The sequence below is a fragment of the Python bivittatus genome, unplaced genomic scaffold (genome assembly GCF_059951505.1).
Source record: "Python bivittatus isolate LINGU-HERP-01145 unplaced genomic scaffold, Pbiv_v1 ctg000080_np1212, whole genome shotgun sequence".
NCBI lineage: Eukaryota > Metazoa > Chordata > Lepidosauria > Squamata > Pythonidae > Python > Python bivittatus.
Genome location: NW_028277035.1, coordinates 22,863,058 through 23,110,033, shown reverse-complemented (window position 1 = coordinate 23,110,033; position 246,976 = coordinate 22,863,058). Strand labels below are relative to the sequence as shown.

The 246,976-nt window shown below is 39.3% G+C and overlaps 3 protein-coding genes across 8 annotated transcripts; 1 reads left to right on the top strand and 2 right to left on the bottom strand.

Annotated features, from left to right (window-relative positions):
- Positions 1 to 4,484: 4,484 nt before the first annotated feature.
- SH3PXD2B (SH3 and PX domains 2B) lies at positions 4,485 to 134,980 on the bottom strand. 4 transcript variants are annotated; one of them, XM_088133677.1, is made up of 15 exons: positions 134,564 to 134,980; positions 103,366 to 103,446; positions 70,276 to 70,351; positions 54,263 to 54,339; positions 44,352 to 44,443; positions 31,767 to 31,792; positions 29,348 to 29,383; positions 21,558 to 21,692; positions 19,932 to 20,036; positions 18,662 to 18,745; positions 16,115 to 16,232; positions 13,867 to 14,093; positions 10,979 to 11,028; positions 10,454 to 10,579; positions 4,485 to 9,094 (listed from the first exon to the last, which is right to left on the bottom strand). In XM_088133677.1, the coding sequence occupies exons 1-15, from the start codon at positions 134,633 to 134,635 to the stop codon at positions 7,556 to 7,558; spliced, it is 2,844 nt and encodes a 947-aa protein (XP_087989803.1). In that variant the 5' UTR covers positions 134,636 to 134,980; the 3' UTR covers positions 4,485 to 7,555. The 4 variants fall into 4 exon arrangements, with proteins under 4 accessions (XP_087989803.1, XP_087989804.1, XP_087989801.1 ...); XM_088133678.1 differs by lacking the exon at positions 29,348 to 29,383 and having other exon boundaries at positions 134,564 to 134,979; XM_088133675.1 differs by lacking the exon at positions 18,662 to 18,745 and having other exon boundaries at positions 134,564 to 134,978.
- Positions 134,981 to 144,146: 9,166 nt separating this feature from the next.
- Positions 144,147 to 232,537, bottom strand: STK10 (serine/threonine kinase 10). 3 transcript variants are annotated; one of them, XM_088133672.1, is made up of 21 exons: positions 231,857 to 232,537; positions 230,833 to 230,885; positions 227,997 to 228,121; positions 200,185 to 200,349; positions 183,155 to 183,203; positions 180,143 to 180,292; positions 177,477 to 177,549; positions 176,240 to 176,434; positions 173,091 to 173,172; positions 171,229 to 171,363; positions 165,137 to 165,718; positions 164,049 to 164,179; positions 162,591 to 162,714; positions 156,563 to 156,742; positions 155,864 to 155,956; positions 155,490 to 155,619; positions 154,190 to 154,314; positions 152,964 to 153,152; positions 151,865 to 151,990; positions 151,147 to 151,260; positions 144,147 to 150,822 (listed from the first exon to the last, which is right to left on the bottom strand). In XM_088133672.1, exons 1-21 carry the CDS (start codon positions 231,913 to 231,915, stop codon positions 150,682 to 150,684), a joined length of 3,021 nt encoding a protein of 1,006 aa, XP_087989798.1. In that variant the 5' UTR covers positions 231,916 to 232,537; the 3' UTR covers positions 144,147 to 150,681. The 3 variants fall into 3 exon arrangements, with proteins under 3 accessions (XP_087989798.1, XP_087989800.1, XP_087989799.1); XM_088133674.1 differs by lacking the exon at positions 230,833 to 230,885 and having other exon boundaries at positions 231,857 to 231,984; XM_088133673.1 differs by lacking the exons at positions 227,997 to 228,121; positions 230,833 to 230,885 and having other exon boundaries at positions 231,857 to 232,523.
- A 4,223-nt stretch (positions 232,538 to 236,760) lies between these two features.
- Positions 236,761 to 242,222, top strand: EFCAB9 (EF-hand calcium binding domain 9). Its single transcript, XM_025176548.2, has 4 exons — positions 236,761 to 236,896; positions 238,006 to 238,154; positions 240,699 to 240,875; positions 242,052 to 242,222. Exons 1-4 carry the CDS (start codon positions 236,761 to 236,763, stop codon positions 242,220 to 242,222), a joined length of 633 nt encoding a protein of 210 aa, XP_025032316.1.
- Positions 242,223 to 246,976: the final 4,754 nt, after the last annotated feature.

Below are 246,976 nucleotides of genomic sequence, written 5' to 3'. Positions count from 1 at the left end.
TACAAGGATGCTACACGAACCTTAGGCCCTCCAAAAGAATCCATCAGCATTCCCTTATTGAAATGGCCATCATATTAGAGTGAAGATAAACAGCAATAAAATTATGGTAACACACAGGCCATCAAGTTCAAGTCCCTGCTCAGTGCAGGAATCCAAATTAAAGCATATTGTACCATCTAGTGAAAGGGGGACTGATCACCTCTCTAGAGAATTAGTTCTACTATGAAAGTGCTTTTACTGTTAGCAAGCATTTTTTCTAACATTCAGCCAGAACCCCTCTTTTTCCCTCTCACATTAAATCTCAGTCCCTTTGTCCTAAATTACTCTGCTGCTGCTGCTGCTGGAAGTAAGCTGCTGTTTCACTTATCCTTGTCCAAATAGAGACAGGCACCTCATGAACAGAGGAACCATGCATAGTAATGTTGAGTGTTTGGATTCAAAGACAGATGTTTTGGAGAATGCAAATGTAGCTTTGTCTGCCACTCTTTAAAGCAGCTACTGCTTTTCCCAGAGAAAGAGATGAATGGAGTTGCAGACAGGTCCTATGCTTGGGTCCCTGCACACTCAAAAGGATCTTTGCTCCTCTGAATCTGAATTGCTGCACAGCCCTGCTATCCATATGGCATTTTGTGAAGGTTCTTTTAGGTGCACAATGGAGAGGGAACACTTCTCCATCTTACAAAAGTTGCAACCGTAAGTAGAATTTTAACATGAGGCTTACTGAATACGTAAACCAGTACTACATTCTACTATCTGCAATAGAAATGTGTTTCATAACTCCTTCTAAAGGAACTCCCACAATTATTTAAATTCTGATATGATCCCAGATGGATACTATCCTACAAAAGAGCTCTGCTATTTGGAAACAGAGAAAGTATTTGAATGTCAGTATAATTATTTTAAGAGTTCAAAGCTCAAGTTATTGCTAGCATCCTTTATCAGGCCAAGGAATGTGGGATGTGGTGCAATTGTCTCCATGTGTCTTTCCAGGAAACCAAAGGTGAGGATTGACCTTTATCAAGCCTTATGTCTGGGGTGTCATAATGGGGGATTTGCAGGACTTAGCTGACCCATCTAGTTCCTTGTCCATAACCTTACTTCCATCTCATACATTCTACCTAAATCATTACAATCTCAAGAGATATTGGGAAAGTGGCAAGTTGTACCTTACAATAGTTTCTGAAAAGTATTTCTGTATGGTGAGATGGAATCCATCTGTGGAATCAGTAGCAATAATCAACCTGGAAAGCCGCCTTTGCTATGTCGGGTTTTCCATTTCCTCTTTAATTTTTATTTGATTTCATTGTACAACACCTGGACATTTTGGGATAGAAAACTGCTTATTATTATCCTTGTCACAACAGCATGTCACCATTATCTTTCAATATAATTGAAAAAAGAAAAAGACAAGCAAGAGATATTAACATTTTGGCCAAGTCTCCTGTAATTTATGGAAAAAAAAATCCCTTAATGGTTAACTTCCTCTCTCGCTGTCTTGATACAAACAGCAGTCTCATGCCTTTGACCGCCTGACTGCAGAAGAACAGGGTTGTTTAAAGTCCGGCTTTCTAGATGTGGCCATAACAGGCACCCACACAGATATTTGCATTTCCATTTTTGCACCTAGCCAAGCAAGATCAGCGCACTGCTTATCTGGCATTTGCTCAGAGATGGAAGAATTAGCAAGAAAAAGAGTGCACAGCCTTGCAACAGCGCCACATAGTGGTCCATTGAAGCAGGACTACTCAAGTAAAGTCCAAGTTGATAAAAGCAATGGAAATTCCTCTAATCCTGTGTTTCTCAACCTTGGCAACTTTAAGGCGTGTGGACTTCAACTCAGAATTCCCCAGCCAGCCATGGGGAATTCTGGGAGTTGAAGTCCACACGCCTTAAAGTTGCTAAGGTTGAGAAACACTGCTGTAATCTCTCTTGCCCACACATAGTAGTTCCTGTTCTCTTTCACTGTTGCATTATTCTCTAGTAGACTGGTCCTACACCGATAGGCAAATAAGCTTAGTGATCATTCTTTGGCTTTACCTCCAGGACAACTTCAAAACAGGAATGACAATACAGCACCACTTCTGGAAGGGCACTTAGAGGACTATTTCATTTAAATACTCTTTCCTACAGCTGTTTTCCTTGCTGTGGGAGCTGGTGGGACTGGCTGAGTTACCTTGCTCGCTGTACTTACAGAAACAAGAGCTAGAATGCCAGTAACACTGACCTGACCAATACATATACTCACACCCATAGAGAAAAACAGTGCAGCAACAAAGACAGCCTGCTTCTTTTCTGCTGCATCACACCAAGCAGCCGTGCAGAGTAGCTTCAGGATTCCAACAAGGGCTGGCGCTGTCCGCCATCTTTGGAATGCTCACAGTTGCACTAAGTCCAGGGTGAATTTAAGAAATAAATATTATGGTTCTGAGAAATCCATAGAAGTATATCATATGCCTCCTCTTGAACTCTTTTGCAATTACTGAAGATGTGAAATGGGATTTGCAACAAAAATATGGCTGTGTAGAATGTTCCCATTCCATTCCCCAGTCCATTAACTCTTTGCTTTCCTCTGCCAACAGTCTGTCATATTCAGGCCTCAGTGAGGGTCTAACCTGAAGCTTTTTTCCATAAAGACCTTCTTGCCAGTTTTAGGGTTCTCCTCAAACCTGCCAATATTGCCTTCAGTGTCAGAATAATGCCATTATATTATATAAGGGTTATACTCAGAGAGCTATGATCTGGGATTATGTAGGCATGGGGATTAATGACAAATCCATCCTCCTGGGTCAGATTCCACATATGAATAGGCTAATTCCCTCAGGCACCATTTAAGCTAGTAGCAAACATCTGCTTAACCTGAACCCTGTAACTTAAGCATGTATTGTGTGAAGAATGTATTTGGTTCTTTTGTTTACAGGGATTTGAAACCTACCTTTCCAGAAAATTTCCTAGGCTGGTAGCAATAAAAAACAGTGTGTAAACACAATAAAAAATAAAATTAACATAATTAAAGATAATTGTAGAGGAAAATTAAAGTCAACTTATCCCCTAGGCTTTGAATAGAAGATTCTTCACCTTAGCAGAAGAAAAAAGATAAGCATTACACAGGAACAAGTGAGGCGTGTGTAAAACTTTTAGGATCTCTATAGTATCAGCATCAATACAGATCCTTATGGGATCCCACTATTTAATACCTCCATCCACCTATTTTTTGAAGGAGTAACCTTTCATCCTCCTCTGGACTTCTTATACTTTAACCAATTAATAGTCTGTTAGATGACCAGTCCCTTGGCCCATGACTCATTAACATCTTTTTATTATTTAAAATGGGTATTTTCAAGGAACTTCAATAGACTAATGAGAAAGTATTAATCTCAGCATGAACAAGATTCAGCCTGTATAATTAATTCAGATTTTTATAATGTAGTTCATCAGTTTGTTCCAGCTGGTATGCTAGGAAAAGAAACAATGGGACTTTAACTAATACCTCTAGTTCTCCATTGTGCTCTCTGTGATTCACCTACATGGGTTAAATACTTGTTAGAACCCTGCTCAGAACTAACTTTCCAGGGTTTAAAGAATTGTTTGCCAAGGGCCCCCATCTCCCCTGAATCCTGAACGAGGCTTAGCTCCTGCCAAATCCCTTGAGTTTATTTTTGAATGCCACAGCCTTCATATGTGCACCCCGAAGCCAGTTGTCCTTCTGCTTTACCAGAATTACCTTGTTCTTTTTTAATCTCTCAGCGATTCTTCAAAATTTAGAAGTTGTCACTACAACTCTTTGGCCAAATGTAGGTAACAGGAGGAGATGTCAGCCTTATGACTCTAAGACCCCATTTTGCCTTGTGAGATTAATTTTCCCCACACCCCTACCCTTCCATGGGCATAAGCTGTGTATTTTTTGCCTTGGTAAAGGTTATACAATAGACATTTGTCAGGTTTGTCACAAACACTCTTCTCACTTGTAATCCATTCTGTAGGAGCAAGCTTTAAAGAATGACAGGCTCCAAAGATATTGGAGTTCCCTCATCTTTCTCCAAGCCACCTACTACTGTATATCTCCAAAATTGTTTGTCAGCTCCTCCTTAACTGAATTCACCATCACCTGTGGAATCACCTGCAAATTCATATAACCCACCCCACTTGATCTCAGGTGACCTTACTGTCCTTTTAGATCCCCTGTGTTGATTTTAAGAAGGGCCCAAGCGCAATTGTCTTGATAATGGCTTGCATGCTGTGGCTTCTTCCACAGCAACCATTTCAGATTTCATTTATTGAATAAAACACTTGAAGAGTACCACTTCATCCCTGAAAATCTAATCACAGACCCTCTGGAATCTGTGCAAATCATGTGCTTGAAACATAGCATCACATCCCAACCACCTAATTATGCCTTTGCTGCTGTAAAACACACATACACACACACAGGTACATCTGCCAAGAAATATACATGGAAGAATAATAAAAAAAAGGCATTGTGGCAATTCTGCTTGAAACCAGTCAAGCCTATTTTTTTATTTCTTTAGTTAAAAAAAACACACACACACAAACAATCACCTAGCCTTTAATGCTGGAAGTATACATGAATTTTACATAAGCTACATCTACCCTTGTCAAAAATCCCCTCCCCATAAATCCCACCCAATTAACGTACAGATTGATACAGATCGATACATAACATTAAACATTAAAACAGGCTTTTAAAGACAGTGGATGAGCCTAAGGCCATTGAAGAAAATCCCAGTTAGAAGGCTAGGAAACTGACATTGGAATACAAGAATATCCTTTAGTAGACCATAGTAGACCATAGACCAACAGATACGTGGTCAATGAACTTGGAAAGTAAGCAGGTAATGGGGCAAGTTTCACGTTATGGCATCAGGTTATCCTTTTCAGAATGATATACCTTTTGGCATAAGGCAACAAAGTGTTGAGGCAAATACATGTACTAGCTCAACAACTCTTCTCATATCCCAGCAAGGCAGGTCTTCATAATTGGTTCTATCCCATGTAATATAAAAAGTGAGGCACAGATGGGTACTGTAATGGCTTCCTTTCAATCAGAGTGCTTTATTAGCCCAGACCATCCTGATCCCTCAGTCTGTTTTCTGAGAAAAGTCTTTCAAGAAAGAAATATGAAAGCAACAAGAAATAGTAGAAAGAGTTTTTAGTCATTTCTACTCTAGGAATGTTTTCATTTTTAGGAATAGGGTTAGGATCAGATATGGGTAAGTAATACTGTACAAGGAACATTTCTTTTCTTAGAAGAAAAGAACAAGGAACTTAAACCAATTGTTTAAGTATAAAGGCATAGATTTTGAAATGAATATTGTAATGTTGCTAGATCACATACTGAATAGTGCCAAGAGGGGAAACTAAGGGATAGATATGTGTTGAACAAATGTTGCAGAAAAGCAAATGGTTCAATCACTGCTTAACAGTAGCAAGAGACTGATGGTAAAACTAGGGCAAGGTCAACCATGACAAATGAATAGTAAGATTTCTATTCTTATGTAGCAGGATGTCCCTCAGAATGACTTCTGTCAATCTCATATCTGGTGGACATATAAATCACATCCCTATCATTAGAGGTCCTGTATCTGTCTAAGCAATAGTCAGACCAACCTGCTTTTGAGAAAAATGCAGCCACTTAAACTCCAGGAACTGATTTTCACAGGCAAAATTTAGAGCTGGTCTTAAGCTGATTTAACTTCAGCAAATTAGTGAGATTCAGCTCATGGGAGCCCACTAGGCAAATTCCTGTAATACAAATGTCGTATCACCTTTTAGAAACGAGTCTTTTCTTTTTCTTTTCTGTTGAAATCTTTTCAATACAAATGGTATGGTTAATTTCTACATATCAGATTCTCACTTATACTCTAGAACCACACTTAATTAAACAGGTGAGAATTACTGAAAATTTTGTAATCCAAATCTCTGCATTATCAGTTGCTTTAAAACATGCCTGGCTATAGGCAAGAAGCCATAACTTTTTTGGCATGTTCACACCTCGGGCGTTTAGATGAAATGAAAAAAATTTAAAAAGTATGCACACATTTATTTTCATCACACTTGTCCATTTAAGTATATACAAGTAATGAGTAGGAAAGAAGCTGGTCCCTACATATTTTAGAAGAACAAGTTCCACACAGATATCTTCATATTTATGAATCTCTTGCCTCTTGGCTGGAGCTCCAAAATTGAAATACGTCCTATTAAATGGAGCATGACATGACACATTTCTAAATCCAGTTCATAGCACTGAAATTGCCACAACCTGTCACTAGGAGACCAGGATTTAAACAGGCCTCGCCTAAGATAATTCAAACAGTTCACACAGCTCTTAGGAGTGTGCTCTTCTTTTAGGCTGGCTGCATGTTCCAAAAGGCATTACCATTTTGGCTCACCTTCTAAAGAAACACAAAAGTAGGGAAACAGGCTTTTTGAAAACGTCTCACAGCAAACTGTATGAGGAAGAGATAATAGGGGTGAGGTAAATCCTTCGTAAATATCCTTCAGTCCAACTCTGTTAAGGACTAGAAAGGCTTGGTACACCCTGGAGGGCTCCCATTCTGTTACCTTCTAGATTTAGGAAATAAGGACCTAACTCTAGAAGGCTTAGAAGATGTATTTGCAGATGCAGGCAGAAGTTTGGCAGTGCAATTCTCAAAAGAGCAGCACCAATCCATTGACCGTGCTTATAACCAATAGTACGGACACAGGCGACCTGTATGCCATGCCCTCTCTGTGTCTACTGAAATGAGATTAGGATACTGAAAAATCCAAGGGATACAGAGATCTGCACTGCAGAGAGTGCAGAGAATTTCAAACATGGTGCTTACATAAGCACTGGCTGTCATATAAGAGGCAGCTATGGCAGAGGCATTGTTCATATCAGAGGAAAACACACAGACCGAAGACTAAAAAAACCAACAGCAGCAACTGGGATAGCTCTTTGCACCTAAGTACTTACTATGGAATCGTATTACTTATGTATTCTCCTTGCCATGAAGCTTCTTAGCCCATGATTATATTTAAATGGCATGTGACATTAAAAAAAAAACTCAGCCAGAAGAGTGGCTCTCTTATTCTCCCTTTCCTTCTTTGGCTAGTGGGACTGACTTTATTTTTTTTCCAAGCTACTAAATAACAGGTCCCCTCTCCATTTCCCTGGAGGGGGGCCTAATGGAGCCTAATATGTTGAGATGTTCATCAGCCTCTCCTTTCAGCCAGGCTGATCTATACCACAGAGAAACCAAGTAAGGTTTTAAGAGGCGGGGGTGGGCAGAAGGGGGAACATTCCTTTTAAAATGTTCAGGACATGAGTTACCTACAGAAGAAAGAGTAGCCTAGTTATAATACTACATAAAGGCATGTTTCCTCTTGCAATCCATTTTGGAGACATACCCAAATTGGAATGTTTGGTATCCCAGGTACTTTGCTTTTTGTTGTTTTGAATAGAGTTGGCCTTATGAAAACTATAAATAAGCTAATTAAATATTGCAGTACTAAATGGGGATTGTTGAGTTGCTGTAACACAAAGACCACAACAGGACTACGGCTTTTTTCGGAGATAATTGGAAGGAATCCAGCCTTCCCAACACGGCCCTGCTGTGAGGATTTTGCAAAACCACCAGCCGCTGCTGTTCTTCTCACGGACTTCAAATACAGTCCCTTCTTTAAAGCTGCTGGTTTCTTCATCTCCTTCAAAATCTGCCACAGCCACGTAGAGGGCTTCTTTGGAGATATCCTGGTTGGTAACTGGCACGGATGCTCTTTCCTTCTCCACAGGCTTGGGTAAGGGCCTTTGGCCTGAGCTGCCTTTTGTTTTGGCTTCATCTTGGCCGGGAGATGGCAAGAAAGCTTTGGCTTTTGGCGGAACCAACACTGGCCGGCTGGACACTGGGACAGCTCGGACTTCAGGCACTTCCTTCTGTGTGACTTTATGTTCTGCAGGGGGGGCAAGTGAAGCTGAGGGTGCTGGCACACTAGCTTTCTTAGGGGGGGGAGGCCTTCTGGGAGGTACTACCGGACGTTGAGGGGGTTCCCTAGGTACTGGAAAGCTGCTCTTGGGTTCATTCTCCCCCGGTTTTGAGGAACCCACAGGAACTTTGGGGAAAGGAGCTTCCTTAAAGATTTGGCTGTCAGGTCTAGAGGGAGGTCTAATCTCTACATTTGGCTTTTCCTGAGATTTGACAGAAGATTCTACTGGAAGTCCACTGTTACTGAAGGCACTCTCATTAATCACAGGGTCCTGTTCTGACAGCTTCTCTTGAGCCTTTGCAGGCTTGAGTTTGCTCCTCAGATTGCAAAGATCTAATTTATTCTCTGACTGAGGAGGATCTGTCCTAGAGGCAGGTGCTGGCTTCGGTCTGATCTGAGGTTTGGATTTCAGGAAAAGGTTTGGGGTAGCTGCCTCAGGCTTATCCTCTGGGGGCTCAATCTTTGGTTTCGTTGGCTTGACTATGGGCCGGAGGTTTGGCTTCTTTACTTCTTTTGGAGAAACCTTATGACCACACTCGAGACCCATTTCATTTTTCAACTGGAACAATTTGCCCTTCTCTGTTTTGAGCTCTGGCTTCTTGTTATCCCTTGGAGGGACTGTTTGCTTTGGGGGAATCCCAGGTAAAATCATGCCAGGAGGCTTTGGAGGTGGCCTCTGTTCCAACCTTTGCCTTTCCATTAACTCCTCTTCTGACTTAATTATGGATTCCTTCCTTGGAGGAAGACTCGGTTTCTCTTCCATATCCCGATCACCTATTTCCTCATACCCAACACACAAAGAAGCATCACTATTCTCAGGCAAAGCATCCTGGGAAGTCTCCTTTCCTTTCCATTTGATTCCATATTCAGTGCCATTAGGTGGCGCTTCAGGCAGAGGTCGAGATGGCCCAGCAGAGTCCCCATTAGAGCTGTTCTCTGCTGTGCTGTCACCAAGCCGTAGCTGTGCCATTTCATTCGGTAATGGTGCCAAGAAATTAGGTCTACATGCATTGCTGGTTTTCTTGTATTTGTCAATAAAAGTAGCTGGTGCCCAGCCTTCCTTCTCCTCAATTTGAATATACCACCAACCACTCAGGTTCTTCTCAATTACCTGGAGAAGGAAATAAAGCCACCATTGCTTAGAACTCTGTAACAGCTGCATTACCTAAAATGTGTGAGATTAAGTTTAGAATTAAGGTTTTAACTGGTCTCCCCCCCCCCCACAAAACATACAACTAGCCATCCATCTTCCGCCTTCAGATTCATCATCATAAACTAATACTAGGTTACTATTCATATGTAATATGATTAAGACAGCAGTAATGCAGGTCATAACATAGAGTGTTTCCCATTTAAAATGGCATTACTGATTCTAATTCTATAGCACTGACCTAATATAATAAAAGATTACATTCTCAGTTCCGTGTCATTATATTCTCTACAGCATGAATATTGTTTTTGGTTTAATTAACAAAGGTACAATTGTTAGCATTTATCATCATCTAGAATTAAAGTTAAGGAGCTGCTGAAATTTGCATCTTCCTTAAATTCTGCTTGATAGAATCTTTGCTACTGAATTCATCTGGACATCTGAAGGTTCAGAGAAGCACATCTAGCTTCTGTACGATATAGGGTATGGCCAAAGTACTAATGATGCAAGCCCAAGTGATAATCAAGCATTTCCAGATGATTTATGTTACTGATTGTGAAATGAGTTGTTCTCCTGAAAAATTTACATATCTAAGCATGTACAGGGCATCTAAAGAAGTGGTCCCAGCTGACTTCTGCATGTGGTACAAGAATCTCTGATATGACAAGAAAATAAGCAGTCGCTAGATGTCAGTATTGAGCCACCTGTAAACATGGACCACCAGGATACCACTCACAGAATCAGCAATACTCACACTTCTGAATTTAAACCCAGGAATATATCAAAAGGAGGAAATTCTCCTATAATTTAGGAGTGAATGGATGGCAGACAAAGATAAAGGCCTCCATTTCCTCAAGTTAATGGAAGCACAGAAAATTTGCCTCTCTTTTGATGCACCTTTCTCCAGAGCTAAAGGTTCGGGTCAGGGAGGACAGCCCTCTTGTGTTTATAAAGTCATATAAGGGCATGATTCAAACTCCAACACCAGAAGAGTCTTAGTACTGCATCCTGGAGGTGAACGTTTTCCAATCTGATTTGTTTGGACATCTTTTATTCTTGTCAAATTTAAATTGAGAGAAGCAGCATCTTGTTTCCTGGAACATACCTCTGACTCAAGTAATTGAGGGGGGAACAGTTGCAACAAAGAACAAATTTAATCAGAAAACGATGATTAAATACAAAACACACAGCCTATTAGAACTGGGTAAGTGGAAATACTATACCAATGTAAAAGGCTTTTCTTTCATAGTGTGTTTTATAGTAAGCTGTGTGGAAGAATCCAAATATTATGAAGATGGGCCTGACCAGACTTAGTCTCACCTCTACTTTCAGCCCTGCCTGGAAGCTGATGCCGTCAGGGATGGTGGTCTGGAAATCAGCAATGGTGTAATACTCTTCCTCCACCTGTGGGGGCACAGGAGGCTTTGGCAGATTGAGACAACGGGGCTATGGCAGGAACATAAAAAGCATGCATTAGTCATCTTCCATCCCCCAAAAGCAATTCTCCACACATTATGCGTTCCAGCCTCCATCTGCAGGGTCTACAGGGTCACTTAGCAAGTGATGAAAGGAGATGACAACCCCCCCCCCCCGCCCAATTAAATGCCTTGGGAACAAAACTCATACCATGCTGAACTTTATTTACTCCCTATATTTTTAAATGGAAAAGCAAATTACACATGCCAATTCCCTCCTTAACTGACATATGCTTTGGACATAGGGATTTATGCAAACATAAAAGATGTAGCAAGACCTGTGTCTCTTTTATCTTCCCACTTAGCTTCTTTTGTTCTATCTGACTAGTTGTTATCAGACTGCTTACATGCATCTGGAAGGAACACTTACTATTGTGAGATCTCGACGAGGAGGGGGTCTTTGCCTCATCTTTGGTGACTCTGTCAAAAAAGTATTTAAATGTGCTTCAAAGATCTCAAAATGTGCTTCAGGAAACATTTTGAACAAGACCCCATTACTTCAGCTTGAGAAATTATATCTATAGCATTTCTATCTGTTTTTGCCCATGTGCTGCAACCAGGCAGTCTCCTTGATTCATTTCATTCCCAACAGTAATTCATCTGACCAGGTTTTTTTTCTTTTAGTAAGTAGATCTTTGATCAGATGCCCTGAGCATTCCACTGAGTTCCACAGAGGCAGGGTGGGGAAGGCAGTGAGGAAGGGAGAGAGAAAGCAGATGAGGACTTTCTTCATATATAACCTAAGAACAGTGGAATGCTTGTGTCCCTTGATGAAAACATCTAATATCCAGACATCCATTACAAAGGTTCAAGGGAATGACCTTGAAGGACAGGAGGAAGAGAGCTACCAAGGCAACGGTCAGATAAGCAGAGCTTGAACCTGGGCCAAGAAAATAACTTGAGAAAAAAAAAACAAGCCCCTCCCTGGTTCACATGATGATAAAGGGAAGGAGGGGGAAAACACAGTCAGACTTGCAAGATATGTTACAATAAAAATAGTCCTGAGCTATATGGCATTGGTTTCTTGGTCTGGTCTACCTCGTAGGGCTGACTTGCAGCCATCCCAGTTAAAGAATAGAATTATTACCTACAGTATGTTCCAACCAGTCCTCCGTTATAGGAGCAAAAAAAGTTGGGAGGGGTGAAGGTTTCGCATGAAAGGAACACAAGTGGATTCCAGAACCATAAACTAAGAGGACTACTCTACAGGTAGTCCTCAGGTTATGACCATTCATTCAGCAACCATTCAAAGTTACAATAGCACTGAGCAAGGGAACAAATGACAGGTGCTCAGAGTTCTGGCCATCGCAGTGTCCCCATGGTCCTGTGATCATGATTTCCAATGTTTCCTGCCTGCTTCCCACAAGCAAAGTCAATGGGGAAGCTGGCAGGAGGTCAGAAGTCACAATCACATGAGGTCCTTGCTTAATGACCCACATGATCCTTGTCTAACAATGGCAACCAGGACTGCTGGAATTGCTGTTGCTAAGCAATGTGGTCACGTGACATTGTGCTTTATGACTGTGTCGCTTAGTGACGGAGTTCCTGGTCCTAACTGGCATCATAACCCAAGGACTACCTGTACAGCAGGACTGCATACAATTCAGAAAATGATCCCAAACAGTATTGCCAAAGTGGAATTTTTAATATGAGAGGATGAAAAATTTATTTATTTATTTGAATAATTTTTACTAAAGAAATTTTTAACAAAGTAAAAACCATAAGAGAAAATAAAGATGATAAAGAAGAATAGTGAAAAAAGAAAATAGAATTAGAAAAGGAAAAGATTACAGTAGTTATAGATACATTTTTACTTTGCCCCCTCTCTCCAATGTTACATCATAATTTCCTTCTTCCATAAGCTAGCCTTTCTAATCTTCAAACCCATAAATAACAAGTTCATATTTCTCTTTTTTCAGCAAAAAGTCCGTAAGGGGTTTCCAGTCACTAATAAATGTAGTTGTTGATCTTTCTCTAACCGAACAGGTTAATTGTGCCATCTGTGCTAGTTCTGTCATCTTTACCAACCTTTCCTCCATTGTGGGTATTTCAGAGTCTTTCCTTTTTTGTACATATAATAGTCTTGCAGCAGTTATCATATATAAAAATAATCTTCCACGGCTCTTTTCTAATTGACTGTCCATTAATCCCAGCAAGAAAAATTCTGGTTTCAGTTGAATGTTGATCTTTAAAATTCATGATATGTATTTGAACCCAGAAATTTCTGTCTTTTTTACAAGTCCTCTAGACATGATAAAATTACCTTTCATGTTGTCCACATTTCCAACATAAATTTGAAGTACACCTTTATACATTCTAGACAATTTTTCTGGAGTTGTGTACCAACAGTACATCATGTTATTAAAATTCTCTTTTAAGTGATAACAATGTACATTTCAATCCTTTTAACCACTTACTGTACTTTCCCACTGTTCCGTTGGTATGTTGTGTACAAAGTTCTTAGCCCATTTTATCATACACTCTTTTATTTGTTTTTCTTCCATTTCAAATTTCAATAAAATTTAATCCATTTTAGCAATTACATGTTCATCATTTGTACAAACCATTTTTCTTTACCTACTGTTTCTTGTAAAATGCTTCTTGTGCTGAGACCCATAAAAGCATTTTCAAGCACAGTCTGGGTTTATATCTGTTCCATATTCTCAATATGGCACTTCTAATATAATCGTTCTTAAAATTTACATTAACTTGATTGTACCACAGAAAACTATGCCAGCATGGAAAATTTACTAAATACTTTGGGTGTAATTAGATTAACTATTTTAAATTTAGGTTAATGTAAATTTAAAATTAGATCAAATCTACTATTTGTCCTGGCTTAGCCACCACTGGACTGCAGGAACCCCTGCATGCCAGTCAAAAGCAAACTGCAACACTCAGCTCAAAGAAGGATGGACAACCCAACTCTAGAGCCATGAAGATTTCTTGCTTTTACCTGACTGACCAGCTTTCTCCAAAAAGCATAAAACACGAAACACCTTGTTCATCGCTCCCAACTCCCCACCATGGGGCGTTAGGACTTCTAATCATCCCTGGGGGTGGTTAGCGCCCTGATGACATTCCCTGTGTTATTCACCAATTCACCATCATTCTTGGAATTTACTTATTATTAAGATGGTTTTTATATTGTATTTTAATTGATTTTATCTCTGCTGTAAACTGCCCAGAGTCATTTCAACGAGATGGATGGTCACAAATTTGATAGATAGATAGATAGATAAAGATAGACAAACTTACTTCGCTGAAGGTCCACATTGGGCAATGGGCGACCATCATATTTTCCATCCCTTTGGTTACTCGGCCCATCCTTGTCTCGACCTGTTGAGTTCTGCTGCCGAGAAAGTCCATCCATGTCCAATGCGTATGAATGGGCTGAAGCTGTGGATCCCAGTTTTGATGTAAGTATGTCTCCACTCCCTCTTTTCAGGTAAGATGCTGGGGCCCAGCCCTCCTGACCCTGATATCTAAAGAAATACAAATCATCTGATCTCTTGTCAAGTTTTTACCATGGTCAACAAATTCCCAAACACAGGCAATCACATCCACAGCAGTGCCTGAAAGCAAAACCAAATTCAGCTCTAAAATGATAATCTGAACTAAGATGTTACCTTTTTTATTTTGCTTGGAAGTATCTGGCATGTTTTCCCAAAATACTGGGTAGCTTGCAAGTTCTTAACAATAGATAAGCATCTCTATTTGTATAGAGATATACAAATATGTAGCTGCTTAATTATTACAAATGTATAGCTGCTTAATTATTATCCATTGTTTCACATAAAGATGCTCAAGATTGTTGTGAAGACAAAAGCACAAAAGAATTCATAATTGCAATATCCAATGTTGCAATAATCTTCAGAGGTGAAGAGGTAAACACAGCAAACTGTTCCAGCACATGGGAATCTGCCTCTCTTGCATCCCGTTGCAAGATGGCCCAACATCAAGTATTATAACTAACGTGGTTAGAACAGATATCAAACTGATTAATTGGTGCTAATTATCAGCTATCAAAGGAAGGCTTTTGTAGTAATAAGTCTTAGATGAAGGTCCATCCAGTAACCCATTCTGTAAGTCTAGGTTGAAGACTTCTATCCCAGGTAGAGTTTTGTTTTGTTCTTTTTAAATGAAAAGTAATAACAAAAATAAACCTTAACATGGGAAGTGTGAGAAAATTTTTCCTAGTGATTTTTCTTATTTTTTTTTAAAGAAAGTCTTCAAGATTCAGTCCTCCTGGGGCCAGGGGATATGGTTCTAGAATCTATATCAAGCTGAACAGTATAAACTTTGATGAATGTTATCTTACAGCAAACCCCCTAATCATTTTAAAATTTCATTCTAGCCTTGAATGTGGCACATAAAGGAGTTTAACACTATTAGATCTGAGACCAAAGGTAGGATTGTACAGAACCTTTCTCGCAGAGAGGTGCTCTTCTCTGTATTCCCCATTCAAACCATATTCCCTTCCAATTGTCCAGTCCATTTGCAGCTGAATAAGATCACATCCAGATTTTACATCCAGCTTCTGCTGTTTTAACTTTCACTTTTTTTTCCATTTAATGGAATCAAGTGTGCCACATTATTCCAATAAGACTGAACTAACAGATTTTGAGCTATTCTTTATGTCCATTCTAATTATTAATTTTATCACCTGGATTTTTAGAAGAAATATAATATCTGGCCAGAACAAGCAGAATCTAGTAGTAATGTGTTCTTCAAAATATTTCTGCCAAATTATTCCTTGTAATGTGCACATTGATTTAGATTGGTTTGAGCTTGACATTACATTTTAGAAAGGGATTGTAAAATTCCAGGATTTTGCTTTTCTTCTGAAATCTGAAATCCTATGCAATAAAATAAAATGTTAGCATCTATGTAATTATTGCTTCTCAGCATTTATTTGCTTTTTATGTAGGCATTTGAGGGTTTTTCTTCCCTCCAGGTCCCTGCTACTATATATTCTTTTCTGCCTACAATATAAGATGAAGAAATAAATCATTTTTAAAATGAATATAAATGCAATTTCAGTGAAAGGTAATTCTTAAATACTTTAGGAGTTATTTCCTTCACATCCGAAACCTCCTGAATGAAGAGTAACAGTGCATACACAAACATGTATCTGAACCCTCCAATTTTCTCAGCACAACCCATTGCCCCTTTTACAGATATAATGAATTTATACTGAGGTAGTAGACCATCTCTTCATAATTCTGTGAGGATTTGCCTTTATAAGATGCCAGGGAAACCTAAGACCAAAATGAAAAGGTTTTGTGTGCCTGACCCTCTTTTTCTAGACCAGAGTTATTTTTTATCTTCCTGAAGCAGAATGAAATGTTATGGGTTGCATATCTCTACACTTGAAGATTATTCTCCTATCCCTTCATTGATGAAAGCTACAAAACAATGGAACAACTTAAAGAGTAGCTTGGGTCTTATGATCTAAAGTGTCTACTTTCCATTAACCCTCTCGGAATCATGGCTGAAAACATACCTGATTTTCCACCATCCCTCCAGATTTTTCTGGATCACCTCCACTGTAGCACCTTTGTCCAAGTTTATTTCATCTTGATCCCGAGCAGTGTAAGGGTAGATCACCATATACTTCTCCTCTATTCAAAGAGAAATATAACAGTAAAAGAGAGAGAGAGAGAAAGAGAGAAGAGAAAAGGTAAGTGATAATTGGGAACAAATCAAAATTTGCTAGAAGTAATCTGAAAATCCACACACTTCAGATAATTTAACACAGTGAATTGGCCCTCACAATAAAGTGGAATCAACTGATTCAGGATTCTGTCCTTTTGACACGGGTCACCAAAACCCCAACACTGCCTTTTAAAGTCAGATTTTCATAATTTGTAATATTATTCCTCAGGCCTAATGTAGCCCCACAATGCCTTCCAGAGAACCTCTATGTCATTTTTCTAATTGAAGCAGGCACACAAAAATGGATATTTATGGGACCTGATAGTCCAGAAGACACAGCGATGATTTGTTTTTGGTTTGACAGATGAACAAATCAGTTCTACATGATCTATTTTTTCATTTATTCCAAGTGTCAGATAGAAAGTACCAGATGCTTCAATACAGATGTCATTTTAGCAATCTTATCAGGACCAATGACAGTTCACTCAAATGATCTACTTATGTGAACAATGGAATAAGAGACATAACTCTTGTAGGTAGAAATACTATGCAATTCTGTAGTTTCTTTCCTTAAGTTATCCTGGAAGTAGATTTGTCATAGCTGCAATAATTGCTGGGCCATGTTAAGATTGCTTTCCCAGTAAATTATTTCTTCTTCCAAAGTGGACACATCACAATTAACCTTACAAATAATGCAAACACTTTCTTTATCGCTATTAGCTACTAATGCCCATCTCTTAAATAGTGGGCTATTCTGTAGGAAACTGGCCCTTTATGCAAATACCAAGGATTGCTTTTCACAGAATTTCAGACACAGCACAGAGATTGTTTAGTATAAAACTCTCTCTAAAAGGGAAAATGAAGCGCCAGCTAAGCTAAGGTGCAAGAACATCATGTCAATGGAGTAGGGCCACTTTATTTTTACAAAATAGAGGAAAGATGATATTATAAATACTGAACATCAGCAGACCGGTATAAACCTTCAAACTGATGTCAGCTAACATCCTCCAAAACAGTCTACTATTAGCACTCCTCTACATCTCACACTGATTTCCCATTTCTAGACATGCCCAGTACATAGACTGGAATCAATTCCACTGAAATCAATTTAATACAGATAAACCATCTTACTGGCAGGAGACGCTGAAATTTTATCAAAACTTTTCCACTTGTAGTACTGTAAGCGATCAGAGTATTACAGGATAGAACCTTAACTGCATTTCAGAGGTAAGCATTTTGGATCTGCAGGATCTATATCTCCAGCAGAAATGCAGGATTATAAGCAAATTTCTCCCAGCCAGATGTTTTGGCTTCACTTCCCATCAGCCACAGTTAGCATGGCCAATGCCAATGGATTGTAAGAGAGGTGATTTAAAATGCCTGGATGACATGAGATTCCTTACCTCTTGCCTGCTGGATCACAGGATGGATATTCAGGAAGAAAATCAAAGAAGTTTTGCCCTAATGTACACAGGGATATATTGTTCTGAATGGGAAACTGTTCAGTTCCTGTAATTTTTATAACCCTGTTCTTTTCTTTTCAACAAATCTCAATAAAGAAAACTCTAGGAGAAACATGCTTGGAATCCTTTTTAATTTTAGGTAGTGGCCAAAGCGCCTGACAGGGAGGTATGGCAATTGTTTTAGCTACAGGCTGAAAAGAATTTAGAAGCTCTTCAGCAGAGTGTTAGCAAAAATGATCATTTGAAGGCAAGCAAATCTTACTGCAATGAAAATTATGTGATGCTTTGAAGTGCCTCATCACATCCAGTAGTTCTATACTGACCATTTTTCCCTTTCTAGATCTGTTGTGAACTATGTTCAATGGACTGTGGAAAAAAGCCAACTTAAGCTCAAAATAAATGTGACTTTAATGCACATTTACATTTATTTATTTTTTTAAACATTTCAAATTGTACCAGCTTTTTGGGGATGGGGTAGAGTGGGGTGAGGGAAATGATTCTGATAATGTTTAGGACTGCAGCAAGCATTGCAACGTGTGAGAATTTACCTTCTCCCATAGATCCCTACGATGTCTGTTGCAGTCCCAGTAATTATCACCAGTGACTGATGAAGTTTACATTTAACTTGCAGATTTTTTTTTTTTTAAAAAGTCAAAATGCATTTAACCCCAGTTAGGACCAAATAAGATTCTCATAATGAGGGACTCAAGAAGTTTCAAGGGAACGGAAAGGAGGACACACACACACAAGTGGAAGAGAATTTAACAGTTACAACAAGCAATGTATAAAGGAATTAGACACCCTGGATATCAATAAGAAATAAACTGCATGCAACAAAGCAGGCAATCACCACAGTGGACAGCACATGCAAACATAGAGAAGGATAGTCTAAAGCACAGAAGAAAGCACAAAGAGATCTCCACGGCATCCACCTTGACCCCATCCACTGGTGTACAAGTCCCCAAGAGTCCGACGGCGACCCACATGTCTGGGAAGAGACCAGTATCTCCATGGGACTGAGATGAGCATGTTGGGGAAGCAGGAAAGGCACAAAACAGGATATAAGGAGGGAAATGTTTACCTTTTTAAAAAGAATAGTTAATGCCACAATAAGGTTAACAAAGACATGATCCACATAACACACTAAAATATGATTTAACCATGGTTTACCTAAAAAAATCTCAATTATCTGGGATTGTTCAACACACAAAGCTATCTACTGTGGTTTACAGTATATAAATATGTCTTGCTTCCTCCCCAGTATATGGCAGAGACTTGAGCAGTTTGATTATTAAAATGGTACACTAAAATGCATCTCCTTTTTTTATTAAAAAAAAAATTACTATAGTAAAATTTTAGTTTTACCCACCTTAAATGCAACTGACATTATATTCAGCAAACCAAATTTCCACTGCAATTTACGACATTTGTATAATTATGTTATTACTTGGGTAATGGAAATCCTCAAAATGCCCTACTCATTGTGGACTTTCCTTAATAACAGACCCATGCCCTTCTCCATATCAGTCCATTAAAACAAGTTTTCACTCAATTCACACTGCATGTTGACATGCACAAGCACTCTGGAAGAGTTCCACATGAAAATATGGGTTACTTCAGAAATTGTCTTCAAAAGGACTTTTTAAAATCTTTCTATCCAAAGAACCATCTAAGCGGGTATACTGGAAAGTGCCTAGCAGCTGCACAAGGACTACCTAATGTAATATATTTTAAACTAAGCAGGCTATAAACCTGATCAGCTGTGGGACAGGAGATGCTTATATGGTTTTCCAGAGTTAACTAATACTCTAACTCCTGTTCAGATTCTATGTCCTGGGATAAGCATGAACTGTCCTGTTTTTCGTTATTTGTGAGCCTTAATTAGAGCTTGTTTTTTTTTTATGCCAAAGTCTGGTGTAATTTTTGAATGGAGTGCTAAACCTTATGAAGAATGAGCATTCCAATAAACCAGCCTCTTCAGCCAAAAATATTAAACTAAGTGACGTTTGTTCTTCATGAAAACTGGCTATGGGCAAGAGAACTATATAGGGACTCACTTGAAAGCACTCTCTTAGCACTCAAGTATTTGGTGTATTTCCTCTCTGAACATTACCCTGAACATTTTACGTGGGCTCAAATGCTTCAAAGAATAAAATAAGACATAATTTGGGTTATTCTGAAAGTGTCTTGATCTATTCCCACCTTCTTCCGTTTGCATTGAAAATTCATCCTGGGCTCCATCCTGGATTTCTAGGCAAGTTGCAGGGACCCATCCTTGTTCATCCAAGGTACTTACAAACCACCAGCCTAAAAATAAGGAAAAGGAGAGTTAACTGGAGAGTCACAATCCGTTCTAGCTAGGAGCATGCAACACGTTCCATCATGGAATGTTCCATCTCTGAAACAGGCTATACCAATCAAATAAGAAAAGAAGAAACATTCTGAGGTCCCCTGGGATTAGGAGTGATCAATACTATACCATCCTATAATGTCCTTCTGCATACTATTTTTCTCCTTACAAATAAAATCCTGTTAATGCAAATGAAAATAAAAGTATGTACTCAAAGGCATCCATGATGAGGAATGATGTGTTATATAATTCTTTTTAATTTCTCCCACCTTTACCTGCTGTCTGTTAGAAGTTAACTATTGTTCTATTGTTATGTGCTTGTATGATAGAAGATATCATTTTTTGTACTGTGTAATTTCAATCTACTAAAGAAGGTTTAAATTAAAACATCCAGTTTGTCTCTTCAGAATTCAAAGTGCAAGATTGCTGCCCCAGGAAATATTCCCGTATTTGATGCTGAAATAGTGAATAACTTCCACAGAATCATACAGAAGATGCAAAGAATCTGGTCAAATTCTATTTCCATAGCATTTCATTGAACTGATAAAGAATGCTGAGAAAGCATTATGAAATGTTGGAAATAGATCGTTTTATTTCTTTAGATTTTTCTTTATTTCTTCATGCTTGAACAATAACTCCAATTTAATTAATACTGCAATTCCATTTATTATGTACTTCCCATGTGAATTCATAATTCAAACACTATTCAGAGTGGAAATTTAAACTACTTAGTGAGCAGCTAGGAGGTCATTTGACTTCTGTATGGCATTAAAGCATTAGAAGACTAGTAATTTACATAAAAGCTATTCAGATAGAGAATAATATGTTTTACATTATCAATAAAAATAGAGCAAATCACATTTAAACAGCAACAGCATTTGCAGGGCTACTTTAGAATCTCTGCATATAAAATTTAGCAACATGCATTTATTTTTAAAATGCGTCAACAACAGCAACTAATTTGCTTCATGTTGCTTAAAAAAAGGATTTCCCCCCCAGCAAAATGATGTATTAAAAGTTTTCCCATTGTTGAAACACAAATCCAAAGTAACTTTCAGAGCTTATTCTTTATTTCACTTAAATAGGCATACAAGCGATACTATTTATTTTCTTTGAAAAACAAATACATCCAATTCCAGAAACAGATGGATGAAGTTATTGAATTAATTATGATAACTCTAGAGGAAGCATTTTACAAAAAAAGCTGGGGAGGTACTCTGTGAATGAAATCCTCTTTTTATTCAACTAATATGGAAATTCCAAAAGGGAAACCTTGGTTTTAGACAGCTTGTTCCCAAGGAAATTCAGAAACGGGATTTATGAAATGGAGCTGGGATAAAATCTTACCAAGTCGCTTTCAAACATGAACTCTGTTATGCAGGCCAGTCCTCATAAGAACACACTTAGACAAAACTTGTTAGGAAGTTATGAGAACCAGGAGATCCTTTTTACAAATTGTTTTATATATGAATCCTTACCAGATTCATTCTTCTCAATTATGTCTACAACTTGGCCCGCACACAAACTAATTTCAGAGCTCTCTTGCTTCTGGTAATCAGCCACCACCACATATTGTTCCAGGACCATAGGATCAGCAGATGATAAATCTCCACCTATATTGTAGGAAACAAGACAGCATACCTGATCACTGCATGTAATACACTGAAAAATTAGTTACTTTCCCTATATTTTTTTTTCAGGCCATTAAAGATACATCTTAAAATCCAGTATGGAGGAGAGACAACAACTGAAATTTGTGAGTAAATCTTTCTAACTTAATGCCCAGGTTTTCAGTTGCAGAATCAATTCCACTGTTGGGCAGGACAGGGAACTGTACAAAAGCAATGGCATTAACTTACATATTTCAGTTCAGTTGGGTTAAAGTAGACACCTCTTTTGGTGGAAGTCACAAAATTTCTGTATGCCACTTAGCTTCAGTTATAATTACGGAATGCAGAAATTGTGCGCTAAGGTTTGATGACACTTCTCGCTTATTGCGGGTATTTAGTCTGGCACAAATCTCTTTCTCCCTGACCTTCAGAAACATCTTCAGGTTTTAGTAATTTAATGGTCGGAAGTGTGTTCATCAGTCAGTTCATAATTATTCAACAAAGACAATGAATAAGACCAAAAAAAGAAAATCAGAGAACCAGACTGAGACCGTAACTCTGACTCACGTCATACTGTAAATGGATAGACCCAGGATAAGCAGGCAAAAAAAGGAAGATTTTTTTTACTTTAAAAGCAGAACTCTGATTTCTGAAAACCTTCCACTGACTCAAAGGTTTGCTGAATTAGGCTGGAATATAAATTAGGCTGGGAACAAATTAATTAAGCCTTCTGAATTGATTAGGTCCATTAGCTAAAATGAAGAATGAAAGTACTTATAAAGGCAAGTTTAGAAAAATAAAGGACTTTTCAAATGTATGTAATAACAGGATATTTCCAATTTAGTTATACTTATTTAAATAACTTACTTTCAATGGAAAATCTGTATTAATTGGAGGGGAGGGTAACTCTTGCCCTACATTAGGGACGTGTGTGCTAAATACAACTATTTGATTTCACTTCCTGTGGTCACTCCATCTGGCCCAACAAGAACAGCAGATCTGTACTTCCGGAGGATGTGGTTTAAAGCCACAAGTACCACAGCCCTTTAAAAACGTAACTAGTCTTTGCAATTAAACGCATGGCTCTTCCTTTGCATACCAAATTACCACCCTGACTGCTACTTGTGGGGAGATGCAGAAGGATAATGCAAAGAAAACCCCATAAGGCCTGGAAAACATTATTCAGCATATTCATGTAAAGGAGGAAATTTTCAATAGCACATACTCAAAAATCTGGGTTTTGGAAATAAATTCAGAACCACTAAGGGGCAGCAGAGTTCCCCAGAAAGAAGGTGTTCCTTTTTTAACATTAAATGAGAAAAGTGAGCTATAACATTAGTAAGAAAAGAGGATAATGTAAGATTTTTTAAAAAATTAAAATAGTAAAATATGGCTTTTATTCTCTGTTTTTTTCTTGAGCAACAAATTCACATGAAATAAAGCAGAAGTCTATGTGATCATGGATTCCTTGGCGGCCCATCCTATGCACAATATTAGGTCACATTTTCGGTTAGGATTTATTCCCGGATGAGTGTATGTGAGACAATCATTTTAAAGGTAATGCTTGTCATGACTACAAAGGCCTGAAGTAAATTCTGCTGTTAAAATGTTTCAGATCTAGAGCTACTTCTTTCATTTATACCATTCTCAACCTCAGCAACTTTAGGATGTGTAGACTTCATCTCCCAGAATTCCCCAGACAGCATGCTGAGAAACACTGATTTACACAAAAGTTCAATGTAAGCAACTCAGATAAAATTCTGGCAGACACTGAATGTTTACTACTTATTTAATCTTAAATATGCCTGATTTTAGCAGCAAGTAGCCCTTGTTTCAATAGCAAGGGGAAGGAAACGTCTTCAGCTAGAATATGCTTGAGGAATAGGTTAGTTAGAAATAATTTCTATACATGTCTCTCTTAAAATGTTGGCACTGTTTGCACATCCTGTTCTGCCACTCTAGCGATTACATCATCCACATCATTGCTGTACCAAAATAACAATGATGAGGACACGTTTTCTATTACTTCAGTGAAGTCCGTGTGAGGTTATGAAGGTGGTTCCACCAAGATGGAAACTGTGAGGTTATACCAAAACGGTTCCGTGACATTCCAGGTGAGCAGTGCAGAGGCACAGCTGCTGCTAATTATAGCCTCCTGCCTCTGAAAGACGAATGGAGGAAACGGGCACAAAGAGACAAATATAATGTTCAGAAAACAATGTCTGGAGGGCCCATCTCCTGCTCGATGTTAACTGCCACTCTGATTTGACCAAAGAATGAAGTCATCTAGTCAACAGAAGGCAAACGACTGCAGGAAAAGAGAAGAAATCCTTTTTCCTGTCCCCAACTCCCCATATAATTACTCAGAGTATCCTGGGGCTATTTGCAGCTTTAACATGCAGCTCTGGCACCTCCAAACTAACTATTACAGCCATCATCACAAAGCAGTAAACAGCACTGAGTGGAAAAGCTGGGGATTATTTTCAGCAGCTTCTTCTTCACAGGACAATCAATCCCAAGCACTAAACAGTAAGTACATTTGCAAGAAAAATAGCTTTTCTGGGGGGATAAATGTAAGATTCTTAAATTGACATACTGTTTTTAGCTCCCCAAAAGCAGCAACATGAGACCGGATTTATACAGAAGAGATACCTATAAGTTGCTTACATTTCTAATACTCTGTATGCTTGCGTGCGTGTATATATATAATTAGAATATATGTATGTATGTATGGTTTTTTTTTAATCCACACTCAATCGTGACCGATTCTGCGGCAACTGCCTGGACAAGTCCCTGCAGTTTTCAAGGCAAGGTGTTTCGGAAGTGGTTTGCCAGTGCCTCCTTCCTAGAGCAGAGCCCAGCTGGCGAGTGCAGGAGGCGGGGTTTCCGTTGCTTCACGCCTTTTTTGGGCGAGCACAGTTTCCGTGTTACTGGCAACTGGTCTTGTCTCCCGTGCAAGGCGCCGCCAGCGTTCTTCCTCCCACCGGGGTGAGAGTCCCCATTTATGTACTCACGGAAGTTTTCAAGCTGCTGGGTTGGCAGAAGCTGGGGAGGAGACAGGAGCTTACTCTGCCGCACGGAGCTGGGCTCGAACTGCTGAAGTGTCAACCATTTCTGGCCGGCAACTTTCAGTGTCATTAAGCCGCTGCACCACCCCGTTCCTGTATGTATGTATGTAGTGTATGTATGTATGTATGTATGTATGTATGTATGTATGTATGTATATATAAAAGATCTCCTCTCACCCCTATGGGTGGTAGGTGTCTTCCTTGGTCTCGGGTCCTCTACCAGAGCCCTGGGAGTTTGAGGGTTCTGCGCAGTATCTTAGCTGTTCCTAGCACTGCACTCTTCTGGACAGAGAGCTCTGAGGTTGTTCCTGGGATCTGCTGCAGCCACTCTCCCAGCTTAGGTGTCACAGCCCCAAGTGCTCCTACCACCACTGGGACCACTTTGGCCTTGACTTTCCACATCCTCTCTAGTTCCTCCTTCAGGCCCTGGTACTTCTCCAGCTTCTCAGACTCCTTCTTCCTGATGTTGCTGTCACTTGGCACCATTACATCTATCACCACCACTGTCTTCTGGTCCTTGTCTACTACTATGATGTCTGGTTGATTGGCCAGTACCTGCCTATCCGTCTGGATCTGGAAGTCCCACAGAATCTTAGCCCATGTTATTCTCCATGACTTCTGTGGAATCTCCCATCTGGACTTGGGAGGGTCTAGCCCATACACTGTGCAGATGTTCCTGTACACAAAGCCAACTGCTTGGTTGTGCCATTCAATGTGTGCTGTTCCTGCCTGCATCTTATACCCTGCAACTATGTGTTGGACTGTCTCTGAGGCCTCTCTGCACAATCTACACCCTGTGGATATAGGTCTGTCCATCCATAGTTCCCTCATATATTTCATATATCCCCTCTCATTAGGTCTATTGTTGTAGCAGCATTTCATCAATTCCAGGTTCTCTTGTCTCGTCCATGTACAGTTTGTTCCAGTAGCCCACTTATCGCCTGATTGTCCTGGTTCCCCAACATCTGGCATGGACCTTGTTAATCCAGGTGATATCCAAGCCAGCATGACTCTTTTAGTATTTGTCACTGTCATATTCAAGGTAGGCAGGTGAAGCATTAGGAGGTCTCTGCCCAAGGACCCGTCCTGGTAAGGTAGGTACCAGCCAGGATTCAAACCCATCTCCCGCATCAAAGGGCGGTGCTTAACCACTACACTATCTATATATATATCATCTCTAATATATGTGTTAGCGAAGATCAAGTTGCCATTTGCCTGTATGAACCAGCCATCACAAATTAATAACAGATTGGATTTTTATATTATTTAATAATGGCTTCCTATTTATTGGGGGCAATTTGCACTTATGGCTGGGGATCACTAAATAATTAGATATGAAACAACAATGTGGTATGTGTGGAATAGCCTTAAAGTGATCTAAAACATGTATGCACATATGTAGAAATGCAGCAACCCACTGAAAGCCATTAACTCACATGGAGCCACAAACAGTAAATATAACCAGAGCCATTTGGGTAGGACTGCAGTGGTTACTAAATTTAATCAAAGAGCTATATGGAAAACAGCATTACTCTACAAACATCTGGGTCAGATACAAGCTGTTTTGTGCAAAATACATTAAACTGAGCTCCAAAGCCCAGTACTAATGCAGAGGAATTAAGACTTGAAGAAACTATATAATCTGACATTTTTTTTAAAAAAAGCACTGGTTGCAAGAACAAAAGTTCAACATTGCATGACTCTGGACAAGTTAAAATAAAGCACCATGACATTTGCAAATGGCTCTGACATAGTAGTTGATAACTTATTTCAGGGAGTAATAAGCACACAGAAGAAAGGAAAGAAGAGAAAAAAAACTAATTTTCATTCTACATTCTTACATTCTTTAATTACATGCATGTAATTAAATTACATGCAAGATGGTCAAATTTAGTCTCAACACAAAGGCTGATGCCTTTTTGGGCTTCTGAGTCAAGGTGTGATTTCCCTAACATTTTCAAATAAAATATGCTTTGGAAACCAAATGAAGGTTTAGGAAAATTATCAATTGCCATAGAACATTTTGAAGAAATTCTCATTGACTTGACTGCATAGAGGCATGTTATTTTAACACACAGTCATTCCTCTACACACCAAAACATGAGGCCGCATTATTTGGTACAAGAGTTTCTGATGACACTTCTGTACAAAAATACATTAATTACTTCTTAATATGCTTATATATCTCTTATTTATGAACATTATCAGGAAAAAGAAGTCCCTTCTCTCAACTGACATCACCATTAAGTGCTGCAGAAGACTTCAATGACACATTTCTAAAGGCAAGATTTTAAATGACCTATTTCTACAGGTAAGATTCTAAATAGTTTTAAATTATTCATGAACAAATCTAAATCATTAACCAAATGGAAATTGACAGATAAAAGGCTCAGGAAACTGAGACCTAACTTTCTTTTCAAAGACAACATGGGGGTGATTTCCGATTCCATTAAACATATTTTGAAGAGGATTTTCACTCCATTAAGTATTTAGTGTTTGCAATAGCTATTTTATATAACAAATTAGTTATAACCTACTGGCCTATACATTTTTTAAAGTGTAGTAATAATCGTTTTAAATTATTTTTTTATGTCTCCTGAAAAGAGAGAATCCTTGTCCAACTTAATTTGCATTTTCTACCTAACAAGTTAATAGAGATGCTTTAGTTAAGATTATAAATCTTGCTCTGAGGGAAAGCAAAATGCCTTCTGTTTCAAAGAGGCAATTATTAAACAACTGATAAAAGAGCCTGCGTTTGATCCCCTCAAAGATGAGCAAATATTGTCCAGTCTTATAACCAACTGCATGGTTAGTTAAAAAACCATTAAAATAATTAAGAGAGTGCTGATTTCTCATCTACAGGCAATCCTGGAAGAATATTACTGTTATCTTGATCGATTTCAAATCAATTCAGAAGTGGTTGCAAGGTTGAGATGGACTGGTCAGCCCAATGGCCAATCTTTGTTTAGGGACAAGAGAGAGTATGACTCATTGATTATTCTTGACCTCTCAATATCTTTAATGTCACTGACCATCATAACCTAATCTTTTGGATCACCCAAGAGATCAAGAAATAAAAGGTGCTGTTTTGCTCTGTTTCTATCTCTCTCACAGGTTTCACATGGCATTCCCTGGAGACAGTCACTCCTTGAAACAGAAGCTATTATATATACCCCTCAATGGGTCTTGCTGTCGCCAATGTCCTTCATTCATGTACATGAATCCACTGGAAGATGACTGCTTTCAGTATGTTGATGACATCTAAATCTATTTCTCTGTAATAGCTTCAGCTAATGGTATAGCTCCCTTGAGTGCCTGTCTGCAGCTGATAATGGGTTGAAGAATAATAAAGTGAAGCTGAATCCAGATAATAAGGAGCTGTTCATTACGAGGTGTCACAATGCCAGGGAGATGCTAGATTTCCCTGTTCTGAACAGATCACACACACTTTGCCCGCCCCCATGAAGGACCAGGAATGCAGTTTAAGGGCACTTCCCATCCGGATTTTCCCTAGTTTTTCACTTAGCAGCAATGGACTTTTTTACTAGCTTCAGCTGTATGCCCCTTCCTGGACGACAGTGATCTTCGGCGTGACTATTGTAATGTAGCTTATGTGGATGGGACTGGCTTTGTTTCTACTCTGGAACCATCAGTGGGTGCAGAACTCCGCTGCCAGGCTGGTCCCTGGAAGAACTCAAAGAGAAGACCTCCACTTGTGCTAAAAGCCTTGCAATAGCCACCACTGCACTTCTGAGTAAAAGCCCAAGACAGTTTGGATCCACGTTGCTAGAGATCTCCTTTCACAGGATCCCCCGTTTACTGAGATGCTCTGAGCAGTTTTGCCTGCAGCTGCTGGGGCACGGCTCATGCTGAGTCAGAGTCAAGCCTTTTCTGTAGCCACAGCTTCTCGGAAGGCGCTTCCTACTGAGTCAAAGAGCATCACCTCTTCATTGGCTTTTTCAAGAGCCATAAGAACAGGCTTTTAAACACTGGTTTTTATTGTTTATAATAACTCAGGTTTAATTTTGACGTTAATTTGATTATTGTAAGCCACCAAGAGACTTCAAAAGACAGTGGCACATTTTAATAATAAAATAAAATAAAATTATGAATAATCAGTGGCAGGCTTATTCAGGTTAAATATATGTAATTCAGTCCTATGATTCGGCATTAGACATTTTCATCATCTATAGGCATTTAAATGAACATATAGAAACAAACAATGGTGATTTATCCAAGTCCAATTTAACCATACTACCCAGATATCCCAAGTTGCTTTCATTAAAAACCCACTATAGAATTTCTTCCCAGATCATCACCAGAGCACTGAGGCCACCACCAGCAAAGCAGAACAGTTGCTACCTAGTTAGCTGAAAACCAGCCAAGTGGGATTTGTTAACTCATCCACAATACCGGAGTGTGGATTTTTTAATTATTATTTTTTAGTCCCACTCTTTACCCAGAAGGAAGCAGTGATCCTATGAAGCCGTGATTGATCAGAATACCCCAGCTACCCAAGAGGAACAGCAAGTGTTGCCCAGCAGAAAGGAAACAAAGTAAGACTCAAGCAGTAAGTTTTGCTGTTACTACCTCTCAGAAGGAAAGAAGCCGTTCTCTGGATAAATCCTGATGAAAGAACAAAAATGATGGAGAATGGCCATGAGGAAGGTGTAAGAATATAAACTCAGAGAAGTGACAGTATTAGGGAGGTTAATCATGTGTCAATTTGGATTTTCAAGTTGAAGGAAGATAACATATCTACCAACAGTAAACTGATTATCAGAGTTATGAATCCTTATCTAGTCAAAAGAAACACCATCTGTATAAGAGCAAAAGGTATCAACTTGCAAAAATCTTGCAGAAGAAGAAAAGAACTGGGGGATAAAGAGAAAAAATATTATTAAATTAATTTTAGGTTTGGGGGTTCCTACAACAGATAGATTATTGATTCTATTTCTTCCCTTGTAATAGTTTGGTACATCAGCTTAAGGAAATGTGAAAGGTAAAGAATCCCTTCTGTTCAGCTCAATTCCTGGTGACTATGTGGACACGTCCAGGTGGTTTTTGTGGGAACAAGAGAAAAGCAGTTGGCCATTAGTTTTTTTTCAGGATTATTTTTTAAATTTCCCAATCTAGACAACAAGTCTGGAATGTCCAGGACATACTTACAGGTCCAATCCTGCTTATTAGGGATATGCAAAACTTAACATTCTCTTCCTCCTCTGAGCCTGCTGATCTGGCAGTTTTCTAGGACTTTATGATGGGCCTCTTTTCAAGTTCAGCCAAGGCCAACAAACTGCTACCACCTGCTGCTCAGGAAAATGAAGAGTGTGCTAGCTGGGGGAGCTGACTGATTTCTCATGGAGACCAGAAAGACATGTACATCTTCTCTAAATCCTGCCCCGTGGCAAAATTAGAATCGTAGGAGAAGATTCTGACAGACTCTACACATCAGAATCATAAATTCTACATGAACTACATGAATACCAGGATAGATATCTGCAAAATCATATGGCATAAGTGGTGTGTTCAGTTAAAACCCAACAACAAAGCACAAGGTGATCCCCTTATATAAATAATATCGTTTAGCACAAAACGCTGATGAAGATCACCGCTGCTTATTAGGAGGGAATCCAAAGCGTTGCTGCTTTCTGCTATGTACAACATAGTTCAACAGTTGAAAAGCAGCCCCTGGCATTGCTTGCAATGCATCTACCTAACATCTTCCTGTGTGATTGATGCATTTATATGGAATATATTTAAGGGGACAGGTCCACTCAGTCATACCACAAAGCTAAATGGTATGTCTGCAATCAGTCTCAATTAACCTATTCTGCCTTCTTCCTGCTGGCATTCTTGACTCAGACAATATCATTTGTTCCAGAAAGAGAATCTGAAGAAGGAGACAACTCTAAGGGAGTAATCGCCCATGTAATTCTCCAAGTATTTGCTGATGCACTGAGCATCACCAAGTTCCAAAATCAAAACAGAAAGGTTTGTGTGTTTGAAAAATGCAAGTGATTACTTGTTTATTGGAGGAAAACCTCAAGGTGAACTTGCTGTGGAAATATTGCTTTGGACTGTATTTATTTGCAGCGATTAACCCAAGCAAAAAAAAGCCCAGTGGGAAAAAAGACCTTGGTTTGTCTTTATCGTGAAACCAAAGAGGAAAAATTAATGCAGAATTAAAACGCTTGCTAAGGAAAGCCTTCTAGAACTACTTTTTAAAACTTCTTTCCTTGCCCACCTCAACTGTGACATCACAGAGAGGCCCAGTACAGTGTGATGCAAGCAAAGGTAGATTCCCCCCACACATATAGAATATATACTGCTCACTTGGCCCCCAGTGGTGTGCTAACAGAGCTGGATCCAATTCAGCAGTGCATTGGCAGCACCCTATATATGCCTCACCAAAGTATAGGGAAACTTCTGTCAGTAGGGCCTGGCATGCCCTTTACTACTGCCAGTAACTCTAGCATCTCCCATGTCCCAAAATCTTTGTTTTGTCAGGTATCACTGGATTATAAAAATTCTGATTCAGAGACAACTGTAGTCGCAAACACACTGAGATGATATTATTCCCATCTTCTCTAATACTATGCTATCTGGTAGGAGACAAAATTGCAGCTTTTCTCTGAACTTAAGACGCTTTTGGAAATCTAGAACAAAAGCCAACAATTTCAAACATCACTTATAAAAAAAAGACAAACAAATCATGAAACCCTCCTCCCCGCCCCCTTTATTTTTGGCACATGCATTTCTGTCTTGTGATAGCCCGCATTCTGAAAGTGCAACAAAACAGAGATAATAGAAAGGCAAAATGCAAAACCAAGTAGCAATTGGGAACAATTCCTTCAGTCTTTCTTAGAGATGGTCCAAGAAAGCACATAGATCAGTCAAACTTTGTAATGGCCAACAGGTGTGGGCAAATTCAAATAACTTTGTAACAGATCAAAAGAGTATGAAAAAAGATAAATATTAAGCAGAAAAGTGCAAGTAATGGCCTTACCAGATCTCTTCTTTCCAATTGGTTCACTGTGGAGAAAAAAATAAATAAATCAGTAAGTCAACGTAACAGCAATTGTCCATATGGCTGAAAGTGGGCCGATTCCAAGTGCTGGGAAATAGGAATTCAGGCTTACCCTGTAGTCCAGCCACTGATCTTTTTAATTACATTATGCAATCAGTTTGCCAACAGGAGATTTAAGGATCTTTCATTTTTTCAAAGAGACTCTTTTGATTTTCTTCTGAAACTGTATGACATAAGAATGCACACAAATCAGCTATCCCATTCCTTCTGCTGCTCCCTAATCATCTTCTATTGCTTGTCTACAAAAGTACAAACCAAATGATAGAGAAAAATAGGGGATGTGTATTTTTCTGGGAGCTGTAGAGTGATGTAGGGAGAATACTTTCCTGGCAACATGAGTTATATGAATTTTAGAGAAATGGCCAATATATGTGTTGACGACAGGCCAAAAAGGATTATGGAAGCAGCACAGAGAAAAAAGGGAGCCACAAGTCAAAACCCCATTCCTATATGGCCATGATATGCTTGGTCATTACTGATCCTCCCTTCCAGAAATATTTAGAACTTGAAGCCTCAAGGTTGACTTCTGGAAAATGTTATCTATCAAATCATTTTTCCATTTGAGGTCAGATAAGTCTATCAGAGATCATGCTAATTTACAGAATGTCTATCCATTGTTTGTGAAAACAAACATGGCCAAAATGAATATACCAGTCCAAATGTGCTTCTTATACACTCTTCTTCCCTGCTCTCCAAGTCACCAAACACAATGTTATTGGCTTTTGAGTTCCACAGCATTCTAATTACAGGATTTCTGTCTGCATTTGTCTCTGATTCACTTTACCTTTCAAAGGAATTAATGCTGTGACATATTGATCAGCTCCTTAGCAGATCAGCACTCAGTACACACATATACAAATATACAAAGGAACTAAAGAGAGAATGTTTTTCTTGGCTTGCTGTTCCCATATAAAAATTCTCTAAGAATCCTTTGGCACACCAGGATTAATTTCTTGAATAATGTTCTTCTCCTGTAACAGTTGACCAAATGGAATGTATAGAGGTCAGTATATATAGATGGACCAATAGAAATGAGTCTAATACAAGGCTTTGTTTTCTAACTTGAAAATTAAGTTTTTAAAACAAATGTTCTAAAATAACATCCAGCTCTATGGAATGCATTTATACCAATACTCCTCACATAGTGTATTTTACTTTATAGCTGCTAGGAATGTTTTTTTACTCCAGGAACCACTTCCTCCGGATGTTGAAAATGGTATCAATTGTATGCTGACTTTGCATAATTATATCTGCACACCTATGTTTAAAACTGCAGGAGATGAGACAGTTAAGATCTTAACAGCTGTCTGCCAACAAACAAGGAACAAGACTGTGTGGCCTGGAGACTGAGAAAAATTAATGCTTATATTGAATATAATGAAAGAGAGACAAGCAATAGAATGTGCAAATTACTGAGCCATTGCATAATTTCTCACACGAGCAAAATTCTGCTTAATATCTTACAAAGAAGAAGGTAGCCATCCCTATGCAGAAAATGGCCAAATGAACGCATGGGTTTTGGAAAAGGCCACAGGGCCCAAGCTAATGTAGGATGGATGGTGAGATTAAGAGAACTAAAAAAGGAGATTTACCTTTGCTTTATTGACTATGGTCAATATTCAGCCACTTGTGGGGAAAAAAAGAATACATGCTAGGGATGGTGGGCTGGGAAGGTAGGAATGTGTTTCTTTGAACATAACCAATTTGCTTTCAATAAAGTACATCATTTGTTGTGCTCTATGGGTGGAAATATGTAATTTGGCAGTTGGACCTTACAGCTCTTCTTTGCTTTGTATATTGGACCAAATACTTCATCTGAGAACTGTGACAGAGCCTAGAGGAGAAGAAATCACAACACACGAAACAAGTGGAGAAGGAGAGGGAGATACAGCAAGCAGGAAAGCTCAAGGGACTTGTACCTAAAAAAAAAAAAAAAAAGCCTAGGCCCAGTTTTGCATCATCCTAGGATGTGATGGACCACACTCCAAATATAGGGACAAGGAGGATTATAACAGCATTCTTTATTATTTCTGTACCTTCAAATCAGTTTTTGACTCCTGATGACTGCCTGGACAAGTCCCTGCAGTTTTCTTGGCAAGGTTTTGTGGAAGTGGCTTACCCTTGCCTCCTTCCTAGGGCTGAGAGAGTGTGTCTGGCCCAAGGTCACCCAGCTGGCTTCGTGCCTGAGGCGGGACTAGATCTCACGGTCTCTAACTGCTACACCAAACTGGCTCTCCATAAGAGCATTAGATTTTGGTTTAGCATACCACTAGCAGTCCATGAGGGCTGCTGCATTTTGACCTAGCTTATTAAAAGTATTAAACGTAATATATCTTTCTCCACTTTCCCTTTGGCTGAGGGGGGGAGGGGAAGGGAGGCAGTTTTTCTTATTTTGCTTCTGGGACTTTCAACAAGATCTCAGGCAAGAGAAGAAACAGCAGTAAGCTTCACACAGCCTGCAGCTTCCTCTCTCCATCTATTGCCCCTCAGCAACTGAAGAAAGCCATGTGTTATATGAGCCTATAAAGACATTGGAGAAAGGCTAAAAGCAGAAGAACACAAATGCACTGCAAGGATTTGGAAGTTTTAAGGCCTGCCTTTCTGTTGTTTCATTTTGTTTGAGGGGAGAAGTAATCATCAGTGAATACTCTCTTCTGTCTGGTTTTCATAAGAAAATAACAAAAGTAGAAAGGTTTTACCAAAATTGGGACAACCTTGAAACGAAACCAACATTTTTCTATCTCATTAGGTTACAAAAAATAGAATGAAAAAAATTTGGCCATAACAAAGCGAAGCTCAAAACAAAAACAGTTTCTCCCTTGCTTCATTATTCTGGCCAAGCTTGGCTAGTGTAACAGGGAACTATCAAGGCTCACACTGAAAATCCTGGTATCAGCTTTGGGCTTCTAGGAACTTCAGGGTGTTTAGAGAACATTTCTCAAAGGGGGAAAAAGTGATTCTTTGTGGCAAAGATGGGAGGAGCATCAGTCCTGAATATGAAACCGGCAACCTACAGAGCGACATCAGGCAAACTTCTCTTATTAAGCAATCTTTTTGTTTTTTGATATAGTCTTAAGAATTAGAAAAATAGAAAATGCAGGACTAGAACAGAAAACTACCTTAGCTATTCTCTTTTTGAGAATATTTCCTCATCATCCCCTGATTTTCTGGATGTGCTCTTGAGCCACCAAACAACTGCAGGAACCCATCTGTTGCTACAGTTATCACTCCAGCCTATATCTAAGCTTCTCTCTCCAAGTTATCACCACTGATAGGAAACACATTTGTCAAATCTGGATCCGTGTGTAGCCCTCATGCACAAGAGAGGTATATCCACAGATCTGGAGGTTCCTGAAGTTTTCAGAAGACAACTACAGATAAGCGAGGAGGGAGTATACTCAGCAGATCCAGGATGTTGCTGGGGGTAAGGAGATTGGATGAGAAGGAGGACTAGATCAGGATGGCTGGATATCTGCTCCCTTTTTCCTTTCAGCTTTGTAACCTGAGCACATGGTCTGCACTTAGAACCTGAGGAAACCTGCATTTGCCCACTTCTTCTTGCACAACACTTCTATTGTACATAGTGAGATATAGAGAATAAATCACTGGTATTCCAACAACTTGGTTTTCAAAGCCACAGAATGACTGCTGAAAAAATTAGTCAGACTGCCCTGTTCATTTGAGCAAATCATAAAGTCACAAGGTCTTCCTGGGGAGATTTCCCATTTATGGTATTTCCCAAGAAATAAGCAATACACGATTTACAAGAAGTCAAATGAGCAGGGCAAAGAAAATGAAGATAATGTGGATTGTTTCTTTTGTTCTTGAGATAAGACATTCAGCCTATGTATGAATCTAGGCTTGAGATGACTCATTCTTTGAAGGCTGCGCTCTTCATATGTAATCCCAATTTAAATAAATGAATGTTGTAATAACCCCCTTCTCTACAAGCACTCTTTGCACAGCTTCTGGATCAGTTCTTCACCTGGCCTCCTTCCCTTGCCCTGTATTGGCTTGTTTTGAGGACTAAGTCAAAGAGTTCTTCTGGCTCCACACCAGTTTATCTGATACAGAACAGAGTTGGATCTTGTCCTTCCTCCTTTTATTTTTTGGTGTTGGACCTCTGGCAGTTTTTCCACTGGCTTTGCTTTTCTTCATGAATCTCCCAGCTCTTACTGGTCAGCTGGAGAGAGCTAATTGGTTATTTTCAGCATGCTGAACCTGACAAAAGTGAAGATGACTGGCTGCAAATGGTGTGTTGAAGCCTAGTAAAAACTGCCTATTGCCTCTGATGAGGTGACATTCAAATATAGACAATAAGGAATAAATAAAATGGTGTCCTGGAGAACTAGACCTTAAATTCTTAGTGAACAGCAAAAGAGAAATTAATATAAAGGCACAGTTTACAAGATTTGAAATGCTTCCTCCTGAGTAGAAAATCCACTCGTGCATGGCTCAAAGATACAAGTGAAGAATTCTGAGAAGCAGGATGGCAGACAGAAGGATTTAAAAGATTTTATTGCTCCAGGACCTGCATCAGGCTTCACTAGGTCTTTGCAATGGGGGGAAGGTTGTCGACACAGTGATAGGTGCCCAACTTTGGAGGGTCCTGGATGAAGCGGATTATCCAATCCATGAAGACAATCTTACTTCTGATTTACAGGTTAAGTCCTCACATGTTGAAATTAAATAAAACTTCCCCTCTGAAGAACTGTGTCTTGAGCTCTCAACATATAACAAAATAGAAATTAATATAAATGCAGAGTTAACAAGTGTTTTAGGGTTAGATGGCACAGCTCTTCATTTCTGTCAAGATCCTCATTTAGAGGATGCCTATCTCCCCCTGACAGATGTGAATGAAATGATTCTGGGCCAGGCAAAGGCAGAATAGAACTGCACGTGAATTTTTAATCCCATTTAGAAAAGACTGAGTTAAGATGAGGAAGAAGCAACCCAATCCATGGCATATTAGATCTGCAACCCAAATATTGTTTTGTTTCTCATCTCTTCTCTATTTGACTTGTAAATTGTTTAGATAAAAATGATCTTTTTTATATAGTTTGCAAGTTTGTTGCTTTCTTTGTGGTTCTGTGAGTGACTTCCCAGGGGGAGGGAGGAAGCGCTCATACAGGTATCCGCTCACTTCATATCATTAAGAACTTCCAGGCAAGGCAGTTTAGTTGTGCACTTGCCCTGATTTATTCATGGAATTTCATGGGCAGTGGAAAAGATCCTCCATTTGAAACTTTCCTCTACTTTCTCATCACTTTTTCCTTGTAATTAAAGTATATTAAGGAAAAATGGTACAACGCAGAACGCCTTTTGATTAACAGAGCAGGACACGTTCCATTTGGAAACACCCGCTGACTCCATCTCACTGGCTTTTCAGAATAGTGTGAGGTTGATACAGACAAAATCATATTTGGCTTCTTTCCTCTGGAGCTAAGAAATTTTGAGATGCTCCACAGTTAATTTCCCACATCTTGGCTCCCAGTGAATGACAACCCCAACTTCTTTTCTATCCTTCCAACTAAACATCTGTCAGACAAAATTGCTTGATTTCACTTTTGAGTTGGATTCTGGCTGGGAAGGTCCTATGGAGTGTCCAAGGCACATCTTGGCTTGGTTATCTGGAAAGAGTTTGTACTGGTTGATCCTGAGGAAGTATACAAGGTTCTTGTTGCTGTTCACTCTGCCACCTGTATTCTGGACCCATGCTGCTTCTGGTTGGTTAAGGCCTCCCAGGAAGTGGCACATGGTTGGGTCCAAGCAGTGGTTAATGCCTCTTTGCAAGAAAGAGTAGCTTCACTTGCCTTGAAGGAGGTGGTGGTACACCCTTTCTCAAGAGGCCATCCATGGACCAAACAGTTGTGGACAATTTTAGTCCAATCTCCAACCTTTCCTTTTTAGGGAAGGTTGTAGAGAGAGTGGTAGGTGCCCAACTGGAGGGTCCTGGATGAAGTCGATTATTTTCAGTCAAGGTTCATGCTGGGTTATAGCACTGAGACTATCCTATCCAACCAGATGGGATAAGCAGAAACCCTCATGGCCACATACCCAGATACCTGCAATGGTCACAACTTATGGATGACCTTTGGAGGGCTTGGGATGGGGCTGGTGTGTCCATCCTGGCCCTCATGGATTCCTTGGTGGCTTTCAATATCATTGACTGTTTTGCAGTGGTTCTCTTCTTTCCTCCAAGGCCAGTTCCAGTCGGTGTTGGTTGGGGGTGGGGGAATGAAGTCTAGCCCTAGGCTTATCTTATGTGAGGTGCCTCAGGTTTTCTCACCTCTCCTATTTAATATCTAAATGAAGTTGCAGCATGGAATGTGGTATAATCAATATGCGGATAATACTCAGTAATACACCTCCACCTCAGGTCAGGCAGATGATACCATTCAGTCCAGCACTGCATGCTCTAAGGGCCTGGATGGGGAGGAACTGGCTGTGACCCAACCCTAGCAAGGCAGAAGGAATTTTTGCCTCCCCCCGAGGGTCCAGTGAGTTGTCACCTTTGACTCTTGATGGGGTAGCACTCCCCCAGACAGTTGATGTGTGATTTAGAGGTACTCCTGACTTGCAGATCCTGCTTGAGAAGCAGATGGCAGTCATGGCTAGCAGGGCCTTTGTATAAATTCACCTTATGAATCAATTGTGCCCATTTCTAGACTGAGAACCCTTGCTCACAGTCACTCATGCCTTAGTTACTTCCTGACTGGATTACTGCAATGTGCCTTACATGGGGCTGCCCTTCAAGACTATCTGGAAGCTACAACTGATCTAGAATGCAGTGCCACCTGTAGTTCTCGGTGCCCCACATTTTGCCCATGCTACCCAGCTATTGCACAAGCTGCACTGGCTTCCAGTCTCTTTCCAGGGACAATTCAAAGTGCTGGTTATCACTTTGAAAGCCTTGAATGATATGTGGCCAGGTTATTTGTGGAATGGCCCTGAGGGTATCTGTTCATCATATTCATAGGGTAGTCATCTGTTCATAGGGTAGTCATGCTTCAGGTCTCTTCCCTGAAATGCTGTCATCTAGTGGGAACTTTGAGACAAGTACAGCAAATTGTTGATTCTTAAGTAATTAATAGGAAGTAAAGCTTTTGGGTATTTTTATGAGTTTAAACACTGGGGTTACATTCTGAACTTCCATTCCAAAGAGCCCTTCTGCTGGGTAAACAAAGTGCAAGCATTATGTTCCATAGGCCTCCTACTCAGTGATCCTGAATATCTGTAGATAAGGCACCAAAAGACTATATAAGGAGCAAAAAATGTTTGTGAGGCATATACCATCACAGCTCTGTTTCCCACTCAAAAAGGATGCAGTTGCAGATAAAAATCCCCATCTTCCGCTCCCTGCTATACGGTACAAATCAAAGCACACTATATTTATAGCATTCCTTTTAAGAGGAATGGTTCTGCCCTTTCTAGTGTTGCTAGGCATAGATTATTATGATATATGGATGCCTGCAAGACATGTTCCTGGAATGAACAAGAAGCCAGCAAGGAGACTAATCTGTTCTGTCTGTTACTTCTCTCTGGCTGAGCAGAGCAGATTGTTTTAATCACCACTTAGCACTTGCGCAATGAAAGCTCCGGGCTGTCAGCTGAGGACTCTTAGCAACTGAATGAATCCTTTGACTCAGCAACCTCTTTGTGTCCTGGTGGGTGCAATCTCTGTTTTTTAATATGAGAGGAAAAGCCTCTTTTAAACAAAGGAAAGAGAAACTAAGTGCATAGAATCATAGAGCTGGGAGGGGCTATTAAGTCCATCTCCCTGTTCAGTGCAGGGATCCAAACTGAGGCATCACAGAAAGGTGTCTGTTTACCCTCTGCTTGAAGACATCAATGAAGGGGAGCCTACCATCTCTCAGAGCAATTGGTTCCACTGTCCAGCTGCTTTGTTAGGAAGTCCCCTCCCCCCCATAAGATTCAATTGACACCTACCTTCCTGTAATTTAAATGCATTATTCTATGCTTGGCACTCTGGGACAAGAAAGATCAGCTCTCTCTGCAGTGCCCTGATACTTTTACAAACACATCCAACAGTTCTACTGCTTTCTTAAAGAGTGAATGGTCACACTGGTGCCTAGGAAGCTAGAACATACAGATAGTCCTCAGGTTATGATGGCAATTGGGACTGGGATTGCCATTGCTAAGTGATGCGGTCATAAAGCATGACATCACGTGACCTCATTGCTTAGTGACAACGATCCTGGCAGTTTGCTGTTGTAACCCCAAGATGCACAGGAGTCCCAGGTACAAGCATGGGGGTACTGTGGGGGAGGAATGCTGTGGGGGAGGCCCTGGGAGGGCCAGCACTGGCCATGCGTAAGTTGGGGGAGGCTGGGATAGGGCTTGGGAGGCCTGGTACAGGCTGCATGCAAGTACAGGAAGGCCGAGGGATGGAGGGCATGGTTGGGCCAGGGGAACTTACCAGAGCAACTTGCGACCTTCTCTGACAGCTTCCCCATTGACTTTGTTCATGGGAAGCTGGCAGGGAAGGTCAAAAATGGTGATTACCGCAGGATACTGCAACTGTTGTAAATGTAAGCTGGTTGCCAAGCACTTGAATTGTGATCATGTGATCTCGGTGCAAAAGATTGGATTTGACTAATTATGTGCCATCAAGTTGTTGTCAACTCTTACTGATCATACAGATTTTCTCCATGATGATCTGTCCCCAAACTGGTCTTTCAGGTCTTCCAATGGTGCACTCAATGCCACTGTAATTGGATCTATCCACCTTGATGCTGGTCACCCTCTTCTTTCCTTCCAGCTTTCCCAGCATTAGAGCTTCTCCAGAGAGTTAAGTCTTCACATAAGGGATCTGAAGTAGGATAATTTGAGCCTGGTCATTTGTGCCTCAAGTGAGAACTCTAGGTTGATTTGTTCAATGATCCAGTCTTCTCCAACACCAAAGCTCAAAAGCATCAATACTCTTCCCATCCTGCTTCTTCAAAGTCCATCTTTCACTTCCATAAAGAGTCCCAGGGAATATCATGGCTTGCACGATTCTGATCTTTGTAGGTGTAGACATGGCATTTGGGTAACTTTTCCAAGGCCTTCATGGCTGTTCTAACAAGTGTTTGTCTGTGGTGTGTTTCTTGACTACTTGTTCCTTTATTGTTGATGGCTGATCCTGTTGATGGCAGAAGCTATCTACTACTTCAGTACCTTCACTGTCAGTTCTAAGGCTGATTGTTCTACCTATTGTCATTAGTTTGGTCTTTATATTTAATCATAGCCCCATTTTTTTCACTGTGCTCCTTGACTTTTATTACTACAGCTTGCAGATCCTTTGCATTTTTGGCTACCAGCGTAGTCTCATTAGCATGACACAGGTTATTGATGTTTCTAATAGCCCCCAAACCAACATTATAACACACATAGGCCAAATGGCATCAGAGAACAGAGTAGAAAATGAATTCAGCAAAGATCAAAGATTCAGTCTACAAAAGATGTGGATTCACAAATACTAGAAATCAAAAAATGAATGCCATGGGCTGAAGCAAACAGGCATTTACCTGCATAGAGAGTTCTATAATTCTACAGGTAGAAAAATGTGGCTCAGCCCAGTTCTATGGCAAGGAAGGGAGGAAGGGTCAGCCCACTCAAGGTCCTCTCTTACAGCAACAAAACTGATTCTCAGAGAACATAAAGACTGAGCAGCTATGAAACAATTCCTTTCCATTATCTCACTTCTCCTTTGGTGAGACAGAAAACTATGGATATAACCTAAAAGCACCCATACAGGTGCCTCTATACTATTCAAGAAGCCATGCACTCAAGTCTGTTTTTCTCTTTCTGTCACTAGCTGATGAACTGATGGAAGCAAAGCAAGCTAAAGGGAAAAAACAGTAGACAAAGGAAGGCAACATAGACAACATAGTTAATAGGCTCTGGGTTCTTGAACCAACTGAATCAAATGGCTGAGATAAGAAAGTTGGGCAAGCAAACAATATGAAAAAGTTCAAAGGAGGGAGAAATATAAAGCTTGCAGAGATAGATGCAGAAAGAAAATCTATCCAGTTGAAAACTATTCTTTGTAAACCACATGGGCATTGAAAGGCTCCATGCTCAGATACAGAGAATAAAATATCTTCTAATCTCTCCAATAAAGTATTTCTCAATGTCAATTTGCACAATATCTTTGCATAACTGCACATTCCACAGAGATGATGGCTAATGGGTTATATTTATGCTCAGAATGGTTAACAAAACGGCTTCTAGCCACAGGCAACTCATAGTCACAAGGCACATGTTGCATCAGGCAAGGACAGAGATGGATTGCAAATGTCCTTGTTTTGCACGGAAAACACAAGCATGTGTTTGCTGTTTGTCAATATAAGTTACTCAAGAAATTGGCAACAGGAAAATGGCTTTTGCTCTTGGGTCTTCTTGACATAAAACCATTGTATACAATCAGGCATTGTATTTTCCTATTGCAGAAGTTATATAACTCACTGATATGTACACATTTTCATTAAAAGAAAAGAGAAGGAAATTCCATGAAGACTCATTGTCATTGGTACAGTATGAAGCACCCATGAACGGCAGGTTTAAGTGAGATGCTAAAGTGACATAAAGAGTAAGTGAGGAAACAAGAAATTGGGGTTTTACTTCTAAGCGTGACATGGTTGAGACACAGGGCACAAGAACTGGCGGGATAAATAATGTACTATCCTTTCCTGTTGCGAAACTAAAGAAGAATGTCTCTGAGGTAGTGATTCAGATCCTGTTAGTGGCAGTGATAAACTCACAAAGAAATATAAATTAATTGTAGGACTGCTTTGTGAGAAAACAGACTTAATATAAGAATGCAAACTTACGATATGCTCCACAGCCACTCTACTGAATAAATTTTGACAGATGTGAAGTGACAGAGGAAGATACCAGCAAATGAAATTGACAGCTTCAAACACAATCTCTCCTTTCCATTGTCTGTTTACTACACCCTATTCTCCTTCATCACTGTGTATTATGGTTGGGAAAAGGTCAGATTAACATCTACAAAGGTTATCTATTAAGCTTAGTTGTGATGGGGTATTTACAGTTTTTGACAGATCAGACAAAATACAGCAACTCAGGTCTTAAAACCATTCCAATTTTCCCCCTTTGTTCTTAGCATTACGAGAATATAATGATATCAGACCTACAGTTCTCCCCTCCTTCCTGTGTTTGCCTTCAAAAGAGGATGGAATGTAGCAAATTACCTAATGGCTATACAATTCCAAGGTTAATTATCTCTCTGCTAGCAATAGTATTCCTTCTCCTAATATGTCAGTGTACATATTCTAAAATGCAGTTGCTACTAAATTCCCCAAAGAGTTAATCAAAGGTTTCAGTTAAGACTTAGCGAGCCCTTTCCCGCAGTAGCAAAACTTGGCTCTTCTTGCCTTTTCAGTTTCTCTTCTCCCTTGAGATAGCTGCATAGGAGAGATCCTATTCTGTCTCATCCTCCTTTCATAGTGATCCCTATACTAATTCCTCTTTGGGGATCTTAAATCCCCTTGGAACCTGCATTTCTTCATCAGCTACAGACTGTAAGAAAGAGTTGAGTGAAAGCTGGAGGAAGGGAGAGGATTAAAAAATGGCTGCCAAGCAAAGATTAATTCCATCTTTGCTTGGCAGCCATTTTTTAATCCTCTCCCTTCCTCCAACTTTCACTCAACTCTTTCTTGCCAGTGACAGGTATTTTCCCCACCTCCAAAATAAATTATAAGGACACTCATGGTTTGGGAGTGCTCCTTGATCCCAGCTGTTCCTGGATTTGCAAGTGACAGCTGTGGCACAATGACAGCTAGTGCACCAACTGTGATGCTTCCTGAACTGTTCAGAGTTAGAGATAGTTATTCACACCTTGAATACAACCCATTTTGATTACTGCAATGTGCTGTAATTGGGTCTGACCTTGAGAATGTCTGGAATTTGCAGTTGATATAAAATGTGGCATCCAGGTTCTTGAACAATGCAGGGCATATCATATGATTCCTTTATGAAAGATTTGTGTTGGCTACCAGTAGCCTACTAACTCAATTAAAAAATGGTGGTAACTGACTTTTAAAGCCCTAAATGGCCTAGTATCTGATTATCTCTGGGACCATCGATCCTCTAGTGAATCTACTCTCTTGAAGATACCTCTGCTACCAAAAATATCATATACAAGAAGTTCTCACACACTGTTATCTTTATGAAGCTGATATATAACTTTTTGTGTGCAATGAACAGATTTCAGAAATATAATTGTTTTGGTAAAAATTAGGCTTTGGGTTTACCTGAGCTAGTTATTGCTAATTTATCTTAAATTATTGTATTTATTATTTTTAATAAAATGTAGTTTATTTGAAGATGTCTATTTTCTATGTACAATGGATAGGTGTGACATTTATTTTAAAATTTGATTTTTCACTGATGTTTCTGTGCATGCTCTCACGCCTTCTCTCAATTCACACACACACACACCCATGAAACTATATAATGTATTTACAACCAACTTACTCTTTAGGAGGATTTAAGTCCTCTGGCCTTGTCTCAAAAAACTGAAGGACCTCATCACACTGAGAGATGTATGGTGGCAGCTGGATCAGAGCCTGAAAAACAAACATACCTGCAATTTATACAAACATTGTATTTAATCAAAATAGTGAGCAGCTGGAAATGCATCAAAGGCTGGCTGCTGTCTTTTTTAGACATGAATGTAGGGACACTTTAATGAAATAAAGATAGCAAGGACTGAATTTCCACTGCCTGGTAAGAGATGGAGGTTTAAAGACAGGGAAAGGCTTATTGGCTGAATAGAATAAATAAGACTAGAACAGAGCTGGGGAGAACTGAGGAGAAAGCCAAAAAGAAATGTCTGTTACATATAAAGCAGAAACAATGGTTTGAAAAAATGGTGATTGAGAATTATAGGTTCAAAGTTGAACTATGGGTTCAACTGTGGGTCTTGGGTCCTAAGATCTAGACAGCTCTGACATACATTTGAGTTGTTGGGCAAGTTATTTATCTTTTAGTTCACCAGTTTGCCCATCTGTTAAGACTGATCATTAACATTGCCTACCACGTTGTGAGTAAATGCCCATGACATTTTTACAAAATTACAGTTTTAAAGAGGTTAAAGATCTTGATCTACAGGTAATATTTAGCCTTTCCATGATGTTCAGGAATACATTTTGTACTGTTACAAAATACAGTAATGTTCCAAATACTTTTATATACATCATTATCCAGAGACCTCATTAACCTCTTTTACAGGTTGCTTTAATTGTCAACAGAATTCTGCAGATGAGTGATTAGGACAGAGGATGAGAGAAAGTGTTTTGTTTAAAGGCATATAGAGAAATAATGGCAAGATCAACCCACTTTGCCATCTGCAGTCGCAAAAAAAAAAAAAAAAAAAATCTGCCACTTTGTGTCTTGTTTACTTCAACATTCTTGGAAACATGCTATGTAAAGCATGGCTTATTGCTTAATATAATGTGTAAAGTCAGTTAAGTCAACAAACCACAGCTTAATATAAAGCCATCGTCTGCAGTGTGAATAACTATTTGCTGAAGGCATAGAGAGAGACTTACATCTTCTCAGGCTTTGAAAATGCCATAAACATTCACTGAGAATGTTACTGAAACAGAGAATCCAGTAAGTAAAATGAAGACCCAAAGTTTAATTTTAGTTTTAACTGACTGTGCTATCTTCATTTTCTCAAATATCAATATTTTCTTCAACTTTCATGGATCTACTTCAAATGACTGAAGTACTTCTAACTATAAAGTTGGAACTCTCCAGAACTCCGATGTAGAAAGTGAAAATTCTGCCAAATTCTGCCTCTTCATTTGTTTTCTTCCCTAAAAATTAAATCTAGCTTTTAAAATGTCACATTATGGTCATAGGTCTGAGTCAATAAGCTCATATCATCACTTTGAACATTAATTTTCCCACCAGCCAGTATTCTAAAAATTTACATAGAAGAAAAAGGGTAACAAAAGGGCACATATTCTATGTGAATCAAAGATGCTAGGATGAAAACAGAAGTAGCCCCTCTGGGAAGTTGGAAACATTTTTATTTGGCTACTGCTCAGGGAACTCCACTCCTCTCCACTGGAAGGAACCAGAATAAATTTTGCATAAATTATACAACTTTTATGTAGTGCTGGTATAAGAGGCAACCTGGAAAATAAGGGTTATCTAGATGCATTTCTTGTTTTCTGTTACTCATAAGGAAGGGTACATCATGACTGACTACAGAGGCAGGTTTTCTCAGTATCAACTTAACCAGCCAGCAAGTAAGCAGTAACTAATACACTCTGGTTCCCCACCAAATTATTTTCTTTCAGCATTGACAGCATTCTCTATCAACACAGCAGACCTAGGAATGTAACAAAATCTGGAAATCCTTTGTTTTGTCAGCCTTTGGGGTAGACCAAATAAGGAAACAGACTCACAGGAAGACTAGAACTATAGTTAATTGAGATAGGCTATAGTAATAGAATCTTGCAAGCCTGATTGTGCTTTACCTCCCCTCCCTTTTATATCCCAGTGTTAATCTTAACAAATATTTGAGAAGTAGGGTCCTCAAATATTGAAAATATTTGAGATAGGCCCATATTATATTGAAAAATGAAGTCAAGACAGTATTTCATATGAAGCTTCCCTCTGCATAAATTATATACACTGAATAAAAGGGAAAGATAAGGTCTACATGGACATTTCTTGGCCTCAGTACAAGAATAGTATGTCATTGTGTTCTTCAGTGACTCCACCCCACCCCCAGTCTAGTCTACAGCCATGAGATTTGCCAGTGGCCTTCTACCCAAGTACTAACCACATCCAGATCTGCTTAGCTTTTTGGATCAGCCAATATCAACTTGGAGGTAAAACTGATTTTCATGTAGGTTCTCCCACCCAATGGTCAACAGTGCTTCATAAGCCTCTCAGTTCTGAGGATGCCTGACTTTTCTATTAATGGCCAAATCTCCTGTTCCCTGTGCAATGGTTATCTCCACTTGGGCTTTTGGACTATGATACTAACTTATTGGAAGAATCTATCATTTATTTTCATGAAAATATTCCAGGATTATCTTTGGAAATGATACTTCTTCCTTTTTTTCCCCAGGAAAGCATAAAAGAGAAGTGATAGTTGCTTATACAGCTTGTCAAAAGGACGTGGTTAGTCTTAATTCTTGCGATATTCAGCAACATTTGCTAAATATCCACAACCACAGCAATTTCCATGTTTTGTTTTGTTTTTGCTTATATGGAAAGATTTCCCCCCTGCCTCTCACGGGAAAACCACTGAACCAAGGCTGCTACTATTGCTGAAGTGGTACTCATACTGTGACAAACTGGGATTGCTTACATACAGGCTTCATAGCATTTCTACAACCCAATCTCCCTGGTTACCAAATACATAAATGCCAGTAGTGAGAAGGCAAGGCAAAGTTTATCCTTTATTGTGTGAGAATCACTAACTAAAAGAAGAATGCTAGAGTGGCTATATAACAATTATAACATCAATGATGCTAAATTGATTTGGTATATTTAACACTAAGAATTGGGATAGTTCTTTGGAGGCTGATTCAGTTTGGCCTACTATTGTCTCTTCTGTGCATTTTTCCCAAAGAAACAAATATTATAGTAACATATTAAATAAAATGCAATTTACTTCGGACTGCAAAAGCAAATTATGGAGTAAACCAAACATACAAAGGATGCAAATGATAAAAAAGACCAGAATGATTTCTTCCTGTGGTTTGTAAATGATACTTCTGTTGATGAAACCTGAAACCGAGTTGAATTTTCTGCAGTTATATCGCACTGTGGACTCATGTTCAGTTTGGAATCAACTATTACTTCAAGATCTTTTTCAAAAATACCATTACCAAATCAAGAATCTCCCATCCAATAGCTGTGTGTTTTATTTTTATTTTGCAAATCAAGAACTTTGCATTTGTCCTCATTAAATTTCTTTTTTTTTTTTTCCAGCCCATTTCTCTAACCCAGTGTTTCTCAACCTTGGCAACTTTTAAGATGTCTGGACTTCAACTCCCAGAATTCCCTAGCCAGCATGGGGGCTGGAGAATTCTGGGAGTTGAAGTCCAGACATCTTAAAGTTGCCAAGGTTGAGAAACACTGCCTAACCCATCAAGGTTTTTTAAAATTCTATTTCTGTTTCCTAAGGGATTAGCAAATCCATTTAATTTTGTGTCATCTGCAAAACTATAAGCATCCCTTCCACTTTCTCATCCAGATCATTAATAAAAAATATTAAATAGTTGAGAACTCAGGATTGCACCTTGAGGCACCACATTAGGTACATAATAAGGAGCAGTGAAGTATGATTTTCAAGCCAGCTATATATTCACTTAATAGTTATGCCAACCAGCCCATACAAAATCAGTTTGTGAATCAGTATCCCATAAGGTATTTCATCAAAGGCTTTGCTGAAGTCAACATACATTATGTGAATAGCATTAGCACAATCTATCAAAGATACCCAATCAATAAATGAGATAAGGCTAGTCTGGAAAGATTTGTTCTGACTGCAGGTAAATACTGCATTGTTTTGAGGACACTTACAATCTGATCTCTTTATGATCTGCTCTACAGTCCTTCCAGATATTGATGTCAGACTTGACAGATCTGTACTTTGCTGATTCTCCCTTTGTTCCCTTTTTGAAAAAAGGAATACCACTTGTCTTCCTCCAGTCATCTGGCACTTCATCAGCACGCCAGGATTTCTCAAAGCTAATACATAAGAGTTTAGCTAGACCACCAGCTAGTTTCTTCAGTATCTAAAGTTGCAATTCACCTGATCCTAAAGATTTGTTTTTTCAAAGTAAAGAAGTATTCCCTGAGCAGATTTCTATCACGCTCAAACTTCTATCTTGCCCCTTCATCCTGTTGTTCACAATTTCCTGGTAGAACAGTTTTTTGTGGAAAGAGAGATAAAGTTGTGTAGCTCTGCTTTTTCTTTGCTATACAGACCCTTTTCCATTAGTTTTGAAAACATGTGAAGCAGCCCTTTTAGTCTTAAATAGTTCATCTGACATCAACTCATCTTGATCTTTTATTTTCCCGACCTTCACTCTACAGTTCTAGCTTAGCACCCTGTACTCTTCTTTCCCCTTCATGGATCACTGCCTTGTCGTAGCGAAGGGGCTTGTGTAACTCAGTGAAGCCATGAGCTATACCATGCAGGGCCACCCAAGACGGACAGGTCATGACAGAGAGTTCTGACAAAATGTGGTCCACTGGAGAAGGAAATGGCAACCCACTCCAGTATCCTTGCCAAGAAAACCCCATGGACAATGTCAAAAAGCTAAAAGATATGACGCCAGAAGATGAGCCCCTCAGGTTGGAAGGTGTCCAATATGCTACTGGGGAAGAGCGGAGGGCAATTCCAAGTAGCTCCAGAAAGAGTGAAGCGGCTGGGCCAAAGCCGAAAGGACGTTCAGCTGTGGATGTATCTGGAAGCGAAAAGAAGGTCCGATGCTGTAAAGAACAATATTGTCTAGGTACCTGGAATATAAGATCTATGAACCAAGGCAAGCTGGATGTGGTCAAAGATGAGATGACAAGATTGAACATCGACATCTTGGGAATCAGCAAATTGAAATGGACGGGGATGGGTGAATTTAATTCAGGTGACCATTATATCTACTACTGTAGGCAAGAAACCCTTAGAAGAAATGGAGTAGCACTCATAGTCAATAAGAGAGTGGGAAAGGCAGTAATGGGGTACAACCTCCAAAACGACAGAATGATCTCAGTGAGAATCCAAGGCAAACCATTCAACATCACAGTAATCCAAGTCTATGCCCCAACCACTGATGCTGAAGAAGCTGAAGTTGACCAGTTCTGTGAAGACCTACAACATCTTCTAGAACTAGCACCAAAAAAAGATGTCCTTTTCATCATAGGGGATTGGAATGCTAAAGTAGGAAGTCAAGGAGTAATCGGAATAACAGGCAAGTTTGGCCTTGGAGTACAAAATGAAGCGGGGCAAAGGCTAATAGAGTTCTGTCGAGAGAACAAGCTAGTCATAGCAAACACTCTTTTCCAACAACACAAGAGACGACTCTACACATGGACATCACCAGATGGTCAATACCGAAACCAGATTGATTATATACTTTGCAGCCAAAGATGGAGAAGCTCTATACAGACAGCATGAACAAGACCAGGAGCTGACTGTGGCTCAGATCATGAGCTGCTTACTGCAAAATTTAGGCTTAAATTGAAGAACGTAGGGAAAACCACTAGACCTCTCAGGTATGATTTAGATCATATTTCTTGTGAGTACACAGTGAAGGTGATGAATAGATTTAGAGGATTAGATTTGGTGGACAGAGTGCCTGAAGAACTATGGACGGAGGTCCGTAACATTGTACAGGAGGCAGCAACTAAAACCATCCCAAAGAAAAAGAAATGCAAGAAAGCAAAATGGCTGTGTGATGAGGCTTTACAAATAGCTGTGGAAAGAAGGAATGCGAAAAGCAAGGGTGAAAGGGAAAGATATAAGCAACTGAATGCAGATTTCCAGAGAATAGCAAGGAGAGATAAGAAGGCCTTCTTAAATGAACAATGCAAAGAAATCGAGGAAGACAATAGAATGAGGAAGACTAGAGATCTCTTCAAGAAAATTGGAGATATGAAAGGAACGTTTAGTGCAAAGATGGGCATGATAAAGGACAAAAAAGGCAGGGACCTAACAGAAGCAGAAGAGATTAAGAAGAGGTGGCAAGAATACACAGAAGAACTATACAAGAAAGATCTTAATGTCCCTGATGTCCATGCTGGTGTGGTCACTGACCTTGAGCCAGACATCCTAGAGAGTGAAGTCAAGTGGGCCTTAGGAAGCATTACTAACAACAAAGCTAGCGGAGATGACAGTATTCCAGCTGAGTTATTTAAAATACTAAAAGATGATGCTGTTAAAGTGCTGCACTCAATATGCCAGCAGGTTTGGAAAATGCAACAGTGGCCACGGGATTGGAAAAGGTCAGCTTACTTTCCAATTCCAAAGAAGAGCAATGCCAAAGAATGCTCAAACTATCGCACAATTGCACTCATTTCACATGCTAGAAAGGTTATGCTCAAAATCCTACAAGCTAGGCTTCAGCAGTATGTGAACCGAGAACTACCGGATGTACAAGCTGGGTTTCGAAGAGGCAGAGGAACTAGAGATCAAATTGCCAACATTCGCTGGATCATGGAGAAAGCACAAGAGTTCCAGAAAAACATCTACTTCTGCTTCATTGACTATGCAAAAGCCTTCGATTGTATGGATCACAACAAATTGTGGCAAATTCTTAAAGAGATGGGGGTACCAGACCATCTTACCTGTCTCCTGAGAAATCTGTACGCAGGCCAAGAAGCAACAGTTAGAACCGTTCACGGAACAACCGATTGGTTCAAAATAGGGAAAGGAGTACGACAAGGCTGTATACTGTCACCCTGCTTATTTAACCTATATGCAGAGTACATCATGAGAAATGCCAGGCTGGAAGAATTACAAGCCGGAATTAAAATTGCAGGGAGAAACATCAACAACCTCAGATATGCAGATGATACCACCCTAATGGCAGAAAGCGAAGAAGAACTAAAGAGCCTCTTGATGAGGGTGAAAGAGGAGAGTGAGAAAGCTGGCTTGAAACTCAACATTAAAAAAACAAAGATCATGGCGTCTGGACCCATCAATTCCTGGCAAATAAAAGGGGTAGAAATGGAAGCAGTAACAGACTTCATTTATTTGGGCTCCAAGATCACCGCAGACGGAGACTGCAGCCATGAAATTCAAAGACGCTTGCTCCTTGGGAGGAAAGCTATGGCAAGCCTAGATAGCATATTAAAAAGCAGAGACGTCACCTTGCCGACAAAGATCCGCATAGTCAAAGCTATGGTTTTTCCAGTAGTAATGTATGCCTGTGAGAGCTGGACCATAAAGAAGGCTGAGCGCCGAAGAATTGATGCCTTTGAACTGTGGTGCTGGAGAAGACTCTTAAGAGTCCCCTGGACTGCTAGGAGGTCAAACCAGTCAATCTTAAAGGAAATCAACCCTGATTGCTCATTGGAAGGATTGATAATGAAGCTCAAGCTCAGATACTTTGGTCACCTAATGCGAAGAGAGAACTCCTTGGAAAAGACCCTGATGCTGGGAAAGATTGAAGGCAAAAGGAGAAGAGGATGGCAGAGAATGAGATGGTTAGATAGCATCACTGAAGCAATGAGCATGAAACTGAGCAAACTCAGGGAGGCAGTGAAGGACAGGAAGGGCTGGCACAATATGGTTCATGGGGTCAAGAAGAGTCGGACACGACTTAACGACTGAACAACAACAACAACTCTTCTTTTGGGATCCAGCCCTCTTTTCATGTCCTAAATGTGTCCTTTTTTGTTTCCAGATTTTTGCTAAGCCTTTGCATCGCCACAGTGGCTGCTTCTGCTGTTCTCCATTTTTTCCTCATTGGAATTGTTTGCAACTGTGCATTTTGTATCTCCTTCTTCAGGAAATCCCATCCATCTTGAGCTCCTTTGCTCATCAGTTTTCTTGCCATGCAATTGTAATGATCATTTCTCTGATTTTATTAAAATCTGCTTTTTTTTTTCCAAGTTCAAAATATATGCCAACTACACTCAGTTTTTTTTACCACTGGAAGACCTGAAAGATCAGGTTAGGGACAGATTGTTATGGAGAAAATCTATCTGTGTGGTCACTAAAAGCTGACACTGACTTGATGGCACATAATCAATCAACCCTTTTTTGCTTCATCCCACTTTGGAGTTGTATACAATGGAAGTTCACCACCTGAAGTGAGGACCAGATTTACTTTGCCGGATCTTTTTAAAGGACTGAACAGAAGAGAAATACATACAGCTGAAACTTTAAAGAAACTGGATTATATTTTGGAGCTCTTAGTACCTATGCCAGGCACTTATTCAAGATCTCAGACAAATGATGTACCTTTTTACCCCTATAACTTGTCTTTTTATGAAACAGATATTGTAATAAGCTAGATAGATACACACACACATCTGTGCACACCCCCAGCAATAATTTTAGAGTAGACTTAATCAAAATTCCAAATGTGTCCATGAGCCAAATAGATTTGGGACCCCTTTAACTGAGCAGTAAATATAATATAAAGGCTATTATTTGAAGGAGATAATTTGAATTACTTTTAGCTGTAGGAAAATAGGACAATCTAATAAAAGTACCTTCTCTCCAGATGAGAAGGAAAGTTGCTTTCATCTTTCAGCTAAGATATATGGAGGAATAAGTTTGATTATAACTGATCAAGTAATAAATGAAGCCAAATTAGAGCAATACATGGGATGCGGCAGCACAGGGGCTTAATGATGCTGGAGCTTGCCAGCCTGAAATGGTCGGCACTCTAGTGGTTCGAGCCTGCTCCGCGTGACTGGGTGAGCTCCCGTCGCTCGTCCCAGCTTCTGCCAACCTAGCAGTTCGAAAGCAATTCCATCTGCAAGTAGATAAATAGGTACTCCCATTTCGGTGGGAGGAACTGGTGGCGCCTGCACGGGGAAGCTGGAACCGGTGCTGGACCTGATCTGCGAAAAGAACAAATGCCAGACGCTGGACACGACTAATGCGATGGGTGAAAAGATCATCAGTGGAAGAAAGCCTGGATGAGCTGACTCCCTCGCGACCGATGCTGGCCACAATAGAATAGGGTTGCACTGTAGTTGTATTAGAATAGGTGTAGTTGTAATTGTAATGGTTAAGGTGTACTTCGTGAGCCGCCCAGAGTTCCCCACTGGGGGAGACGGGCGGAGATAAATCCGAAATGTAATGTAATGTAATATTAGCTTGGCGTGAAGAGGATCATTATGTCATCTATTTACCAACATGGATCTAATGACAATCTATTCACCATAATTCAGCATTTAATAGTGAATTTCAAGCACCCCCAGAGTCTAATGATAATATATTAATAATAAATCAGTATTTCCATAATGCATTACAAATGTCCAAAGGATCCAATGACAGTAAATACATAATTATTCAGCATTTACATAGAAATTCTATAAAACTTCAGTATTCCTGAAATAAACAAATATAACTGCTTGACTAATCTCTATAGTAACTGAAATTGCTGGCAATTTAGTTATCTAGATACTTTGGAGTTCTGGGAAATACAAGTAGCAGTTGGATTTTGGGGGTGAAAGCAGATTTCTTCCTCACCCCCTCCATTCCAAGTCTTTTTAAAATAACCTTCTAATACTTGGTACTACTTTCTGAATATACACAACAGCTGAATGAACAGCAGTGCAATTCCAGGTCACATGAAAATGCATTAATATGGACCACCAATGGTGATTATGTATAATAAGGAGCCATATGTTGAAAGTGGTGCCCTGGTCAAAACTAATAAGAAAATATCCATTACCTTACAGTACTCATCAATGGGTATAAGACGCTTAATAGCAACATCACGGATGTGGCTTCGGCGGAAGAGGATTTTGCCTATGATAAATAAGATAAAGAAAGAACAAAGTTATTAGTTGTTTTTATTAGAAACTCACTCTTCTGAATACTTTGAGGTGACAGTAATCCCTAGTCAAATGCGTATGTACAGGTAGTCCTTGCTTAACGACCACAATAGGGACTGGAAAATTGGTAGTTAAGCAGGGCAGTTGTTAAGCAAGTCACCATGTGTCTGGACCTGATTTTACGACCATTTTTACAACAGTCGTAAAGTGAATCACCATGGTTGTTAAGCTAATTGCGTGGTCGTTAAGCATATCCAGCTTCCCCAATGAATGTTTTTTGCTAGAAACTGGCAAAAAAGGTAACAAATCATGATCACATGACTGCAGGATGCTGCAACCAGTTGTAAATGCGAGCCGGTTGCTAAGTGCCCAAATTGTGATCATGTGACTGTGGCGGTGGTGTGATGGTTTGCGACAGTCATAAGTGCGAGTACAGGTTGTAAAGCACTTTTTCTGAGGCCATTGTAACTTCAAACCATTATTAAACGAACTGTTGTTAAGCGAGGCCTACCTATATATACTTTTCAGTGTAATCAAATAAAAGTGGCCATTTCCAATCTAGTGCCATTGGAATTGAAACTCAACACACTGGCAAGGCACCAGACTGGGAAAAGGCAGAAGGGCATTCGCATATAAATATTGAACTATACACTTGTTTTATTCATATCTATGATAACTGAAAGTTTTAGAGACTTGGGTGTTCTGAGAAAAATAAGCAGCCAGTTGGATTGCGGGGGGCGGGTGAAAACTGAAGATTTTTCCCTCCATTGCAAGTTCTTTCCAAAGTAGCCCTCTGGGAAAACTACTAGGCAATCCTTTCTGATGTACGCAATAGCAAAAGGACACAGAGGACAGTACACCAAATGCTCGACTGCATGCCCCCAAATAACATGGAACTAACCAGTGAAAAGCAAAATATTGTTTTCACCTATTTGTCAATATACTGAAATGGAAATAGAACCATCATAAGTGCATTGCAAATACACACAGGTATCTGAGAGAACTTTATGGTGCTCTTAAACTAGTCTTCCCCAATATGATGCTCTCTAGATGGATTAGACCTCCTAGCCAGTCATCAGTAATTCTAAGAACCAAAGGAGGGCATCAGAGCAGGAAAATATGATTTAAACCAAGCCAACAGATGCTAATAGAATAAAATTAGCAGACACATATGCCCATTAGGAAAAATGATACATAATTCATTTATTTATGTACAATATTTTTTATACTTCCCACTCCAAGGATTCCAGGGCTGTACAATAAAATGTTAACTTTAAAGTGTTATCCCATAAAATAGCAACGCTTCGTATATAAAAACAACATTAAACCATACCTAAAAGTAATTAAAATGCCAAATAGTCCTTTGCAAATTATAGCAGCTTCATGCCCAACTTGAAAACAAATCTCTTCCTCCCAACTTTTTTTTTTTTGCATGTTTCAAGTAGGATTGTTATTAAAAAGCTAATAATATTGGTATATATAATTGGTTTAAAAATCCAGGCTGATAGGAATGATTAAACCCAAGCATTTATGCAAGAGACATAACAGAAGGAAATAATATTTCCAGCTATTTTTTTTAAGGACACAATTATACAAGATGCATAATTTCATATCATTTCTCCCAGAGGCAAGAAGAAAACTCACAAAAACTGATTGCGAGGCTGCAAAAGGAATATGGATTTTTATTTTAGATTACTTCAACTGTATTCTACTAGAATTTTATTTGCAACAAATACAAAAACAGGAAACAGATTCATTCATTTATTGAAATATTTGATGCTACCAAATCCTTTTACTGGTTAATTCTATGTGGAGGTGAAACTTTGAAATACAAAAGAATGCACAGCAAAGGGAGCTGTTGTATTTGCATTGACAGCTGAAGGGCCTTGTTTTTTTTTAAAGCAAAGTTTTAAAATGTTTAAAATACTTCATATAAAATAATTTGAAGTGCTGTTTAGAACACGGAAAGATTTGGCTTTTGCTTATGGCTTTAATTCTTTAATTTGCTTTTGCTTTTTTGTTTTTGCCTTTCCCTTTTATTTGTCTATCAAAGTTATATGGTGGCCTGTCACTATGCAGAACCAAATCTTGATTTGATTTGACAGAGGAGTCTGTTTTCAAAGATATGACCTAGCAGAAGACACTCACATTTTTGGCAGCTGGCAATCCTTGTAGTCATCTTCAACCTGTTTGCTTACTTGTTTGCTTGTTTATCACATTTATATGGCTGCCCATGTCACAAATGTGAATCTAGGCAGCGTAAATTAAAACCAGCCAACTAAAACATTCTTTAAAAAATGTTAAAAACTATTTGACGGAAATAGAAACAAGAACATGGGAGAACATGTCAGAGTCTTATACATAATACAACCAACATGCAGGGTCCCTGTTACCAGGGGATCCCCAGGCCTGTTGCAAAAAACACATTTGAAGAGACTTCTGGGATCAGGGCCAATCTCACCCGGGGGGGGGGGCGATGTTCCAGACAGTGGGTGCCATGGGTGCCATGGCAAAAGAGGCTCATCTCCTAGGCCCCATCAGGTGGAATTCCTTAGCAGGCAGGACCCACAATATGCCTGTCCTGCTGGACTTGATGGGAGAGGTAGATGTAATGGGGAAAAGGCAGTCCTTCAGATAACCTGGCCCATGCCATGTAGGGTTTTAAAGGTCAAAAGCGGCACCGTGAAGTCCCAACATTATCTGTAAGGCACTAGATTTGTTCCCTGAGGAAACAAATGTGGGCATTTAGATCTAACTGCCATCATGTCAAAAATGATTTTAAAGGATTCCCCCCAGGAGAAACTTTAAGATGTTTCTCCTCTTCTCCTACATGGAACAAATTTAAATGTCATGGAAAGGTGGGAAGCTCTGCTTTATATAATTGACCAGAATTGAATTCAAACTCTTTAAAAATCACCTTTATAAATTTAAATGTTTCTGAATAGTTTGATGAGTAAATTGTTTAATAGCAACTTGGTTTTCCAATCAGTTGCTTTAGAACAGTTTAGCTTATATTTAGAAGTCCAAAAGCATCTAGGTTGGCTTATCAGAGATTCACAGCCAGCAGAATTAAATTAAAATTTATAACCCATATCTTCTTATTGATGTACCCATAAACCATTCAGGCAATCAAAGTAAATGGCCAGTTAATCTTGCTTGCCATTTGCACAAGCAATCACAGTAATGCACACTCATTTCTCCACTGTATTCATGAACGTTAGGGCTATTTCTTCTATTCCATAGGTGCTGCTTTCTTTCAAATTCATATTATTTTTAAGGCAGCAGGCAATAATATAAAAGCACAAGGGCTCTTTAAGAACTTACAGAAAGCAGAATACAGCTGTCATATTTTTAGCTGATGGCAGACATGCTGGTGCTGCTTCCTTTATCAATTTACCTGATTGTCTGCCAAACAACACAAGTACCAAATGTATCAGTGCTGTAGTCAAAAAAGTTTTATTTCCTTTAAAGGACAGTATGTTCAGGTGTTTCTAAGACTGCTCTAGAAATACAAACACTTTCAATTTCCAATAAACTTCAAAGATGCTGCAGTGTTAATCTCTGATGCACCTCTTGATCAGTTCATGCATATATAAAGCAGGGATAAAATATTTCATATTTTGACTTGACAAATGAAGGCACAGGGCAGAGTTGGTAGGAAGCCAAAAAGCCAGTCAACAATAGAAGATGTTTTCTTCTTGATTCTTGGAAAGAAGAACTATGTGATTATCATAAATGTAGACCTGCTTTCTTTGCAGTCTAGAGAAGAACCAACAAAATGTTTTTTAAAATATACAATGACAGCATACCTTACCCTTAAGGTTTAGGGAAATTTACTTTTTAAAAAAATTAGTGACTTATCCCCAAGGTTATTTTCCTCTTACTTGAACATGAACCAGTGATTTACTTTAATTATTTTATTGTGCATACTCAGAATAGCTTTCTGTAGATGGAAATAGTAAGAAGCGAATTTGAAAAAGACTAGAACCTTCCAGCTCTTTATGCACATTCTTAGAATTCTGAACAGACACTAGCTTTTAAAAAAAGCTAATGAGTATCTACACAACACCTTTTTACATTCAGTAGAACGTCCAAGAAGAAAGCAGCGCAGTGCCCAGATCAACATTTGGGGCAGCCTTCTGCAACCTGGTGGGACTATGATGACTTAACCACTTCAGTCTTGAGAGAAAGAAACAGGGATAAGGAAGGTATATAACATTAATTCTTCCACTCAACCATTTATATTATGTCTTCTCTTACCTATTTTATATAACAAACTGCTTAGGAAGCTACATTGGTTCAACAGGCTATTTCTAAATAGCTGAGGACAGGGATAGGCTAGAGGAGTGAATGGTGGAAGGCTTTTAAAGACCCAGAAAGATACTCATTCCAATTACAAAATGAAATAATATACAACCTTCTGAAGCATTCTTCACAGGCACAACTACTTACAAATTGCAATACAGGCCCTCCCCAACACACTAGCATCAAACTATCATTTTGAAAAGGCCCAAGTTTAGCTGACTGAATCAGAGAACTGAATTAATATGTCTTTCAGCTAGATAGTAGATATTCTAGGCTCTGAGAATAGAAAACTGTAATTAAAAAAAAATCTGCTAGCAACTCTTCAACATTTCTATACTAAAAGAATTTCCAAGTAAAAGCTGGTAAACCACTGATTATATGCAACCATTATATTTGGAGATACTTCACCAAACTTAATTATATCTAGAGGAACTGCAATAAGCTGAAAAACTGAACAATCAGTTTCTGGACATACATACATACATACATACATACATACATACATACATAGGTAAAAACATCACACAAAACTCTAACAGGACTGTATGCAGTTCTAAGGGCACATTCACACACCCTCCTAATGGCAGCTTGAAAATGCCTCACTGTTCCTTAAGGATATGTCCACATAATGCAGCACTTTTCTCCTCCCCAGCTCAGAGCTGAGTTCACCCAACTTTACATTTTTTTCTGATCTGATGTAGAAGCAGCGTTTCCTACCTTCTCCTGACTCAATGTATGTATTAATTTTTTAAAAATCACACAATAGCTGAAGCTGTCCGTGCGATTTACAATAGAGCCTGGCTTTATGCATGATTTGTGAAGCTTTGACAAGAACTCCAACAGGGGGTGGAATTTATCAGCTCCTGTTGGCATCCTGCCACCCCCCACCCCCCCCCCCCGGTCGACTGCTTCTACAGCCATTTTGGTTTATGCTGCTGGACTGATATGACGCCAGGAGAGGAGCAGATCCACCAAGGGGGCTAGAGAAAGCAGTAGACCCCCTGCCAGGCAATTTGCTTTAGAAAGATTCTGGTTTACCATGATAGCAGGCAGGCCAGGACCAGTCCATTTGCTAAAGCAGCATCAAGGCCACTAGACGCAACAGTAGGACAGGATCTCTCTAAAGTGACCTGCCTATCAGGCAGTGCACGTTTTTTCCACCTCATGGGTTTGACAGATCACATTAAGATCACTAGAGGGGTACTTATATGGAATAGTTCTGGCAAATGGCTAAATCCACCACTCTAGCCATCTGTCACAACTTGCCACCCCCTCCTCCAGCCCTAGATCTGTATCAGGGAGAACAATTAGTGGATTATCATTAAGAAAGGAGTCTTACTGCAACTCAGGAGGATATGTTTCTCTTTCGTTTTTATGATTTTAAATAAAAACGATGCTAACATACTCATTTTTAGCATCCCAGAAGAATTTTATGCAAACATATTTATGCTCCTGGGGAATAGCCATCTGAAAAAGGTTAATTGCCACACAGGTTCCAGATACTACTAGCACGGTAGTCACTTCAGTTGCCAGTTTGAGTTGTATTGTCTCCATTCATCCAGTTCCCTATATGAAGTAATGTGTTTCCAAAAATGGACGCACAGTTTACAACACACAACACTATGTTCTGAATGACAAGCCTTTGCTTTTGGAATCCTTGAGCACTATACATGCAGGCAGTGATTCAGCAAGAAAAGGTCCATCTATTTCTTAGTGGAAACCCGGTCTGCATTAAAGTAGTAGCTGTAACTTGAGTACACTGTATGGATATGTAATAATGGGTAACCTGCAGCCTATGGGCTAGAGGAAAGCACCCAGACTCACTTTGGTAGCCCCAAAGTTCCCAAGATCACAGAGCTGAAATTTGTGGCAAACTGCTGATTTTGGGCCCCACAACCTTTCTTGGTTTTTTTCTTTCTCCTTTTCAAATAAATGTTAAAATATGTGTTAAAAGCATGGTCTTTAAACCCATCCTCAAGCCTGGGGTTTGTTTATTCAGGTAAGATCACTGCATCACTGACACAATCCTTGCTCCTTTTTGGGAGTTGGGAGGGACATTGATTTTTCTCCTTCCCTTGTATAGAGAAGAAACTTTTTATCCCTCTGCCCATAGAGGGATTTTGTACCATTGTATTCTCCATCCTCCCCCCCCCCCCCGCTTTACTCCTTTTAAAGTAATTTGCTATTCATCGCTTCTCGAATTACACCTAGACACTCTTGGCCTGTGATTCACTTTTAAACATATGGCCACAATTCCTTTCCAGAAGGAACGGATGGTTGCCAGGAATTGGCAGATATGCCTGACGGCTACAGTTTCAAACAATGCTCAACACATCAGTGGTGGAGCGGCCTCCTGTTAGCATCAAACTAAATGTATAGACCAGGCTTTTTATTTACAATGGACAGAACATCAGACTAAATGCTGCCTAGGGAATCAAGCAGAATCTGCAATCTTTTTGTGGAAATTCAATAAGAATTTACATTTTTGCCACCATATGATGCCAGGACATATCATATGATGCCATTATTTGACAGATCATGTGATATGGTAAATAAATCAAAATGAAATTTGGAAAAACTGTAAAAGACAAAAGTGAAAAACAAAGATCATTCTTTCAGAATAATAAACTTGGCATTCTGCAGTAGACAAGAGACCAAACTACCAGCTTTGGTTAAAGCAAGAGAAAGAGAAATGGAAAAAGATCCATTAGTAAATGGAAAAAGATCCATTAGTAGCACTATTCAGCCACGGGTTGCACAAGATTTAGCAGAAGTCTCTACAACACAGACTTGGTACAACATGAACCATGAGAAGTTGCACAAGACTCTACAGAACTCCTCAAACAAAAACACATTAATGGGTTTTAATAATCTTTTCTCACACAGATATTGTACACTTAGCTAGGCAGATCCCCTCTGCTTATAGCCCGTCACTTATAGATCCAATGCATCAGGCTAAACTGAATATGATAAAGAATTGAGTGCCACATTCTGATTTAGTTTCAGGCATGATCAAATCAATGGTCAACCATGGCAGTTCCGGGCAGCTTTGAGGTTGCCCTGCTAAGGAGTTCACATTCTCCCAGCTTAATCTACTACACAGGACTGTTACTATTGTGAGGATAAAACTGGAGAAGATAGCACAATGTACAAAACCTTGGCTCCTGGGGGGAAAAAAGGAGAGGATAGCAGATAATTAAAAAAATGGATAAACTGTCTGAGCAAACTGGGAATGTAAAGACATGCAACCTGAGGTTTTATAGGAAAGATCATAAATTTCACTGAACTTACTCATGTATACCTTGCTAAACCATTGCTTCCCTGGGGTATTGTTTTTGTAGAAGTTTAACTAAGATCACTGTAATTTTCAAATTTGGGCAAAGCTTTTTTTCCATGCAGCTCTATCTAGCCCTTCCGGGGAAATACTAGTGAGAACATGCTCTAGATTACAATGAATACAAAAAAAATTGGAAGACTCAGCTCTGCTTATAAAAATTGTTTCCTGAGAAATTTGGCAAGACCTATGTACAGTTAATCTGGATTTTTTCCTCTTGTGCATTTCCTCTCCATGCCACCTTCACAGGATGTTGCATGTATATTTCCATATTTAGAAAATTGCACAGCCTTTTCTATACATCAATTTGTGCTGCACATATTGTGTTTTAATCACAGTCTTACCTCTTGCATATTCATCATATTCAATTATGTGCATTCTAGAAACAATAATAAGCTCATTGCTAAAGAAGCAATTTAGGGAAAGAATTACTCCCAGTTTACACTAGACCTATTTCCTAGAATTTAATAAACTCCCCAGAAATATCTAGTTTAGGTCATTATTCCCCAACCTGAGTGTCTTCCTGATGTGCTGAACTTCAACCATTTTAATCCCCTCAGCCATCACCATTTGGCTGATCTGCCAAACCATAATGGCTGGGGAAATTAAAATAATTGAAGTTTGTCTGGAGGACACTCAGGGTGGGGAACAATGATCATACTAAGAGTTTAAAATAGGTGGGGACATCTAGGATGGGGGACACATTAGATTACTGATTTTCCAGGGCTCTAAACCACATGGGAACTATGATGGACAGAAAAGCACCCCCACTTCATATGTTTGCCCTCATAGTTAGAGTTCAAAATTAGGGTGTTCATTCTTCAACTTCTTCCTCTATCTATTCATTAAACCTATAAATAGAATGGCTGAATAGACATACAATGTTGCTGTAAGAGCATATTATGTACTATAAAGTGATCCAGTCTTAACAAAACAATGATCTGTCCAGAAGAAAGAGGCCCAGTTCAATTGTTTAAGTCTCAGTTTTCTAATCTGTGGTTTAAAATTATAATCTTGGCATTACAATCTGGTTTAATGAAAATGCAGTCAGCTATTACAGGTCACTGATGTTTAATGCCTTCTTACTAATCAAAATACTGAACCATCATGGATTACTGTCTTATTCAACAGAAATTAAATCACAGGTTCCCACTTTGTATAGAACAGCTAACACCATTTAATGAATACAGGATCTAGGATGCAAGTACCAAGAACATAAACAGCATAGGGAGAAGCAAGGAGCAAGTCTGCAATCTTAGAAATAGTTTCTTGTAAGTAAACTATAGTTTGGCAATTAAATGACAGATTTTTTTAAAAAAATCTAAAGTTAAGCATGATTTTCTTCCCTGAAGTTAACTCTGCAAGCTTAACTATCTTGTGTATGTCACATAATGTTTACTCAGAGATTTTTTTATACCTAATTAATATCTAACTGTATAATAATAATTTCCTGGACTTTAAAATTTCTACATAGAATCATAAACAATGCGACTAGCAATGTATTGTGGACTTCTAGATCTGCTGATGGTGCCAACTGATGTGAAACATTTTACAGTCATTACAAGAATACTTGTGGATAGGTAGGTAGGTACATGTGTCAAATGTGTGCATGTGCATTTGCAAAAATAGAAAAGAATAGAGTAGTATATGAAATTCAAAGTAACCATAGCAAATATGTTACTGCTTTCTTTTAAAACATAATTTTAAATATTCATTGGACTAAAAATAATATATGCTAAGGCAATTACACATATGGGGGATGCGGTGGCGCAGCGGCTTAATGACGCTGAAAGTTGCCGGCCAGAAATGGTCGACACTTCAGCGGTTCGAGTCCAGCCTTCGCGTTAAACAGGGTGAGCTCCTGTTTCCTCCCCAGTTCCTGTCAACCCAACAGGTCGAAAACTCACGTGAGTAGATAAATGGGTACTCTCACTCTGGTGGGAGGAAAAATGCTGGTGGCGCCTTGCAAAAAGGAGTCAGAAGCAGTTGCTGGTAAGCGCGAAAAACCGCGCGCGCCCGAAAACGGCGCGAAGCAACGGAAACCCCGCCCCCTGCGCTCGCCAGCTGGGCTCTGCTCTAGGAAGGAGGCTCTGGCAAACCACTTCCGAAAAACAATTGCCTTGAAAACTGCAAGGACTCATCCAGTCAGTCACTGCAGGGTCAGCAATGACTGAGCGCAGACAAAAAAAAAATAAAAAATTACACATATAACATGTGTGATGCCTGTTTACTTTCAATTTTCATCCTCATGCTTATAATCTGTCCCAGAAAGGGCATTGTGTTTTTCAAACCTTAAGTACTATCCGTTGCATTTCCCTGAAAAAAAAAATTCTACTGAGTTTTATGAGAAACTCTGAGTTGCTGTAAACTTTTCTCAAATAGGCCATTAAATGGACATCGTTGGTTTAAGCTGTCCTCTCAACTTTGCAATCAGTTTTATACTTACTACTCATGAATCCAACATTCTGGTAATCCTAAAGCTCCCAATCTAGTCAGCTATGTAAGGTATTACCACACAAAGTTCTTCTGCTTCCAAAACTCGATCAGAGGATGCTAATCTGAGTCTAATGACCTGACTGCAACTAACCAGAGACTGGTTAATCAAACTTCCTCCACCTGAATACCCCAGATCTAAGGACTTCACCATTCAGAATTTTCAGCAATGGCTATGCTGTCAAGGCATTCTGGGAGGTGAACTCTATACATGTGAATGAAAGATTCTTTACGAGAAAAAGAAAGCTTTCAATATCAAGTTTAAACAGGCAGTATAGACTGATTCCACTTACACTTCCCTTGTAACAAAACATAGGAGACACTTGTTGAGGCAAACAGAAAAAGAGACAAATTGCATTAAGAATATGCCAACCTCCCCCTGGGCTAGTACGCTCCAAGTACTGTTGTAGTTTAGATTTTTTAAATTCACATTTGTAGATGAATGCAGAGGATATAGAGAAGAAAAGAATGAGGGAAGTTTGCAGATTGTTTTTCTATAGGATTTAGAATTTTAAGTCAGAAGACCAACATCTGTGTTAACAGTTTCAGGGATAATTCCAAGAGGAAACTAAAAAGTGAAGAGAAAAGTTTATGATTAAAAAAAATCTTAAAAATTCATAAGCAGGACTATCTTCTTCAGATAAGAAATATCCAGAACTGCTGATCGACTATTTTGTTTCCTATCAAAGGCCTCAAATCTAAATGTGTTAGAGGTTTGCAAAAAATGCTAGAGGCAGCTGGGTAGACAGAATAACTGGAAACATTTTTCCGACGTCAGGAACCGCAAACGTATAATATTACCAAGGAGGGCTTCCCAGAAAGCAGCATGTTTGAATTATAAAGCAAGAGCCAAATTCCCACACTGGTACTGAAATTCAAGGGTTAGTATGGTATTATTAAAAGAGAAGAGAAGAATAGGAAGGGTGATTTCTGGAAAAAGTTGGAATACAAACAGGCCTAGGTTCTCTATAATAAAACCTACACTTTATCTCCCCCAAAATACATATACAAACACACATATACGTCCAAACGCAAATGCTATTCCCTTTCCTAAACATTTTATTTAGAAAGAGTCATAAGTGACAGCTGATACAGAAAACTGTCCACAAGCTTCCTTTCCTGAATTTTCCAGCCATTTGGGGTTTGAAAGAAAATAGCTTGTTCCATGGATAAGCAAGGGAAGATTCAAGGGACTGCAGGCCCACATCATTCTGCCCCTGCAAAAGTGCCAAAGCACAGAATGTCTGATTATTTCCAACCATTTAAAAATCTCAGCTTGTAAAAGCTTTACTTGGCCAGGAAAGATCTCCCAGGGGTACAAAGGAAGTCTTAGCCAGCGAAGCTGGTAACGCTTCTTCAAGTCCAACATTTCAGCCAGAGGTTCTGATTGAACGTTAGGCAAAGTTTCCTAATAGTATAAGCAGTTTGATTGATTCCTGAGGGATGCGTTCAGGCAATTGCCAGACACCAGCTTTCAGGAATGCTTCAAACTGGATTTCTTAAATGAAGGAAGGGGCTGAATTGGCCCGTTGCACTGCTAGGATTCTATAAGGAATCAGGGACCTGTAAGGTGAATTCCTCATTTGTGATGGTTTTTATGAGACTTCCAAAACTCTGCCGTGAACCCAGGTTGGGAGAGCATCCACTTTACCTCTGCTTTCCATTGTAAAATAATTCCACAAAAAGAAAAACTTCCAGGGTTCCCAAAAGGAAAGAAGGCACTGAGCAAGCAAAATGTACTACTGCCATAACCTTTTTGGAAGCAAATTTTCCTCAGCTTCCCAAAAATAGGTTACAACGCTTCAGAAACAGAATATACTCAAACTGTCATTTCTATTTGTTCAAATTGGAGATGCTGGCAAGCTGGGCCTGATGTTATACCTCTCCCATTTCATTCTGCTGGCATAGAAAACTGCCCAGCAAACTCTTTTTCTCTGCACTTGTGCCAGACTGAGTCTTGCTTTGCTGATACCGCAGTCCAGGGAACAGCTGGAACCAGAACGCAACCCTTGGAAGTACAGTAACCCTGATGGTTGCTAAGTTGCAATTATGCCCATACCTGAGGAAAGGCCCAGTTGCAGAATGGAATATTTTAATGGGAACAATTAAACAGCCAAAAGAGAACCATATTCAAACAGCATAAGCATATTTGGAAGTCTGGGATACTTTACTGAGGCAATAGAGGGGGTTGGAGCAAAATATCCATTTGGAATTTGGGGTGCTCAGCTGCCTGACAAAATCCAAATTTTACAGCCACCCTTCCCAGGTTTGGTTCCTCCAAATATATAACTTCTTTCAGTCTCAATCAAAAGAGACAATGATTCAGAACAAGCATATTTGTAACTCTAATAGAGAAACATAGGATTAGAAGGTGACATATAGGCCATGGAGTCCATCCCCCTATTCAGTACAGAAATCCAAATTAAACTACCCTACAGAGCTGTCTACAGTTGACTTGTAAACATCCAGCAGATACAAGCCAAACACTGGTTTCACGGATGAATTATTCTTACTGTTAGAAGCTTTATCTAACAGCCAGTCAGAGTCTGCCATCTGGTATTTAAATCTATTATTCCATGTTGTATACTCTCAAATAAAAGAGAACAGGTCTCCGTTCTTTTCTGTGTGACGTTCGTTTAGATGTTTGGGAATCCCACCTACCCTCATTCTTTTATTCTCTTCTCAACGGTAAATGTCCCCATTTCCTTCAATCTCTCTACATAGGATTTAGCTTCCAGAATCCAAATTATCCTCATTGCCCTTCGCTGAACTTGCTTCAGTTCCTCTGAATCCTTCTTAATGTGTGGTGCCCAGCAATAGGCATAATATTTGAGAAAGGGTCTGACTGCCACAGTATAAAGCGAAAGCATTCTTTCTGATGATTTGGAAACTATTCCGCTGTTGCTGTTGCAGCCAAATGACACTGGTGACTCATATCAGTCTGCAGTCAACTACAGTTCCAAGATCTTTCACAAGTACCATTACCATCTTATTCCTGTGCATTTGATTTCGTTTCCTAAGTGAAGAATTTCATGTTTGTTTCTGTTAATTCTGTTATTTTCAGCCCACTCCTCTAACCTACCAAGATCATTTAAAAGTCTGTTTCTGCCTTCTACCTATTCCACTTAATTTTGTGTTATCTGCAAAACTTCCACTCCAGTTGCTCATTAAGGCCATTAATAAAAGAACCAGGGCTCCTAACTGACCTACCTCAAACGTACTGAGGAATAATCAATAGCCATATCCTGAATACAATTTTAGAACCAGCTATGTATCCATTTAATTGTCATGCCATCCAGCCCACACATTACTAGCTTGCTAATCAGCGTGTCATGGGGTACTTCATCAAAGGCTTTGCTGAACTCAACTTACATTATGTCTAGAGCATTAACACAATCTATTAACAGAATTACTTGATCAAGAAATGAGATATGGTAAGTTTGGAAAAAAATATTCTAGATAAATCCATGCTGATTTTTGGTAATTACAATACTGTTTTCAGGGTGCTTAAAGGATGACCTCTTTATCATTTAGTCTAGAATCTTCCCAAATATCAGACTGGGCAGACTGACTAATTTGCTGTTCAATGAATTGTCCTTTTTTCCCTTTTCAAAGATAAGGAGACCATCTCCAGGCATCGAGCACTTCCTCAGTTCTCCAGAATTTCTTGAAGATAATATGTAAGAGTTTGGCTGGACCATCATCTAGTTTCTTCAGTATCTAAAGTTGCAGTTCACCTGATCCTAAAGATTTATTCTTTAAAAGTAAAGAGGTATTCCCTGAGCAGGTTTCTAATGAACTTCAGTTCTGCCCCATTTATTCTCCTCTTCATAACTGCATAGTGAAATGCATTGTTTTTGTTGTTTTTGATGGAGAAAACTGTACCAAAATAGGCATTCAGTAGCTCTGCTTTTTCTTTAATAGTTGTTAGCATTTTGCCAATTCACCAAGCAGAACTATATTGATAATTTTCTTTTCTTTTTATTTTGAACATACCCCAAAGTCCAACTTTCACTTCCATAGTGTGTCACAGGGAATACCATGGCTTACACAATTTTGATCTTTGTCTGTACCTACAAAGATCAGAATTGTGCAAGCCATGATATTCCCTGTGACATTCTATGGAAGTGAAAGTTGGACTTTGAAGAAGCAAGATAGGAACAGTATTGACACCTTTGAACTTTGGTGTTGAAGAAGACTCCCAGGAATACTGTGAACAGCCAAGAAAATAAAATGATGGATCACCGAACAAATCAACCCAGAGGTCTCACTCAAGGCACAAATGACCAGGCTCAAATTATCTTACTTCAGACACATTATGCAAAGACCTAGCTCTCTGGAGAAGGCTCTAATGCTGGGAGAGGTGGAAGGAAAGAAGAGAAGAGGATTACCAGCAGCAAGGTGGATAGACTCAGTTACAGTGGCAATGAGTGCACCATTGGAAAACCAGGTTAGGGACAGATTGTCATGGAGAATATCTATCTATGTGGTCGCTAGGAGTCAAAAACAACTTGATGGCGCATAATCAATCAATCAATCAATCAATCAATCTTTTTGCTAATCCCAGCTGATTCTGAATGTTGTCTTGGCACTAGCTCTACAGTTCCAGACTACATGTCTAAACACTTTGTTTCCAATCCTCTTGATATTTCCTATGTGTGGGGTTTTTTTTCTTTTCTTTTTTTTTCAGATCTTCACTAAGCTTTCTGTACAATCACACATCTTCTCCTGCTGTCCTTCACCTTTTTTCTTTTGTTGAAACTGTTTATAATTGGGCTTTTAATACTACCTTTTTAAAGAACTCCCACCTATCTTGAGCTCCTTTTTCCATTAACACCTCCCATGAATCGTAATAGACCCAAGATGGTGTTCTGAAGATTATACAATGTAGAATCAAAAAGGCAACAAACACAAGCAGTGAAGTACTGAAGTGATCTGTTCTGAATATCTAGCTTCACAAGCATCTTAGGAGATACATTCTGTGCTAGCTGGAATTTCTAAGGTATCTTTAAAGGCAGCACCACATGCAATGCATTTTAGTAGTCCCATATCCAAAGCACATGGAATTGTGTTTGTCTAACTGATGCTGGTAATATACAGATTATGCTACTTGTTTTATACAGGAAATGTAAGAGAGTATTTGATCTTTCTAAAAGCATGCAGTCCCAATTAAAATCAGGTCTAAAACAAAAATCCAATAACATAGTTGTTTAATATTATCTGCATTTTTTTCAGTTCGTTTTACCTCATCCATTGCAAAACTGCCTGTTCAGATAGAGCAAGAAATAGAGCTATGTATCATCCATATACTGAAGTCACCTTAGGCCAAATATCTAAGTACCTTCTGATTATACTCTCCTATATATTCTCAGCATACATCATTTCCCAGGTTGTCTAATGTCATTTCTATCTGAAATTCAGGCCATAACCACATTGGAATGAACATAAATAATTAGGATCAAATAAGACCAAAGCACTGGGAAGCCCTGCAGTGGGCCACAGGAACACAACCCCCCATGCTGGAAATAGCCAGTCTAATCAGCAAATCTCCATTCAAGTGTCTAAATGTGCTGACATATAACTCCATCATTCTTAGTCAACGTGACTATTTGGCCAAGTCTACAGGAGAAGCTGGAAATTGTAGTCAGGTGGGGAAGTGGAAAGCTATATTAATCTAAGATTGATTCACTGACAGAGAGAATAAGAGAGAGGATGAATGAATGAACAGACATATATAAATTGATTTCATTTGAGAACTATATTGTTCACCTTACAAACCTGGCAAAAAGGGAATGATCCTTTGTTTAGGGTCCTTCTGTCCTCCTTCCATTGGAAATTTGTCCAACATTTGCATCTTAAAAAAAAAGAAGGGGGGGGAGACACAGTTAACACAGCCACAGAATAATAAAGGAATAATATTTACATTAAAAAGAAATGAGTATTGCAGACAAACACACGTAACCTTAGCCACCATAATTTCAAATGGGTATGCAACCTGCAGAGTCTGGTCTTTGGTAGAGCTCTTCAGAAATATTTACAAACTCCACCAGACAGACTTTCTAAGTTACTGATCCTGCATCTGCTGTTTTTAATTTCTTGAAAGATGTCATGTTTAGAGTCCTTGTAGAAACAATGCCTCCTCATGTAGAAACAGGAAAGGCCCAATTTCTCTAATGCCTTAGGCTATCTCTCTGATTTCTGTACTGTGCAAATCCCATGCTTACTGCACCTTGCAAGGAACAGACTTTTTCAGCCTTAGAAAGGGAAGGGATGGATAGCTTTAACTTTCCTCCCTTTCAGTATGAGCTGGGATGAGAAGAGATATGTGGAAATGCCCAAATGATTGTGCACAAATGGATGTCAAAATGTCTGTGCTGTTCTTGATCCACCAGCACAGGCAGTTCTTGGGACAAAAAGAAAAGTAACAAAGTGAAAAAGTCCAACAGAGACGCAACACAGTCCACAACAATCTTGATGTATTGCAATATCTTAGTTAATAGCTTTTTCTACCATATCAATATTGTGAGCCAATATACTTGAGATAAGTGGCTATATAAATTGAAATAATAAATAAATAAAAATATTCTTGCTACCTTTTAAAAATTTCACATTAAGCTTGATAAGTGTTAACTGAATTTAGAGACAAGGAGAGATCTTTGCCTGCATTCTGTTCAAGCTGGATGTGATATGGAACCAAACAGAGAGGTAAAACAATCTCTGGTGGAAACCTCTGAGGTAGAAACATTTAGAAGAAAGATAATGAATGCCCTTCAGATGTTTTAAACTTCAACACCTATAATTCTTGCCCAGTGGTCATACTGCTGGGGCTTAAAACACCCGGAGGACATTAGTTGCCTATCCTGCACTACAGAATCAGTCAGGACCCACCAGATGGATCAATGGCCTTATTCAATATAAAAAGGCAGATCCTTGTGTTCAAACTCACATCAACTGGACTCATGGTGATTAATTTGTTGTTTAGTCATTTAGTCGTGTCCGACTCTTCGTGACCCCATGAACCATATTGCGCCAGGCCTTCCTATCCTTCACTGCCTCCCTGAGTTTGCTCAGTTTCATGCTCATTGCTTCAGTGATGCTATCTAACCATCTCATCCTCTGCCGTCCCCTTCTCCTTTTGCCTTCAATCTTTCCCAGCATCAGGGTCTTTTCCAAACAGTCCTCTCTTCGCATTAGGTGACCAAAGTATCTGAGCCTGAGCTTCATTATCAATCCTTCCAATGAGCAATCAGGGTTGATTTCTTTTAAGATTGACTGGTTTGACCTCCTAGCAGTCCAGGGGACTCTCAAGAGTCTTCTCCAGCACCACAGTTCAAAGGCATCAATTCTTCGGCGCTCCGCCTTCTTTATGGTCCAGCTCTCGCAGCCATACATTACTACTGGAAAAACCATAGCTTTGACTATGCGGATCTTTGTCGGCAAGGTGACGTCTCTGCTTTTTAATATGCTATCTAGGCTTGCCATAGCTTTCCTCCCAAGGAGCAAGCGTCTTTTAATTTCATGGCTGCAGTCTCCGTCTGCGGTGATCTTGGAGCCCAAATAAATGAAGTCTGTTACTGCTTCCATTTCTACCCCTTCTATTTGCCAGGAATTGATGGGTCCAGATGCCATGATCTTAGTTTTTTTAATGTTGAGTTTCAAGCCAGCTTTTGCACTCTCCTCTTTCACCCTCATCAAGAGGCTCTTTAGTTCTTCTTCACTTTCTGCCATTAGGGTGGTATCGTCCGCATATCTGAGGTTGTTGATGATTCTCCCTGCAATCTTAATTCCGGCTTGTGATTCTTCCAGCCTGGCATTTCTCATGATGTACTCTGCATATAGGTTAAATAAGCAGGGTGACAGTATACAGCCTTGTCGTACACCATTCCCTATTTTGAACCAATCGGTTGTTCCATGACCGGTTCTAACTGTTGCTTCTTGGCCCGCATACAGATTTCTCAGGAGATAGGTAAGGTGGTCTGGTATTCCCATCTCTTTAAGAATTTGCCACAGTTTGTTGTGATCCACACAATCAAAGGCTTTTGCATAGTCAATGAAGCAGAAGTAGATATTTTTCTGGAACTCTCGTGCTTTCTCCATGATCCAGCGAATGTTGGCGATTTGATCTCTAGTTCCTCTGCCTCTTCGAAACCCAGCTTGTACATCCGGTAGTTCTCGGTTCATGTATTGCTGAAGCCTAGCTTGTAGGATTTTGAGCATAACCTTGCTAGCATGTGAAATGAGTGCAATTGTGCGATAGTTTGAGCATTCTTTGGCGTTGCCCTTCTTTGGAATTGGAACGTAAACTGACCTTTTCCAATCCCGTGGCCACTGTTGCGTTTTCCAAACTTGCTGGCATATTGAGTGCAGCACTTTAACACCATCATCTTTTAGTATTTTAAATAACTCAGCTGGAATACTGTCATCTCCACTAGCTTTGTTGTTAGCAATGCTTCCTAAGGCCCACTTGACTTCACTCTCTAGGATGTCTGGCTCAAGGTCAGTGATCACACCAGCGTGGACATCAGGGACATTAAGATCTTTCTTGTATAGTTCTTCTGTGTATTCTTGCCACCTCTTCTTAATCTCTTCTGCTTCTGTTAGGTCCCTGCCTTTTTTGTCCTTTATTATGCCCATCTTTGCACTAAACGTTCCCTTCATATCTCCAATTTTCTTGTAGAGATCTCTAGTCTTCCCCATTCTATTGTTTTCCTCAATTTCTTTGCATTGTTCATTTAAGAAGGCCTTCTTATCTCTCCTTGCTATTCTCTGGAAATCTGCATTCAGTTGCTTATATCTTTCCCTTTCACCCTTGCTTTTCGCATTCCTTCTTTCCACAGCTATTTGTAAAGCCTCATCAGACAGCCATTTTGCTTTCTTGCATTTCTTTTTCTTTGGGATGGTTTTAGTTGCTGCCTCCTGTACAATGTTACGGACCTCCGTCCATAGTTCTTCAGGCACTCTGTCTACCAAATCTAATCCTCTAAATCTATTCATCACCTTCACTGTGTACTCACAAGGAATATGATCTAAGTCATACCTGAGTGGTCTAGTGGTTTTCCCTACATTCTTCAATTTAAGCCTAAATTTTGCAGTAAGAAGCTCATGATCTGAGCCACAGTCAGCTCCTGGTCTTGTTTTTGCTGTCTGTATAGAGCTTCTCCATCTTTGGCTGCAAAGTATATAATCAATCTGGTTTCGGTATTGACCATCTGGTGATGTCCATGTGTAGAGTCGTCTCTTGTGTTGTTGGAAAAGAGTGTTTGCTATGACTAGCTTGTTCTCTTGACAGAACTCTATTAGCCTTTGCCCTGCTTCATTTTGTACTCCAAGGCCAAATTTGCCTGTTATTCCGATTACTCCTTGACTTCCTACTTTAGCATTCCAATCCCCTATGATGAAAAGGACATCTTTTTGGTGCTAGTTCTAGAAGGTGTTGTAGGTCTTCATAGAAGCGGTCAACTTCAGCTTCTTCAGCATCAGTGGTTGGGGCATAGACTTGGATGACTGTGATATTGAATGGTTTGCCTTGGATACGCACTGAGATCATTCTGTCGTTTTTGAGGTTGTACCCCATTACTGCCTTTCCCACTCTCTTATTCACTATGAGTGCAACTCCATTTCTTCTAAGGGTTTCTTGCCCACAGTAGTAGATATAATGGTCACCCGAATTAAATTCACCCATTCCCGTCCATTTCAGTTCGCTGATTCCCAAGATATCGACGTTCAATCTTGTCATCTCATGTTTGACCACATCCAGCTTGCCTTGGTTCATAGATCTTACATTCCAGGTACCTATACAATATTGTTCTTTACAGCATCGGACCTTCTTTTCGCTTCCAGATACATCCACAGCTGAACGTCCTTTCGGCTTTGGCCCAGCCGCTTCACTCTTTCTGGAGCTACTTGGAAATGCCCTCCGCTCTTCCCCAGTAGCATATTGGACATCTTCCGACCTGAGGGGCTCATCTTCCGGCGTCATATCTTTTAGCCTTTTGACATTGTCCATGGGGTTTTCTTGGCAAGGATCCTGGAGTGGGTTGCCATTTCCTTCTCCAGTGGACCACATTTTGTCAGAACTCTCTGTCATGACCTGTCCGTCTTGGGTGGCCCTGCACGGTATAGCTCATGGCTTCACTGAGTTACGCAAGCCCCTTCGCCACGACAAGGCAGTGATCCATGAAGGGGGGTGATTAATTAACCTGTGGCAAATGAATAATCTTTTGAAAAGATAAAACAGAGTACGTGAGAAGATAAAAACAGAATGGCTTTATCAAGACTCCAAGTCCTCACACATATTTTTTCTCTCAAATCCAAACTGTTACAATTTCATCTTGCTCTATTTCAGATATCCTAATGCAGTTCACAATAGAGAATTTTGTGATAACAACAAACATTCAAGACACATAATAAAAGGCAAGATTTATTTATTTGTCACATTTATATACCCACCCATCTCACACAAACCAACTCTGGGTGACGGATTTATACCAGAACACTCACATTTTAAAAATTCCCAGTTTCAACCAAACTACTGAAATTCAGTAGCAAAGATGCCAAGGCAGGAACTTCCTAGGACAGGATGTTTTATGAACAGGGCACAATATTACAATGAGAAATTATTTTAGAATGTTGTAGAGTCTACATCATACACACACAAATGTCTTAAATGGCTGTTAATGTATGTTAAATTAGAGCAGGCAAGAGCCGGTATTAGACAATCTACCTGAGGCCATGTTATAAAAATATCAGGTCACTTTCCCAAATGCTTGTTTGAAGGAAACAATTCTACAGGTATTTTCACTGGGAAAGCTAAATCCAAAAGGTTTAAACCAATGCCAAAGCTTTATTTTGGCCTCCAGGTGAGCAACCTGCGGCCTGGCCCTCGTCCTCCTTTTGAGACTCTCAGAGGCCCCTTCTGACCACGACTGATGAACAGTGATGACATATTTTCATGCCATTTTCCAGTAGGAAATGGATGAAAACTGTAGTGTAAACCCAGAAATAGGCATGGCACGGTTAAAATAAAGAAACAAAAATCCTCAAGGCCCTTGGAAAACCAAACCCTGATCATATCAGTGGTACCACTCCACCCATATTGTGGTTCTCAACCTCCTCAAACATGTTAAATGGTCCCAAAGAGGCTGCCCACTGTTTCAGTCCATAATATAGCCAAATGAACGCCACCACCCAGAAATCATCAGAGCAGTAACTTTCAAAGGCTTGGTTTTAACACAAATAAAGCATGCATCATTTTCTGTGAACGGAAAACAACTGGTGCCCAAACCTACCCTATTAAATCATAAAAAATCCATAGAAAATGTTTCTTCATCCAAGGAGCAACCTCAGTATTAAGCTGTAAATGCATTACAACACTATTTGGTTACATAAGTTCCCAGCATCTAAGCAATACCATCTATAGCCTCAAGCAGTGTTTCTCAGCCTTGGCAATTTGAAGATGTGTGGACTTTAATTCCCAGAATTCACAGAATGTGTGGAGTTCAATTCCCTAGCCAGCTCTGGGAATTCTGGGAGTTGAAGTCTACACATCTTCAAATTGCCAAGGTTGAGAAACACTGGCCTAGAGAGATCTACTCTTATCTTTGTGCCTTCAGTCTCATATCCAAATTAATATAGTTTTGGGGAGAATAGTAAGAGCAGAAGGAAATGGGCTCCTATCTGCCACCTTTTAAAATACCATGCAAATCAGAAACTGGCTACTCAACAGTAGATCAGATAAGTCAACTATCTCCATTCACCTCTCCTCCATGATCTTGTAAACACTGCTAAATATTGGTTATGCTTGTGGCATAATGGCTGGCCAAATTCTGCCAGAACTGACCAGTATTGTCTCCTTGTTGTTAACAGGAACGCCACATGTGACATAGATATTTATTTATTTATTTACATTTCAAATTTGTCACCGCCCATCTCACTGCAGGAAGCTGAGGAAGCTATTTTGCTCTTTCCTTATCTTACTAACAACCAAAGCACTACATTAGCTTCAATTCTGATTGCCAAAATCAAACACAAAGGAGTCTGTATTTTTACTATGTTTCCTCCCCCCACACCCCAAAGTGCGACTGCATCATGTTAGGTGAACTCAATGAAGGGCTGCATAGAACAGATGTAGAATTCATGTAATACAAGTTTCTCCATACCATCCAGAAATGCTTGACTGCAACTCTAATTATTAGCCATCTGGAAGACACTACAGTGGTACCTCTAGTTACGAACGCCCCTCCTTACGAATTTTTCAAGATACGGCCAGGTCCAGCCCCAAAAATTTACCTCGACATGCGAACTCCGCCTCGAGCTACGAACCGGATCTGAGGCCATTTGCCCTGCTGCCACGCGGTCGCGGCTTCCTGTGGGCGAGATCGCGGTAGCAAGGAGACGTTCGGTGAGGCTTGTGGTGTGTTTTGTGGCATTTGGAAGGTTTTTGGTGTGCTTGTCAGCATGGCTCCAAAGAAAATGCAGAGCAGGCTGGCAACTGACTTTAGACAGGTTTTTCCCAAGAACTGAGCCTGCAGCTAAGAGGCAAAGAAGAGAGGAAACCCCTGAAGGAGATCTCCCCGATGTCCCTTTGGAGGGGGACTCTCCCTCCAAACAATAACTGCCTCCCCACCCCATTCTCCCTCTTCATACTGTGCTGTACTGTACTTTTTTCATGTTTTTGAGGTTTAAAAATAAAATGCATATGTTTCAGAACTGTTTAGTCGTATTTACATTGAACCTTATGGGGGAAATTTACCTCGGGGTGTGACCAAATTCGGAGGGCGGAACGGATTAACTGTATTTACACTGAACCTTATGGGAAACTTTACCTCGACTTGCAACCAACTCAAGTTGCAACCGGAGTCACGGAACGGATTAAGTTCGTAACTAGAGGTACCATTGTACTTTGGAGAAGGCTCAGTAGGCATTTAGGGATGGCAACCTTATTTGTGGAAGCACTACAGAATATGTCATCGGATGAGACATTCAAGGTTAGGACAACCACTATCCCCATACAAAGACACTAATAGCAAAATTAAAATAAAAATGCACCCAAGTCTCTTATAGACCTCACACAGCAATATGTGAGATACCTTTTGCATTTGATTTTTTTCTCTAAGGAAAATACATCACCTAGATCTACTTAACAATGCTAAAATGCAATTTTCTCAGACAGTTTACTCCCTCTGCTAGGTCCAGCAGTAGGAAATTTATCATACACTCATATCTAAGTACAGAACAGACATGCCCCCTTCTCAAGAAATCATTCATAGAGAACAATTGGGTACTAAGATAACAAGAAGATGAATCTTGATCACGGCAGGCTGTATCAGAACATTTTTTCCTTTCTTGACCACACAGCTGTCAGAAATATAATTTATGAAGGCAATTAGGTTTGTAGGATACATACATTGTTCCATTTCCTTGTAAAATTAATGGATTATGTATCAATATTTTCATCTGCTAAAAATATTACCAATTAAAATCTTACCGGGAGACCATTTTATGTTGAGAAGACGTGAATGATTAGATGCATGCTTTTTTGTCTGGCAAGGCCACTAACATTTATAGCAGATAGTGGAGAATATGATGCCATGCTAGACATGGGAGAAATGAGGCTTTACCAAGAAATGAGAGATATTTGCATGTCTGCTGAACTGAAGGACTGATTTTCTCAGGAGAGGAAACTGAGCTGCAAACCCATTCAGTTCATGATTATATATCACGACTCTTTTTCCATAAGGAAAAAAAGGGACAATTTCCCTGTTCCCCCTGTAGGATGATTCCGCTTCTTTCCCAATTGTTTCTCTTGCAGCCGAATGCAGATAGCAACTATCTTCAACGGGAACTGAAGCACCAGCATCCCTGACAGCACAGGAGACACTTCTGATATTTTGAGCTGGTGCAGTTACAGCAGCATTTGGTTCTCACGAGCACAGAACATGTGGGGTGGATCTATGCTCTTCCCAATTAACAGCATAGCATGTAAGGATGTGAATGCAGGCGTAGCATTCTATTTGGCTTGGATTAAATTAGGTACTTTGCTTATGTGTTTCATACAGCTCAATTCAGCTGTTTGCGGTTGAACTGCAAAACAAACCTTTCCCCCAAACCCCTCTTTCCCCCCAAGAAACTAAAAAATAATTTTGACTTGCATTTGTCTCCTACTTCCAATAGTTCCAATTTTAGAACTAGCCGATTCCGTCATCAAGGATCAATTCAACCAGTTGGTGCCCAAAAGGCCAGAACTTTCAGACATTTTTATAACAAATATTTGCTGTAGATAAAGCCAGCTAAAAGATTGTTTTGCTTGGAATGGATTATCAGCTTTTCCTTAGCCACAAGCTTATGTCTGAAACTGCTGAATGGGGAGACCACTGTCCCTTCCAGGGCTGTGTGATATGGCTTGGTTCCATGTAGTCTTTCTTGCTAGTTCCAACTTTCTTGCTTATTCTTACATTCTTGAAACAAAGTGGTATCAGAATTCTTAAAAATGCAAATACCTTCTGATATCGATAGACGGGAGTCATTAAACCTCACCCTTTGGGGAAAGGTGAACGCTCTCAAAAGGAATATTATTCCCAGATTAATTTATATTCGGGGAGGAATTCCAGTTCATATGTCTGGAAAATATTTTCAGAAAATAAATGTTTTGTTTAGAAAAATGTTATGGGGTTCTTTGATTCCGAGAATATCTTTACAGAAAATGCAATTACTAATTAATGAGGGAGGATTTGGTTTTCCAGATCTGGAGCTCTGTCACCATGCTTACCTATTGTCAAGTATTAAATACTGGAAGTCAACATTTGGAGTTAATTTTCCGATTTGGGCAACTTTGGAATATACATAGATAGCACCTTTGGTGGGATGGACAGTATTAGGATCTAAATATATTAAAACTCTAGTATCTCTGGAAACAATTATGTCAGTTAGAAAGTTATGGAATGTAATCTCTAATAAAAAAAAGATTTGACCCTTTTTCCCATGCTAAATTGACTTTATGGGGAAGCCCAACTTTAAAAATTGGGAAAAAGATGGTGATATGTAAAAATTGGATGGAAGCGGGGATATTGACTTTGGACCAACGGAGAGATGATGAAGTTTTAACATATGTTGTGTTAAGAGATAAATATCATCTATTAGATATAACCCAATGTCATTATTTACAGCTACAACACTTGTTAACAACATTGTTTGGACCAGCAGCATTTTCAGCTTCTGAGACACCTGAGATAACAGAACAACTTGTTAAATCCTTTAACACTAAAAAACCTATTAGTTTTTATAGATATTTGTTATCAATAAACAATTTGATATGCAGACACTAAGAAATGAGTGGAATAAGGAATTAGAGATTCCTATATTGCCTAGACAATGGGAGAGTGTCTTAACTTCTATAGTAAGAGTGTCAGTGGACCTCAAATTAATGACTTATACAACAAAAAATAATATTTAGAATCTATTGGACTCCATTACATTTATATAGAAAAGGACTGTCAAAAACAGCATTTTTGCAAATAAAAAAATGCAAATACCTTTACATGTTATACTCTTAGATGACCCTACACAATCAAATTCATCCAACCGAATCTGCCAAGCTCATTATATAGACACAGTGAGGTGTAAAATTATATATGTTATAATGTATTAAATTATTCTACTTTATTTGTAGGTCACCCACTTTCTAAAACATGGGCAGCTCTAAACAGTAAAAGCTTAATCAAAACAACACAGCTGTAAAAAAAATAATAAAACATCATCCAAATAAAACCATAACAGCATCCAGTAATCATCTTGAAGCATAAAAACTGTAATCACCAGGCCCACTCCAGCAGCTGCATTCCTATTCCTTCTCTCTCCTCCAGAGCTTAAGGAAAAGAAGTCTTTGTTTCTAGAACACAAGTTAAGGAGGGAGCCATTCTAATTTAAGGGGAAGAAAATCCAAATTGCAACTTGTATATACTATAAGCAGATATATGCAAACATCATTCCAAGAATCTTCAATCAACTCCATCTAGCAATCACTTAATGGCAGAAATACAGATTCATGTGGCAAAATTTATACATATTTGAGCATACAGAAAATGTCTGGGACAGTTTTAATTATTCCTAAGATTTTAAAAATAAAAACGGCTACAGTTACAGGATCTGTGACTGTACTATCCACAGTGATCCAACTTCAATGTGAGATTAGCCTGTGTTTTTATAAAACCTAACTTACAAAATAGAAGAAAGAAGGTCCTACCATCCTGAAAATAATTTGTATAAGAACTCTTATGCCCAACCCAACAGCAATGCACCTTTTTAGAAACTGACATTAGTTTTCACAGACAAATGCAATCAAGGAACTAAATTTGAAGCAGAAAAAAAAAATACCATCCCAGGAAAAATTCCCCTGATATAATAATCAAAGGGATCCCCATTTGGAAGCCTGCATGGTCAGATTTAGGAAACAGCAGCAGAATGTCAAGAAATAGTTTGTACAATAGTCTAGTTCTCCTTCAAAGAATGTAAAGCAGTGCTGCAGCAAAGAACTGAAAATCTAGTTCAGATTCTCTTCACTCTTTTCTGAAATGAACAGTTAGGACCATTTCTAACAGGGCTCCTTTTAATAAACCTCTTTGTACCCTCTCTGACAAACATATACAGACTTAATTTATAATTTACAGAATGTTTGGTCCCCCAGTAAAACTCACTTCCAATAATGCTATTAAATACTCATCTTCTTTGACACCACTGATGTGTAATATATCCTATCCAATTGGAGAGGGCAATTGCTTTGACTCAAATGACAATCACAAGAATAAAAGCCTTTGAAATGTATATTTACAAAAATTACTTAAAATATCAAGGGATGAACATGTATAAAATGAGTCTTCAAAAAATGAGCAAAGATAGAGACACTGAATACCATCAAAAAAAGAAATCTGGATTATTTAGGATACATGATATGCTATGAAGAATATCGATTACTACCATACAAGGAAAGGCTCAAGAGAAGGATAGTGCTGGAAGAAGACACATAACCTGGCAGAAAAATCTATGTACATTGATGGCAAAAATACAACGCCTTTCTTTTGGACAGTAACATCAAAAGAATAAATAGCACTGACAGTTGCCAACCACCAGTAGCAGATGTCACTAAAAAACAGAAGAACCACTTTGTGAACTTTTGAATTGCAAATATCTATCTGGAGTTAAGTAGACTCACAAGAAGTCCAAATACTCTGTTACAAATAGTGTATATTTTAGCATAAACAGAGGCTGGTCATATTCCAAGAGTAGCCACTTAATGGCCTTTGTATCATATTTCTCTGCCTCTGCCTCTCCATCCCTCCAAGTTACTCTCAGATATAAGCAACTTTTCAGCAGATGTCAGTGCTGGCCAACCTTGTCTAGGCTTGGGGGACTGGACCTGGTTAGTACGTGAACAGGAGTCCCCAGGCAATACCAGGGCTAGACGCTAGACTGGAAAATTGGAAAAACGTCCCAGAAAAAGGCACTGGCAAATTGCTTCCATAACACTATCCAAAAATCTGCACACTTTTCTCCATGAAGTCACTAGGAGACAGTCTTGATTCAATGTCTATTAAATGGCAAACTGTGATGGAATGGAATTATGAAGGCCAGGCTCAGGGAGAAAAACATTTTCTTGGCTTGCTCGAGGAGCGTGGGAGATACAAGAGGATGAGACTGGCACCTCCCTGAGGAATTCACAATGTTGTGGCTGGCTGACTTGGGAACTGGGGTTTCAGTCTGGGAAGATTCTTGCTAGAGGTTGTAGCTAATAAACATAGCTGAACTGAATTTGCATTGTCTCTTGGAGTTCCTTGGGCTAGGCCTGACACAAACAAATTAAAAAGGACCATATTTTGATGTCCAATGCTTCTAAGACAGTCTTTGAAGTTCAGCTCTTCAACTGGGCAAAACGTGAACAAGATAGTAATAAATACTAGAAAATGATCTGGTGTTACACACAGGGATAAACATAGAATTGTTAAATGCCATGTTTAAATTATGACTTGATTTTTAAATGCTGAAGTAATTAAATAATGGAATCAAATTTGGCAAATTTCTGTCCAGCACACAAGTAAGAGTTCATTTAACACATTCCTGAAGAACTGCACCGTAATTCACTAATTCTAATAAAATGTTTTTTCTCTTTCTCCATAAGCTTTAATTCACTTTTTAAAGTACTATTAACATCATATGCAGATGCATTAATTACTTAGCAAGATCAGAGGGTATCTTAGATTGCAGTTCTATGTAGCTGAAAAAGGTAAAGACTCCCTTGAGTCAAGTTTGACTTCTGGTGACCACACTGGCACATTCATCCCCTTTTCTTGGCAACACCAAGGTGGTTCATCACTGTCTTTTTCTGGGATCTTGTTTCAACCTCCCGCTCAGGCTGCTAGCCCTGGGGTTCCCGGGTGGTCTCTCATCTAACTACTGACCACGCCCATTCTTTACTTTTTTTCAAAATCAACGAAAGTTAGCTAGATGCGGTCTCCTGCTCAGACTAGGTCCAGTAAGGTCCACTGAATAAAGTGTTGACTCATGCATTAATAGAAGCATATATAATAAATGACCATCATAAATGACCAGTGTATAGTACATAACAAACACAGAAATAAAGGTATAAAGGATAAGAACAGCATAAAGACAGAAAGGAATTTCCTATGAAATCACTGGAAACTCTCTCTCAATACTGTAACCATAAACTGTTCTAACTTACTTAATCATAAGAAAAATGTAAGAGGGCTGCAGCTGGAAACAGCAGAGAAATCAAACAATGTAAAAGCTGCCTCCAGAGGTGCAATGCCTGACATTAAAGCCACTACAACTGCTACACTGTACTTACTGCAACGCTTATTCCTGCCCAATTAAATTGAACAGAAGAGAAATAAATCAGTTTGAATACTGTTACAATCCCCAGCAGAGGTAGAGATCCAGCTGGGTTTTGAAATCACATCTTTTAAGTGCTGAGCCTTCTCTGCTGTTCTCATTTAGTTTTTTACCACAATAGGGTCAGGACATTTTTTTTTCAAACTCCAGGAGCCCTCAAAGGTCTCTTATTGTTGTTACCAGCAAAAATAAAAAAGAGAAAGGGCTGGTCAGTGATATCTGTGAAAGAGAATGAGGCCTACAAAATGCAGTCAGTGCTCTATTACCTGGAAAGGCTTTGCTGCATGACATGTTAAGGCTAAACCTGCCTTAACATGTCATTCAAGCATGTTCTTTGTTCCTAGTTTAGCATACTATGCTCACATGCTCCATTTCTATGGAGCCTCACATGTTTTACATATGTTATAAAGGCAAGATTCAGATAACTCTGATTAAAAAAGACAACAAAAGGAATCGGTTCAGAAAGAGATTCATGTTGTCCATCCAGCGGACAACAGCACAACTCCCCAAAACTAACTTTAAAGTTCTAACTACTTTTGGGGAGGCTATCCTTACAACTCAAGGTCATAGGAACTGATGTGTGCTTTGAACAGGCTGAGAAACCTTTTGCAGACTGTTGCTGACTTTGCTTTCCTTTTTGCCTGTCCTCAATTGGCCAGTATTTTCTTCACTGCTTTATTATTTCAAAAGAACATGTCACAATAGGAGCACTGCTCAGAGTAAGTCCTGCCCTTCAAAAGTGTGGCACTGTAACTCTCATAATCTCCAGCCATCACAGTCCATGTAGTCTGCTCCATCTAGAGAGCACCAAGCTGAAATGGCTATCCAGGAAATCTCAAATTACAGGCCAGGGAGCCTTTGTGATTAAAAGGGGGTGGAGGAAGATTCTTTTTCACATTACAGAAATGTTTTTAAAAATGTTAAGTTTGGAGGACAGAAGTCCCATTACCAGCACCATCAGGAGGATTCCTAATTAAATTGTAACTGTGCTATTTTGAATATTTCTATAGACGTTTTATCTATTTGTGGCATAAATTCAATGAGAAGATGAAAGATCTTCAATCATAGAATATATGAGTCAGAAAGTACCTTAGACATCATTCAGTCCAACCCATTCCTCAGTGCAGGAATCCACTATGTAATCCCCCAAAGCTAGCCATCAACCCCAACCACCCCACCTTTGAAAACCTCAAGCAAGAGCTCCACCACGCTTCTAGGCCAGCATTTTTCAATCTTAGCAACTTTAAGATATGTGGACTTCAACTCCCAGAATTCCCCACCCAGCTGGCTGGGGAATTCTGGGAGTTGAAGTCCACAAATCTTAAAGTTGCTAAGGTTGAGAAATACTGTTCTAGGCAGACTCTTCCCTGGCTTATCAGCTCTTGTCATCAGGAAATTCCTCCTAATATTCAGGTTGAATCTTCTTTTATTTTCAACTCACAGGTCCTTGTTCTGCCTTCAGTTTCAACAGAGGGTTGTGCCTGTGATTATAAACAAATCAAAATTACAACTTGGTTGTTGTGATTTGTTTATAAGCAATAAAAAGTATCTTTTCAAAGTAGCTTAATTTAAAAAAAAACTGAAATTTTAAAAGTAGGAATCATCTCATGCTATATCCATTACCTAATGAATGGGGGAAAATTAGATAAGGTCTACCTGTTATTCCATGGCAGCAAATGGAAACTCCCTTTTCCTTCCTTTTTTGTCCAACAGGAGACAGCAATGTTAACATTTTATTTCTGGCACTGGACACACACTTTTTTAAAGAGCCAATTTCTTAACTGCACCCCAGATGTCCTACTGTTTCAAATATATAGATATCAGCTCCTCCCCATTGATCTTCAAGCCACTGATAAGCTGTTGATCTCTAGTTTTTTTAAGCTAGGGGTTCCTTAATTTGACAGTTCTGCTGAGTTCCTCTACTTATTGTGAAATACTCTCAATTATAGGAATGTGTCTAAATGAAACGAAGAGATTTACTCTAGAAATATTGAAAGAGGCTGCCATATTTTTCTACCATTTGATACTTCTCTAATAATTTAAACAGACGGGGCAATGGAGTGGGCCAACAACTTTAAAAACATCTAGGATTAAAATAATCAGTGAATTTTTACAGCCTTCCCCATTAAAAATACAATGTAAAATTCTTCAATAAGATCTGCTATTTGTCTACCTTTAATAAAGGTAGCTTGATCAAACTAACAGAATTTGCAAGGAATTTTTTGGCCAAAGTATAGAAATCTTTCAATCAAGATTCAAGTGTGCATTTATGTTAAAACTGATGGATATGGCAGAAAATGACAAACTGACTTGCCTATTAAAAGACAACTCAAACAACTACTACCTCAAAGAATGGAAACCATTGATGGACTATTTGCAAAATGCAGGTGGGGTGAAGCTTACATGGGGATTTGAAGATTAGATTATAAATGTAATGGGATATATTTAGACAAAGAATGATTCCTATTTAATGTATTAAAAACTAGCACTTATGATAGCCTTATTAATTCTAAGACCAGAGATAGATTGGAAGTTATCTATTTTTCATCTCTTTTCTTTTTTTACTTTACCTCACTTTTTCTTTTCCTTTTCTTTATATTTTGTATTTCAAATTTTCCTTTTCATTTCTAACTTTTAAATATGTATCTTTAAAATCTCAATAAAATATTATTTTAAAAAAAGATTCAAGTGTGCATTTTGTGGCTAGATTCAACTAGCTGTCTTTGTTAGACTTTGGTATCATAACGAACCAGATGTGGTCTTATGAGTCAGAGGTAGAGTTACCCTGCAGTACCTAATTAAACAGAAAATGACAGGGGATGGCTCCTTCTCTCTCTCTCTCTTTCTCCTTCCTACAAAGCAAAAAGTTTTAGGCAGCTTTGAATCCTTGACAGAGTAAAGAGATTGCTTGTACTTTCCTGCCTTGTCCCAGTATCTCAAATCCATGTAACTTTCTCTCACTTCATACAAAAACAGAAAGACCGGATTAAAATGAACAAGACCCATGGTATGAAAGGAGGTGGACCAAACAAGAAAAGATAGAAGTAGTCTGAAGAGAGAAAGGTGCCGCTATAAAGACTTTAATTTTAGCCAAGTTTATTCCCTCTTTATAGGATATTTCCCCTACAGTGCTTGCGGACAATGAACGCTGATGAGTTTCAATCAACTCAGAAATCGTTCCTGACATACACACTGCTTTCTCTGAAAGCCACAAGGGCTTCTGCCTCGAAAAACAGATTTAATACTTGATCTCAAAAAATGAGCCTTAAGGACAGTGGTTCTCTTTTTCAGTAAGCTATTGATCCATGCTGCACTTAACCTGCATTTAATCCATGCTGCATTATACATTCCAAATGCAATTAAGCACAGCATACAAGGCAAAGGCAACAGGAACAAGAACCAAATGCAAAGCAGGCCCATACAGAGCATTAAAGACATTGTACATAGGATAAATAATCAATACACCATGAATAATTCATCAAAGCATCCCACCATGGGGAAATTATTCATGGTAGAGACATTTAGCAACAGAACTGCAATGAAATATGGACCAGAAGAAGGTTTCAGTCTCATCCACTTCCTTTCACAATCCTACTCTAATCAGTTATACTTTTTCTTGCAAATTTGCCTCAGCCTGAACTTCTTAAACAGTCTCAGTTTAGGCTGATCAAAATCCAAAGTTGTATGTTTTCCAAAACAGCTATTTGACTCAGAATTTCAAAATTATCAAGTTAATTAATTAGTGCATTTTTAAACCACTGTTCAGCAATAGCTCTCTGGCCACTTAGGTCTTCAAATACAATAATATATATATAAATACAGTACAGAATTTTAACAAACCTAAAATTACAGTATAGAACAGCTTAAACAAAAAATTGGCAGCATTATTCAAAGCAGTAAGAGCTACTGTAATTGCAATCCTGGTAGACCAGCAGGTCAGATGTCACTAAAACCAATTCCTAAAAGACCTGTAAAAATATAAAGGCCTTTACCTCTTGTCGAAAGGGCCATAATGTAGGAGCAAGGCAACCCTCTCTAGAGAGCATATTCCATAACCAGGGCTACACTACTTTAAAAAACCCTTCCATTCAATTGCCTGCTTACCTCTTTGTGCAGGATTATTGGATAAGGGCCTCAAAAGACGACCTTAGCATGTGGAGAAACATGTGAGTTAGGGTTTCAAGAGCACCTTGAACTGGACCCAGAAATATGCTGATAGTAGATGATAAAGCATTGACATAATGTGCCCAAATCAGCAGTCTAGCTGCTCTGTTTTGAGCTAACTGAAGTTTTCAAACCATTTTCAAAGACAGCTCCATCTATAATGCATTACAATAATCCAACCTGGACATTAATGGAGCATTCATTACAGTTGCATAGCTGTCTTTGCCCAAGACAGCCAGTTTGGTGTAGTGGTTAGAGGCATCAGGCTAGAAACCAGGAGACTGGAAGTTCTAGTCTTCCCTTAGACATGAAAGCCAATGGTCCTTTAGCACAACCCATCTCATAGAGTTGTGGTCGGGGAGAAAGAGGAGGGAGGAGCATTGTATGCTTCCTTGAGTTAACAAAAAATAAAGGTAGGATAAATAAAGTTGTGTTATATCTGGAATATCAGACAGAGCTGATAAAGGCACTCCAAACCACAGAGGCCACTAGGTCTCCAGTTTGCCCTGACTACAAACCTGATTCTCAGGGGAAGTATAACCCCCTCCAGGAAAGAATACAATTTACCTGAGCAGGTGAACTACCCATAGCCAGTATCTCTGCCTTGTCTAGCTTAAGTCTTAGCTTATCAGCCCTCATCCAGTCCATGACACTGCTCAACAGTAATTCATCAACTTCCGCATCTGTATTTACTGATGGGGGAGAGTTGAGTGATGTTCACATACTGGTGTTACTTCAGCCCATACACCCAGATGACTTCTCCCAGAGGTTTTACATAGGTGTTAAAAACAGATAAAACAGACCCCCAAAAGAACTTCATAGCATAACTGCCATGGCATAGAATAGTAGTCCCTAAGAACTTTGGGGTTTTTTTGGAGGGGGAATTTACTATCAGAACTACTGTTACATAACGTTTCCATATTCCAGCTCAGGCAGCTTTCCAGAAAGATACCAAAAAGCTGATGAAAAGCCCTAGAGAACCATGTGGATAAAACCCCGTCCATATCTCTCTCTCTCTCTCTCTCTCTCTCTCTCTCTCTCTCTCTCTCTCAATCTCTCTCTCTCTCTCACACACACACACACACAACAAAGGTCATCGCACAGAACAGTAAGATAGTTTTATTTCTAAAACCAGGCTTGAAATTGGCTTGAAATGAATTCAGAAAATCAGTTTCATCCAAGAGTGCCTGTAACTACTTGTCCTTGCCCAAACAGGGTGTAAGCTACTAGCCAATAATTTTTCTTATCTTCTAGAATCCTGGTTAGGTTTATTCAACAGTGCTCTGCTTTCAGTCTCTTTAAAAATGCTGGAACCACCCCCACTCTCAAGGAGAAAGTCAGAACCTCGAGGATCCAACCAAACCTTCCCTATTAGATGTAATGAAACAAGAAGGAGAAGGATCAAGCATAAAGGTGGTGGGCCACGCACATCCAAGCACCTTCTCTATATTCTCAGGGAAGTGAATGTTAGCAAGTGAAACTCATCCAATAAAACTGGGCCAGACAATGCTCTGGACACTTTCCCTGCTGGAGCTGCACTAACTGCGGTATCTCAGTTATGACTGGTCTGGGCATCTTTATCTTCAAAATACCTTACAAAGTAAAAAAGGAGGGTTTTTTTACTAAAGATACAACAATCTTTCTGGATTGCAATAGGCCCTCCTCACTGGATGACCCTGTGAAAATGCTGTGAAAGCAGAAAAGAATACCTTCCTCATCAACCTCATTGCTACAAGTTAGGCTTGGTAATGAGGTCCGATTCAATATGAGTTTTCTCCATCTGTATTCAACTTGCTTGGTTGCTCTCTGCTCTGGGGTATAGCAAATGTTGCAAAGAGGAAGAGGGTGCTCAGGTGCAATAGTGTCAACAGTTTGGGCCATCCCCACACTCCAAAAAGTGACCAGGGCATCAACTTAGCCCTTCCACCTGGGAAGACCCCAGAGCCCCCCAAAATACATTAGCAGGAATGGAGGCTGTTTTTATTCCGAAGTTTCCCTCCTAGAATTGAACCCAACACATTGCTCTGAGCAAGGAATTCTGGGCTGCTTCAGACAAGTATATACTAAATGGAGCTGAATCTGTGAAAAAAACTCCATTTAAAAGCAATACAACAGTGGCACAGGCTGTCCATGTGATACTACCCTCCCCAAATAAATACACTTATATAAACCAGCCTTTTTATTATTCTCCCTGAACATTCCTTATAAGTCAATAATCAGATCCATTTCGACAGGCTCTTCTCTCCCAACAATTTAACTTTGAATTGAGCTTGTGATAAACAACCTGTTTTGTTTAGTGGCACTTTGAGAATAGTTTTGAAAAACAAGCTGTGGGCACTCTCACAAAATGATTGCCACGGAAAGTTGCCCATTCGCAAAATGCTATGGTGATTGTGGCCAATCACAAAATACTTGCTTACTAGCAGATAGGCTGTTCTTTGTCATCTCCTCTCCCACATCCACACAAAATACTCTCTACTACTTTGCCTTACTTTTGACTGGGAAGATGAGACAAGCAGGACATTTGTTCGTCTGATCAACTGTTTTTCAAACATAATTTAGATTTGGGGGGGGGGTGCCTTCAAGTTGACTCCTGGTGATTGTCTGGACTAATCCGAGCAGTTTTCTTGGCAAGATTTCAGAAGAGGTTTGCCCTTGTCTGCTTCCTAGGGCTGAGAGAGAGTGACTGGTCCAAGGTCACACAGCTGGCTTTGTGCTCAAGACAGGACTAGAACCCATAGTCTCTCAGTTTCTAGCTTGGAGCTTTAAACCACTACACCAAACTGGCTCTCTAATTTAGCATTATCTAAGCTACATAAACTTATCAGAACATATTCATCAGAAACCAGAGTCCTAAGTTTAATTCACCAAGCAGTCAATGTGCAACCTGGATGGGACCTTTGAGACTTTATAGGATGAAAGAGTTTAATCTTGATAGTCTGCCAGTTGGTCAAACAAGTTATTTTCAGGGGGACTTGGAGATGACAGAAATCAAACCGACTAATCAATAGCTCAGGAGGTCCAATTACTATATATCATATACAAAGGAAAGAATGGGAACCATGAGACTCAGCAGCTTTAAGCAGCATGGGCCATCATGAGAAATAAATTACATATTAATATCATCCAGGCTAATCAAACATTGCCCATTCCTGAAGTAAAGGTACATCATTGGGGAGGGAGTGTGAAGGAAAAGATGAGGTACACAGAAGGGCTCACCTTGGATGTAGAGTAATGAGGAACTGCTACCTGCAGATTTTGGTTATGGTTGGATAAATCTGAGCATATATTATATACACGACAGAAAGACTGGACTACAGTAGTGTACAGAATTAGATTACCGGCATTTCACTAATGCTTGCCTGTAACCTTGCAACCTCAAAGAATATTCCTATACAACATAATGATGCCTTTTATTTTAGATTACAACTCTAGAGTCTTTATTTTTCTGGAAAGTCTCTCCTGCCTATTTTTTCCACACATAAAACAAACTCTACCACTTGTGTGATAAGCACAAGCAGACAATGTATGGCATGTGCAACAGCGTCTTTATTATAAAAGCCCCTGTCTTTGAAAGTGGACTTTGGTCAAAACTTAAATTTAATATCTAGCTCAAGACTGATTTGAGCTTGCCAATAAAATCTCACCATCACCGAGAGAGAAAAGAGAAAAATATCATTATGGAATATAATTGTAACTGACTATTCTCTCCCCCCTTTTTCCTCATTAGCAGCGAAGAGCCCTTTTTCAGAAGTATTGCTTTTTTTCCCATCGTCCTCATGCAGACCATGGTGGGTGGTCAGGACAGCCATAACCTAAACTTTGTTCAAGAAGGTGGACTAAAAATATTTCCTAGCTCAGCAAGCCAACCGTCCAGCCACTGAAATGTACGCCAACAATGAATAATACGAAACTGAACTTCAAAACCTAACACTGTCCTTTCAGTTTAAACCACAAAGCTGAACTGTATCTTTGTATTTAAAGAAGTAGCAGCAAATAGCAGTAATGCGTGGCTTCACATTTTTTTATCACTTTTCAAATGCTCTGTCAAAAGTGTTCAACTAGTCATGGATGCATGAAACCAAGTATTCAAAGGTCACAGGAATAAAATGTTTAACAACATTTTCCCCAACCTGGTGCTTTCTATCTATTTTAAATGACAATTTAACTCCCTTCACCCCAAACCAGCATGTAATCTGGAAGTTGGAGAAGCAGTTGGGATGAGGTGATTCCACTTTGATTAACTGCAACTTTGCATATTACACAAAATGAATACACTTTAATTAACCTCAACTTTAATTAGTATTAATTGTGGCTGTTCTAAAAAACCAAATTTAATAAAACAGACCATTTCTTCCTCTCAATCTCTCTCTTCAGACCTGTTTTAACTATTTATATTCTATAGTATAGGTAGTCTCCAGTTTAAGAACAAGTTCCATTCTCAAGGTCTGTCCTTAAGTAGAATTTGTACGTAACCCAGAACAGTATTATTGTATAATACTGTATAAGTAGTATTGTATAATGAACTTGAACCATTGTGTATTTAACTCAAATTTTGCTTCATTCTTAACTATGGGTCGTCCTTAAACTGAGCATTGTTAACCTGGGGACTACCTGTAGCTTAATCAAAATAGTAACTATGGGAAAACAGCTTATTCGAGAATTATCCAGACCAGATATTATAAACATTTATTCTAAAATCTGTAATAAATCACAGAAATTCCTAGTCAGCCTCAAGAGAGGAACAAAACAGTCTTCTACCTTTTTTTAAAAAAAGTATTTATTGTTAAGTTTTCTATGCTGCTCTATTCCAAACTGGCTCTGGGAGGCATAAAAGAAGAAACAATTAAGATGTATTAGAAACAATAGGAAAAACAGAGGGGCTCTGACAGGCCTTCAAGATTGATGCCAGCTCTTTGAGGTAGGAAAGGTCAGAAAAGAGGAGTTGCCAGGAGTCTTGGAATGTGCTTGAGTATGTTTAGGACATTGCAACACAATTGTGAAAGCTGTCAGAGCCCTCTCTACTTCAACGTATACCTAACCCAATCAAAGTGGAAGGGTTTTTTAATTACTTTCTCACACTTTCTAATTTCTCAGGACTCAAACATCTTTTCTGGGATGGCTTAGCATTCCCTACCCCCTTGTCTGAATAAAACCCATATTCCTTCACAAGGGAAGAAAGGGAATGACCAACATCCAGTCCTACACAGGTTCCCAGCATGGTATTTCGTGATAGCCAGTGTGATGCCTCCAAAAAATGCCCCAAATATATTTGCTACTTTTGCTCCTAAAATTTCCTCTAGGTCAGGGAAGCAGATACACAACACATGACGTCTTCTGAGCAGCAATTGGGGACAGCAATTTTTTAAAAAATGCAAAACATACTATACATTTATAAGCTCCCAAAATTATATAAAAAACAAAACAACATGAAAAGTTACATCTATCTCTCTCTCTGCTTTACCTTCCCCTTTTCTTTTCTACTGCTGCTCAACCCTTCCTTCAGCCTAGAGCTTGGCAGATACAGGTAGTACTCAACTTACAACCATTTGTTTAACATTCAAAGTTATAACGGCATTGAAAAAAGTGACTTACGACCGGTCTTCACACTTACAACTGTTGCAGCATCCCTGTGGTCACCTGATCAAAATTTGGGTGCTTGGCAACCCCCATGTATTTACGATGGTTGCAGCATCCTGGGGTCACATGATCACCATTTGTGACTTTCCCAGGGGGCTTCCAACAAGCAAAGTCAATGGGGGAAGCTGTATTCACTTAACGACTGTGTGATTCGCTTAACGACCATGGCAAAAAATGTTGTAAAATCAGGTGTGACTCACTTAACAACTGCACTGCTTAGCAATGGAAGGTCGGGTCCCAATTGGGGTCATAAGTCAAGGACTACCTGTAGTCCACAGCTTCAGCCTAGGTCTCACCAGAGAAGCCTCTCTTCTCTGCCTTTCTCTCTCTCTTCCCCCTTCTCTTTCTCTCTTTCCTCTGCTTACCTTTTTTGCAAAAACATACTTTGTTAATGTGTCTTTGACATTGAGCAGGAGATGGAGTCTCATGCCCAGGCTGGTGATGGCCATTATGTGCACACTTTAGCAGGAACATTGTTTGCTCCCATTTATTACCCCAAATGTGATTGTCTTTTATAAGCAATAGAATCAGCCATCAAAATAGCTACCCATGCCTACAGTGACCATATTTTCTTGGAAAAAAATAAAGGACAAACCTGAAAAAGGGGCAAGTCTGAAAGAGGTTCATAAGGATAAAAAAATCTTTAAGTTCATAACTTTGTTTTATAAAGGAAAATTCAAGAGCAAAACCAAATAATTAAAGTAAAGTAAAGTAAAGTAAAGTAAAGTAAAGTAAAAGACAGCTTTGTGAAATAAAGGACTATCCTTTATAATAAAGGACGTAAGGTCACTGTGCCCATATCCCATAGTAAATATAACCACTGCCATCAGCAACTAGTCATGAAAAGACTTCCATAAAAGTTTGCTGTAAGGGTTAAAGAAAGGTTGCATGTCTGTGATTCTTTTCTTTTCAGGTTAGCTATTGAGCTATAATTGACTCGCAGGTATTTAATGATCAGCAGCTTTCTCTAGCTTGGCTTTCTAATTCTGGTGAGTTCAGCTCCTCAGCTGAAACAGCACTGAGTTCAGCAAAAGAGTTAACATGGTCCAAGAGATGGGAAGGGCCGCTTGCTGGAACCAAACTGATGGAAAACTCATGATGTTTTCCTTAGTCTGATATGTTTATTTAGCTTACCCTCACTTGCCCCAAACTACCAGCTCAAAGAAATTCATGAATCAGACATAGCATGTATATCGGGTGTCCCTATACTTCTTAAAGATCCTCAGTTAACCCAAGATAGTCCCTTGGCACAGATCATTTTTTGCCAACACTAAAGCAAAACAACAACAAACTCAGACTAACCTAGATGTATACAGATTCTTCAGGCAAAACAGTATCCAAAGAATACAATAAACAACTGTGTTCGCTTAATCCTCCAAAACTGTGATCAATGATGAACCCTAAGAAAGTTGCAGAAGGAAAGCCAACACAAATATATGTAAGAGGTATCCCTACTCCTATGTACTCAGACAAAATTGGAACTTAGCTACACTTTCTAAAAATGAACCAGTGCCAGATTTCCTTTGATTCCACATAAAATATTAACACAATATTAGATTATTCATTTCTCTGTAGTTTTCTTATGTTCCATAGTAGATTTTCTAGTATTACTGTGCATTAGGAGGCCTCTCTTGGTTTCTCTAGGTTTTTTAGATATCTCCCATTTACTGGCAATTTGTCCAACAAGAAAAACTTGTACTGTCTCCAGTTGCCACCATCCCAGAATAGACAGGTTTTGCCATATGAACACAGGGCTAAAGTTTGCTTTTTTATGGCTGGTGTGGGTCTTCTGGGCTGTGTGGCCGTGTTCTGGAAGTTTTGTTTCCTAACGTTTCACCGGCATCTGTGATCGGCATCTTCAGAGAGCAGAAGCACAGACAGGAGCAGTTCTCTCTGTGCCCAGGATGATGTGACCCTTTTGTGGGTATTTATAGAGATCGGGGGGGGGGGATTGGGGGTGTATGGTGGTGGGGGTTGGGGGGGGTATGGGGTTTGGGTTAACGAGTGGCTGCTTGTTTTGGTGTCAGAATATGTGTGCATCTTCCTGGGGATTAGGCAGGGTTTTTTCTTCTGTTGAGTTGTTGACGAGTGGCTGCTGGGGGTGATTAGTATGTTCATTGTGTGAACTGCTCACACGTCCTGGTGGTTGAGCTGAGTTCGTTGACCTTTTGCAGGCTGTATTTTTCAGGATTGGTAGCCAGGTTTTGTTGATTTTTAGACTCTTCTCTTTTTTATTGAAGCTATGCTGGTGTTTGTGAATCTCAATGGCTTCCCAGTATAGCCTGGTATAGTGGCTGTTGGTGTTGTCCAGTATCTCTGTGTTTTCAAATAGGAGTTTGTGTCCAGTGTGCTTGAGAGCATGTTCAGCTACTGCAGATTTTTCTGGTTGCTGTAGTCTGCAGTGTCTTTCATGTTCTTTTATCCTGGTCTGGATGCTGTGTTTTGTGGTCCCAATGTATACTTGCCCGCAGCTGCATGGTATGCGGTATACTCCTGCGGCGGTGAGGGGCCCCCCCCCACACCCCCTAACCCCCCCACCACACACCCCCAATCCCCCCCCCTCAGATCTCTATAAATACCCACAAAAGGGTCACATCATCCTGGGCACAGAGAGAACTGCTCCTGTCTGTGCTCCTGCTCTCTGAAGATGCCGGTCACAGATGCTGGCGAAACGTTAGGAAACAAAACTTCAAGAACACGGCCACACAGCCCGGAAGACCCACACCAGCCATCGTATTCCGGCCGTGAAAGCCTTCGACAATACATTTGCTTTTTTACTTCATACATCAAATTATCCACATGTTAACCACATTTTTGCACTCCTAAGTAACCAGAAACAGAATCTCTCTGCCCAGTCCATTTTTATCAGTAAGATTTCTATTTCTTCAAATTTCCAATGGCCTTCTGGGTGAAGAGAAAAAATAGACATTACACGAGTGTAGTATAGAGAACAGTCTATCTACATATACAAATTTATGTAAACAGTGGTTTCTAAACTCAGTGTGGAACTCATGCCAAACAATGTTATGAGATGTACAGTGGCAAGGCAGGTTGGGTTTGAAAGAGTGATAACATGTGGGATCAAGCCTCTACCCTAAAATGCTTTGTCATTCTTTCACCTGTTTTTAATACAGAATTCATTTTTGTTTGGAATCAGTGTACAAAATTCAATTAGCTCTTAACAATACAGAAAAAGTGCTCTTTGAATTAATTCTAGAAATGTTCTCATGTTCTTTAATTTTATTAGCACATTTGTTAATCAGAAGAAAAGGCACTGCAAAGTTCCAGGGAATATACAGAAATCCATACAGAAAGGTCTGTGAAAGATAGCTCCTCTATCACTGCCAAGGTCTCGCTATTCAGACAGGAAAAGAGAAACTCATATTCAGACAGGTATATATTCTCTGTATCCTAAGCTGGTAACAATGGTTTATTCACAGCTTATTACTGTATCATTCAGATCAATTCTGGTCATACTTAAAAGCTTCTTAGCAGATCTTCACACACACAAAGGATAATTTCCCTTCATATGGAATAGTACCCACTCTTTTTCCCTTACTCAAAAAGCAAACCTCCTCTCTATTTATACCAAATAAACTCAGGGCACTCCTTCAAAGATAGTGTGATAGAAACTAAATCTCCCAATGACTCAAAGATTACTAAAAAACTATTACCCAACTTGGAAATTTCATTCCCATGACTGTTGTTTCCCACCACCCAAACACCTCCCCAAAAGGAAATCATTGGGTGAGATCATCCGGCACCATGGGATGAGGTATGATCAGTATGCTGATGACACTCAACTATATATCTCCATCCCAGGTGACCTAAGTGATGCTGTGGCTACCCTTTCGTGGTGCTTGGCAGCTGTAGGGGCCTGGATGGGGACAGCAGGCTTCAACTGAACCCTGGTAAGACGGAGTGGCTGTGGGTACAGGGAGCCTCAAGATTTAGGAGTTTATCATCTTTGCTTCTTGACAGGGTTGCACTACCCCAGACAGACCCGGTGCGTAATCTGGGGGTCCTTCTAGACTCATGACTCCTGTTCGAAGAGCTGGTGGCAGTCGTGGCTAGGAGGGCCATTGTGCAACTTTGTGTTGTGCGCCAGTTACGACCCGTCCTGGATCAGGAGGCTCTCTGCATGGCCACTCATGCCCTGGTCACCTCCCGGTTGGATTACTGCAATGTGCTCTACATGGGGGTACCCTTGAAGAGTACAGCTGGCACAAAATGTAGTGGTGCAGACAGTTTTGAATGCCCCCAGGGAGGCACATATAACACCTCTGTTTCATGAGCTGCATTGGGTGCCAGTTTGCTTCCAGGTCCAATTCAAGGTGTTGGTTATTACCTTTAAAGCCCTGCATGGCACAGGACCAGGTTATCTAAGGAGCTGTCTCGCCCCTGTTATATCAGCCCACCCCACTCAGTCTGGCAGAAATGGCATGTTGCAGACCCCACCAGTCAAGGAATTTTGAGTGGTGGGGTCTAGGAAGAGGGTCTTTTCTGCCATGACCCCCACTCTGTGGAACAACTTACCACCTGAGGTGTGGTGCGCCCCTCCCCCACTCTCATGGCTTTCAGGAAGAATGTGAAATCTTGGCTATGCCAGATGGCTTTGGGGCCTGATGGGGGCTCACATCGTTGGAACTGGCTCGTGGGGTAATTGATTCTGGCCCCCCGTCATCTTGAATTTTATAGTCTTCTTATATATATAGTCTTTTTATCTAGTATGATCCTTTTTAGCTAATTTAATGTGGATATTTATAATTTTTTTTTTACTGGTTTTGATGTTTGATTTTAAGTATGAGCTGCCCAGAGTCATCCTTTGGGGGAGATGGGCGGCATATAAATTTAATAATAAATAAACAAATAAATAAATAAATAAATAAGCAATTTAGTTTACTGATTGCTTAGAATCTGTAACCATGACCTATACTTAATTTGCAATTCAGGAAATCAGTAAATTAAATATTTTAGCATTACATACTTTTACAATATTTGTAACTATATGCTCATCTTTGTGCTTTATCTGTATGAGTAGTTGCCTAACAGTCACAAGTGCATTAAGTGACAAGTTTGCTACTGGTTTAATGCAATCCATGTGTGACAGCTGTAATTACTACTACCACTATTATTATGGTGTTTAATCAATTATTTCTTGAACATTCTATGCAGCATTCAAATCAGAATTCATATTTATTCAGCTAATGCATTTATATGGCTACTGATCAACACAAATTTTGGGGACAGTTTACAAACTGAGATTAAATGCAATATGAAGATACAATATAGTTTATGATGGGGGTTGGTCTAACACAGTCCTCCTCAATTTGGTCTTAATGTGCTGGGAGTAAGAGCCCCAAAGTATCCAAAGAACACTAGGTTATGGAAGAGTCATACTACTGTCATGCAATGCAATTGTACACATTTTATAAGAACACTTTCACAAACTTCTGCCATAATAGCATCACACTGTCTAAAAAGCCTGTTAGGAACAGGGGTGCTACATACCATTTTGTGTACTACATTTTTCTAAGCAATTAATAAAAAAATTGTCACCAACCCTGCCTTGTAACATTTAAACTGGTCATAAGTGAGTTTGTTGCTACCATCAGCCATGTCTGGAATTGTACTCTGTATAGATCGTTTGGCAAGAATGCTTCACTGCTGTATTAAAGATTATAATCTGTAAATGGCTAATGGTTTTCTCCAAGATGTCCTTGACTAACAAAAGACATACATCCTTTTCTTTATTTCTTTATTCCTTCAGGCTCTTGGGGTAGCAATATACCCAGAGCTTCTGTTCTATCATCAAAATGATTTACTTAGATCAGCAAAAGTGAACAGTGCTGAGTGTATCAAGTCATTAATAAATTCCTTGAAAGCCTTGCATTTTTCACTTAAAAGTCTTTTGACATCTCATAAGAGTTCTGCAGAATTTTTTCTTCTTTTACATGAAACTGCTGATTTGGCATCTCCAATTGAAATTATTTAATAGTTTTTCAATATACATTCCCTTGAAACAATGGAAAATGTAGTTCTATGCTATTTATTCAAAATGGGTCAGATAAAATTAAGATGTTGTGGCTATGCAAACTTCATTCTATCCATAAACCAGCAGAACACGCTACATAAATCAGCATTTTAGAGCTTTGCTAAAGCAAAATATTTGTACCTTGTCTTAACATGTCACCTGTGTGCTCATGCATGCACTCAAAAAGACACATATCCAAAAGGTTTGTATAAATAGAGTTCTTGTAAGCAGATACTGATACCTGCTTCTTCTAATAAAGGAATCTCAAAACCATCATTTCTTTTTGAATATGATTTCTGGTATATAGCCAGCTAACCAATCCCTGACTTACCAGTTGGTAAAAAAGCTTGTGTAACATAATAGCATTCACAGCAAGCTGCAGAGATGGCTGAAACCAGGTCATGGAAAACAAGATACAGACTTCTTGAAGATTAGTAACATAACTTAAACATTACCTTCTGTCAACCTATACCTACAATTAATGACTAAATCTTCAATAATATAAGACAATATGGTACTGGCTTAGTTTCTCCAAGTCTGAGAAGTTAAACAACAGGATCTTGCAACCTTGACCTGATTCTGCCAAAAATGGCTTGGCTCAGCTTTTCTGCCACAGCTTTTTGTTAAGTGATTGTATAGTGGTTGGAACATTAGCTCCCATGTGAACCTTTCCCTTTTCCTTGTAACCAAGGATGGACAAACATTGTTTATTGTAGATCTGTAATGCTTCAACATTTACTCTGAAGTATATTTTATATCACTTCTTGAGGGAATGAAGAAAGAGAGAAATTTCACTTGGGAATTTTGAAGGTATCCCATCTTCTAGTTTATAGCATGTTTGTTCCAACATTGTATTCTTTCTAGTATACACCCAATTAGTGATGCTGACCTTCCATCACATCATCTACAGGATTAGGAAGCAAACACCTTACTTGGGATGTATTGACCAAGGCAGAAAGACTTAAACTAGTTATACACAGAGAAAGTAACACAGAGAAGCATCTTTTTTCTTTTAAAGAACTAAAGTTTCCCTCAAACTGAGCTCAGCTCCCAACGAATGCTTGGACACAATAATATTATTTTTACTGCAAAAAAAAAAAAAAAAAAAAGGAAATGATTTAACACGGCCTTCCTCTGGATTGATATTGTTTGTTTCCCAGACTGCTCTATAGTCCTGTGATTGTCTGGTGGCCTCCCATCTATGCAGTAACAAGTCCAACTCAATTTTTCCATGCTCAGCTAAGGTTGGCTGGCATCAAAATTACATAATGACTCCCCTGCATTTGAGGACTGCAATAATTGATAACTGTTCCTTATTAGACAGCTATTTCAGATATCAATGACAAATGTATTCTTTTTGCTAACATGCTAAATATTACAGACACAGGGAGTTAAGGTACAGAATTTGGAATCACTAGCCTAGTTGTTGCAGCTAAGGGGTGCCCACATGTTTACTTAATGGCTACCTACTGATTCTCCCTTTATCAAAGCAGTTCTACTCCTGTGGCTATTTGTGTGTTTCTGATCATTTCATATTCAAATGACTCAGGTTTGGGAATCCAAGATTTCCTATGCCTAATAAATATAGACTCATACTTTAATCACTTTAATGTACAGTCAATGGCATTGCCAAGAAAAGGATAGCAGTGATATATAGATTTCAGTCTGCTTATCATACTCATCACACATATTCTACAAACCAGAGAATCCATGCCCAGAAGGTACTGAGAGCTGGCTCTTTTCTCCTCATAATGTTCAGGCATTTGAGTAGTGACATAACAAATCATTCATGATCTTGGATTTCAAATACTGCTCCAAAGTCGTGTATCTCTAATGGGTTTCCCTTATGTGCCACTTGTTCAACTCTATTTTGGGTATTTGGCACAATATGGAGGAATTTTTCAAATAATTCCAAAAAGTAAGACTCAATTGAGAAGTATATAAAAAGCAGCAGAGATTTAATATCAGGGCCAATTTCCAACCAGCCTAGCCTATTCTAGGGCCCGGTGGAATAAGTCTTCTGCTGGCTGCCAATGCAGGGAAGCTCTGAATGGACTAAGACCAAAGGACTGGTTTTTAACTAGACTTCATGTAATACTTTGGAGAAAAACACAAGGCGCCATGAAAATGATTTCAGACGTGTTTGCGCCAAAGTAAATGGAACAAGTAACTTGATTATTACTATATATATATATATATATATATATATATATATATACATACATACACACACACACACACACACACACACACATACATATATATACACACAGATTTTTAATTGAAAAGTGAGTGTAACAATATAATCCATACTTTTTAAGTCTGAATTAAGTAAGTAGCAAAGTAGCATTCATCAATGAGGCACAGCTTCTGCTAGATACACTACAGATTACAATTTGATGCTAGAAATGTTTTGGTTTGCAATGACTTCTGAAATAATAACAGTATTAAGTATTATCAAGCAAAACAAGACAGTGCTTGAACTATACAGAGTAAAATGTTTGGAATAATAAATATTTTTACAGTTTAAGCTACTCTCACTTACAAATCATGGCAGGACAAACACTACTCTTTTAATGCAGCTTGGCTAAAGATACTGGAGAATTACAATAATCAAGCTTAAAATCCTCGTGCACAGATCCATCATGTAATGTACTCACTCACTGCCCTGGGGCTGGAGCACGTGAACTCAGCATATCACACTTCTAATTTGAACAGAGACAGAGAGAAGAGGAAAACTGGGGTGTGGGCAGAAAACATCTAGGAAAATAGACGTAGGTTTCTAAGATAAATAGCTCTTTGTTCATCAAATTGTAGATTTGAAAAACTCTAGAAGGTAAGCTTTAGAAAATAGGTTAGAAGCAGCTCTTGGTTATGCTGCTTAAGGATTTCATGAGTTGCTGTCCAAATATTTCAAAGGCTTCCTTTAAAAAAAAGCATTGAAAATTTAAAGTGTAGGAATTCTGTGGTACAATTTGGTGTACAATTAATAGTTCTTATACCAAGCGAAGTTTCCATGATATTCGCCAAATAGATCAGTGTTCAAAATGCTAACAGCCTTTCATAAAGCCCTAAAGACCTGGGTCTGTGCTTGGGCCAGGGGCTTGGAGTGTGTCAAGGGACCCACCTCCTGGCTGTGTTAGCAACTGTCGATTTGATACTTTCCTCGGCTGCTGTGTATTTTAATTTCTGTATTTCTGGTTGGAATTGTTTTTAACTCATTTTGATACTATTCACCACCCAGAGTTGAAATGTGCTGCCTTACAAATTGATTAAATACATGCATGCATGCATGCATTCTATTCAGACAACTAAAGCATTTTCCTTCCAAAATAGTGGCATCTACAATCTCTTGCCTGGCACAAAACAATATGAGCTAATTAGAAAAAGTCCTGTTCCTATGAAAACCATTCCTTGTCTGAAATAACCTGAGAAGAGCAAGGTCTCAGCAAGTTATGATCACACATTAATCCAGTTTTCTTTTTATAGCAAGACAAAAGATACAGTGGAAGAAAATGAAACGTGCAGAATTGGAAGCCAAACAGCAAACAAGATGGAATAAACAAGATTAATAAAAGCTTCTAATATTATAACTAGCGAGGCATTTTAATTTCCATTATAGTTTGAACTGCAGTTGATAAAGCTCCTCCTATTTAGGCTACTAATATGAACACAGTTATTGACCTAGCTAGACCATTGCAAAAACACGGATAAATTGACCCTTGCAGCCCTCTCTTATCTCTGATCAGATGTAGACATGATCCACTGGATTGTGCAATAACCCTTATAAAGATGATTTGATTCTGATTAAAAGTTGGTATTTTAACATAGTTATTGCCTACTTCTTACTCTTACATATTTACAAGAAAGAAGTCTCCTGCTAGCTATTAGAAAGGAAAAGAAAATAGCTCAGCACAAGCCTGGAGACAAATAGGCTGAATTATTTTTGTATCAAAATCTAAAATAGAACCGCAAGGAATGGCAGTAAGATTATGCCTATTGTTACATGCATGTAAATATAAAGATGTTGCCTTAGAGAGGCATCAGTGTGAACACAAAATCAGATAAAATAATGTTACAGCTCCATAAAATGAAAATTCCAGACTGTAACAGAAATCTAGCAATCTTACCTGCAGATCAAAGAACTTGCTGTATCGTCGATAAATGGCCTCTGTCGAGCCATTGGACCAAGTGACCTTGATAATGTATACCTACAGGAAAGAAGACATACGTTTTAGAAAAATCAGATCCTATCGGGCACCTAATAATTGTGCTTCTAAGTGTTTGGTAAAAGAGGTATTACACAATAAATGTGCATTATAATAAAATAAACAATAAAGACCCAAGGTCCATAGAAGATACCATAAATTGGGCAGCAATTGGCATGGGTTATTTGTATAAAAGGCCTGGGCATCTACCATATGCAGAACCAACTCCAGCATCCACAGAGAAACTGAAAGACATCTTGAACACAGAGAACATAAAAGATTCAGAGCGTATTTCTTGGTCAAATAAATTACTCTATTTCGGTAGATACTTTCTCATGTACAGAATGCATGATGAGACCTCTTCAGACAGTCAGAATTTCAGGATGCACCCAAGGCACCTTTATGTCACTTCTAAACATCATGTAAGATTCACCCCCACAATCTCAGATCTAAGCCAGGACTTCAGTAGCAAGCATTCTTTGCTTTACAGAGAACATAAGGACATTGGGGAAGATCATTTGAAGGACTGAATTTGTCCTGTCTTTTTTCTTGTCTATTGCCATCTATTTCTATTAGTCCTCTCATAGGTCTCATAGTCAACAAACCAAAGATGTTTCTGAGAGGGTACAGCAGGTTTCTCTTCTGGCTGCATGATGATGCAACAGACCTAAAGAGAGCAACATGTGTTAATCACACAATGAATTACAGGGTTTCTAGCAGGTACCAGGTACATAGTTTATCACCGCTGTGGCAAGAGATGAATATTCTGTCACTGCTGAAACCCTCCTTTTACCTCAAAAGCATAAAGTTGGGGAGCATTTTGGCTGAAGCATGACTTTTTCATCCAGCTAAGTAAAGCCCCTGCAAGGAAAACACTCTGTTTGACAGAGTACTTTTTACTAAATTATTTAATATAAGATGAAGCATGGCTAGTGCTTTGCTATCCTTTATGGCACTTCAGTATTTGTATTCTTGAGTCATATCCAAGCCCTGAGGACAGACAGTTAACAGCAGCAGCTTTTGGCTTCCCATAATCCTAAGAGCGTGGGTACTATGGAGACTCTGAATGATTCAATTGTCCTTACAGCAGAGAAAAGGAAGAGAAGCAGTATCAGAAACACATTCCTTAGGGAAAAGTCGTCAGAATTAGCTAGTTCCCACCCACTTGCAGACTCTGCTAGTTGGGAAAACTAGGAAGTATTTAGAGATCACAGACTTTTAGACATGGCAATTGTCCGTGTCCGATAAAGCCAGCTGACAAACATTTGCCTGCTTTAGTTTCCCCACTATTTCTTCACCTCTTTGGAAAAGACCATGACATATCTGGGATCATGGCCTCTTAACCCCATTGCTCATTATTAGAAGCAGGCTGATTCGTGGCACAAAACTCTATTCCCAGAGAACCTTGCATTCACATTATTACTCAGGAGAGGTAAAAATGACCAGTGCCATCAAGCTTCATGCCTTCTGGAAGAAAGAACCCTAAGACCATAAGATATCAATTATTCAGTCACTGAAACTTCATAAGGCACCTGGTGAAGACTTCCTACTCCCAGAACTTTTCAGGACACACGTTGGCTGGTGGGCTCCACTGCTGGGAGGTCTGTTTACATATATAAACAACACTGGCCATATTCTAGCAGGTTGGTAACTCTCTATCATTGTTCTCATATACAAAAAAGGAGATAAGGAAGACCCAAAAAATTACAGACCAATAAGGTATCAATATAAAGATAGGATGTATCTTGCCCTAAATATATAAGCAGAAAAGCATCTTAGACAACCCACTCTTACAAGGTTATGTCCTTAGCCCAACTAATGCTCCCTAGAAAGTTTGTTCACTTCTTCAGACTCTTCCAAATGAGAACCTGACATTTCATTCCCCAAGGAGTTCTGCCTCTTACAATAGTGGTAGGCAACATGTGAGTTCCAGACATTGCAGACTACAACAGCAACAATGGCTTGCCATTACCTATGATGGTGGAGCTGATGAGGCACCCATTATCTTCTCCTACATTACACCCAGCTGAAAGGGAGCCACTTCTGCAAATCCTGAATAGATAGGTTCCTGGTTACCAAGAAACCATGTCCTAAGCCTGATGCCCCCAACTGTGATTTAAAATCAGATCAATTCTCATATTCTCCAACTAGTCTTTCAGGGCTGGGAATTTTTGATGGTATAGTCCCACTTCAGATGGATTGTACCAGATTGGGAAAAGCAGCCCTAGTGGACAGCATTTAGGAGATCCACATTAAATTAATCTCAGACACAGAATCTGACTGGATGACCGAATCAGTCATTATCTTTCAGCCAACCTTCCCATGAGGCTGTTGTTATGAAAAAATTGTATGCTGCCTTGCATTGCTGAAGGAAAGTTGAAATATAAATTTAACAAATTAAGTCTGAGAAACATGGAAATATGTCTGAGTTTGCTAGAAAGCAATTTGCCTGTAACAGGAATGGGCAACCTGCAGTCAATGGATCACACAGAACTTGTAACCCCCATTTTGTGACCCCTAGAGTGCCCACAGATTATGTTGCTGAAATTCAGCAACAAAACTATTGTTTTGAATTAGTACATTTTGAATGTAATGTTTGCCTTTCAGCAGCACAAATAAGCATGTTAAACATCCTCAAGATTTGCCACATATTTTTTACATTTAAAGTCCCCCCTAAACAAAACAAGGGAATATATTTTCCAGTGCTCCCCTTCCAGTGAACTCTTTGGTCTCCACTGTGTTCCCTGCAGCTTTCAGTGTTCCCCCAAAAACTAAAAACAAAAAAACAAGAAGTACAGATTCCCAGGAGTTTTTCTGTGGTTGAGGAGTGATAGATCCAGGGATCCAAACCAGAGCGACCTTTCCAAATTATAATAGAAAAGGTTTTGTCTCGCCTTGTGGGCCAGGAGAACCTAGTCATCTTCCCCTCATTGTGACTCCTGGTGCTGAGTTCTTAAAGGTAGGAATAGTTTTATTCAGAGCCTCTCTGAAAATATTGTATGTGGTGCATGTGAATTAACCTTACCTAACCAAGGAAATTTGATGTGGTCTTTAAGTGACGGATGAGCCCTAGGCACACCACTCCTAAACTATGCAAGGACATTGAAGGAGTTTGCTTCATTTGTTCTTTCATCTACTTTCTGTAGAAGTGTAGGAAGCATTTACAGAAGGACCAACATCTCTTTAAACCCTAGACCAGTTATCCTTGTTTGGCTACACAGAGGCATGGGCAAAATGTTTCTGAATTTGAATTGCTTTGAATTTGATCCCATACTTCTTCTGCAAAATGGTTCTTTTAATTGTTTCAGAAAGATCTTGAGCTCTCAATGCCCCCAAAGCAATTGGAACAGCCTGTTTTGCCCTTGAAACAGCCATTTCACAAAGTTGGACATTTGAATTCTGAAGTGTTTTGCCCACCCTTAATTATATGTCTTTTACAGCTGGAAAATCAGATGTTCACCCTTGACTCTTCCAATTGTATGGCAAGGACAGCACAATCTCTTTTGCATTCTCCATCCAGATTTTTAACTACACATTTTTGCTAGGATATGCACACATCACCTTGTGATTCCGTACCCTTGCAATGTTCTACTTTTTCCCACTCATCTTCCATTCCTGCTGTATGTCCACATTTGATCTCTGGGGTGCTGTGATCAAGTTTCTCCCTATAACTTTCTCTTCCCTTTAGCCCAGGGTTCCTCAACCTTGGTGACTTGAAGATGTGTGGACTTCAACTCCCAGAATTCCCCAGCCAGCCATGAATTCTGGGAGTTGAAGTCCACACATCTTCAAGTCACCAAGGTTGAGGAACCCTGCTTTAGCCTTTCCACTCACATGGTACAAGAACCCTTTTCACCCTTATGAGACAAAGTATCAGTCAATACTATATATATTCATTAGCTGTATGTTTGCTTTCCTTCTCTGTTCACCATGGTAGCAAGCCATGGTTTGTTTAAAGATGATTTAGCAAACAAAACACATGAGGTGGGTTTATGCAACATCAAAGAAACCACATGATGCCTAATATGGTGTGAATCCAACTTTTGTTCTTTAAAGGAGATGGGAAAAATTCCCTCATGAAAACATTTTAGGAAAAATGGTTGAGCTTTGTTTCTAGATCACTGCAATCCAGAAAGAATAATAGAGTAAATACGGAGTAAAGAAATACCATTTTTTCAAGGGTTAACATTTTTCTCCCTCCTTTCTTTTCCCATTTCCCTCCCTGTGCATGTCTGTATATTGCAAGTCTTTATTTTCCCAAGTTTCACTGTTTTCAGCTTTAAATAAAATCTGCCCCTAAAAGTGGTTTCCATAAATCTGATTAAAGACTCATGAGAAAGGAAAGGCAGCAACTGATAACTACAGGCTTTCCCAGACCAATGGAACATTCTCATTCCCCCCAGGGCAGTCTGCCAGAAACGATCCATTACTGAATGCTATTGAATGCTTAGCAAGCCAACCTCCATGGGCCAAAGGCCTGCATGATGTCATGCTGGCTCCTTTGCAGCAAACCTTTTTGTGAACCAAATGCATCTTGGGATTCCTTTGGAAGGAATGGAACCCTTTTTTTAGCTAGAGAGAGCCTCCGCGTTCTTCAGCATGTTACAGGAGTGGATTGTGTGTTCTTGGAAGGAAATTACAGGAAAAAAGGGAGGGGAGGGCTTTCTTGAAAGCTCTTCAATTACTGATTCAGTATAATTCATGCAGGCTGAAATTGTAGGCTGATTCACACAATCAGCATTTTGAGAATTCCATTTGAATAGTGGGGCGTTAGAAACCAATGAGACAATAAGCATCTATTCAAGGGCACCCTCCAAAGGGGCATATGCATGGAGAATACATATGATATATGTTACAAATTGAGCTTCTTATGTAGAAGATGGCACCGCTGTACAAAATACAATGCTCATTACATGTTGGATCATCAGCTTGGCCAATTGTGTGAACTGGTATTATGAAACCTATCTAGAATGGCAAACTGATTGGTGTCCATGCTAAAAAACAAGAGCGACACATGTATGCTATTTATATGTACATATTACTGTATAATATATGTACATATTTACTCTAAAGAAATATGATCAAATTATTTAAAAGAGGTGAATATTCTTAAGGCACACATTCTTTTCAGATCTGTACCACCTTATATAGATAAGATAGAATTAAAAATACAAAGCACACTAAACCCTCCTCGTGTAGTATTTTCCATCTGAATGATACAAACTGAAGTTTACCAGACACGTTTACAACCAGTTACAGTTACACCAGTCAAGTTCCCAAGATCCAAAGAACTATGTAGATAGATCTGTGTGTCTAAGATAGCTTTGAGGTTCCATTTTGATCACAGCAATTCCAACAGCATAGCAAAGGCCATTGAAAAAAAAGGGGGCAATTATTTACAAACAGTTTCACTGGGCCCATTTTAGCCTGTGGGTATGCCTAAAGTAGGTCTTTGGATTACAGCCATGATGTTCTTCTACAAATGGCTTAACTAGGTTTCTGGCTGGTATAATCATAATTATTCATTTTATAAATCATTTCAGGAAACAGAATAGGCTTTTAGCCTGCTACCCCCACCATTTTACTATACTCCTAGCAAGGAGACAGACCAATAAAAAGTGATGAATTACATTGCCATGGTTTCTTTACTAAAAGACTGAGGCCGACAGAAATAAATTACACCCTGACAAGTCACTGTTCAGCAGCATTTGATCCAGATTTTAATCCTGGAAGGACACAGCTATAGTAGGACTATACGGTAATAGCGTTATTCTTTCCTAAAAATATGCTTATTAAAAATGCTTTATTCAGCACCAGAGTTTCTTGGGCCACGTCCAACACAGGAAAGCTCCTCAGCCCATGTCAGTTGTGGAAAGGAAAACAATGGACACCACCAAGGGGATTACTCTGCTCCAGTGGAGATCATAAACCTTTGGAATGGGAGGGATTCTGATACTGAGTGATGCAATCCTTAGACACAAATAGCAGTTTTATAAAGGGCAATAGGTCACATTTCTAATTGCCTCACTAGTGTAAACACTGCAGATACCACACGTGGTCTTGAAAGATTTTCTAGTGCTGGGAGAGTCAGTAGTTGCGATACATTTAATACAAATCACATGAGTGCACATGGGTATAGCTGAAAGTACCTAGAAGCCAAAGTCCAATTGTTAGATTAGAGGCTGAACGTCACAACATACAAACTACAGTATTATTCTTTGAAAATATCAGCACCACGTGTGGCCAGAGTGGGCACAACTGCATGGATCTAGGAGATAGTAAATGTGCCATCCCTGGAACCAACTGTTCTAGATTAACTATTGGCCAATCTCCATCCTGCCATTTCTGGGTAAATTTGTTGAGAAGGTGGCTGGGTTCCAATTTCAGAGGATCTGGATGAGACAGATTATCTGGATACGCACCTGGGTATGAGACTGAGACTGCACTGGTCACTCTTGTGGAGGACCTGTGGTGGGACTTGGAAGGAGGCGGCACACTTCTCCTCATTCTGTAAGACTTCTCAATAGTGTTTAATGTCATCAACCATGGTAGCCTTTTTGACCAGCTGTGAGGACTGGGATTGGAGGCACTGATCTGCAGTGGTTTGCTTCCTTCCTGAGTGGGTAGTTGCATAGTGTCATTGGAGATAGAAAGTTCAAGCCCTTGGGCACTCCAATATGAGATGCCCAAGGGCTCATCCCACTCCCCCACTCTATTTAATATCTACATGAAACCACTAGGAGAGGTCACTGGCTGGTCTGGAATCTGGTATCATCAATATGCTGATAATACCCAGCTTTACAACTTGATCCCAGGCCAGAGAGGAGATGTGGTAGAAGCTGTGACCTAGGACTTGATGACCATGAGGTACTGGATGGGACATAACAGGCTGCAGTTGAATCCCAGCAAGACAGAGTAAAGAAACCCACTGGTTCCAAGGAATTTCCATCAATTGCTCCTGATGGGATCACACTATCCCAGAAAGAGCTGTGTGCAATTTGAGAGTTCTCCTGGACTCACAGTTCCTACTGGAACAGCAGTGAAAGTCACAGCTAGGAAAGCCTTTGGCTAGCTTCGACAGGTCCACCGGTACTGCCTGTTCCCAGCCAGGGGTTGTTGAAGAGAGCAATTCATGCTTTTGTCGTATCTTGGCTAGACTACTGCAATTCATGCTACGTGGGGCTACCCTAGAAGACAACCCAGAAGTCACAACTGGCGTAGAAGAGAGCTGCTCCCCTGCTGAACGGCATTAGCTGGCTCAGCAGAATAACACCCATTTAATGAGAGGTGCACTGGCTGAGCCTTTGCTACCTTTGGGACTCCATTCTCCAAGTAGAACCTGCCAGCCATACCTAATCTGGGTAAGAGAGGATACTATGAGCTCCCATCCCTAGAGCAATCAGACAGGTGGGAAACGAAAATGGTATTCACAGAGGCATTCCCCTCATGGTGGAACAGTTTATCCTCTACGATTAGCGTGGCCCCCATCCTTTTAAGGTTTAGGTTGCAGCTGAAGACCTTTCTCTTCTACAGAGCTTTGGGGGAATGAATTTGGAAGGCATCACCAGACTCTTAAAGTTTTTCCAAAAATTTTTAATAGGAGATGTACAACTGTTTGCGGACATCTGAACTCAGAATAAAGGGAATTTAGGAAGCTCATGATACTGGTGTATCAAATTATGTCTAATGTAGAAAAAAAACATGCACAGGACTAGATCCCATAATCATATGATGAAGGGGAACAGTTGGAGATCCAGGACATCCTACAGGAAACACTTCTTCATGTGATGCATTAAGAAATTATAGGCTTTGTTATCACGATATATGGTGATGCCCTTCAGTTTATGCATTTGTCGTTGGGGTTAGTCAAGAAGACAATCTGGGGCTATTAATTATATATATTATTTAAGATTTAAGGCAGTACCAGTTGCTGAGAATCATAAGCAGGAAATTGCTATTTAATTATTATGTATGTAATATAAATAATAATAGATTCTCTGGACAAATTAGGGGGAAAAAAACACAATAAGACCCAGAATTATGAATAAAATCCAAAGGGAGGAAAAGTAAAGGAAATAAAATATGAGAACATCATTCGACCAGGGGCTTGAAATTGAAATTCTGCTTTGAAGGTTTTTAGCAACGCCTGATCAGCTACTATGGAAGCAAAAGCTGAGGTAGATAGCTTCTGGTCTGATCTAGCAAGCTTCTGATGTGCTTATGAGCGCCAGAAAACTTATAGTAACCTATTGGTGGGAGTTTCAACTAGGAGTTGAATACACACCTTGAAGGGAAAAAAAATCCCTACATCCTTCTCTGTGCAGTGGAGAAAGAAAACTAAAGAAACCCTTTTCCATTTCTCCCCTCTATATTGGAGTAAGTCCTAAAAGGCTTACAGCTAGGTTGTTTCATAAACCCTAACCCTAACTCTAAATCCCCCTGATTTTTAAGATTTGGAGGACTTATTGTGATATTAATACCTCAGAATAAAATATGAAAATTTTAATTTAGTGAATTTCCATGTAATTATCTACACTTATGGACAAAAAGTTAATTGTAACAACAAATTATATTTATCTTTGTGCAATCATATGTATCTTCATCCATCAAGAATCTTCATGCATTTAGATGCAGAGAAATAAAAAAAAATAAAGAACAGCATGGACACTGAATCCAATTTGATTTAAAAATATGTCTTTGCTACGTTAAACAGTCCCTTGCTTCAGATACTGTCTGTAAAGGAAGAAGAAAAAGAGCCTTTTAGGCAACCAGCTGGCAAGCAGATTGTTCCACACAGAGATTTTCTTTGACATATTGAGGGAAATAAAACTGGAAAAAAAAAAAAGCTCAAAGAAAAAACTGTCCAAAGTGACAAGTTGAACTGCTGGAGAAATGCAAATGGAATTTGTCCAACTGTAACAGAGCTGTCAGGGAAAAAGGGCCACTCAAGCAACTTGGTACAAAGGAAAAAGAACTGACAAATAATATATCCGTTCTTCCTCCACTCTTGAAGGGGTAGGCTAATTCCAGTAACAATTTACTCTACAAGAAGAGAAATCTTCTTAAGGGAAATTAGGAAGCAGCTTCAACTAATAGTATGGCCATCAAAATAAGAATTAGCTTGCCTCAATCGTTTGGAGATGAACTGAAGGACTTTGATTCATTATGTGCCACCAAGTCAGTGCTCACTCTTAGTGACACATATACAGACCTTCTCCAGGATGATCTGTCCTCCACCTGGCCCTTCCAGTCTTCCAACAGTGCACTCATTGCTGTTGTAATTGAGTCCATCCACCCTGTTGCTGAACATTCTCTTCTTCTCTTTCCTTCCACCTTTCCCAGCATTAACAACTTCCCAAGAAAACTAGATATTTGCACAATGTGCCCAAAATATGACAGTTTGAGCTTCATAATTTGTGCCTTGAGTTAGAACTCTGGATTGAGTTGTGCTATTTGTTTCTTTTTCAATCCTAGAGTTCAAAAGCATCAATACTCTTTTTATTCTGCTTCTTCAAAGTCCATCTTTTGCTTCCATAAAGTGTTACAGGAACACCATTGCCTGCACAATTCTACTCTTTATAGATATAGACACATCACAGCATCTGAATATATTTTCCAAGCCCTTTATTGTTATTCTATTAAATGCTAGTCTGTAGCCTATTTCTTGGCTGTCAGTTCCTTTACTATTGATAGCTGATCCTAAAAGGCAGAAACTATTCACTATTACAAAATCATTACATACATTAAACAGTTGTCCTGATTGATATTATTTGCTCATTGACTACATTGTACCAAAATACTGCCTTTGCTATATTCTTCCTCATTAGGAAAGCAATGCCATTTCTTCTTTGTTTTTCATGTCCTGAGTAGTAAATAGTAGGATCTTCTGACTAAAAATGTCCAATTCTAGTCCATTTCAACTCGCTGATACCTAAAAAGTCAATTTGTAGTTAACTCATTTCATCTTTTACTGTGCTGAGCGTTGTCATGAATGCATTTTACATTCCATATTCCCACTATAATTTTGTCCTTGCAGCTTCAGATTTTCTTTTCCTGCATGGCAACATTGGCAATTAGACATTCAGAAGGCTTTAATCTAGCTGCATCATAAGCACCATCAGTGCCCCCAAAGATCTTCAGCTCTTCCTCAGTAGCCTGTTGAGTGCCATCTGAGCAGAAGGCTCCATCATCCAGTACTACATATCTCGTCAATCTATGTGGTTTTCTTGGCAAAATACAGGAGTGGTTTACTACTGCCTTCTCCTGCACAGTACAAAGCAACGTCTTTTCCATTGTCACTAAAGTGATCGCCTGCCTTCAGCATTTTCCTGTATCACTGTTGTCCAATATAGGTGCCTGCTTGCTTTAGCTGGGCAGCTGTGATGACTTCACACCTTGGTTGACCCTGCTGGGATTGTGTGCTCTTGGCAGATACTCCAGGCATTCTTTGCTCATCCCTCCCAGGAACACCCCCTGCCACAATGAGGCAGCACAGCAGGACTTGAAACGGGGACATGGAGTTTAAAAAGCTTCAAAGAGGAATACATTCAATCCTCAAGCCCTTGCCAAAAACTAGATAAACATTCAATTAAAATTCTTTCAGTTTATTTGCTGCAGTTAATTTTGTGTATGATTTATCTTTATAACCCAAAAAGTTTCAATACACAGCAGTAGGATGTAAAACTGTATTACTTCAACGAAGCAGGCTGACTTCAACAAGCCATGTGGGTCACAAAACAGAGATCCTATGCTTTGTTTAGAAGATGATGTCTCAATTTCCTGCATGGAGGCAACAATGGGAGACAAGAAGTGACCCAATCGTGCCATCATCTCAGAATTTTCATGGGAGCAGCTGCATGGCATGTATTCATTATCTGGTTACAAACACATTTGAAAGCATACACAATACAGCACAGCTAGAAGAAGCACTGGGCCAGTGCTAATATACTGCATCTGACTGGCAAATAATATTAACATACTTGGTACTAGACATCTCTGAACTGCCTAAATCACACAAGATCCACAATGACAAAACAGGGCAGCTTCTGTACTAGATATACCCAACTAGGCCCTGAAGCATTACCTCTACCTCATCCATCCAAGGGGAAAAAAAAAAAAGGAATACAAACCAACCTCTTCTCTAATTAGCCCCTTCATGGAGAATCACCTTGTAGTAGTAAAGGCATGTCAAGGATAAAATGAGCTATACAACTGGAAGTGTGCACCCCTGGAAGTATCACCCAGAATTGGCATGTCATAGACAAGGATTCAGACTAAAAAGAAATCACTGGAGAAAGAAGTGGCTACCTGCTCCAATAAACTGATAAGAAAACCAAATGGATATTCACAACCAGGAGAATGTTAACACAATCCAGTAGTAGAATGTGAGCCCCACATTCTCCAAATCTAAAGGTATTCAACAAGGTACTAGAAAAGAGCAGAAGCAAATGCATAGCTTTGGTGCTTATGATGTAGTTGAATTAAAGCTAAAAGAACTCTAGCTGCCCACAGCCCAGAGGCAGAAGAAAAGTTTAGCACTGCAAGCAAAGGACATGGAATGTCAGCCCTATGAACAAAGGCAAAGCTGATGTTGTCCAAGCAGAAAGGTCAAGATTTAACACTGATATCCTGGGAATCAGGAAACTGAAATGCTCTGGAATTGGCCACTTCACATTAGAGGAGCATCAGTTCTCCTACTATGGACAAGAAAATTGGAAGAAATAGGGTAGTCATTGTTATTAACAAAAGGAAGTTAGTTAAGAATGATAGTTGATCTCAATTTGAGTCCAAGGCAAGCCAATCAACACCAAACACTCCAACATAAACCACATATGCACAAGAAGTGAAAGCTGAACAGGTCTATGTGACATCTTATCAACATGGCACCAAAAAAAAGGTAATGCTAATTATAGGATACCAGAATGCTAAGATTAGAGTAAAATAGCATCTGGAATAATGGGAAAAGTTGGCCTTGGTGTATAAAATGAAGCAAGAGACAGACTAATAAAATTCTTGCCATTGTTATAGCAAATACCTTCTTCCAACAACCTAAAAGATGACTCTACATATGGAAATCAACTGATGGACAACAACAAATCAAATTGAACATATACTGTGAAAGCAAAGATGGAGAACATCTAGTCAGTCAGCAAAAACAAGACTGACTGTAGCTCAGATCTTCTTCTAAAATTACAACTTCAACTAGAGAAAGCAAATAAGAACATCAGCCCAATAAGATATGACCTCAGCAATATTCCATATGATTGCGTGAAGATAAAGAAGAGTTGGTGCAAATACATAGAAAAACTTTACAAAATAGATTGTAACGATGATGATATGGACAAAGGTTTGATCACTGAACTAGAGTCAGACATACTGGAAAGTGAAGTTAAATGGGGTCTAGAAAATATTGCTAACAACAAAATTGCAGGATTTGATGAAATATCAGCAGAACTATTTAAAATTGTACAAGATAGAAACCACAAGTAGCACTTTAACTGCACTCTATTTCTCGAAAACAGTAGTGGCCAAGAGACTGGAAAATTCAATTTATATTCCAACATACATAAAAAAGAACAGTGTTAAAGAAGGCTCATAGTACTGAACAATTGCATTGATCTCACACACTAAGAGAATGCTCAAAGCTTTCCTATCCTAATTTAAACAATACACAGAACAAGAACTACCAGGTGTTCAACACAGATTGAAAAGAGGCAGGGTAATGAAGATTATATTGTTAACATTCAGTGACAAGGAAAAGGCAAAAGAGTTAGAAAAAAGATTTCTACTTTTGTTTCATTAACTACATGAAGACCTTTGATCAAACAATTTGTGGATAATCTTTAAAAACATGGGAGTACCAGATATCCTTCCTACTGAAAAATGTGTATGACATCCAGGAAACAAAAGTTGAAAATGAGGCAATAAATCAAAATGAAGCAATCAAATGAAGCAACTAAATGGTTCAAAATTGGGAAACCCAAGGTTGCATACTGTCACTTTATTTACATATATACAAAATATATCATGAGAAATGCTGGAGTACAAAATCAGAAATTGTAACTATAATTAAACAGAAAGTGTAATTAAAATTGCTGGGAGAAACATTAACAACCTCAGATGCTGATCCAGCCACTTGGATGGCTGGAATCAAAGATTTAAGGAATCGCTTGTTAAAAGAAGAGAGTACAAAAGCCACTGTGTTACTCAGTAATTCTTAAAAAAACCAAACAAACCCAAATCTAAGATTATTTCAATAGGCAATGCCAACTGAATGTAAATAAATGAAAATATTGGGGGAGTAACAGATTCTACCTTCCTAGGCTCAAAAATTCACAGGGAAGGTGATTGTAGCCATGAAATAAACAGACATCTGCAATTTGGGGAAAAAACTATGACAGATCTAGAGAAAATACTGAAGCAGGCGGACATCACACTGACAGCAAAGGTATATATTTTCAAGGTCAGCAGTCTTCCCATAAAAACATATGAATGTGAACATTAGATCATCAGAAAGGCTGAATGAAAAAAAACAATGCCTTTGAATTGTTTTGCTGGAGAAAATTGTTTAGAAAATCTTGGATTTCAAGAACAAATCATTCCATATACAGTGGGGCAAAAAAGTATTTAGTCAGCCACCAATTGTGCAAGTTCTCCCACTTAAAAAGATGGGAGAGGTCTGTAATTTTCATCATAGGTATACCTCAACTATGAGAGACAAAATGGGGAAAAAAACCTAGAAAATCACATTGTCTGATTTTTAAAGAATTTATTTGCAAACCATGGTGGAAAATAAGTATTTGGTCAATATCAAAAGTTCATCTCAATACTTTGTTATATATCCTTTATTGGCAATGACAGATGTTTTCTGTAAGTCTTCACAAGGTTTTCACACACTGTTGCTAGTATTTTGGCCCATTCCTCCATGCAGATCTCCTCTAGAGCAGGGATGTTTTGGGGCTGTCGCTGGGCAACACGGACTTTCAACTCCCTCCAAAGGTTTTCCATGGGGTTGAGATCTGGAGACTAGCTAGGCCACTCCAGGACCTTGAAATGCTTCTTACCAAGCCACTCCGTTGCCCGGGCAGTGTGTTTGGGATCATTGTCATGCTGAAAGACCCAGCCACGTTCATCTTCAATGCCCTTGCTGATGGAAGGAGGTGCTCACTCAAAATCTCACGATACATGGCCCCATTCATTCTTTCCTTTACACGGATCAGTCGTCCTGGTCCCTTTGCAGAAAAACAGCCCCAAAGCATGATGTTTCCACCCCCATGCTTCACAGTAGGTATGGTGTTCTTTGGATGCAACTCAGCATTCTCTCTCCTCCAAACACGATGAGTTGAGTTTAGACCAAAACGTTCTACTTTGGTTTCATCTGACCATATGACGTTCTCCCAATCCTCTTCTGGATCATCCAAATGCTCTCTAGCAAACTTCAGATGGGCCCGGACATGTACTGGCTTAAGCAGGGGGACACGTCTGGCACTGCAGGATTTGAGTCCCTGGCAGCATAGTGTGTTACTGATGGTAGCCTTTGTTACTTTGGTCCCAGCTCTCTGCAGGTCATTCACTAGGTCCCCCCGTGTGGTTCTGGGATTTTTGCTCACCATTCTTGTGATCATTTTGACCCCACGGGGTAAGATCTTGCATGGAGCCCCAGATCAAGGGAGATTATCAGTGGTCTTGTATGTCTTCCATTTTCTAATTATTGCTCCCACAGTTGATTTCTTCACACCAAGCTGCTTGCCTATTGCAGATTCAGTCTTCCCAGCCTGGTGCAGGTCTACAATTTTGTTTCTGGTGTCCTTCAACAGCTCTTTGGTCTTGGCCATAGTGGAATTTGGAGTATGACTGTTTGAGGTTGTGGACAGGTGTCTTTTATACTGATAACAAGGTCAAACAGGTGCCATTACTACAGGTAACGAGTGGAGGACAGAAGAGCCTCTTAAAGAAGTAGTTACAGGTCTGTGAGAGCCAGACATCTTGCTTGTTTGTAGGTGACCAAATACTTATTTTCCACCATGATTTGCAAATAAATTCTTTAAAAATCAGACAATGTGATTTTCTGGATTTGTTCCCCCATTTTGTCTCTCATAGTTGAGGTATACCTATGATGAAAATTACAGGCCTCTCTCATCTTTTTAAGTGGGAGAACTTGCACAATTGGTGGCTGACTAAATACTTTTTTGCCCCACTGTAAATGAAGTAAAACCAGACCACTCACTGAAAGCGGAAATAATAAAACTAAAGCTTGGATATTTTGGACACATAATGCAAAGACAAAAGTTACCGAACAGTCCTCAATGCTCAGAAAAACCTAAGGCAATAAAAAAGAGCCAACAGAAGGCAAATTAGGTAGACACCATTGCTGGTGACACAAGCGTGAGCTTACAAGAACTCAAAGCAGCAGCTACTGACAGTCAGTCTTGGTGGAGTGTTGTACACTGGCTTATGAAGAACCAGGAGCAATCAAATGACTGAGAAACAACCCTGAGTTAGTCCTAGTGAATGCAGGAGTCAAGACTACATCATTGGAGGTAGATTTTAAAAGAGTCAATAAAAGGTTATAGAAAGTAGTCTGTGGAGGCTTGCTTATGCATAGAATTGAAAGATTTGGGCTGTTTGGAATGATGCCAATCCTGATTTGAAATATAAGCCAACATTTCCTCTTTCCTCAAACTTCCTCTGATTTAAAATACAAGCCAAATTGTTTTCTTCTAAGCTATTATCCTTCCCGAAGACTAGATGGGGCAGAATAGCTTCTTTACAACATAAAGCCTATTGCCCCTTTAAGTCTCTGACCCAACTTCATGTACAACATTTTAACCCCACTTCCCATTCAGGGAAACCCTAAAGCAGTTTACAGTTGAGAAACATGCTATGGTGAGCTTCCCCCAGTTACTCTGTCTCATTGGCCCACTCGCTGTTTAGAGTTCCTTCTTTGAGTTTCCACGGCTTCTCTTTTGAACCAGCTCTTCTGCCTTTGTGCTGCTTCTCCATTCTTGGAGATCCTGGTGATCTACCATCTTAACTGCTTTGGCTTCCTTTTATTATATTTTCCCTTCAAACCAGCTCTTAGCCAATCAAATTGCTTTCAATTGTTTATCTGCACTTTACACAGTAATTTCCCTGATCCTTTAAAAGACAAATGCCCCCTCAGTCTTTGTTTTAGGGAACATGTTCCCACTGGTGAAAATACATGAGGCTTTCCTGAAACTGCACAATATATCTTACTTGGTACTTTGTGTCATAGCATGTCCCTGCCTCTCCCAAACCAATCAAAATTAAGCTATGGTACTATTTTTAAAAACAGCCTTCCCCACCCTCCTGTTTCATATATATTAGTCATCAGCTTCCCTTGGGCTATACTGTCTGAGGATTATGGGAATTCCACAATCAGTTCCAGTTAAGGAAAGGATGGTTCCAAGAATGAATATCTCGGATTTCTGTTTCATACCCAAGATACAGAAGGTGCTAATGGATAAAAGATTAAACATGGAACAGAATAGGAACCAGCATTTTTTAACAAGGGAAGAGAACACTTACTACATGCTAATTGCTAGTGCCAGTGAAATCCCTAAATTAATTTTCACATTATTCTGCATTTAGCAAGACAGTTATATTAAAGTCGGAACCACTTATATCAACTAAGGAGATCCCCAGATTAATCAGATCAGTAATTTTCAACCACTTTGAATACAAGAAAGCTACACAGATGGGTAGCAATCTGAAAGTCTTTGCTTGCACCAGAAGAAAATGTTTATTCTGTAATGCTGCTTATTTTGATTTTTTTTTCTTAAAAAACAATAATTGGTGTACTTTGAAGTTTATGTGATTTAAGCACTCATTGAGCTGAGATTCTAAACTTGTTATTTGATTAAGTTCATTTCTGCTAACCCACACATTAGGTTGACAGTATCAGGCTTCTGCAGAGACTCAACTTGTACATACAAGAGCTGAAAGTTTGTTGCAGGCATAACCTTTGCTTCTAATGTACCATGTGATCCTTCCAAAGGAGTTCCTTTTCATGAAGTCACTATGAAGTCACATGCTGTCTCCCATAGTGTCTGCCTGGCCAATTCAGCCTTACAGGGATGGCACATTCCGGGCTTTTTTGAATGAACAATGCCATCCATTGGGACTCTGGAAGTGCCCCTTCTCTGTAGCAGCACCTGCCCTCTGGAATGAGGTTCCCCTGAGATCCAGATGGCCCCCACTCTGCTGTTGTTTAGAAGACCTGTGAAGACCTGCCTCTTCACCCAGGCCTTTGGTGAGGGAGAATGAGACCCCTTGCTTCATCACACTTGCCATCTTTTATCTTTATTTTTATCTTTTATGCTTTATTGATTTTATTATAATTTCTTTGATTGTTGAGAGCTGCCCAGAGTCGTTGGGAGTTGAATGGCATACAAGTTTTTTTTTTTTATTATTATTATTATTATTATTATTATTATTATTATTATTACTACTACAACAACTACTAATCAAACTAAGCAGCTTTAGTCTCTTTCAGCTTTTTCTCATTACACTCCAAGCATACAAGAAATATAAACTGCTATCCACAGGAACATTTCTGAACATCTTGTGCCTTTTTAAAGTTAAGTGGCTAATATTGAGCACAGAACACTAAATCTAAGAAACAGTGGCTATGACGCAGAACACAATCACATTTTGCCATAGCCTGATGTATTCTGCTGCATGTAAATGATATACTACTTTGAAACTGAACCTCTTACTGTGATCTAAAGTGTATTTTAATCAAAAGGATCGGACACACACTTAAGTTCCCCACCATGAATTTGAAGGTGTCTGGCAGCACCTTTTCTGATTAACAAAGAATTCCTGTGCAAACAGGTCAGACTCCGCATAATGGTTTTAATGGACACAAATTTGACATCAAGACCCAAAACAAGGACAAAGTAATATCTGGGCACTTTAAGCTCCCAGGACACCACTGATTTCAAATTTGCCATTTTAGAACAATGAAACTATGCATTATACAGTGAGAGATTGCTGAACTCACATACATCAAAAGATATCAGGCTATCTCAGAAGGTCTCAGCAAGCACAATAGTTTTTTAACACATTACACTTGCTAATTGAGGAGGTACTTGTAATCTGTCTCACGTGTAACCCACACCTACATAACCACCCTGTCTTCCTCTCCCTCTTGCCTTATCCCCTATTCAAATGTGACAGCAGCGTCACCTCCATGCATCTGATGCAATGAGCTACAGGTCACAAATGCTTATGCCTTTTTGTCACATGGTTGGATAGAAAAGGTGCTACCAGGCTCCTTCTGATTTGTGGCTACCACAGACTAACTCAGGTCTCCTTCTACAATCCCTAACTGTGGAAATTCATTTTGGAGACAACAGTCTTGTATTACTAAACTTCTGCCATCTTGTAAAACAGACTTGGGTTTTCTTTCCTAGTATATGAGAAGAGATACCTTCTGAAGGATCATGGCTGCTTTGCTCCATGCTCAGCAAACTAATCCTAGGTCAATCAAATGATGTAGGAAGGCCAGTTAGATTTCTTTTTAAATTCCACTGACTTTAAATAGTGCAGCTATAGGATTCTTATACAGGTATTTCAACATAAATGACAAAATAGGATCACAGGATCGCACTCAAATCTGGTGAAATGTAAAGTCTCATAGCAGGATTACCACACCCTTATAATATATGTTTATAGGAGACAGTAATTCTGCAATCCTGCTTTGGGATTCTTTTTAAATGGCAGGAAAGCAGGGTTGAAGTGTTATATGTAAATAAACCACTACTTATTAAAATAAAAATATTAAATTTATAATAATCTGATAGAGGTTTCTTTCCAATATGTGATTTTATCTTCGGTTTGACCAGAAATCCTAAGACAATATTCAAGAGATGAGATTAAACATTTTCATCATTAAAAGGAAACAGCCCAGCAGCAAATTAAAAATGTTAGGGTTTTTTTGTTTTTTTAGATGTTCCCCATCAAAGAAATTAGATGTAGGAATCACCTACTATTAGTTCTCAATCAGACGACACAATGTAGCAAAAATAAATATTTTTTTTTAAGTACTAGTTGGATGCATGATAGATTGAAGCTGCAGTTTTATAAATGCATACCTGGAGACCTCTTCTACTGAACTTAAAGGGACTTATTGTATGACATTGTACAGTTATGTGTATTCAGAGGCAGAGGTAATGGAATCATATAAGGGTAAGGATGTGAACATCTAGTTTAATCCCCATGCAGTGAAGGAACTCTCTACTAAAACATCCCTAATAGGCCATCCAGATTCTGTTTACACACCTCCACCAAAGAAGAGCTCACTGTTTCTCGAGGCACTCTGTTCCATTGCTATCACTGCAATTTTTTTCTGATGTCCAACAGAAATCTACTTCTGTGTCATTTAAACCCTTTTTTCTTGTACTGTCTCATGGACCACTCTGAACATTCTGTCTTGTTTTTAACATGACAACCTTTCAGTCTTCTTTTCTCCAGGCTAAACAAACCAACACCTCCAACTGTCCCACATTTTTTTTTTCTTTCATGGCATTTATCTTGATCTCTTCTGGACATGCTCCAGTTTGTCAATATTCTTCCTAAAATGCACAGTATTCTGGGTATGGTCTGACCAATAGTCTATAGAGAAGAATAAGGAGGTTTCTTGATCTTGATACTGTACTTATGTTGATGCAGCTTAGGATTTATTTGTGTTTCTTTTCTTACCATAGTTGCCATTCCCTGCTTAGGTCCTTTGGATCCAATTGCAAAACATTTTTTGGTTCACCTTCAGCTTGTAATCCATCAAGACACCCAGTTTCTTTCTGTATATACTGGTGCTTAGCCTGGTCCTCCCATCCAATCCTGTACTCATGCCTTTGATTTTTCCTACTGACATGTAGGATTTGCATTTTTCACTGTTGACATTTATCTTGCTGATTTCTGCCCATTGTTCCACTTTGTCAAGATCTCCTTGAATTTTGACATTGTCTGCTAAGATGTTTATTACCCCACCCACCCCTTTTTGTTATCTACAACTTTGATAATCCTATTTTCAAAGGCTTCATCCAAGTCATTTATAAATATGTTGCACAGCATCGGACCTAGTTTGGTGGGAAGCTTTTAACATCCACTCATCCAACCATCTCTATATCCTTATAATAGCAGTATAGTCAGCCCACGCTTTGCCATATCCTTTTCTAAATTATCATGGACTTTGTTGAATGCTTTGAAGTCAGAGTGCATTAAGTCCACTACATTCATATGGTCAACTAAACTGGTCACTCTATCAGAAAAGGAGATCAGGTTGGTTTAGCATGATTTATGGTTGATAAACTCACACTGGTTCCTGTCAAACAATGCATTCTTTTCTAAATGCTCTCAAATTGTCTGCTTAATACTCTGTTTCAGAGTTTCACCCTGGATTTATATCAAACTAATCAGTCTGTAGTTACCCAGGTTCTTTCCCCCCATCCATTTTTGAAGATAGGACAAAGCTTGCCTTTTTAAAAAATCTTCTGGCACTATACCCATCTTCCATATTCTCTCAAAGACCACAGAAGGGGGCTTGCAGAGATTCATCTGCAAGCTTCTTCAAGACTCTCAGAAGTAGTTGGTTTTTGTCCTGGATCTTAAAATAGTTCCTGGTAGCCAAATATGAGGAGGAAGGAGTATTAGGTATGTTCACCACCTTGACTTGTTTATAAAAATAATAAAGGCAGGATTAAAAAAATCTACAAAAAAATACTCCTAATAGTTTCTTTTCTTACCATAGTTGCCATTCCCTGCTTAGGTCCTTTGGATCCAATTCTCCTTTGGGGATAAGACTATAACAAAACAGTTGTTAAGGAGCTCTGCCCTCTCCCTGTCACTTATTACTACCCTATCACTTTATTCTAGCAACAGACCCACACCCTCCTTTCTCCCCCCACCCACTTTTACTACTAACATAGCCAAAAGGGCCCATTTTATTGTTTTAAGTTTCTTCAAGAGCTTAACTTTTCTAACTTTCTTTCTGCAAATATTAACTACTTGCTGTTATACCTCCTTGGCAATTATAACTATCTCCCATTTCCAATACATTTCCATTTTACCTATTTGTTCCTTATGCATTCATAACAGTTTTCTAAGTGATAATTTTTCCTCACAGGAATAGTATGCAATTGTATTCCCAGTATTTTTTAGAAGTTCCCAACCCTCCTGTGCTCTTCTTGACCCAAGAATATCCATCCATGGGATTACACCTACTATTTCCCTAGGCCTACTAAAATCAAACAGACATGTATAACTATGCTCCAATTTCTCTTTCTGTAGAATTTTGAACCCCAAAATTCTGTGGTCACTTCCTCCTAAAGTTCCTACTACTTTCAAGCTGTTTTTCCCTATTGGTTAGGATGAGATCTAGGAGAACCAATGCCTTGTATCTTTTTTAACCTTCTGGAAAATGAAATACAGGTAGTCTCCAGTTGAGGAACAAGTTCTGTTCCCAAGGTCTGTCCTTAAGTTGAATATGCACTGTATGTAAGCTGGAACAGTATTATTGTATAATACTGCATAAGTAGTATTGTGTAATTAACTCAAACCATTGTGTATTTAACTCAAATCATTATGTATTTAACTCGAATTTTGCTACAATAGGCTCTGTTCTTAACTATGGGTTGTCCTTAAACCAGGTGTTCTTCACCTGGGGACTACCTGTAGTCAGCAAGACCAGTGAGGAATTTTTGAGACTCTTCTGCTGAGAGTTCTTTAACTGGTCCAGGAGGGCTTACACAGATCTCCTACCTGACTTGACAATCTACAGCCCACCCTCACAATAAAATCTTTGTTGTTTCTCCTTCCTTGTATTCTTACTCAGATTATATAAACTGGACCACCATGCTCAAACTCCTGGATCTCAATACTTGGTGTGCACTTCTTTTACATATAATATTACTTTTCTTTTTCTTTTGTCTGACTTATTCAGCTGCATATTAGATAAAAATCCAACGGACAGCAACTCTTATGCCTGTAGTTCAAATGGCTGCCCCAACAGTAATGCAGAAACCAGACTGAAGTTGAAGTAAGAAAGATTTGCTAACCCAATGCAAATGCTGACAAAGAAAGGAACGAATAAACACACAAAGTTTAACTGGGAAAGTTGTTAACAAGGGATAGCGTTTGGCCCATAGTTTACTTACAAGCATTTACATTAGGGCTGTGCAAAGCATTCAGAGGACGTACACTGCAAAGCATGCTAGAGCAAGTGAGACGCCCTCTCCTCAAAGCAATAGAATGACTACATCCTTTGTAAAAGCTGTCACCAGTTCTCTATGTAGGTGTCTAAAGAAAACACTTATGCAGGGACAACCAGTGACACAAAGTGGCTGTGAGTAGGCACACAGCAACATGCCTGTATCATGTCTCTCAGCTCTTGTGGGCCAAGTGGGATAACCTATCCCAAATAAATTCTATCTGGTCTGTTCAGTTAATATTTACCATAGTGTTGCCTATGTTTGTTTTATGGCAGCAGAAGCACAAGGAGACTAGGTAGACTAGCCTTCCCCAATCGGATGTCCCCCTATCTGATGCTTCAACTCCTAGAATCCAAAGGGCACCAACTTGGTAAATATTAGTCTATGCTTCTGTATATTAACAAATGTATGATTGTCTACACCAACAAACTTGCTACCCAAGATGAAACAAGTTGTAGCTCACAAAAATCTGCATTAATACGATTAGTGTTGAACACAGAAGATGTTTTGTTTATCAGAGATTGCTGCTAGATGAACATACCTGGCCTCTGTTTTCTATGGATAAAGCTGATATTCCAGCTTCACCGTATAGTTGCCTAGGTGCCGAAAGTCTGGGAAGAATCAAAATACAGGATCCAAAATGCACAGAAGATTGAAGACTTTGGGAAATTTAACATGAGGATCTGAGCAAGCAGACTACAACTGGATGGAAAAGATCATTCCAAGACATGCAGATATAAGTTCACACATACTCCACCTACTATAAATACCATTAAGTCCAATTAAGGAGACTTTAGATGCATTGGAAGCCTTTTTTCCTCTCAAGTCAGGAAATAGAAGCAAAAAAAAAAAAAAAGCACAGATGCCTTAGTTACCCTGCACTCTTCTGTTATAGCCAGGCTAGAAATAAATGAGCCCAGCACCATAATTTCAAAATGAGGTATTTCTGTGTGCTTTAAAGATATAGGAAAAGTTACTATAGGCTAGGTACTCACTGCCCTTTACTTAGCCAATTTCTCTCTGATTGCCTCACAACTCAAAATGACCCTCCTTGTAGGTTTTTTTAGAATCAAACAGTCAAAATATAGCACAAGAAACTTCTTATGAATCAAGTTATTTTTAACTTTTATTGGTAACTTATCCAAGATAGAAAAATATAGTTTCTCAGAAAGATTGATTTTAGATAACTAAGCAAGCAGCATTCAGCTGAAGTTACAAACAGAGCTTCAGCTCCACTCCCTCTTTAGGCTTTTGCCTTCAAAATACGATGGTGAATTGTTTTATGGTCAACTTGGTCTACCATTCTTAGATTAAACATCTGTCTTCTGGCAATAACATTCCTTCTGTTAATTTAACAGTATGCCTACCTAAAAAGACAAATTCCCCAGAGTTAATCAAGGGCTTTAGTTAAAATTGGCTGGCAACCTCTTGCAGTTAACAAAATTTGTTATCTTCTTTTTTATGTCTTCAGATCATGTTCTCCCTCTGGGCATCTGTACCAGATAAAAGTATCCCACACTGTGCCATTCTCTCTCTTATTTCTATGCCAACCCTTCTACAGTGATCTTGAATCACCCAAGAACCTTCAGCAGCCCAAAATTATCATAGGCCATTATTCATTACCGAAGGCATATCAAACAATTGGAGAAATTTCACATGCATGCTCTCCGCTCCATCCTGAGCATTTGTTGGCAAGACCATGTCTCCAATCTGGAGAACTTGGATCATGCAGAATCCACCAGCATCGAGTCCCTGATTATCAAAGCCCAGATGCAGTGGGTGGGACATGTCGTCAGAATGGATGACCATTATATGCCTCACCAGTTGCTCTATAGTGTACTGGAGTCTGGGAAGAGACCACGAGGTTAACCACACAAACGCTACAAAGATGCTGTGAAAGAAACGCTATGCCACTGTGACATCCAGCAAAGGAAACTAGAAGCTGCAGCTGCTGACAGAACCTGATGAGCCCTGTGCTAAGAAGCCTCCGCTGGCTTTGAAAACAGGCACCACCAAAAACTGATAGAAAACCGTGAGCAACGTCACAAAATAACATCCAGAGTTACCACAACAATGGACTTCCAGTGCCCCTACTGTGCTAGACTCTGTGCTTCCATACTGGGACTGCAGAGCCACCTTTGTGTCCACAGATGAACCACACAACAGTGCGTCTTCTTCAAACCTGAAGGACGACCATATCTATATCTATAAAGATTACAAGGTTTGAACAACCCAATAAGTAAAGTTACATACATTTTTCAGGTCTTTTGTAGAACAACCTATAATATTTAATGAGCAGGAAGTTTCTCAAGCTTAGAGCATACTAAACAGTTGATTTTAGGAAGAAAATTAAAAACAAGTTTATGTTTAAAAAAGACAGAGAATATTTATGATTGGCTCCAACACTGCCCAAAGTGCCTATTGGTTGTTGATGGTTAAGATGACTCACTCTCATCTTTCCTACTTATTGTGGGGGAAAAAACGGTTTGGAGGTCCTATAATTAACTATCACTGCAGAGCTGTCTTACTCATATGGAAGTAGCATCTTGATTCACTGCAGCACTCATTTCATTCACAGGATTTCAGAAACAATGAAGCCATTTTTAAAACTGTTTGCCCTTTCCTCCAAGGAGCATGTAACATCTTCAGTACTTCCCCTTTTCCTCCTGTACCTTCAGAACAATCTTGTGAATTAGACTGCTTTGTATTTACAGTGTTATGTAAGAATTCATCCATTATGATGTACCCTACAGAGCAAATACAGGGATAGTGAATATAAATCAGCCCTCGTCTTATATTTGAGGGAAGTCAATAGTTTGAGGGAAAACTAAGAAAAAGAAGACACTGATGAAAATAAACAAGTGGGAGGTGCACAAGGCCACAGATGTTGCAACTGAAAAGCATGGCGGCCTTCAAACGTTCGCTGAGTATTGGGTGTGTCCAGTTGCCTAGTGAATAGTTCCTTTTCTAGTGCCTCAACTGGGCTTCTGTATCTTATTTTCCTTCCCAGTTCAAGTTTCTTCCTCTTTCCATTTTCCCTTCCTAGTGCTGCTCCCCTTTTCCCTCCCTCCAGCTGGCTCTTTTTTTCTTCATGCTGTTTTGCCTGGAAGAGGGGAGAAAAAAGTGTATACTTGCATGTAAATGAGAATGGTTTATACACATGAGAGCAGACTGAATCTCATCTGCACATACCAATTCTTTTTATAAATGAGATACCTTACTTTACAGGCAATTATTTTTAATCTATAGTAGTAGTGATGCATTCAATTCATATTTTTTGTCCTGGCTCTGAAATTTTTGAGAAGCATAGCTTTTGGCAGATAAATATATGCATACACACAAATACACACAGACATACAGAAGCATGTCGTATACACACTTTTAGCAGGAATTCCCAGGACTGGTTTCAGCTACTTTAGGAAAACCCGAGATGACAAGCTGAGAAAGCTAGATCTTGCACAGAATATTTTGTTTTCCTGTCTAGTTTTGATTTTGTGGGGTGGTTGCCTTACATCTGGGGTCGCTGTAATTCAACAGTATTAAATGTAAACCAAGCGACAGTGGAACAGCAAGGTTGGTTAAGAAAAGTGTAGTGCAGCATGTGAACCTTGCCAGTGACTTGCCCAAGACAGCTTTGTGGTGGAGAAAAACAGATGTAACAAACAAAATGGAGGCTGCAACCCCGTCTTCCCTGTCTTTTGGTCGTGACCAGGGTCAAACCCAGCTCCTCTCCTCGCCTATCAGGGATTTTCCAATGTTCCATCTCTTTCACAATGGCCTTACCCAGTTCTGCTGCCACTCCTGAACGGTTAGTTTTGCCCAACAATAGAACTAACCCCAGGTGCAGGGACGAGGACTACCTAGCTTCCCCAAACCAGCCAGCAAATCAGATCCCTAGGATTTCCCACCCTGTAGCCCTCAACTTCCATAAAAATCTTTGCTTTCCCACTGTTTGGGGTTCCTCTTTCTTGTAAAGCTGGGATCCAATGATCATTGAATAAATAGCGTTATTCTCTGTTCTTCTGAATTTTCCGCAAACCTCATGGTAAAAATGATAGAATGAGACTAATGTATAAGTATGTATATTATTCTCCCATGTGCACAAATCAAATTGCTCTTAACCTGACCATACCCAACATTCAAAATACAGAAACATATAATTAACTGCAGAACCCAGAGTTGAGTATATCGAAGTAAACTTTTTCTTACATTTTCATTTTTTTGGACTGAGTTGAACAAATATGAGGATTCAGAAATATAGAACAAGTGGCAGAAATAACAAATACCTACTGTATAAGATTACAGAGAAAATTCATGTCAAACATTCCTATGAAAGTTATTAAAAGCTGGTTTACAGAAACTTAAGCCTGTTTTCCTTTTAAGGGTTAAAGAGTCATGTAGCTGATCCAAAAAAGCCAACATACTTGTGGTGGTACTTTCCATTTCTGGAAGAGGACAAAGATTCTGCATTGCCAAGAGGAAAAGTAGTAATTGTGAGCCTTTACTTAAAGCATGAAGTTGTAACTAAATTATGACATCACTAACTATTTTCAGGTTATTCCAAGGGGTTAGGTTAATATATTTTCCACCATAAATAACATAAGGAGTAAGGTAATTAAGAATACACTGTAACAAACAATGAGGATTCATAAATATGCTTCTCTCTCGCTCTCTCTCTTTCTTTTAAAGGACTACCTAGCTTCCCAAAACCAGCCAGCAAATCAGATCAATGTTCTCTACATCAGGCTATATAGTTCTAAGCAAGTCTAAGGAAGGTATTTAAAAAAGAAAAGAAAGGAACATTTCCGGGAAATAATAAGTACAAGAATTAAAAATTTCTCCCTGATTTCAATACAGATAGTCCCCAATTTACGATGGTAATTGGGATCGAAATTTCCATCACTAAGTGATGCAGTCATAAAGCGTGATGTCACATGACCACATTGCTTAGCGATGGTCATCCCGGCATTCCCCGTTGCCATTGTTAACCAAATTCCACCGGCCCTTAGCCGAGGACACACCCCAAGCCAAGCCATTCCGGGCTTGGTCCCTCTCAGCCCCAAGCCTTGGTAAGGTAAGGGACTGTCTCCTCTTCAACTCCCACCTGTCTATCTCCCCCCAATCTCTGCCCTTTTGGCCACACTGCACCCTGCCTTACGAGGTCTCATTGCGAGGAACAACTGTATGGAGCACTTGTGGGCGATTTCAAGTCCTTTCCTTGTCCAGAGAGGAATTACAAAGAGCTGGTCTACTTGCTGGCTCTTTATTCCGCTGCGGTCGTCGACCCCGCTTTTCGCGGAGCCATCTTCAGTTCTTCCCTGGAAGTGACTATTCCTGCCATATACCTGTTATACTGTATAAAATGGTGGACAAACAATTGGAGTGCTGTCTGCCCATTTAATATTTGTGAATTAGAAACTACCTGCATATTCAGTAAGGAAGAATCCACAAGCTGAGGACAGATACCAATCAACCTCAAGAAATGCATCACAAAGGCAAGGAGCTTAATGCTAAGAGTTGGTTCAAGGCTGGCAGTGAACTACAGTTGGGTGCTACAGGAACAAAATTATGGTTAAATAAAGTAAAGCAACTGTTTGTAGCAAGCCATACAGTATTTGTTACATTCCAAGGGGCAAACCATGACTTTTGCATGTCCTGTAAGCTTGTAAGGTATAGTTTGCTCATTCATATATAAGAGCAGAATATGATTTGGTGCAAAACAGGAACTAATTAAATCTCTCCCTCTCAAAAGAAGAAGAGATTCTTCCTACAATGCCAATACGCTCATTGTCTTAGGCTACCATTACATCAGTAGTAATGCTAGAGAGCTGCTCAGTTTTAGATAAGAAATAGGATGATCTCATTTTAATCACAAGGTATGCTAGTGAAACCTTACGAATATTTGAAATGAACAGGTATACTATCAAGATGACTACACTGTGAGCATCAGAAGACACAATTCCCAAGATTATCCTTCCCCAAAGAATTTAAAAAAAGAGCTCTTTTGCTTTGATCTGCAGTATAATATCAGGACTGAGCATCCTGGAGCCTTTCCTCCGGCTCCCTATTTTCTTGTGTACTATAATGCTTCAGAAAACTGGTGCATGTCTAATCAGTATCTCTCTGTGTGGATTGTTTCAAAGAAGATGAAGATGTTTCAGATGCATTTTAAAGCAGAGGTATATCTGTTATTATGTATAATAACAGGCAAGAATGAGACTTTCCATAACTCTCTCCCAGTCTAATATGACAGCTGGCTGCATACAGAAGAAAAACAATTTTATCTGTATCCAAGCCTAAGCACATATAACTGCACTCGGTCCATAATGTTACACAAACTTAATTGGAAATAAGTTCTGCTGAATATAAGAGGGCTTACTTGGAAATAAACAGACATGCACAAGATGTTAATCACAATCCTTTCTTTCTGCTTTCCCTCTGAATCCCCCTCTCCCTCCCTCTCACTGGCTGTATTGTCTTGCCCCAGTATTGGATTTTGGAAGACTGCCAGTGGTGCTGTGGTATGTACTGGTTATAGTCTCAGAGTAGGAAAGAGAAGTTCCAGAGTGGACTCCCCACTATACCTTCAGGCTCACTGGCTGATTGGGGTGAATCACCACAGCCTATTTCACAGGGTTTTTGCGATGAAAACATGACCTAGGGAGATCAAGTACACACCATCTTGAGCTCCTTGGAGGAAAGACGGAGTCAGGATACTTTTTTAAAAAAGCTCCATTCAAAGATCCTTGAGAAGCTTTTTACTTTTATTTACAAAACTCTGAAGCACTACAAAGTTAGGCTTAATATAGACAGAAACGGACAGGGTAGATCAGGACAATTTACAATAGATCTGAAACAATTTCTAATTCCGTATTGTTTATCAGTAACATCATCATCAACAACCTCAGCTACACACACACACACACACACACCACCCCCACCATGAGTTAGATTGCAAAATCAAGGAAAGCTAAGTAGGGAATGTATGGGAGCAGAACTGTTAGGTGAGTTTTGATCCTGACAACACATTTCTGGATTAAGTATATGCCCTGAGACATCCTCTCCTGATTCTTAATTCCAAGAGGGCAGAAGTTTCTATTGTTCTACTATTTTCCCTACTGACAGATTCCAGTATTTTCCCCCAAAACAAAGTAAATCTGGCAAGCCTAATGTCTGCCCATTGTTGATGACCAGACAGCTCTATAAAAACACAGAATAATCTGAACTTGATTACCATTATCAATTTATCACAAAAAAGAAAGCCCTCTCATGTCTGAAAATTGAAGAGTTGTTGCTTTGCAAAAGAAAAAAGAAAAAAGTTTGTATATATCAACATCACTAGAGGTGGATACATCATGGTCATTTGCTTTAAGTTCAGTAAGCAGAAATTACAGATTGCAACCCATGAGAAACCTGTATTCTAATACAACAGTCTCGTTCTATACCACCATTCACTCCTTGTTCTCCTCTGCATCCTAACCATCTCCTACTCAACTTCTTTCTACATTATGATCAGGAGCAATCAGCTTCAGCCTTCAGACCTTTTTATGTTTTTTTCACTCCTATGGCTTTCCATTTTTGCTATGAATTAATTAAACATCGTCCCAGATTCTTTAACAGTTCAGTTGCTAGCCAACTCATTGGGGCTAAACAATGCATTCCCACCCAATCTGTAATGCATAAGGAATGTTTATTGCACTAAATGAAGTGGTGGCAGGGGTGTTAACTGTGGGATTCATCAGGAAATAAACCAGATACTCAAGATGAGAATAAACCCTGAAATATGAGGCATTTGCTATTCTGCAGATGCACTCTGCTTTTCTTGAAATGATATCCAACCAATTGCAGGCATCGACTCCTGTGGATTCAGGTCCCCAGACAGAACCTAATACTACAGACCCATTGCAGTAAAGGTCTCTTTGCCCTGCAATGTCTGCAAAGCATACTGGGCACTACCCAGAGCACTAACTTGGATTATCCAAAGATCTTTTAAAACTGCTTTTCTTGATTAGCGTTTATAAGCCGCCCAGAGTCTATGGGAATAGGTGGCTTCCATCATCATCATCATCATCATCATCATCATCATCCTTTTTATCTGAAGGGTACCTCTCTTACATCCAGCCCAGCTGACCTATCACAGGGCAGGCATACTGCTTTCTCTATGACACCAAAAGCATGGAGCTAAAGGCTAGGAAGACAAATCTGGCAGAAGAAGCCACTACTTTCCTTTCAAAAGGGAGAGACCCAATGTAGCAGATTCTCTGCCAGGACAGCAGCTGCTCGCCAGATCCTCTCCAGCAGCTTAACATTTCAAGCACATTTTGAGACAAAAACGCCAAGGGAAGTGGCAACTCTCACCATCCCACGACATCTAGAATGCTGGATGGTCAATACAGTCCTGCCTTTGTAAAGTCAATACTGAAGAAAGAAAAGGGAGAGGGGGGGGAAAAAACCACCAGGCACTAAGAACTTCCTGCTTGGCTCGTTAGGAAGTTGCAGCAGAGGCAGAGGCGAAATGCTCCAATTACAACATTCACGGAGTAGATCTAGCAGAGAGAGGAAGGGACCACACAGAAGTTGCAAGAGGGAGGGGAGGGAGATCCTCGACCAGGCCTTCCCCAAGCTGGTGCCCTTCCAGATGTGTTGGGCTGCAAGTCCATCATCCTCAGCCAGGATAGCCATCTGGCAGGCACGAGATTGGGGAAAGGCCGCCCTCACCCTTTGCCAGCTTACCCCCCCACCCCGCCCCCTGCCCATATGGCACTGCCTGGGCAGGATCCTTGTCCGAGAGTCGGACGCCAACAGAAGGGTCGCTTTCCATTTGAAAACGAGGAAGGACTAGGTTTGTGAATCTCCCCCCTGCCCACCCCGGAGTTACCCAGACTCACATAGTGCTTGTTAGGAATTCGCCTCTTCTGCACGTCCAGCACCTTCACCTCCACGATACTCTTCCGGGGCATAGCGTTGGTCCTCTGCAACGCGAACCCCAGAAGCAAAGCAGAAAACAGTGCAAAACTCGGGCTGAAAGGGAGGGGGAAATCGGGGGTGAGGGGAGAGAGCGAGCGACGAAAGAGCCCCCTTCTTCGGGAGGGTGGTGGAATCACGGCTCCAACAGAAACGTACAGTACAAACTTTTACGCGCAGCGCCCGGGCAACTTGGATAGGCAGGAGCGAGCCACACCACCCTCGGCGTCTGCTTCCTCTTCCTCCTCCTCCCCCCCCGCTCTACTCCTCCAGTCTGTCTCTGTCCAGAGTTTGCAGATGCGGGAGGACTCCTCCCCGGCCAGTGCCGCTCAGACAATGTGGTTATGTGCTCCAATCCAGCCGGGCTCTTAAAGGAACACGAGCCCCGCTCGGCTGGCAGCAGGAGAAGCCGCTAACCCAGCGGCAACGCGAGCAAAACGCAAACCCCCAAGAAATCCCGCCGGGAGTTTTCGCACAGCTCCCTGCGCCCCCCTCCGCGGGAGCCGGAGAAGGAGGCCGTGGCTGAAAGGAAGGGGGGGGGCGAGGGCGAGGGCGAGGGCGCTCGCGAAGTTGTAGGTCTAGGGCAGGAGCGATATATGGGGAGTGGGTCTTTTCAGACCGCTTCCAAGGTTTTAACCTCCGTTTGACCTCCTCCGCCTTTTCCCCCGCTAAGTGAGGGAGAGAACAGGGATTGATTAGCGGCAGTGTTCCTCAGCCCGGAATCAAATCCAGTCGTCTCGCGTATCTCCCGCGGGGAAAAAGCAGCATAAATGGTTGGAATCAGAAACCCCTCAAACAAACAAACAAACAAACAAACCCCAAACTCATGAATCTGTTGCAAAAAAGAGGCCACGTGACTGATTTCTGAGCTGGGACAAAGGCGATCTTCGCATCATCAGGGAAATCTCAATACGGTCCCACAGCGGCTCTTGCAGACTCCGAGCGAACAGCACAGACATTTTAAAATAAAATAAAGGGGGTGCCATAATAAAAAGTGGAATGCATCAGAGACACATGGACTAAGATCTCTATCCTTTTCGACATACGTTTTTATTAATTAGTTAATGCCCCAAAACAACCCGAAACCACAAGGAAGAATGGTCTGGAAGGACCTTTTCTGACCCAGCCAAACAAACCAAGTTCACCAGCCACACATAAGCGTGAGATTTGATACAGTGAAAACTCCTTCCAGCCAAAGGTCCACATTCCAGAAATCCTGATTTTCGGATATATCCCAATGTTCACGGCATCAATTTTATTTGAAAAGGTCTATTCTTTTTTTCTTTCCTCTTGTTTTTACAGAAGCACAACATATATTTATATTTTCTTATATATATCAAATTTGTCACTGCCCATCTCATTGAAATGACTCTGGGTGGTTTACAGCAGAGATAAAATCAATTAAAATACAATATAAAAAACAATCTTAATAATAAATTCCAAGAAAGATGGAGAATTGGCAAATAACTTCATTTATATGCATAAATTAAGATAAATTATAACCTACTCCAAACTCCAGTCCTTTTTTGTTAACTCCTGGGAGTACTCTCTTGATCCTGAACATGACCCCTACAATATAGTGTGTGTGTGTGTGTGTGTGTGTACATGTGTACATATACATACATACAGTTATGTGGAGTTTTTTCTTTGATTTATTGTTTTTATGCTGTATGCTGCCCTGTTGCCCAGAGTCACACTGACTGAGTTGGGTGGTCTTATAAATCTTATAAATAATAATAAAAAATGGCTTTAGTTACAGACACTCTCTCTTCAGATGTTTAAAGTTAAGACATTGAGGCCACCTATTCAGTGGAAGCTGTTGCATGTCACTCAAATACAGTGATGCCTTAAGCGCTCCTCTTTGGCAGGACATACTGTATATTCCATTTTTGCATATTTCCATTTATATCTGGAGGGCTGTTTGGTTTTTATACCTGGGGCACATCTGCAAATAGCATCTCAGAGTGAAGTGATCTATCTGGACAATCTGATGACATTTCCTAATTTTTGTTTCACCATCTTAACCTTTCTTGACACTCCATTGTGTTCTCCCTCCTACCTTTGTCCTCTATCCAAATCTCAGCATTCCACAACATTGAATTCTAATGGAGTCTTAAATTGGTATTAGGAGGAATGATTAATTGTGAAATCAGAACACCTGAAGATAAAGAAGAGTTTGCTGAGTTTATTTTTTAGATTGATTTATATGGCTGCCCATCTTGCTAAATGTGACTCAGGGCAGCTAACAAAGATAAAAAACAATACAATAAATAAGAAACAATAACAAAAAACATAAAATAGCTGCAAGAAACCATGCAACCAGCAAATATGGGTTCAACTACTCTCATGCCCAAGAAAAGAGTTGCTCTGTGTTAGGCTGATAACTGCAGAAGAATGAGACTGACAAGTGCAACATTTGTAATCATTTTATTTTGTTAACTTTTAATAAAGTTAAACAACTTCTCAATATATTAGACTTTCTGGATTTAGCTTCCAACTGGATGATGCCTTCCTTACATTTCAGCTTCTCTCCCACTACAAAATGACAGGCTGGCTCTGGCAGGGCTCCACATGTTGCTACTCAAATCTGTTCTGCAGACTTGTTCTCCAAGTCAGCTAAAGTTCTACTTTTGCTTTCAGCGGGACTCAGATTGTCTTTTGGGACTTGATTACTTCACTTTATGTGGAAGAAGACTTCAGTCTGCCAGGCCATGGAGGGAAAATAGCCCAAGGTGAAGAATCTCAGCATATGAAAGCAGGAAAACCTCTTCATTGTTTTGTGAGGCCTAAAAGTCAAGCTAATATTCTTGAGAATATATGATGAAAGCATGCTATAACTCTACTCGTAATCAGGAGAGTTATTTATTGTCAGGTATCAGAGCAGCCCTGAGTCAGGCCTTCCGTTCTGTTTCATTTTTTCTACAACCATGGCCTTAGCAAGAGAAAGCTAAGGAAGTTGCTATGCCAACCCAAATTCACGTATGAGCTACAACCTGGCAGTGCTAAGCATTTTCCCCATACTGATGGCATTTTAGGCTCCTGCAAGGACATTCTTAATCTATCTCAAGGAGTATGGCAGAGACCTGTCAAAAGCACTGCCACACGTAAGGATTCTTAAGAGTCCTTGCAGAGGAAGAAAAGGGGAGAAAATTCCAGAGAACTTTGGCACTGCCTGCAATTAGCCATCCTTTCTTCTCCCTTGTCTGCCTGAAAGGGCACCAGCCATCACTGATGCACATGCCCGCATGCCTAGAGACCTAACTGGGTCCCCAGACAGTCAGGGTGGTATTGCGAAATCCATTGTAGGGATTTCAGAGGGCCCAGAGAAAAATACCATTAGGGGATGATCCCTGAGGAAATGCAGGGTCAAGAAAAGTCTCCTTCAAGTCAAGGTGGACTTCTGGTAACATTGAGTCAGTTAAATACTGGGGGCAGGAAAAAGCAGCAGTTATGGCCATGCTTGGAACTGTGGACACTTGCAAGCTATTTTCTTTTCATTTTGCTTGGTCCTAATAAAAATGCAAGAGTTGTGCATTTCGGTCCTTGGCGTAGACTAATGTATGATTGCTTTCTGCATTGGCTGTCAAGAGGTGAAACCCATTCCCTCTTGTTCCATATTCAATAATTAGTGGACTGCTTTTCTAAAATCCTTATGCTAATCATATAGGTTTTCATTATTTCTCAGGAGGTTTTTTTTTAATTACTCTAAGTGAAATTGGCCGTAATTTGTAAAATATATGCGGATAGAATATGTTTGCTTATTTTACCAGCTGGGAATAGGTGCAGATAATCTGAATACCACCACTGATACTTTACACTGGTATGAATTTCTTTCCATGGTGTTTGCATTTCATCTTCAAACAATATTTTCTTGATTTTTGTTTGCCGCTTGGTTCACAAAATATCCTTCAGCAGATTGCAAAACAAGCTCAAAACAGAAGCAAGCTGCAGTTTGAGACATCAAAGAAACTGCAATTCTTCTTTCTTTAGTTAGGGTAGAGGGAACACACTGTGCTTTAAAAAAACAAATGTGATATTATTCCACAACCGAACAATTCTTACATGTTAGATCTCACTTGTAACAGATGCTACATACCAGGTAACTGCAGCTGACAATCTTATCTTCTCTAGATAATAGCAAAGCCTTCTCTAGGTCTCTGTCTATGGACAGAGCCCATGGTGGAGTCGGCATTTTTCTGATGCATGAATGGTTGTAGATCTGATAAGTCTGGCAGAGCTCCTGGTAAATTGTTCATCTTTCTCAAATCTCACATCATAAGAAACACTTAGCTGTAGTCATTTTCTCCTCCGTTAACTCATCTTTTCAGATTTAGAAAAGTGGACTTAATTTACCACTTTGAGATATATAAAAGAGCAACAGGAATTATGGATAAACAAAGAAATTGGAACATGGGAAGTAGACTTGATTTATGCAATTGCTGAGTTGAATTTTAAAATGAATTTAGATTTAGTGCTGGCATATCACTGTCTTTCAAATTAATTGGCTTTTCTTACCAGCATCTCATCTATTACTTTGGACAGCAATTTGAGCATAACTTCCTTTACATTCAGCAGCAGGGGGACCCAGTACAAAATAACTTACATTTTAATGTATGGAAGATTTCTCCTACCTGTTTACAAATCTGATCTTTGTCAGCCTCATAAGATTCCACTTACACCTTAGCAGAATAGTATATCAGTCTTCTCCCTTGTCGCTTCCAAACTTGTTAATGTTCTTTTAAAAGAACATGAACATGTATAACAAATATATCTGTGGGGCCAATCCTACGAGGTAGGTCAAACCTGAAAACACTCCATGTTGTCTATTTAGAGGTTTCGCTGCCACAACTCTTACTCCAGACACACAAGGACCCAGTTTTATAGACATGATGTGTTTTTGAAGGGAACAAAATCTTCTTTTTAGAGCCTTCTTTGATCCAGCAGCATCTGCAGGGGAGGTTCAAACTGGCAAATTGCATACATAGCATTGCAATGGAAGCCTCACCCCTTTTGTACAGGGGTTGATGTCACATATATGTACAAAGGTGCAGGGTTTCAGTCATAATGCTGCAACTGACATCTTACCTGTTTTGACCCCCCACCCCCACCCCAATGCTCCTACTTTGATCTTATTAAAAACCAGGGAAGTATAAGTGGAAAGCAACCTGGCATGGAAAGAATGCTAATTCAAGCAAGCAAAAGAACCAAGTCAATTCCGATTTTCAATTAAGCATATTGATTAATGACCAACACACAGAAAAATTCAACAATTGCCAATTTCCTTGGAAACGACAGGAATCACAATAAAACATTAGCTAGATGACTCTATCTGGAACTTCACTTTAGGAATAGGTCACCAGTGTAGGTTGCTGGGAGAAGAGGTCAGCCTCTGATCAGATCTTGAGTTTTGTCAGCTAGATGAAGCCAAGCAAGATTCCACAAAAGTATTTATCTGGAAGTTTGGCAGCTGTCTGAGTAGGACTGGAAATTGAAACTGACCAGTCTTCAATTGTTTTAGCTATGCTTTGTATAGGTGTAGAAACCAAGTTTTAGCAGTCTGTTAATTTCTGCAAAGGCACTCCTGGAAATAAAGCCAGTACGACTGGCTTTAGCCCCTGGAGATGCTGCAGCATTTTCAGAAAACTTATTCTGTTTAACGATGTGTTAGTGATCTTAATGCTCTTCATAAATTCTAACTGTAATCTATGTCTGTTTCTTTCTGTATTCTTGAATATTCCTGAATGTTAACAGCACATGCACGCAACTACATCTGTAGTGTCCTTTTAGTAACCAATATGCATTGAGCAGTACCTCTGTTTATTCCAATATTAATTGAAATTAATCTCAGAGGCTCACAGCAGCTTGTTATAACACCCCCCCCCCCAAATAATTGGCTCCATCATTAAGACACTCCAGTGTATCATTTACAAGAAAATTGGCAGAAGTCCAAGAGAAAGGCAACCAGCAACAGGGAAGCCATAAGGATAAGACTGGTTCCCAGTACCGATTCTATTGGATGGCATTGGCTGTGTCAGATGAACCCTTGTGCAAACAGCACTGCCAATCCACAATCACATTATTTGGTGTGAACCCATGTTTGCCAGGGACCATGACCTAAAACGCGGAGAGGGTCACCAGCATGGATTCCTATCATCTCTAGGATGTCAGAGGATACAATCTTTATCTCCATAAAAACCTTTGCTTCTTTTCTATTAGGCATCACCTTTTTAAACGACAGGAAAACTCATCACAGAAACTACTCTCTAGCCAGATGCATACCTTATACCGAGGGTCTTGCCTATCTTAATTAGTCTCTTGCCCACACAGATGATCCAGTGTAAGGATCACATAAAAGGTGAAGCTGTCAGGATTTTCATTCTCATGGGAAAGGATTCATCCCGTTAGCTTTACAACAATAACAAATAATATTTTGACTACAGAGATCATGTGAAAAACACCTGTTATTGTGTGTTGTGTATTGTGCTATTTACTGCCACCTATTGGTGTGTGTATGCTAGTTACCCAGTGGGGGAGGCATAGAGCTATAATAAAAGGAGAGGAAAATGTGCAGCCTCTCTGAGTAGTTGTTAGTTGCTTTAGTGTTAGCCACTATGTAGGTTTTATGGGCTACGTAGTTGTAACAAATTACCAAGTAGTGTACCTCTTCTCTAAGAGTTTCTAGCTAGAGATTTTGTTAAGCTTGTGTTGCTAATAAGTCTTGGATGCTACATTACATGGGAAGATGTGTTTTTCTTTATATTTTGTATGATATTTGCATTTTATGGAATTTTGCATTTTTATCAATAAACACCAGTTAGTATATATGTTCTGACTGGATTACTTTGGGAAACAAGAAATGAACATTGCATTGTGTTTGCTTTCATGGCTAATATTTTCCTGGAGTTTTTGCTGCGCTCTGCACAAGCAGGAGTGTTTGTGATTATCACTCTGCCCGACAGAAGCTTCACGTGGCCCTGCCTAAGTCTTGTTTTCCCTGAATCCTCTTGACGAAGCATAACTTCTGTCTTGTCCCCCTCCCCCACCCCCACCCTGTGTATGTGTGACTGGCAATTTTAATTTATAACCATTTTAAGCTTCATCTGCTACTGAAGAACAGCATTTTCTATTTTACTTTTTTTACATCTGCATTGGTGAAATATAGCCAACAGAAAGAAAAGTGATAGTTCAATAAAATGTTTATATGAATATATGGATCTTATTTTTTCTTAACTTTTACTTTATTTCAACCAAAATTAAAAGCATTTAACACTTCCATGGAAAAGCACATTTATGGCAGCAAAATAAATTCAGTCTTCATATACCTTCTCTGCTGAGTTCTTTCAGATCACCCTGCCTAAACAAATTCCTCAAATTATCATTCATTCTGATCTTCAGTTTATATCATCATAAAAAACAAAAACTTAAATCATTATTTTAAGATAGTACCATCTAGTGGACTTGCTGGGGAACTGCATTATGATGGTTATACAAATTAAGTCTTTAGTTAGAATATTTACAGTAGATTTCAGAAATCAAAAATTCTACTTTGCTTTAGTGTCACCTTCAGCAGGCAAGTTTTTCATTCATATCATTTCTCAAAGAAATTTAAAAAACCTTTATAAAAATTAATCAGACCAAACAGGTGCTGTACTTTTAATAAATGTGCAAAATGATCAAGGTTTTTTTCAATTTTATTTTAACCTTACAAAAGCTTGATATATTTCAGTAATGGTAGACTCTTGACTGAAAGGCTTGGAATGATCTTGCACCTTTGTTGTATGTTTAAAATGCAATGCTATTTTTTAAAAGTTGGTAATTTAATATAAACACAACAGTAAAATATGGAATGACTGTTATGAGAAGGGAAATGTGTGCTCTGGACATTTTCATTCTTCTGCTCAAGATGCAAAGTTTCTCACAGTGACATTCAGGTGTGCAGACTGGTAACCCTTATACAAAGTTGGTCAAAGAATTCAGGACTTTAAAATTCAATTTGAGGGATTTATTGGAGAGAGATGTTGCTGTGGAAATGCTAACAATAGCACATTCCTAGAATTGCAGAATCATGCCCTTGGAATAGACCTTAGAGGTCAACTAGCCCACCTCCCTTCTCAGTGCAGGATGCACTAGACTATCTATGACAGGTGGAATCTACTGTTCCTTCAATAGTAGTATGAATTTGCAAAATAGCATTGAACTAACAGCTTGCTTATCTGTATTATTAAAGTAACCGTATTCATACATAGGAGTATTACATCTGCATGGCAACCTGCTAGAGTTGAAGGATTTTAGGAAAGAAATATTGTTGTAAGCTATGGGACGAACATGCACTGGAATAAAGTTACTTTGATCTGCTTATAGAATACCAGCAAAGTCAGGGCTATATTCACAGATAAAGCTTCCCTCTCCCCTCTGTTTCCTAGAGCCTGTGCTGCGGCCCTAGAAGCAGAGAGTACCTTTAAGAGTAGGCATCTATAAAGGGAAAGGTCGATGGCTTGTGCAATGAGCAGTCAAAGCACAGGTATGAGTAAAGGATCTGTTCTTCACTGTGCTATCTGCCAAGCTCTTGACAGCTGATTACACCCAAAAGCAAGATTCTTGCAAAGGTGTCTTTGATCAGATCTGTTGAAAGGGAAAAGGAGTTAGATGACAGAAAATTTAGCAACTGGATGGTTTCCTTTTAGCATCTAAATTATCTCAAAGTTGGCTAGGGTGGAAGTTTCTTTACATTCTTGTTAACAACCCCCTTGATGGGCAGGGAACTAGCTATGAGTTTTCCTGATGATGGAAGAATGTAAGTGTTCCAAACTTGTGGTGATGGTTTCTAAATTGCCATCTTCTTTTCCAGGGTCTAAGAAGATCATAAGACCGCCTTCCAACTCAAGTCCCCTTCCCCCTGCAGAGTGAAATAGCATAATTGGAGGAGCAGGAATGGCAGAAGGGGCACCGATAGTGGCCATAGCTGGTTGCCTTGCTTGTCCAAATTGCTGCATCATCTGAGGAACATCAGTAATCAGTTGACTGGTTTGTGAATCTACTTGTTGCTAATGTTGAACTAAGGTACTGGCAACCCATTCTGTTCTCAGACAGTCGTTTGCATAGTCCTGGTCAAGAACAAGAAGGTAGCTTTCCTTGTAAGAGGATTAAAGGAGTTGCCAAGATGAATGTCAAGCTCTTGACAGGTGATTACCCCCAAAAACAAGATTCTCATAAGCTTCTTTAATCAGATTTATTGGAAGGCAAAGGGGGTTACAGAAAACCTCAATAAATGTGTACTTTTGCTGCAGCACCCAATTTATCTCTAAATTTATTAGGGCAGAGACTTCTTCATTCTCTTGTTAATACAGTAACCTTCTGAGTAACAGGGGAGCTGTCTATCTATTTTTCCCACTAATGGTACAATGTGCAGGTGGTCTGAATTTGTAAATTCACAAATCGTTGTGACAGATCACGGCACAGGCAGAGAAACCCCAAATTAATGCCCTTGACATGGATAGTGAGATAGTGACCCTGGAACTTTACAATATATACCAAAACGACTAGTCTGACTGATACCACAGATAGCTGGAAAAATTAGCTGGAATTAGAGATCTGTGAAGATGAAATGTCATAGACAGAGGGGAAAAAAATCAGCCATCAAACTTTGCAAACTAGACATTAACTGTTATTGTTGAAAACCTACACAGTAGAAAAGATAATGTCCACAGGAATGGTAAAAGCTGATATGGAAACATGAAAATAACCAACGTCAGCCAGATTCACATGCCGTTAAGAGTTAAGATCCAGCACTCAGTAGGAAAGCGTGGGTGAAGAAACTACCCTTGAACTATCCTATTGTTCATGTTCAACAAACTGCTATGGAAGAAATCTTGTAAGGAAATATTACAAGGCACTAAAACAAGCAGCAGAAGAGTTCAAGGAAGGAACTGGAACCTTGAAACATATCAAGATAGAAATAGAATTAGCTGAAAATGCATAGCTTGAGTTCCACAAAATAAGACCTGTTCATGATAGCATTTGCCTCCAAGTGAATACTGAAGTGGAAAAGGTTAACACACTTTCAAAAGTTGCTTAGACAGCATGGCTAACTCCTATCATACTTATAAAAAGAAATGGAACAGGGAGATTGTGTAGAAATTTTAAGGTTACTATAATTCCATTTGTGATAGTTGAACAGTATCTTTCTCATCAATTAAGGATATTTTTGAGGATATTTTCTGTCAGGAGGACGGTTAGCAGGCCTATCTACAAATGGAAGTGGAAGAAGATTCCAGACATCAACACATTCAAAGGTCTGTACTAATACAACAGGTCAATATTTGGTATTGCCTCAGTTATTGCTATCTGACAACAGGCCATGGATCTAGTCCTGCAAGGCATTTCCAGAACACAGTGTTATTTGGTTGACACAGCTGTGACAGGTGGAAGAGGCAAAGTAAATTAGAAAAATATGAGCTATATGCCAATCATGCAAAATGTGGATTGTTTAAAGAACTCAACAGTATACAGTGAATACATTATACTAGATGCACAAGTCACCAGATAAAATCAAAGCAGTTCTGGAAGGTCCACAACCAATAGATGTGTTCACATTTTGATCGTTTCTAGCACCTGCAACTTACTATACTCAATTTGTGTCATCTTAACAACTGCACTGAATCCATTAAATTTTTTGTTGCAGAACGGCCAAAAATGGATATAGTGACATGAGTGCAATGGAGTATTTTCACATGTAAAGAAATTGGTCACATGAGACAATGTGCTCACATTTCATCCATCTTTGCCCATCAAATTAGCATGGGATGTTTCTCCAATGGCATAGGAGCAGTGATATGTCATGGCAGACAGCTGCAGAACATAATTTTGCACAAATAGGGACAAGAATTATATTACAACATTAGATACACCAGTGGCCAGATTGATTGCATTAGAATTTGTAACTTCATTGTCAGGTCACAAATGTAATATTCTAGACTCAAAAAGCAAAAGAAGCTTTTCTCCAGCATTTCAAACTTTTGATGTTTGCATATCTACATGAGCAAAGCACATCTCAGAAAGTACTGTGTATAATAGGACATTCTTTCTCCACACTGAACACCATAATGCCTTGTGTAATGCATCCTTCTCAGAGTGGCTATTTTTACCTGTGATTTGTTTACAAATGGACTATTACACCTAGAAGATAGGCATGCAAGTATTAGGCATGATGGAGAATACATACATAAAAAAATCAATCATGCACACTAGGACAAGCTGTGGAAGGAAGGATGTACCGCAACTGGAACACCCACACCTCTTTGTCCCCCATTTCCCTTTAAGGGCTGTGCTCTGCCAAACTGTTCAAGCTGGCCTTTTAAAAAGGATTTGGCTCTGGTGCTAATGGTGGTGGTGGTGATGAAAAAGAGAAAATGAAATGACAGGGAAGAGCAAAGAGCAAAGAAAGGGAGGACACTAGCGAAAGCTGAAGAATGCTGGCAGTGGCAGCAAAGGGCTGAGCAGTGATGCTGAATGGCATTGAAGGCCACGGAATAGCCAGAATACACAGAAGTGGCAGAGGTGAGGCAGTGGCTGAGGTGAACTTCGAGAGAAGCTGAACAAATCAAGTGCTGCAGATCCAGGGTCTGCCAGCAAATTACAAGTGGAGCAGGCACTTGAAAGCCAGTAGACACCAAGGGCAGCCCCTTCTAAATAGGCCCAGGTGCTAGCATCTTGACAGCTCAGGCACTGCAGGTTCAGAAGAAAAGCAAAGCAGAGAAGCTGCCACCACCACCAGCAACCATCCAGAAGGCCCAGGACAACAGCTGCAGCTTTCCAAGAGCAGCTAAGGAGAAATAACCTCACCTTACCCCCAGGCACCAATTGCTAGCAAGTGACTGTGAGGAAGTATGAGGGGTAAAAAGCGCCAGAATGAAAGAAAGGCAAAGCAAAGAGTATAGCGATTTCAGAAATATAGATAGAGTCATATGTTGATGGTAGAACTACTGATTAGAAAACAAAATAGGAACATCTTCTTTTCTAAAAAAAATATTTTGTAAGATGTTTGGAACAGAATTCCCATTTCTAAGGAACTGTGTATCTGACTGCTGCTGCCTCACGAGTCAAACCAATGATATAAGCAGCGGGCATGCTAGTATCCCTTCTCCCAAATGCCACACTGTTATTCTGCATCTCATTCACAAAGTTATGCAAACTGAGCAAAGGTCCAAAGATCAGAAGAAGATATGATGCTGCCCACATCCTTCTCAGTGTCCCCAAGGCTATTCAGAGGTACCAGTGACAACACAGACTAGCTCAACTAACTGGAAGAGGAATCAGTGCTCAACTGCAGGTGAGACACAGGCATTTGGCAAGAGGGTGGCACCAATATGTCTTCTTACTTGAATAGGTATGGAACTATGCTTTCAGTCCCAATCCAAAACCAACTGACAACCAACATAAAAACAAGTGCAAAGGCAGTGGAGCTGAGTTATGCCAACCATACAGACCATGAAGGTGCAGGAAATACAATTTTCAGTCATAACCAGTATTAGCTAAAATGGGAAATATGCTACAGCTCACTAGAATGAAGGCATTTGCAATGATGCGTTGTTAGGGGATTGCTTTTCAGAACAGGAAGAGTTCTCCAGTGCTTGTGGAGTTCTCCTGATTTTTTAGCTGTTGTTTATTCCTCCAACAGCTCTTCCCTCTATGGGGGATGAGAAGGGGGATTGGGATTCCAAAACCAGGAACGAGCATCACTGCCTAGTGGGTTTCAATTATCAACTAGTACAGTAACAGATGTTGTAAAAGGTAAGTGGTGCAGAATTTTCAAAGTAAGTTAATGTATTTTCTATGCTCAGCAACACTAACATCTTATGGGAATTGCTGGAAATGCCATACAGGAAGAATGGCTTCTCTGACAAACCCAGTCAATTGACAGAAATTTCCACCTTAAAGAAAATCAGTAAATTACTAGAACGCTACAAAAAATCCCCTTTACATTAAGATTTCAAGATACAATATGTAAAGTAGAAATGTTTCTGGAACTCAGCTACAGCCAGGTTTCATGTTCGTGAAAGTAATGCTTTTTTAAGTAGTTCAGCACCTTCCATCCTATTATTATTCAATAATTTTCATATCAAAATAGAAGAATGACAGAATTACAGTAAGAGTTAATGAGAGGTGCAGATCCACCTTGCTACCAATGTCGACCTTTTTTTTTTGAATAACCAGTGACAGAGACTTACACATAGATCTAACTAATCACAATCTGCTTCAAGAATTAATAGTTTAATATTAACACATTCCAATACAGTACAGATATTTTCAAGTAAGACCATCTATATTTTAAAAACACTTTGTACAGGGCCATCAAGCTGTTGACTTGGCTCGTTTTAATGCCAATCAACAGCATTCTGAAACACATTTCCACTGTAGCCAAGCCAAGATCATGTATAAATACAAGTCAGCACTGCTGACCTAAAGAAACACGCAGCAGGAATGCAAATCTGGACCGCACGCAAGGGCTTAGTGGTTCATATTTATTAGATTATTTACATCATCATGGTAACCCAAAGACAGAAAATCCTTGAGAACTTTTTTTTCCAAAAAGCCCTTATTCCTAAACAAAACACAAAAAACAAAACCCTCTGCCCTGACGTTTTTTCCTAGGATTAGCCAACAATTAACTGGAAGAGGGAAAGGGACGCTTTCTTCCAATACGCTTCCTGGAAAAACTGGGAAGTGCATATTGCCAGTAGTGAAGTTCTAGCCCCTTTGGGAACAGCCAGGACCAGGCTGGCAAGGAAAGGGAGAAAGAGTAGTTGTGAGTGTATACAACTGTTTGGTTTCTTGGCTGAGAAGAAACAGCAGGAATGTGCGTACACACCAACAAACCCAAGACATGATGTTTATGAAGCATCCCTCATTTTCAACATGAAGCTAACACTGTTCACTGAGAGAACATTTGCCTTCACTTTCAACATTCCTAATGTGCAGGCTTTGTTTCCATTTCTCTCTCTCTCCTCACATTATCTTAACACTCAAAGATTTAAAACAGTCTGATAAGGGATTAAAGTGCTTTCTGAACACACATTTCCTAAAAACCTCTGACATCCAGAATCCTTTTGGCAGACATTTCTTTCAGATTGTATTTTCATTCTGACATCTTTAATATATTCTAGCGCTTGACACATTGTGACTGGGACTATCAGCAGCCACTAGTTTACTAAACCTCAATTGACATTCCAGCAAATTAGCTGTCAGGATAGAAATCATGTCATCAGCAACAGTGCTTTGAAGAACAGCGCATAAGAAAACAGAACTATTTTTCCTACAGAGAGGGCAAAGAGCTATTGTTGCAATAGCCCTACACTGTATATCAAAAGGAACACTGGACCATGTTTCCTCCATTAATGCATATTGTTCTGAGGTGGTTAAAATGAATTGTATAAACTTTCTGTTTGAACTTATAGCTAAACAAGTACCAAACAAAGCATTTATCACATACAGCTGGCTGCCCAAATTGAAATCTGGATGAATTGTACTTCATAGAGTGACAAAACAACAATTTATATATAATTTATAGGGAAATGCAAACTGGCAAAGTGGACAAAACCTGTGGAAATTTATATTAAATAAATCAAATATGTGGGAGGGAAAGAAAGGAGATCTCTTTGGTCAAACATAGGATTTGTAAAAGTCTATGAAATACTGAACAGTGTTAGCATTTCAAATATATAATATTCTATTCTACTATCTGTGGCTTCTCTTAGGTGGCCCTCTATACTGATTCAGAGAAACTGCAAAGACTTAAACAGTCGCTACAATGAGTCAAAGCAGTCCCCTTACAGATGCTGCTTTAGGTCAAAACCATGTCTTCTACTCTGAGCACACCCAATCATTTAGCACGAGAAAGTTCCAAAGCTGGTATTTGCTACTCTAGGAAAACTTGAAAGTCACACACAATTTGATGCAAGCAAAGCACCTTTAACCTTAGGCCAGCTACAAATCTTTTGCAGTGGGCATTTGGGTTTGGCTGCTCCTTAATTTACCCAAAGAGCAAACATGGCCATAACCTGAGCAGAGGCTTCATCTTAGACAAGTAGTGCTGTGGGGTGAAAGGGGACCACAGAACTCTGGTTCACCAGCACAGGGAAACCAAGGGTACAATGCTGCGTCTGAAAAGAAGATCTGCTGGGATCATGGATGATTGACAACAACAGAGAAAGATCATTCTTCCTTACGGTACATTTACAACCATTTAGTTTGGGCAAGTCTGTTTATTTAAACATAGCTCCAGATTGGAAAGCATTTTCCCAGTCTCTACTCAACCTTCAGAGTGGTAGAAATGCATTCCTCCAAGCCTCTGGCTGCCCTGTTTGTTTTAGGACTGCTTTGACTAAAAATACTTTGCTTCTAAGTTTCAGGCTATAGTAGAGCTATTCTATATCACAGATACAAATTATGTCACAAGCTGTCTGGAACATGCTGAGGGACAGATCAATTTCAAAAGGGAGACATAGAATGAAAAGCAGTCCTTTGCTTAATTTACAAAGATAGAGACCACATTAAAGACAGGTGATGTTTTACTGTCATTTGAAAGGTTATCAGAGGTGAATATCACTTTCTATTGCGTCTCAAGTTATACTGTTGAGTGAAACCACCCACTCATTAAGTTGAAATACAAAGGAAAGCTAACTTGGAAAATTAAACTGATACGGTGATGAATTTCCTCTTAGATCTTTTCCACATATCCCTTCGGGAAATGGTAAAAGACAAAACTGGACAGTGACCAGGGAAAGGATTCAGCAAGCAATGTGGATTCTGCACTCGGCCCCATCAGGTCCCCTTCCTGAAGCTCATTTATAGCTTGCTTCTAACCTACATGTGAATCTGCCTCACCTCTAGTGGATCAGACTGCTAGCCACATTGACTGTCTGACACACAACTGAACAGGAAACTCTGATCAGAGTTGGCAAAGAGAGGAAGGAGCCCTGTCTGCTGATTTCCCTCCAACAAACAAAGGCAAGTATTAGCAAGCCTTGCCTACTTAAACCAAGTATTATGAAGCCTCTGCAGAGCTGAATGGGACAAATTTAGCCGGCTTGTTCGGTGACATAGGAGATAGGCCATCAGCTTCTTCACTGAGTTTGAAAAATATTTCTTGCTCTCGTTTTTTCTGATTCAGCTCATCTTCTAGTGCCTGAAACACAAAGACAGAAGAGGTGAAAAGGTAATGCTTTAGCTAATAACAACCTTGGTTTCTCTCAGCCATCTGGATTCCTGCCAGCTTACATGCAGCTGGAGGTTGAAATGAATATGACATTAGAATAAGGAAAATAAAAAAAAAGAGTATAAAATGCAAACCTGCTCACAAACATTCAAATCAAAGTCCTCCCTATTCATTCTCCTCTAAATTAGGGGTCCTGTTGAAGTTAACATTAGTTTTATCTTTATTTTGACAAACTGATTTGAAATTCAAAAAAATCACAATTAAATTCTGATATGGGTGCAAATTTTTAATCACCTTTTTTCTTGGCCTAAGTTTATCTTGCCAGTCCTTGAGGGTCAGATTGTGGTTTTCATCCAGGGCTTTCAATTTTTGGGTCTCGTGTTCAACCAGAAGGTGGCACTTTTCATTCTACATGGATTGAAGCAAGCAAGAGAGAGAGAAGTATGAGAAGGTATTTTGCAAGGAAGAAACAGTACCAGGCCTATTATCTCTGTTGACTTGATCTTTGATCTAATGTGAGATTGCACGACCAGCAGCAAATAATATAAAGAGTTATTCCTCTAATATCTTTCTGACATTAGGTAGAAAGAAATCCACCCCATGTCGCAGATTCTATCTGTCTGCTTAACTTGGAGTTAGCAAGTACAGCATGATTAGAATATTGTGTTATAGAGATAAAGATCTGAAATCTGTTGTAATCCATGGAGTTTACTTGGTGGCTTTGAGAAAATAATTCTTTTTCAAACTAGCATAACTCACAAGGATTTAAATGAAATAAACAAATCCCCATATTTCACCCCTTGGGTAAAGGTTAAGATATAAATATAATAAAATGCCAACATTAAAACATCCCTGATATTATTTCTCTCTTCTCTTTTAGGACTGAACTGTGATCAGTATGAACAAACCTTTCAGAACATGATAAAAGATAGCTCAAAGATTTCATGCATGCTGTACTTCTCCTGAAGATTAACATAAGCATAAATAAAACTGCACCATGATATTAAGTTACCTGCAACTGCTGGAGTTCATTCGTATTGCTCTCACACTGGGCACACATTTCCTTCATCTGCATCTCATGCTTCTGCTGCTGTTGCAGTCGCTCAGCTTTTTGTCTCTTTTCTTCCTGCTGTGCAAACTGTAACAGGGGAGAACACCAATCATCATCCAATGCTTGGATGGCTTCCTACAACAGTTATATACCTGAACTTAAAATAACTTCAGAAGGTAATCATTTGTTGTCAGTGAAACTGTTCTAAGTCAACTTCTGGGCTAGCTACAGGATTTCTGGACCTATGTATTTGTTTAATATTTGCTTGTATGATGAGTAGTTTATCAATAGGATTTGATTTCATTCTTCCTTATATGTGCTACACCAGAAATGAGAATTTTAGATGATCAGAATTATGATCTCTCCAATCTTTCACAAAATCAGAGTATGTGACAGAATAGGCAATGAAATATGGCACTTTCCTCACTATTTTAAAACTCATTTAAGTCTAAATGTCAGTGATATGAGATGGAGCCTGACAAATACTTTCCAGTAGGCTGTGTCTAGCAGGTTCTTACAGTGTAAGACATTGAGTTCATTTGCATGACAAATGCAAAGCCAAAATACAGTTTAGCAATTAATTGGCAGTGGATTGGTACATAGTACCTGTGGCTCCTCCTGTAAGCTGGCACAGCTCAATAACCTTGCATGATTCTATCTATAGGTAATTCATCATATTAGTCAAACTAGGGCCCCTAGTTTGTTCTTCTCAGCCTTGGAATCCTCCACAATCTGTTAGTTGGGCCCACTCATGGAAGAGGCTAGCAGGTACAATCAGGAAAAGTATACATTAGCATGTTCCTCATTTACCAATATATTATTTTTTAATTTAAAATATGCCTAGTCCTTACTCTCTTTGTTAAAAAAAAAATGCCCAAAACAATTATTATAATCCTGTAACATGTCTTCGCATGTTTTATGAATTGACTCATTGACGAAAGAATCCTCTAAGTTTGTTATTTAGTTTATTTTCCATCCAGAGTCATCTCTGCATCTAATGAAAGTTCTCACTCAGGTCCCTTCAGCAAGGTGGCTACCTGGCTCCAACGGCAAACTTCACCTGTTTTATCTTTTCTCTCTGTTCTGAGGCGCTTCCACTGGAGTTGATATGGAGACTCTTTTTATACATGGCCATGCGGGTTTTCCCTTCACTCCTCTGAATTTTGGGGAGACGGGCCCTCTCTTGCTGCTGCCGAATTTTCAGCTGTTCTATCATGCGCTGGTTATATCGTTGCATTTGCTCGCGTTCCTGCAATATCAATTGCAACAGTGATGGGAATGAGGGAGCCAGTATAAGAGAATGCCCCCCTCTACATTCAGAGATGTCAATGGCAAGGAGCCACAAATGATTTAACAGAAGACAAAAGGATTGTTGGGGAGTGGGGAGAGAGAGGTAAGGTGGATCTGGAAGGCCAGAAGATGAGAGGAGACTAGCACAGTTTTATCTGAAGGAAATAACATCAGTGCCTCCAGCTATTATGAATGCATCACTAACGTAAGCTATTGGGAACTATCACAGAGACAGCAATGCTAATTAAGCCAGCTGAAACATAAAAGCTATTATAGAAAGCTGCCAAATTACAGATCTACTGAGTGGGATTTCTTAGTGGAAATCATAATCAGTATGTTATTTATGTGATCACCTGCTCAATGCAATGTGCAGTAATGTGTGAAAAATATTAGGGATCATCCACACATACAGTACAGCTGCCAATAAACCAGAGGTATGTATTGGTATCCTTCACATAGAGGAGAAAACATTAGCATCAACTCTAATGGAAACGAAAGGGATCTTGTTCCATAATATAAAATGGGAAGCGATTGCCAAAGGCTCAGTGAGATTTCTATCAAAGCAAAAGGCAGAAATAGAACATTTAGGTCTAATGTTATTTCTTTCTCTGAAGTCAGAGTTACATCTGCTTTGAAGAAACTCTCTTTAGCAAACTTGGCTATGATCACAATGGGTATTGGAACTACAATCCAACACACTGGGAGGATCCTAATTTATGGGAGACTAACCCTGAGCATGGAACCTGTTTCCTTTCCTGAATACCTATAGGTGATTACATTATAGTTATCATCAGAGTACTCCCTCCCAGGGGCTTTTCAGATCCCACAATTACAATTAATTTTAAGTCTACTGTGCTGTGCTACCAAAGGAGCTTTCCCATATGCCCACACGCCAACTATTCTGCACTCTAGCAGCAGGCACACCTGCCTCTGCATATCGGCAACCTTAGACCCCACCTATCATTCAAAAGAACCGAGAACGGAAAGCTCTGGTACCTTCTCGTGTTTCCGGAGCAGCTCATGTCTCTGGAGGAAATACTGATCTTTGAGTTGCTGTTTCATAATCTGGTGCTTCTCCTGCAGATGGTGCTCTTCAAGTTCCCAGATAGTGGCTTCCCGGTCTACAGTTTAAAAGAATTAAATATATATGGTCATTCAATACTTGAACCGAGAGCGGAAGAGCCATTGCTTCCATGTCAGCATGCAAAAAATAGAAAGGAAAATGTCTACTCTCATGCTTAGTCGCTACCTTCTCAGCCTTCTCTTTATATTATGACATGATTGGTCTGTATTTAAAAGGTGAATGAATGATGAGCAGCTGTTTTCCTTTGAGCAGCTGTTTTTCTCTGAGCAGGGGCTGCAGGAAGCAAGAGAGCAGGAAGGATGGGGGTGGGGGGACTGACTGCAAAACCCTTGCAACAGAGATGGAAAAGCTGTGAGTTTCTAGATTAGTGATTAGTGGTCAGTACAAATAATCATTTCACAATCTGTGTTCATAAGATTATATTCCAAACCATAGATTGCTGGGTTAATACCGTTTTTTAAAAAATAATTATGATAAATCTCCTGATGTATAATTTTGCATGCAAATTCCCCTAATACCATTCTTAAAATATTTTTTCTCTGCTTTCTTTTCTTAATGTAAACTTTTTTCCCTTTGCATGTCTATCCCTCAAATATACTTTTAAAAAATGCAAACACCTTACGTATGTAAAACACAGCTTTCTGAAAGGTAAGATCTCTTCCCACTATATTTTTTATGAATAATTCTTCAGTGGGGATTTTTTATTAAAGAAAGATGAACAAGCAGACACTACTATCTATAGCAAACAGCTTTTACATTCCTATTTTAATTGTTGATTCCAACGCCCACCAGCCCCAGCCAGCATGGCCAACAGCTGAGGAAATTGGAAGCTGTAGATCAGAACATCTGGAATATCACAAGTTTCCCCATCCCTCTGTGACAGGTAAGCTCTATTTTTGTTGTTGTTATTGTTTGCTTTCAAGACAGCACTGTGGCAACAAGTGGTTGGAAAATTATAACTTCAGATTGCTTGGCTACTTTTCTAAAAATAACTCTCCAGTTTAAAACATTTTTTCAATAATATAAATATTGATGAGCACTCGACCATCCATAGCATGCTTCTCATTACTGTGAAGGATTTGCATCCTTCCTGTTTATAGCTTTGCCAATGCTCTCTGAAAGGTTGCATTGCCTTCAAACGAAAACGTGTTCTCCTTAGTCTGATTTCTCGGCTCCCTTGATTCTAACTGGGCCATTTAGGGAGAAAAGCACCTCTCATAAGCTGCTGCTTCTTGTTGAGGCATTCTCGTTCTTTGTCACAGATCTCCTTCCGATTCTGAGCTGTAATGTTTTTCATAGCCTGTTCAAGATCCTCAGATTGCTTGACAATAAAGACTTGTTCCTGGAAGGAGAGAGGAGAGGTATGAATGCTCTTCTTGGCATGCCATAGTTTTCCCCAACTTGTCAATGTTTAGATATGTTGGGATGGTAGTTCTCACACTAGCTGGGAAATTCTGAAAGATGGAGTTCCAGAACCTCTGGAGGTCTTTGAGATAATCCATAGTGTTTCCTCCTGGCAGGCTGGGAGTCCATGCTGCCCTAAGAGCTTGTGCTACAATGTAAACTAAATCTCTCTAGTGCCTTACCATAACTTGCTTTTTTTGGACAAATTCTTCCAACTTCACTTTCATGGTGCTCTTGCGCTGTTGCCGTGGGAGCTTTTCAACGTCATTCTTGAGCTTCAAAACAAAACAAAACCAAAAAAACCCACAATCAGTCCAATTTTTCAGATATTCAGAACCACTGGGAAGCCCTTTGTAGCTTAGAATGATCTATACTAAGGTTTAGTACATTCAGCAGAAAATTGAGGAGTTCAGTCAGTTCTTCATTTCTCTTCTGTCTCTCCTTCCAATTGTCTTTCTGTTGCTGTTGCTTATTCTTCTATTGCTGGCCATTTTTTAAACTGGCCTTATCCCCCAAATTCCTCCCTAACATACCTTTTTAGTCAGCAGTCCCAGCTAGATCAGTAGAATGTATTTCTAGTGTGTCTACAGAGAAACGTCTAAGGGTGCTGAACAAGTTTGTGGAAGAAGTGAGATTTGAACCAGAAATTTTACAATTCGTAGCTCAGTCATTAAGCATCTTTACTAGCTCTTCAGGCTTCCCTCCCAAGACCCCACTTCTTCACTCTTCTTTCCCCGTATTTTTTTTCCTCCTTAGACTGCTTTCTTCATCATCCTGGGTTTCAGCTTCCATCCCCTTGAACTGCTTTGTTTATGACAACAGCTCACCTGACAGCTAGGTTGGCATCCTAACGTTGCAAGAATTCAGCCCCCCATCTTTACCTCTTTCTTTTTTTGTTTCAGCTGTTCTTGAAATTTAACCAGATCCCGTTCCTGCTCAGCTCGGATACGTTTAGCCTCATCTCGCCGGTGCAGCGCATGATCTTGCTCCATTTTTTCAATCTGCTGCTTCTGCTGCCGTTCTAGATTCTCTAGTTCTGTGTCATAGAACTTCTTCTTTGTCTAAAAAAGGAAAGTTAGATAGAATCTTAAATAAATTAATATTTTGCTTCGTTTGGTAGTAAAAGCAAAGCCTAGAAAAACAAGTTTAGGCACAGCATAAAGTGGCTTCACATGAGGATCATTAGTGAAGTTCATATTTAAATCTAAAGCATTCTCTTTTTATCTTGGCTGTGAACATTAAAGATCCCATTGCCTGAGCTGCAACTCAGGAGTAACTCCTGTCATTTCAACCAGGCTTTCATCAAGGGAGAGTGAGACCCCTTACTTCACTGCGTTTGCCATCTTATTTTTTATGTTTATTGATTTTATTGTAATTTCTTTGTTTGTTGTGAGCCTCCCAGAATTGCTGAGACTCAGGCAGCATGCAAGTTATAATAACAACAACAATAGCTGTTATCTGAGTCCTCCCAACTAGTACAGGAAGGATGGACAATGTTTTTGGACTGGTGGGCCCGCTGACTTTAGTGCAATCTTTTTTGGGAGGGTAGGATTCATTTTGCTAGTGATGGGTGGCATCAGCAATGGCAGTCTGAATAACCATCAGGGCCTAACTGTGGCATTTGAGGGCAATTCTTTGCCTGAGGCTGTGGATTGCCTGTATGTGTATGACAGCAGATCAGGAAAAAGCTGTTCAAGGCTCCTCCTGTATATGAGATGGGATGAAGCATATTTGCAGCAGGAGAAACTAATGGGAAAAGTTGCTCAAGATGCATGTATATCCTAAGCAAAAAAAAAAAAAGATAGTAAAAGCAAAACTGCAAGCAATTCCAATGAGGAAAGAATATGGAAGACAGCAGCCATTGTGGATATGAAAATCTGAAGATCTAAAAACAAAAAAGGACACATATACAGTAGGAGGTAGAAAGACTGACAAGTCCCCAAGGAAGAATATATACACAAAGAAAAAGCAGAACTTCAACTTTTCAAAAAATATTTGTCCTATCCAGCAACTATAAAAAAGCAGAACGAAGGGGCAAAACTATAGCTTGAAAATTATACGAAAATGGCCAGGGAATACCAATTTACCTTAAATGTTTACATTTCCAGGGACAGGAGGGTACAGATTTTGCAGCTAATCTGGCCAAACTTTTATGATCTTTGAGAAATCCTGGAGAACAGATTCTGAAGTACTGGAGTAGGGCAAATATTGTCCCTATATTTAAAAAGAAGGGTGGGGGAGGGGAAGGAGGATAGAGGGAACTATAAACCAGCCAATCTCATATCTGGGAAGATACTACAGCATATCATAAAGCAACTAATATGTAAGCATCTTGAAAACAGAAAGCATTGTTTTGTCAACTTGCAAGACAAAAGTTCTCATTTTTTTACTAGAAAATATATTTGATGGATTGTGGTAATGCTGTAAATGTAATTTGATTTCAGCAAAACATTTTACAAAGAACCTTGTGGTTTTTGATTAAGTGTAGGTTGTCATAACATAACAATTAAGTGGATATATAGTTGGCTCAAACATCTTCCTCAAAGAATAGTTGAATCTAGGCCTCTATTTTTAACATTTTTACTAATGACTTGAATGAAGAATAAAGGGAATGGTTATGAAATTCACAAATAACACACTACTGGATAATATAGCTAATCCCTTAAAAGAAATAAAATTCAAAATGATCTTGTCAAGTTAGTGAGTTGGGCAGAAAATAACAAGAGCAAATGCAAAGTTATAGACTTAGAAATCAGTTTAACAGATATAGGATGAGGGACATCTAGTCTGGTAAATGTAAAAAACATTTTGGAATAATAACATTGCAAGCTTAATATGACTCAGCAGTGCAACCACACACACAAAAAAAGGCTAAGTTAATTTTAAGCTGCATCAACTGAATTATACTGCATGGGAAGTAATAGTTCCACTTTATCCTGTTCGGATCAGAACTTATCTCAAGTTTTCTATCAAGTCCTGGATGTCTCACTTTAGAAAAGATTTTTAAAAACTGGAATAATTTCACAGAACATCAATACAAATCATCAAAGGACTAGAAGCTAAGTCCTATGAAGCCCAATTGAAAAACTCGGTGTAGCCCTGAGAAGACTTAAGGATAGTAAAATATAACTCTTCAAATATTTGAAATACTATCATACAGCAGAAGCTGAAGACCTGCTCTCTATTGTTCCTGAGTAAAAGATATGAAATAAATTATTTAAGTTACAGGAGGGCAGATTATGACTGAATGTTTTTAAAAAGGTTCCTACAGTAAGAACAGTTGTATCCAGAAAGGTGCCGGGTTCTTCCTCAAAGGATATGTTCGAGTGGAGATCAGGCAGCTACAGTATGTGTTGGGAAAGTTTTAATAACTCCTGCAGTGAGCAATGGGTTGGATTATGGTCTAAAAAGTCATTTCCAGTTCTATGACTCCATGATTATTTACTTCTGGAATTCACTGGCTGGGGAAGCTTGTTTAGCCAATCTGGAAGAAATATATTTCAAAGTTTATATAAAATGGCAAAGAGCATAAAAATGTTTTATGGCATTCTGACTGTATTAGATTTGCACACTGAATTTATTTGTGTTTTCAAACATTAAGCCAGATTAATTCACAAATAATTAATTGGATGTATAACTGTCATGGTTTACTTGGATACAATCATGTTTTATGTATTTTTATTCTGTGTTGGATTTCTCAGAGAACCAGGTGGAAAAATGGTGTAGAAATGGAAGATTGTAATATACCAGCTGCAATGCATTTTAATCTCCCATGTATATGGCACAAAGCAGAATGGGAAATAATTATTTCTTAGAGATTCCTACCTACCACACACTGGGATTCTAAAGGAATATTATTGCCTTCTTTCTGACAGATTTCACAATAGAGAAGCCGAGAAGGATTCAGCAATGCTGATACTGGCAGATGAAATGGTTGCATCTGTTTACATCAGTCCTCTCCAAACTTGCATCCTCCAGATGTGTTGAAGTTCAGCTCCAACAATCCCACGTTACTATAGTCATGGTGTCTGAATACCATAAGTTGTGGGACAACACATACAGAAGACACTGAGTTAGAGAAGGCTGTTTTATACTATGAGGCTAAAGAAAAGTGACTGAAAGACATTTCTTCTATCAGAATGTTTAGCTACAGTAACTATGCTGCTTCCAGACATGCTGAACATATAGGAAAATCTGGAACAGAAATGCACACCAAAATTTTGCAGTGCAGAGAAGCATGTGCAAAAAGCATACATTAACAGGACATGCAAAAAGACTGCATTGTGAGGTAGGCAGACACCAAAATGCTTTCCAAACAGTAAATGGCTTGCAAAAAGAGCACCCATTAGGTAAGTTATGTACAAAAATCTACATATTGGGAAAAAATGCATAAGTGCATGCAAATATTTCTATGATTTTTTTTTCCTGACATATTTATAAATAGAAAAGTGAACAGAAAATTCCTGTTGTAAGAAAAGAAAACATTTAGCAAAAGCAAAATTGCTGTGTCTGCTGAAGTAGGGACATCTTAGAAAATGCTCTCCTATCCTTTGGTCATGGCAGAAATAAAATCTGGCATGAGCCACACTAGAATCAGTGTACTTAAAGTAGGCAGAGTTTTACAGATACAACTGATTGAGCTAAACTGTTCCAATGAACCACTGGCAGGTTAAGGAAATACCCACTAATGAAACACCGTGTATTTTTTTTTCCTGAAATAACTCTCTAACCCTCCATTTGCTTTCTATACAAAGAGGTGTCTGTAGTTATTTATCCTTTAACATAGAAGCCTTCACACTTTTAGGCAGGCCTCTCATCAAATCATTTCACAATAGGGCTCAAGTGAGAGAAAGGCAATATTTATGGGATATTTAATTGCAACAGTGTGGGCTTCTGGCAAAGGAAGCACCATCTGATTAGGAATATTGGTGAATCAAATACGTATAAAATCGAAGGAAGTGGTCTTTGAAGTATAGGGAAGGTTTCCATTAAGAGAATGACAACTAAGCTGACACAAAGCATCTTTTATTCCTTTTCCCGCTATCTGGTAGTAGCATGTCAGTGAAATCAGAGCTAATTTAAGATGGTAAAATCATGAATTCATTGTGCATTTCTTAGACAACAGACCATTAGCAAATGACGGAAAGGTATAAAAAAAAGAATGATAAAAAACAATGCACAGAGGTCTCAAAAATTGGGAGAAAAGTATACTTAAATTAGTTTACCGCAAGAAAGCATACACTGACAAAAAATATTGGACTTGAGAATATTTTACAGTTCTGGAAAGAAGGCAATATTATCTTGATTATCCATCCATGACTGTCAAATGTGAGATGCTAATTATTAAATAAATAATTAGATTAGGAAAAGCATAAACAGAAACTTGTGGCAAAGCCATTTTTGGCCAGTTTGAAAACCTTTAATTTATAGCCCTATGCAGACGTTACAAAGAAGTGAACTCACCACGTGACTTATGAAGTACCCTCCTCTCTGTAAGATAGCGTTGTGACATCAGTAAAGAGCCACTGTTCCCAGCTACACCAGCCAGCCTCCACATGTAAAGCTTTCCATATACAAATCTACATTGTCAGGGTCCCAAATCACACTGATAGATCCATCTCAGATACTGTAGTTCTGATAAGTTGTCCTTTTATAAGCTTTAATGTAGAAATGTGCTAATGATCTGGTTATGAGAACACTATGCAATGCTTACCTACCTCTGTAAATATTTTGATACTATTTTAGACTTCTATTTTAGTAAAGGAGAGACCAATGTTCTCTGATTCAGAGAAGGATTTAAAAATAAAAAATTGTGTATCTAAGGCCCCAGGAAACCGATGTCTCAGAAGCCTGATGGTATATTTCAACATCTCAAACATGTTTAGTCATTTAATGATTCAATTAAAACAAAGTCATAAAAGATGTTTAATACAGAGCAATAGTTCCACTGAGCTATGTTGATTCTTGTCTGAGGTTCATTTCTTTGAAGTTAGGGATACTTTTTCTCTGTGACATCATTAGGGGTATTTCTGAGCTGATGGATGGTTTGGAAGGACCAATCTTAGACCTATGAAAATTCTACCTGTGATCAATGAAGGATAGACATGTGATAAATCTACCACTGCAACATTTTGCACTTTATTCTGTAGGATAGGAATGAGAGGGAGAGAGGAGGTTTAAGAAGTTATAACAACATATGGAAAAATCACATAGAGCTGGAACTCCATTATTATTTCCCTAAATCCATTCCATTATTTACAAGCAGAACTAAAAATTATTGATGCTTGGATGGGAGACTCCTGCAAATTTTTAGAAATGTGAGAAATTGTTAGGGATAGAAGGAAGTATATAGTACTTGTTTTGTATGTCCTATATCAGGAATATGAGACCTTGTACGCTTCAGAAGTTTTGAACTACAGCTCCAAAAAATCACCAACAGAAGTTCTTGGAGTTCAAAACATTTGGGAGTTTACTGCACTACGTTATAGCTTTAGCAAGTCTACTAAGGATTTTCAATGTTTGAAGACACTAAAGTATAAACACAGAGAAGTTATTCTGAATTTAAAAGATTACAAGCCTGAATTTATCCTATCAGACCTAATATCTATAATCTATAATTCTCTCCAAGAATATAATAAAATGCCTTCCTGTGCTTAGAGAAATGACTTTTCTTCTGGGCCAACTCTAAAATAAGGGACTTAAAAGAATCAATGTATTGTATTAATATCAACACATTCAGGTAGATAAGGTTGCCATTCTACCCATAATTCTTCAGGGAACTGACACCACTTTTAGCAATAAGGTTTTTTCCTAGCCTAATTAATACCATCCATGCCTTGTAGTTTTTTCTTTCTCCACCTCTGGCCAACATCTGAGATTGAAACAAATTTAATTCCTCTTCCCACTTACATTCATTTCCTGTTCAAAGCGTTTTAACGTTTGTTCCAGGAACAGCTGGTGTTTGTTCGTTAATTGTGTCTGATTCCGATGTTCCTCTTTCTGAAGCAAACGCAGCTCCCGCAGCTCCTGGCGCCTACCGGGTTAAAGTAGAGCACAAATTCAGAAACAGAAGATGAACCAGGGCTACAGAGAAGCACAGCTTAGGCTAAAATAATCACAATAAAGACCAGCCAAGATAGGCTGCCTGCTGCCTTCCACATTCTAAGGGCCCAGACTCTCCATTAGGGAAGAACTGATTCTTTCAATCACTGTCATGTGCACACCACTTTTGGCCTGCAAGGCACGATATTCTAAAGAGGCTGTTTTTCTTTCTTGCTTATATTTGGACTTCTGGCCTTGAATTATTCACCTTCCTCATACAAACATTTTGAAGAAATATAGTTTAATACAATCCCACAGACAACTGCATGCAAAAATATATCACTGTCTGAAGCTTGGCAAGCTGAAAGAAATATAATGAACCATACAGGTAAGTTTGTGGTGTTGACCTCTGTTGAACTGAGTTTTAGAAAACTGTTATCATATGTCACTTTTTAAGGTATAATTTAGGTATAACATCTCAAATTGCTGCCAGACATTTATTGACTCTTGTGGTAATAAAAAGAATTGACGCAGGGAAGGCAAAACATTAGCAGTGAACTGCTGACCTTTCATTTTTCTCTTCCCCATTCTTGTTCTGCTGCAGGGTTTAGTGCCCTCCAGATGTATTGTTCTGCAACTCCCATAAATCCCAGCCAGACTTTGGCCAAGCTGGATGGGAATGCTGGAGGATAACCAAGCTGGAGAAGTCAGTTGTGGGGGACCAGAAAATATATGTATTTATAATGCTAGCAAACTAAAATGTTCTTGGTTTTCGGTTGTTAAAGTCTTTGCTCTTGAAAAAGAGACATCATCTCTCTATATCTGGTTCCACAAGGTAAGTTTGATCTCTAGTGAACAGAAACCTCATAGATATGCTTCTAGCTGCTATACTTGCACAAGAGCTAAAGTTTGATTGGTAAAGTACCTCTTCAGCCACTATCCACTTTATGAACATTGAACTTTCCCTAAGACTATATATAGTGTTTCAGGAAGGAGAAAGCACTGTCAAGTCTTCTTTTATTTTACATAGTCTTATGGGCGGTTGGGTAAAAGAATACAGGAAAGAGACTCAAGATTCAAGAACAGTCAACTCGTCACCTGCACTGCCCTTTCAGAGACTCTGTCTAGCCATTCTTTGGAGTGGGAAGAATTTGACTGAAGTGCAGTAAAACACCTTAAAGGCCTGCTACATTCATAGATTCTCTCTTCCAAGACTGAATCTTATTACCATTAGGACATTCTTCCTAATATTTCACTTTTTCACTAGTCTCCTAAAACAGTCAGGCCTATACAAATCCTTACAAACAAAACAGATTTTTAGCTTGCCTGAGGAATCTCATCTCTTCATCCTTCTTTTCATCCTCACTAATGATTTTTGAGGTGGTAACACTCACTTCCACTCCATCTACTACAAATCTTCTCGTTCGTTTCAGTGTCTTGTTCTGCATTTTTGCATTCTATATATAAAGAAACATGGTAAAAAGACAACAAACAAAATTCTGGATATGAAATAATTATTTATCATCTAACTAAACAAGAGGTGTTTTATAAAAGCTTCACAGGAATCGTAATCATTGTGGGGAGAAGAGGAAGAAAGACTACTTTTCTATCAAGGAAATTCAGATTCCAATATGAAATTAAGAAATTAAAACCATAGATTCCACACATATTCTTGATTTGTATGATTCGTTTTGTTTTCAGTATTCGAATTTTAGGGAGTTTGGGGAAGGGAGAACACATTGTCCAATTAGAAGATGTTGGCAAAGAGGAGGGACTAACAGTTATTGAATGCCAACCATTTCTCTGAATCTTCAAAATTTGAAACTTCTCTGAAATCATGAATACTTGAATGTCATCTCTTTTCATCAAAAAATAGGACTCACCCTCTCCCTCCACGCTGCACTATTATCCATGTCTAGGCAGGCAACATAGCATGATCTACATTTTTGAATGACACCTCCTGCAATGGAGTGTCATCAGCCATTAGTTGGTGACACTGATGAGAACTTAAGTCCAAAACACCCGTGAAGCATTTGGTTGCCTTCCTCTGATTTCTGGGGATGAAAACTTCCTACCCTGCCCATCCACTACAGCCCAAAACATGATCTGATTGCAGTAGTAGATGCTGCTGCATTTCCCAACCTTGCCAATCATGACATTACTGCATTAATAGATAAAGAGCCTTGGGGTTTCTAGCTCTTCTGCCTTGGCAAGCAAACAAGCAATTAGTGGGAACAGCAACTATCTCTGCTGCACTGAAGGACAGCAAGAGGTGTTCTCTTTCAACCTCTTCCTAAACAATGCTTGCCACCTCTGGTGGCAAGAAAGAGAGGCTGCTGCTGCACTTTCTGCTGATCACTCAATTGGGGTGCCTCCATAAACCTGTACCCCCACTCACAACCTTCAATTCTTACCTTTAGGGAGTGGGACCCGCTGCCTCTGTTCAGGGATAGATCAGTAGACAGAGAGATGCTGAGGTCCATACTCTCTGAAGCAGAGGTGCTACCAGAATCAGAATCTCTCTTGAAGCTGTCATTCTCAAACTGAGATGAGCTCAAACTCCCATTGGGGAGTTTTTCTTCAGTTGGCGTTTCAAGGAGGCTGTTTACAATATGGCTTCCCCAATTTGAATCCTCACTGTCTGCTGGCTGAGTGTTTTCCTTTTGGTAGCTGAGAGCCCCATCCTCTGCCGATTTAATGTTTTCATTGGGCTGCAATCCTTGGGGGCTAGTGCTTAACTTCTGTATAGCACCAGGCAGGACTGAAGAACTTTCTATTCCCAACAAATCTGAATGCTCAGCAGTTTTGACCAGGGCTTCAGTTCTAGCTTCTTCCTCCAAAAGCCTGTTGCCCTGCCCATTTATGGCTTCCTTGACCTGCTCCAAAGGCAACTTTGGACCATTGGCCACATGTGATAAGCGGTTTTCTTGAAGCCTGTCTTCTTCCAAAGTTAGCTGGCTTGCAAGAGAAGAATCCCTCTTGTGAACATCACGAGGCTGAGTTAATGAGGAGGGGAGACAAGAGGAAGATAATGAAATTAACCTTTTTTAAAAAAATCTGCTTGAAGGAAAAAGAAAGCACAATTAAGGAACACTGAGCACAGAGATAAAGCAGAAACTCATTTTAAGGGGAACAGGATCACATTTTCCTCCAGAATAGAATTTATGCAAACAAGACCACTGAAACTTAGGCTGAGGCAGGTCATTTGTCATAAATTAGTGTTTCATCACTAAATTCTCAGGGAACTTTGAATACCTACAGAATACTCCCCCTCCTTGCCAGCTTACATTTTGGAAGTGGGGGAAAAGATGGGGGTTAGAAGTAAAAGGGAGAGTTTAAATCTTTCTTAGTAAAACTTCTAATTTGACACTGAATATGCTTTTCCATCTTCTGATTCATCAGGTTACAGAATGTATCATGACTGGTCTATAAAGTGTTCTCCTTGCTACAGAACATTCTGCCAAAATCTTCCAGAAGGCTGTGTTCTGGCTTGTTTTTGACAGTGCTGGTGAACTGTCACTTGAAGCAGCTCTCACATTACTCCAGCTCATTCTTTGCCATATTCCTTCACTCACCCTGGCATTATACTTCTTGGTTTCTGATGCTCTCTCTTCCATAAACCTTCTGTCAGGGTTACAGGATGTCCAATTTAAAAAATGGAAAAATTCTGCACCCAGGAATACTGAAATTCTGTCATGCCTCTGGCATGGAAATAATTATCACAGGAATAAGGGGAGCAGGATGAGACAGGACCAGACAGGACCAGTTCTGAGAGGTTGGGCTGTAGCATTACTGAGACAGAAGCAGGGATCACCACGCCTACCTCTACAGACTCTGCCTCTGACCCAATCTCAATTGCCCAACCTGCAGGAATGCCACTACTACTACATGAAAAGCCAAAGAGTGGAAAAACACAAGATATGGTGAGATATCTTGTGTTTTTTTGTCATCTTTGGTGCTCAATGGGGTAGCACTGTCCCAGACAGACCCAGTGCATAATCTGGGGGTCCTCCTGGACTCACGGCTCCTGCTCAAAGAGCAGGTGGCAGCCATGGTCAGGAGGGCCTTTGTACAACTTCGGGTTGTGCATCAGTTATGCCCTTTCCCGGATTGGGATGCCCTTCGAACGGTCACTCATGCCCTTATCTCCCATATAGACTACTGCAATGCGCTCTACATGGGCCTACCCTTGAAGAGTATCCAGAAGCTACAGCTGGTCCAGAATGCAGCTGTGTGGGCTATTTTTGGAGCCCCAAGAAGGGCCCACGTAACACTGTTGCTCCACGAGCTGCACTGGGTACCAGTTTGCTTCCGGGTCCAATTCAAGGTATTGGTTATCACCTTTAAAGCCCTACATGGCATGGGACCAGGTTACCTAAGGGACTGCCTCTTCCCCATGACTTCAGCCTGTCCCACCTGAACACACAGAGGGCATGCTTCAGACCCCCTCGGTAAAAGAGCTCTGATTAGTGGGGTCCAGAAAACAGGCCTTCTCGGCTATGGCCCTCGCCCTTTGGAATATCCTGCCCCCGGAGTTGAGATTGGCCCTTCACTCCTGGCTTTCCAGAGGGATTTGAAGACCTGGCTCTGCCACTTGGCCTGGGGTGAGGAGGGAAGACATCAAGCGTGGGGATGGCCTTTTGTCTGCACCTCTGGAAACCATCAGCCTCTTGGACTTTTTCTTTTTTTGGGAATGCTTTATATAATTGTTATGTTTTCTTTAATTTATAAAGATTTATTGTTTTAATGGATCATGTGAACTGCCCAGAGTCCTCCATTAGGGGGAGATGGGCGGAGATCAATCAATCAATCAATCAATCAATCAATCAATCAAATATCTATCTATCTATCTATCTATCTATCTATCTATCTATCTATCTATCTATCTATCTATCTATCTATCTATCTATCTATCTGTCTGTCTTGGCAGGAAGATCTAGCTGGGAGTTAGCTGTTATACTGAAGAGCCTGGCTTGTGCAGTCAAAGCTGGCCACTGCTGGCTATGTCTGAATGGAGATTGGGAACCTGGACAGATATAATACTAGAACAGATTTGTGATACCTCAGTCTCGTGTCCTCTGTGCCATGCCAGTTTTCCTAGGAATCCTATTCTTTCACCTGGACTTGAAAAGCATTTTTGCCTTGTCCTATGAACCTCAGCCACTGATAAAAAACTTTTGCTTATCTTTATTTAGATTGGACTGACACTATGGCTTTGCGTTCTGACTTCAACTCTGAGTGCATCTACCAATTCAAGAACTTGAATTATGAACAACTTTGCTAAAGCTCTGCAGGCTAGGACAAATTCTGGCACATCAAAATGATAGAAATTTTTCTTGCATTACCATAATATGCCTATCAGTTAGTTTGGCCTTATCACAGAGGGGCAACGAGCTAACTTAGTACATTTTTATTCTGCCCTTCCTCCATTGAACTTGGGATAATGTAAGTGCTATTTTCACTATCTTCTAGTTTATTCTCATGATATCCTTGTGAAGCAGACTAGGCTGAGAAACAGTGATTGGTCCAAGCAGCCTTCGTCTACTCTGGTATTCAAACAACTATACCCCCTCTAGCAAAGGAGGATGCTAAGGCAATAGTCCCTGACTACTAGAATCCTTAGGATCATTGAGCTAAATATGACAGGAAGGGTGATGACTAGTAATAATTGCATTTTTTAAAACTCAGGACTCCTATTGCTCCAGCCAGAACTAGGCATGGGCTGCTTTTTGGACCATGCAAGTTGCAGATGCAGATGTTCAAATCTAGACCAGAGCTGCAATGAGGAAGGGCACATTGTTGAAGGCTCATCAGAACCTCTCACAAAGGATCGAAACAGGACTGGATTCCCTGCCCTTCATATGAGTAAGGCCAGAGGCAGAGCTGTTATCTATCTCCTTTAAAGCAGCATGCAGTTTGACTTCAGGAAACCATTCCTCTTGCTTTGAAGATTTCACCAGATAATCACTATTAAGCATTTTTTTTTTCACATACAAAAGAGTAGGGAAATTAGTAATGAGAGTGCTAGAAGGTGGAGCTGAGGTTTTCCTGGGAGCAGAAGACTGCTGATTGTCTTTCTACAAAATTTGCACTAACCCTCGTTCCCCCCCCCCGCCACTTCACTCTTGTTTCAAACTGCTTATTGCTCACCATTTTACTGGTTTGAGTCTGAGTTGCTTCAAGTATTATTAATAAAGTTTTGGCAGCTAGTGAAGGGAGTGCTGTGCCAAAATTTTATTCTGCATTTTTAACTCTTTTCTTTCAAATGGATGGAAAAAATGCTTTTCATTGTTTTCTCCAACGGAAAACAACATTTCCTGAGATTCTCATGAAAAAGTGGAAGTTTCTTGCAACTCCTTTAGTTAGGAGATGGCCAGGGGATAAAGGCATATATTCTGTCTCTTGTTGTTGAAACATTCTCCAGCAATCTTCATCTCCTTGGCTTCCCGTGCTTCAGTTAAATTCCAAGAGAAGCCACCACAAGAAAAGTTCTCCCATGAGGCTTCTGTGTATCAGGAAGTTAGACAGCCAGAGAGGCTGCAGAGATGAGGACAAAAATGAAAGAGAATGCAAAGAGAACAGCAGTACATTCTACCACCTCACAAGAGAAATACGTTCTAAAGCAAACTTCAGAATGAACACAAGAAACAAAAACCTTATTCATAGGGAAGGACACCTCAAGAAATAGACAGATTTCAGCCCAGGGCAAGGCCAGAATAGGAGTCACTAAAAAGGTAGTAAAGGCATTTCCTTGTCCTCTACTACAAACAAACTAAACCTCAGCTATATTTCCTACAACCCAGAAGTCTTGGATTTCCTGTGTTGCATTTGATAAGCTTTGGTAATACTAGCAGTATGTACACAAACCTCTTACAAATGATTTACACTTGCCTGAGTTAAAAAAAAAAGGCTCAAAAGGGTTTGTTATACTTCACAATCCCCATGCAGTGGGACCCAAATCTGCCTATCAACGTGACACAGGAGGAAAGCCTGAGACCACGTGCTCTGTGTGTGTGTACCTCAGAAGGAAGGCAGGGAAAGTAACCTTGAGTTAACCCTCTCTTGGACAAAGAGAAGGTAGACGGGACACCCAATACATTCTTAACTCTCTAACTATACTCTACTGCCCCTTGTGACCAGGAGGTCATGAGAAGGTGCAGAGTCAAGGCCTTTGAATCTACACCTCCCCCAATATAGAAAGCAAAGCCACCATCCTGTATTCCAGTGACGGCGAACCTTCTGGATGTGGCACGTCAAAAATTCAGAAAATGCCTAACTTGACTCCGCTGGCATGTCACATGCCCCCCAAACAAAAGAGAAACAATTCTGTACATATTCATTTATTTTAAAAAAATACAGTCCAATCATGTTGGTGCTTTGTATTATATAAAGAAATGTCAAATAATTACAAAAATGAAATCCGAGTAAAACAAACTCAATTTCTTTGGTAACTCAAACAGGGAGAATAGTTGTCAGGTGTTGGTGATCGCTGGCGTGTCACCCAAAACGTTGTGGCATGTCACCTTTGACACATGTGTCATAGGTTTGCCATCACGGCTCTATTCTGTCCAACCACAACATTACAGCTGAGTCAACATAATCTTGGTTTTATTGTTGTTATTCTTCTTGGAAAGTTATTTTGTACAGGCTTCCAACTACATCTTTCAAATGCTGACTTCATCTTATCCAAGTTAGGGACAAGAGGCAGAAGTAGCCAAAACGTTGAGGTAGCCCACATGGTATAGTCTACAGAAGATTTCATTCTTTTCTCCAGAGAAACCAAACTCCACTGATGGATGGGAATGTGCAGAGCATGCCCCGCCTTACCACACTCTTAAGCATCATTTTTTAGGTAATAGCCCTGCCACTGGCTAGTGACTGAAGATGTCATCTTGCTTGATGATCCTGAATGCTTCAATGAATTGAACGCCTCTGCCCTGTCCAACTGTCTACCCTTCTCTCTGTCCCAGTTAAGCTTGAAAGTAGCCAGCACATTCCAGGGAGCAGCTCCGAGTTTTAAACCTAAGGAGCTAAAAGTTATATTCTTCATAGTGAAGGTGCTGACAATTAAAACCTTTCCTAGGGGACATGTTGTCCACACAGCAAGTGCATTTACTGAGAAAGCCATCTTGCAAGCGGAAAGGGAAGGTCTGGCTCCCTGCCCAAACATTGTTTGAAGGATTCTTGGCTGCTGAATGAAGAGCAGCCTCTTCCCACCCAAGGAGCCATTCTTCCTGTCCACCTGCACAAAAGCAGCACAACTTTTCTCCTCTGCAAGGAGCTGCAGAGGTCAAAGGTGGCCAGCAGTTTGCTTTTAAAAATCCAGCTAATGTTGTTTGTGGACTCTGAAGCATTTTTAATGTGAATGTGCACATATATCTGGGTATACAAATGCATATGTGCATAAACACACATTCATGTGTGCGTAGGGGAAAAGTGATAATTTGTCTTGTTTCCTTAATGCAAACATCACTTAATGCAACACGAAAAAAGGAATTAAACTTACAGATGCAGATTCTGATGAGTCCTCCTCTTCAACTTCCTCTCTATTGTCTTCAATTTCCTCCATCACTTCAGCCTTTGCCTCTGCCACGAGCTCACGCAAAGCTTTATTATTAGTGACCTTGCTGACAAAAGGATGCTAAAAAATCAAGTTCATGATTACCATACAGCCTGAGTATCTTGCAAATCAAGAACAAGATGGTTCAAAGTGAACGTAGATACCTTTTCAGCTGTTTCGCCCCTCCTTTCCTACTCAAATATTCATGTATAATACAATGCATTGGCCCTGAGTTACAGACAATAATATTGCAATATCTAACTTTAAAATAAATAGCCTAGGTCATAGATCAATTTTTGGATTACTGGGGCCAAATCCTTTCCAGAAAATGTTAGGAACTAGAAGTATATTTAGTTATCAGTCTTTACATGCTCAGACTGGTTTCTTTCACAGTTGTGGAATATGTGTGCTTTCAAGTAGCAGTTAAACAGAAGCACATACCCTCTGTGACAGTGAAACACTGCAGCTGGAAAATTGCACAAACAAGGCAAAGAGAAGTCATGAAAAGACATATGGAATAGCTGCCTCTCAGAGCTTTAGAAAGACAAGTTTCTATTGCCTGATAAGTGCAACTGTGGGCAGGATTTTCAAAACACTCTGCTTAAAATTGGGCACTGTTGCAATGAGGTAAGACAAAATTGTGCTCTCAGATAGCACATTCAATCCACGGGACTTCAATCAGCATCACTATCCCTACCTATAGAAGCATCGTTTATGCAAGAACTGTATTCCAGTGAGCAACTAAGGAGTTGAAATGCACAAAATGTTATGTAAGAGCCTCACCTGGTTTATAGCAAAGCATCTTGCATAGGAACAAACATAAATGAAATAAATATACAAGCCTTAAATGATTTAAAAGCAAACAATGGACTTATTAAAGCCTGCTTCATAAATGGGTGTCCCTTCCATCACAGAGGAACAGGTAAGAGGGACTACCTCATCAAACATACACAGACTTACCTAAAAAAATCCCAGTGAAGTCCATATAACTTACTTCAGAGTTTACAAACAAGAATTACACTGTAACCTTGCAATGTTACCAAGCAACCCCATGAAGCAGCCCTCAAATATCAATTAATTAATTAATTAATTTTATATCGCCGCCCATCTCAGTTGCATGCGACTCTGGGTAGCATATACAGTTAAAACACAACTAAGAATCATAGCCTTCCAACATTAAAATCAATTAAAAACAATTAAAAGCTACATTTAAAAATTAAAATTAAAAAAATTAAATTAAAAAAATTAAGTTAAAAAATTAAAATTAAAAAATTAAAATTAAAAAATTAAATTACAAAAATTAAAATTAAAAAAATTCAGAGTTTTCCACAGTAGATAGTACTGCGTATTTTCTTTTTGTTAATTACGTCAACATATTTGGGTTTTCAGTATACTTCTGCCAAGCAATAATCGATCTGAAATTCTTCCCTCCAACAAATAGGTCACTTTTTCAAAAGTCAAAGTTAACAGTAGCAAACAACAGTTGCATACTGAATTCTGGACCAAAATTCAAGCTGTCTTAAAATAACCTTCCCCAACCTGTTGAGGAATAACTCCCATAATTCTCAGCAGTGTACAGTGTCTCAGGAGTCCTAGGGAGACTGTATTAGATGCCCCAGGAAGCAGGACTACTCAGATTGAGTAGTGAGGAACAGAACTCCTGTATAATTAGAACCTAAACTCCAGCAACCACCTAGGTTTTCTATACATTAATGATCAACCCTGTACTCCAACCAAGGGCATGTGTGTGGCTCTATGAGTCTTTCACAGAGTGTTAACGTGTGACTCACTTGAGATGCTATACTTACTTCAAGTAATTGTGTGGCAGTTGGCCGGGTCTCAGGGTTCTTGTCAAGTGCAGTCTTCAGAAAATCTCTGAACGCTGGAGACCTTTATGAACAAACACACACATTTAAAAACTATCAAAAAACTTCAGGAGAAAGAAAACCAGGACATCCACCCCATAGACTACACAGTTTATAAATTAAAATCAGTGCTTTTCAGCTGGAAAGAAACACAAAGCAGCACTAATTTATATATATTTAATACTTAATACTGAGTACTAGAAAATGTGGCCTTGATTAATTACAGATCTACCACTGTTTTGTAACCCAGAAGCAACAGTTGTTCAGAAGCAAGTTACATGCTGACATTCTGTTCCCAATTCATGCCAAAGACCAAATGTTAGCAAGCTCACACGGGGACAATTGTCTGCCTGAGTTTAGGCTAATACAAAGCCTTCTGTCAGACAACTGATTGTACCCTCCTCCCTTCCTGCACCTCTTTTTCTATGCTGGCTCCCACGTAAGAGTAGGCAAAAAACTTACTGGCAGTTTCTACATATAATCACAGCAAATGTTTCACACATGGCTACATCTGCCCAGTGATTTTCTAGCCAAAAATGCTATACTGTCCTGTTCACATGCAAGAGATTTGGAGAGGGGATAATCTTGCTGTTTTCCACTCCTCTTGTAATAGGAAGCCCAACTAGATGTACTTTCTAACAAAGATTTCATATCCTGGGAGAGGGCATAAAAAGGGCTTCAGAAAGTAAAAACACAAAGCTGCACTGGTTGGATGTTTGCTGGGGACTGTGCTGTGCATTAAGAACATCATAACAAATCAACACATTTCAGATGTTCGTAGAAACAGAGAAAGCTACATTGTACCAGTCAAACTACAAGTAGTCCTCAGTTAACAACAGCAATTGGGACCGGAGTTGCCATTGTTAAGTGATGCAGTCATAAAATGCGACATCACATGACTGTGTTGTTTAGTGACAGCAATTCTGGCACTCCTGGTTGGCATCATTAAGTGTATCATCGTGGGTCATTAAGTGAGGACATCATGTGGTCTCCATTTGCGACCTCCTACTGGCTTCCCCATTGTCAGAAGCTGGTAAAGAAGATTGCGAATGACAACTATGTGACCACAAGATGCTGAAATATCATAATGTGAGCTGGGCATCAAGTGCCTGGACCACAATCGTGTGACTTTGGGGACGCTGTGATGGCTGAACTATGAGGACCGGTCATAAGTACCAATTGTTCAGCGCTGTTGCAAGTTTGAATGGTTGCCGAAAGAGTGGTTGTTAAAAAAAGGACCACCTGTATTTGTCTTAGGATGGAGGGAATGCTTCCTGTCTCTTATTATCATATCCTTTTAAATGGGGAAGCCAAGGAGAGAACCTGAGATCTTCTCTTCACAAAGCATGTGATTCATCACTAAGCTATTATTGTCTTTGCTGTACATTGCTCACATCTCAGATGCTGTAAAAAATGTGGTATCACATAGTCCTATATTTTAAGTGTTTGAAAAATGAAATATTTTGAAAAACAGTACAATGTAATGCCTCTAAATAAGAAATGGAAAATAATGCTTTCTTGCCTGGGTCAAAATAAGGGCAATGATGATGAGAGTTGTAGTCCAAAACATTTAGAGAACATCAGGCTGAGGAAGGCTGCTCTAAGGAATTCAGGCTGCACTCTTTATATGTGTCAGCCCTTTGAGGTAACTCAGAGTTGGACACCAAAATCATGAATACTAAAACTACTTTTATTATAGGGTTACAGTAATAGAACCTTGCAACTCTGAATGTGCCTCCCCCTCCCTGCCTTTATCTTCAAGAAAACTAAGGAGGGTCCAGTCTGAGATGCTTTCTCAAATTCCATTCCTGCTTTGGGCTAAGATTTAGTTGACTGTTGCCTTGGCTGGGGCTCTTCCTTCTCTTCCTCAGGGTTATTCTCACAGCTCACTACATCACATAACACCTTTACTTACACATTTCAGGAAGATAGGCTAAAGCCCTTTACCCAACGTTACCCAGCTTCAGGGGTAAATGGAGATTACAAGTAGTCCCTGGGTTAAGAACGTCCAGTTTATGGACAACCCATAGTTAAGAGCAGAGCCTACTGTAGCAAAATTCGAGTTAAATGCACAATGATTCGAGTTAAATACACAATGGTTCGAGTTAATTACACAATACTACTTATTCAGTATTATACAATAATACTGTTCTGGCTTACATACAAATTCAACTTAAGGACAGACCTTGGGAATGGAACTCCTTCTTAAACTGGGGACTACCTGTATGAACAAATTAGAATTTAGCACTAACAGTCACTGTTACCAACTTGATTTGATTGATATCTCAATGTTATTCTTGTTAGATATTACTGGAATAATAATTTCCATCAGCTCCAAAACTCACAGTCAATAGTGAAAGGGGCAGAAGTTATAGCTAACCTGGAGACCATCATGGGGGATCTTAATCAAGACTAGGGATACATAATCCTTTCACTGGAAACATTTCAAGTGATGCCCCAAGGGCTGGACTTGACAAACTAGGAAGAGCAAAACCTAATTAAAATTACTTTAATTGACTTAATTAAATGTAGTTAAGGTGATTACTCATCATGTTTTTAATTATTTCCTTTTTCTGTCAGATTAAATATTACTGTTTGGTGGCAAGTTATAAAGTAGCCCTGAGGGATGCATTCAAAGCATTAAAGGTTCAAGTAAGGCCTTGGTGCCTTGGGCTGTGTGTTCCTAAACTAGACCAAGGTTATTGAAAAGACAAATTTAAAATAATAAGAAAAATACTTCCTTTCCTCTGCTTATTCCTTCTTGAGAACTTTTTATTAAATGGGTCCCAACCTGCAATGGCAATATTTTATAGCAGAGCTGGGGAACCCTAATGATTAGCCATGCTGGCTGAGGCTGATAGGTAGAGTTCAGTAATAGGTGGAAGGGGTCAGGTTTTCAAATTCAGCCTCTTTTATACCATGATTATTCCATTTGCTTCAGATCTATTTTGGCTACTAACAAAGGTGGTTGATTAATATACTAAAATATTCATTCCCTATTAATTATTGTTGGTAAAGGCAGGAGGGAGAGAAAGCCAAGACACTTCTTGCAGGTATTCCTGACCATAAGCAAACAAGAAAAATTTTCTCACCACTTTGATGGATAATTAAGAGTAGGAGGATCAGATTTGGCTATTTTCAGTAAGACTCTCATAGGATTGAGCTCATGATGAGGCGGCTCTATTTGGGCCATTTCTATGAGTGTTATGCCCAAGGACCAGATATCAGCCTTGTAATCATAAGGGGTGTCTTTCATAGTCTCACACATCACCACTTCAGGAGCCATCCTAAAAAAACAAAGAAGAGTGAAATTCTGCTACAAATACATTTCTACTGAAAGTGGTTCTAAGAACCAGAGCCTGTTTTCAAGCTAAACTATATATTCAAGTAGTCTAGGCTTAGGATTGACCATAAACCTTAAAAATACCACTCTGCAATTAAACTATGAATGAAATATGAAAATTCATCCCTTCTGTCCTTGGTATGAACTAGCCAGCATTACAGACTTCTGAGTCCTACTGTCTTTGGCAATACCATTGAACATAACATATATCCTCTACTGAATTAATAGGTAACAAAAATGGTTAACCTCTGTAGACTATATCCAGTCCATATATACACCCCCGGTCATTCATCTCTCCATTCTCAATTGGCCACAGAAGACAACCAGTCGGCTAATGACATCTGGCCTAAATACTGCTTGAAATGGCAAATTAAATGCACACTGATTGCATCCCCTTAATGATGACGTGGCTGATTTAGAGATTAAATTCCTGGAGTGAACAGTTGTTTTCATACCCTTGGAACTGCTTCAAAAGGACATTCCATCAAATGGTGGGGGGTGAGAAGAAGAGAGAACAGCCCAAATTCCATCAACATCTCATTCCAGATATGGGCTGTAGTTTCTTTACTGTCCTAACAGAGCAGTGATTCAAATGACAGAATATTGCTACAACTGACAGTCTTTATTTCTTCCACATTTTTCTGTCAATGTTGCCCTCCACTTCCAAGGATAAAGTCCTTGAAACATACGAACTCACTTAAAAACAATAATTAAATGCAGCACTGCCTTCTAGGTTGATATAGTCTTTTTATATTTTACATTCATTTAAAATACATGCAAATAGGACATTGCACTAATTAAGATTAAAATATCAGTCACATGACACACAAATATATCCATACACTCAGGGCATAACTTAAAATACAGCCCTGTAATAAGTAACAACACCATGTGTTGGTTAGGATAGAACATCCCTTCCTCCTCTCCCAATCAAATTTGGCAGTGGCTTCTTCAAAGGTTATGCTGTTGGGAATGAATCCTCTTACCAATATGGTGTGCCAATGAAGGAATCCCTCCTCTGCAAAGTCTTCATGTTTTTGGCTGATACTCCAAAATCAGCTGAAAAGAGTTGAAGTCACATTCAATCCTCTAATGAACGTTTCGGGTACCAGTGCAGTTAAAAGAGAAGAGCAACCTTTTACCCTATCACTACCTCAGTTTGATTATTTCTCAAAGCACACATACAGAAGACCAATAGAAACTCTAACCTGGATGGGCACCTGTGACCCTCTGCATCTTGCTGTACTACAATTCCCATATTCTATTAGCTATGCTAGAGCCAAAGAAACTTGGCTCTTCCCACTTCTGGCCTATACCAATGATCTGAAACACATTAAAAATGATACTATCAAATGGCAAACTTTATACCTGGAAAACATATTCATAATTACCCAATATTCTTCTCATAAGATAAACTACTTCAACGTAGATGAGTTTTTGAGAGGGATGTGAAAAATAACCCAGATTTCTGATGAACTTGCTTTTTTTAGGTAAACCATAATTATAGGGACAGTAAGGAAAGCCCTTCTAAATCCCCCATCAAGTTAGGGCAGCATTTTGCTTTACTGTAACAGGGAAACAATTTGATGTAACAGACCTCAGCCACATCCTAACGCACCATTCATGGCTTTGCTATTTAAATTCTCTTTCCTACAGTAATTTACAGTTCTATTTTACATACGTGTTATTTCCATCTCAGAAATTTCCACTAGAAAGACGATACAAAGCAAGACATGTGAGCCTTCTTGTCTCTTCACACCAACCAACTATATTTTCTCCACTCATATAGAAAAGATGTCAATTCCACCAGAACTCCAAAAGAATATCATGCATTGATATATACACAATGCCTCACAGAATAATAAGAAAAATGCTGAATTCATAAGTAGCTTTTGGCATCTCCCCTACATTCCTACACCTACTACTTCTGCTTTTGTTAGTCTTCCTAATGTCCCTAATTTCTTCATCAACTACACACAGGAGTCTTTATTGTACCATTTTGGATCTTATAACTGCTGCCCCAGAGAATTCACATACTACTGGATGCTCTTCTTAGCAGAACTGGAACTGTCATAATTCTACCCTGAATAGACTAAGATGGGACAAGCCTGAAGATGAAAGTGGTGATGGGAAGATAGCTTGAGAGGGAACATCAGAATTAGACGTAATGAAAGGGCCCCAGGCATAATGCAAAACTTAAACTTCTCTTCTGCTCCTGAAAAGATAGATGCTGATTATTTGAGGCATGTGATTATAGCAACCTCTTCTAAATACCTGCCCAATACTAACTTGCTCTGCAAACAGGATTTCCATCTAGAGTTAATTGCCAAAACCTTCTGCTTACAAAGGAGAATGTTTGAAATGAGTTTTACACAACAGCACCTAATCCCAAGGAACCATTTCTAGACATCTAAGCGTTGGGATGACAAGTAAAAATCCCAAGAGTCTGACAAGAACATCAGAACAACAGCTATCCTTATGTGGCAACATGGAAAATTGGGTGGCCTTTTGGACAAAGAGATACTGTATAAGCCAGTAAGAGAAGAAAATTCTTTGGTGGTTGTGTCTTTCTCACAGTAGCCAGTGTTACATTCCTCAAAGTTCATAAAATGACAAAGTTGCTAAACTGACTCCACCCCCCAGCACACACACACCATAAATTTCCTGGAAGGGGGTGGGGGAGAGATCAGCAGCAAGCACTGAAATTCTGAAGATGAAGCTAGGCACCCAGCGACTCCTTGACTTTCCCATTCAGCAAAACCTCAGTCAAAAAAAAAAAGTTTTTTTTTTTTAAAGTGCATCACCTTATACTAGCTTACACTAAACTACATCTCTGCTCACCACCACCTCTATGCCATTTATGAACATGCTTAAAAGCATTAGACTCAATACAGTCCTTAGAGGTTTCTATTAGGAAATTCTCTTTCTATTGTGAGAATGGTCCATTTATTCTTGTGCCATGACTTTTGTTCTTAAATAAAGCCTCCATCCTTGTTCCTTGGGGCAACCTCCAATATAAAGGCTGGTCTTAGACCCCCCCCTTTTTTTTTTCTTTACTAGAAGATCAGCAATTTCATATCTGAGTACTTTAAAAAGTCCTGTATGGATACTATCTGGTGCCAGAGATCTGTTCCACATTCATGTTGCTCATGAGATCTAAAATAATTGTAAACTTCATTTACATTCTCCGTGTTTTATGGATTATAAACAACCTATCAATCCCTGAAAGACAACTAATCTATACTCTGAATCTGAAGAAGGAAGAAGAATTTTACTTGTATTATTTCTGACTTCTCTAGCAGCTTTTGGCCCCGTGACCATTTAATCTTTTTTGTCCTCAGAAATACACTTCCAGTTAGTTTTTTAACATTTTGTCATGGCTGGTAACATTACAAAAGCCCACCAAGACTGCAATCCAGTGCATGCTTATTCAGGAGTGAGTTCCACTAAATAGTGGGACTTGCTTCTGAATACAGGATTGTGCGTTAAGGACTTATTGAAAGAAAATTCAGATGTCTAATAGTTATTTTTACAAGAGTCCCAACGGTTAAAAAAAAAATACTCCATCTACTTTTCATACCTGCTGAATGCAAGAAGCAATCTTTTGGCATACCAACTATTTCTCAGTCAACAGTAAAGTACTTTGTCTCACCAAGTTTAATATCTCCATCTAGGGTCAGCAACACATTGCCTGCCTTTAAGTCTCGATGGATAATCTTCTTGCCATGCAGATAGTTCAGGGCCTCCAGTATCTGGCGACAAACCACCTGGATCTGTGATTCAGTCAAGCCTCGATCCAGCTCTATAAAACAGTTGGAAAGCCTCTCATATTCAGTTTTTCTTAGTTCTGAGATTCAATTAGCAGCAGTATGCACACAACTGAGAGTGACAGTTAATTAAAGCTTAATTAGTTGACTAATAAAACACAGTGAAGAAGACTAACATCTGAAATAAATGTTTTTGGGACCATAGCCTATTTCCTCTTAAATATAGGTAACTCGTGTTAATATCTAAAAGCTACCACATATATTAAACACAGCTTTTAAAAAATCATCTTCATTTTCAGAATCTGGAGTTTACAATATTTAGGTCTAAAGTAATTAGAGCAAAATCAGCTTTAAAGTATAAAAATTCAAATGCCATCACTACTGAAAAAAACTAGATACTGTGTAGAAGTATGCATTGTCTGTTTCATTTATCACACCTCCTCTTTTTCTCACTGGAGGGGTGCTTCTAAATGGCACTCTGCTTAGAAAACATTACTGATAGCTGAAAAGACATTGAATCCAGCCCAGTGATTAAATCATGGCTGTGGTTATCAAGAGGCAGTCCAAAAGGATTCTGGCCCCATAAAACAGGAATCACGTTTTTTCCTCCTCCTCTCCTGTTTTTATCTGAGGACAAGAAGGTAGTGATCTGAATATGGAGGGACAGTATAGATCTCAATGGTTTTCTGGTTGTTCTGGGGAAATTTCACTTCTAGCAAAGCCTCCGTTAATGTCTGGGACAGGGAAATCAGTTGGGAAACACATACAGTCTCCCCGATAAGGAGCTCTGGCAATGACACAGGCTAAGGCTTGAGTGCCATGGAGGAACAGTTTGGAAAATCCATTGGAAGACAGCCTGGAGCCCATATGGAGCCCTGTGCCATGACGTGGACAGCAAACAAACAAAAAAGTACTTTGCCGTCCATTTGCATCCAAAGAGAGTCATCCGGTGCAGCTATTCCAAGCTGAAAGGACTTTATTCTGTCAAGGGCCTAGTAAAGGTGAGGAAGACAACAAGACTGCCTACTCAATCCCTCAGTCACGTTCATTAGCATAAATCATGGTAGTCTTCTGAACCACCTAGCAGGAAGGGGTATGAGAGGTACTGAGGGTGGGTCAATCCCTTCTTCTTAGGCATTCTTTCTATAAGCAACATAAACTATAGAAGATGCAATCTCCTGCTTACTTTATACTTATATATCTTTTGTAATTGTTGATTTTTTAAGCACTGCTCTTTTTAAAAACAGTTTAACATGTGTACTGACTTTATTTATTTAAAGGATACATATGGCTGCCCAACTTGCAAATAGCAACTCTGGGTGGCTTACATGGGTTAAAAACATAGAAACTAAAAATAATCACACACAAAGACATGCCACAATACAGAATAATCAAGGCCAACCACATATATGCCAAATTCCAAAAACTTTGTATAACAGGCTCATCCAACACTGGCCCAAAGCCCAAGGGGGGGAAAAAAACCCAGGTCTTCAAGGCTGAAAGCCAACAGGGCTGTTTAGCATACCAAGAGATGCATGCTCATTGGAAAGAGGGATAAGGCTCTTTATATAAATAAATATTTAATTCTCCAGGGCACAATTATTACAGATGACTAATGATAAAATAAGGAAAGCCTTGACTCACAGTTATTTTAATAGAAATTAAAATAACTTGTTATTTAAAAAATTGTTTCCTCAATTTTTATTTTTATTTTGCTAAACCACATAGATAAGATACTAAGAATATTCCCTACCTTTTGCATTAACTAGCATGACCCAGTGTAAATGCCAAAGAGGGCTAATCCAAGAGGGACCTATTAAGTAGGACAGCCATTCTTTCAGGAGCAAAGTTATCTTAACCAAAGGAGGAAAGCTTCCATTTCAGTGTTGGTTTCTTATTTGCCCACTTCCAGTAGAGAAGTTTGATTCATTTATTTGTTTAAAGGATAGACATGCTTGAAGGGGTAGGGGGAATGTTCCATTCTGTCAGCATTATATTTCTTCAAAATGTTTCCAGAGATAGCAAAACTTGCCTATAAGAGTTTTTTCAGGATTTCAATTCCTCTCCACGACAGCTGTCTTCAAGGTTGCAATAACCAAAGGATATATTCATCATGACACTAAAGGCACAGTTGGAATTCATTTCCCATGATGAGAATCAGTCTTTTACAATGACTAATACTAAAGTTTTCCCCTCTTCCTTTGAAGATATAGTCTAGGAGTTTAGATCTGCAGTTTCTCTGCCAAGTCTCCCCTAAGCAGGCAGAACTTCACCACCCCCTGCCTTAAGTGTAGTGGCTGAACCTTTAGGAATTTGAAATATTGCTTGATTCTTTCACTTTGCTTTCCCTTAAAAACACCTTTTCAGTCCTAGAGGTGATTGTGAAAAACACTGTGCAATTACAATCCTGAAGAACACAAAACTCCTCTTCTTTCCTATCAAGAAGACCATGGAAACCCAGCCATAGTTGCAGGTCACCTTGAAATATCAGCTACAGCAAATTAAGTCACATCACTGGAAGAACTTTTTAAATAGGCTTGCTCTTCCTTTTTTCACTACTGGCCACTTCCCATTCTGCAGGATGAAGCCACAACTCCCAGATTGATATCAGAAATAAAGCACAACATCCACATGTTTGCCTGCTTTGTTGTATTTTAAGAAAAGCTGTGAAAATAACCCTCTTCCGTAATGGCATACAACTTCCTACTACTGAATTTCCTGTATACGTATATGATTATTGTCAGGCTATTATAGGAATGCTTTAGGCATATACCTATAGGCACAAGCTGTAATATCCTACAGGATATGGAATGATCTACTGTATAAGCAGAGGTCAGTGCCTATTTATTTACCAACAGACTCCAAAGGTTGACAGTATGAAGCTTCACTGCACTTACCAAGCATAGTAGCATCTACTGCTCCACCAGGACAAAACTCAATCATAATCTACCAAAAAAAAAAGAGAGAGAGAGAAAGTTTTAAATGGGTAGGCAGAAATTATATAACATACGCATTTATTTGGTAAAATATGCAAAATGAACAAATTGTGTATAATATACACATATTTTGCATAATACACAAAATGAACTATATCAAAAAACCCTGAATCACTGAACACACAGCAAAAATTTGAATCAGTCAGTTATTTCTTCTCTAAAATAAAGCTGCATTTCCAGTAACATTTTTCACAACTGAACTGAACTCCTTGCTGCTTCTGAAACATTGTAACAAGGTGTCCACTCAAATGCAAGAGTAACTAAAGAGATGACCTTTCCTCCTATACACAGAGGAATTCTTGTGTAAAATCGAGGCAGATCAACTTATAGTTCTTGTAATTTTTAACAAAAATAATAGTTTCAAAATTATTAATACATTCAAAGCACATTAGGTTGGCTCAAAGGTAGACTGGAACAGTATTGTTAAAATTTTGGCTTCCAGTGCACAGAAATTATTCCTTTTAGTTTATGTGGGAAAAAACCCCCAAACCCTCCATCCCTATGTATCTCAGGGTCTGTCCAAAATGGCTAAGTCCCACACACTGTCTATTCATGTGTTTACAGATTTTGATTGCAGCTTGAAGCAAGAATTGTTCCAGATATTTAAACTTGACAATAGAATGAGATAGCGGTCATAGCTGAGAGCTGTTGTGGTAACAGCTTGGAAGCACCAGACAATTTACCATATTACTTGGATTTTTTTCTGCTTTAAATTATTTGGATGATTACCAATTCTCAGCAGTTTTGCCTTCAAAATGCTTGGAGCAGGAGAGGGGTGGGGGGGAGAAACAATCCAATAGTTGACTAAAGTCAGTTTTCAGTGTTTTTGTTGTTGTTTGGCTTCCACCCTCCCCTCTGCTAATAGAATATTCTTGCTTGTCTCTAGCACATCTTTTGAAATATGCTCCTTAGTGCCCTCCTCTCAGTCACAAAAAATCAGGCTTGCATTTTAATTACTTGGCATGATCATATCCAACCTTTTTTTTTAATTGCAAAAACAGCTACTCTGAACTCACTGAAATGGTATGACATTTCCATCATCATTTTTATATTCAAGTAATATTGAGATATTTTTCAAGCAAAAAGAGGAATGCTTTCTACCTAAATTCAATTTAGTTTATGAATCCCAACATTCTTTTCAATGTTTTGTGTTGCTTTTCCTGTGCCAATATGCAAGATACTATAATGGAGTAAATTTCAGTATCCCAATTAGTAATAGTAAAGAGGCTGAGTTGAACCAACTAAGTTATCACTTACAAAGCTGTACATGACAAAGGACCAGATTATTTGCACAACTGTCTGTCTTCAATTATTTCTGCCTGTCCTATTTGCTCTCACAGGATTGGCATGCTCCAGATCCCCTCCTTAAGGCAATGCAATTTAATGGGATCTAGGAGTTGTTCCTTTTATGTGGCAGTCCCTGTCCTTTGGAATAATCTCTCCTCTGCTATGCATTTCAAATCCCCCCAACCCAGTTAGCTTTTCGGAAAGCTTTAAAATCCTGTTTTTCCCCTTCAGGTTTTGGGCCAGAATGTTAGATGAGACCATCTCCTGGGAGGTAGAGTGTGTGTTTGACCCCGACTGGGCTGTTTAATATATTTGGTATGGAATTTGTTTCTTTTGATTTTGTATGTTTTTTTTATTACCTATAATCATGGTTTTTTGTTTGGTTTTTATTTCATGTACTCTGCCCAAAGTTGCAATTATGAGAGTTGGGTGGCTATATAGATTTAAAAATAAACGAACGATGAAGACCCAGATTCAAATCCTAGTTGGATCCTGGAACTCTTTAGGTAAGCTTTGGGACAGTCAACAAAACTCTCAGAGGAAAGGAAAGGCAAAATTATAGAATTATAGAAACAAGCATAATCCATTAGACACAAAAACGTCCTCCTTTAGAAATTCCTATCTGGTGGTCATTCCAGAATTTGCTTTTGAGTACCAAAGAAGAATTGGATGTATACCCTATGCACCTTACAGGACTTTAAATGACTGTATATGACATTTCAGTTCTATTTAATTAGATTGTTAATCTCTACAAACAAATTTGAATCAGCTAGGCCAATATCTACAACTTGATCAGAGAACCTAATTTCCAGCCACTTCCTTAAAGCTAATCAGGTCTAGGTCAGTCAATATCTAGATAAGAGATTACCTGGAAACCCAGAGAAACTGTCTAGAACAGTTTATAAGCACTGTGATTTGTAATGCTTTTATTTAAGACTTTTTGCCCTTCTTTTATAAACTGCTGTGGTCTCCTCTAGGAGAAGAAGCAATATAGAGATAAAAAAATAAAGTAACATCAATACATATATCCAGAAGAAAGGAAGTAGATATATCAAGTGAACTTTCAACATTTGCACAAAATTATGTCCCCACCATTATTTCTTGGAAGAGACAGAGTTAAATTTACATTCTTTTTATATTTAGTAGTATTCATAGCAGTGCATTTCCAAAGAGTAGTATCAACTCACTCTATCACAGGTTTTTCAGTATTGGGACTCAAAAGTTTGATCTTCATTCTTTGCCACATGCCCTGAATGATTTTGGTAATAATAAACACTTCAGTTGTGACAAGTGGGTTTTCAATATTCATCCATGAATCCATTTCCAGTGTAATATTCAGTGCTCCTCAGCTTTAGCCCCATTTTTGATGTCTGTATAGTCGTCATGTGTTGAAGTGTATATAGTTACAACCTTCTACAAAATTGGGAATCTTCATTGTACATGTTTTCCAGTGACTTCATGGCACCTTCACGACAGATCTCTATCAGTAAGGAAAGTCAAGGAAGGAAGGATACTTTTCTCTAGAGCAGTGTTTCTCAGCCTTGACAACTTTAAGATGTGTGGACTTTAACTCCAGAATTCCCCAGCCAGCATGCTGGCTGGGAAATTCTTGGAGTTGAAGTCCACACTTCTTAAAGATGCCAAGGTTGAGAAGCACTGCTCTAAAGCATGTCCTGGCATAAGCCAAATCATTATCATCAATAGCCTCTTGCTACCACATCAGAATATCCTATTTTTATTTTGGACTGTTGGTAGAATACTGTTATCAGTATGACTGTGATGCCATTTTACTACTGTTTATTTGTTAGATTTAGAGGCTGCCTGACCCCAATATCTGCGCACAATGAATTTAAATCTCACCAATTACAATGCAGTTACTGATCTTAACAGAAAAGTATTATGTAAGTTAAAGTTATTTTCTTGTCTAAGGATGCTTTGGGCAGGGATGGACTTTTTTTTCCCACCTGGGAGATGCCCTTCTTTTTCTGCCTTGCCTGAGTAGTCCCAGAGGACTTGGCTGGAGACTTGGAGAGGCCAGAATTATCAGACATTTTTCCTCCATTGTGGGTTCGAAGAATGGTTAAGGGGTAAAATGGATACTTTAAAGAATTGCAGAGACTTACAGCATCCATTTTACCCCTTAACATATGATCCAAAAGAAGTCAGCCTAATTTGGGAGGTTGAGGTTATTTTATGGGTGCTTTAAGCCTCCAAGGGTTGTAGCATCCATTTTGCCCATTAAAGCCTCACATCCTCAAATGAAGAAAGCTCCAAAGTGCTTGTTCTATCACTCTGGGAGAGCACCTGGAGGCTGCAAAGGGTACTACAAAGAACATACAGCCCAAGGATGCCCACACCTGGTTAGGTGGTTGATATGGGCCCATGGGGCATTCTTGAAAAGAAATACCAAAAGAGAGCTTCCCCAATATTTTAAAATAATTTTATATTTTTAAAACCCGAAAGACATAACTTAGAGACGTTTTCTACTATGGGAATGAGATAGTTTTGAGTAGGTGCCAAAGTAAGAAATATGCAAACATTATCAGAATGCAGTACGTAAGTTCTCTGAAATTCAGATGCACTTTTGGTTCAAGTGTTTCCTTTTACTAAGTACATTCATAAAGGAAAATCTTTTAATTATTTGTTATTGTTAGATAACTAGGAATCAGGAAAACTTATGCTTCTAGTGCAAATTATTCAGAGAGCTATCTGTTGATTCTGCTCACTCTTTTAGAATTTACTTCAGCAGATGCAGAAAATGAGATTTTTTTGTGTGCATGACTGATAATTTATTTAAAAACCCAACAGTACAATTAGCTAGCTCTTCTCTAGGCCCCCTGTCTCAAACCTTTTGCTCACTCAGTATTTTTGCCCATAGCTTAAACTGATTGGAACTGTTCTAAATTTCAAAAACGGTTGCATGGATTCTGTGGTTGCCACATCTCCTTGCAAGATCCACTCACCTCATGTATAAAACTTCTCTTCCAACTACTGTTACAAAATATATTGGATCTCTTATGCAATGCCAAAGCACAGATACCTAATGTCTCACCATGCAAGCCAGGGGCACAATCAATCATTTTCTAACTACTTCATGAGAACATATTCTACAAATACATACACATATTGATTTGCACATGCACAATATACATACCAAAAGAAAAAAAAAAGTAGAAAGAAAAAGAGAGATTGTCCTTCTCCTCCACTGGGCAAGTGGATGAAAGGGAACTGGAAGATTCCAAAGAGGTCTCTGTGACAAAATCCTATATATTTTGTGTCACTACCTTTCAGATTTCTTTGTCACAGGAGATTATGTACACTGTATTACTGTAGTCATATGACTGCTGATTAGGAGTACTTCTTTCTTTGCTAATAATAAAAAATCAATGTGGCTCTAGCAACTACATGACAGAAATTCAGTGTTCTTCTTAGACAAAAAGTCCAAGAAGACAACCAATAGAATAACAGAACTACCAACAAGAAACCATTGTAATTAGCCTACAGGATTTGTTTGTGAGTTAGGACAACAGCCAGCTAAGAATCAAGGAAAGCTTGTTATTGCTCTCATTTTCTCCCTCTCTCTTACTTTCCAAGGTACTTCTTTAGTGAAGTTCTGGAACTTCTACCACTTGACCACTGAGAAAAACTCCAGGATGCCTGTAGTTACATTTTCATATGCCTGATCTTGTAATTTAGAGAGCAGCATCCTATGGCTTCATGACACATGCACCCTGAACTTATTTCTTGTGTGTCTCCTGGGCTCTTCTGATCCACTAGTCAGTTCTGGTGATACTGTTCCCCAACATTTGGATGCAGTATGGGCATTAAAGCATAGTTAAACAAAGGAAGACCTCATACAAACTGCCAAATCTAAGTCCTGCTCATTTTGCCAACTACAATTCTCTGAGATTTGGAACATGATTTAAAGGAATGTGGATAGTGTGGTGATACGTATTGAATAGATGAGACTCTGCAACATTTTATATGCATTGGCCCTGTACTGGGCATCCCACATATTCATTCCTTCTCTCGGTTGCCAATAATCCTTTACACTTTTGTACCAGGAACAAATTCCACAGGGTTTTCGCATTACTCTAGTTTGAGAGTTGCCATCAGCCATATTGGAAAGCAGATTCCAGAAACCCTTAATGCAGAAAGCATTTACCCTGTCAGTCTGGGAATACTGAATAATTGACCCACGTTTTATTCTACTACAATTTCTATAGAGATATTTATAGAGGGCTGCTAACATGCCTCATTAAGCCATTCCCTGGATGATCATATGAAGTTTAAGTGAAGCTCCTCTTGGCAGACAAAAATCCCAAAACAACACTACCGTTTGCATCTGTAGCCTGGAGAACTCATGCTCTGCTAACAGTAAATTAATTGCTTACTGCTTATATTAAGTGCTTCTGCAATTGTTCTTAAGCCATTTTTAGTAGTTTACGGAATTTTATTTTGCTATGTTTGGTGGGTCTGTGACCTGCAGTGAAGAATAAAGTAAGCTTCATCCACATTTTGTTCCCCTCATACAAGCTGGAAATGTGGTAGATTAAGAAAACCAGTCACTGCTGAATGGTCCCTCTTTGGAGTACTGTAGATAAAACATAGCCGGTCCAGCTAAGTAGCAACTCTTTGTCAACTTTGGCTGATCTCAAAACACTAAGCAGTATCAGACCTGGCTAGGACTTGTACAGGAAATAATCAGAAGCTGTAGACTAGCCTGGGGAATTGAAAAAGCATCCCCAAAGAAAAATGGCAAACTACATTTGTACTGTTGCCAAGAAAACTACATACCTATGTCCACAAAATCACTAGGAGTCAAGCTTAACTTGGAGACCTCATCTTAACTTAAAACACAGCCATGCTTACAAACCATTTTCATTTACCACTTCCAGATAATCTATTTTCTTTCTAGCATACACTGTAAATTGTCGAGGAAGATATTTATACCATTGTAAATTGCCAAGCAAGATATTTATACCACTGAAATACTTAAAGCAAGCACTGGCCAACTGAATTAGAAGTCTGTGATTATCTTCACGTGCAGGGCATACAGCTGTTCTAGTTCCTGCACTGAAAAGTTTATTTCACTGTAGGTCTCGCTTCTTTCCCTCCAAGAGTGAATTGGAATGGTAAAAAGGTTCATTTCTACTTGAGACACTCTTGTGCTCATGCATGTGAATTTATTTCTATGCCTTCATGATGGAGTCTGTGCTGAAACAGTAAATCCACATACTTGCAAGGCATACAGTCTCTGTTCTTCTATCTCAGGGTCCATCTATTCCAAATACATTCGGACTGCCCAATCCAGCTGCATCAGGAGTGCCTGTTGAAGGTCTGCTCCTATCAGGAGATCCAACAGGAGGGGGCATGGAAGTGGCCATTTTTGATTGCCACTCCCCTCCTTTTGAACAGCTTATCTCCTTGAGGCAGGAATGCTCCCCACTCTTAGGGCCTCCCAGAGAATAGTTAAAACTTGACTTTTATGGAAAGCCTTTGATGGTAAAGCAGCTAAAGAAAGATCTGTGCTGTTATTGTTTGTTGTTGTTGTTGTTGTTATTATTATTATTGTATACTTTGTATTTGTTTGCCTTTGTACACTTCCTAGAGCTTCTGGAATGAGGTGGCTTATAAATTTCATAAATATGTCATACATATATACATTCACACTATTGTTGCCACTTTTCAATGCAATGTTTTGCACTGCTGAAAAGAGACATAGATCTATCTTGGAAACAGTTTGATATAGGTTATTTTTTTAAGGTCTAAGATGACTAACCTCAGCTTAAGGTGGACCAGTATTACCTCTCTTAAAATATTTACATTGTCTTCCTTTAGTTTACAAAATAGAATATCTGGAAAGAAATGAGGAGATAAAGGAACACTTTTAATATAATAAATAAAGGAGATAAAAGAGCACATTTAATACAACAAAATAAGGCCAAAACTTTGAAAAGCTAGCATGAACATGAAGCATGGAGGGGAGGATGCTAGGCTTCGTGGATGTAAGAAATTGAAAAATTACACATGTGAAGTTCATGTAATAATAAGGGTGGAAAATGAGTAGTTTCAGCTGCTAGGATGCACATTAGTCTTTACAGCCCTGAAATTCCATTGAAATTATAGTAGAAACTGCAATAGTTCCAGATATATGAAGTCCAATAATAAAGCTTGCCTTCCAATGCCAAACTTAAACACTCAGAGTGTTCCATTCTACAGAACAATACTAAGCAGACATTTATTTCACCTTTCGAGCTCTTGGCTAGCTACAGTATACAAATTGTGTGGTCAAATTCAACAGAAGAAAGAAACAAAACCTAGTTACTATGGAGCATATAGAAACATAACACAATCCCCTACTCAAGTCAGCTGGCAATTCTGGTGGCCTTTCGTAAATGAAAAACCAGGAAGAAAAGGTCTAAAGGTTGTTCATACTGGTTATTCCTGGAACTCATCTAAACCTTTCATGTATATCAACATATTAACCTCATGACCTTCCTTTCCTTGACTCAATGGCACTAGGCAACTCTAATCTCTCAGCTGAATTTGCCTTCTGATGTTGGATCACTAATCCTAAAAAGACTGCATACCAGATGGTTTCTAGAAAATCTTAAAATGGTGCACAAAGTTTGGCATAGACTTTCTGAATTATATCCCCTGTCCATCTGCTCCAGCATTTTTTTTTCAGTTGTGAGAAAGGTACTGATCAACACACACACTTAATCACATAATTAAATTTTTAGAAAAACTGATAAAAAAAAATAGTCTTATGAGATGACCTTGGTAGGTCCCATAGCTGAGTTCAAGCCAGGCTTGATAGTCCAATTCCCTACAAACGCAAGCACAATGTTGTAAGAGAATTGCACAGTGGTGGCAAATGTCACATTTCTTTCCCCACTCTTTTTCCTCACTTATCAATTCCTTTTAAAATATTTCTGGAGCTGTTTACAAGGATTAGTATTTAATCACACTCAAACTAGAGTAGCTTTATGAGGAGAAAGAACTTTTTTTTAAAGAGACAAAATGACTAGCTTGGAAACAGCTTTGTGAACTGGTTGAATTGGATAGGTGTTGGGGAAAATAGTTAGAAAAATGGGAACAAGAGATTCTTCCAGATCAATCACTCTTGGACAGTTATCACGTAACTGAAGCTAACTAGGATCACTGTAGCTATGCATTAGAGGTAATTCTCACCCTTTTAGGGAAAAAAAAATCTATACCATCCAAAAAGGATCCACACCGGACAGAATACTGAAAGTCAGCCTTGATTAATAAATAGAGGAGTGTTACTGTTTCATTATGTAAGAAGTTCAGTCAAGTGCTCTCAGAAAGACTGCTAGGACTCAGCAACCAGTAGAATCTTTTAAAAGGATGCTTGCCACTGCATTTTTGGAGACAGATTTGTCTTCTCTCCAAAGAGATAAAATCCATCCTTTCAAATTTCTTAACACAGTCCTCACTCCTTTCAGCAGAAGAGATTTAAAGTCTGTGGCATGGCAATTTAACTGCTGAGTAAGCAAAGATTAGAGCTGAAAACTTGGCACCACCCTTCCTGTGTGAAGAATTCATGACCTTTGGTCGTTTTTCTTACAAACTGGCAATTCTCTCAATAATTAATCCCGCAGGGGAAGCATGCTAAAAAGTAGGGTGTGTGTGCCAGAGACAGAATGAGAGATAGTTGCATATTACTGGGTGTGTTCCGTTTGCTTTGCTGAAACTGTCCCAGAACTAAATTCTCTCTGCAAACTGTATCAACTTTCCAAAAATACTGCTCTGACACATGAACCTGGCATTTGCATCTCCTCTATCTCAAGATCCACTAGCTAGAAAATCTTATCATGCCCAAAATATTAGGGTCACAATTCACTTTCTGTACTCAAAATATCCGAGTTTCATACTTTCCATCAGAAGTGAAAAAAGCAAGCCATTACTATTTGGGTCTCCAATGGGACACTTGGGGCACAAAGACCTTCATGGCCTAGGACCTGGCTATCTGAGGGACCATGTCTCTTCCAGCTTCTGCCTGTCCTGTAAATCAGGCAGAATTAGCACGTTTTGGGTCCCATTGATTAAACCGGGTCATTTGATGGGACCCAGGAACTGTGCCTTCCCTGTTGCAGTGCCTGTCCTCTGGAACAGTAACTCCCCAGAGAGCCATACTATTATTAGATTTATATCTTGCCTTTATTTGTACAGCTCAAGGCAGCCTACATAATGCTCCCTCCCTGTTTTTCCCACAATAACAACCCTGTGAGTTGGACTGGGCTGAGAGTGAGCGATTGGCCCAAAATCATGCAGATGGCTAAGGGAGGCTTAGAACTCACAGTCTCCTGGTTTCTAGTCTAGCACCTTAACCACTGCACCAAGCTGGCTTCTATACACTATACCATATAGTCTGTACCATGGTCTCATTCTAAGGGGCCCTAAAAAAAAAAAAAAAACAATTCTTCCCCAGCCCTTGGGCTAGGGGTGCAGCATATGGGAATATTTTACATTCAGGATGTGTGTTTTATTACTCTCTCTGAATGTTTATCACCCTTTCCTATCTGTTATACTGTTTCAAATTAATATTAATATTTTAATACTATATGCTGCCCAGAGTCATTATGGAGTCAACTAGCTTCAGAAATTATATAAATAAATAAAATGTGCCTGCCAATGTCCCTGCTCCACTGCTAGCATGCTGCAGAGCACTAGCCTCAAGGTTGCATTTTCTAAAAGGCTTCTATAAAACAGTGCGAGATTGTAACTCAATGCTTTGCTTTCTGGCAAATAGGCTTTTTAAAAAATTTAGCCACACCCACCAAGGCAACCATCTTGTGAAAGTGCCCATAACATGCTGTCAAAACTGGAATGTACCCTCTGGTTCAAAAAGACTGCAGACCCCTGCACTAAAATATATTTCTTGACTATTCAACCTATACATTGGTTCTTGTGACATTTCTTTTCCAGAGTTGATGCTGCAGAACCTTAATTGTTCATTTAGCAGTTAAGATGAAACTAAACGAAAAGCCAGAATATCCTGTTTTCTTTCAGCAGGAAACTCCAATGAGACACACAGACAAAATGGAGTCAAATGGGTTTACTGTAAAACAAGAGAAGAAAAATATCAGCCTCCTCCATGGAAACCTAATATATGCAAAAGCTTTTTTTAAGCTGAAGGAAGCAATCCCCACCATAGCTCAGAGATAGACCACATATTTCTTCAAACATTTCCGGGAATCACTGGAAAATATTTTTTTTGTCTGAAATACTGAAGACCTGCCTGCTGGTCAGTCTTCCTTATAGTCAGCCATAAAGCAGCTTTCTACATTTTGGTCTCTCATTCTAGTGTTATTTAATGGCCATTTAATATAATGTCTACTGATAAGGTTTAATAGGAAATGAAAGCAACCACAAAAAAACAACAAACCAAATGAAAAGCGATGTGGCATATGTTCAAAGTCAGGCTCGCAAGGATGTAACTGCTGATACCATTTCCATATTTCTTTTTTTAAACCCATATATACATTTCTTGAAGGGTTGCCCTAGGTAATACTTTTCAACATCTACATGAGACTGCTCGGTGAGGTCATCCTCCAGCTTGGGGTTTGGTATCATCAGTATGCTGCAGTATATCTTTCGACCCCAGGCCAGTCAACTGATGCTATCAAGGTTCTGTCCCAGTGCCTGGAGGCTGTGCTGGTTTGGATGGTGAGAAACCATCTCCAACCCAGTCCAACCAAGATTGAGTGGCTACAGGTGTTTGGACCACCTAGATCTGGGGATATTTCATCTCTGACCTTGGATGGGATGGCACTTCCCCATTCAAGGGTGCTGTGCAATCTGGGAGTCTTCCTGGATTCATAGATCCTACTTGATGAGTAGGTGACAACTATGGACAAGAAGGTCTTTGCATAGCTCCATCTGGTGTGTCAGTTGCATCCTTTCCTAGATAGAGGGACCTTTCAGACAGTCACCTACACCCCAGTCACCTCACAGCTTGACTACTGCAACACACTTTAATGGGACTGTCCTTGAAGTCCATGTAGAAGCTACAACTGGCCCAGAACACAACAGCATGGGCAGTGATGGGCATGCCTCACTATGCCCATGTAACACTTCTGCTTTGTGAGCTGTCCTGGTTGCCAGTTTGCTTCCAGGCACAATTCAAGGTGCTGGTCATTACTATAAAGCCCTACATGGCCTGGTTACTTGAAGTATCACCTATCTCCCCTAATATCTACCCAGCCACTTCAATCCGGCAGAGAGGGCTGCTCTGGATTCAATTAAACAATGTCATCTATTGGGACCCTAGAAACGTGCCTTCTCTGTCATAGTACTTGCCCTCTGGAATGAGGTTCCCCCTGGGATCCAAATAGACCCCACTCTGCTAATGTTTCGAAGGGCCTTGAAGACCTGGCTCTTTGCCCAGACCTTTGTCGAGGGTGAGGGAAGCCCCCTTTGAACTGTGGACTTCATTTTTTTTCATTCCTGTTCGATTTGTCATCCTTGCCATCTTTTACTCTTCATTTTTGTCCATTATTGTGTTTTTTCTTGTGATTAATATTTTTATTTGTGAACCTCCCAGAGTTGTTGAGAGTTGGGCAGCATATAAATATAAATAAATAAATTCATGAAGAATGTACTGGGACACAGAAAAAGCAATAATCTTAAATCAGAGGGGGACATTCTTTGGCATGCAACCCCCTTTTTGTGTCCCCCAGAGCTCATAGTGCTAAAATTTGGAAGTAAATTATTGGAAATCAGTGGTATTATTGCATGACAATTTTTAGCAGGAGACAAAATAAATCTGTTTTGCATTAAGATAGGCTTAGCGCATCTCAAGCCAGAAAAAAGTGACATCATGGGCCTATATCTTGCAACCTCCTACTCTCCAAACATAATGCTAAAAGTATCACTATTTTGAAAATTTGGGAATTTTAATAAGAAGTAAAATTATTTCTACTTGTGCCTGGAAGGAATGATTTCAGACAGGAAAATACATACTTTTGATAACTTGGCCCATGCTCAATTACTACTGGAGCATTAATTGTTCATACACACACACTGAAGGTCAAATTAATACTTATTTCCCTGGAATAAGGCCTGATTTAGTGATTTCTCCCCCCCCCGCCCCCAAAAGGATGCAGAGTTTATACCATACTTGTGTTATCCAGCTGCTCCCAGGCAAAATACAAAGAACTAGTTATTATCCATAAAGCCCTAAACAGCTGGGATTCAGGTTACTTGAGAGACACCATGTTCTACATTATTCCCACCCGTACTGAGATCATCTGAGGAGGTTTCTAGAATGCAGCTTTGCTGGATTGGGAAAAATAGGTTCTTCCTTGGCTTTTTAAAAGGTTGTGAAAACACATAAGTAGGTAGGTAGGTAATAAACAAACAAACAAACATTTCCCAGGAGGGAACCTATGGCAGATCTTGAACTTGGGATGACTGAGAAGGATTGTCCAATAGAGATTCAGCTCTGGCCTAAAAGGAGAAAACTGCACTCAGAGCCTCCAGTTGCTTTTGTACACTACCAAATCATAATTAAGGGTTCATTCACATGGTCCTGTTGACATGCTTTCCTCCCATCCCTGACTCATCTTTCCTCCCATCTTCTTTCACTCTAAGATTGTTGATGGAGCAGGAAGTCAGTGGCATAGAAGCTGGCTTTAGCAAGATTGAAAGCAATGGAATGAAGAATGGTGAAGCAAAAACATCTTGGGTTAACTGATATTCAAGTTTCCTGCTGTGGCAGTTACATTGGGAGCTAGAGTTTTTCCAAGGTAGAAAGTTGGTTGTGTCTTCTACTAGTTTTAAGGCTGAAATTTTGGCTAAATCAGGAGAAAGGTGGGGAAAATGCACTAATTAATGTAGTGGAAGGGTCTCCACTACATATTCACAGAGGGCAATCAGCCATTTAAAGCAACTCCATCCTAATACAGAATAAAAATTCTTAAACAGACATACCATGCCAAAGCCCTGGGAAATTTTGCTGAGTTCAAGGCAGGGAGCCTATCATCCTGCCAAGTTCTAGCCAGAAAGTCTGATAACTACCTTCAGAGAAGACTACTGAACCTCAAAGGCCAGAGAATGTACCATCAATTTGTTCTTGGTAGGAAGACCTGGGTGCTTGGTTCCAAACTTGAGCATTTGGGGATAGTCTCAAAGAGAGATATCCAATAGACTGAGAAATCTTCAGAGGCAAAACCATCAGGTTCAAAAGGATCAGCACAAGCTCTGCTAGGAGATGAATGGGGTGAACTGCATGGCTCAGTGGAGGCAGACAAAAATCTGAGACTGGGGAGCCTCAGCAGATGTAGACTTAACTAAGGGGAAGATTGTAATTTCTGGACAAGCAACAGGCCTTGCATGCCAGAAAAGAAAAAGCTCTAAGAATGAAAGAGCATTGCTAGCAAAGCTGCCTGTCATATGGTTGGTCTAAAGACAATTATGTAGCAGATTTCAGAAGAAATATGGCATAGAAGGCCAATACTTGGAATGATCTTCCTACTATACTTTGGGCAAGTTCAGGGAATTCAGGTCCACTAATTAGAACTGCGAAAGTTTTGATGCGCCCGTGTGATCTCACAAAACCATCGCACATTTTTGGTGACTTCAGAGAATCTAAAGAAGTGTTTACTGGGGTATGGGGGAAGTTAAATGTCAACAGCTTGTCTGGCATGCAAGTATTCAGTAGGTGGAATTTAAATAGCTAATTCCCTGGGGAAACAGATTGCTTCCATTTTGCTATTCTTCTGCAATACAAGAGTACCATTCACCAGCACGTTAGGCATAATGCCTTATTTTTCCTGAACAAACATAAAAGCTAACTAGGGAAGAAGCAAACTGAGAATGTCACTCGTGAAGCAGTTAACTCATCAATAGCAAGTTACAAGAGGAAGGGAAGGTGGAAATAGCCCCAGGTGGGGAAAAAAATTAGACAGTAATGAATCTAGTATTGCACTTTGAAACTGAATAGATTACAACCATTTGGGTATCCAAACTCATTTAAATCATCTTCAATATTTCATGAAATATACTTTGTCCTTTCAGTGCCTTGTTATTGAACCAAGTTTGCTACTGTAGCAGTTCCAAACTATGCTATGAAGGACCAACAGCTCAAACTTTTAATTCTGGATTGCTCACATGCCTTCAGGTGAGTTCAGCTGGTAAAATTACTCAACTGAGTACTAATTTATAAACACCATCTTCCAAGTGCACTTTCCTCCTTTACTGCAATAAATAAATGCAAGAATTTAGCATTAGTGGTTATATTGATGAAATTATTATTCATAATATTAATGTAGGGAGGTTTGTACAGGTAGCCCTCATTTAGCGACTGCCTCAGACAGAGACCATTAGCAGATACGACAGTGATGAAAAAGTAACTTTGTGACCAATGCAATGTTTCTTTTAAAACATTAATCTGTATTAATAAAACACTTCACAGAGGCTTGAAGATTCATGAGCATCCAGATGCCAGAGCTTGTGTGTCAGGCCTAGTGTGCCATTTGAACCTTTCAAAAATCATTTGGAGAGAACTGGCAGATTCCAGAGGACTGTAAAGTGTCTTCCTTCTTAGCACATGCCTGCACTGGAGGTTCTGGTTCCGAAGTTCTACTTCTGTAGACTAAACCTGACACAGGAGAAACAGTAGTAGGAAATCCAAAAGGGGATGTTGTGTATTTGTCTGTTATTGGGACTCTGACTAGTCCAGTGTTTCTCAACCTCAGCAACTTTAAAATGGGTGGATTTCAACTCCCAGAATTCCCCAGCTGGTGCTTGTTGAAGTCCACCCATCTTAAAGTTGCCAAGGTTGAGAAACACTGCTCTATAGTAACGATCACATATAAGCATTCCACTTCCATCGAGGTACTTAATTCAATTTAAAATGTGTAAGTGATGGCAGCTGGAACTCATATTCACATACAATACTAAATTTTTTTTAGGGGGAAAGCTGCAATATGAACCTAACAGCTAGGATGCACATTGACTTTAAAAATAACTCTGTTAGGATTTCTATACTATGATGAAATATTCATACATGCAGAGAAACAGCATAAGAGGGTTATGTGTAAACCGATCTTAGGCAGGGCAGCTAAAATACCTGAAAAAGAAATAGAGCTGAAGAATTTCAAATACTGGGCAGATTAGAAATATAATGAACATTATAACCTAGATCAATGTTTTCTCGTCCTTGGCAACTTTAAGAAATGTGGACTTCAACTCCCAGAATTCCCCAGCCAGCTTGCTGGCTGGGGAATTCTGGGAGTTGAAGTCCACATATCTTAAAGTTGCCAAGGTTGAGAAACATTGATCTAGTCTTTTGGAGTGGGGCAGCTATAATACACCTAAGAAAATAAAAAAAAATGCATAAGAAAAATCTTCAAAAGTGGAAATCTGGTGCAAAACTGAGCAAAAAGGAGCTTACTGATAAGTTGTGACTCAAAATATGGAAGCCATTGGGCATAAGCATTCCTCTGTTAGGGGAAAGATAAAACCACAACTAATGAAAAATTGAGTGGGCAAGAATTTGCCTATCCCTTCGCCATTATCTTTTAAGTTGCTTTTAGACAACTCCCAACTGCATGCCAGCTCAGAATGCAGTCACTTTAGAGAAAGAGAAAGCATGCTAATCTTTACCTCTTGAAAAAAATCCTGAGCAAAAGAGCATTTGTTTAAACAAGTTGAGTTTCCTTCTAAGAAGAACTGCTCAAAATCAAGACGGAAGGTGGTCAGATGAGGGCGGATGGTTTGGTGAATCATCTCTCTTTCCAAATAGCCCACTCCATCCCTGTTGCTAAATGTTTCCCTCCGCAAAACCCCACATGACTAACTCCCACCCAAACTCTCCAAAGTTTGTTTTCAGTTACATTTATGTGAACTTGGGGTGTTCCTTTCATTGACATATCTTGCAACTTCCACTACTTAAGAGTGCAATATAGTGATTTTAAACAAATAACTGCCACAGAACGTTGATTTGGTTCTTCTAATAGTTGTGTAGGTTCCCTGCTGCAATGTATTTTTTTCCTTCTGAGTTCTAGAAATTTCATTGAACATTTTTCTGCAATATAATTTAGAAGATCAACACGTTTGAATTGTAGAAACTCCTGTTTAGATTAAACAATCTTCCAGGTAGAAAGTCCCAACTACTAAAGTCAATGCTAGTGAAGGATGATCATTGTTGTAGAATGGACAGGCAGTCAGTTTAATCTTGAAGTTCATGTGTGATGCTTGAACCAACCAGAGTTTAATCAGTCTGAATAAAACAAAGTCCAGCTATCAAAAAAGATGCATTTCTGGTTCTTCTGTAGAGATTCATAAGGAAAATAGGCAGAAGGAAATTCTGGAACACTGGTAGCATAAAAGGAAGGTCTATCTCAGTGCAATTAAGATTAATGGTAGGCAGTGAGATCATAAGCAAATAAGAACTCCACATAACAACTGTTAACTGTATTTATGAAGAAAATCTCATAATCAATACACTGCATAAAGATATTCAATAAGTAGCTTCAAAAAGACTAAGCTACATGGAATCAGCATATGTCTGCTTGTGCATAATCTTGCATATTCAAGTTCCAAGGTGTTACCTGGAAAAGTTCCAAGGTGTTACCTGGAAAAAGAAGAACACTGCATTAGAGTCCTCTTACCCATAATTTGCTGTCATGATAAAAGGCTCCTAACAGTTTTACAATGTATGGGTGGTCACAAGTAGCAAGAATCTCTATCTCCACCATGTAGTCCTCCAGTTCATCTTCACTTTTGGTCTCAATGACTTTGGCAGCAGCTAAGGCTCCAGTCTCTCTGTTTTTAGCCTGTAATATACAAGCAAAAGGAACATTATGTCATGCATTACCAGTGACAAACTGATGAGTGCTATTCCATACACCTGGAAGAAAAATTTTCATTATTTAGGGTTATGAGTATTGTATCAAATAACAACCCTAATGTAATCAGTACACGAGAGTGTACTAAAATGTGTCAAGAAATGTCAAAACATATCTATAACTATGGGAATGACTCAAATTAACCATGATGGCCAAAGCAGCAATCAATATCCTACTACTGTGTCTGAAGGCAGCTCCATCTGAAAGCCATTCAGTGACCAACTGCCATGGCTGAGGGACTACAGAGAAAAGAGACAAATGCTTCTCCTTTTTGGTCAAATGCACCTCTATGACCTGCTAAATTGCCACTTATGCAGATGTGGAACACAGTCTAAACTACAGTTGGGTAACTTGCAGATTGAGACAGACTTCTGCATTGAGAAGTTTCTGGCCAAGTTACTAAGATTACTGTAAGTTGGTAAAAGCTGCATATATTCAAATGTGCATATGTACTTGGATATTTCCACACATTTAAGTGCATTTGCAACCCATCTTACCAGCAAGCATCATACGTGAACCTCAAGATTAAACTGGCTGCCTGTCCCATTCTAAACAATTCCTAAATGGGCATGTTGTTCAAATCCTTCACCATCAATACATCCAAACTAGGAAGTGGAGCTGGAGGACAAGGGGGAATAATGTAAAGGGTCAAAGTAGCTTACCTAAATCATAGCAGAATGGATCAAAGATATATGAACAAAACTATTATCACTGGGTATCTAAAGTGGAAATATTGCAAGTGGATTGTACTATAAACTGAAAATGTAATGCTCTTCAAATTATATGAAGCTAATTCTCTTTTTATAAGCTGCTCTTTTTTTATCTTTTTAATTTTTTTATTACAAAAAGAAGAAAAAATACACAAAAGTACTCTAACAAAAAAGTGAAAAAATACAACAAAGAGGAAAAAAAGTGTTAATATATCATTATAATAAATAATTACAATTCTATATATGCTTATCTATTACAAATATTATTCAAGTGCATATATATTTCTAATAGATTTATATGATTAACATTTTTTTAAATTAATCCCTATTAATGAAACATGGGATGGGACAGGTTTACCTCACAGATACTTTGACAAAACTTAAAGGTGTGGCCATTCTTGATCAGAAAGTATTCCCAATTGATGTACCACAAGTTGTCACTGATGTAAATCGGCATTATTTGTGTGCCAAAATAGCAGAGACTGCAATAGCTATGGTTAATGTTTATGAACCAAATTTAGATTCTCCTATTATGCTTTATGAATGTTTTCAACATTTGGATGAGTGTATTTATGATAAACTAATAATAGGAGATTTTAATGAAATATTGGATCCTGAGCTTGATAGTAATACACTGGAACAGAAAAATCAATCAATAGCGAGGAAAACAATTAAGACTTATATGGAAGAATTGAATTTAGTAGACCCCTGGCATTTGATGTATCCAACTAAAAGAGAATATACATTTTATTCAAATGTGCATCAGAACTTTTTAGGCTTGATTATTTTTTAATATTGTCGATTTTATATAATCAAATTCAAGAATTTAACATTGATGTATGTTATGTATCTGATCATAGTGCAACCACCTTGAAATGTGTGTTTCAGAAACCAGTTAAGGTATCAAGAAATTGATATCTTAATGTTTCCCTATTGAATGATAAAGAATTTGTACAACAAATGCAGATAGAGGCCTTACAATATTTTGATCTGAATTCAGAAACATCAAGTGCCCGAATTTTTGAAATGGAAGCATATAAAGCATACATTCAAGGTAGAATTATTGCTTATGCATCACACAAAAATAAGATTAAAAATAAAAGGGAAACTAATTTAAAAGATGAATTGAAATATTTATGGGCACAGATGGGTTAGATGCCCATCTACAGTCTTGTACAGAGAAATACAGAAAAAGAAATAGGAGTTAACTGTAATATTACAGAAAACAGAATTTATGCTAACATGTTTACAACAGAGATACTGGGAGAATGGTGAAAGACTTGGTAAGATCTTGGCTAATCATTTAAAGCAAAAGATAGGGCAATGATTCCAATCATTAGAGGTGAAAGAGATGAAATGTATAAAACTTCAATGGATAGTAATTGTCAATTTTTAAAATTTTATTTAGAATTATATAGTAAACCAGAGGATATATCGAATGAAGATATAGAGGCTTTTTAAAATAAAATTAACCTACCACATTTAGATGACACACAAAAATAACTCTTATTCACTCCACTATCTGAGCTAGAGATTAAACAAATAATTTTAAAAATGGCAACTGGTAAAACACCAGGATTAGATGGATTCCCTATCAAGTGGTACAAAACATTTATAGATCTTCTGGTGCCCAAACTTTGTCAAGTATATGAAGAGATATTTGATAAGGAAATTTTATCACCAGCATTTAATCACGCTTATATTACAGTTATACTAAAAGCAGGTAAAGATCATACTCGGCATGCTAATTATTGTCCAGTCTCATTGATTAATGTCAACACAAAGATTTTAACAGTAGTGTTAGCAAACTGATTACAGCAAGTGCTATTGTTTGTTATTAAGAATGATCAAGCAGGGTTTATAAAAACTAGACAAGCAGCAGACAGCATTAGGTTAGCTGTAGATTTAATAGACTTGAATAAAAACAAAGATTAGTTTGTAATTTTATCATTAGATGCTGAAAAAGCCTTTGACAAAATACATAAACAATATATGCTTGATGTACTAAAAAGATTTGGATTTCCTTTGGAATTTATAAAATGGATGAAGTTATTATATGAGTCACCCACATCTAAAGTAAAGGTTAATGGTATGTTTTCTCCTACTTTTCCACTATTTAGAGGAACAAGACAAGGATGTCCAGTTTTACCCTTGCTTTTTAACATTTGTGTGGAACCCTTGGCTTGTGCTATTAGACAACACAGGGAGATTTACTGAGTAGTACACAAATCAGTTGAACATAAACTGGTTTTATTTGTAGATTTCTAAATAAATCTAAATCTGAGGTTTATTTCTAAACCTCACACTACTATTTCAGTGTTGATGCAAATGATAGATGCCTTTAGTAAAATAGCAGGATATTCTATTAACTGGTCCAAATTGGAGTTGATGCCAATAGGTGAAAATTTGGTTACCCATCCATTTAAGGAATATCAATTCTGTATTTGTACCAAATCCATTAAATATTTAGATATGTGGATATCAAAAGATATAACTCAGTAACATGTAATATAAATAAAATATATAAAGAGGTTTCTTCAGATATGAATAGATGGGAGTCATTAAACCTCACCCTTTGGGGAAAGGTGAATTCTCTCAAAATGAATATTATTCCCAGATTAATTTATATTCTGAGAGGAATTCCAGTTTTTATATCTGGAAAATATTTTCAGAAAATAAATTCTTTGTTTAGAAAATTTCTATGGGGTTCTTCAGTTCCGAGAAGATCTTTACAAAAAATACAATTATCAATTAATGAGGGAGGATTCGGTCTTCTGAATCTGGAGTTATATCACCATACTTACCTATTGTCAATTATTAAATACTGGAAGCCAACAAGTGGTGTTAATTTTCCGATTTGGGCAATTTTGGAATACACATATGTAACACCTTTGGTTGGATGGACAGTATTAGGATCTAAATATATTAAAACTCTAATATCTCTGGAAACAATTTCATCAGTTAGAAAGCTACAGAACATAATGTCTAATAAAAAAAGATTTGACCCTTTTTCCCATGCCAAACTGACTTTATGGGGAATGGAAACCCAACTTTAAAAATGGGAAAAAGATGGTGATATGCAAAAATTGTATGGAAGTGGGGATATTGACTTTGGACCAACTGATAGATGATGAAGATGAATTTTTAATGTATTCTGTGTTAAGAGATAAATATCATCTATCAGATGCAACCCAATGCCAATATTTACAGTTACAACATTTGTTAACAACATTGTTTGGACCAGCAGCATTTTCAGCTTCTGAGACACCAGAGATACTAGAACACCTTGTTAAATCCTTTAGAACTGAAAAAACGATTAGCTTTTATAGATATTTGTTATCAATAAATCAATTTGATATGCAGATGTTAAGGGATGAGTGGAATAAGGAATTAGAGGTTTCTATATTGCCTATGGGAGAGTGTCTTAACTTCTATAGCAAGAGTGTCAATGGACCTTAAACTATGACTTATACCACAAAAAATAATATTTAGAATCTATTGAACTCCACTACTTCTGTATAGAAAAGAACTGTCAAAAACAGCATTTTGTTGGAAATGTAATAAGGACAATGCCTCTTTAAAGCATATGTTTTTACAATGTCCTATAACTCCTCCCTAACTTTTGGGAGAAAGTAGTGGACAATATAAATATGATTGTGCGACGAAAGCTAAAATTTTCAGAGGATAATATTCTTTTGAACTATATACCTAGTACGTGGAACTTGATAACTGGACAACATAAATGGATTCTCCGTGCCCTTACTATGGCCAAAAGACTGATATTGCAACATTGAAAGATAAATGTATGGCCCCATTTATTCAATGGATTGAAGACCTGATTGCACTTGACACTTATGAGCGAATTGCCTACAGACACAGACTTCGTATGGACAAGTATAATGAAATATGGGATTAATTTAGACAAAATACAGTAGGTTAAAAAAAAAGCTGCTCTAAGATAGCTTGAACTGAAGAGTGACAGACCCAGAAGTCCTTTAAATTAAGCAAAATCAAATCTCTAGCAGCAAGTCTCCAATACTTTACCTCCTCTGCATCTGGCAATTCAATTCTTAAGCAAATTAGGCAAATGAAGCCTTTAAGGACAGTGTTCTCCAACATGATGCCCTCCTGATTAGCATACTAGGGGAAAGCTGAACTAGATCTCATTACTGATCTGAATTTGGTCAACTAAGCCAAGCAAGAGCCAGCAGGCCCTAGTCAGTTTTGGGAGCTTTTTGAGAAAGGTACTGAACAGCATTAGCCCTCCTACCCATCTTGGACTATGATATCTAGTTCTGCTCCCTTGTTCATCTGAACCCAATTCCCAGTGGCATCTCTTTGGCCAAGACGTGCAAGGAATGAAAAATACATCTGAACAAGAGATGGCAATGCATAAAGCTCAGAATAATGATCATTTTTTTCAGAAACCTGTTTCTCTAGACTGTCCCACTTCTAGAGATTCCCACTTCCCAGGTCTGTGTCCAGGTGATCTACCAAGGTATAGGGACAGTCAGTCAGTGATTACAAACAGAACATCATACAAAGCATCCCCTAATGGTTTCTATCCAGTTGACAAAAAGGGATATTTAGCATAAGCTTTCGTGATAAACAGAGGTACACATACACAAACAGATGAATAGCTAAGATAGTAACAGCCTGAGTAAACTTGACCAAACTACTTAAGTATAGCAAAAGACCATATGCTCCACAACTTTATCTAATACTCTACACCATGGATTCTCTGAAGGTAGTACATAACTCTCTCTTTTCGTGAAAACACATGGCAGTACTTTCCATCCTGAATCTTGTGCAAAGCTCTCATCGGGTGACAAGTTTGGGGGGGGGGCATGGGCAGAGAGTTATGCTTCACTGGAAAATTCTAAGGGCTTGTTTTTAATCTACGTTATTGCTTTCTCTTTTTAGGTCTCTGTTTAGAAAATCTTTGCAGAGAGTTTATAATGAGATTTGTGCCCAGCATAAACATTCAAGGTGTGCTTGAGTCAAGGCAATATTGGTAATGCAGAAACACGTCTGCTACTATGATTTAAGAGAGAGTGCAATTTAGCAAGCAGTGTTTTGGAGGCTGAAGCTGAATTTGTGCCCTTGCCCCATCCCATCTCTTTCTAAAAAGAAAGGGTGAGCTGGGGAAAAAAAAAGAATAAATAATTTTCTTTTCTTTTTGAAATGTCATTGTAGTTCTCTTTAGAGAAGTGTAATTTGTACAAAAAAAAATGTCAGAAAATACTGTGCAATACACTGGCTTACTGTGTGGAACTTAGAATAAGAGAATACATGCCATCAAGTGATGTATTCTCAGAAAGATCTACTCTCTCCCCACAGGGTACAGAACTATTGGCTCAGGAGTACCAGAACATGGTTCTGCTCACCACTGTACCACTACCAAATGACATTAAGAAGTACAAGATCCTCCTACTGGAGGAAACAAAGTAAGATCCTAGTGATACTGGTTAGGCATCAACTTTAAGAGATCCACTGTAATAAGGATTTACTTTTTAGTATGGATAACCCTCCAAATGCAACATCTTTTTCTGGATTATGTATTAGCATGACTCCAGGAACTGTGCTCATATAGCATCCTAAGTCACTTTTTTCCCCAGTCATGTTTTAGTAAGCCAGAAGAAGAAGTCAGATTCATTCTTGCAAGTGAGTAAAGAAATCTTGACTTTTTGTCAATTTCTCTTTCTTTTTAAGCTACTTTTGCTATCATCTTTATGAAGAGATTACACAAGCTTAGAGCAGCACTCTTTAGGAACTTCCCAAAGTTGTTACCAAATTATTATTTTAATGTGACAAAAGGTGAAATTATTAAATTCATTACCAAAGAACAATCAAATTAATTCTTAATTTCTTAACTGTAAATAAAATGAAAGCAAATGTAGGTTTCAGCCTGCCCATACCCGCTATTTTTTGGACTATGGCCCTGGCATGTCACACAAAGATCAAGTATGGCATTTGGTGTGAAAAACATTTGCGGGACCCTGTCCCAGAACAGTAAGTGTCAATGTTCAACCTACACTCTGCAGTGGAAGCATCTGCTGGGTCATGCAACAATACCCACAAGACAGAGAGGACTTAGCTTATATGTTGCCCCTCAAGTCTGTCTTCTTCTGAAACCCTACCCCATTACTTGTCTATTCATTGCTCAAATTTTCCAGACTCACATTTGCAACATATCTCACTTTAACATTCACCAATGGCTGGGTTTTTTTTTTCAGAAAAAATCACTACAGATGAGAAATGGAGGCAGAAATCAAATGTGTTAATAGCTTGTCTTACATGGCTTCTAATGCCCGTTATTTATTACACATATCTGTATTCTGATTTCCAGTTATCTCATATCTAAAGCAGTACAATAACTACACAGCAACAGGACAGCTTTTGTAGAAAAGCTATTCAGCCAGGCAATAAACAGGGAGGAAAAAAAAAAACAGTATGAGAGGTTACAGTGACAATGATTGCTGCCTCATCATAAATTCAATTTAGTTATTCTGGAACATTTCTATTACAATTTCTGAATTTGTGAAAGTCTGAAAAATGGAAACACAGACCACTGAAGTTATATATTAAGTCAACAAACTTCTGTTGTGCATCTTGCCCTCAGGACAAAGTACAATGCTCAAAGATTATTCTCAATATGCTTTCCAAGAGATTTGCAAACACATTACATTTCTTCATCTTCTATCTGTTCAGTGCAGTATGAAAATAATTTCACAGCATACAAAGTATGATGGACAACAGCTAGAACAAAACTTTCACTGGTCAGGAAAAAATGGCAAAGACTTTTTTTGAAAGACTAGAAACCTTATATGGACTTTTTGCTGAAAGAAAAAAGATTGATGATTTCGGGATTCAGGGATTAAGAAGGGTTGAAGAGGATGGGGAAAAGATTAAGATGATAATTACTCGACAGAAAGAAGGGCGGGAGGCATAATTGTATGTTTTCTTTTCTTTCTTATTTCCTTTTTCTCTTTTCCTGACTTTCTATCTCTTGTTTTGTAAAATTTTACTATATTGAAAATCTCTCTCTCTCTCTCTCTCTCTCTCTCTCTCTCAAGAAATGGAAACTTTCACCTGAAAAATGTGCCACCTTTAGACATACATCTTTTGGTGTTATAGACATGCCTTAACAACTGATTCTGTGGAGCAAGACTCAACCATTCCATGATCCAGTATTCTCATGCATGCCTCAGCATGCTCTCTGCTGGCCTCTATCCGGAAGTAAACTTCCTCTCATTTCAGATGAAAAGTGATTAAAACATCTACTGTTCACAGTTTATTAGAAATGAGAGGATATTGAAAAAAAATAAAAACAATAAAGTAATAATGAACTATTCTGTTCAAAGATGCTCAAGAAACTCAGACAAACAAGGGGCATCCATATACAGTGGTACCTCGGGTTATGAACGCCTCTGTTAACGAACTTTTCAGGTTATGACCAGCTACGGCCGCAAAAATTTACCTCGGTTTGGGAACTCCGCCTCAGGGTACGAACAGGATACGTGGCCATTTTCCGCCCCTGACACGTTGTCCGCGGCCATTTTTCCACCCGACGTGGTCCGCAGCCATTTTCTGCCCCTGACACGTCCACAGCCATTTTTCTGCCCCTGACACGTGGTCCGCGGCCATTTTTCCGCCCCTGACACGTGGTCCGCGGCCATTTTTCCGCCCCTGACACGTGGTCCGCGGCCATTTTCCGCCTGACACGTGGTCCGCGGCCATTTTTCCGCCCCTGACACGTGGTCCGCGGCCATTTTTCCGCCCCTGACATGTGGTCCGCGGCCATTTTCCACCCCTGACACGTGGTCGTAGGGAGGGGGACTCTCCCTCCAAGCAATAGCCGCCTCCCTGTCCTCCACGCCAGAACGGATTAACGGTAATTACATTGAACCTTATGGGGAAATTTCTTTCAGGTTGAGACCAATTCGGGGTGCGACCAGAGTCATGGAACGAATTAAGTTCATAAACCGAGGTACCACTGTATTTGTAAACATGTGACAACTGCAGGATAGAGTTACAATATAGAGTGCTCGTCTTCAGAGTTGTCTTCAGTCCTGTCAACTTCCAGGATACCCAGTACCATTCCCTTTCCACCTTAGCTTTTAGTCCCTGACACTCCCAAACACCAAGTATTAATTCTGTTGCCAGTAATCATATTCCATCCTCACTGGATCAGGAGTTTGTTTTTCTATCTGTACAGAGTCTTATATAAAGACTTCTCATTCATATACTGTATCCTGGGATTTCTGAGCTTGTTGATTTATTGATGGTACTTTGATGTCTACATAAAGATTCACAGTCAAAGACTCAGTTTGCTACTAGTATACAGATTAAAAATAATGATCAGAAAATAACCATAAATATTTAGCAAATGTAAGATAAAAGATGCCTGTGAAAATGGAATATTTAGCTGTAAATTGCTCAAGATTTGCCTGCTATTCTGGCCCAACTTGCCTTAGTACAGGCTGTTCAGTGAACTGAACAATTCGGTGAGCTGTTATTAACAAACTTTCATTTGTGAGAAACTGTGAGCCTCTTGTAAGGGCTGTTGCTCCTTCCTTTCTGTGGTTTACACAGCTTGCTTTCAGAGGGGAACTACTAGAAAAAGCTTTCTTTGAGATTGAACTTGCTGGAAATCATCCATAGCATAAGAACCCTTCACTTGAAGAGTGGGAAAGGAAGTCTTATACAGAGGCATGCACGTCTGCATGTCTCTTGTGTGTGTGATGTGATTCAGCTACTCCAGGTTAAATCTTCCGTGCTGAAAGCTATGCAAATATTCAGCTTATTGCAATGATCTCATAAATTACCCACATGATTTTATTTGGTAGTTACTCTAGCCAGCTATGACTTCCTCTTCTCTGCCAAGTAGAAATACATTATATTGATCACTTGATGTCTGCCAACTCAATCACTTGCATGTGAAACAAGACACTGATAGAAATGCTTTTTCAAAACCTATTTGCTCAATATGCCATTCTTTACAAGAGAGGCTGTTCTGATTTTCATTTGTGAATTGTAAACTACTGAGGTATCAAGAGATCAAGATTTGGGTGGGGTAACAAGCATGACAGGGTGTCTTTAAGTTGTGTCTTTCATCTCCAGATACTATTGAATGACATCCTGACCCCTCTAGCCAGTATGGCTAATGGTCAGATATAACAGCAGCTGAGAACCAAAGTGGTACAGTTGTTCAGGCGTGGGACCAGTTGGAGAGTTTCAAGGTCAAGTCTACATTCATCCATAGAACACAATGGGTGACCTTAGGCCAATCACTGTCAGCCCAACCAACCTCACAACATTCCTGACATGCGGGAAAAATGAAGGAGAGAATCCTATTTGCATAACCTTGAGCTCAAGGAAGAAATATACAATATAAATCAAATAAAATAAGTGAGTTATCACTTGTGACTCAAAACTAGGAATTACTGCCTTGAACTAAGCTGAGTCCAGGGCTAGAGATGCAAAATTTCTGGAGGAAAGAAAAACTCTGTTTTCTCATTTGCTTCCTGAAAAATACTGAAAAGAACTGAAATACTCATTTTCATAGTACTCTTTACTCATTTAAATTCTCTTTGCTACAATAAGAACATTACATGCATTATGTATAGCTTTGCTTATTCATAACATTCACTCATAAAATTATCAAGTTTAGTATATGTATTAAATATCAATGTACAATTTAGTTAGACAATAAATCCACATAACCTGAATTTACTATATATATTTTTCTTTAATGAAGCAATTGGTATTACATGCAAAGGACCTCTAAGAAATACAGGATCTCCTAATTCTGCAAGTAAGGTAAGTCAGCAAAAATAAATTCAGGAAAAAAATTGACATGACAATAAAATGGAACTATGTCTTCTGGACCTAGACTCTTCTTCATGTTCACATTTTTAGAAAAAGAGCTGAAGAAGGCAGGAAAAAAACAGGAAGACTCATTGCATAAAAGGCTTCCCTTTAGAGCAATATTCAGTTTTATTTTCTGACATAGCATGACTGTCAAGTTTCTGCTTCTCTTGAGACCAAAACTTATTTTTTATGTGCTAATAGACTTACAATGCTAAAAATTGAAGGTTTGATCAGGCTAAGACAAACTTCTGTATTCTTTCACATATTAATGCCCTGGGTACAGGAATTATTGTGCTCAGATATTATAAATGTATTACAGGTTATTAAAAAACATTTGGGAGGAATAAAGAATAAGAGTATATGAACATGTTATCTTACTCCATTTGCTATTCTGAAAAAGAAAATATTTAATTGGATCTTGATTATGTGCCATTGGTGTTGATTTTTAGTGAGAACAGAAATGGATTTTCTCCAGGAGGATCTGTCCCCAACCTGGACCTTCAGATCTTCCAATGATGCAGCCATGGCTGCTATAACTGAGTCCATTCACCTTGCTGCTGGTTATCCTCTTTGTTTCTTTCCTTCCACTTTTCCCAGCATTATAGACTTCTCTATAGAGCTAGGTGTTTGCATGATATGTCTAAATTATGATAATCTGAGCGTGGTCTTTTGGGCCTTGAGTAAGAACTCTAGTCTGATTTGTTCTATATTTCATTTGTTTATTTTCTTGGCTGTCCATGGTTCTTCTCCAACACTGAAGTTCAAAAGCATCAGTATTCTATCTTGCTTCTTCAACATCCAACTTTCAGTCCCATGGAGTTCCACAAGGAAAACCACTGCCTGTACGATTCTGATCTTTGTAGGTATAGACACATAATGGGATCTGAATACTGTATCTTTTCCAAGGCCTTCATGGCTTCTCTACCAAGTGCCAGTTTATAGCATATTTCTTGACTGCTTATTCCTTTACTGTTGATGGTTGATCCTAAAAGGTAGAAGTTATCTACCATTTTGATAACTTCATTGTCAATTCTAAGTCTGGTTGCTGTACCTATTATCAGCAGTCTGCTCTCCTATTTTTTTTTCATTGTGCTACTTGACTTTCATTGTTAGAGCCTCCACATCATTTTCATTTTCAACTCTCAGAGTACAGTACAGGTAGTCCTCACCTAACGTCCACAACAGGGACTGGAAAATTAGTCATTAAGTGGAGCAGTCATTAAGCGAGTCACCATGTGACCAGACCCGATTTGACAATTTTTACAATGGTCATTAAGCAAATCACCATAAGCGTATTCAGCTTCCCCAATGGATGGGTTTTTTGCCAGAATTTACTTAATGACCATGTGATTCACTTAATGACCATCATAAAAAAGGTCGCAAATTGCAATCACAGGACTGTGGGGGAGGTGGTGCGACGGTTTGCCACAGTCGTAAGTGCGCGTACAGGTCATAAAGCCCTTTTTCCAAGTCCTTTGTAACTTTGAACCACTGTTAAATCAACTGTCGTTAAGGGAGGACTGCCAGTAGTGTCATCAGCACAGCACAAGTTACTGATGTTTATTTCTCCACTTTTAAAACCACAGTCATCTTCTTCTAATCTAGTTTCCCTTCTTAAATTTTTCAGGGGGAAAAAAACTTGGGGAAACTAGATATTCCAATGTTTTTCTCCTTTTTTGGAGCTTTCACATCTCCACTTAGGGTAGGGCAATCCCTAATCAGTTTTCTGGTTGTTCAGACAGAATTCAAGAGGGCATATTTTTGCTGGGAGATATTAGCTGTATTAAAGGTTGCACCACATATTAGTATCCTTGCAAACACACAAAATTTATTTCATCAATAAGTTGTCTCCAATAATATAAATAGCCTTAAATGGAGGATACAAAGGCACAGAGCTAAAAAAATCAGGTATCAGAGTTGCCACTGAAAGTAAGTTCAGAGCAAGTGAGAACTGAAAGCAAATTCAGAGCAGGCCATATAGAAAGTCCAGTTGCACCCTTGAGCATTGTGCAGACTCTAGTAGGATGTGAATAACACTGTGAAAAAAATTATAAGGCATATATAAGGGAGGTGCTTCCCATCTCAACAAATACTGATGAGTAGAAAGTCTGTGTCCAATTCCTCTGCTGTGAATATATTACTGAAGAATAATTTAAATATCAATTTCGATTCAAGAAGTGTATTACTAATGATTTGGTTACAGAAACGCCCCTTTCTCCTTCCCCTTCCATCTCTCTCAGTGGAATATACTGTATACAATTCTCACAAGCATCTCTATTTCTATATGAACCTTACCTTATATATCAACCATGCCCAGCCTTTTGAGAAGCCAGACTCTTAGATACTAACTAACAGCACTGATTTCTTAAAATCTAGGAAACGACTAGAACTGACACACATCTGATATTGAGGCTGCTTTTCGTTTCTGCATTATAGTAAGAACTGCTGGCCTGTGTTCAGAAAGGACAATGATCTGGATTCCACAGCACTAGGGGGTAGGTGGGTAGGAACCAGCCTTCCTCACTATTAAAGAGAGAAAAAGCAATCCAGACTTCCTGCCCAAATCCTTTCTCCTTTCCCACCCCACTGCAAAAAAAATAAATAAATGTTGCAGCAGAAACAATTATACATTGAACAATAGCAGCGGAAATTACAAAATCCCATTTCAGCTTGAGCCAGTAACTAGAGTGGCCTGGCTGTTCATCTTTCAGAGGATGTGAAACAATGACTCAGGAAAACAAACTTGTATTTAGAACACTAATAGCATCTTGAAAGATGACCAAAACCCTATATTCACAATCTCTCAATATCTACAGAATATTCTATTCTTCCCTTACACCACCAGTTAAAAAGACTGCTATCACAATGTATAGAAAAGGCTGGAATAGTAATTAGGAAGTGTACTTGACTGAGTAATTCTGAAGTGCTGAATATGTCACATACCTTTGGAAAATCACTCAAGTTTCTCTAGAATTTGTTATGTTATGCATAAGGTGGGGACATCACTAACTTCCTGCCACACCTATCACCAACTCATATGGCTTCTAAACTATCCACGTATTAGACCAGCACCATCTCACATTCAGTCACTAACATCACTCCATTGCCAGCACAGCTTTTAACAATGGTTTTTCTCTCGGACTAAACTTCTGCTGGCCATAATGCAGTGCTGTCCCCTTAACGTCCATCTCATCTTAACTGGGAGAGAGGGAGAGGCATGGAGAGAAGGAGTCAGATATCCATACTTTTGAAAAAGCAAGGAAAGCTGTGTATCAGTGTTGAAGGGGTAAGATAGTTTTTGTAGCTTTCAAAATTTAAAAAAGATCACAAAATTATGGGTTGCTGCCCCAGATCAATGTTTTTCAAGCTCAAGATTAATATTCTCAAGCTAATTGGCACAATACTTAATTCTACATTATGCACTTCTTTCAAGCACTTTTAGAATGCCTCAAAAATGTCTTACAAGACAGCTTTTGGTAACAATATAATAAAAACAACATAAAACAACAGTATATATATATAGGAGTGAATACTAAAGTTCAGCAAACTCTCTGCCTCAAGCCTACCTCTTAAGAATATACATCATGGCTTTTCTGCTGATTTTAAGATAAGAGTTAAAAGTCTCCCTCCAGCCAAGTCTGACTTCTAGTGACTTTACGGATGTGTCCATGTAGTTATGGTTGCAAGAATACAGAAGAAGTTGGCCACTGCCTTCCTCTGGAATGTTTTCAACTCCCCAGTGGATGCACACAAAATGGCATAGCAAAATAATAGAAACAAGAGCACTCATCACCCCGCTGCCACAGACATCAGTAAATCTCCTTGAACATTATAAAAATAATTCCTAATCGCACTTGAACTACAGAGATGTTGGGAGAAAAAAACCCAGAATATTTGTATATTAATATTGCAAGAAAGGAGGGAAAGGGTGTCTACAAAGGGATAAACTTGTAGATCACAACAGTTGGGGACTGCAATGTACACAGATAAACACAGTTGTATCTACACTTAGTTGTGCATAGTTTCCACTGAAATCAGTTCGATCTAACTTAGTCTGCCTTCCCCATCTTGAAATGTTTTATACCACAACCCACTGTCAGCACAGCCAATGATCATGACAACTGGGAACGATGACCAGATACCACGTTGAGGAAGACCGTTAAAGCAACAATGTAAGCAACATATGCTATAGTACAATGTGCTTTAGCACATGACAAATGTTGTAAGTATAATATGGTATTTAAGTAAGCAATCTCTAGTTAAACTCAATTCCCATAGGGGCAATAACCTATACGGCAAATTCTACCATTCAGCCAGCTCTTCCAACCATTTTTATGCTCCAATATGGCCAAGAATCATAATTCAGAATGGTGATATACAACATGGGAACCCACTATCTGCTTAATTCATGAGGACACTGGAAAGAACAAGTTTAACATTTCTTCAAGTGCACTCTGTACTTAGCTCTAGATACAGAACCAACTATTCTTATTGGGAAATTGGATACCTACATACTTGTGAATGCTGCAGTGGTAAAGGCAATTATTTATTCTTTTTTCCTGAGTAATTGGATTAGGATCAATTTCCCTGAGCAAATGTTGAGTAAGGGTACACATAAGAGCAAATGTTGAGATGTACTGAACCTCTGCTCTAAGAACCCTTGCAGTTACCAAACACTCTTTACAAGCATTCACATACCCTTCTTTATAATGATAAGCATTTTGTTCATACAAGATATAAAGGCAGAATTCCAATGAGAATAATTTCACATTCCCTTAAATAAGCCCAACTAAGGGACTCTCAGGGCAATATGAAATAAGGCTGTTTCTGCCAAACACAGTTTTCTCTTAAGTAAGCCTTTGGTTACCATCTTGCCTCCTTTCTTAAAATTTCTGGATGTCAGCAGAACCATTGAATGGATTCACAGCTAATTTTACAACATATGAAAGTATTACTTCATATAAACCTGAATTCTTTGGCTTTATTTTGAAAGCAAGCAAACAAAGAAACAAAAACAAGCAAGTAGAGAAATAAAACCATACTTGACGTTCAACCGAGAGTAACAGCCAAAGAAATAAATATCCTATAGCAATGCTAGGCATTTCAAGCTGCTAACAAACCTAAGGAACAGTCAGTGATGTTGGTTGGAAGACTCCAAAACATTCTAATGGGAGAAATAACAATAAAAGCATCCGCCCCAATTTAACCAGGGTATACAATGGCCAAAGTCACGCAATGTACTAATACATTATTAAAGTGAAACATCTATTCCCCGTGTGTTCTTTTTTTCCAGCTTGAAATGTTGAGACACATTTTTGAAGGGGGTGGGTTTAAATAAAAACATGGTATTAGCTTGCTCAGAGTTTTGATATGGGCAGCGAACCAGAAGTGGAACATTTCTGCAGCTTTTCACTGGTCCTTTGTTGGTCATCTAACACACTATTAGCCCAATCAGCTTGCAAGGAAGGCATGGTACTGAATACTGTTTCAATTATAGAAATATGTAGTTCCAATATTGCAGTCTTTCTTGTTGGTACTCAGTCAGATCTGTGGCATTTTCAAATCCCACTAATATCTTGTGTTTACATACTTTACTACACAAAAACTTTCTAGACTTTTGTGATGAAATGAAAACATTTGCTTGAAGGTTGTGAAGGAAGAAAAAGGTGATTGTTATAATTAAATAATTATCAGCAGCATTTTGAGGAACTTCATATCCCACTTATTAGTTTTTTAGAAGTTGATTTTGTCTAATATGTACTTTAAACAGCGCTTGGCATTCTCCCAGAGTTAAAAATAAAGGAATGCTTTATTCAGAAATCAATTCTTAGCCACACGCCTATTGTGAACAGCCTGGAAGCTTAAGCAGCTTTTTCTTCCTTCCTACCTACCTTAAAGCTGTAAAGCTATTTTTAATGCTTTAGCATCAATCACTATGGAGAGCAGAGATTTTCCACTTAATTTTAAAGACCTACAGACATATTGCAAGCTCAGGAGGTGATTGCCCGATTACCAGAAATATTGACTGCCTAATGCCAGTTGAATCGTAAACCCCAACAATTCCATTTTAAGAAAAACATTGGAAGAGTCTTAACATATGGCCAGCCTTCATATAGAGTGAATGTGAATTGCTCTTTGAAAACGCCAGGAGGAAAGGAATAGGCTGAGGCACTTAAAAAGCAAGGACTGAGTAGCATCTAGCCCACTGAAATAGCATTTCTCTATAACACCCTTCCCCAATACAATACTCTCCAAATGTGTTAGGGTTGCAACTCCCAACATTCCTAGCCAGCATAGCTATTAGCATAGGAATTTGGGAATTGTGGTCACAATAAATCTGAAGGGAATAGGTTGAGGAAGGTTGCCCTAAATAGTGAGCGCTTGTCCCCAACCACTTCAACAGGTGATTGAGAATCTACACTGGTCCTTTCAAAAAAGAACAAGCTGGATTGTAAGTAGGTTTTATTACTGGAGAGGAACACATGCAGTTTCCAAACAACTACCATAAAAATGAAAATAAGAACATTTTCAAACTAGCTAAGGCATTGCTACCAGTGTCTATGTGCAATAGGTATTAGTGATTTCCCACTAAGTATATTGATGGGCCTGCCCTGGTAGAATCAGGAAACAATGTCCATCTAACATTAAACAAAACTTAAAATCATTACATCAGTTGTCAAGACTTACGGCACTGGGGCTATACCTATATAGATTTCCTCCCAAACCAGTCTGTAATGACTGGTTCTCAAAATTGCCAATCAAATTCTGGTTCAAGATAATGCCAGTTGGGAATATGCACTTTCTGAAAATAATTCTTAAGTACATCAGACTTTGGAGAAATACGCATCATCTTGCTATTCACCAAAGAGCCCAGCTTTTTGTAGGCTTCTCAACAAGCCTGAAAAAAGATGACACTACTTTAAGTACTCCACTTCTAAAGTTATAAATCATGTGGCTCTAAAAGCAACAGCCCAAATTTTTCAGAGTTATGCAGAAGGATTGGCCCTTTTCATAGTTAACAGGGAGGTGCTCTTCTCACACATTCGCAAACTCCAAAATGCATTTTTGGAGTAATTTTCAAAGCGAGCACTTCCCTAAGAGGCATGATGTCAAAGCAAAATTTATTTGGCATCTATGAGAATCACTCATTATACACTGGGGAAAATATTTATGGTGTATTTTTTAGGTTTCCTTAAAGGTTCATAATTCTTTGTCCCGATCTTGGTCCTGGAGACCCATGTATATATCATCTTATTGCTCAGGAAATGTAGACCAGTGGCAGGGAATTTCCTTGGCCATGACTCATTGATGCTCTATGTTTACAAGCATGGCACTATAAACAGTAGAAACATTTAAGGCAGCTTTAACCATTTTATAGTTTACTGCTCAAGATCTTTTATAATTTATTAGTTTGTCATTCATGAATCCACAATATGGACATTTTTAATGTATGTTTATATTTTAATTATTTATGGATTTTAGTCACTGTTGGAGGGATTGGTGTGTTTGTTCTTTTCTGTTATTGTGAGCCACCCAGAGTCACCCGCTGGGGGAGATGGGCGGCATACAAGTTTAATAATAAATAATAAATAAATATGGGTTTTGTTTTTATGAATCATTAAATTTATGAACTGCAATAAAACTTCCACTTACTTGCTCCCCATGTTTGGTGTATATCTGATTTTTCAATCTTAAAAATTCCCAGCCAAATCAATTACTTAGAGCAGATAATATTGTGCTGCAAAACATATTCCCACCCCCTCCCCACTTTTCCCTGACAATTTCCAGCAGCTTCATTAGGTATAAGGTCACAATTTAATTTAGGTATAAGGGGTTTAAACTTCCAACTTCCAACTGCAGTTGTCAAGTTTGTTCATCTTCTTGCTTGATAAACACAGAATATTCTGATCCAGAACCAGATCATAACTCTGAATATTTAAATTTACAGTTGAAGCAGGCAGAAGGATTTCAAAGTTAAGGAGTTCTTCAAGAAGGACATGAAGACTATCACTAATAACTGACAAAAACCCGTGTTTCTGTCATATGAAAAAAGTATTGGGTGGATGTGGAAAACTGCAGAAGGTGAAATAATGGAAAGTATTAACAACTGTGCAATGATCTAGCTTTTTTGATGATAAAGAAACATGTTTTAGGAGGTACCAGCCTCTTGGTTGCACAGAGCAATCTGCTCACTCAGCAGTTAACTGAAGACTAAGCGCAAGATCACAGAGCTGGTACATACTTTGCATAGGAAAAGAAAGGTCACTTATAGAAATTTCCTGGTGGATCCCAAACAATACATCAGAATAGGAGCATTCAGAGGAAGAAAGTCCTAGCAAGGAATGGCAGCCACATCATTCAGTTAATATGCCAATGAGAATGTGCTTCTATGAGGAACAGAAACTGTCCATTAGTGGAAAGAGAAAAAGGAAGAGTTGCAATCCAACTGAATTGCCCAAGGTAGAAGACTTGTCTAGATGCCAGTAAAAGAAGAAAGTTGAAGAATGCAGAAGTACTAAAGCTGAATTGCACAAGGCTCCAGGTGCAAGGTCAAAACAGATTCTTCACCCTCCCCTCTACCCATGCCCTCCTTCTAAACTGTCGCATGATTTATAGTATATCTGTCAAGAAAGGAAGCCCTGCTTAACAAGATTCTTCCTAAAATGCCAAAGGCAAGACACCCATCAGGATATTAAAATATATAAACTTAAAGCTCTACTGCCATTGAGGCTTTGCATATGACCATTCACAGTTGCTCATCTAACCTACTAAAAGCAATTTCCTATTTATCCACATTTGGAATAATGGAAACAACGTTCATTTTTGACATTCTTACTCCCCATAATTTTTCCACATGTGCATTCATTTTGAAAAGGCCACAGCTGGACTGGTAGGCATCTGACTATGTAAAACGAAATTACAGAGAAAGGGAAGAATGCTTGTAGATATGCCCTGTCTGTGTATCATATGCATGTCACTATATATAAACAAATTCACATTTTTACATACTTATCTGTTCTGAATTTGAACACCAATAAACGTACTTTCTCTTTTCTCACATACTGCAATGGCTAAAAAAAGAAACAGTAGATTTTACTGTGCAACTTGTTTGCTTCTTCCATGTTTATTATAGTTATGTTGCAGGGACATCAGGATGGTTATTTGCTTTCTAAGTAACTCACTGTGTCCTGTTTGGATCACTGATGTTTTAGGATATTATACTGATATTGTAGCTGTATTAAAGAGGGTTTATTGTTTGTTCCATGACTGGTTCTCCCTGTCAAGCCAACATGGGTGCAGTTTTTACTATTTGATATTTAGGAATAAGAAGAAACAAAGAGCATGACCAACAATAATTCAAAAAGGGAACACTTCAAACAAACTCGAAGAAAAGGTCTATATGTTCATATAGTTTATATGTTACATATTACATACCATAACATATGTAAGTCAAGGAGGAAGACATGACCTACCACTTTCCCCCAGAATGCAGATAATCCATGCCTTCATAAATAAGCTCAAATACAGTGAGGTGTTTGTTATTCTTGTTATTTAGACTTAGATTTATATTTTTTTATCCTACCTTTATTATTTGTATAAATAACTCAAGGTGACGAACATACCTAATACAATGGTACCTCTACTTACGAACTTAATCCATTCCGTGACTCTGATCGCAAGTTGAGTTGGTCGCATGTCGAAGTAAATTTTCCCATAAGGTTCAATGTAATTACCGTTAATCCGTTCCGGCGTCCGCGGACCACGCAGGAGGGCAGAAAATGGCTGCGGACCACGTGGCACGGGCGGAAAATGGCCGTGGATCACGTGGAACGGGCGGAAAATGGCCGTGGACCACGTGGAGCGGGCGGAAAATGGCTGCGGACCACGTGGCATGGGCTGAAAAATGGCCACAGACCACGTGGAACGGGCGGAAAATGGCTCGTAAGTCGAGGCGAATTCGTAAGTAGAGGTAAATTTTTGGGGCCGGAGCTGGTTGTATCTCGAAAATTTCGTAAGTAGGGGCGTTTGTAAGTAGAGGTACCACTGTACTTCTTCCTCCTCCTATTTTCCCCATGACAACCCTGTGAGGTGAGCTGGGCTGAGAGGGAGTGACTGGCCCAAAGTCACCCAGCTGGCTTTCATGCCTAAGGTGGGACTAGAACTCAGTCTCCTGCTTTCTAGCCTGGTGTCTTAACCACTAGGCCAAACTGGCTATTATTGTTATTAGTAATTTATTTATTTATGGTCCAAGACCAATATAAAAAATATAACAATACAACAGTAGACCAAATATAAAGCAACAATAAACTTGTACAGGAAAGCCTGAAACAATTAGTAGTACGAAAGAGGCACCAGGTGCCTTCTATAATCCATGGCTCTCATTAGAAATCTAGCAACCCTTTTGGAAATGGCTGAAGTTTGGTCTCGTAGCAGGAAAGCAAAGACCTCCTGCTCAGAAGAACTGCTAGAAGTTAAAGCTTCTAACAAATATCCTTCCCTCCATTTGGTCTCTGGGAATAGTCCAAGTCTATTCTCTGGTTCTATCTGCCTGAAAATTTAGATTCAGATCCCAAATCCTCCACTTGTGATTAGCTATGGTTTTGTAAGAGCCATGGGGATACAGGGAAATACAGGGAAGGTAGGTCCAAAATAGGCCAAATCAAGGCTTAAACTAGAGTATATTACTCTTACAGTCACTGCAAGAATGAAACAGTGTAAATAATGCTCCATTTAGTTGTAAATTAACATGTTTAATTATTAGAATTGTACTTTTCTTCCAGAAATAAATGAAAAAGTTACTAGAACACTGAGTCAAATTGTCTTTGTGTTTAGTCAGCTACTTTCCCCCGGCTGATTTAGAGCACTGGACTTGTTCTAATGACTGCTAAGTCATAAGAAGAGTAGAATTAGCATGCCATCTAAACATGATCCAGGCCCAAGATTATTGTTGGGCCTCCAAACACAATCCTGAGCAACAGGAACAGCTACAAACCAGAACTTCTCAAGCGACAGTGTTTTGACTGCTCCCGACAAATTGGCTGTACAGTTGTGCACTATTAAGGGAACTCTTTAAGTAAAAATATTGAAGGGGAAGGGGATAGGATTTCTCTTCTTCCACCCCTGGAATGGTGGCTCTTGCCTTCACTGAATTTCCATGCACCTGGGCTGCTTTGCTGTTGCTTTGTAGGGAGAAGAAACACTGAAGTATGGGCTGACCATCCACCTCAAGAGCTGCAGGGATAATGTCAAGAGCATTGCTGACCATCTCCTGGGGATCCCAGACTAGCCTGACCAATGGACAAGTGCATCACATAGACATATCCACTGATGTAGACAGATGTCAATCAATGTATTCTGCATTAAATTAAAGTACAACACATTGGCACATTTGGATTGTATTACATATATGGTTAAGGACAGCTTAACCGTATAATGAATTCAACTGCTAAATGCTCTGAGCTGAATTACAGGTTCACAGGCATCAAAGAATACAATATACCTGACCTAGAAGAGGCTTCAGAGTGTGAGGAGTAACTTACCAAATGCCAAGAGGCATGTTGGAAAAAGAAACTGAAAGGGCCTCTCTGGTGTCAGTTGGGACTTTTGAAAATTATGCATCTATCCCTCCTGGGGTTTTCATTTGAGAAAACAGGGAAGGACAGGGCAGTCCAAAAGGCTAGAAGGGGGTTTGCTGCTTTTCCTGGTGGCGAAAGCAGCACAACCCACCATAACTCACCCTCTACAGGATTGTGTTATGAGGTGATTTCAGCAGTAGCCTGTGCAAGCAAATGCCACAGCCAATCTACAATGTAGGACTCCCTCAAAGTAATGCACAGGGCAGTCAGCCGGGGGGCAGGCCACTCTGAAGATCTGTACCCCTTAAATAAGATCAGGAGTGCAGCAGGTGGAGAAATCTGTTGCCTGCTCCAATCTACTGCATTGCTGAACCTAATGGTAAATTGCTGTGGTGGTAAGTCCTATGACTGAACCCTTCCAAATACTACAAACTCCCTAATTACAAAAAAATATTAACAAGGTGTTCTAGTTTTGCTTTTTCGCCAATGGGTTGTAGGGAGATTTTGGCATGAGAACTGCTCAGTCACCCTCTACTAACACTTTTATTTATGTATTAGATTAATATCCTGCCTTTTCAAGGTGGCTCCCATGGAAATATCTATTTGATCCACCCAGCCACGCTCTTATAAGACAGACTGGGCTGAGAGACAATAACTGGCCTAAAGCCACTCACTGAAATTCCATGGCTGACGGTGGATTTCAACTTGGGTCATTCAGTGCTAGTCTAACATCTTAAGCATTTCCGCACACTAGCTCTCAATCTGAAGATGAACCACCCAGGAAAGCTGTAACACAATTATGCTGCATCTCATATAGGTAAATTAGCACAACCTACCAAAATAAAGTTGTTCCCAGCACAGGATGGATTTGTTTGTTTACTATGTATGACCTTGCAAGCCATCTGAGCTCCATCAAACCTCCATGTTGGCCTGATATGTTTGTGAAGTCACCAGAAGTCAAACTGAAGACTTTGTCTATTTAAAGTTGGGTAGAAGAACTTCCTGGGGAATGAAAGGGGTGGTAGTGAGCATCCTGGATGATTGGGGGCAAGGACATCTCTTTGCCTCCTGATAAATGGCAATGACTGGCAATGTTCACTATGGCAGCCATCTCGTGAATGAATATGCCCTCCTGGCAGCAATTTTATGAGAATGCCCATGTCCTCAAAGTTCCAAATATGTCCACTGTTCAGGAAGATTAAACTATTCCTGAATTAGTGCAGAGGCCAGGCAGTCTGGCTTTGATTCCTAGAAACACTCACAGGCAGCCTTCCTTTATGAGCCAGTTTCACTCCTAGGGATTGCATTCAATCTGCATTTTTGGCAGTCTTATGGAAGCCATTTGCCATTCCCCTTTTCCAGGATTCTTTTTGACTCTCCCATCTTATGTAGTTTGTCAGCCATAAAAGCAGCAACTTCACGGATCCAGCAGCATATTTTGGTGTTACGGTTCTCAGGAGAGTTGTAGTAGGACAGCTGCAACATGCTTCATTATCTAGGTCCGATTGTCAGCAAACTTCCTTCAGCTGTATGATATCTATATTTCTGATATGTAAACATGTTGCCCTTCCTTTATTGTTTTGAGTCAGAAAATATCCAGGAGTATAATTAAAGAAAACATGGTTTAGCAAAATGTTTACTTTCCCCAGCCCTGCAAAAGCAAGATGCTCAGAATTAAACCCATTATGCTTAATGGAACACAGGACATAGCAGTCTTTTCCCCAGGAACTGTAATGAAAATATATGTGCATTTACATTTCTGGGAGGAGGGGGTGAATGCTTAGAGGCGAGTCCATCTCCCTCTGTTAAATAACATTATGACAGCATAGCTAAAAAAGGGGGGGAAGGAAGGGTGACTACAGCAATCATTAGCACTTCCTAAGATCTAATTAAAGTTTCTGGAATTTACATCTTCCTTGTTGCAATATTGTCCAGCTCCATTAATGAGATACTGAAATGCATAGTCTATCATGCTTCTGCTAGTTTTGGTGCTTCCGCTAATGTGCTTCTTAGTTCATTCACATAATCCAGCAAAAGGAAATGTTTTTCATAGTGTAAAATTCTATTCTTTGATGATGAACTCTGAATTATAACTGTTATGTTTGGAAGCAACCAAATCCCTATTCTGTTAATTCCAGGAAACATAACATGAAGATACTTTATTTTCTCAACTAGAAAGTGACACCACAGCCAAGATGCTGATCTCACAGATGGGAGGTTTAGAGAAGAGAATGGAAGAGCTGCATTCTCCCTACAGGCAAAGCATAAGGAGCTTCTCAAAAAGTAGAATTATGAAATACTTTAATTAGCATCTCAACTGTTTGAATGACAAGGATAATTCTGCATTCAATGGCGAATAAGTTGAATATACAAGACAACTGCCACCTGAAATTGGAAGTTGGAGGATTTCTAAAATTGGGTGAAATATTAGCAGAACAGAGTTTTAAACCCCATCTTACCCACCCACACAGGGCAAAAAAGAAAAAAGGAAAATAATCAGCAGGAAGTTACTTCAGTACATTGTTTATTGGAGAAACTGAAAGTCACTCAGATCACTGTGCTGAAAACACATCCTGTCCCCTATCCTGCCATAGTCAGATTATCAAGGGCGTTGGTGATATCACTGTGCTCCAGAGCTGAGCAATTCACCAGAGACACAGATGGTGCACAATCATTCTCCCCCCGAGGCAACTCTTTCATGGGACACATTAACGTTCAAAATCTATGAAATACTGCAGTGTAACCTGGCTTAGAATCAAAATGTGATGGCATGCAACGTTGCACAATCCTTGCATAAATTTTCTTTTGCTCCTCGTTCTCAAATGTGCGCAATTTAACAGATTAGCTGCAGTTTACACGAGTAGTCAATTTCATTTGAAGATTTTAGGCTGAGCATCTGTGCCTTGCAAGAAGAATTTTATGTGCTGGATGAGCTGCTCAAGCATTCTGAATGAAGAATTTAACCTTCAAAATATTTCACTTGCCTGTTCACATGGTTCCACAAACAGAAGACTTAAAAGTTATGCCCATCTTCTTTATTCAGGACATTTATTTATTGGCAGTAGAAGGAAAAAAATGGGCAGCTATTAATAGCACCAACTTCTTTGCTGCAGTCTTTGCCAATTTAGTGTATTCTAGATATGCCAAGAAACTCGCAGAATGTCTAATCAGTATGATTGTTAGGCATGCTGGTGGCAAATTCTGACAATTGTAATCTAATATGTCAAGTGTCTCTGCAACATCTAGAGTACTTCAATTTATCTTGACCTTTGTTGGGCATTTCTTTTTCTCTACCAGTAGCAACCACTGATGCAGAATGGGGGACAGGGAAATGAAAAGAGCAACTGAGTCAAAACACAGGATTTTTTTGCTTAATATTAAGGAAGAATTTGACTCCAGATTGTAACTTTTAAGAATCTGAAAAGACCACCTCCAAGTTAATTCAAACTAGCTAGCCCAAGTAAGACAAGATCCCCAAAAGCGATTTAAAGCATCTTCTAGAGTCATCCAGCCATTATTGTTATAAAAATAACAGTAAGGAAGATAGGCTTTATATTGCCTCAACTTTGTGTGTATGTGCATATGTGTGTGTGTGCGCACACACCTTCAAGTTAGTTTTTGACTCCTGGCAACTGCCTGGACTAGTCCATGTAGTTTTCTTGGCAAGATTTCAGAAATGGTTTGCCAATGTCTCCTCCCTAGGACTGAGAGAGGGGGACTGGCCCAAGGTCACCCAGCTGGCTTCGTGCTTAAGGCAGAAATAGAACTCATGGTCTCCCAGTTTCTAGTCTGGTGCCTTAACCACTACACCAAACTGGCTCTCTCAATAATAACTGGGTGACACAAAAATATATTATACATCACTAGCGACAATCCTGCATAAGAGGAAAGTAATAGAGGAATACAATTTTGTATCTAAATTCTACAAAATTCTGGCCAATGGAATGCAAAGGATGCAAAAAATCTGATACCACAAATAGGCAGTCCAAATTTTATATTTTAAATACTGTTTTAACAACAAAGAAAGACTGTTTAAAATGTTATATGTATCTAAGTGTTCTGCAAGCCTCAGATACTCTCTAATTATAATAGATGTTGCAATCATGCCTACCAAATTAAGATGTACAGAACTATGAAACAAATTCTTTGGAAGAGTGTGCCTTCCCAGAATTGTTTTGTGCTGATTTTGGATTAACAAAAATTAACTGAAAGTTAACTGATTATATTTCAGGACATAATAATCATTTCCCTTTATACTTATCATAGATTTTCCCCAAATGTATCTTTGTTGATATCTTCATTACCATGTGATTATTGTCTACATGATAACCAGATAATCTGCCTTATTTCTTGCAGAAAACAGATTAATGCTCTAACTTCTTGGTGTCTTCTTCCTAGTCACCTGTTCAAAAATCACTGGTCTCCCACTGATATTAATAGCAAGAAACAAATATTGCTGGGAAAATGACATGTTTCCTGTTGATCAGTTAGGTGGAAAGGAAATGAGAACAGGTCTCCCAGGGATTTTGTGCAATACAAAGAATTGACCACTTCTAGTCATGAAATAAAACTCCATTTTTATTAGTGTCTTTTAAAAGGGATTATATTGGCATGCATCTTGATAAGATCTTGTCCCTTGAAAGAAGAAACATTCATTAAATGGCATTCTGCAACAAACATTCTTTACTATCAAATTCTGCCCATTTCCCATTTAACAATAAGCACTTATTTTGTACTCTCTTGGCAGAATTTGAGAAATAAGAGATGTGCTTCTTTGGATAAGTTTTCTCTTGATAGCCAGATATGAGAAGAAGAATTAAGCTGGAGGCTGTCATTGTAAGATAGATGAGTTACAATTTCTAAGGCCAATATATCATTCTTTCTTTTCTAGAAAAGATAATATTGTTTTCAGAAACTCAATGCACAGAGTCCAACTTTTTCATTTTAAATCTATGACATCCAGGCCCTATTAACTAGGTCACTGTTTCTCATCCAACCTATGGAGTTCTAGCCTGAGCATATATAGAGGGCAACAGGGTGAGGAAGGCTGAACTAGACGGTAGTGGACCAACAATTATTTTCAGTGCATGTCTGGCAAACACCCAAGAAAAGAGGGCAGGGCGAGGATCACATAAGGGACGACCAAATTTCCATTAGCCCAGCCATCTAGATTTGAAGCTTCCCAATGTATTGGGGAAGCTGCATGATGTTTTTTGCTGGATATAACACCATGATTTTCTCAGTTAACTATTGTTACTTTAATTTATTATAGCCACCCACTCCAGTAGACTCTGGACAACTTAGAGATACAAAACCAATAAAAACAGTTAAGAAACACACCACAGGCAACTTGGACTATACAATCATAACAATAATACATCAGTGCAGGGGCCACACAAACACATCAACCCCATACCTGAGACCAAAACCAGGTCTTAAGGGCTTTTTGGAACCCCAGGAGAGAGAGTGCTGTCTGTATCTCTGGGGGAATGCTGTTCCAGAGAGCAGTGGTCATGACAGAGAAGGCATGTTCCTTTGGTCCTGTAAGATGAAAATGTTTAATAGAGGGGACCTGGAGTGCACCCACTCTGCCGGTATGTACTTGGCTGGCAGAAAGAGTTGGAAATAAGCAGTTTCTCAGGTATCCAGGCCCTATGCCATGAAGGGCTTTACAGGTAACAACAAGCACCTTGAATTGAACCCAGAAGCCAACTGGTCACTAATGCACTTCATATAGCAGTGGTGACACATGGGCAAACTGAGAAGCACCTGTTACTGCTACTGCCACTGCATTTTGTACCAGCTGTAGCTTCCAGATGGTCTTCAAGGGCAGCCCAATGTGGAGCACATTGCAATAATCCAGTTGTGAGGTGACCAGAGCACGAGTAACTGTCTGAAGGGCCTCCCAGCCAAGGAAGGGGCACAACTGGCACACAAAATGAACCTTTGCAGAGGGCCTCCTGGCTACAGATGCAGTAGCTGCAAGTCCAGAAGGACCCCCAAGTGGTGCACCAGTCTGGAATGGAAAGTGCCACCCCCATCTAAGACCAACAATGGAAATGTCCCTGGGGGTCCAAACAGCCACAGCCACTAGGACTGAGCTGAAGTCTGTTCTGCCCCATCCATCTGAACAGCCTCCAGACACTATGTCAGTGCATTGACAGCTTCACCTACACAGCCCAGTGTTGAAACATAAAGCTGAGTATCATCAGCATATTGATGATACTGAACCAATGGACGACTTCACCCAATGGTTTCATACAGATGTTAAACAGGAGAAGGAAGAGCTTATCGAGCTCCGAGGCACCCCACAAATGAAGGGCTGTGGGTGTGACCTCTCTTCCCTCCGAGCCAACTACTGATCAGGTCCCTGCTTCAAAACTCTTTTATGATCCAGTGCAATGGACAATGTGAGCGGTCCAGAACTTATTGTATTCTTCCTGGAATAAATCTGGTTCTCCATGTTGCTCCTAGGAAAACATTCTTTTCTTTGCCTCCACTAAACAGGCAAGCTGAAAACTTTTTTATTGGCAACAGCTTGTCATTTATCAAACTCCTCATCTGCATCACAAAGGCAGAGGTGCCATTCATATCAGGCAATTCAAGGAACAAGGAAGCCAAATCTGACAAATGACATCAGGCACCCAGTACAGCCTAGAACCCTTGACATGCCATGCCCTTATCCTTGAATTATCCAAAAAGTGGTCTTGACTGAAATTGAAAAAGATGCAAGTAGCACAGAAATCTCCAAATCTCAGAGTATTTCCAATTACAAGGTTGTACATACAAGAAGTACAGAAGGCCTCAAAAATATTAAACTCCTTAGGTCCCTCATCTGTCTTTCTACTATTTTGTTATATCTCTTTTACAGCTAGATGCATTGTTTTTACAGAACCAGAGCAAGCAGCTTTATCAAACTACATATACAAATAAAACAATTATCCTTTTCAACAAACACATCTAATGATAATTACGCCATTTATGACTACCACAGCTTACAATACTTCCAATTAGCTGCACCATCATCTCAGGCACAGGAAGGCATCTTTTTCTTTGCTTCCACTAATTAGGCAAGCTCAAAACTTTTTTGTTGGCAACAGCCTGTCATTTATCAAACTCCTCATCTGCATTTTTGATGGAGGATGGAAGCTAAGGAGCCTTCTCAACTCATTCTTTTGCACCTTCCGTGGCCATGTAAATTCTTCTAAAGTAGTTAGAACACACATCAATCATGATTTCAGACAGCATCCATCTCAAATATTCTTAGCAGATATATTGGAGAACAAAGAATACTCAGCCCTACAAGGATTATTGCATTCAGCTGTTTGCACGTCTCTTCCCTTGCACATTGTTTAAACTAATGTTTCTCAACCTTAGCAACTTTAAGATATGTGGACTTCAACTCCCAGAGTTTCCCAGCCAGCCTTAAAGTTGCTAAGGTTGAGAAACACTGGTTTAAACTATTTAAACGTAGCATCCATTACAATTGCCAGAAATTATGTCCAATTTTCAGTTATTACTACCCTGAAAATACCTAGAAGCAGCTGTGGGTTCCAAACCACATTAACCATTTCAGCAGTGCACCCATTTACTTTGTGATGGGCACATTAAGTTCAGAAATCGAAGCTACTTCCTTTGATTACTAATACGTAAACATCCTTTTTGAACCTTCCCTTGGCTTGCTACTCCCATAATTACCCAGACAGCATGACCAAACAGGGATTATAGAGAAGTGAAGTCTAGCTGCATTTGTGGATTCATTCACCTGTGTCTCGTCTGTGCCTCAAACCACACTGTATCACAGCATTGGGTATCCTAAGGAACTCTCACCAGAATGACTAATTCTGATAGATGCATTCCCCATACATCCAGAGGGCCACTCGATGGAAGAGCCTAGTCTTGTAAACATCTTCCCTTAGGCAATGAGTCTTGCCATTTTCTTGGTAGTTTCCATCCATAATTATTAAAGTGGATTTGCACAGCTGTCTTAGAATTCCCCAAAAGGTTTCTCTAGTAAAAACGGAAGATAGCGCTAGATTCAACAAATGGACATTCAGACTGGTGGAAGAGGGAGGGAGAAGGAAAAAAAAGGCCCATAACTTCAGACACTCTGTCTATATGAAACAGAAGTTTCTATTTCATGCTTCTGGTTGGGCAATGTGTGATTCTCCAGACATTTGTTGAGCTGCAACTTTCACCATCCCTCATAATTCATTATACTGGCTAGAGTAATGTAATGAAAGGAAACAAACCTTGAAGTGGCTTGATTAGATATATGGGGCTCAAACTTATTTTGAGGCCTATGCTGCAAAAAAAATTAACAGAAAAGGGGAGACAGTTAACCTTGGGTACAAAGGACAAAACATTGAACTGAAAGGGTCTCCTAGGTCTGGGCGGCCTCCTTAATATGAGATTACACCACATATCTATAACTCAAAATTAAGACATAGTCTAGATGTTTAACAGAGAACTACACATGTCCCTGAATAAACAAAGTAACAGAGCCATCCAAAAAGAGGATGCAAAATCTCCAATCCCATCTTCAGTTGCTATAATAAATCAGTTTTATTACAGGTGTGGGAAAAGTACAAAATTATACATTTTCCCACAGTCCCAACATCACTTCTACAAAGAGTAAAAGAAGAAATTTGATTGTAACTTTGTTAGAGAAATTTACCTCAGAATTACAGACTTGGCTGATATATTACACTAAGCCATAATGTGGGTTTATTTCATTTAGGTGCAGTACATTGTATGAACTCAGCCACTGTAATTTATAGACCATGGTTTACTGCTTAGTGGGTTGTGTTATGGCTTAGCTGAGTTGCTTGGCAAGTGGCAGCCATAAATTGAATAAATAAAAATAAAATCCAATTACTATGATGCGAATGGGGCATTTTCTAGACTATCAAGCCAACCCCTAAATGAAAGCTGTCCAGCTTCTAACACTTCCAGTGAAGGGGAGCCCACACCTCTCCCCTCTCAAACTGTTGGGACTGATCAGAAGTTCTGTTCTTAAGAAGCTCTTAGGTCCATCATGCTTATCCTGCACTCCGGAAGGGGAGAGCATCGATCTCGGTCTTCTCTTGTGTTTCATACAGTGCCTCTTCAGAGACCTGAATAGGCCTCTCGTGTCTTAGGGCTAAGCACACCCACCCGCTTCACCTTCTCCACTTACAGCTTCCTTCCGTGCCCTCCGATCCCCCACTTGTTCTTCTTTGAGCCCATTCCGATTTGCTCGCCCAAACCCCTACTCCGCGCCGTCTTCCCGCTCACCTTGTACACCTTGCCGAAGGCGCCGTCGCCCAGCTCGCCGAGGATCTCCCACACGTCATTGGGATCCAAGTCCCGGCGCACGTGCTCGTATTCCTTGGATCGCCGCTTCTCAAAGTTAGAGAGGCGCAAGATGCGCCGGAAATTAGCGAAGGCCATGGCAGCGCCGCGGGCTAGGCTTCGAGATCCTCACCATCGACGTGTCAGGAGAACCAACGGAAAAGAAACGACTCCGGAGAATCTTCTCTGGAGGCGAAACCGGCCAGGCTCGAAGGGGCTAATAATCTGCCGGAGCTTCCAAGGAAGCAGCCAAGCCAGTCCCGCCCGGTCGGTGCCTTATGGGGCTTGGCGGGGGAGAAACCCCAAAGGATGCTTCTCCGCCAGTGCCTCTGCCAAACGTGGGACGCCTCCGCTTCCTGGGCTATGTCAGGGCAGAGGGCAGCGCGTGAAATGAGTGCCCCGGCGCGGTTACCTCGAGGCAGCGGGGAAGGACCGACCCATCCAGCCGAGCCCTCGGACTGGGGAGCGACGCTTCACCTGCTAAGTCGGACGGGGGCCAACACCGTCCCCGGCCTCCTCGGCAGCCCCGCCCCCTCTCCACACCTTCCAGTTCATGCGGCTCCGCCCCAGCACGCGTTCCGACGAGCCCGCTCCCCCCACCCCCGCGGGTCGCGTCAGAGGAGGGTGAGCCCGCCCCGTGTTCTCCTACGCGGCCCGCCTTCCCGCGGACCCCTGCCACAGCCGTTGCCTGTTCTCCTTCCTCACGAAAGCGGGGAGACTTTCCGATTTGTTTAGCCCCCGGACTCGTTAAGTTTGGCAGGAAACAAACGTAGAAAGTTCAGATAGATGGGGATCCACCCGAATGCACGACTGGCCTCTTCCGTGTTCGAGAGGCTTTCTTCACGGTGGGGCTCCTAAAGAATTCGGGGGAGGATTTAAGGTCATTTAAAAAGCCGGTGCCCCGGGGGAGCGGGGGGGGGGGGCGGAGGAGAAATTAATCGTGCCTTTGAATGTGACTTTCTGAAAATTGTCAGGGTAAGCTGGGATAGAGAGATGAGTGAGTAAGACACGATTTCCTGAATTGCTCAGAGAAAATAATGGTTCTCTAGGACAGCCCAAGTGCTTTAAATAACAGTACATTTTAACTGCCTGTCAGCAAGAATATAGGCTATGCATTTGCAAAAACGAAGTAGGCGCTCTCCGTGACTTATAAACTGGGCTAGCAAGTTATGCAAACCCAGCCTGTGGTCCGGTTTGTGTTGCCAGTGCAGAAAATTGGATCAAGTAAACCAGAATTAACTTGAGCATGAGTAGTGTATGGTATTGACAAGTAGCAGGTTACACACTGCTAGTTCAGAATTGTTTAAGCAGGCATGGTTCATCCATAAAGTCATAATGTAGTTTGCTGCCTTTTGCATTAATGCAATACATAGCTATTTTATTGGAAGTGCACTCCATTTTAAGCCTTTCATACTTGCATTAGAAATGTAACAAGAGGTGGAGTCTCTTCTGTTAATTGGCTAGTAATTTATTTTATTTATTTATTCATCAAATTTGTCACCTCCCGTCTTGTGAAATGACTCTGGGCAGTTTATAACAAGATAAAAATTCATTAAAATATGACAAAAAATAGTAATCACACTGTTGTGCTGATAAAACTGTAATGAGGATGGATTTTATGTCACCTTAATAATAGTTGGCTGACTCTAGAATTTACAGTACCCCCCCTTTTTATTACAGTATATTGTTGTAAGTCTTGGTGCATTATATTGTTTCAATACAAAATTAAAAGCTATTGACATTTTATTGTTTACATAACTTAAGAGTGTTTCTCTTTTTATTTCCATTATGCTATCAATATTAACTACAATTTAGGATGTCGACATTGCAAGCATAAAATTATTTGATTTTTTTCACCCAGAGTTGTATATGACATTTAAAAAAAGAGACTGCTGCAGATGGCATCAAAGTAATTATTCTACAATAAAGGTTTTGGTCTTGAGCTGATTACTTAGTGTTAAATACTCCATTATGTAATTACTTAATATATTTGTGTGTGTGTGTAGGTAATAAAATATATAGTTAACTAAAGGGAAAATACATAATACAGATTTAGCAAGAATTAAATACCAAAAAGGAAAAAGAAAGGAAAAGGAAAAGAACAATTGAGTTTCTAAATTTCCCCTTTTTGTTCATCTGCTGATTTGCAGTATTGTAGGCATTTATGTCCCCTTAGAAGCCTATCTGTAAGTGAAGTGATTGTATTTGCCCTGCCATATGATGTATTGTATGTACAGTATGGGAACCATTCCTGCTTAAATTTGGTTAAACTTCTATTGTGTATGTATACTGTTAGTTTTGCCATTGCTGCATATTCTCCAAGTTTTAAGCTCCCAATCAGATGTTGTCAGAAGCATCTTGAAAGCATCATCTAGCCAATTGTTGAAGTGTAAGAAGGCACTTGTTAGTTTGGTACAATGAAGGTTGGATGACACTGGAATTTACTATAAATTGCTGGTAGGGAAATATAAGTGGGGCCACTAGAGAAGAGAAGGCCAGTGTCGTCTAAACCCACACAATCCCAGGACCACAGAAGGGTTATATACTCAAGGGTTCTGTGTAGCCAACATTGGTTGCTGCTGAGCCCCTCTTCCATCCTTGTATTCACACCTTTCTTTGACCCTACTATTGTCACATCTTCTGCTACTTTTGATACCCAGTTTATGGTCACAGTAAGACTAGGCTGACTCAGTTGGGCAAGCTCAGCCAGAGTGGTTTAGCTACTGTGTGAATCTAGGATTACTGTGTTAATTCAGTGAATCATGTTACAATTATGGTATAGTATGCGTTGTGAGAACATAGTCTAAGCCTTTGTTACTCCAGAATGTCAGTTTACTATCCTCATTATGACATCAGGAACTAATACACGCTTGTGGTATTTTTCCATTGATTTAGCAGGTTTGAGAATAAGACTTATAAACTTACTTGCAGATCATGGAACAGACAATATTGCATTTATACTATAGGACAGAGAGTGTGACTGGGGAGCTGCATGTAGTCAACCAGTATCCTTTTTGTAATGATGAGGGCAAATGTTAGCCCTTTATTTTACATTTTTTAAAATTTATGAAGGAGGCCCTTGAAAGGTTTCAGGCACTTATTTCATCCCTTAAAAATGCCCCAATTTCCCCACAAAATGGACTGTCCCCACCCAGTTTTGCAATATAGAGCCTGGCATGCTGCAGAAAGCCAAGCCCTTGAGTTAACTGAAGTTTTATATTCCTTTTATAAGTGAGCAAAGTTATGTCCTTGTGTTTGGGCCACAATTCTTATAGACCCACCCAGCACAGGTAATGGTCACCTAATAAGGGAGGGCATTCAGAAGTCAACAAGGTTGTCTACCCAGTAATTCTCAATATATGATCTGTGAGGGTCCTGATATTTGGAGCAGACAAAATCTTCAATATGTCATCAGAGTGCCAAAGCTCACAAGATGTTAGCATTCTTTCTTGAAATCTTATGTCTGTCTTGTGAACCCCTCCCTGCAATTCTCTGTTTTTTGTCTTTCTGCCTGAAATTCTGCAACATTTTGGACAAGAAAGGCAAACCTCACAAGATTTTCACTATTTTAAAAAATATTTTTAATTTAATGTTTAATCTTGCATTCAGATTTATCCATTGAAATATTTGTTACTTTTTTAAAATAAGAAATGTTGATAAATATAATCTAGTAGAGACATCTAGAGGAACTATATGGAATTTCAGAGTTTACTTATGTAGCAAATATGGTAGATGAAAAATAGGAGAATGACAATCTTGTAACATCCTGATGATCATTCTTATTGTACAACAATGCTTATAGTTGAAAAATAGCAAAATGTAAGAAGTAATTACATCTGCAATCAGAAGATTCATAACAGAATTTCAGAAGCAAATGTACTTATTTTTTAATAATGAAGTCTGAAAACTGGACTGGATATACATAGAATGAATGTTTGAGAAAGAAAGGCAAAGAGAGAGCAGCATGTTTGGAATTTTGATACCGTGATATGGACATTCTCAAACTGGCTGTCAAGAAAGCATGTTGGCGGATCCCCAAATAGCTGCCATAGTGAGTGTGGCCAATAACAATATATTAATTTATCAGTGTTTTTCAAACTTGGAAACTTTAAGATGTGTAGATTTCAACTTCCAGAATTCCCCAGAACATGCTGGCTGGGAAATTCTGGGAGTTAAAGTCCATTCAACTTGAAGTTGCCAAGTTTGAAAAACACCGATTTACCAGAATGCAAACTTGTGAGTCCCTGCTCGTCTCTCAAGGTCCTCAACATACTCTCAGACCTCAACTTAGCTGCTTTTTTTTCTGGTCAGGAGGCCTACTTCCAAATAAATCCCACCGCTTTTGTCTTGAGAAGGCCAACAGGACCTACATAATAATAATGGGACGTAGAGGCCATTTGTTTATATAAAGATGATGGAAGATGGCTGGCAATTTGCGTTGGAGATGTCTTCCCCCCTCTCAATTGTTTAAAAGTTACATGGAGGAGGGAGTATAGCAGGCAACAATGAAGTGTCTGTGATACCAGCACACTGGTGCCTATGGAGAGACACTATATAATCTATTGCTCCTCTAGGGGAGCCAAAAGGCTTAGATTGATGCTTAACCTAACTATAACTTCAAATAGATAATTAAACACAAGGCAGAAATGTTTCTTACTTATCCTTTTTCACTGGGCACACACCAATTTTGTAGAACAGCACACCATTTGTATACATCTGTTGTAAGTCCAGGTGGTCCTCTTCATCATGCTGTTCTAATTCCAGGGTGGAATTCTGGGATTATAGTGTTGGCATCACCATGGCCAGTTCCAGAGTTCCAAATATAAACATAATTCTTCTATGGCAAGATGAAACTGAAGCCGAATAGCTTCTTTCATTTTCTGTGCTTAGATAAAATATACTGCTTATTGTCTGTCAGAAATGCCAGAGCTCTGACAGCTTACTTTCATCTACTTGATGTTCATATGAAGAATGCTTTGAATAGTAAGTGGGATATGGAAGCTAAAGAAAAGCCCATAAAAATGAAATATAGGAATTATCATTACTGAATTATTTCCTTTTGAATATTTTTAAGAACGGAATGCATCTCATTGAATATCTTCAGATTTGAAGTCCAGTGATACTGCTATGTTGAACAGTTTAACATAGGTTAACTATCAAACATGAGCCCAAGTAGATCGCATTACACGGCTATCTTACTTAAGTATCCCACAGTAACTTTTCCTTATTTGTCCCAGTAACTGTGTTTACCTGACACACTCAACCATGGCTAAATGAGCAATGATTTATTCAACCCAGTTATCTGGGTGGGTTACAGTGACAGATTAAACTGTAAACTAACCATGCAGGTTGAATTTGCACAACTTACTAGGCTAAATGTAGCTGGGTAGGATGAGGTTCAGTATATCATGCAAACATAGCCCCTACCTGGCATTAGGAGTTCAAAGTTGATCTGATTGTGGCAAATTTTGAGGTAAAATCAGTAGACTGTCGAGGAATTGGAGAGGTACTTTGCCTTAAAGTCACGTTGAACAAAGCACTCCCTTGAATGCTGCATATATTCAATTATGTATTTAATTGTTGTACGCTGCCCAGAGTCACCTTGTGTGAGATGGGTGGCTATATAAATATGATAAATAAATTAATAATGTATTTTAAACAAACATTTTCACAACTATGTGGAAAACGTCTTAAAGAGATTGTTTTGCGGTACTGATGTCCACTATTATTTGGTCTGCTGTTAATCAATGGTTGGGTTCAAACATTTAGCTAAACCAAAATATGACTTGTTAGGTTTTGACGTAGCCTGTTGTGGGAACCTTATTGTTGTTTATTTAGTCATTATGTATTAATCCAATCAATATTAGTTGCCATACTACAAGTTGGAATATATTAGGGCTACCAGATCAGGGCTGCAAATATATGGATGACTACTGTAAGATAGCAGTAGGAGTTTTCTGTATCATGTTGACACCATCTGGATTTTTGCAGCCCAGATCTGGAGGTTTTATAATGCATAGTATACTATTATTAATAGTCTTGTTAACTAGACCTTTTGTACACATAATGCATAACACTACATTGTTTTTCAGATCTGCAGTTTTACCACTTCCTTCACTATGTGACTAATCTGTCCTCAGTTCAGATCATGCTGGTCTTTGATTTACTGGACTGGGATGGCAAAGGGGAGATCGGCTTTGATGAATTCTACATGTTGGTGTGCATCATAATGGCACACGAGGCAAGTTAGCTAAACTGCTGGTGGTGACAGGAGAAACAATACATTTTGCAGTGAGCTCCATCCATCATCACATAATTAAATTTTCACTTATACAACAGGATTTCTAGAGAAGATTTGGGGTGGTGAGCAGGTGAAGGAAAATCAATTCTGCCCAGTTTTCCATTCTGCAGATGGATGGATAGTTCTGAGTCCAACTGTTCACAAGTTGCATTTCCAGTTTACTAGTGAAAAAGTTTACATGTCGGTACAGGGTGCTTAGCTGCTCCTCCTTGGTTGCTGCTTCTGTAAGAATAAATTGACTAAAGAAGCCCCATTTCTGTTTTCTCATATAATTTATGCCTGAATCCTTGGCTGGTTTTTCTCCAACAATATAACAATAACAAAAACCAAGAATAACCTGTATCTTCTAATTCTGGCTTACTAAAAGAGAGACTAGTTTGGGATGCCAGATCAGGACATGCCAAGGACTGGTACGAACAAACCATGGCAAGAGCTTTCACAATTTGGGCATCTGGCTTCTGCTAGCAGAAGGCAAGAGCCAACTGAGACTAGTGTGTCAGCATGTCATCTCATTCAAAGTCAGAATTATCAAAAATTCCAATTTATACAATATTGGAACTGTGCTTGAATTGTATTTAGCTAAATTAGTAGCAAATTTATTTTTAAATGCTAAATGGAATAAGAAACATTTTTGCTTCAGATGAAGAGACCATCAGTGGTGACCTACCACTGAGAAACAAACCTCATTTAATTGTAAATAATTGGTTTAGATATGCTCTTAACTATACAAATCGTGGTTTGTGGACTAAAAATAAATGCCAGGCTTACATTCTTCTCTTGTGACTAGCATCCGCTCACGCTTTAGCTTCAGAAAAGAATGTATTATTCATAAATCCAAGTACATCATATGACAGGCACGTGGAGGGGTTGCATAGTATGGCTCAAGGTAACAGCCACAGGGGGTTTAGTGCTTTTCTAAAACAACAATAAACCCATGTTCAAAAGTAGCCTGATTGAGTGGTCTGAAGTAGTTCTGAATGAGTGGTCAGTAAATGAGGACTACCTGTACACAGTGTTACAGGTGGTACCCAGTTTAAGTTCTGTTCCCAAGGTCTGTCCTTAAATTGAATTTGTATGTAACCCGGAACAGTACTCAAACCATTGTGTATTTCAATTCCAATTGTTGTGCATTTAACTTGAATTTTGCTACAGTAGGCTCCATTCTTAACTATGGATCATCTGTAACCCGGGCATTCTTAACCCAGGGACTACCTGTGTTTAGATTTAAGAATGCCAGGAAAAGTAGAAATGCCTGACACTTTTTTTCATAACAAGGGGATGCTTTGTTTTTTGTTTTGTTTTGTTTTAGACATACCAACTCTTTGCTGGGTGAGCAGAAACCAACATTACAGAGTTCTGCAATATATGCCTTCTAGAAGTGTTGGATATCAACTCTCATTTTTCCCAAAGTAAATCCTGGACACATCTAGAGGCTGTGGGATGTTGGGGAACTTACTGCTGGAAACAGTAGTGAGGAGCATTCCTGCCTGAAAGACATCCTATGCTTTGCAGGCTAAACTCTTAAAACATTAGCAACTCCAATATTTGGCCTCCTTGTACAATTATCCCTAATCACACCTCTCATTAAATCTTGTCAGAGAAAGCCCAAGCATCACTAAGCCATCACAGAAGAAGAGTTGGTGTTTCTGGGGTTTCATATCCTGTTCTCATCTGTGAGGTTTACGCTTGTTCACATTTGGATACATTTGGTTTGCAATTTTAGGAGCATTTCAAGTTGTTTTTCCTGCTATCTATCAGTAATATTCTTACAGAAGAGAATATATGTAGCTCAGTTGAACTGTGGAGTCCTTGGTGCTCTCTGAGTTTGGTTGTTTGATTGCAGACATTTCATTACCCGACTAAGCAACATCATCAGTGCTTGTGGGTGTGGGGTTTGCTCCCTGTTTATATACAGTAGCTTGCCCTGCCAGCATTGGTGGGAGTGTGTTTTTCTCCTTGGTAGTTCCTTCATTAAGGTATTGTTTTCTGCTTGTTTGTGTGTTTGATTTTTGTCTCTTCGGTAGTTACTTGATTAGAAAACAATACTCTAATCAAGGAACTACAGAGGAGACAAACAATCAAGCAGAAAACAAGACCTTAATCAAAGAACTACCAAGGAGAAAATCACACCCCCACCAACACTGCAGAAAACAATAATCAAGGAACTACCTAGGAGACAAACAATCGAGCAGACAGACAAACAAACAGAAAACAAGACCTTAATCAAGGAACTACCAAGTAGAAAAACCACACCCCCGCCAACACTGGCAGGGCAAGCTACTGTATATAAACAGGAAGCAAACCCCACACTCACTAGCACTGATGTTAGCTAGCTGGATAATGAAACGTCTGCAATCAAACAACCAAGCTCAGAGAGCACCAAGGACTCCACAGTAATATTCTTTTCAATATTTAGTTGTAACCTTTGACGAGACTAGAGCAAGTAGGTCTTATTGCTGTTCTTGCCTTTCTTTCTTTGACCAGAACCATCTTGAAAAACAGTTCATGTATCGTCATTCTCATGCTGTTTTTGAGTTGCTGGACATGGATGGGGGCCATACAGTTGCTCCAGCAGAGTTCCAGGCCACACGCTTCCTTTTCAATATTAGGAAGACTGAGCTGAGTCAGATATTCAAAGACTTTGACATCTCTGGTGATGAGGTAATCAAGAAAATGATGAGCACAGAGACAGGTGCCCAAATTCCTCCTCCCCAACTGGGTCATCTTCATAATACTTAGTATCTTTTATTAGTCACAAGCAACCTCATCTAATACTGCAACTGTGCTCCCCACCAAAAAGTTAAGTCCTCCTGTTTCTAACCAGGGTGTGTTGTAGCCAGGACTTGTTGAAAAAACCAAAGTGAATTTTGTATTCCAGCACAGTACGCGTGATTTATTTTTGGATACTTCTTGGCTTGATGTTCCTCCTACCTTGCTATTTTTGCCTTGCATTTCTGTGGATAGGCTCCACACTTGGTTTATTCATAAGTACATCATGCTAAGGCTCATCATGCTAAGTTCAAATGTAGTGCAGTGGGAGGGCTCAGTCATTTAAGAGGACATGCTATCCTTTCTAACCTGTCAGACATATATAACATGATTTAAGTTCATGTGAATGCTATGGAGGATCTTGGTAACCCTGGCCTCCCCTCTTATCAACTTGGCAGCATCCAATGATATTGAAATTGCCTGACCCCCCCCCACACCACAACCAAGCTTCATTCATTTAAAGTGTGGTAGCTCTGAACTTTGCTTTCTGTTTAAGATCCAGTTACTTACATGCACATTCTGTAAATTTGCAAGAAATTCTACCTGCCTCTTTGTTAAATAGATTACATGAAACTTCAAGCTAGAAAAAGTTTGTTAGCTTACCCCATGTTTCATCTTTTTGTAACATGACCCTGTGGCTTTCCAGAATCCAACTCCAGAATGCACTGGAGAAGATCCACCCACTGAGTGTGGGTGATGCAGCTTCTAATAGCTGGTTGGAGGGCTACAGTCAACTGTTACTTCAATACACCTACAAATGGAAAGCACAGTAGAACAATTGTGAATATTGAAGTAAGATTCACCTGCCAGTCCATTTTACTTCTGTTTATAGGATGGATGGGGCAGGAGTATTTTCCTTTGTAAAAAGATGGGTGGTTGGTATTCATTAATTATATTTTGGCAGTTCTATGGAGTTCTGAGATTTAGTTTAAAGAGTACTAAGAAAGGAGGAAGGAAGAGTGAAGGGGGCTACGGTTTGAAGGGTGAAAGCCAAATTCCTTCCGGGGATTACTTTATAAGCATGCTGTCAATATTTCACTAAAACACTATTATGTTTTGCTCCATTAGCAATTGAACTACAAGGAGTTCAAGATGTTTACGATCTTCTGCATTGATAGACAACAGAGGAAGGCAAAAGAGAAACTGAGGAGACAGCTGGCCAAAGCTGCAGCTGAAGCTAAAGCAGAAGAAGAGTATGCTAATTTTATCAAGCTCGCACAGAGCAGCAAGAAGTTTTAACTGCACGTAGAAGAAATCTATGTGAATTCTCCAGGGTTCAGCAAATTAAAACATAAAAACCCAAAACCAAAAGGATAGTGATAAGAAAGCCCTGAAACATGTTCAAAACAATCACAAGATACCAGTGAGCAATAATAAGATGATGTGCTGTGTTATGGAAGTATTTAATATTCTTTAAAGAATAAAGCTCCTTTTAAAGTATAACCTATTTTTCAAAAAGTAAAAAAAAGAATCAAGAAACAATTGATCAGTTATTGGGCTGAATTATCTGCTTATTAAAAAAATAGAAGAATTGCATGGACTATATTTAAAAAGGCCAGGATTTGATGGAACACCAGCTAGAATCAGCTCCGGTTACCATTTTGATGGATGAGCATCTGGAAAAGTCCAGATTTGGCTAACTTGGGAAGTCAAAACAACCTCCACTGCATCATCCTTTTGGGTTTCTTTACTCAACATGGCTGACCTGGGAGAGGAAGCTTCATCCCATCTAGCCCTGGGGTTGCTTCAGGCCAAAACTAACTCCTTTTAATGCCATTCCCCCCAACTGATTCATTGCATTCATTCAATTTTACATTCAGAATTATACATTTGCAGGACTTAACACTTTCCTTTGATTTAATTTAGATTAACTGCACATCTAAAAATAGTAGATTGTAAATCTATTACAAATCTATTTATTACAAATATCCATGGTAAGTAAATAGATTCTGGGCACCATGCATAAGGAATATACCCCAATAGATATTCTTATCCCTTAATAGAGATTGTTGTTGTTGTTTAGTCGTTAAGTCGTGTCCGACTCTTCGTGACCCCATGAACCATATTGCGCCAGGCCTTCCGGTCCTTCACTGCCTCCCTGAGTTTGCTCAGTTTCATGCTCATTGCTTCAGTGATGCTATCTAACCATCTCATCCTCTGCCGTCCTCTTCTCCTTTTGCCTTCAATCTTTCCCAGCATCAGGGTCTTCTCCAAAGAGATCTCTCTTCGCATTAGGTGACCAAAGTATCTGAGCTTGAGCTTCATTATCGATCCTTCCAATGAGCAATCAGGGTTGATTTCCTTTAAGATTGACTGGTTTGACCTCCTAGCAGTCCAGGGGACTCTCAAGAGTCTTCTCCAGCACCACAGTTCAAAGGCATCAATTCTTCGGCGCTCAGCCTTCTTTATGGTCCAGCTCTCACAGCCATACATTACTACTGGAAAAACCATAGCTTTGACTATGCGGATCTTTGTCGGCAAGGTGACGTCTCTGCTTTTTAATATGCTATCTAGGCTTGCCATGGCTTTCCTCCCAAGGAGCAAGCGTCTTTGAATTTCATGGCTGCAGTCTCCATCTGCGGTGATCTTGGAGCCCAAATAAATGAAGTCTGTTACTGCTTCCATTTCTACCCCTTTTATTTGCCAGGAATTGATGGGTCCAGACGCCATGATCTTTGTTTTTTTAATGTTGAGTTTCAAGCCAGCTTTCGCACTCTCCTCTTTCACCCTCATCAAGAGGCTCTTTAGTTCTTCTTCACTTTCTGCCATTAGGGTGGTATCGTCCGCATATCTGAGGTTGTTGATGATTCTCCCTGTAATCTTAATTCCGGCTTGTGATTCTTCCAGCCTGGCATTTCTCATGATGTACTCTGCATATAGGTTAAATAAGCAGGGTGACAGTATACAGCCTTGTCGTACACCTTTCCCTATTTTGAACCAATCGGTTGTTCCATGACCGGTTCTAACTGTTGCTTCTTGGCCCGCATACAGATTTCTCAGGAGACAGGTAAGGTGGTCTGGTACTCCCATCTCTTTAAGAATTTGCCACAGTTTGTTGTGATCCACACAATCAAAGGCTTTTGCATAGTCAATGAAACAGAAGTAGATATTTTTCTGAAACTCTCGTGCTTTCTCCATGATCCAGCGAATGTTGGCGATTTGATCTCTAGTTCCTCTGCCTCTTCGAAACCCAGCTTGTACATCCGGTAGTTCTCGGTTCATGTATTGCTGAAGCCTAGCTTGTAGGATTTTGAGCATAACCTTGCTAGCATGTGAAATGAGTGCAATTGTGCGATAGTTTGAGCATTCTTTGGCATTGCCCTTCTTTGGAATTGGAACATAAACTGACCTTTTCCAATCCCTTGGCCACTGTTGCGTTTTCCAAACTTGCTGGCATATTGAGTGCAGCACTTTAACACCATCGTCTTTTAATATTTTAAATATCTCAGCTGGAATACTGTCATCTCCACTAGCTTTGTTGTTAGCAATGCTTCCTAAGGCCCACTTGACTTCACTCTCTAGGATGTCTGGCTCAAGGTCAGTGATCACACCAGCGTGGACATCAGGGACATTAAGATCTTTCTTGTATAGTTCTTCTGTGTATTCTTGCCACCTCTTCTTAATCTCTTCTGCTTCTGTTAGGTCCCTGCCTTTTTTGTCCTTTATCATGCCCATCTTTGCACTAAATGTTTCTTTCATATCTCCAATTTTCTTGAAGAGATCTCTAGTCTTCCCCATTCTATTGTTTTCCTCGATTTCTTTGCATTGTTCATTTAAGAAGGCCTTCTTATCTCTCCTTGCTATTCTCTGGAAATCTGCATTCAGTTGCTTATATCTTTCCCTTTCACCCTTGCTTTTCGCATTCCTTCTTTCCACAGCTATTTGTAAAGCCTCATCAGACAGCCATTTTGCTTTCTTGCATTTCTTTTTCTTTGGGATGGTTTTAGTTGCTGCCTCCTGTACAATGTTACGGACCTCCGTCCATAGTTCTTCAGGCACTCTGTCTACCAAATCTAATCCTCTAAATCTATTCATCACCTTCACTGTGTACTCACAAGGAATATGATCTAAGTCATACCTGAGTGGTCTAGTGGTTTTCCCTACATTCTTCAATTTAAGCCTAAATTTTGCAGTAAGAAGCTCATGATCTGAGCCACAGTCAGCTCCTGGTCTTGTTTTTGCTGTCTGTATAGAGCTTCTCCATCTTTGGCTGCAAAGTATATAATCAATCTGGTTTCGGTATTAACCATCTGGTGATGTCCATGTGTAGAGTCGTCTCTTATGTTGTTGGAAGAGAGTGTTTGCTATGACTAGCTTGTTCTCTTGACAGAACTCTATTAGCCTTTGCCCCGCTTCATTTTGTACTCCAAGGCCAAACTTGCCTGTTATTCCGATTACTCCTTGACTTCCTACTTTAGCATTCCAATCCCCTATGATGAAAAGGACATCTTTTTTTGGTGCTAGTTCTAGAAGATTTGGATGACTGTGATATTGAATGGTTTGCCTTGGATACGCACTGAGATCATTCTGTCGTTTTTGAGGTTGTACCCCATTACTGCCTTTCCCACTCTCTTATTGACTATGAGTGCAACTCCATTTCTTCTAAGGGTTTCTTGCCCACAGTAGTAGATATAATGGTCACCCGAATTAAATTCACCCATTCCCGTCCATTTCAGTTCGCTGATTCCCAAGATGTCGATGTTCAGTCTTGTCATCTCATGTTTGACCACATCCAGCTTGCCTTGGTTCATAGATCTTACATTCCAGGTACCTAGACAATATTATTCTTTACAGCATCGGACCTTCTTTTCGCTTCCAGATACATCCACAGCTGAACGTCCTTTCGGCTTTGGCCCAGCCGCTTCACTCTTTCTGGAGCTACTTGGAATTGCCCTCCGCTCTTCCCCAGTAGCATATTGGACACCTTCCGACCTGAGGGGCTCATCTTCCGGCGTCATATCTTTTAGCCTTTAAACATTGTCCATGGGGTTTTCTTGGCAAGGATACTGGAGTGGGTTGCCATTTCCTTCTCCAGTGGACCACATTTTGTCAGAACTCTCTGTCATGACCTGTCCGTCTTGGGTGGCCCTGCACGGTATAGCTCATGGCTTCACTGAGTTACGCAAGCCCCTTCGCCACGACAAGGTAGTGATCCATGAAGGGGTTAATAGAGATACCACCTTATATAGAAATAAACTAATATGTCCAGGAGTCGTGAAAACTGAACTTTTCAAACATGAGTAGTTTTCAAAGGAAGAGTTTTTTTCTACTGCAAAAGGACTTTCCCCATTTCTTTAGAGTAGAGAGTATTGAACTACATGTCATTTGGGGGAGAATATTCAGTAAGGGTCAGCCTGAATTTCTATCACAGTATCAAAATTTTTTGTCCTGAATCTTTGTATGGAGATATCTAATATATTTCTAAAACATTAGAAATTCACATACATTTTGATTTGTAGGAATGCTGGCAGCTGCTGTGGCTTCCTGGCACATTTTTATGTAAAGTAGTACAGTTGGAGTTTTTTTTCTTTCAAAGATGGGGATATATCTCAAAAATGCCCACCATCACTTTTTAAACTATGTATTACTTTTTATATGTGTGACTTTTAATAAGTATTTCACACACACCATGGTAAATCAAAACACAAAATATCTGATATTATAGGACTGGCAGTCTCTTCCATAGAGAAAAGGAAGGTTTTGGAAGATGGTAATTGAAAAGTGGACTAAAAGTACAGTAAGCAACCAAAATAGAAATCTTAAGGTAGATGTAAAATATGTGTTAAACATTCATTCATATTGTATTCAAATCAAAGAAGGATTTGCAGACTAAAAACAAAAAATGGCTGTGGGATCTTTCTGACCAAAAACTTCCCACTCCACATACTTATACTCTGAAGTAGAAACTCAAAATGATACAAAGGAGTAATGAAGTTACGTAACCAGTACTAGGAACGCTCTAAGCAGGTTCAGAATTTTCAACTAGGTGTAGC

What these genes read in the sequence shown, in the direction of transcription:
- SH3PXD2B (XM_088133677.1), bottom strand. Translation starts at nt 134,635, where the DNA reads ATGCCCCGGAAGAGTATCGTGGAGGTGAAGGTGCTGGACGTGCAGAAG. An exon ending in CACCAGTGGATGGGGTCAAG is followed by an intron (nt 16,233 to 18,661) that starts GTGGATGCCGTG and finishes CTCTTTGAATAG; the next exon opens with AGGAGAAGTATATGGTGATC. An exon ending in AGGCAGGGCTGAAAGTAGAG is followed by an intron (nt 9,095 to 10,453) that starts GTGAGACTAAGT and finishes TTCCTTCTCCAG; the next exon opens with GTAATTGAGAAGAACCTGAG.
- STK10 (XM_088133672.1), bottom strand. Translation starts at nt 231,915, where the DNA reads ATGACGTGTGGGAGATCCTCGGCGAGCTGGGCGACGGCGCCTTCGGCA. An exon ending in CCTTCGGCAAGGTGTACAAG is followed by an intron (nt 230,886 to 231,856) that starts GTGAGCGGGAAG and finishes TTTTTTTTGCAG; the next exon opens with CATAGGCCTCAAAATAAGTT. An exon ending in GCTTTGAACAGGAAATGAAT is followed by an intron (nt 156,743 to 162,590) that starts GTAAGTGGGAAG and finishes TTCCTTTTTTAG; the next exon opens with ACAAAGAAGAAGTTCTATGA.
- EFCAB9 (XM_025176548.2), top strand. Translation starts at nt 236,761, where the DNA reads ATGAAACTGAAGCCGAATAGCTTCTTTCATTTTCTGTGCTTAGATAAA. An exon ending in GCATCATAATGGCACACGAG is followed by an intron (nt 238,155 to 240,698) that starts GCAAGTTAGCTA and finishes TTCTTTGACCAG; the next exon opens with AACCATCTTGAAAAACAGTT. An exon ending in TTGACATCTCTGGTGATGAG is followed by an intron (nt 240,876 to 242,051) that starts GTAATCAAGAAA and finishes TTGCTCCATTAG; the next exon opens with CAATTGAACTACAAGGAGTT.